The sequence below is a fragment of the Pinus tabuliformis genome, chromosome X (genome assembly GCF_031772625.1).
Source record: "Pinus tabuliformis cultivar Carrire ecotype Pingquan chromosome X, CPIR1, whole genome shotgun sequence".
NCBI lineage: Eukaryota > Viridiplantae > Streptophyta > Pinopsida > Pinales > Pinaceae > Pinus > Pinus tabuliformis.
The window spans coordinates 243,406,114-243,694,471 of NC_142308.1; the positions used below are offsets into that span (position 1 = coordinate 243,406,114).

General features: G+C 36.9%; 2 protein-coding genes and 3 long non-coding RNA genes across 15 annotated transcripts; 2 read left to right on the plus strand and 3 right to left on the minus strand.

The window, feature by feature from the left end:
- The first annotated feature begins 4,806 nt into the window (after positions 1-4,806).
- On the plus strand, positions 4,807-8,954 carry LOC149139272 (uncharacterized). The gene is made up of 4 exons (XM_089450666.1): positions 4,807-5,043; positions 5,148-6,156; positions 6,712-7,452; positions 7,660-8,954. Exons 1-4 carry the CDS (start codon positions 4,807-4,809, stop codon positions 8,952-8,954), a joined length of 3,282 nt encoding a protein of 1,093 aa, XP_089306792.1.
- A 22,256-nt stretch (positions 8,955-31,210) lies between these two features.
- LOC149139273 (uncharacterized) lies at positions 31,211-139,786 on the minus strand. Its single transcript, XR_016264666.1, has 2 exons — positions 139,100-139,786; positions 31,211-31,715 (listed from the first exon to the last, which is right to left on the minus strand). It is a non-coding gene; the product is annotated as an uncharacterized LOC149139273 (long non-coding RNA).
- Positions 90,678-93,238, minus strand: LOC149139274 (uncharacterized). Its single transcript, XR_016264202.1, has 2 exons — positions 92,344-93,238; positions 90,678-91,492 (listed from the first exon to the last, which is right to left on the minus strand). It is a non-coding gene; the product is annotated as an uncharacterized LOC149139274 (long non-coding RNA).
- Positions 130,075-134,583, plus strand: LOC149139275 (protein NDL3-like). Of its 11 annotated transcripts, none has more exons than XM_089449495.1 (7): positions 130,075-130,615; positions 130,716-130,795; positions 130,877-130,985; positions 132,759-133,032; positions 133,174-133,252; positions 133,687-133,822; positions 133,931-134,583. In XM_089449495.1, exons 4-7 carry the CDS (start codon positions 132,966-132,968, stop codon positions 134,174-134,176), a joined length of 528 nt encoding a protein of 175 aa, XP_089305621.1. In that variant the 5' UTR covers positions 130,075-130,615; positions 130,716-130,795; positions 130,877-130,985; positions 132,759-132,965; the 3' UTR covers positions 134,177-134,583. The 11 variants fall into 11 exon arrangements, with proteins under 11 accessions (XP_089305621.1, XP_089305623.1, XP_089305628.1 ...); XM_089449497.1 differs by having other exon boundaries at positions 130,877-130,959; XM_089449502.1 differs by having other exon boundaries at positions 130,877-130,959; positions 132,769-133,032.
- Positions 139,787-219,140: 79,354 nt separating the features above from the next.
- Positions 219,141-220,492, minus strand: LOC149139276 (uncharacterized). Its single transcript, XR_016264420.1, has 2 exons — positions 219,551-220,492; positions 219,141-219,442 (listed from the first exon to the last, which is right to left on the minus strand). It is a non-coding gene; the product is annotated as an uncharacterized LOC149139276 (long non-coding RNA).
- Between the last annotated feature and the right edge of the window lie 67,866 nt (positions 220,493-288,358).

Below are 288,358 nucleotides of genomic sequence, written 5' to 3' on the forward strand. Positions count from 1 at the left end.
CTAATTTTTACCTAGTTCAAATGTGTGTGTGTGTTTATTATTTAGATTTATCAATGTAATATGTATATGTTATTTTTTTCAAAAAAAAATGTTTGTAACTTTGTTTTAATAAAATTACAACATAATTAATTGAAATTAATCAATTAATTTTTAGTAATCAGATGATAACATTGGAAAGAGTGCACAAATACATTAGATGCATATAATGTTGTAAAACTATTGGATTAAGTTGAAATTTCATTATCCAATGATTTGGTTTCTAACCAGAGAGTACAAGAAGGATTATAATTTGACAAAAAGGGGAGAATTGACTTGTTAGAGGTAAATCCATGCAACAAGAAGATTATTTCATGCAGATGAGTTTGGACATAGCTCCATGGGATCCTCACCTTCTCATATTTGGACTGACTACTGGTCGCATGAGGACATGCAATGGGTTCCGCTGGGGGGGAGATAATAGATGCTGAAATTGGAATATTTTTTACACCACATAATACCATTTTGTCCACCATTTTCCCACTTTCCATCTTTTATTATTACCTTTTCCATCCATACTAATACATTTTTGGTTAAGGTACAAATATCCTTCTATGTGCCATTTTATTACATATTCTTAATATGCATATTTTAGGAAACTCTTGTCTTTCTATACTAATAGAGGCATACATGACACAAGCATAGGTACTACTCTGTGTAAGTGTCTCAATAGTGGTTGCAACTCTCTTTGCTCGAGTAAAGTATAGTTTCTACAACTCCAAGATGTAGCAATTTCTACAACTCTCCATTGTTGTTGTTGCTATGAAATGCGACTAAAAAGAGATATAACTATGGATTGTTGTCTTTGCTGCTACGATTCCAGTGCTACAATTCATGTTGTTGTGACTCGTGTTCCCCTAATATCGTTGTTAAAATTTTTATTTCCCCTTTAAATGTTGCATTGTTGCAACTCTATATTTTTCTTGTTGTTGCAACTGTGACGATAATGTTGCAACTCTACAACCCTTGTTCCAACATGACAATTAACTATCTGATTTTCATTTTTGGACCAATAAGGAAGTCAACATATGGTTTCCCACACAGGAAGATGCTAGGAGCATTTGGATGACCAAGAAAAAAGGATGACTTAGCCACCACTTGTCACACAACCAAATCAAGTTAATCGATGCCCCTATTTTTTTTCCATTTATTGATAAAATCAATGTAACAAGACGAACAATCTAACTCTCATGGTTTTCCATCCACTAGTTTGCTTTGTTTAGATAAAAAAAATATTGTATAATTTAATCTCTCTACTCTCCTTGATTTAAGAAATTAATAACTATAAATTGAGAAGTGAGAGAGAATAACAAATTATTGTACTTTCTAGATTTCTTAAATTTAATTTCTTTTTTCTCGAGTTCACGTAATGGTGTCCTGAGAATTTGTATTTTTTTTCTAACCAATGCCTTGTTTAAGGAGGTAGGAAACCCTCCTTAATTAGGTGATATATATATCCATAACATAGAGATAGTTGTAATTTCTATTTTTGTAGATTTTTAGATTTAATTTTTTTTTGTTTTACTGCAACTCTAAATTATTAATTGTTGAAACTTTGATAAATTACATTGTTGCAACTTTGAACTAGAGGGTTATTGTTGCAACTTAGGGGTTAAAGTTGTCCTCATCCACTCATTAGTTGATTTCATGAAGGATTTACGACATCTCATGGGTTAGGTTTGTTGTTGCAATTATAATGTAATATTAAAAAATTACCTTGTTTCTAGAATCATAGCATCCCTGCTTTCCTAAATAGTTTGGATTGGTTATTTTGTCAAGCATTTGGTTTATGGTTATGTTTCTTTTACAATCAATTTTGAATTAATGGTGTCTGATTGAATTTGTATCATTGCACATGCAACTACATATTAGTTGCAACAATCAAGATCATTTTAATACTTGACCAAGTCACCCTTAGATGTTGGTGTGACTTACTTTCCTACCAGCGCAATAGACTTTCTTACAAGTGAAATTTACTTTCTTGCAAGATAGACTATACAGTGTGTCTTTACATTCCTAAAAGTGTAGATTGTATTAAAGGTGTGATTTAGATTACCCGACTTTTAAAAGCATCTTTATGTCTTGAACTATGCCAATCATTTAGTTACTACAACTTCAGACGCAGACATGATTGTACTGATATATGACACACAATAGTTTTGAAGTTCCCTTGAACCTCGGGTTGACAATTAAATGAACAATCTTTTAGTCGTTTCTCTACATATTTGTTATATTTTTTCATGATCTTGCAGTCTTATTAGTGATTTATCTTTGATCACATCATTGATGATATATGAATTGAAGTATAATTTTTTCAACATTAGAATAAAAGACAATCAAATTATTTTTATATATATTTATTTTTAAAATCAAAATAATTTTTTAAGTTATTGTTTTTTAAATTTGTATTTTATTTTTTGTAAATAAGTCAATAATTTAAGAAAAGCAAATAATATCATAGTAGTTATTCCACTTGTTTAAAATTTTAAAATAAATAAACAAATTATTATACATCTCAAATTATATTATAATTTATTGTATTTTTCTTATTAAAATTAAAAAAAAATATGTATGCATTTCAAATATATATGGAAAAAGTCTCTAAGGAACAATTTAGTTGGCAATAGCAGTACTATGAAGTATTATATAAGCAATGAAATTTAAGGTTTAGATTCATATTTAAAAAAAAGATGTACATACTTTTTTAAAGTATAGAATGAAAAACTTTAAATATTTACAAGATACTAAGGAATAAAAAAGAAATTTTGAACCACCGATTTCAACCTATTTTGAACATTTACAAAATAATATAGAAAAATCATCTACCACCCATTTGAAATAAAATACATACACTTTAATATTCGAGACAAGCATGCTTCTACTTGGGACGAAGGGATGGCGCGAGCTCGTGAAGGGTTGGGTTAGGGTTTCTTCGGTTCCTGCGGCACTGTCTCGGTCTCTGATCAGGCTTCTGTTCAATCCTTCACCGTAAGAGTCTACACCTGTCGCTCTCGGATAGCGATCTGGTGACAGGATGGCTGAGAACGTGGAGCTGGAGATGGTTGACTACTCGGAAGAGCCCTTCCCGGATCGAATCATATTCGATAACCCTTGCTTCTCATCTAGCCCTCCGTCTGTTACACCTCCCCTGGCTGCCGGACTGGATTCATCTTTGCGTCCTCCTATGGGTTCATTTCCTCGGCACAGTATTGTTCCGCCTAATACTGGGTCGAACCCTATAGATCCCCCAATATTTGAAGCCCCTTCTCTCTCTCCGGTCGCTCTTCATATTCCCTCGACTCACACTCCCCCCTCACCCTCTTTCGACCCGACTTCCTCTGTTTTCTTCGCGGCCCCCGAGGCCATTCCACCGACCTCGGTTACAGCAAATACTTCATCCGCTGGTCCCTGCTCTTCTGGAGGTTTCGAGACTTCTGCCGACAATGTAAAACCCTCTAAACCCTCCCCGCTGGAAGGCGTTACCAATCCCCTGGTGGACAATCCATCGGCCTCTCGCACCAGCAAGAAGAAATCAAAGTGTATCAAGGCTACCTCAAAGGACATTACGATTAGGCTTGGAGAAGCTTCGGCGATTAGCGATCTTGCTATCATGGCATCCACAGTGCTGGTAGGGCACGTCAGAGGCAGGGCATATTCGGCAAAAAAGTTATCTCATTGGGTGAAAGAGATCTGGGGGGGTTTACTTCTTGATCTTCCGGATGTCCATGTCCTGCCCAGAGGATGGTTCTCCTTACAGTTCTCGAAGGAAAGCTATACAAACCTGGTCTTGGCCAGATACTGGCACATTGAATCAGCTCCAGTTCTTCTCAAAAGGTGGAGCCCCCTATTCGACCCTGTTCATGAACAAATCGGAGCCGGACCGATATGGGTGCGGTTGCCAGGTCTTCCATTGCAGTTCTGGAGTGAAGAAGTTTTCAAAAGAATAGGTAATGCACTTGGCACCTACTTGGATCATGACCGCTCTTTCGTGGAATCTAGGAGCAGGACCCTCGCGCGCATATTGGTTCACTTAGACACCCGTGAAGGGCTCGAGGAAAAGATCACTCTACAGTGGGGGCGATACAACAGAGAACAGCTCCTAGATTATGAAGGGGTACCATTCCGCTGCAGACGGTGCCACATGGTCGGCCACCTCTACAAGGAATGCCCTCTCATCAGAAAATCTGAAGACTCCCCGAAGATCTCGTCGCCATCTCCCAGGGCTGCCTCTCCGGCTTCCCCCCGTCCCAATGCTGCGGGCCAGCCTCCTGCGGCTTCCTCACCTGCGGGCGATCCGGGAGCAAGGCTTTCATCGACGATGACCAGGGCTCCCACAGCAGCAGAAGTCGGATCTGTCTCGGTTTCTCCTCTACACCCTTCTATCTCTAATATTGATCATGTCATTACTGAATCTGGTCCCATGTATCAGACTTCCATGGCTCAATGTGTTATGACATCTCCTCCACTCTTGTGCTCCACTGGCCCCTTCTTACGTCCGCCCTCCTCTCCCTCTGCGTCTCCCCGGTCTCCCTCTGAATCCTCCCCTCCCCACCCATACTTTTTACGCTCCAGGTCTCATGCTAAAGAATTATCTGCTCCCCAGGCAGGCTTGGGTATTTCTATACCAGAGGCCGGTTCCCTGCCTACCAGAGGAAGGAAATCTCATCTTTCTAAAGCTATTAAGATTGCAGGGGCGGAGGTTGTCTCTGGCCGACAGTCCACCATTGTTGGGGTCCTTAGAGCAGGACATGCCCCGCGAGGTGTTCCGCCATGAAGTGTTTATCATACAACTGCAGAGGACTGGCTAGCTCCTCCAAGAAACTAGCCATGAAGCGTCTCATCGAGACCGATCCTATTGACATCATTATGCTCCAAGAAACTCTCTGCTCGGCTGATCATATCATCTGCTCTATGCATTCTATTACCCCTGGATGGATCTATATTGCCCTCGACGCTGCTGGGTGCTCTGGTGGTCTGGCCATTGGAGTTAACCCACGCACCATTAAGGTGGAGGCCTCTTGGGGGGGGCTGGCTACCTGGGGATGGATATTTTCACCGCCGATCTGGGAATGAACTTAAGGATTGTGAATGTTTACGCCCCTTGTAATCAGAGAGAACAATTCTGGCAGAGGCTCCTCCATCTCAACCTTTTGAATGATGAGAAGACTATTATTGGTGGGGATCTCAATTTTTCTTTGGGATTTAGGGAATCTTGGGGATCGGCGGCGCAAATAGATCAAATCTCAGATTATATGACAAGCCTATTAGAACAGACAAATTTTGTGGATGTCCCCATGCAAAAACTTCTTCCTACCTGGAGAAATAGGAGAGTGGGAGATGCTGCACTAGCCCGCAGACTGGACAGATTTATTATGAAGGACACACTTCTTCAGAGGCTGCATCATTATAAGCAATGGGTGGGCACAGGAGGCATTTCGGATCACTCGCCTATCTATCTGGAAATTCAGGGTCCCTTCAAGAAGCCAAAAGCCCCATTCAAATTCAATCATACTTGGCTGAAGGACCCAGCATATGTCAAGATGATATCTGAATATTGGGTTAATCATCCCATTAATGGAACAGAATCATTTGCAAAAGGGTTCTGCAGGAATCTCGCCGAGATTAAGCACCTCTCGATTAAATGGGCAAAGGATAAGCAAGCTCGAGACACCTCTCATCTTATCAACATTGAATCAGAGCTGAGCGCTTTAACGGATGAACGGGGACTGGGATTTATCTCTGCAGCGGACAAGAGTCGTTTGATAGAATTGGAAAACCAAAAGGCCAGCATTCTTAAAGAGCGTGAAGAATCTATGCGATTGAGAAGTAGGGCTATTTGGATACAAGCAGGAGATGACAATTCAAAGTTCTTCCACAGCTATGCCAAAGGCAGAAAGGTATCCAATACCATTTGGAAACTTCCTACTCCAGAAGGAGATATGGCGGACTCCTTCAACAAGCTTGCTCGCCTGGGCATATCCCACTTCCGTGAGCTCTACAGATGCCCACCTGAAGCCAATCTACCAGATATCATCCAAGTGGCGAGTCATTTTCCGAGATTTGTTGAGGAGGAGGATGTGGAGCTTCTTAATGCTCCGGTTACTACCGGGGAGCTGGAAGGTATACTAAAATGGTTCAAAAAAGATAAGAGCCCTGGACCGGATGGGTGGACCATAGAATTTTATTTAGCCTTTTATGATATTCTGGGGCAGGATCTTCTGAATGTCGTGGAAGAAAGCAAAACTTCTGGATCTATCTACCACGCTATCAACTCGACCTTCATAGCCCTCATTCCGAAATCTGACTCCCCATCTTCCTTTGATGATTACAGGCCTATCTCGTTGTGCATTTTCCTTTACAAAATCATTTCCAAGACCATCGCCTGCTGGCTCAAACCAATTCTTTCCAGACATATCGCCCCCCAACAATTTGCCTTCCTCGATTCCAGACAGATTCATGAAGCCATTGGATTGGCTCAAGAAGCCATTCACTCCATCTGGTCTAAGCATCTCAAGAGTATCCTTCTCAAGATTGACCTTTCCAAAGCTTTTGATCGTACCAATTGGTTGTACATCAAAATGATTCTCATCCATCTGGGATTTCCCCACTCTTACATCTCTTGGATTATGGCCTGCATTACCTCCCCATCATTCAGCATTCTTATTAATGGCTCAGCCTCCCCCTTTTTTCACTCTGAAAGGGGACTAAGACAAGGATGCCCTCTGTCCCCCCTGCTCTTTCTGCTTATCATGGAAGGCCTTAGTCGTCTCATTGACTCTGCAAAAAGGGCAGGTGACATCCGGGGCCTCAGGATCTCAGAAATTTGCTCACTCACTCACCTGCTCTTCGTGGACAATGTACTCATTCTAATGGATGGCAGCATTCGCGATTCCATATCTTTTTCAAAGATCCTTCTTCTCTTCTCTTCTGCCACAGGTATGCTCGCAAATCAATCCAAATCCACTATCACTTGCTCGCATACCTCTGTTCAAGAATCATATTTTGCCCAACAGGCTTTTCCCTACAACATTCACCCCTTGGATAGGGGCCTCAAATATTTGGGCTATTGGCTAAAACCTACCTGTCAAAGAACCGTCGATTGGGTTTGGCTGGTATCAAAGTTGGAGAAGAGACTAAATGTATGGAGTTTCAGATATTTATCAAGGGCCGGCAGACTGGTGCTCATTAAATCTGTCTTAGAAGCCACTCCAGTCTTCTGGATGGCACTTGCATGGATACCGCGGAATATACTGGGGCGGTTAAAACAGCTCTGTAACAGATACCTCTGGAATGGTAACCAGGACAAAAGATTATTCGCCTGGATCAGCTGGCAGAAGATTACCCTACCAAAGAAATGGGGAGGATGGGGGCTCAAGGACCTTCCTGCCTTCGCTCAAGCACTTTTTGCAAAAATGGGTTGGACCCTTATGACAAGTCAGAACCTATGGGCTCATGTATCATACCATAAATATATATGGCCCCAAAGGTTATTGGATTGGATCAGATTACCATCCTAGCAATCAAAGGGTTGCTCGTCGATATGGAAGGCTCTAATACACTCCCTCCCACTCATCCGTGACAACTTGGTCTGGAGAATTAATGATGGAATGTTGGGCAAGATAGGGCTAGACCCGTGGATTGGCAGTGGAGGAAGACACTTACTCAGCAGAGAACTCATCAGACTCCTTAATGTTCGAGAAATCAAGGTCTTTGCTGACATTGCTGATCAACAGCGTACAGATATATTTTCACAGGCTTGGAAGTCGGCCCTACAACTCGATCTTCCTCCAAAATGGCATCTGGAATGGGACAATTTCATCACAACATTAACTGAATCTCATATTCGGATTAAACAGGGGACAGACGAATTAGTATGGTGTATGGCTAATAATGGTATTTACGCACCAAAGCAGGGTTACAGCACTCTCGTAATGCACAAAAAACCTGATTCGCTCTGCAACTGGTGGAAAGATATATGGCAGTTAAAGGCTCCCCCTCGCACCAAGCTCTTCTTTTGGTGTGTACTTAAAGACATTGTTCCCACAGGAGAACATCTCTCCCATCGAGTGATATACGGGCCATCTTGGTGTATCCTGTGCAAGGCGGCAGAAGAAACAACTGTGCACCTCTTCCTTCATTGCCCGGTATCACAAGCTCTTTGGAAAAACATCTCCTCTTCTATCGGCTTCACTGGAACTTGGAACGGGGTTGATATTCAAAGCTCATGGGACGATTCGAAACAAAGGCATCCAGGCTCAAAATTATTGAACCTTCCCTTAATTGTTGCTTGGCATATATGGAAAGTTCGAAATCGATATATTTTTGAGAACTTGACGGTGTGCTGGCCTCGTACTGAAGCCAACATTATCTCCTCCTTCTCTGAACTACCTGACCCCACTCCCACCAGGGTGAGGAGTATTCTGCCTCCTCCTATTATTGATATAACTACCCCCTGGGCCTTCTTCGACGGGGCAGCAAACCAAACTAGCTGTGGGGGAGGATTCGTGCTTCATATAAATGAACATCATAGATTCAAAGTAAAGATGGGGCTTGGTGTGGGCTCAAACAATTTTGCGGAAATCATGGCCCTTCGCAATTTATTACACTTCTCTCTGGGACAGCTGTGTCAAAATCTTAATATTTATGGGGATTCGAAGACTGTTGTAAATTGGTTCAATCATATTACAATATGTCACATACACACTCTCAGCAATATAATGTATGAAATACAAACTTTCAAAGCAGCATTTAATCACATCTCTTGCCTTCACATATACAGGGAACATAACAGCTGCGCTGATCAATTATACAAGGAGGCCTCGGCACTACCCAGAGGAGAATGGGTAATATTGGAACAGCGAGGGTCTGAGGAGTACCGCTTCTTCCACAGGCCATATATAGACCAGAGAAACCAGTAGGGACAACAGTCTCGGATATTAGAGAAATTAATGCACAAATCTGGAATTTTTTGACTATCTACGAATACATATAAATAGAGGAATTTTGACCCTGCGTGGTCTTGTACAGGCAAACAAGCCAGACAGTTTAAATAGGCTATCATCAATATATTTGGTATACAAATGACAGATCACCCTGCGTGGTGGATCTTGGTATGAACAGTTTTAGCATATGCTACCGCATTTACAATATGTAATTTTCCCCTTTAATGAAAACTACGGATTTTTCCAGTGGAAAAAAAAAAGAGACAAGCATGCGTGCTTTTACCTTGTCTTCCAATCTCAATAGAGATCTAATCCAGGTGGCTCCAGAAAGGGTAAAGAATCAAAGTCTTCAAAATGAAGTTAAACTAAGAGCAGGTTGTACTGCTCGACATTATGATTTCAGTGGCATAGACGACACTCAAATATGAGTCTGTATGACCAACTTATTGTAGTTTGAAGTTTGACAAAAAAGACAAAAAAAAGGCCAACAATGTGTCACATGGCATCTGAGTTAGCAAATGGGTCCCACAGTGTACATGACATCCCATCAACCATTAACACATGACCGTTTATCATTGTCCCTTACCCTTCTAAAAAAGACAAAAATAAATAATATTATTGAAAAAAAATAACTATATATACAAATGTTTTAATATAATTGGTATTAACATAACTATATTTTAAAACAAAAACAACAAATTTCCAAAAACAACTTGGTTATATACTATATATGGTGCTATTTAATTATATATGGTTATTTAAAATAAAATAACCAAACATTATTTATGGTGGGTAATGCCAATGGATTAACAAACCAGCAAAATTTATGAAAAAAATGGTGATGGGGCATATTTATGATGCTAATGGATCCACACACACACACACACACAGATCTGGATCTTGGGGGGAGGCCCCCAAGATCTAAAAAAAATTGAAATGGATCTTGGGGTAGAGACCCCCAAGATCTGAAAACTTGAATTGCCAGAAGAAAAATAAGGAGAATGCCCAATAAACAAAACCACAAAGAAACTTTTATTTAAAATAGTAATGGAAATAAACCAGCTAGGGTGATGGTAGCTTATCTCTGAGAAGAGATGTGTGGCTACATGCCTCTGATCTGTAAGGGCTACATTGTGGCGGACAATCTGTCCTTTTACAAAATGTGACTTGTTACTTATAGTATTTTTCAGTTACAATACAACGGGTCAATTCCATGGGTGAATGAATACCATGGGTGGATTTTACAATACCACGAGCGGATGCCATTTACAATACCATGGGTAAATTCCATGGGTCGATGAATAATATGGGTGGAGGAGTACCATGGGTGGATTTTACAATACCGCGGGCGGATGCCATTTACAATACCATGGGTAAATTCCATGGGTCGATGAATAATATGGGTGGATGAGTACCATGGGTTGATGCCATTTTCCATTCGGATCATTCCTCCCTCCTTAAGAAGCAATGGTCCCCATTGCATAAAGTTCCCTCCTGCGAAGCCTTTGTGGAATATGAAGAGCCACTGAAGATAAGGGTTTTATGTGGTTAACCCAAAACCCTGATAAACAAAGATTCGAGGATAGAGATACCCTGTAATGCTTGTGACCAACTATGATTCTAACAATGTGCGGCCTAGCAAATGGACTTCGATGACAAGGATTTTATGCGGTTGACCCATAACCATGATGTTGGTTGCTGATGAAGTAGCAGGTGCCTACATAGCTTGGGGTGGGAGGGCACGTCTCCAAATAACCCAAGTCGAATGCTGCTATGTTGAAACTGATGAATGTGAAGCAGGTGCCTATTAAAGTGGGGTGGGAGGGCACGTCTTCAATGGAAACCCACTCCGAATGTTGCTCCAAAGTTAAAATGGACATAACTCGGCCAATATAACTCAGAATATTTATTATAACCTGTTTTTAGAAGGAGAAGGATCATTTTGCATCTTCCCATGAGTTAGAAATCCCTATCTGGACACTCTGAGATCTCATATTCGCTCTACAATAGTTCCGTCGTCACAAAAATTATGATAAAATAGTTGATTTTAAATCAGCGATATCTCCCACATCTGAACTCTGATTCGACCCTTTTTTTTGAAATTGGGTGATTTTTTGAGAGGAATCATAATCTGGTATTTGTTTTTGTAAATTTTGTACCAAATGTTTCAGATCTGATCTGCAAAGTCGCCGCCCAAAAAAATTCCTGCAAAAAATGAAAAAAGAAAATTTCTTCCTGCTTGACCTAAGAAAGTGTTCCGTGGAGGTTGTAGCACATGCCTGAAGTTTGTTGAATATTGCTGCAAAATTTGAAACTGAAATATGCATCAAACCCTCATTCCCATGGAATCATAACCTACTCTGATACCACTAATCCGGATCTTGGGGGAGGCCCCTAAGATCTAAAAAAAATTGAAATGGATCTTGGGGTAGAGACCCCCAAGATCTGAAAACTTGAATTGCCAGAAGAAAAATAAGGAGAATGCCCAATAAATGAAACCACAAAGAAACTTTTATTTAAAATAGTAATGGAAATAAACCAGCTAGGGCGATGGTAGCTTATCTCTAAGAAGAGATGTGTGGCTACATGCCTCTGAACTGTAAAGGCTACATTGTGGCAGACAATACGTCCTTTTACAAAATGTGACTTGTTACTTATAGTATTTTTCAGTTACAATATCACGGGTCAATTCCATGGGTGAATGAATACCATGGGTGGATTTTACAATACCACGGGCGGATGCCATTTACAATACCATGGGTAAATTCCATGGGTCGATGAATAATATGGGTGGATGAGTACCATGGTTGATGCCATTTTCCATTCGGATCACACACACACACACACACACACATATATATAACTAATATATAAATATGGATTCGATAGTTAAAACAAGTGTTAAACTGGTGGTTATAAATATAGAATTGTTATGGCATAGGGCCACTTAAAACCAATAACAAGTGGTTATGTTTTGTAATTGTTTTAAACAAAAACTTATAACTAGTGTGCCACAGGGTATCAATCGACGCCACACTTGCAATAGCCGATGATATTGTCAATGGGCTATGAGTTGGAACTTATAAAGTTTCCCAACCGAAAACATTATAAACTTATTGCATTTAAGCGATGGAGGACAGAGCTGAAACAACGAGAGCACACAAAATCTGAGGCAACGGAACCATGCCTAGCACATAGACCGAGGAGGGTGGAACAATGAATTAAAGAATTTTAAAGGAATATTTTAGATTCCCTTGAGCTATTTTTTTACAGTGTTACAAATATGTCAACTTTATCCTCAGATTGATCATTATTTTTCTAGGGTAATGGTGTGGTTAGTTTTTTTATTTGATGATAGAACCTTGACTCCAAAATCTACAGAGAATCTTTAAGGCATCTTTGTGATTCCCAAGGAGCCCAAATTTGACCAAGATAAAAAGAGAATTTGTTTATACTCAAATTTCACGGTTTTTTTGCAAGGAACACGATGGTGCATGTCGTGTATTTATCCGAGTATCTGATTTTCAAGTTGTCCCAAACTTGGAGGTGTAAGGTGTATTTTTTCCAGGTGTTTATTTGATTTTGTTGAGATGATGATTTGAATTTGAGATCCATATATGCCACCTTGTTGGAGGATCATTGTATGTCACTTTACATGAGAGATTGTTATTTTGTCATACTTAATAACAACTTTTATGAATGAAAGTTCTCAAAGATGGTAGATATTTTTTTCAAAATTTACCAATCATAGTATTTAAAGGGTAAAAGAGAGGATGATTAAAATTAAGGGAAAAGTCCTAAAATAGTGAACTTCTCTCTTTAAAAAACCTATCCTAGATGTCCATCATATATTAGAAACAAACAAACCTTTTTCACCCAAATTACAACCCTTTTTAAGTAATTAAAAAGTTTACTACTTTTAACTATGATGTGAAACAATAAAAATATTGTAAGGCCCAACACCCCGAAAAATTACCCACCAAGAGTACATTAACACAAACTTCAAACAACACATTATTAAAATCAAAAAATTTATCAAAATGTTATAAATTACTCTAAATGATTTTCAAAGCATACAACTCATAGACATTTACATTTAATATGTTTATATGATGTACTCTCTATTGAATCATAATTTTGAAAAAGAAAATTCTTTAAGAAATTTTTTTAATCTTGATATTAAGTTAAAAATAGATATCTCTTATTCTTTTCTCAAAAAACCATTGCAAAATTATTTATAAATTGTCTTTCTTAAAAATTTACATATATAACAGTCTAGTATGCACGTATTAACTTCATTTGAACTTAAGAAGAATCACACCAACCTCTGTAAGTTTAGGGTACTTATCTTTACACAAACCTGAATAACTTTATTATATTGCTCTTTTTATATAATATAAAATTTTGTAAAATTAATATTATGAAAAAAATTATGATTGTGTGGTAGCAAGTCCCTGCCTTGATTGAGGCTTGTAATTTATAGACAAATACATATATTTAAGAATAATATTAATTGATTTCCTGGAGTTGAACCATGAACTTAGACGTCTGAGTTAATGAAAAATCAAATGAATTTGCTCTAGCTCAGTGAAAAGTCGTGCACATAATACCACCTATAATGTTTTTTATATTCATGAGCTTGCATACTTAGAGTAAATCTTAAAGGTATGTGTACCACCACACGTTCATGCTCTGTATTTTATAAACCAAAAACATTAGACATTCAACTGTCTACCTTTTATTTACTCATGATATTACGGTATACAACTCTTGTTAATCATAATATTCCCTCATGTTGTTGGAGTTGTAATGTATTAAGTTTCAAAAACATACACACGAAATTAGAAGTACAATTTTTTGATTGTTTACGAATACATTGAATTGAATTTTTAATAAATTTGATAAATGAATATGATTTTGTTTTTCTAAGTCTCTAGAATTCTCTATTTTTATGGCAAATCTCAACGTTATTAAGAATTAATTTTTTAATATATAATAACTATAGGTGGCATGTGGAAGATGGATTATAGCTGGCACATGGAAGATGGATGGTAAGATTTTGGCATGATCTATTTTAATTATTAACCCAGTGTACCATACATCTCTGTTTAGCATACATTTCTGCATGAAAATTATGTGGTTGCTCCATTCTTCTTTGCACTTTCCAGAACCAATTCAATACAGAAGTGCACATATGAGATCTTGCGAGTCGCATGGCGCCATATCTAGAATTGGATAAATAAGACGCATTGTATTTCTAAGTGTCCCAAATATCAGGTTCCTAAAAAATGTGTAGTCAAAAAGATGAAAGTGCTTTCTTTCAAGGTGAATGATTGGAAGTGAACTAGTTCATAAGCACCCCTTCCTTTTCTATTGAATCAATGAGAATATAATTGTTTCCCTCACTTCATGTAACTATTCCATGTCCTTCAAATTGAATGAAAAGAGCAGTTAATGGACATATTTGTTTCCCATAAAGCAATGCCAAATAACTACACAATTGATGATCGGACAGGAAAAATGAGTGGTTGGTGAATTGAAGTACCTAACAGGAGAACCAATTAACACTCAGAATTCTAGTCTCTTCTCCTAACACTAATGAAAAGAAAGGCTAGTTTATCCCTCTAAACCAGGCAATTTCACTAATGGATAATTTTTTTTTGGTTGGACATGAGGAAGAAATCGACAATATCCCGCAGGTAAGGTCACAACCTTATATATGTTCTTTTTTAATGGGTGGTTGTTTCAGCTACAACTACAAAGTTCTTTATTCAAGCGTCATAAATGCTTTCTTTATGGTAGGAAGATCTAGCATAGTTGTAGTTCAAGGGGTTGTACAATAAAAATAATGATTGTTGTTTAGGTTCCTGTAAGCCAGTCTAGTTCAAGTTCTATTCTAAAAGCCCGATGGATCAATCTAAAACTCTCAATTCTAATAAAATTTCTTCAAATCTACAAGAAAATTTCCCAATCGTGGATTTAGCTAACCACGTGAATGCATAAGAGAGAGAGTAAGGGGCGTGGTGTTCGTTTCATGGATTGGATTTCTGGGGAGGGAAGTCGAAATGGGAAAGGGTGGGCTGGAAGGGAGCCTAAGAAGTTCTTGATGGGAGGGAAAATCCAAATAACATTGTATTTCCTTCAAACTAACTATATTTTATTCAAATCGTCACTTCTTAGCCTTAATAAACAAATCCAATTAGAAATCCTTTTTTCTATGTATACTTGACCTATGAGCTAGTTTAAATAGGTATTTTGATAGAAGTGCGGGTTGATGTTATCATTTATTTCTAGCCTGCCTTCTATGATTTGTTGAAGAGAAGAGGAAATAGATAGCTGCTTAAGAGTGGATTGAGTGGTTGAAAGATAGAGAATCTCTTTCCTATAGAAAATGAATTGTGGAAATACCTACTTCTTTGTAATGTTGAAAAAAATAGAGATCTCAAGAGCCACGATATGGTGATTAATTCTTTGTTGACCCGAACCATGAACAAGGATATTTCTAGTAACATTGATTCTAGTGTTAAAAGTAATGATAGAAATTTTCCTCTTGCTCAATGCTAGAGATATGTTTATATGAAGGACTGTCAATGGTGTCTGAACATTTAGTACCAAGATTTGACTAATTGTGCGAATAGTTCTAAAGGAGGGATTACCATATCTTAGAATTGCATACTAGTTTTATAGGAGGGATTTTCATGTCTCAGAATTGCATACTTGGCTAAGAGATGTACAAGTTTTGTAGTGATTTGAATATTGTGCCCACAACATCTGACCCTCCAAGAGGTAACCTCATTCATTCCATAGTAATTTTTTTGTTGGGAAAATCTCTGAAACCTTTGCTCAGTCTGTAGTGCACATCATTATTACTTGTAGGAAAGAGGAACTCTCGCTTACCAGAAATATTGCGATTAACAATTTTTGTTGCCATTGTGATGGTGTCGCTGCTGATACTCGGAGTGGTTGTTTGGAGGACTAGATTTATGGAGAGTCCATGGTTGGGACATCAAAGCTCCAAGTATTGAACAAAGAAATATTTGTCTATGTATTTATTCATTGATATAGGGTCTATTTATATCAGAAACTGAAACTAATGATGACATAAATTTACAGGTAATCTACTAAGATAAAATGATTTACAAGTAATCTGTTGTTGTTGATTAGAATAAAAATGGAAAAGATAAATGATTAAGTTACTTGAATTTGTTCTTTTCCAGATCCTCTAGGTCATGAAGTTGTAATCTAATCAAACTCCAGAAGTTGCAATCTACTGAAATTCTTGCTCAAACTCGAAAATGATTTTCCTATGCATCTGCGACTCGGGATGGAATTTACACTGTCAGATTTTGATATCATCTTTTATGGTAATCAGATCATCCATGAAGAAGTAAAACAACCTATTATTGCTATTAAATAGTGTAAATGAAAAAAAAATAGACATAGGCACAGTAGGCAAGTAGAGTATGTTTGGTCTCATGCAAACCACAATTTTGACACGGCAGGAATGACTTGTCATGTATCTAAACAACTCACCACAATAACCTCAAGTTTCCTAATAACATAGAACAAGTTTCCATAATAACATATAATCATTTCCTAGCATTTAATAGCATTAAACCAATGCTAGCATTAGTTCACATCCTCAACATGTTTTAAGAAATATGAAGGGTACAAGTCAAAAAAATGAATATAACATAAGATTATAGCCTTCCCACCTTGAGAAGAGGCCAAATAAAATGGCGAAAATAATGCAAGCCTAAAAACTTCAATAACCAACTTATTCGGGACAGTAACCAACTTAAATTACTGTTAATGTGTTCATTTCGATTACTATAGTCCTGGCCACTTTGATTACTATAGTCCTCGCCATGCCTAAAGCAAGAACTAAAAACTTTAATTAACTCCCAAAAAATTTAGATAAATAATAACCAGAATTTCATGGAATTTAGATTGATTTTCAAATCAAATCATTTATGATGCTATAAATCTCCATTGACATATTAAAACGTCCAATATATTTTTCTTATAGTGATAAAACTTATCATTATATTATAATAGGTTTTCAAATCGTATAAAAAAATATTAAAATTAATTAATTAATTTTCATATGTATTTATTTAGTATTGAATAAACCAAAACTTCATAACAATATTTCAATATTTTAAAAACATTTCATTATTTTTTAATTAAAAAAATCAACAAAACCATTTTATAAGTTAAATAAAATCCATTTTAAGTTAAAAAAATTACACAATCCAACTTCATAACATTAATTTTAAAATTAAATGGCAAGAATAAATGGCAAGAATTACAGATTTTGAAAGATAAAAAACTTTAAAACATTTAACTTTCTGTATCAAAGTTCTATAATTAAAATAACAATATAATTAACAACAAAGTTGATATTTATTTATAAAATAATATCGATATGTTCTTAAGATGTAGCATCATGACAGCAGATGGTGATGAGAAAATAACATAATATAACTGTTATATTTTTCCGTTGACCTCAAAAAAATATGGAAATGGATATAGATTTTCCGCTTAAGTTCTTACCAAGAAAACTTCAATAGCTAATCATGGCCATATGGCTGATTACATAGAAAGACCAGAACAGTTAACCACGGTCACATGACTGGTAATTCTGAAAAACTAGACCTATTACTGCTGTATATAAATTTTCAGCCACTGCTGGTAACCTTGAAAAACTCATATTTATTTTTACAAAGAAAACTTAATCTGAGAACCACGGCCACAATAACAGCAGGTGTCCGATCTATTTCATAGTTTCTGGCCCGCATGAGCTAGCGAAGTCCGGAAAGTACTTTAACAATATTTCTGAAATTTACAATCGATCTAGGTTTTGTTCTAGAGCTGAAAAAAAATTCATTTGAATTTTAAAATACTTTGTACCTGGAAAAAAAAATCAAGAACCTTTTCCACAGGATCAGTATTGTTGGAACTTTGAAGAATAAACTCTGCCTAAGTGGAGTTTGGTTCCCACATGACTGGTGGTACAATCTCACACAGGATTATATATGGTTGAAAGCGGCTCCAAGTCTGATTTCTTCAAACAAAAGAAGAAAAAACTCCACCGAAAATTCTGTAGCTCTCTCATATCATAAGAATCGCAATGGCTGCTGGCATTCAAGAACCTCATTACCACCGATCCATACAGAGCCCACGCCGGATTAATGGAGTCCGGCCGCCTCTTTCTGCAATTGGACTGCCGTTACCACGGCAACCGTTATCCGATGGACAAAGTGATCGTCCTCAATTCACATCTATGGATCTGCAAGACCTCATTTCTCCTCCTCTCAGAGGCTTCAAGGAGATGGGTTCTGAGAATGCTTGAATAAATGGCTGCCGTTACAGTGGGCGCCGCCCCATCCCTTCAATTTGCAGATCCATGGAGGCAAGGCCGAGGGCAATCAGTCTGTCCATTGAATGACGGGCGCCGTGATAAAGACAACCCAATTGCAGAGAGACACGGCAAGACTCCGATCTGCCGTGGACATTTAAGAATCTCTTACCAGTAATGAGGCTCTGGAATCCAACAGCAATGGCTGATCAATCTTGCGACACAGGAGAGAGTCAGAGGAAAGGAGACGCAGGGAACCCCAAGGGGCTCAGCGAAAACTCCTCTATTGAAACCCCTTCGCACCCACGCAATTTAAAAGAGTGGGGTGCAAGAGGCCAATGAGTAGCAATCTTACTGGTCAAAATTTAACCATAGGATTTTTTTATTGTAGATATTTTTCCCAAAAATTTAATTATAAAAGTGTTTAAATTGTTTTTTAGGATGGAAATATATTTATTACTATTAAAAATCTTACCGTCCCTAAAATCCTGAAATTTAACCGCCATAATTTATATTTACCAAAAAAGTTAAATTATTTTTTAAAATAAAAATAAATTCAGTACTATTAAAAACCCTAATACAGCCAAAATTTCAACAAATATAATCCATATTTCGCAAAAATTTTAACAAATTTAACAAAAATAAATCATACTAGAATTTCCACCGCTATTTTCTTAGTGCTCCCATCTTCACAGGTTGCTAGGAGTTTGTCTGCCGCAATAACAGGAAATGTAGCAGGTGGTCGGCCATGTTGCTTGACCTCCATCGAAAGGTATTGTCTACGCATGCACTTAAAGATGTCAATTGTATGATGTCTTGTCATTTTCTTAATATCTATCATGCCACTGTGTAAAAGCCACCCTACATTGACTTGATCAGGAGCAATCAATTATGATAGATTTTATTAGCTTCCAAAATATATGCATCATTATTTTAATGTGAAGAGATAATGGAAGTGTTTTTTAAATATTTTAGAGATAATGGTTTTATAACCATAAATCAAAACATATTTATTTTCATAATTTTTTCTTTCACTGAAAACATATATTTATATGGAGATTTATGTGAATATTTTAAATATATATAGAGATTTATGTGTATATTTTTAATATATATTCATAAATTAATTATCAGTTTTTTAAATATTTCAAACTTATTAAAAAATAGGTTTTTTTTTTATAATATTTAATTGGTTGATCTATTTTGAAAAAAAAAATGGTAATAGTAATAGATGATTATGTTAATATACTTATAGCCCTTCATAATGTTCAACAATGACATTTCAAGGCTTCATGTTATAGAAAAAGAGAATTAAATAAAATCATAATAGCAACACATAAAGAAACTTGGAATAAGAAACTTGGAAATTTTCAACCACCTCCTTCAACTTACTTTGAACATTTACAAAATAATATATAGGAAATTATCCACCACCCACTTGAAATGAAATCCCTACACTTCCATATTCAAGACATTATTTGTTCTCTTTCTTTATCTTACTCTTTATTTTCTGTATCTTATCCTTTGCTCTAAATGGACATGTAAGCATGCTTTTACCTCATCTTCTATATCATTATAAATATAAACAAACAATACCTTTGCAATTGCAATTGTTAAGCTTACAGGGGTTATTAATGCCACTCTCATTGCACTTATTCCAAAGTGTTCAAATATGTGCACCTTCAATGACTACATACCTATATCTTTATGCCATCTCATATATAATGTTACTATGAAGTTGATTTCTATTCATTTAAAAGAAGTTCTCTCATCCACTATATCACCTAAACAATTTGCTTTTCTCCCTAGTAGAATTATTCATGATGTCATTGGGTCAGCACAAGAGGCTTTACATTCTATCAAGACCAAAACACGTTGTGCATTGATTCTTAAAATGGACTTGATGAAGGCATATGGCAAGGTGGATTGGAGTTTCCTTATACTCCTCATTTTTCAAATTGGTCTCGATTATAAGGTTACCAACCAGATAATGGGTTGTATCACTATTCCAAGGGGCTTCCAGGCTCATCCAAGCTTCACACAATCTTGGTAATAACATCCCAGTAGAGGGTAGATTATTCTTACATCAAATAATGGAGCTGGCATCGGCCTAATTTTTACCTAGTTCAAAGGCTCGTCCAAGCTTCACACAATCTTGGTAATAACATCCCACTAGAGGGTAGATTATTCTTACATCAAATAATGGAGCTGGCATCGGCCTAATTTTTACCTAGTTCAAATGTGTGTGTGTGCGCTTATTATTTAGATTTATCAATGTAATATGTATATACTGTTTTTTTCAAAAAATAAATGTTTGTAACTTTGTTTTAATAAAATTACAACATAATCAATTGAAATTAATCAATTAGTTTTTAATAATATGATGATAACATTGGAAAGAGTGCACAAATACATTAGATGCATATAATGTTGTAGAACAATTGGATTAAGTTGAAATTTCATTATCCAATGATTTGGTTTCTAACCAGAGAGTACAAGAAGGATTATAATTTGACAAAAAGGGAAGAATTGACTTGTTATAGGTAAATGCATGAAATAGGAAGATACTTTCATGCAGATGAGGTAGGACGTAGCTCCATGGGATCCTCACCTTCTCATATTTGGACCGACTACTGGTTGCATGAGGACATGCAACAGGTTCGGTTGGGGTGGAGATAATAGATGCTAAAATTGGCATATTTTTTACACCATATAATACCATTTTGTCCACCATTTTCCCACTTTCCATCCTTTATTATTACCTTTTCCATCCATACTGATACATTTTTGGTTAAGGTACGAATATCCTTCTATGTGCCATTTTATTACATATTCTTAATATGCATATTTTAGGAAATACTTGTCTTTCTATACTAATAGTGGCCTACATGACACAAGCATAGGTACTACTCTGGTGTAAGTGTCTCAATAGTGGCTGCAACTCTATTTTCTTAAGTAAAGTACAGTTTCCACAACTCCAAGATGTAGCAACTTCTACAACTCTCCATTGTTGTTGCCGCTCTAAAATGCGACTACAAAGAGATATAACTATGGATTGTTGTCTTTGCTGCTACGATTCCAGTGCTGCAATTCATATTGTTGTGACTCGTGTTCCCCAAATATCGTTCTTAAAATTTGTGAAATTTGTGTTTCCCCTGTAAATGTTGCATTGTTGCAACTCTGTAATGTTGCATTGTTGCAACTCTGTAATGTTGCAACTCTACCACTCTTGTTCCAACACGATAGTTAACCATCTAATTGTCATTTTTGGACCAACAGGGAATTCAACATATGGTTTCCCACACAGGAAGATGCTAGGAGCAATTGGATGACCAAGAAAAAAAGGATGACTTAGCCATCACTTGTCACACAACCAAATCAAGTTAATCGATGCCCCTATTTTTTTCCATTTATTGATAAAATCGATGTATTGATAAAATCGATGTAATGAGATGAACAATCTAACATGGTTTTCCATTCACCAGTTTGCTTTATTTAGATAGTAAACATATTGTATAATTTAATCTCTCTACTTTCCTTGATTTAGGCAATTAATAACCAGAAATTGAGAAGTGAGAGAGAATAACAAGTTATTGTACTTTCTAGATTTCTTAAATTTAATTTCTTTTTTTCTTGAGTTCGAGTAATGGTGTCCTGAGAATTTGTATTTTTTTTCTAACCAATGCCTTGTTTAAGGAGCTAGGAAACCCTCGTTAATTACGTACTATATATATCCATAACATAGAGATAATTGTAATTTCTATTTTTGTATATTTTTACATTTAATTTGTTTTTGTATTACTGCAATTCTGAATTACTAATTGTTGAAACTTTGATAAATTACATTGTTGCAACTTTTAACTAGAGGGTTATTGTTGCAACTTAGGTGTTAAAATTATCCTCATTTACTCACTAGTTGATTTCATGAAGGATTTACAACATCTCATGGGTTAGGTTTGTTGTTGCAATTATATTGTAGTATTAAAAAATTACTTCGTTTCTAGAATCATAACAACCCTGCTTTCCTAAACAGTTTGAATTGGTTATTTTATCAAGCATTTGGTTTATGGTTATGTTCTTTTTACAATCAATTGTGAATTAACGGTTTGTGTTTGAATTCATTTCATTGCACATGCAATTGGATATTAGTTGCAACAATCAAGATCATTTTAATACTTGAGCAACTCACCCTTAGATGTTGGTGTGACTTACTTTCCTACCAGAGTGATTTACTTTCTTACAAGTGAGATTTACTTTCTTGCAAGATAGATTATACAGTGTGTCTTTATATTCCTACAAGTGTAGATTGTATTAAAGGTGTGATTTAGATTACCTAGTGACTTTTAAAAGCGTCTTTATGTCTTGAACTATGACAATCATTTAGTTACTACAACTTCAGACACAGACATGATTGTACTCATATATGACACACAATAGTTTTCAAGTTCCCTTGAACCCCAGGTTGAAAATTAAATGAACAATATTTTAGTTGTTTCTCTACTTGTTATATTTTTTCATGATCTTGCAGTCTCATTAGTGATTTATCTTTGATCACATCATAGATGAAATATGAATTGAAATATAATTTTTTCAAACATTAAAATAAAAGAAAATCAATTTATATATATATATATATAATTGCTTTTAAAATCTAAATAATTTTTAAAAAATTATTGTTTTTTAAATTTGTATTTTATTTTTTTGTAAGTAAGTCTCAATAATTTAAGAAAAGCAAATAATTCCATAGTAACCCTTACCCTTCTAAAAGGCAAAAATAAATAATATTACTGAACAAAAAAAATAAACAATGATATATATATATATATATATTATTAACATAACTATATTTTAAAACAAAAACAACGAACTTCCCAAAAACAACTTGATTATATACTATATATGGTACTATTTAATTATATATGGTTATTTAAAATAAAATAACCAAACCTTATTTATGGTAGTTAATGCCAGTTAATGCCAATGGGTTAACCAACCAACAATATTTATGAAAAAAATGGTGGTGGGGCACATTTATGATACCAATGGATCTATATATATATATTGTTTTTAAACAAATATATAAATATGGATTCGATTGTTAAAACAAATGTTAAACGATGGATATATATGGAATTGTTATGGCATAGGGCCACTTAAAATCAATACCAAGCTGTTATGTTTTGTAATTGTTTTAAACAAAAACTTACAACTAGTGTGCCACAGGGTATGAATCGATGCCACACTTGTAATAGCCGACGATATTGTCAATGGGCCATGAGCTGGAACTTATAAAGTTTGCCCAACCGAAAACGCCGTAGTCTTTAACGCGACTTTTTGAAAGCCTTTCCGGCGATTTTTTCCGGTGAAAATCCGGCAGTGATTTATGGAAATCCAAGTTTGATAACTAATTTCTGCACAATGAAACTGTCCCAGGGGTTTTTCAGGGTGCTGAATCCGAATATGCAGTTAAAAAACCATTTTAACTGCAACAAATCATGATTTCAGCTCAATTTCTTCCGCCGGATTCCGTCACCGGAATCTCAAAAAGTCGCATTATAGACAACTCCACCGAAAACATTATAAACTTGTTGCATTTAAGCGACGGAGGACAGCGCTGAAACAATGAGCGCACACAAAACCCGAGGCCGTGGAACTATGCCTGGCACATAGACCGAGGAGTGCGGAAACATGAATTAAAGAATTTTAGAGGAATCTAGCTAATTTTTTACAGTTTTACAAATATGTCAACTTTATACTCAGATTGATCATAATTTTTCAAGGTTAATGGTGTGGTCAGTTTTTTTATTTTATCAATAGATTTTCCAGAGGTAGACTGGTGAGGATGGAACCTTGATTCCAGAATCTTTAGAGAATTTTTAAGGAATTTTTGAGATTCCCAGGGAGCCCAAGTTTGATTGAGATAAAAAGGGAATGTATTACACTCAAATTTCACAGTTTTTTGCAAGGAACACAATGGTGGTTGTCCCAAACTTGGAGGTGTAAGGTGTATTTTTGTCATGTGTTTATTTGATTTTGTTGAGATGGTGATTTGAATTTGAGATCAATATATGCCACCTTGTTGGAAGATCATTGTATGCCACTTTTACGAATGAAAGTTCTCAAAGATGGTAGATATTAAACAAACAAACCTTTTTCACCCAAATTACAACCCTTTTTAAGTAATTAAAATTTTTACTGCTTTTAACTATGATGTGAAACAATAAAAATATTATAAGGCCCAACACCCTGAAAAATTACCCACCAAGAGTACGCTAACACAAACTTCAAACAACACATTATTAAAATCAAAAAAATTATCAAAATGTTATAGATTACTCTAAATGATTTTCAAAACATACAACTCTTAGACATTTACATTTAATATGTTTATATCATGTACTCTCTATTGAATCATAATTTTGAAAAAAAAATAAGAAATTTTTTAATCTTGCTTTTAAGTTAAAAATAGATATCTCTTATTCTTTTCTCATAAAACCATTCCAAAATTATTTATAAATTGTCTTTCTTAAAAATTTACATATATAATAGTCTAGTATGCACATATTAACTTCATTTAAATTTAAGAAGAATCACACCAACTTCTTTTAAGTTTAGGGTACTTATCTTTACCGAAACGTGAATAAATTTATTTTATTGCTATTTTTATATATTATAAAATTTTGTAAAATTCATATTATGAAAAAATGTATGGTTGTGTGGTAGCAAGTCCCTGCCTTTAGCAAGACTTGTAATTTATGCACAAATACATATGTTTAAGAATAATATTAATTCATTTACTGGAGTTGAACCATGAACTTAGATGTCTGAGTTAATGAAAAATCAAATGAATTTGTTCTAGCTCAGTGATAACTCGTGCACATCATACCACCTATAATGTTTTTTGGTACGTGTACCACCACACGTTCAGGCTCTATATTTTATAAACCAAAAACATTAGAGATTCAACTGACTGTCTTTGAGCTTAAGTTATACAACTCTTGTTAATCACAATATTCCTTCATGTTGTTGGAGTTGTAATGTATTAAGTTTCAAAAACATACACACGAAATTTGAAGTACAATTTTTTGATCGTTTAAGAATACATTGAATTGAATTTTTAATAAAATTGATAAATGAATATGATTTTTTTTCTAAGTCTCTAGTTATCAAGCATTAATTTTTTAATCTATAATAACTATAGGTGGCATGTGGAAGATGGATTATAGTTGGCACGTGGAAGATGGATGGTAGGATGTTGGCATGATATGTTTTAATTATTAACCCAACATACCGTACATCTCTGTTTAGCATACATTTCTGCATGAAAAGTATGTGGTTTATCCATTCTTCTTTGCACTTTCTAGAACCAATTCAATGCAGAAGTGCACATATGAGATCTTGCGAGTCGCGTGGCGCCATATCTAAAATTGGATAAATAAGACACATTGTATTTCTAAGTGTCCCAAATATCAGGTTCCTAAAAAATGTGTAGTCAAAATGATGAAAGTGCTTTCTTTCAAGGTGAATGATTGGAAGTGAACTAGTTCCATAAGCACCCCTTCCTTCTCTATTGAATCAATGAGAATATAATTGTTTCCCTCACTTCATGTAACTATTTTATGTCCTTCAAATTGAATGAAAAGACTAGTTAATGGCCCTATTTGTTTCCCTTAAAGCAATGGAAAATAACTGCACAATTGATGATCAGACGGGAAAAATGAGTGGTGGGTGAATTGAAGTACCTAACAGGAGAACCAGTTAGCTCTTGGAAGTCTAGTCTCTTCTCCTAACATTGATGAAAAGAAAGGCCAGTTGATCCCTCTAAACCATGCAATTTCACTAGTGGATAATTTTTTTGGTTGGACATGAGGAAGAAATCAACAATATCCCGTAGGTAAGATCACAACCTTATATATGTTCTTTTTTAATGGGTGGTCGTTTCAGCTACATCTACAAAGTTCTTTATTCAAGTGTCATAAATGCTTGCTTTATGGTAGGCAGAGCTAGCATAGTTGTTGTTCTAGGGGTACAATAAAAATAATGATTGTTGTTTAGGTTCCTGTAAGCCAGTCTAGTTCAAGTTCTATTCCGAAAGTCCGGTGGATCAATCTAAAAATTTCAATTCTAATAAAAGTTCTTCAAAGCTATGGGAAAGTTTCTTAGTCGTTGATTCAGTTGACCATGTGAAGGCATAAGAGGGAGAGTAAGGGGCGGGGAGTTCATTTGATGGATTGGATTGTTGGGGAGGAAAGTGGGAATGGGAAAGGGTGGGATGGAAGGGAGGCTAAGAAGTTCTTGATGGGAGGGAAAATCCAAATAACATTGTATTTTCTTCAAACTAACTATATTTTATTCAAGTCGTCACTTCTTAGCCTTAAAAGACAAAGCCGATTAGAAATCCTTTTTTCCAGGTATACTTGACCTATGAGCTAGTTTAAATAGGTCTTTTGACAGAAGTGCTGGTTGATGTTATCGTTCATTGCCAGCCTACCTTCTATGCTTTATCGAAGAGGAGAGGGAATAGATAGATACTTAAGAGTGGCTTCAGTGGTTGAAAGATAGAGAATCTCTTTCCTGTAGTAAATGAATTGCGGAAATTCCTACTTCTTTGTAATGTTCAAAACAACAGAGATCTGAAGAGCCCCGATGTGGTGATTAATGCTCTGTTGACCCGAACCATGAACAAGGTTATTTCCAGTAACATTGATTTTAGTGTTAAAAGTAATGATAACGTTTTTTCTCTTGCTCAGTGCTGGAGATACGTTTATAGGGAGGATTGACGATGGTGTCTGAACATTCAATACCAAAATTTGACTAATTGTGTGAATAGTTCTAAAGGAGGGATCACCATATCTCAGAATTTCATACTAGTTCTATAGGAGGGATTGTTATGTCTCGGAATTGCATACTTGGCTATGTGATGTACAAGTTTTAAAGTGATTTGAATATTGTGCCCACAACATCTGACCCTCCAAGAGTTAACCTCATTCGTTCCATAGTAATTTTTTTGTTGGGAAAATCTCTGAAACTTTTGCTCAGTTCGTAGTGCCCATCATTATTGCTTGCAGGAAAGAGGCACTCTCGCTTACCAGAAATATTGCTATTTACAATTTTTAATACCATTGTGATGGTGTCACTGCTCATACTTGGAGTGGTTGTTTGGAGGACTAGATTTATGGAGAGTCCATGGTTGGGACATGAAAGCTCCAAGTATTGAACAAAGAAATATTTGTCTCTGGCTTTGTTCATTGATATAGGGTCTATTTATATCATAAAATGAAACTAATGATGATATAGATTTACAGGTAATCTACTATTCTTGATTAGAATAAAAAGGGAAGAGATAAAATGATTTACAAGTAATCTATTGTTGTTGATTAGAATAAAAAATGGCAAAGATAAAATGATTAAGTGAATAAGTACTTGAATTTGTTCTTTTCCAGGTCCTTTAGGTCATGAAGTTGTAATTTGATCAAACTCCAGAAGTTGCAATCTACTCAAACTCCTGCTCAAACTCGAAAATGATTTCTTGTGCATTTGTGCCTCGGGATGGAATTTACATTGTCAGAGTTTGATATCATCTTTTATGGTAATCAGGTCACCCATGAAGAATAGAGGACATACATACTTGACAAGAGCGATGGCAGGGTTCGGCGCGTTTAGGGTTCCAGCAAGGTATGCGGCCGCCATCGATACTACCACAGTGTTGGCTGAGACATGAACGGATTGGGGTCTGGCTGCGAGACCCTCAGCGATAGAAGATTTCCTTCAGACGTGGAATGGAATCCTCAGCGGAGAGAAGCAAACGGTCCCGAACTTTATGAAACAGGTATTTGAGTTTTTCCCTTTCTCGACATGTTTCGCAATCCTCAGGGCGTCTCTGGACATCCCCCTTCACTGGACGGGTTTTTATGCAATACATCTTTCAACCCACACACAGTTACTGGGTGTTCCGCCCCCATTATCGGGTGATCTACCCTGGTCGATTTTCCCTGGTCGTGGAAAGGGGAAACAGAGTCGAACGCCAAAACCTCTGCCCTTTCTTGAACCTCAGGGGAGGCATGGAATGGATCCGCTTCCCCTTTTTTTCTATGATTGCAGCTTGGGTTTTTACCAAACAGCACTGGACATCAATCAGAAGATGCACATTAGTGTGAATACAGATCTCAGGCCGACTACAACAAGGGTCGGCAACAAACGACAGATCTGGCAATCAACGACTGGAGGGACAGAGTTCCAAATAGCAGTAGCAGGGGACAAACAATCTAATCCAGCCCTCCAGGACCCAGAACAGGACCGTATCCAACTTCTCATCAGAATCCTGTCAGGAAAAACTATCTGTAAGCATTTCTGGAAAGGATCTTTGATAAAAAATATAAAGGATGAAATACATGCAGATACAGGCATCCCATCAAATATGCTAAACCTGATACATGCAGGCAAAATCCTGCAGGATAATTTAACAGCACAACATTATGGTATTGGTCGAGACTCAACCATCACAGTAAGCACAAGGCTGAGAGGGGGAAGCTCTGGCCCAGGGCATAAAGGCATAAATTCCTTTAAAGATGCTGTCAAAGGGAAGTCAAAACCTACAGGTTCTCATCATGACGCAGGAAAGGGGAAAGAACATGCCACTGTTAATATTCCTCCAGGGCAGTATATAGTGGATGAAGTTCCAGAGAGCCCCTCCATTCCGCTGGATTTCCCAGAGGTAGAATGCATATTTTCAGATCTACAAAAAAAGCTGTTATTTGTAGATTTAACGGCTTCTGGCCTAAAACAGATGCCCTGTATCAATGGATCCATACGGCTTGGACAACAAACTGCCAGATTCACCTATGCTCGAAGGGTTTCTTCATAGTAATTTTCCGAGCAGAAGAAGAAAGGGAAAAAGTATTCAATGAAGTACCATGGTTCTGGGGCAGTGCGGGGTTATTTCTCACCCCTTGGTTCCCGGAATTTGATCCAAATACCATGGTGGTATCAAGGATGCCGGTATGGGTAAGGATGCACAACCTTCCGATACATTTCTGGCACTTTAAAACCTTATCAGTTATAGGGAATACTCTTGGAAAAATGTTAAAGATCGATACAGAAAGACACATAAAAGGAATTTTTACCTTTGCTAGAATATGTGTAGAGGTAGATCTCAGCAAAGGGCTACCAGAAAGCATCATCCTGAATTTCAACAACACACAGTGGAAACAATCTTTGGATTATGAGAATACAGCATTCAGATGCAGGGGATGTCAACAAACAGGTCACCTGTTCAATGCATGTAAAAGCCTAAACAAAAGCAAGCCTCAACAAAGGAAGCATAAAGGATGGCAGAACATAGACTCTGTCAGGAAGAAGAGAACAGCGGAAAAGAAAGCCCCCCCAGTATCAGAAGACGAAGAAACAGAAGTAGAGGAGGAAGACACCACCAGTGAGGAGGCTGAAATAGAGAACCAGAAGGAAAATCCAACAATCAACAAGGACTCACAGCCACTCTCAAATCAGGCAGAGTCCCAGCAAAATCAGGTTGAGATGACAAGCGTGGATCAAGGCATTGGAGGCATCAAGCGGCATCATCACTCAGATACTTCAGATTCAGACAAAGAAACAGGGCATCTAAAAGTATCATCCCAGCTAGTTATTGCCTCAACCGAGCCCACTGTGGGAGAGTGGCGCAAGGTTGACAAGAAAAAGGGGAGGAAAACCTGAAGTGTCCCTCCCCCATCTCTCTTCTTTCTCTTTTCTTATTCTTCGTGCACGTTAGTTCTATAACGTTGCGTCTGAAATTGTTCAACTTATGCATTGTAACTTTTTATTTTTCTTAATAAAAAGTTCGCTTTTTCTTCGGAAAAAAAGAAAAAAAAAAAGGTCACCCATGAAGAAGTAAAACAACCTGTTATTACTATTAAATAGTGTAAATGCAAAAAAAAAAAAAAAAAATAGGCATAGGCACGGTAGGCAAGTAGAGTATGTTTGGTCTCATGCAAACCACAATTTCGACACGGCAGGAATGACTTGTCATGTATCTAAACAACTCACCACAATAACCTCAGGTTTCCTAATAACATAGAACAAGTTTCCATAATAACATATAATCATTTCCTAGCATTTAATAGCATTAAACCAATGCTAGCAATAGTTCACATCCTCAACATGTTTTAAGAAATATAAAGGGTACATGTCAAAAAAATGAATATAACATAAGATTATAGCCTTCCCACCTTCAGAAGAGGCCAAATAAGATGGCGAAAATAATGCAAGCCTAAAAACTTCAGTAACCAGCTTATTCAGGACATTGACCAACTTAAATTACTGTTAATGTGGCCACTTCGATTACTATAGTCCTGGCCACTTTGATTACTATAGTCCTCGCCATGCCTACATCAAGGACTAAAAACTTTAATTAACTCCCAAAAAATTTAGATAAATAATAACCAGAATTTCATGGAAATTAGATTGATTTTCAAATCAAATCATTTATGATGCTATAAATCTCCATTGACATATTAAAATGTCCAATATCTTAATATATTTTTCTTATAATGATAAAACTTATCATTATATTATAATAGGTTTTCAAATAGTATTAAAAAATATTAAAATTAATTAATTAATTTTCATGTGTATTTATTTAGTATTGAATAAACCAAAACTTCATAATAATATTTCAATATTTTAAAAACATTTCATTATTTTTTAATTAAAAAAATCAACAAAACCATTTTATAAGTAAAATAAAATCCATTTTAAGTTAAATAAATTACACAATCCAACTTCATAACATTAATTTTAAAATTAAATGGCAAGAATTACAGATTTTGAAATATAAAAAACTTTAAAACATTTAACTTTCTGTATCAAAGTTCTATAATTAAAATAACAATATAATTAACAACAAAATTGATATTCGTTTACAAAATAATATCGATATCTTCTTACAAAGTGGCATCATGACAGCAGATGGTGATGAGAAAATAACACAATATGACTGTTATATTTTTCCGTTGACCTCAAAAAAAATATGGAAATGGATATAGATTTTCCGCTTAAGTTCTTACCAAGAAAACTTCAACAGCTAATCATGGCCATATGGCTGATTACATAGAAAGACCAGAACAGTTAACCACGGTCACATGAAGGGTAACTCTGAAAAACTAGACCTATTACTGCTGTATGTAAATTTTCAGCCACTCCTGGTAACCTTGAAAAACTCATATTTATTTTTACCAAGAAAACTTAATCTGAGAACCACGGCCACAATAGCAGCAGGTGGCCGATCTATTTCATAGTTTCTGGCCCGCATGAGCTAGCGAAGCCCGGAAAGTACTTTAAAAATATTTCTGAAATTTACAATCGATCTAGGTTTTGTTCTAGAGCTGAAAAAAAAATCATTTGAATTTAAAATACTTTGTACCTGGAAAAATAATCAAGAACCTTTTCCACAGGATCAGTATTGTTGGAACTTTGAACAATAAACTCTACCTAAGTGGAGTTTGGTTCCCACATGTCTGGTGGTAGAGTCTCACACAGGATTATATATGGTCGAGAGGTGCTCCAAGTTTGATTTCTTCAAACAAAAGAAGAAAAAACTCCACCGGAAATTCTGTAGCTCTCTCATATCATAAGAATCGCAATGGCTGCTGGCATTCAAGAACCTCATAACCACCGATCCATACAGAGCCCACGCCGGATTAATGGAGTCCCGCCGCCTCTTTCTGCAATTGGACTGCCGTTACCACGGCAACCGTTATCCGATGGACAAAGTGATCGTCCTCAATTCACATCTATGGATCTGCAAGACCTCATTTCTCCTCCTCTCAGAGGCTTCAAGGAGATGGGTTCTGAGAATGCTTCAATAAATGGCTGCCGTTACAGTGGGCGCCACCCCATCCCTTCAATTTGCAGATCCATGGAGGTAAGGTCGAGGGCAATCAGTCTGTCCATTGAATGATGGGCGCTGTGATAAAGACAACCCAATTGCAGAAAGACACGGCAAGACTCCGATCTGCCGTGGACATTTAAGAATCTCTTACCGGTGATGAGGCTCTGGAATCCAACAGCAATGGCTGATCAATCTTGCGACACAGGAGAGAGTCAGAGGAAAGGAGACGCAGGAACCCCAAGGGGCTCAGTGAAAACTCCTCTATTGAAACTCCTTCGCACCCACGCAATTTAAAAGAGTGGGGTGCAAGAGGCCAATGAGTAGCAATCTTACTGGTCAAAATCATAAAGGATGGGATTGTGGAATTTTTCAAAAACATTTAACCATAGGATTTTTTATGGTAGATATTTTTCCCAAAAATTTAATTATAAAAGTGTTTAAATTGTTTTTTAGATGGAAATATATTTATTACTATTAAAAATCTTACCTTCCCTAAAATCCTGAAATTTAACGCCATAATTTATATTTACGAAAAAGTTAAATTATTTTTTAAAATAAAAATAAATTCAGTACTATTAAAAACCCTAATACAACCAAAATTTCAACAAATATAATCCATATTTCCCAAAAATTTTAACAAATTTAACAAAAATAAATCATACTAGAATTTCCACCGCCATTTTCTTATTGCTCCCATCTTCACAGGTTGCTAGGCGTTTGTCTGCCGCAGTAACAGGAAATGTAGCAGGTGGTCGGCCATGTTGCTTCACCTCCATCGAAAGGTATCATCAAGTGATTGTCTACGCATGCACTTAAAAGTTTCAAATTTTTATGATGTCTTGTCATTTTCTTAATATCTATCATGCCACTGTAAAAGCCACCCTACATTGACTTGATCAGGAGCAATCAATTATGATAGATTTTATTAGCTTTCAAAATATATGCATCATTATTTTAATGTGAAGAGATAATGGAAGTGTTTTTTAGATATTTTAGAGATAATGGTTTTGTAACCATAAATCAAAACATATTTATTTTCATAATTTTTTCTTTCACTGAAAACATATATTTATATATTTATATGGAGATTTATGTGAATATTTTAAATATATATAGAGAGATTTATGTGTATATTTTAAATATATATTCATAAATTAATTTTCAGTTTTTTAAATATTTCAAACTTATAAAAAAAATAAGTCTTTTATTTTTTTATAATATTTAATTGGTTCATCTATTTTGAAAAAAAATTGGTAATAGTAATAGATGATTATGTTAATACACTTATAGCCCTTCATAATGTTCAACAATGACATTTCAAGGCTTCATGTTATAGAAAAAGAGAATTAAATAAAATCATAATAACAATGCATAAAGAAAAAGCATGGACACTATAAATTATCTTGGAAATCTATATTAAAAAACAAGCTCCCAATAATAGATATATTAGTTTTGGCCCAAAGGTACCTTACAATGGAGTCATTGTGCCTTAAATAGGCTATATTACATTAAAATACTGTAGAAAAAGCCATGGGTTTACAAAATTTAGAAATTAATTCTATGCCTAAGTCAAGTTCACCCTAATTACCATAACAGTTTACCTCTTAAAATTTAGATTAAGGTGCTCCCACTATCTTTCTTGAAGTCCATATAAAAAATTTACCATCATGAATACATGGGTAACCAACCACTATATTTGTTAGTTTTATAGAATATTTTTTCTAGTAGATGGTTCATCAACCATATCCCATCTATGGGACTTTACTGAGGGAGAAATACCACACCATGTGGGTTTATATTAGGGGATATATATTGAAGAAAAAATGACACAATATATTGAGCATATAATAGGGTGTAAAGGGTTTTAATATTATATAAAAATGGAGCTAAAAGTTAATGAAAAAATATAAAGGTGTATAAAAAATGCTAATGAAAAAATGGAAACCTACAATATCTAGTGAAAGTAGGGGTCTTTTAAATCGGGAAGGTGTATTGGGTTCGTATTGGTAGGGGTTTAAATAATGTGATTTTAGAGGTATTTTCCAATATGTAGTCAAATTAAGGATATTTTTTAGTATGCCATGAATGCACGTGCTATTTTATAGGTATCATTGAGTGAAGCCCCCATGATTACATCTTGAGATATCACATTTTTTTATTATAAATGGTTAAGAAACTATCTCACATTTTGATATCTTACATTTCCCCGCCACCACCCTCCCCACCTGCCCCCAAAAGTTAGTTTATAAATGCACCTTCCACCCTCATACCTATTCAAGTTGTCCATTCAAGTAGCTCATTCCACAACTTAATCCTTCATCCTTTCTATCCATGAGAGCGATGCCATCATGTGTTACCAACCAGATTACAACATGTATGTGCGTATAATAGGTCTTACAACAACCTTGAGGAGTTCATCTTGCATATGGCCAAATTTTAGGACTTGGACTAAACATTCTAAGGTGTTTATGCACTATTATGGCTCTCTATAATATTTTGGCTCCTTCATCAAGCCTTGACCCCATTGACTCTATCTGCTTTCTCTCGCCCATGCAACAATGTGATCTTTCACTTATTATATCTCCAACCCATCCTGATTCATAATTTGCAAGTACTCCTTAACCTCCATTCAACAATCCTTTATTGTGCTCATCTCACCTTGACTTAACCTTAAAACTTCATTTTCACTTGTAGTCTCTCATTGGCCTAGTTCGTGCCCATTCAATGGCATGATTCTTCTCTACCAATCATGCCTACTCGCTTGTGATCATTAGCTACAACATAGAAATCATTTCACTATTCCTTTCATCTTTGGTGCCTCTAAGTTTCGCTTTCTCCTACTTGTCCTCTCCCACCCATATGCCTAGCCCCCATGCCTTCTTGCTAGGGCCTGGAATTGAAAAATAAAGGTTGATCCTTCAAGAACTTCCCACTCAACTAGGACAGTGAGCTGCTACCAATTTCCACTAGTCTGTTTGGGCCATATCTTGCAGAATTCACCACATAGCCTCAATTCTTTAGGCACCATATTTACCTCTAATCCACCTTGGAATGACTAGCTACCAATCTACCGCTTCCTCTCGTTAGCTTCTTGTTGCCGTCAAAAGTGGGCTTCTTCTCTAGAAGAAGCTTGTTATCCACAAGTTTTTTATCTACATTTTCTTGTCAGCCAACGATCTAGGGATTCACTTGTAAGAGATTTTTATAAATAGTGGAACTCCATATTTCTCCAACGCCAACCACTCACTTTCAAGAGCGTAGACTAACCCAAACTCTTATATGACTATTATGAAAAGAAAGATAAATAAAAATTTAATAGCAAGGCATAAAGGAAACATATGGCAACCATAAACCCTTGTGGGAAAGAAAGCTCCTAGTAATAGATCTATTATTCTTTGGCCTAAGTGAAACTAACAATGGACTCACATCCTGAAGATGAACCACCATTGTTGGTTTGAAACGTCGATCAACAAGAAACCTAATGCGATGTATCCAGAAGATAATCTACATAACAATGGACTCATCATACCCTTAAATAGTCTATATTAAATGAAAATACCCTAGGAAAAATGATGGATTATTGAAACCTAGAATGGTAAACACCCAACTATAAACTAAATAATGATCAAATCAAATTCACTCTAAAACTAAGTTTACCCTAAAACTTTGATTTCTCTATTTTAAAAATTATATAATTTACATTAAAAATTATGGAAAAATGATGCTTCACCAAAACTATGTGTTATTTAAAATCATACAAATATGTTTAAAAAACTTCATCATTTATATACTAAACATTAGGCTTAACACAAACATATACATTGTGTTTGAGGAAAAAATTACATATTAATCTTAAGAAAATATTATTTTAATTAAATTATACGAATTTTCTATAAATATAAGTTACATGTTTAAAAAGCCATTCAATTATTTACTTTTCTTTTTGACATATTAAAAAAATTTGCATAAGTATTTTTAATAATTAGATTTCCAATTTTTTTCAAATTTTCATTACAATTATTTTATCGGAATCTGAATAATATTATCTTGCTCCAACTCTATTATATTATAAACCTTTAAAAAGCAACATAAACTAATCATGATTTTCTAAATTATTAATTTCCTTAATAAAATTATTATCATTTAAACTCCACTATTATTCATGAAAGTCTTCGCATTTAAGATATCTCTACTACCATCCTGCTTTTTATGTCTAACAAAAAACAATCTCAATTTTAGAAATCTATCCAAAACATAATTAACATAAAACTGACCCATTCCTGATCATTGATAAATGAATCGAAAAATACATCTAAATAGTTCACAATCAACTAATCTACCATGAATGGGAATAATTTATTTTTCATAACATAAACAATAACTTGGTGGTGTTTTTGGGAGTAACTTGACATTGTTTAATGTTTAATTTCTCCGATTTCCTTTTTCTCTCTCTTGTTTGGCCCCTCGCTCTCTCATATCACTATACCGGTAACATCTGTGGGCGGTAATATCCCCTGTCCGCGCCGTTGCCCCTCATACAGTCCATGGCTCATTGGGCTGTTGGGTGTTTGTAGGATGCATCTCGTAAAATTGTAGGTTATGTTTAAAGTTTTGTGATATATATATATATACAAGCACATGGGCGTTTACCCCGCGGTCCGGATGGACAGCTTTCCGCTTTCCCATCCGGGTTTAAAACCCATCTTACATGCTTCCAGCTGCGCCGCAGCTATATGTTGATAATCTTGCTTTGCTGCTATGCAGCATATTTGTAACAATCAAGCTTTTGTATATATGTGTATATTGCACATTGCGAATTCAATTTCATTTCTGTAAATATATGTAAATTGTGAATTTCGGGTTAATATAGAAGAATATGTTGACAATCTTGCTTTGCTGCTATGCAGCGTATTTGTAACAATCAAGCTTCTGTATATATGTGTACATTGTACATTGCGAATTCAATCTCATTTCTGTAAATATATGTAAATTGTGAATTTCGGGTTAATACAGCTTCTTCTAGAAAGACTCACCCCCTTATTTTAAAATATATATATGTGGTAATTTTACTAAAATTTTGTTAGAGAGAGATTGAAATTATAGATTTGAATTGCATAATTTATATTTTGAATATTTTAAAAGGTTTTTAAAATATTAAATAACATTTAAATAATATAACAAAATATATGAGAATAAAATAAGTAAACTATTATCATGATATATATATGAAAAAATTAATATTCAATTTAATAGATAAAAAACATTAATAATTATAAAAATAATTATTTAACATCGTTTATTAGAGTGAATGTCATCGAATATATAATCAGAATAGATAGACAACCTGTATGTATTTCGAAAAATAAATATATGTTTTTAAATGGCACATTGAGTTTCGAAACGATTCGAACACTTACTCGGGAGTTCTCATAATTGGTTTTTAAAATGAGTAAATGGTTGCTTTAGGGTTGTCGGTGCTTCGCTTATTATTCAAGGATTGCATGTTTATATAGAGTAATACAATGGGAAATATGTCATAATTTAATTGTTAAATGATGAGTGAGAATAATGATATTTATAATTAGTTGTTGGTTGTTTTTTGAGAATATAGACTGACTTATTATTGTTATTAAAAAACAATGGTTATAATTGTTATTTAAAAAAGCTATGTCATTTGACATGTTTGTTGAGACATTAGTGTTATTAAAAAAAATTATATAATCTAGAATTATTTTGTTGGTAGTTTTTAAGGTGGCAGACTTTCACTACCGACTCATTGTTATTCAAGAAAAACCATGCCATTTAGAATTATTTTATTGGTAGTCCTCAAGGAAAACCATGTCACTTAGAATTACCTTGTTGGTAGCCCTTAAGGGGGCAGAGTTTTTAAGGTGGCAGACTTTCAGTACGGACTCATTGTTATTCAAGAAAAACCATGCCATTTAGAATTATTTTATTGGTTGTCCTCTAGAAAAACCATGCCACTTAGAATTACCTTGTTGGTAGCCCTTAAGGGGACAGAGTTTCACTACCTCGAGAAACCTAGGTCTTGGACAGTTAACCTCTTCCCTTACTTCTGAAGACTTACCCAAAGAAAAAATATTGTAAAACATACTTTAAACTTAATACAATCAATTATACAAGTGACCATTAAAATAATAAAATATAAATATAATGTTTTCTTTTCTACATTAAATTAATTTTTATATAAAAAACAGTCTCTCCATTAATAAACACAGTGTTATGAATTAATATGTGAATTGCGGGTTTTTTTTGGTTAACATCGAAAAATAAATAAATAAACAAACAATTATTATATAAAAATCATAATAATATATACTTTTATATTTTAATGAAAAGCAAAAACCAATCATAATAATATATATTTTTATATTTTAATAAAAAAAAAAAATTATTTAAACCACTTGAAGAGTTTCAATTAATAAAATCTAAAATTTAGATAGTTATTTTTTTAATTTAAAAATAAAAATTACAACATGTTTAATCTTATAATTTTTTATCATTTATTAAATTAAGCAATTGTTATATTTTCACTATTGTTTTATTGTTAATGATAAATAATTTTTTTACAATTTATAAAATTAAGGAATTATTATATTTTCATTATTGATTTATTGTTAATTACATATTTGATGATATATAAATTTAAATATAATTTTTTGTAATATCAATATAAAAACTAATTTAAAATTTTATATATAATTACATTTAAAATAAAAAATTATATTTCTAAATTGTTATTTTTTTAATTTGTATTTTATTTTTTAAATAGATATTAATAACTTAGAAAAATGAATACTTGAATAGTAGTTATTCTTAAAAATTAAAAATTATTGTGCATTTATTTTATTTTAGTTTTTAAAATTTATCAATATTAATAAATTTTTAAGTTAAATAGGATAAGTATCTAGGAAATAGTTCAATTGGTGATGTTCATGTTATGAAGTATTAATATATTATGTAAACTAGCTAAGAATTGAAATTAAATTTCTCAATTAACCTATGTTTCTAAAGAATGTAATTTATTTTTTTCAGCGAGTATGGAGTAAGAAACTTGGAAATTTTCAACCACCCCTTTAAACTTACTCTGAACATTTACAAACTAATATATAGGCAATTATCCACCACCCACTTGAAATGAAATCTCAGTACTTCCATATTGAAGACATTATTTGTTCTCATCCTTCATCGTACTTTTTGTTTTTCTGTATCTTAGCCTTTGCTCTGAATGGACATGTAAGCATTATTTTACCTCATCTCCTAATATCATTAGAAATCTAAACATACAATACCTTTGCAATTGCAATTGTTAAGATTACAGGGGATATTAATGCCACATTCTTTGCACTTATTCCAAAGTGTTCAAATATGTGCACCTTCAATGACTACAGACCTATATCTTTATGCAATTTCATATATAAGGTTATTGTGAAGGTGATTTCTATTCATTTAAAATAAATTCTCTCATCTTCAATATCACCTAAATAGTTTAATTTTCTCCCTAGTAGAATTATTCTTCATGCCATTGAGTCGACTCAAGAGGCTTTACATTCTATCAAGACCAAAAAACAATGTGCATTGATTCTTAAAATGGACTTGATGAAGGCATATGACAAGGTGGATTGGAGTTTCCTTATACTCCTCATTTTCAAATTGATCTTAATTATAAGGTTACCAACCAGATAATGAGGTATATCACTTCAAAGAGTGTCCAACTAGATAATGGGGTGTATCATTATTCCAAGGGGTGTCCAAGATTTGCCAAGCTTCACAGAATCCTAGTGATAGCATCCCACTAGAGGGTAGATTATTCTTCCATCAAATAGTGGAATTGGCGTCGACCTAGGTTTGACCTAGTTCAAATGTGTGTGTGTGTGTGTGCGTGTGCGTTGATTTATCAATGTAATATATATATATATATATATATATATATATATATATATATATATATATATATATATATATATATATATTGATTTTTTTCAAAAAATAAATGCTTGTAATTTTATTAATAAAAACAAAATTACAACATAATCAGTTGAATTGAATCAATTAATTTGTATTAATCATATGATAGCATTGGAAAGAGTGAATAAATACATTAAATTTATATAATTTTGTAGAAAAAAATGGATTAAGTTGAAATTTCATTAGAGTACAAGAAGGATTATAAGTTGACCAAAAGGGAAGAATTGACTTGTTAGAGGGAAATCCATATAATAGGACGATACTTTCATGCACATGAGGTAGGATATAGCTCCATGGAATCCTCACCTTCAAATATTTGGACCGACTACTGGTTGCATGAGGACATGCAATGGGTTTGGCCAGGGGGAGATAACAGATGTTGAAATTGGCCTATTTTTTACACCCATATAATACCATTTTTTCCACCATTTTCCCATTTTCCATCCTTTCTTATTACCTTTTCCATCCATATTGATACATTTTTGGTTAAGGTATGGATATCCTTCTATGTGCCATTTTAGTACACATTGTTAATATGCATATTTCAGGAAATTGTTCTCTTTCTATACTAATAGTGGCATACATGACACAAGAACAGGTACTACTTGACGTAAGTGTATCAACAATGGTTGCATGTCTCTTTGCTCGAGAAAATTGCAGTTTTTACAACCCTGATATGTAACAACTTCTAAAACTCTCAATTGTTGTTGTAGCTATGAAATGTGGCTGCAAAGAGCTACAACTATGTATTCTTGTCATTACTATTATGACTCCAATGTTTCAATTCATGTTGTTGCGACTCGTGTTCCCCTAATATCGTTGTTGAAACATGTGTTTCTCCTTGAAATGTTGCATTGTTGCAACTCTGTATTTTTCCTGTTATTGCAAATCTGACGATAGTATTGTAACTCTACACCCCTTGTGCCAACACGATACTTAACCATCTAGTTGTCATTTTTGGACCAATAAGGAAGCCAATAAACAATTTCCCACATAGGAAGATGATATGAGCAATTGGATGAAGAAGAAAAAAACATTACTTAACCACCACCTATCACACAACCAAAGAAAGTCAATTGATGCCCCTTTTTTTTCCATTTATTGAGAAAATCAATGTAATGAGACGAACAGTCTAACTCTCATGGTTTTCCATCCACTAGTTTGCTTTATTTAGAGAGAAAACATATTGTATAATTTAATCTCTCTACTCTCCTTGATTTAGGTAACTAATAACCAAAAATTGAGAATTGAGAGAGAATAACAAGTTATTGTACGTTCCATATTTCTTAAGTTTAATTTCCTTTTTGCTCTAGTTCAAGCAATGGTGTCCTAAGCATTTATATTTTTTTCTAACCAATCCATTGATTAAGGAGGTAGGAAACCCTCCTTACTTAGGTACTATCTATATCCATAACATAGATATAGTTGTAATTTCTATTTCTGTATACTTTTACATTTACTTTGTTTTTGTATTACTGCAATTCTGAATTACAATTGTTGAAACTCTCATAAATTACATTGTTGCAACTTTGAACTAGAGGGTTATTGTTGCAACTTAGGTGTTAAAGTTATCCTCATTTACTCACTAGTTGATTTTATGAAGGATTTACAACATCCCATGAGTTAGGTTTCTTGTTGCAATTATATTGTAGTAATAAAAATCACTTTGTTTCTAGAATCATGGCAACCCTGTTTTCCTAAACATTTTGGATTGGTTATTTTATCAATCATTTGGTTTATGGTTATGTTTATTTTACAATCAATTGTGAATTAATGGTTTGTGATTGAATGCATTTCATTGCACATGCAATTGCATATTAGTTACAGCAATCAAAGATCATTTTAATACTTGAGAAAGTCACCCTTAGATGTTGGTGTGCCTTACTTTCCTACTAGAGTGATTTACTTTGCTACAAGTGAGATTTACTTTCTTGCAACATAGACTATACAATGTTCCTTTACATTCCTACAAGTGCAGATTGGATTAAATGTGTGATTTAAATTATTTGGTGACTTGTAAAAGCATCTTTATCTCTTGAACTATGACAATCATTTAGTTATTACAACTTTAGACACATACATGATTGTACTCATATATGACACGCAATAGTTCTCAAGTTCCCTTGAACCCCAAGTTGACAATTAAATGAACAATCTTTTAGCTATTTCTCTACATATTTGTTATATTTTTTCATGATCTTGCAGTCTCATTAATGATTTATCATTTATCTTTGATCACATATTTGATAACATATAAATTGAAGTATAACTTATTCATGATTAGAATAAAAGATAATTTAGTTTGTTATATATAATTGCTTTTAAAATCAAAATTACTTTTTAATCTATTGTTTTTTAAATTTGTATTTTGTTTTTTTCAAATAAGTATCAATAATTAAAAAAACGAAAACAAATAATTGCATAGTAGTTATTCTGGCTATTTAAAATAAAATAAAACAATACTATGCATCTCAAATTATATTATAATTTATTGTATTTTTCTTATTAAAATTAAAAAATATTTATATATTTCAAATATATATGGAAAAAGTCTCTAAGGAACAACTTAATTGGCAATAACAATACTATGAAGTATTATATAAACTATGAAATCTAAGGTTTAGATTCATATTTACAAAAGAGACGTGCATATTGGTTTTAGATATAAAATGAAAAATTTTAAACACTTACAAGATACTAAAGAATAAAAGAGAAATTCTCAACCGTCCCTTTAAACCTATTTTGAACATTTACAAAATAATAAAGAAAACTCAAGACACTTTAATATTCGAGATATTACTTCTTCTCATCCTTCATCTTATATATATATATATATATATATATATATATATATATATATATATATATATATCGTATCTTCTCCTATCCTCTGAATGGACAAACATGCATGATTTTACCTCGTCTTCCAATCTCAATAGAGATTTAATCCAAGTGGCTTCAAAAAGGGTAAAAAATCAAAGTCTTCAAAATGAAGTGAAACAAAAACAAGTTGTCGTGGGTGTTATTACGATTTTGGTGGCATAGACCACACTCAAATCTGAGTCCGTATAACCAACTTATTGCAATTTGAAGTTTGACAAGATAGACAAAAAGAAAGCCCACAATGTGCCACATGGCATCCGAGTTAGCAAGTAGAACCCATGGTGTGCATGATATCCCATCAACCATTGACACATGACACTCATCATTGTCTTCTTCTTCTATTACTTCTACTAACAAATATATAAATGTTTTAATATAATGATTATTAACATAACCATATTTTAAAACAAAAACAATGAATTTCGAAAAACAATTTAGTTATATACCCTATATAGAGCTATTTAATTATTTATGGTTATTTAAAATAAAATCACCAAATATGGTGGTTAATACCAATGCGTTAACAAACCAATAACATTTATGAAAAAAATAGTGGTGGGGCACATTTATGATGCCAATGTATATATTGTGAAATATAAAATATATATTGTTAAATTGACAGTTATAAAACTAATATATAAATATGGATTGAATGTTTAAAAAAAATGTTAAATGGACGGTTATAAATATGGAACCGTTATGTTGTGTAATGGAAAATATTTTTTTTATGTTGTCAACGGGCACACACAAAATAAAACTTATGAAGTTTGCCCAACATAAAAATATTATAAATTTATTGCATTTAAGTGGTGGAGAGCCGAGACAACGAGCGCACACAAAAACCGAGGCAGTGGAATGATGCCTGACACACAGATTGAGGAAGGAAGAACCATGAATTAAAGATTTTTGGAGGAATCTCTTAGATTCCGTGGAGCTAATTTTTGACAGTATTAGAAATATGTCAATTCATACTTAGATTGATCAGAATTTTGCTAGGATAACGACTTTGGTCAGTTTCCTAATTTAAGTAGTGGATTTTCCAGAGGATGAATGCTGAGGTTGGAAATTTGATGCAGGTATATGTAAAGAATTTTTGAGGAATATTTGAGATTCTCGGAGAGTCCAGATTTGATCAAGATAGAAAAAGGTTGTGTTTATACTTAAATTTCATGGTTTTACGCAATGAACACGATGGTGCATGTCATTTTTCATTTGATAGCTACTTTTCAGGTTGTCCCAAAATTGGAGGTGTAAGGTGTATTTTCATTGTGTTCATTTGACTTTGTTGAGATGATGATTTGAATTTGAGATCCATATATGTCACTTTGTTGAAAGATTATTATATGCCACTTTATGTGAGATATTATTATTTTGTCACGCTGAAAGAAAGCTTTATGAATGAAAATTCTTATTACCAATCACAGTATTCAAAGGGTAGAAGAGATGACGATTAAAATAAGGAAAAAGTCGTGAACTTCTCTCTAAAAAACTATTCTAGATGTCCATCATATATCCAAAGCAAACAAACCTTGTTCACCGAAATTACAACCATTTTTAAAGTAATTAAAAAATTAACTACTTTAACTGTGATGTGAAATAATAAAAACATTATAGAACCCAACACCTACCAAGAATACACTAACACAAACTTCAAGTAATACATTATTGAAATCAAAAAAAATTATCAACATGTTATAGATTACTCTAAATACTCTAAATGAGTTTCAAAACATACAACTCTAAAACACTTACATTTAATATGTTTATATCATATACTCTCCATTTTTAATCTTACTTTTTATTAAAATTAAAGATCTCTTATTCTTTTCTCATAAAACCATTACCAAACTATTTATAAGTGGTCTTTCTTAAAAATTTACATATATAATAGTAAGTATGCACTTATTAACTCCATTCAAAATTAAGAAGACTCACCATGCACCAACTTCAATGTAGTTATCTTATCCAAAACTAAACAAATTTATTTTATTGTTATTTTTATATAATATAAAATTTTATAAAATTAATATTATTAAAATAATTTTAATTAGGTAAAAAAGGCAAATAATAACTGCATTTTCATTTCTATTTATTTTCCAATCAAATCATTTATGATGCAATAGATCTCCATTGACTATTAAAATGTACAAAATTTTATTTCCCAATGTTTAATCGTAAACAATGTACTGTAAAATACTATTAATTTATTTTAATATATATATATTTTTATAGGGTAGTAAAAGTTATCATTGTATTATGATAAGTTTTTTAATTGTATAGAAAATGTTAATATAATTAATTAATTTTCCTATGTATTTGTTCAGTAGTGAATAAATTTAAATTTAATAATAACATTTCAATATTTTAAAAATATCTAATTATTTTTTAATTAAGAAAATCAACAAAACTGTTTCATAAATAAAAAAAAATAAAATAAAATCTATTTTAAATAATAATAAAAAAAATAAACATTCGAATTTCATAATTTTAATAAAAACTTCATAACTTTAATAAAACTTTAAAACTAAATGGCAAGAATTACAAATCTTGAAAGATGAAAAAAAAAAACTTTAAAACATTTACCCTTATATATCAAAGTTCTACCATTAAAATAACAATATAATTAACAACAAAAATGATATTCATTCACAAAATGATATCTATATCTCATTACAATGTCAGAACATCATGACAGAAGATGGTGGTGATGGGAAAATAACTCAATATGACTGTTATATTTTTCCGTTAACCTAAAAAACCGATCGAAATGGGTATAGATTTTCCGCTTAACCTTGATATATTATTTACCAAGAAAAGTTGCACAACTAATCACGGCTACATGGCTGAATTGAGAGAGTCCACGCCAGATTAATGGAGTCCGGCCGCCTCTTTCTGCAATTGGCCTGCCGTTACCCATGGCAACCGTTATCGGATGGACAAAGTGATCGTCCTCAATTCACGTCTATGGATCTGCAGGACCTCATTTCTCCTCCTCTCAGAGGCTTCAAGGAGATGTGTTCTGAGAATGCTTGAATAAATGGCTGCCGTTCCAGTGGGCGCCGCCCCATCCCCTCAATTTGCAGTTCCATGGAGGCAAGGCCGAGGGCAATCAGTCTGTCCATTGAGTGACGGGCGCTGTGATAAAGACAACCCAACTGCAAAAAGACACGGAAAGACTCCGATCTGCCGTGGACATTTAGTAATCTCTTACCAGTGATGAGGCTCTGGAATCCAACAGCAATGGCTGATCAATCTTGCGACACAGGAGAGAGTCAGAGGAGAGGAGACGCAAGGAACCCCAAAGGGCCCTGCGAAAACTCCTTTATTGAAAGTCCTTGCACCGCGAGCTTAAGTCAATTGCAGATTTCCCAAATATTTGGGAATCTGACGGACATGACAGATATGGTGGCGGATTCATCGGATTTCCAAATATTTGAGGAATTTGCAATCGACTTAAATACTACGGCGCTTCACACCCACTCAATTTAAAAGAGTGGGGTACAAGCGGCCAATGAGAGCAATCACTTTTCAAAATTAGTGATGAGTGGATATCATTGAAATTTTTAATATATTTTGATTCTCGACTTTGGTGATTAAAAAGAAAATTAAACTGTAAGTGTTTTAATTGTTTTTATGATAAAAATAAATTTGAATTGTTTTTATGATAAAAATAAATTTAGTAACGTTTAAATTGTTTTTATAATAAAAATAAATTTAATTTAAAATTTTGACGTTTAACCGCTATATTTACCAAATTTTCTGAAACAATCATAATAAAATTTCCATAAACATTTGTCTGCCACTATAACATGAAATACATGATGCATGATTTGTAGTGGGTGGTCGGCCACGTTGCTTTACCTCCATCGAAAGGTATGTTCGTGATTGTCTTCGCGTGCACTTAGAAATTTGATTTTTTATGATGTCTTGTCATTTTCTTAATATCTATCCTGCCACTTTGAACAAGCTATCCTACATTGACGTGGGAAGAAAATGACAACTAAGGGTTGTCTTGGTTGCAAATTTGTTAATCAACTAGCTTTCAAAATATATGTATCATTATTTTAGTGTGAAGAGATAATAGTTTTGTAACCATATATACATATTTTTATTTATTTATGAGTACTTAAAAAATAATAATTTTACTTATATTTACATAGAGATTTATGTGTATATTTTAAATATATATTTTTTATAAATTAATTATTAGGTTTTTTGGAAATATATTAAATTTGTAAAAAATTAGGTTTTTTTTATTTTTTTCTATAATATTCAATTGGTTGATTTATTTTGAAAAAAAAATGATAATAGTAATAGATGATTATGCTACTACACTCATAGCTAGACATAATACTTAACCTTGACATTTCAAGGTTCATGTTATAGAAAAATAGAGAGAAATAAAATCATAATAGCAACACATAAAGAGAAAACATGGACACCATAAATTATTTTGGAAATTTATGCTAAGAAACAAGCTCCTAATAATAGGTCTATTAGTTTTTGGCCCAAAGGTAGTTTACAATGGAGTCATCATGCACTTAAATAGCTACATTACATGTTGATGATATGAAATTAGTTCTGTGACTAAGTCAAGTTTACCCTAACTACCATAACAATTCACCTCTTAAACTTTACTTGGGGAGATTAACTTGGCCCCAATATCTTTCTTGAAGTCCATATAAAAAATCTACCATCTACATGAATACATGGGTAACCAACCAATATATTTGTTACTTTTATAGAACATTTTTTCTTGTAAATGGTTCATCAACCATATCACATCTTGAGATCTTACATTTTTTTATTATATATGGTTTAGAAACCATTTGACATCTTGATATCGTATATTCCCCCCTCAAGTTAGTATATAAATGCACCTTCCACCGTGATACTTATTCAAGTTATCCATTAAAGTATTTCATTCCACAACTTAATCCTTTATCCTTTCTATCCATGAGAGGGATGGCATCATGTGTTACCACATTACAACATGCATGTGTGGATAATAGGTCTTATAACAACTTTGAGGAATTCATCTTACCTATGGCGAAGCTTCAAGACTTGGACTAAACACTCTAAGGTGTTTATGCATACTATGACTCTCTATAATATTTTGGTTCATACACCAAACCTTTACCCCACTCACTACTTTCTCTCTCCCATGCAATAATGTGACCTTTCACTTATTATATCTCCAATCCATCTTGATTCATAATTTGCACGTACTCCTTAACCTCCATTCAATAATCATCTATTGTGCTCAGCTCAGTTTGACGTGGCCTTCAAACCCCATTTGCACTCGTAGTCTCTCATTGGCCTAGCTTGCGTCCATTCAATGGCATGATTCTTCCCCACCAATCATGCCTACTCGCTTGTGATCATTGGCTATGCCATAGAAATCCTTTCACTATTCCTTTCATCTTTGGTGCCTCTAACCTTCACCTCCTCCTACTTGTCCTTTGCCACTCATATGCATATGCCCCATGCCTTCTTTCTAGGTCTTGGAATTAAAACATAAAGGTTGATCCTTCAAGCACTTCCCAGTACATTCTGACTGTCAACTGCTACCAATGGCCACTAGTCCGTTTGGGCCATATATTGCATAATTCACCTCACCACCATCAATGCTTTTGGCACCATTTGTACCACTAATCCACCTTGGAATGACTAGCTACCAATCTATCACTTTCCTTAGGTAACTTCTTCTTGCCCTCAAAAGTGGGTTTCTTCTCTACAATAAGCTTCTTCCCCACAAGTTTCTTATCTACATCTTCTTGTCAGCGAATGATCTAGGCATTCTCGTGTAAGAGAATTTTATCAACAATGGAACTCCATATTTCTCCAACACCAACTACTCACCTTCGATAGCCTAAATTAACCCAAATTCTAATACCACTATTATAAAAGAAGCCTAAATTTACTAGAATTTTGTTATTGATGGATTTAAATTATAAATTCGAATTGCATATTATATATTTTGAATCTTTAAAGGTTTTTAAAGTATTAAATAGCCTAAATTTACTAGAATTTTGTTATTGATGGATTTAAATTATAAATTCGAATTGCATATTATATATTTTGAATCTTTAAAGGTTTTTAAAGTATTAAATAACATTTAGATAGCAAAATATATGAGAATATAATAAATAAATCCCTATACCCCACCCGGAGGGATGGGAAGGTGATAGGATGGACCAAGGAGCCAAAGGGTCCGAGGGGCTGGCCGAAGGCTCAGGACCAAAGGTCACAGTTAAGGGAACGAAGGATCGAAGGGCCGAGGGGCTGGCTGGCTGGCCGAAGGACCAAAGGGATTATGTGAAAAAATTAATATTCAATTTAATAGAAAAAAATATATATTAATAATTATCAAAAATAACTATTTAACATAATTTTATTAAAGTGAATGTTATCGAAAGATAATCAGAATTGATGGACAACTTGTATGTATTTCGAAAAATAAATATATATTTTTAAATAGCACATTGAGTTCCGAAGCGATAAGAACTTGAGCGATTCGAACACTTGAAAGACTCGGGAATTCTCCTGATTACGGGAGTTCACATGATTAGTATTTAAAATGAGTAAAGGGTTGTTTTAAGAGTGGTGCGGTGATTTTCCTATTATTTAAGGATTGTAGGTTTATATAGTGTATCATTTTTTTTAATATTTTTTAATATAATCCATTATATTTTTTTCTCTGAAAAAAAAAAAAAAAAAAAACATTTTTTTAGTATGGGTGGAAATATGTGATAATTTAATTCTCAAATGATTAGTAAGGATAGTTATAGTTAATTGTTTTTTGAGAATACAGGTTGATTTATTATTGTTATTAAAAAAATTGTTATTATTAAAAAAAATTATACCAATATTGTTATTTAAGAAAAGCCATGTCATCTAAAATTATCACGAGATGTACTTCTGACCCAAACAAAAACAATTTTATGATATAATTCAAGACTTATACAATCACTTATACCACTGATTATCAAATAATAAAATATAATTATAATTATTTTTCCTTTCTATATTAAATTAATTGTTATATAAAAATTAGCATATTACCTTCTCATGAATTAATATGTAAATTAAAAAATTTTGAGTTAAATCCTCCATTAAATATTTACCAAAAAATAAATAAATAAACAAACAAATTATTATATAAAAATCGTAATATTATATTTCTATATTTTAATCAAATAAAAAAATATTTAAACCACTTAACCTCGTTTGGTATATAAAAAAATTTAGTAAATTTAGACCATTAATTTTTTTTATTTAAAATTAAAAATACAACATATTTAATTATATAATTTTTTAAAATCATTTATAAAATTTTAATTTAAAATTATAAATTAAAAAATATATATAAATTACAACATTCTTAATATTATAATTTTCATTACCATTATAATATTAATTAATTTTTATAAATCTTCGGGACCAAAAAACTCGACGAAAAGCTGTGTGTGGTGTATGGATCGCTGACTACTGCGCGCGCAAGCCACTGCTGAACCCTGCGTACACTACGCCTGCCTGAGTGCAGGCCATCGGCCATGGCCCCCTCGGATCCGCCTCTGGAGGGGGTCGATTCTCAGAAAGCTTTTTCCGAACTGGTGAAATCTCTGCCCCCTCAGCGCCCCAGGCCCGCCTTAACAAGATTTGTCAAGAAGCTAGATGTGCTTCAGGAAGTTCAGCTGCCTCCGGTTTTGCCACGCATGGTGGCCTTGTCTCTCGCCGAAAAAGGACTCATAGGGCAATTCACAGGCCTTTGGCCTTCTCCAAGAACTGTACAAAGATGGGTCGAAAGAAACTGGGCCGATAAGATCCAAGGGAAAATCTCCATCAGGTTCTGTGGGAAAGGGTACTTCACTTTCCACTTCGAATCCAAAGAGGATAAGGACTTAATCTTCAGAAACATGCCCTATTTTATGGACTCAAGGGGCCTCTACCTCAACAAATGGACACCAGAATTTGATCCTGAACTGGACGTTCCCAGCGTTGTCCCGGTTTGGGTCCATCCCCCTCATCTCCCCCTCCATTGTTGGGGAGATGAGTCTGTCCGTGCCATCGGGAATGCTGTGGGAAAATACATCGATCGCAGTGAGCCAAAAGATAACATGCAGGCCTACGCAAGGATCTGTGTCGAAGTGGATCTTGGCAAAGGCCTACCAGAAGCAATAAAACTGAAGGTGGACGAATGGAGCCATATCCAGCAGCTGGATTATGAGCAGATACCTTTTAAATGCAAGGTTTGCCACGAATATGGACACTTCGCCAATAGATGCCCTAAACTCGTTGATGCAGAAAGTGGCGACCAAGAGGGCCAATGGGAATCAGTCAAAAAGAAGAAGTCTGCCCCTCCTCAGAAACCCTCCCAGGAATCTGTTCCTCCAGCTCCCTCTGCCTCTCGGCCATCTTCATCCTCCCCTCCTTCATCTGTCCACCCCTCTACTGATCCTCCGATCCCCTCTTCCTCTAACCCCTTCCTTGTCTTATCCTCCCTTGATCCACCCTCTATGGATCCTCCTCAGCCCCCCCTGAACCTTTCCGAGCCCTCAGATCCCCCTCCCTTTCTGATCTCTTCTTCGCAAGCTTCTCTTGAACCCTCCTTTCCCAGACATACCAGAAGCGGCACTAAAGAGCATGGAACTGTCAGCGACACTCTCAAGAAACTTGGACCAGGCAGGAAATCAACAAAACAACATAGGGACGAGAACGCTCAGAAAGATATAGCCATGGGAACTAAAACTCCAATAGAGTCTTTCATTCAGGGACATCAAGAAAAAGAAACAAACCACAAAGAGCAAGAGAGGCGAGCACCTCTCCGTACGCCAAGTTCCCAATGATGAAAATACTGTCTTGGAACAGTAGGGGGTTAGGGCACCCCTCCAAAATCTCCGCCCTCGGAGATTTAATCCACAGTGAAAAGCCAGAAATCCTACTGATTCAGGAAACAAAGCAGGATCAGCAAGCAATGAGAAGCATTATAGACCAGCAGAATCAATACAAAGGGTGCGTAAGCGATGCAAGAGGAGCTTCGGGAGGCATCGCCACCCTCTGGGATCACAACAAGTGGAACTGTGTCTCAGTAAATCTGCAGCAGCATTGGATCAGAACAGCGTTCGATAGCAGAACGAACAACCAAACAGTAATCATCTACAACGTGTATGCACCCAACCATTACAGAGAAAAGGAAACATGCTGGGGCGATCTTCAGGCTAGTCTCGACGGTGAGCGAAACACAAATATCATAGTGGCAGGTGATTTCAATCTCATACTGCATGCAAATGAAAAAAGGGGCGGCATCTTCTCTCCAGATCCCTTCAGAGGCCGGTTGGAGGCTATCATGCAAGACCTCGATCTAATGGACGTGGCCCCAAAGAATCGTAGGTACACTTGGAGCAACCGCAGACTCGGCTCGGGCAACATTATGGAATGACTGGACAGGTTTCTCATCAATATCTCTTTTCTTTCCTCTTTCTATGTGGGATACGCCACCGTTCTCTCCTCATCAGCCTCTGATCATTACCCCATTACCCTCACGCTGGAATCCCATTGCCCCCTTGGGCCCATCCCGTTTAAATATAGCCCTCTGTGGAATGAGACTCCTGCTGTTAGAGAAATAGTCCAGAGAACGTGGAATCAGCATGTAGAAGGGTCGCCAGGTTTCATTTGGGAGACCAAGCAAAGAAAAGTCAGGCAGGCTGTCAAAGAATGGGCAAGAATAAACTATAAGGAACCTGAGGAGAACAAAAAGATAGTTAAGGGTGAGCTAGAGAAAATCCAGAGGACAATAGAAGAACAAGGACTCTCCCAGCAGAGTATGGAACAAGAAAGGAACCTCTACTCTCAACTGACTCAAATAAGCAGAGAAGAGGAACCCAAATGGCGGCTAAAATCTAGGCAGCTCTGGCTTCAAGGAGGAGATAAAAATACTGCATTTTTTCATAAGCAGGCCACAGCTCGAAAACTCAGGAACAATGTTTGCTCAATTTTGGATAAGGAGGGCAATCAGCGAAACACCCAGGAGGACATCAGAAACGCTGCCACAGAGTTCTATAGAGATCTGCTCACTGAAACCAAAGGAGAAGAGGATTATGATGATCTTCTCCAAAATCTCCCTAAAGGTCTCACCAAAGACATGAATGATAGCCTAAATAATGAAATTGAAGAGGAGGAGATAAGAAATGCGATTTGGACTCCGAATCCTAATAAAGCGCCCGACCTTTGCGGATTCCCCATATGTTTCTACAAGGCATTCTGGGGTTTAATAAAAAAGGATCTAATCAAGATGATCAGGTGGATTCAGCGAAAGGGCAAGATAGGTGGCTATACTAATGCAACATTCCTTGCCCTCATCCCTAAAGAAAACCGACCTTCTTCCTTCTCTCGGTTTAGGCCCATATCTCTTTGCAATGCCTCTTATAAAATCTTGTCCAAAATTCTGGCTTCTTGTCTCAAACCCCTCCTCCCCTCTTTGATTTCTGAAAACCAAGGAGGGTTCTTGCCCAACAGACAAGTAACTGACTCTATTATGCTTGTACAGGAAGCCATTCACTCGAGTTTATCCAGGAAGGAGAAAGGATTCATCTTCAAACTTGACCTGGCCAATGCATTTGATAGAGTTAGACACTCCTTCCTCTTTGTTGTTTTAAGAAACATGGGGTTTGAGTCTCCTTTCCTTAGTCTCATTTCTGCTTGCATATCTGGGCCTTGGATTTCCCCTCTTGTCAATGGAAGGCCGGGCAATTCCTTTCAATCTTCTAGGGGTCTTAGACAGGGCTGACCTCTCTCCCCTTATCTCTTCATTCTTATGGCGGAATCCTTCAGCCAAGCTCTAAACCACAACAGAAGAGTGGTCTCATTTCAGGCATAAAATTTGGAAATGGAGCTAAGAATATCAACCACTCACAATTCGCAGACGACACCTTGCTCATTGGGGGAGCCTCCACCACCATAGCTCGAAGGTTCAAGTCTCTTCTTGATAGATTTATGGAGTACTCCGGAGGCCTGATCAACCAGCAAAAATGTTGTATCTATGGATGGAACGCTTCTAATCAGGTCATTCACAACATTGCAAATATATTTGGAGTTTCCTGCAATATAGACTGGACTCATTTCTCTTACCTGGGCATGCCAGTGAGCCTAGGACCATTGAAAGCAGGAACCTGGGACAACATCATTGACAAGATGAAGAGGAAAGTTCAACAATGGGGTTCAATGTGGCTCAACCCAGCATGCCGGCTCACCCTTCTGAAATCAGGTATTTCCTCTCTACCCCTCTACTGCTTTTCTCTCTTTCAAGCTCCTGCATCTTTCCTTCACAAAATGGAGGTTGTCCTATGGCATTTTCTTTGGCAAGGAGGGAAAAACGACAAAAAGAAATTCAACCTTGTCAGTTGGAAACAAGTCATCCAGACTCAGGAAAGAGGTGGTCTCGGTGTTAGGTCACCCACTTTCACTAATCTTGCCTTTGGAGGAAAGATAGTTTGGAGGCTCATTTCTGGTCCTCCGGCGTGGTGGAAACAGGTCCTAGAAAGCAAATATCTTAATTTTCCCAGGAAGCAACTCCTTGACTCTGATATCCCCAATAGGGACTCCTCAAAAATTTGGCGACTGTGCAAAAAAGCTATTCCTATGATGACTCAAAATATTTCCGAAGTCCTTAGGGGAGGATCTAGCATAAACATTGGGGCTGATAAAATATTGGGACAGCAGCCAATAAACAGGTACAACGATGCTATTCCTATCTTGACTTTCCTCAACAACAGAGGGATCCTTTATCTGGATCAAATATCTAGATGGGACCCTTTGTCTCACATTTGGCTTGGATGGAAGTTTCTTGCTATCCCCAGTGACATTAATAACAGCTTAACCGCACTTTTGTCTCTGCTCCATGGCAAAGCACCCATCAAGAAATCCGAGAAGGACGGCTTCCAATGGGACCCCTCAGGATCAGATTACTCCATTCAAGCAGGACACCAACATATCAATTACAGCACCCTCCACATGCCATTATGGAATCAATGGAGAATTGTTTAGAAATCCGAGGCATTACCTAAAAACAAATTCTTTACATGGACCCTTCTTAAAGGGAAGATCTTAACAGCAGAGAACCTGCAGAAGAGGGGTATTAATGGACCATCTCGATGTCCCAATTGTTGTGGCGCTGAAGAAACCATGCATCATCTTTTTGTCGACTGTACCTAAGCTATGGACTGTTGGAAAAACTTAGACCTTGTTGATAAGTTACCGTGGACTACCCAGCAATCAATAGGGGAAGTGATCCTTGCTTGGAAAAAGAGCTGTCCCTAGGGAAATAAGGGAAGCAACCTAGTGAAGAGAGTATGGAATACCCTCCCCTACACCATGCTGTGGAGCATCTGGCTTGCAAGAAACCGAAGAATCTTTAAGGATAAAAATATAGCTTCAAGAATTGTCAACAAGAAGGCAAAGAATCTGGCTCTTAAAACCATCTCAACCAAAACACACAGCAACATTGATGTAACAAAATACAGCGTTGAGGAAAGAAGCTTCATTAGTTACATCTTGGATAAAAACAACAACATTCAGAAAGGTAAGACAGAGAAAGTTCAGCGCAATCAGGAAATCAACCCATGGAAATTCAGGCTAAAGGAGGAGGAGTTTGCCAACTGGTTACAGAACTGCAACAACTACTACTTGTTCTTTGACGGAGCATCTAAGTCAAACCCAGGAATAGCTGGAGCGGGAGGCCTGGTCCTTAATGCTAATGGGGAATGCATTCTCTATTACGAATGGGGTCTTGGGAACTTATCCAACAATCGGGCAGAGGCGTTGGCTCTTTATCAGGGATTAACACAGCTCAACAGGCTTGGAATAAGAACTGCAAATATTTTTGGAGACTCCTCGGTGGTCATAAGCCTTATGATTCATCAAAAAAAGTCTCCCAACTACCTCCTACAACAGATCATCCAGAGATGCCAGCTCTTGAATCAAACTCTTGGCAACCTGCAATACCACCACATTCTCCGTAAACTCAATAAGCACGCTGACCGGCATGCAAACAAGGCCTGCAAAAGAATTATGGGTAGCTTATGTTGCAATGCTGTGGTGAGTCAACAACCTCTGCCATGAACCATCATTCTTTATCTTGCATCAATCCATCCTGCCCTGACACCAAGAAGTCGCCTCATCTCCTCCAAACTTCAAGAAATTTCCTTAAAACCCAACAGGAATTGGTGCAGAACCGAATTTCCCAATTCTCTGTTCCTATTTCGTTCTATCTCCACTTGCTCTCGTCATACCTTAGCCTATACAAATTTCTGAAAAGTCTACATGTAATCCTTCGCTCCTATCCGAATCCCGTCTCTTCCCCCAAGGTCGACTCTCGACCATCCTACTCTTCCCATCATTACCACACAGCGGCCCTCTCACTTCTATTAAATCATTTGACTGATGTTTTATCGAATTCTGGTGGCTGAGAGGCTTTATTGGTATACCTGTTTATTAGCACTCATAGGTAGTCAACCAATTCCCTCCATCTTACCCAGTATGGGATCCTTCCACTCCCTCATCAGCTCGAACATCGATTCATAAGAGGTAGCCAGGATAAGGAGCTCAAAGTGGCCCTGAAACTTATGAAGAATACCTCCAACAGCGAAATCTCGAACCCCTCAAGCGCCAGTCATAAGGAATGTGAAGAAAAGCCGGAGGAATATACAGCACATCATCACAATCACATCAACATAGAACAGAAATGATTTGTCAATGTCAATTTCTGTTGTTTCAATTTGTAAGAATTTATCCCTGTCGAGAATATCTTAAAACAAGAACAAGCAGGATCAAGGAGAAATTTCTGCTTTGTAACTCCTCAAATCCTGAAATTCTTCTGCATCTATTGTATTTCAGGAGTCCTGACTCCCTCCTTTTTTTTTTTCAGAGATTAATATAGCAACCGAATTTGTAAAAAAAAAATATTAATTAATTTTTATATTTTCACTATTGGTTTATTATTAATCATAAATACTTTTTTTAGGATTTATAAAATTAAGTAATCATTATATTTCCACTATTGATTTATTATTTTTTTAACATTAACATAAAATCTAATTTTGAATTTTATATATAATTAGATTTAAAATAAACATTATTTCTAATTTGTTATTTTTTAAATTTGTGTGGTTAATCATAAATTTGTATTAATTTAGAAAAATTAATACCTGTATAGTAGCTATTTTTAAAATTTCAAAATGATTGTGCATTCATTTTATTTTTCATTTAAAATTATTCATGAAGTATTATGTAAACTAGATGAGAATTGAAATTTAAATTTCCCAATTAACCTATGTCTCTAAGGAATGTAAATTTTTTTTAGTGAGCATGGAATAAGAAACTTGGAAATTTTGAACCACCCCTTTAAACTTACTTTGAACATTTACAAAACAATATATAGGAAATTATCCACCACCCACTTGAAATGAAATCTCGACACTTCCATATTCAAGACATTATTTGTTCTTATCCTTCATCTTACTTTTTCCTTTTTTGTATCTTATCCTTTTATCTGAATGTACATGTAAGTGTGCTTTTACCTCATCTTCTACCATCATTATAAATCTAAACAAACAATACTTTTGCAATTGCAATTGTTAAGCTTATAGGGGCTATTAATGCCACCTTCATTACACTTATTCCAAAGTGTTCAAATATGTGCACCTTCAATGACTACATACGTATATCTTTATGCTATCTCATATATAAGGTTATTGTGAAGGCGATTTCTATTTATTTAAAAGCAATTCTCTCATTCGCTATATCGCCTAAACGGTTTAGTTTTCTCCCAAGTAGAATTATTCATAATGCCATTCGATTAGTGCAAGAGGCTTTACATTCTATCAAGACCAAAACACATTGTGTATTGATGCTTAAAATGGACTTGATGAAGGTGTATGACAAGGTGGACTGGAGTTTCCTTATACTCCTCGATTTTCAAATTGGTCTCGATTATAAGGATACCAGCCAGATAATGGTGTATCACTTCAAGGGGTGTCTAACCAGATAATGGGGTGTATCACTATTCCAATGATTTTCCAAGCTCGTCCAGGCTTCACACAATCCTGGTAACATCATCCCACTCGAGGGTAGATTATTCTTCCGTCAAACAATGGAGTTGGCATCGACCTAAGTTTGACCTAGTTAAAATATGTGTGTGTGTGTGTTTATTATTTAGATTTATCAATGTAATATGTATATAATGTTTTTTTCAAAAAATAAATGTTTGTAATTTTGTTTTAATAAAATTACAACGTAATCAATTGAATTGAACAAATTAATTTTTATTAATAAGATGATAGTATTGGAAAGAGTGCACAAATACATTAAACACATATAATGTTGTAGAACAATTGGATTAAGTTGAAATTTCATTATCCAATGATTTGGTTTCTAACCACAGAGTACAAGAAGGATTATAATTTGACAAAAAGGGAAGAATTGACTTGTTAGAGGTAAATCCATGCAATAGGAAGATACTTTCATGCAGATGAGGTAGGACATAGCTCCATGGGATCCTCATCTTCTCATATTTGGACCGACCACTGGTTGCATGAGGACATGCAACGGGTTCGGCTGGGGGCGAGATAATAGATGCTGAAATTGGCATATTTTTTACACCATATAATACCATTTTGTCCACCATTTTCCCACTTTCCATCCTTTATTATTACCTTTTCCATCCATACTGATACATTTTTGGTTAAGGTACGGATATCCTTCTATGTGCCATTTTATTATGTATTCTTAATATGTATATTTTAGGAAATTCTTTTCTTTCTATACTAATAGTGGCATACATGACACAAGCATAGGTACTACTCGGTGTAAGTGTCTTAATAGTGGTTGCAACTCTCTTTGCTCGAGTGAAGTATAGTTTCTACAACTCCAAGATGTAACAACTTCTACAACTCTCCATTGTTGTTGCGCTCTGAAATGCGACTGCAAAGAGATATAACTATGGATTGTTGTCTTTGCTACTACGATTCTAGTGTTGCAATTCGTGTTGTTGTGACTCGTGTTCCCCTAATATCATTGTTAAAATTTTTGTTTCCCCTGTAAATGTTGCATTGTTGCAACTCTGTATTTTTCTTGTTGCTGCAACTCTGACGATAATGTTACAACTCTACAACCCTTGTTCCAACACGACAGTTAACCATCTAATTGTGATTTTTGGACCAATAAGGAAATCAACATATGGTTTCCCACACAGGAAGATGCTATGAGCAATTGGAAGACCAAGAAAAAAGGATGACTTAGCCACCACTTGTCACACAACCAAATCAAGTTAATCGATCCCCCTATTTTTTTCCATTTATTGATAAAATCAATGTAATCGAGTTTAGGCTTCTGTGATCCATATCAAGTTAGAGAAAGATTTCGGCGAAAATCACATGGAATCTCATTTGTCGATGCGTTTCGAACCAACCAGTGTGGTTCATCGTCAGGACAAGTTGAAGAAACAGATCCAGCTTAGCATGTTAAATAGACCGAGCAGAGCCTCCAACGGCTAGTTTGACCAACCGTAAATATTGACCAATGGACCGGGATCAAAACATTTCTAATAAAAAAGGAGATAAGTTATATAGGAGACCAATAAATCATTTAGTTTATTAATAAATAGTTAAAAATTATAGGTTAAATATTTTTAAAAGGAAAATTAGATGCAGAGGACCGCTTCTATGAATAAATTAAATGTGAATACGAGCTAAATGGGAGTAAAAATAACTAAATGAATAAAAATAATAAATAATAATAATAATAAAAATAATAACAAAATAAATAACAATAAAATGAATAAAATAAAAATATAAAATAAATTAAAAATGAATAAATAAATAAATAAAAATAAAAATAAAATAAAACGATAAAATAAAATGTGAATACGAGTTAAATGGGAATAAAAATAACTAAATGAATAAAATAATAATAAAATAATAATAAAAATAATAACAAAATAAATAACAATAAAATAAATAAATAACTAAATGAATAAAATAAAAATAAATGAGATGCAGAGGACCGCTTCTATGAATAAATTAAATGTGAATATGAGCTAAATGGGAGTAAAAATAACTAAATGAATAAAATAATAATAAAAATAATAAATAAATAATAATAAATAACAATAAATAAATAACTAAATGAATAAAATAAAAATAAAAATATAAAATAAATTAAAAATAAATAAATAAATAAATAAAAATAAAAATAAAAATAAAATAAAAAGATAAAATAAAATGTGAATACGAGTAAAATGGGAATAAAAATAACTAAATGAATAAAATAAAACTAATAAATAAATGAGAGGAGAAGGGGGCCTGAAAAAAAGGCACGCTGATTTTTTTTGGTATCGGTGGGAAGGAGAGATGGCCATCGCTGAGATCTCGGTCTGCGCAGGGAATGAAACCCTCGTCATGGCGATCGTCGGAGGCGGCGTGGAAGAGAAGGATGCAGTTACGGTTCCCCACAGGATTGACAGTAAGATCGCGGCGCTGGAGTGTTTCGACCCTCCTCAAGTTTCTGAAGCGGCCTTGATCATGCGGCCCAATACCTGGAAATTACCGGATGCCGTGGGTACAGCGTTTATCCTTCGTCCATATCACCCATTGCATGATGGGCCAAATGCAACTAGGGCCGATCTGAAGGAGAAGCCAGCAAAGCCATTCGAGACCAGAGATCTGCAGACTTTTTTCGCCTTTGGGCTCAGAACTCAATTTGGGGGCGGAAATTTGTCAAAAACCAGCCTGATATACACAGGATCTGCCAGCCTAGTGATAGTCAAGCTCATCCTTCTACAATCGCTTCATGCATGCAAAGACGAAGGGTTGCATGGGGCAGATCCGCCTATGTACACAGTTGCATGGCCCAAACCCTGTAGATCCAGGCCGGATCTCTCTAATATGAGCAAGATGCAAGACCTCCAGGAGCTCAGGCAGCTGATCGGTGGTTATATGCATCGATCCAACAGAGGTTTTGCAGATCGCGACAGGCAAATGGTAGAATGCCTCAATAGAAACTCAGATCTGGAAGACCGCCGACAGCTAGATCACAAGGCAACCAGCAACGTCACCGTTTCAGGCAGAGCAGGAACTCAGCAAAATTGCAGACATCAGGTAACAAAAACTCGTTTTCAGATTTTCATTAAAACCCCAGAGACGCAATCTTTTTTAGTATGGGTACATGCAGAAAGTACTGTGCTGCAGCTGAAGCAGCAAATCTGTGCATTGATTGGATACCCTAGCAAGATCCAACACTTAGTCAATGGCAGATGGTCTCTCCAAGACAACAGAACCATGGGAAGCTATGGGATTAGCCCAGGAGAAACCATAGTTTTGAACCTCAGACTGAGAGGAGGAGCCCCTCCTCAAGGTCAGACAAGCAGCACAGGGGAAGACAAAAACTCCTCAGGAGGGGACAAGGGGAAAAAGACAGCATCTCAGCAGCAACCAAAAGGAGGTTCCTCCTACAAAAACATTCTTCAGGGTAACAAAGATACAGGGTCCTCTCCAGATCAAGGCAGGTATACTCCTAGGCCATACATAGTAGATCAGTTAGGGCAAACCCCAGCCCTAAACTTTGACTCTACAGGGCTTGATGTCTTCGTTAAGTCCTATGAAACGCAGGCCCTAATCTGTCGTTTTAACAGTTTCTGGCCAAAACCAATGGATCTATTCCATTGGATTTTCAACACTTGGACCATGGAATGTGATATACATTTATGCTCCAAGGGATTTTTTATAGTTAGATTCGCATCCCCGGAAGTCAGAGAAACAATCATCAGAGATGAGCCTTGGTTCTGGGGAACATCGAGGCTGTTCATGACCCCATGGTTCCCAAATTTCGATCCAAACAACATGACAATATCCAAAGTGCCGGTTTGGGTTCGTCTATACAACCTTCCCCTTCACTTTTGGAGTGAATGAGTCCTGGAAGGAATTGGGAACAACATAGGGAAATATATCAAAACAGATCTGGAGAGGATTGATGAAAGGGTATTCACTTTTGCACGCATTTGTGTGGAAGTAGATCTAAGCAAAGGGCTGCCAGATAACATAAGGCTGATCTACAAACAACAAAACTGGCTGCAAGCACTAGACTATGAAAATACTGCTTTCAGATGCAGGCTCTGCAGGCAGACAGGACACCTGCAAAGCACATGCCCAGAAGCAAAAAAAGAAAATAGTAAAAAGAAGCAGAAAGGGAAGCAGAGGAAAGGATGGCAATTTCCCCCCCCCTGACTCAGATGATGAAGAATCAGAAGCAGAAGAGGATGTCACTCCCGCAGAGAATGCAGAGGTATCCCAAGAAATGGAGACTCAGAAGGAAACTACATCAGAAAACAAGATCACAAAGCTCCACCAAAATCAGGCAGAGAAGACAAGCGAGAATCAAAGCATGGGAGGGATCAAACGGCATCACCACTCAGATACTTCAGACTCAGACAAGGAAACAGCCACACAGAAAGCAGAAACACAGTTAGTCATAGCTTCGATCGAGCCCACTCAAGGAGAGTGGCGCAAGGTCGAAAAGAAAAAGGGGAGAAAAACTTGAAGTGTGAGTTTTTACTCACTGCCGGAATTCAGTTTTTTGCCTCCTTCTTCTCTCTTCTCTCTTCTATATTCTTATTCTTCTTTATGCACGTTAGTCTTCTAACGTTGCGTGGGGTGCGAATGCACTCGAGCCCATATGGGCAGCTTATGGAAATGCTTCAATGCATCTACTAGTGTAACTTTTCATTTTTTAAATAAAAGGTTACTGTTTTTTCCCCTGGAAAAAAAAAACTAATAAATAAATAAATAAAAATAATAACAAAATAAATAACAATGAAATAAATAAATAAATGAATAAAATAAATATAAATAAAATAAAAAATCAAAATAAAATAAATAAATAAATAAAAATAAAAATAAAAATAAATAAATAAATAAAAATAAAATAAAAATAGATAAAATAATAAATAAATAAAAATAATAAATAAATAAATAACAATAAATAAATAAATAAAAATAAAAAATAAAAATAAAAATAAAAATAAAAATAATAAAGGAAAAATTAGATGTATAGAGTAATGTATAAAATTAATTTTATTTAAAAATATTATAAAAATTGTGTGTTAATAAAGGTAATAAAGAAAATCAAAGGATGATAAGATAGATCGGAAATTAGTTAAAAATATAAGCAGTAAAGAATTAGAAAGGAAATTAGTTATACGGAGGCCCTTAAATAAAATAATCAATAAAATAATAGGAATGGAAAAAAGGCATCAGAAGAAATAGGTTGCTATATACACGCTAAATAAATAAAATAAATAAATAAGTGAAAATAAAGATAAAAGAACACCAAAAAACCAAAGAGGACGACAAAACGACTAGGAAGAGAGGGCTGGGACCCAACACCTACTGACTTTCCAACCATCCTCTCTATTGAGATTGCTTGGTCTCTTTTCGATCTCAAGCGCTTCCCTGAATTTTCGATGATGGAAATGCGAAACCTTAGCAATGACACTGGCTTCTTCAATACAAACATGATGATTGGTTTTCTCAGCATGTTCAGCCAAAGCGGAAGACTTAGATCTCCTATGCTTCAGATCCGCTGCGTGCTCGCTAATCCTCTGATTAATGGAACGACCAGTCTCCCCAATATAGGGGGTCCCACAGGAACAAGGGATCATATAAACACCCTTCATATCTTTAGGGTCGATGGGATCCTTTACCGATCTGAGGGACGAACAAATGGTGTTCAGGGGCCTGAAGGACACAGGGATACTATGTCTCTTGAGAATCCTACCAATTCTATCAGTGGTCCCTTGAACATAAGGAAGATGGACACCAGGAACACGATCTTTAGGCTCTCTTTTCACTAGAGAATTCTTGGAAGCTTTAAGGAAAGCCCTATGACCCATGTATCTACTGTACCCATTCTCCACAAAGACATCCAGCAGATGGGATTTTTCCTTCTCAAAGCTCTTCTTGTCCGAGATCCTCAGGGCCCGAGTAGCAAGGGTACTAAGAACACCCATCTTTTGAGCTGGGAAATGGTGGGAACTGGCATGAAGATACTGCTCCGTATGAGTTTTCTTTCGAAAAACTTGATGGGCGAGGGAACCATCATCATTCCTAGAAATAAGAATATCAAGGAAAGGAAGGCATCCCTCAACTTCCTGCTCCTTAGTGAACTTAATGGCTGAGGACTGCCTGTTAAGATGATCAAAGAAGAGATCAAGCTCATCCTGGCCATGAGACCATATGACATTGGTGTCATCCACATACCTCTTCCATAGTTTAGGAAGGAGCCGGGAAGAGTTCAGAGCTTTGGACTCAAAATCTTCCATAAACAGATTAGCAACAACAGGGGAAAGGGGGGATCCCATTGCAACCCCACATGTTTGCTCGAAGAACTCCCCTTCAAAACTGAAAAAGGTGGAAGTGAGACAGATCTCAACCAACTTAGCCGTGTCAGGATCTGTTAGGCGGTTGATCACAATCATGGCCTCATTAATAGGGATGCAAGTGAATAGGGAGACAACATCAAAACTGACAAGAATGTCCCCAGGATCAAGCTTAATGTCCTTGAGCTCGTCGATAAAGGAAGCAGAGTCTTTTACGAAGGACTCCGTCCGACCAACAAGGGGCTTAAGCTTTAAAGCCAGGAACTTCGCAAGAAGATAGGTAGGACCTCCAATGGTGTTGACGATGGGCCTTAAGGGGGCTCCTTCCTTGTGAATCTTTGGGAGGCCATAGATTCTAGGAGTAATAGGGTTGCTTTCAATGAGCTTATGGTGCAAGGAACTCAACGAGTCAATGGATTTAATGGCCACAGCCACATTTCTAGCAACCTTCTTCAAGGGATTTTTGGAGAGCTTTTTGTAGCTACCACTATTATGAAGATGATCCAACATCTTGCTGCGGTAATCAACCATGTTAAGAATCACGGCAGCACCACCCTTGTCAGCCTTAAGAACAATGATATCCTTGTTCTGGTTTAAGGATCTGAGAGCTAGAGATTCATCTCTGCTGAGGTTACTCTTAGGCGGCTTAGTCTTTCTTAAGGCCACCGCACAATCCTCCCTGATAGTATCCTTTATCCTATCAGGTAGACCTCGGATCCCAAACTCAATATCACAGATAATATCCTCCACAGGGATTTTTCTCGGGGCTAAGGCAAAATTTAAGCCTTTGCCCAAAACTTTAAAAACAGCAGGGGGGAAAACGAAACTGGAGAGATTAACAACCTTGTTACTAGAAAGAGAAGAAGGGGTAATACCAGCAGACTGATTTTTCTTTTTATAATTCAAGCTAGAGAATCTTTTGCTCATACCAATAATACTATCATTATTGTGATAACTAATATTAGAATTAATATTATTATTATTATTAATGCAAAAACTATTATTATAACTATCGTAACTACTAATATCATAATTATTATTCCAATTATTGTGATTCTTAATTAGGTTGTTATTAATGTAACGAAACAAACAATCTAACTCTCATGGTTTTCCATCCACTAGTTTGCTGTTGGCATTCAAGAACCTCATAACCACCGATCCATACAAGCCCACGCCGGATTAATGGAGTCCGGCCGCCTCTTTCTGCAATTGGACTGCCGTGGTCGGCCATGTTGCTTTACCTCCATCTAAAGGTATCTTCAACTGCTTGACTTCTCGTGCACTTAGAAATTTAAAATTTGTATGATGTCTTCTTATTTTCTTAATATGCAAATGAGAAGAGATGTAGCGTAATTAGAGACTACATTCATGAAGATAAATTTTTAAATTCGGGTGCTAGGTTTGGGCTTGTAACCAATTTGATTTCATGTTATGCGGGTGGAACAAAATGCCATGTCAATGTCCATGCATGAAACAATGAAAAGTCATAAATTAGGGTTGTTTTACCAAACATTGATATCTTTTAATATACGCGTGACTTCTTTAATTTTTAATCAATTTCATTTCATTACTTTCATAAATGTGATTTGTTTTAATGCAGTGTAATTAATTTATTTATTTTTAAATCATAATAAATTGGGAATTAAAATATAAAAATATATGGGAGAATTGTTATCTTTCGTAAAAGAGAATGGAAAAGGCCGTATATTATGATTTTGAATAAAGGTGTTGTAAAACATCTTAAAAAGTTAGAAGGTTAATAAAATGAAAAATAAGTTAAAAATGGATAAATTAGATTGTTTTTAAATTTTTTATTAAAATTTTAAAAAAATTGTTCTTTCATTTTTGTAGGTTAAAATTTTTTATTTATAGAGAAACATTATATCGTTTTTTACAATTTGTCAAAATTTTATGGATTTGGATTTATTTTATATCTCATTTTTATTAGATTTGTTGGTTAGTAGATTGTTTTTAAAAATTGTTACAACAAAAGAGAAAGACTTTATTGTCCAAAACTAGACAAAAGCACAAGACCAAAATACTAGCAAGATCAAAACACATAGGGTAAGGGAGACAATGAGAGACTTCATTTATGAGCTTATATGTAACATCTAACATTAATTTACCAACTATATATATAAATAAAAAAAATTGTTTACTTTGTAACTATATCCATCTTGGACTTTGGCATTCGGTTTGTTATATGCAATCAGATTAATTTGTTTATATTAATTAGTATGTCCATAGACTTACATTTACTAGCAGTCTAATGGATCACACAATTTAAATTAAAGGTGAAAATATTGGGTTTAAGTGCGTATGATTCGCAATGTGATTTCCCCGTCCTTGCTCTTGTGTTAACTTGTTGTCCTCTGGACCTAGAGTCACACAGTAGGGAGACATAGTGGGAGGTTGTGTGCACTGCTCAGATGGTTCATGTTGGTCAAGCCATCTGTTTGGTATTGCAACCGTTGATTTGGCTCTTGCAATCTGACGGTAGAGAAAACTTAGTGTTTCAATCCCTAACTAACTGCTCGTCCTCGACCTCCATGTGGCTCATTGTTTCCACTGCTCTTGTAGTTTCTTACTGCTCCGCGACGGTTGGTTGCTCTGATCTGGGTTTCTTTCTGTCTGTGCATCCTCTGAGAATGATGAAGGCGGCGACAGTTGCTAAAACAGAACCAGGTAAACCCATCAAGCCGTTGCTATGTTATCTTCTTGGGCTATATATCGAGATTACTATAAAGCTGGGGTGTGTTTTGGTGCAGCGTTTAATGCTTTGCCTTCGTTGCACAGGAATCCCCATGGCACTTTCATCGCTCCCGGCGACAATCGATTTCAGGACTTAGCCGCAAAAGGTAACGATTAATTGTTTCTTAGTTTAAATGGTTTTTATCCTTCAGTTTGCTTAATATCACTCATGTTATTTGCTCACTCATGAACAGGGGAGTTTCCTAACGTGTAAACCTCCCACTCCCAAGTAAGACTTCTTCCCATTTATTTATTTACTTGGTCTGTACACCTTTTCCCGTAAGGGTTTTACTAACCTAAGGTTTCAGATGTCCATGACAGGTAAATACACAGTGCTTATTAGTATTTGTATTGGTAAATACCACCTCTCTCCAAAACTTAAATGCTCACGGCAACACTGTTCGCCCTTCCAGGTTGGATTCTTACCTTTGGTGTGAATTAAGTTATGGGAACATTACTCGCATGGTCAAAGATAGAGACTTAGTCTCCTGTTGAACGTCTAACTGGCACAAGTTTATGGCTATATTGATTCTGTAATTATTTAAATACGCATAGTTGGTTAAAGGAACTCTATGTAGGCCTTTTTTGTAGTTTTGGGGAGAATACTCTCGCTCTGTAGTCGATGAAGGGTTTTAATCTCTTTCTGCGGAAGAATTATTATTTTGTTATGCATCCACTTAAGTGAACCAACTTATGTCCAGTTATATAGAATGCTTAAATTATACAATTGCTTCTATAGGACTGATCGTGCCTGTTTATATATTTGGGAATGGCAATGAATTAATTTTACAGTGTTGTTGCATTCTGGGCCGAGAGGACCCTTCTCTTATTCATGCAAGTATTTACTAGGTTGATTGATCATTTCTGATGGAATTCGATCAAGTTTTAATTCAAGATAATGCTAAGATTTGAACAATTACTCTGTTGTAATTTCGTGATTACGTGGTTGAGCTATGGTACTAAAACTGCATTTGAATAGTTATATAAGTCTTGTTGTTTTTATATTCTAAATCCACGTTCAACAATTACATAATGACTATATTTATATTTTGAATTTGCATTCAACATATGTATGTTTGTTCTCTTTCTATTTTTGTCATTAGTAACAGAGTGTGTAAAATTACATAGGTCATTATACAGTTTCTCGGATAAAGTACATTGTAAATGATTTGCTTCTATATCTCATCAGTTTGACTTTGATAATCATGAACAATGAACCATAATTACTTAATGAGCATACTTTTTCCTTTTCGCTGTGTCATATAGTAATTCTATAGTTATCAGTATAAACTGTCTAAAATATGATAAAATTAAAGATGCTTCTATATCCCGCAATTATACTTTTCCTTACGATAATTGTCCTTCTAAATATAGTTTTCTATTCCAGAGCTTATTCTATGACAGTTCAAGCATAACAAATTTTACTCTGTCATTAAATGTTAATCTCCACATTCTAGCATTAGTTCTAGAAAGAAACTGACTATAATACTTATCTATTCCACCTGCAGTTTCCAATAATTCTAGAAAGTCTCTCCTCCCAGCCACGAACCTAGAAATTATGTCCAGGTCCTCCCCCGAGCACTTTCTCTGCTGGAATAATTTCCACTTATAGTCAGTGCCTTGGGCCTTAGGACTCCACTATCTAGCCTTAAGTCCTGCACTTAATTTGACAGTTCATGAGCAACTTCCCACTTGTCACACTTTTTCCAGCTCTAGGATAGTTTTCTCTTTCACCTTTTTCCCCTATATTTCCCTTTTCCAAGGCAAGGGCATAACTATTTCTTGTAATTGTAGTAAACAACTTCTTTTAATTAATCATGTTTCCACTTCTAATCACTCAAAATTAGGTAACAATTTAATATCTGGCTTTCCAGCCTTGGTAATAACATAATAGAAAATAAATGCACTAAAACATAAATCAAATTAATAACCACAGTAAATCCTTTCAAGGATCTAGGGGTGTTACATCTCCCCCCCCATGTGTGGAACATCGTCCCTCATGTTCCTTCTAGTTTAAGAAAATAAAGTCGGGTAAGCTTCTCGCATAAATTTTTCCTCTTCGCAGGTTGCCTCATCCGGGCCAAAGTGCTTCCATTGCACTTTAATCTAAGTGATGAATCGCCTCCACAAGGTGGTTTCTCTTTAATCGAGAATACGAAGAGGTTCTACCAGAAATTTTCCTTCTCGTTCAACCTACACATACAATAATCATAGTCATAATCCTTCAAAATAGGTGGCAAAATATATAGAACCTTTTAACTTGTTACCTGAATATTTTCACAGTTTATTATGTGCTGTGGGTAGTATACATATTTATTTAACAACGAAACATGGAAAATGTTGTGGCCCTGAATGTGGCTTGGAAACACAAGTTTATAGGCTACTGATCCAATTCATTCCAAGACCTGAAAGGGTCCAGAGTATCGGGGTGCTAATTTAGCACAACTCATCTACTGTAGGGAACTTTTTCGGGGCTTAACTCTTAGATAAACATGATCTCCGGGCTAAAATTATTTGTACGTCCTTTTCTTATCTCCATATATTTTCTTCCTATCTTGGGCAGCCTTTAGATTCTGTTGAACTTTCTTAACGACTTCCTCCATTTCTACTAGCATGTATGGACCCAATGCTAGCTTATTCACATGGTTATTTTAGTACATAGGTACCCTGCACTTTCTTCCATACAATACCTCAAAAGGGCTCATGCCTAGTGATTCGTGATGTCCATTGTTGTATGCAAATTCCATGAGGTGGAGGTAATCCTCCCACTTATGTGGCTATTGCATTACAAACATTCGTAGCATGTCTTCCAGTACTTGGTTCACTCGTTCAATGTGTTCGTCTATTTTGGGATGGTAAGCTATGCTAAATTGAATCTGGGTACCCAATCCTAAAAAGAGGGCTTTCCAAAATGCAGATGTGAATTTCACATCCCTGTCTGTAATTACCACCTTGGGTATACTGTGCAGTCGAAAGATTTCCTTCATAAATATGTCCGCAATTTCCACAGTTTGTATGTGGATTTCACAGGTACAAAATGTGCGATTTTTCTCAATTTATCTACTACAACCACATTTGAATCATTTTGTTTCCTAGTGAGGGGTAAACTTGTGATGAAGTCCAATGATATGGTCTCCCATTTCCATTCTGGAATGGGCAGTGGTTGTAACAAACTAGCGGGATGTTGATGCTCTGCCTTAACCAACTGACACTCCAAACATTTGGATAAATATTCTGTGACATCCTTCCTTAACTCGGGCCAAAAATACCCTTTCCTAATAGATTTTAATAACCTGCGTGGCCTGCACAAGGTTTCCAATGAAATTCATCCATTATTAATTGTTTAACAACATTTTGATTAGGAACATAAATTCTATTTTTAAATGTAAGGATGTCATCTAAACCTATGTCGAAATCTGATTTCTCTCCTCTTAACAAGCCTTCTTTTGTTTGCTGCCAAATAAAAGTATATTATGGATCCTTAACCAATGCTTCCTTTATAATTACTAGAATGTTTGAGCATTCTTGACTGATCTGAACCTCATAGATGCAATGTACCTTCCTACTTAGTGCATCAACCACCCGATTTTCTTTCCCTTTTAAATGCTTCATGTCAAAATCGAACTCACTTAAAAATGTTGTCCATCTGACCTACCTGGCATTAAGGTCGGACTGGTTGAAGAAATTGGTAAGGCTGCTATGATTTGTTAGCAGCATAAATTTCTTTCTCGGCAGGTAATGTCGCCACATTTTGAGTGCATGTACCATTGTTTTTAATTCAAGGTCATAAGCGGAGTATCGTTGCTCATATTCCTTCAATTTCCATCATTCGTAAGCTATAACTTTACCTTTTTGTGTCAGTACTTCGCCAACACCTACCTTACTTGAATCCATGTATATCACAAAGGACTTTTCCGGATTTGCCACTTTTAGTACGGGTGCAGTGGTAAGTAAGTGTTTTAATTTCTCAAAGCTTTGTTGGCATTCTGCTGTCCATTGGAAGGTGCGTCCCTTATTTTGTAAAGAAGTCATTGGAAAGGCAATTTTTGAAAATCCTTCAATGAACTGATTATAGTATCTGGCTAAACCCAGAATGGATCTAATATCAACGACATTCTTGGAAGTGGGCCATTCCATAACGGTTTTAATCTTCTCCGGGTCTACCGCTATCCCTTCGGTTGATATAACGTGTCCCAAGTATTGGATCTGATCTTTGAAAAAGTCACAATTGTTAAACTTAGCATATAATTAGTTCTCTCGTAATGTTTGCATCACAATCCTCAAATGTTCTTTGTGTTCCTCCTGATTTTTAGAGTATATCAAAATGTCATCAATAAAAATTAACACAAACTTATCAAGATAGGGCTGGAAAATACCATGCATCAAACTCATAAAGGTGGTTGGGGCATTTGTGAGGCCAAATGGAAATACTACGAACTCGTAATGACCATAACGAGTTTGGAATGTTGTTTTATAGATGTCCTCCTCCTTTATCCTTATCTGGTGATAGCCAGATCTTAAATCAATTTTTGAGAAAACCTTGGCTCCCTGCACTTGATCGAATAGATCATCAATACGTGGCAAGGGATATTTATTCTTGATGGTCATCTTGTTTAACCGATGATAATCGATGCACAATCTCAAAGTTCCATCTTTCTTTCGTACAAATAGGACGGGAGCTCCCCAAGGGGACCCACTGGGGCGGATATACTTTTTATCCAAAAGATCCTGAAGTTTCATTTTAAGTTTTGTCCACTCAAGTATGCTCATGTGGTAAGGGGCTTTAAAGACCAGAGCTGTACCTGGGATAAGTTCAATGGTGAAGTAAATATCCCTCTTGGGTGGTAAACCAGGGATAGATTCGGGAAATACGTCCACAAATTTCTGAATGATAAGAATATTTTCCAAGGAGGTCATTTATTCTTGGAGTTGGTAAATCCCACTTGAACCACACATATTTGACAGCCCTTCCTAATACACCTTCCTAGCTAACTGGTAGTAATGGGGCGCAGCTTGGTGTTAGACTTAATTCCTTGCAGTTCCCTCCTTTGTGGTGATTCTGAAATAAAACTAATGGTTTTCTGCTTGCAATCAACCAAAGACCAGCATTTTTCCAACCAGTCCATTCTGATTAAAACATCATATGAGCCCAAAGGAAGAATGTTGAGGTTTACATGAAGAGGCTGTCCGGAAATAATTATGGGACTGATCCATTTTGGTGACTACCTTTCTTTTTGCCCCAGTGGCTAGCTGAACTAGCCAAGATTTTTGGAATTTACTGGTTTGTAGTTGACACTTTTCCACCACTTTAGGACTAACATAACCTAAACTAGTACTGGGATCAAATAAAACTTAAACAGGTTGCTTAGCAATCATACCTTCACATTTCAATCATGGTGGGATGATATTTTGCTTCCTGATCCTCCAAGGCAACGTTAATTATGGGTATGTTTCTTGCCACTTCTCCAATCGTAGATTCTTCCTGCAGGTTTGCAAGTTGTTCCATCCTTGCCTTGTGCAGATAGTTTTTGTTGTAATGGGCTTCTCCGCATCCCTAGCATTGCAGCGACGGTTTTGACTATTGTTCATTACTGAATTTATTAACTCCTTTTGACTGTTGATTTTCAGAATAGACAGCCATGGGTTGGTTCCTTGCTGTAAGTTTATGGAGAGACTTCTACTGTCAATTTTTGTTATTAGAAAATTTTGGGTGTTTACGTGAAATCAGATTCCTTCCCTTCTTAATCATCCATCCTCTAGACCCTTCATTTTTTTGTTTCATTTGTTGGTAACATATGCTACCTTTCTACACTGTTTCATCCATTGTTTTGGGGTAGTCAAACTCAAGTTTCTCCTTCATGACATTGGGTAAGCTACTGATGAAACGTTGAATATTTGCTTTCTCTTCCTACATATAAGGCACATAGCGTAGAAGGGAGGTGAATCGAGTTACATACTCATCCATAGTCAAGACCCCCAATATTAATTCATGAAATTCCTTTGCTTTTTCATCATAGTAATGCTCAGTTAGATATTTATCTTTAAAATATTTTTTGAATTCATTCCATGTCACTTGTTCCTTGTCAATTTTTTTAATGTTTTGATTTCTTCCCATCACAGGGTTTCCTTTCCTCTTAACTAGTAGACTACCAACCACGCCTTCAACCTTTTTGTGTATTCATAAATACGAAAATACTTACCCATATCGGTTAACCAAGCCTCCACTGCTTTTTCGGATTCCCCTTCAAAAAGTGATGGTTTAATCTTTTTGAATTCTCCTTGTAGTTCTGACTTTTGTCTTTTTTATTTGCGCTGGTCAGATACATTATCTAAGTGTCCTTCATCGTCCTCCCTGTGTCTCTCGGCTGACTCAACATTCTCTCTGTCCTCAACAACGGGGTTTGGGTGTCTTTGATTTTGTTGATTAGACAAACTTATAAGAATCCTTTCATGTTCCAGGCGTAGTCATTCATAATCGGTTCTTAAATTTGCCATCTCAGCATGTAACTGTTGAACATTTTCGAGTAAAACCACATTACCCTGACGAGTCTCCTCTCCCAGCTGTATCCACATGTTAGGGTTGGCATTTACATAAGCTGGTTCCGGGGTATTAGGGAGTCCTGAACTTCTCTACATTCTGTCTTCTGTATAGACACTGTCTCTGTGTTCACATATGAGTTTTTATTTAGTTGGATTTTTAAGAAAAAATCAAGTTATTACATGCACTTTCATATAATTATCTATCCCAAGGAGTCTCAGTGTACGAACCTAAGCACTCATACCACTTGCAACATCTAACGTGAATTTACCAACCATATATATAAATGAAAAAAAATGTGTTTACTTTGTAACAATATCCATCCTGGACTTTGGAATTTGGTTCATTATATGCAATCGGATTAATTTGTTCATATTAGTTATTATGTCTGTAGACTTGACATTTACCAGAGGTCTAATGAATCACAGTTTATATTAAAGGTGAAAAGATTGGGTTTAAGTGTGTATGATTCACAATGTGATTTCCCTGTCCTTTCTCCTGTGTTGACTTGATGTCCTCTGTACCTGGAGCGACATGACGTGGAGACATGGTGGGAGGCTGTGTGCACTAGCCATACGATTCATGCTGCACATGCCATCTGTTTGGTACTACAATCGTTGATCTGACTTTTTCAATCTAATGGTAGAGAAAAATTAGGGTTTCAATCCCTAACTAAATGCTCGTCCTCGGCCTCCGTGTGGCTCATTGTTGCCACTACTCCTATAGTTTCTTACTGCTTTGTGAGGGTTGGTTGCTCTAATCAGGGTTTCTTTCGGTCTGTGCATCCTCAGAGAATGATGAAGTCAGTGACAATTGCTAAAACGAAACCAGGTAAATCCATGAGGTCGTTGCTCTGTTGTCTTCTTGGGTTGTATAGCGAGATTACTATCAGGCTAGGGTGTGTTTTGGCGCGGCGTTTAATGCTTTGCCTTCACTGCATAGGAAAGCCCCATGGCACATTCATCACTCCCGACGATAACTGATATCAGGACTTAGCCGCAGAAGCTAACTATTAAACGTTTCTTAGCTTGAATGATTTTTATCCTCAATTTGCTTAATATCACTCATGTTATTCACTCACTTGTCAGCAGGGAAGTTTCCTCACGCAGAAACCTCCCACTCCTAGGTAAGACTTCTTCCCATTTATCTATTTGCTTGGTCTGTACACTTTTTCCCATAAGGGTTTTACTAACCTAAGGTTTCGGATGTCCATGATAGGTAAATACACAGTGCTTATCAGTATTTGTATTGGTAAAGACCACCTATCTCCAGAACTTAAATGCTCACGGCAACATTGTTGGCCCTTCCAGGTTCGTTTCTTACCTCTGGTGTGAATTAAGTTATGGGAATATTACTTGCATGGTCAAATATAGAGACTCAAACTCCTGTTGAGCACCTAGTTGGCTCAAGTTTATGGCTATGTTGATTCTGTAATTAATTAAATATGCATAGTTGGTTAAAAGAACTCTGTGTAGGTCTTTTTTGTATTTCTGGGGAGAATACTCCCGTTGTGTAGTCAATGAAGGGTTTTAATCTCTTTCTACAGAAGAATTGTTATTTTGTTATGCGGCCACTTAAGTGAACCTGCTTATGTCTAGTTATATAGAATGCTTAAATTATACAATTTCTTTTATAGGACTGATCATGTTCGTTTGTATATTTGGGAATGGCAATGAATTAAGTTATTTTACAACATTGCTGCATTCCGGGCCGAGAGGACCCTTCTCTTATTCATGCAAGTATTTACTAGGTTGATTGATCATTTTTGACGGAATTCGATCAAGTTTTAATTCAAGATAATGCTAGGGTTTGAACAATTACTCTATTGTAATTTCGTGATTGTGTGGTCAAGCTATGGTACCGAACCTGCATTCGAACAGTTATATAGATCTTGTTGTTTTTATATTCTAAATCTATGTTCAATAGTTACATAATCACTGTATTTACATTCTGAATCAGTGTTGAACATTTGTATGTTCACTGTCTTTCTATTTTGTAATTAGTAACAGAGTGTGTAAAATTACACAGGGCATTCTACAGTTTCTCGGATAAAGTACATTATAAGTGATTTGCTTCTATCACTTATTAGTTTGACATTGATAATCATGAAAAATGAACCATAATTACTGAATGAGCATGATTTTTCCTTTTTGTTGTGTCATATAGTAATTCTATAGTTATTAGTATAAACTTTCTCAAATATGTTAAAAGAAAATATGCTTCTATATCCTGTAATTATACTTTTCCTTACGATAATTGTCCTTCTAAATATAGTCTGCTATTCCAGAACTTATTCTATGATAGTTCAAGCATAACAAATTTATTTTTCATTAAATGTTAATCTCCACATTCTAGCATTTGTTCTACATGATTTTTCCTTTTTGTTGTGTCATATAGTAATTCTATAGTTATTAGTATAAACTGTCTAAAATATGTTAAAAGAAAATATGCTTCTATATCCTGTAATTATACTTTTCCTTACGATAATTTTCCTTCTAAATATAGTTTGCTATTCCAGAACTTATTCTATGATAGTTCAAGCATAACAAATTTACTTTTTCATTATATGTTAATCTCCACATTCTAGCATTTGTTCTAGAAAGAAACTGACTATAATACTTATCTATTCCACCTACAGTTTCCAATAATTCTAGAAAGTATCTCCTCCCAGCCAGGAACCTTGCAATTATGTCCGTGTCCTCCCCCGAGCACTTTCTTTGCTGGAATAATTTCCACTTACAGTCAGTGCCTTGGGCCTTTGGACTCCACTGTCTAGCCTCAAGTCATGAACTTAATTTTACTGTTCATGAGTAAATTCCCACTGGTCACACTTTTTCCAGCTCTAGGATAGTTTTCTCTTTCATCCTCTTCCCCTATATTTCCCTTCTTGTAATTGTAGTAAACAGATGCTTTTAGTTAATCATGCATCCACCTCTAATCACTCACAATTAGGTAACAATTTAATATCTGGCTTTCTAGCCTTGGTAATAACATAACATAAAATAAATGCAGTAAAACAGAAACCAAATTAATATCCACAGTAAATCCTTTCAAGGGTCCAGGGGTGTTACATTAGACTTCTTTGTAAATTTTTCTGTAAATTCTCTATAAATTTAATGCAACATTTCTCTTTAAATTTGTTGCATTTCTTTGTAAATTTGTCCATCGACTTTAATATTTTTCTTTATTTACATAGATAATCAATTATTTCACACAATTATTAGTCCATGCCTAGCTAGGGACTATAGAAATAACCACTCATTGACTCTCAACATTTTTCCAAAGTTTATTGCAATTTTAAACAAAATTTGGAGATAATGCTTAATATTCCTATTTTCCCATAAATCCAAAAAATAATTTTCTAATTTTCTAGTAATCTTATTTCTAATTTTTGATTTCCTCAGCCAGTTCGATAGGACATAATTCCCTAGGAGGAGGGTGTTTTATTTTCAGTATTTGTTAGTCCCTGACAATTCATTTAAAAAAAAACTAATTTGTGAGCGATCATTCGATTGGTGAGTTCTATAGTCAGTGACATTGACACTAACACTGATACTGTTATGCTATTTTTCTACCTATTGATGCTAAAACTAACACGGTTGCAGGTCTTTTACATAGGTGAGGGGAAGCCCATAGACAAATTTGTTATTAATATTATTATGTTTCAGGCTTGCAGGTCCTTTACATAGGTCAAGGCAGTAAGAGCTTTGAACACATCTATAATTAACACACTTTCATTACTGCTATGTATTTTTTGTTGTACACAATGGTTCATTATAGTACCTTGTGGTTCATTATAATACCACTTGTGCGGAGCTTTGTTTGTGACTTTCATTGTGCGAGAAAAGTTGTGCACACTACTTATCCACAAAAGGTGGAAGTTTCTACACAATTCTTTATATGTTGCTGGGTCTAATTGAAAATAAAGACGTCTCTCATTACCACTTGTAGAACCTTACTGCCTTCATTCAATTGTTGCCTTTATCGAGGCATGAACAAAATGATTGGTGAAAACATTTTGCTAGTTATTTAAATTCCCCATCGTACTCCTTCATTACTATCATCATTATTCCAGCTAAGATATGAGGAATTATTGGCATAGTCAATTTGAGGGTTATATTCTCTCCCTCGTGCAATTCCCACCAGTCTAAAAATACCTACACCTTTGCATATATCACCACTATGTGGAGGTGGCAGTTATCTCCATTAGAGTAGCACACTTACGTTGTTCAGTCCAATAAAAACTAAGGACACCTTCATTGCCACCTGTAGATACTTGTTTCCTTCATTCAGTCATTTCCTTTATCGAGGCATGAGAACAAAATGATCAACGAAAACATTTCATTGGTTCTCTAAATTGTTTGTCATTCTCCTTTGTTATTGTCATCATTATACTAGCTGAGATATGAGGAATTATTAACATATTCAATTTCAGGGGTTATATTCTCTCTCCTGCACAATTCCCGTCGGCCTAAAAATACCTGCACCTTCGCACATATAACCATTGTGCGGAGGTCATTGTTATCTCTATTGGAGTGACACAATTACGTTAATTCACTTTGCATTATCTGTGGACAAACCTAACAGTGGGAATCATAAGAGAACTTATGAATTTGATGTCCAATAAAGGATACATGCAAAATTGTGAATATAATGTTCCTCCAAAATACATATGCTTAACTAATCAAATTGGTAATCGACAGTAGACTGGCCAAAGAGATACATGAACATGTAGAGGAGGTGTTGGCTCATGTGTATTTCATTTTATAGTAAGCTACAATTTCCTACATCCCTCTCCGTGGAAGGTGTCCCGCAATCAATGCTCACCTGCCATGTTCATATCAATTCAATTAAATTTGCATCATTAATTTACATTGCACATTAAAATTAAAATGCATAAAGTCCTCTCCCTCTGCTTGGGCATCCTCGTGCTTTTTCGTGGTGGTCTTCGAAGAATGAAATTGAATAAATGGACTATACATGTTATGTCATATGTATATCATCTTATTATATACATCTATGTGGACAAAACAACACGAATAAAGTATACTTGAAACATGGGAGTTGATTTGTTTGTGGAATTTAATGACATAGAGGAGCATAAAGACTTGTTCATGGAATCCACACCCAAAGGAAATTGTGTAGTTTGGAAATATAGTAAAATACATGGAATCCACACCCAAAGGAAATTGTGTAGTTTGGAAATATAGTAAAATACATGTGTGAAGGAAGTTCATTGTGAAGGAGTGTGGAGCTTTGTACCTCCACACTCCACATGGGCTCTTCTTCTTTGAACTACATAACACATCTAGAGAACATGTGCTTGATAGTGCAAGGCTTAAAACTTAAATTCATTTTACTTATGGCATTTCAATCAATTTAATATATTCTTATAGCTTGGGCAACAGTTCATTTTGCGGAGCTCCTTGTGCAGAGGACCTCTGCATAATGAATTTTTGGATAAAGAAAACAAAAAATATTTTATTAAACAATAATATTATTTTGAACGAAGAACAATATCGTTTATACGACCATGATTGAGGGGAAAACCACAGGTGGTGTCCTGTATGACTTCCGTGACAAAGGCAGATGACTTCATTGTTTGAATATGCAATGGGATTCATGCACTATATAGAGATAGATGTCCTTGGGTTCTATCCTTCCAATAGTTGTAGCATTTGAGAATGCCAAAGTCTAGTAGTGGTTCCACTATAAAGAAGCCCATGTGCAGAGTCTCTATATGGTAAGTTAGTGCAGAATTCCATGAATGGAGTCTCTATATGCATAGTCTCTATATGGTAAGTTAGTGCAGAAGCCCATGAATGAAGTCTCTATATGGTAAGTCTCTATAGTCTCTATATGACTTCCGTGACAAAGGCAGATGACTTCATTGTTTGAATATGCAATGGGATTCATGCACTATATAGAGATAGATGTCCTTGGGTTCTATCCTTCCAATAGTTGTAGCATTTGAGAATGCCAAAGTCTAGTAGTGGTTCCACTATAAAGAAGCCCATGTGCAGAGTCTCTATATGGTAAGTTAGTGCAGAATTCCATGAATGGAGTCTCTATATGCATAGTCTCTATATGGTAAGTTAGTGCAGAAGCCCATGAATGAAGTCTCTATATGGTAAGTTAGTGCGAAAGCACATGTGTGGAGTGCAGATGTGCACCCCATCTTTTCTACCTCTGCACTCCACACATGGGCTTCTCCTCACGAAACATTTTCATATTTACAACCATGATTGAAGGGAATACCACATGCAGTGTCTTGTATGAATTCCGTGTCCAAGTATTTGATTCGCTAATGAAGAAATGCGCTTATAAGAACTCCCATTAGGAACAATAGATGTCATGAAATCTTGTCTATTTAGTGGCTTGATCTATACACTCTTATGAATCCTTCCATCTCCTCCTAGATTACTTCAATGATGTGTAGGCGATCAGGTGCTCAAAATTATGCTCAAAAATTAAAGTGTCAGAATTTTTTTAAACTTAGCTACAGATCGAAGAGCTCATCATTCTGGTTCCAACGGTGTTAATGACACTTAAATCCGAGTTCGTATGCAGAAGTTAGAGCAAGTCGAAGTTCAGGTTTGACTTAGAAACATGGCAGGATTGGATGACGTGGTAGGCCCTTCAGCGAATGAGGAGGTGCCAATTGGTAGGCCGCCATTAGCCCCCTCATATCGCAATCACAAGTCACAGGCATATCGTGTTAAAGAATTGGCCCAGAGTAGGGAAGGGCCGCGATGCAATAAATCACAATCGCACATTGCAATACTGCACAGTCTCACATATCCAAGACCATTGGTTTTCCATCGATTGCGATATCCCAGATGCGATAAGGTTATAGGCTCCAGTTAATACTTTTATCGGGTCTGTGCATATCACAATCGCACATCGTCACCATGTTCACAGACCTTAAGCCTGTGGTCCTTGCCGATTGCGATTTGCGATTCGACCAACAGATAATGGCCCGCCAAGTGTTGAGATTTCGCATAGTTAATAGTTTTAGGGGCTAATTTGTAGGATTATGCTAGATGTGGAGAAAATTATGGAACGAATAGTGGGAGAACTGGGAGAGGTCATAACATCTTCAATTATTATCCAAATTAGGTGCAAAAAGAGTCATTTCTAGTAATTTAGGCTATTCTGAACTCATTGAGACATGTTTCAAAGGCATTTGAGCATTGTAAACAAACTTTTGTTGTAATTTTGAGCATATTAGAGAGGCCCAAGCATTGGAAGATGGACCAAGGAGACGTGGGCGAACTCCTCATCAAATCTCTATGTTGTGTGTTGTATTTTGATGTTCTTTGTTGTTATTTTGTTGTTGTTTACCATATGTTTTATGTTAAATTGTTTATAACATTTACATAAGAAACTCTCATGGGAATTAGTTAATTAAGAAAAAATGGTGAATCCTTAAGCACTTGATAATAAAATGATAAGAATCTTGGGTTTTATTCTGAATGGGGAATTAGCACAACATTATTAATCTGCTCCATTTTAGATCAAGTTGGTATCAGATCATTGGATTTTGCTTACTAGATTTTCTTGTATAAAGAATGAGTATTGTTTACTAGTTTTGTGTCATGATAACAAGGTTAAAACTCAAAAGAGGTGAAGGAAAGTTGGTTGGAAGCCTTGAAGTTGGGTAAGGGGAAGAAGAGCAAGGTTGCCATAATCTCCAACACCAGTTTAACCTCAAGTTGTAGTTGAGACACAAGAGATCATGTCTCATGAAGGAGAACCTACAAACATGACAGAAGATGAGAAGACCTTCAGAAATGCTATCTTTGATATGACAGAAATGGTGAAGGTCCTCTATGGAGAGAGGAATAGTAGGTTGCAAGGAGAAAATGCCAAACCTCCCAATGGGGGAGGTTCTTCAGGAGGAGGTAATGGAAAAGGAGGTAATGGGAATGGAGATAAAATTCCACCCTCTCCACCATCTTCTTCATATTCTTCTTCACAAGAATCTTCACACTCTTCCACTAATACAACCCATACTCATATTCATCATCATTCTTCAAAAGGAGATGGAAAATCACCTCTACTTAAATTACATGTTAAGTTTGAGTTACCAGTGTACAATGGAGAAGTTAATGTAGAAAAGCTAAATAACTAGATTCGTCAGTTGGAGGTCTATTGTAGGATTCAGAACCTTCAAGAGGATGATATCAAAATTTAGTTGGATTCATTGAGAATGGAGGGTGCAACACTCATTTGGTGGGAAGGAAAGACTCAAGACGAGATCAAAAAACATTGTAAGATATCCATTACTTGGTATGATTTCATTTCTATTAACAAAAAAAAAAAAAAAAAACTACCCTTTAGCTCATATGCAAAAATCTATCATGAATTGGCAAAATTTCAGACAGTTAAAAGGTCAAAATATACAACAGTATACTCAGGAGTTTAGGAGAAGATCTCTTATGCTAGGAGTAGACTTGTAGTCACAAGATACTTTGCTGAAATACATAGAAGTTTGGATAGCTATCTTCCACACACCATTGTTATGTTTAATCCCACAAATCTTGATGAGGTCTATGTTCAAGCTACACACCTCGAAGCAAGAGAGAAAAATTTACAAGAAGAAGGTAAGAAGAGGCCATTCCATAGTGGTGAAAATTGAAAGAAATCTAAAGGAAAGTAGAAGAAAATTGCTTCTGTTAAGAAAGAAGGGGAGAAAACGTGTGCAAGAATTGTTCCAAAGAGGGCCATGATGAAGCACATTACTGGAAGCTTCATCCTAGAATTAAGACTGAAGAAGATTAACAATAAAGGGAAACAGAAGACAAACGTTGTTGTATAACAAGACTTGGGTTCCAACTCAGGTGATGAAATAAAGATTGCAGCCACGGTCACTAAAGGAAAATTCATGGCAAAAACAAGAAAGGAGGAAGTCATGGCAAGCACCAACACAAAAAATAACTCCAACAATGCTTCAAATGAAGAAAATAGAATTGAGATATTCCATATCAGAGTTATTTCCAAACACACCAAGATTGATACAATGTTTGATAGTGGATCTGAGGCAAATTTAATTTATACAAACTTGGTCAAGAAGTTAAATCTGGAAACCATGCCTCATCATAAATCGTATCCGTTGGGTTGGATAACTAATAATGAAAATCTTCAGGTCAAAAGGAAATGTGTTTTCAGGTTTGCTATCACTGCCAATTTCGTTGATGAAGTTGAATTAGATGTAGTGTCGTTGGATATCTATGGAATTGTGTTGGGAAGCCTGTATTTGTATGACCGAAAAGCTAATTTCCATAGATTTGAGAACAAATATCATTTTTTCAAAGATGGAGTGGAGTATGTTGTGAGAGCCCATCGTAGAGATATTAATACTTCTTTAGCAAACACAGGGAAAATGAAGTGACTAGTCAATTCCAGTAAGAATGTCATGCTCCTTATGATCAAGCAGAAGAATGACACGAAGTGTGAATCCTTTGCAGGCTGTGAGGTGAAGCTGAATGCTGAATTGGTTGATATGGTCAATCAATATGGATTTGTGTTCCAAGAACGAAACGGATTGCCACCAAAAAAATGAATTTGGCACAAAATTCAACTACAACAAGACTATCCACTCACAAATATCGCTACGTATTGAATGTCAATTTTGGAAAGTTTAGAAATTAAGAAACAAGTGCAAGAATTGTTAGATAAAGGTGTAATTTGTCCCTCTACTTGACCATGTGGTTCACCAATTGTTTTGGTACCCAATAAAGATGGAACCTGACAAATGTGTGTAGATTATTGAGATTTGAATAAAATTACCACAAAGAGTCGATACCCACTGTCCAGAATAGATGATTTGCTAGATCAGTTGAAGAATGCAAAATATTTCACTAAATTAGACTTGAGAAGTGGATATCATCAAGGTAGAATCGCTGAGGGGGATATTTGGAAGACTTATTTTAAAACCAAACAAGGATTGTTTGAGTGGCTGATTCTGCGTTTTGTTCTTTGCAACACTCCAGCTACATTTATGAGAGTTATGTATGATGTTTTAAGATGATTTCTTGATGAATTTGTAATTGTCTATTTAAATGATATTTTGATATTCATAAAATCACAAGAAGAGCATGTCAAGCATGTGAGGAAAGTGTTGGATGTCTTGAAAAAGGAACAATTATTTCTGAAGAGGAAGTTCATCACCAATTTCTCTTCCATAACAGCTCCACTACATGCTTTGACTAGCGTGAAGGTTGTCTTCTAGTGTGGAAGAAAACAACAAAAAGAAATCGATGCTTTAAAACAAAAGATTAGTTCAGCCCCAGTTTTAGCATTGCCGGATTTGAAACAACCATTTGAATACAAACAGATGCAAGTGACTATGTCATGGGTGCAGTTCTTTTACAGCATGGTAAGTGCATTTCATTTCATTTTGAGATTTTTAATGGTGTTGTTATTAACTATCGTACATATGATACAAAGCTTTACATATTGGTGAAAAGTGTGAAGAAATGGAAGCATTACTTAATGGGAAAATAAACCATTATTCACACTGATCATCAACATTTGCAATATCTGCAATCTCAAACAAAATTGTAGCAATCAAGGTACTTTCGTTGGATGGGATTCTTATAGCAATTTCACTCGGTAATCAGGTACAAAAAAGGTATTTATAATAGAGTTGTTGATATGTTTTCTAGACCTGCTGTTAATGTAGCCATTTTAATCAAGAATCATTATGTTTTTCTTGAAACTTATGTTGAAAAATATGCACATGATGCTGACTTTCAAGAGGTATATTCAAACATGAGTCAAGGCCACCAAGTTGAGGAATTAGACTACCATGTACATGATAATCTGTTGTATCATTTGGGAAAACTTCGTGTTCCACAGGGAGAGAGAGTATATGTCACAAGGGAAGCACACATTTCTCTTATTGTTGGGAATTGCGATGTAAGTAAAAAAATGGAAAATATTGAGAGGTATTTTTATTGGCTTCGTATGCTTGAAAGTTTGTCAAATTTTATCAGAGGTTGTTCATTCTGTGTAGTCAGTAAGCCTAGTAATAGGAAACTAAGATTGTACAGGCCACTTCCAGTGCCTTCATGTCCATGGGAGAGTGTTTCTATGGATTTTGTAGGAGGTATTCCTTTATCAAGAAAAGGTCATGATTATTTGTATGTAGTTGTGGATAGGTTCAACAAGATGTGCATATTAATGCCTTGTAAAAAAAATTACAGTTAAAGAAACAACTCAAATTTTCATTCAAAATGTATGGGTTCATTTTGGATTACCTACTTCTATTGTAAGTGATCGTGATTCCTGATTTGTTGGGAATTTTTGGTCAAATTTATGGAGCTTGATGGACACCAAGTTGAAGAAAAGTACAACCTTCCATCCGCAAACAAATGGTCAAAATGAAGTGGTTAACAGGGCATTTATTCATTTGTTAACAGGATATTGCAGCAAACATCCTAAGTTGTGTGATGAACAGTTGCATTATATTCAGCATGCCTACAACTGAGCAAAACACTCTTCTACTCTAACTTCACCTTTTGAGGCATGTCTTAGTTATTTGACTAAATCACCTTTGGATTTCATCTTTGAGAAATATGTAGTTATAGATGGAAATAGCAACATAGACAGAGAAAATAAATTCGTTGATAAAATTCAGTTGATTCACCAAACAGTTCAAGAACAACTAGAAAATAGTCAAGGCAAGTATAAGGCAAGGCATGGTAAACATCGTGTGGATCATCAGTTTCAAGTAGGTGATGAAGCTTAGCTTTACATTAGCAAGGAAAGGCTTCAAGGTGAAGGTAAAAAGCTGAAACCAATCCATTATGGTCCATTTAAAATTCTGGAAAAGATTGGTAATAATGCTTTCAAGCTTGATTTTCCTTCATATATGCAAATTTATTCTGTTGCTAATGTTGAAAATTTGAGATTGTATGAGCCTAATTTGATTGAATATCAAGGAGAAAGTGTACAAATTCCATCAATTGAATATTTTTTTCTAGAATTTATTGATGAGCTTCAGCAAGACACCATACTTGACAGAAGAATGAGGTCATCAAAGAGGGAAAATGTTGATTTTCTTCGAGTGGGTCTCAAAGGTACAAATCCATCAAAAGCCAAATGGATTGAAGAGGGGAAGGTGAGGGAATAGTACCCTCATCTATTTAATAACTGAATATAATATTTTGGGGTACAAAAGCTTCAAATGGGGAGGAGTGATCATGTGCTCAAAAATCAAAGTGTTAGAATTTTGTTAAACTTAGCTACAGATCGAAGAGCTCTCCATTCTGGTTCCAACGGTGTTAATGACACTTAAATCCGAGCTCGTATGCATAAGTTAGAGCAAGTCGAAGTTCAGGTTTGACTTAGACACATGGCAGGATTGGATGACGTGGCAAGGAAGGGCTGCGATGCAATAAATCACAATTGCACATCACAATACTGCATAGTCTCACATATCCAAGACCATTGGTTTTCCATCGATTGCGATATCCCAGATGCGATAAGGTTATAGGCTTTGGTTAATACTCAAGTCGGGTCTGCACACATCGTAATCGTACATCTTTGCCGTGTTCACAGACCTTAAGCTGATCGGTCCTTGTCAATTGCGATTTGTGATTTGACCGACAGATTATGGCCCATCGTACGGTAAAATTTTCACCCAGTTAGCAATTTTTGGGGCTAATTTGTAGGATCATGCTGGATGTGCATAAAATTGTGAAATGAATAGTGGGAGAATTGGAAGAGGTCATAACTTCTTTAGCTCTTATCCAAATTAGGTGCAAAAGGAGTCAATTATAGCAGTTTTGCCTATTGTAAACTCATTGAGACATGTTTTAAAAACATCTGAACATTGTAAACACACGTTTGTTGTAATTTTAAGCATAATAGAGAGCCCCAAGGATTCGAAGCTGGACCAAGGAGATGTAGCCCAAGAGGGGTGAACTCCTCATCAAATCTCTATGTTGTGTGTTGTATTTTGATGTTATTTGTTGTCATTTTACTACTATTCAACATATGTTTTATGTTAAATTGTTTATAACATTTACATAAGAAACTCTCATGGGAATTAGTTAATTAAGCAAAAATGGTGAATCCTTGAGCACTTGATAAGAAAATGATAAGCGTATTGAGTTTCATTCTGAATGGGGAATTAGCACAACATTACTAATCTGCTCCATTTCAGATCAGTATGAATGGGGGAATAGTTCTTCCCGGTGGATTAACTACATTTAGATCTATCCAAACGGTATCCATGTAAACATAATTTTGTTGCACCCCCATAAAATTATCTGGGAGAAAATGTTTTCAATTCGTTGACTAGTGTTATATAATAAATATTATCATAACTTTACAAAGAGAATCAACTCTTACTGATACAAAATAAAGTTATTCTCTATGCTCATCAAAAAATATTCTCTATATGGGTGAATGCATGGAGCTCGGTTACGCTTTTTGGCAAAGGGAGGGTGCATTTAGGTGACAAAAGGTAGCTTGATCGAGCTAATTTAAGTGCTCAATCAAACCACTTTTAAGTGCTCAGACAAGTTGCTTGAGGGCTAAGAGATTGCTTAATCGAGGGTTTAAAAAACTGTCGATCGAGCTATGGGAAAACCCTTGATTGAGCTAAAGGCTCAATCGAGCTATAGAGTTGGATTGAGCTCTAGGGATTGATCAAGTTGTTAAGTCTTTTTAAAGACCCGGTCGTGGACTACGCAACTCATTTTGCATAGATGAGGAGGGACAAGGAGCTCGATCAAGGATTTATGAGCTCGATTGAGTGTTTCTTAATGATGGAGGAGCTCAACGCAACTTCCCAGTGACCCCACCAACATCCCCTAGACTTAAACCAAGGTTAGTTTCCTATTTTTTTGTTTCTTTTATTTAATTTTCTTGCAAAATAAAATAAATTAATTCGAAATAAAAACCCACCATACAAAAACCACCAAACACCAACACCACCCAAAAAAACTATAATTTAGGTTTTAATTTGTTTTTATTTCATTGTGTAATTTTTCAATAATTGCAATGGTAGTGTTTTTATTATAAAAAAAATTCTGATTTTGAATGGTAAAAACTATATTTTCTAATTATTTTAGGTTTTAAATTGTTTTCTTCAAAATTTAGTGAAATAAATTTTCATAAAGAAATGTTTTTTTGTTATTTAAAATGCATTTAAAATTTTGAACAATTTGAGGCTAAATATACCAAATAAAAACTACAACATAAAGCAACCCAACGATAAACAATTAATAAATAAATTAGAACCTTGAGATCGATATAATAGGTATAGTTACTCAAACTAAACCTCTATATATGAAATAAGAAATTTGATTTTGTTTTTAATTTTAAATTTAAATTAATTTATATTTTAATAATAAATATAGTTTAATTTGTTTAACATAAAATTTTATATAACTCGTATATATATATATATATATATATATATATATATATATATATATATATATAGATATATAACTAAAACATTATATTTATATATATATAATAGTTTTATAATTATTTAATTTAAGGTATTTTTTATAATAACATAAGATGGGTGATACTCAACAATTTTTTAAAACTGAATTTAGATTTATAAACTCTAATTAACAATTCTAAAACAAAAATTGTAATGTAAAGCTATATCTAATTATATGTTAACTAAAATTAACATTTAATTTATCTAAACGCCATGGACGGAAAGGATCTGCCATATATGTAAGAATAGGAACATCGAGGATGAAAACCACTTCCTCTTAGAGTGCCCCGCGTATAACCACATTAGATCTCAGTTTCACAATCTTTGTTACAATACTGACCTTCCTAACCTTTTACAATGTCAAAATTATAGTGAGCTCGGGAGGCTTCTCTCCAAGCTTTTTGAGCATAGGAATAAAATCTTAAATCAAAATAGATAATTTGTTTCTTTAGGTCCGATAGACCATTATTTGGTCTCAGTCATCATCAATTATGTTATATATAATATATATGTCTAATTATAATTATCTATCATTTTGTTATATTATATACTCAATATAATTATGTTATTTTCATATAATAATTTAACATAATTATATATATATATATATATAATTATTATATAACATAACTATATATATTTTGTGTGGTATGTTATGTTAAATATAACATATTTTGTGTGGTATGTTATGTTAAATATACCGTTAAATGTTATAGTTGTATGAATGAACTAGGAAGGGACAAGAGAAAGAAATATATCTCATTATTGATAGAGATCAGAGAAAAATCTCGTTTTAGTGAAAGTCAGAAATCTTTTGGATATTGATGTGCCATTTTGATGTGGATGGTAAATTTCAGAATATTTTAAAATTTTGATAAATATAAGAAAAATAATTATTTCTCTTAACTCATATTTATGGAATTTCCGGAATTGGAAACCATTGAATTATACAATAATATTGTAAGCATATGAAAAGCACTGCCTTACCCACACCTTTCACTTTTACTTCGTAAATCCTGGGTACCGTAGAGAAACAACATAGTAATCTGTAAGCTTGAGCTGTATTACTCCCAACTTTAGCTTGGTGACGCGTGTGTACACTACAGAAATGGCCTAGTAATTCATAAGTTTGAGTCATGTTCTTAAATTTTCAAAATTTTAGAATTTGCAATCAAGTTATGCTCATGTAATAATGTAAACAAATCACAAACACCATCTTGCTTACAACTTTTTCTTGATGAATCCTAAATACAGTTGTGAATCGTAAGTACAATAGATAAACGAATGTCGGGTAAAAGCTCATCCTGGTCTGATGCCCTCGGGCTGGAGGGTTTGGGGTTAAGGTGTTGTCCGGTCCTCGGTACACTGTATTCCATTGGCTTCTCGGCTTGTTGACAGCATTCGGTAATTCGAATGGTTAGGGTTTCTAAAGGTTTTGTTTATGAAGGGCGTTGCTCCCACTGTAAGCTCTGTGCTTCCTGACGCACAAGAATATGTAAATATAACTTTCATATTTGATCTTTCAGTTAAGCTCGCCCAGTTTCCGGGTTGGAACGGATCAATTAAACATGTATTGCGTTGAACTTATGAGTTTTTTATAGTTGGAAAGGTGGCCTCGGCCCGCACAGAGTTCTGTTTATAATTTACAATTTATATGTCAGCTATGTTGTCTTTCGATAACCGCATTTGGCTTTAATCGTTCTAAACAGGGTTCTGATTTGTAAAATTTAAGGCCTGCTTGCAGGTATTGTAAATTTGTATTTCTCAGATTCCATATCTTCTTTTATAAGCTTGCCCTCTGATTCTGTAAATTACATTATTCGTGAGGGTTTCATTCGTCGTAAGGTTTGTTTGGGGTCGGACTGGGTTTTGCCGTTATGTCCCCATCCCACGGACCCTTGAACTCTTCCGCGGTTCATAATCCCTGTTTGGGCAAAACGACCCCAAACTATCGCAAACCCTGGCTTTCGCATACCTTGGGCGAGATAACTGCTCCAGTACGTGGTTACTATATTTTATTGAAGCTGTATTTGATTTCTTGCAAATAGAATATTTGTTAACAAATCTTTACTGGGTTAATTTTTAAGGAAGCCCGAATTTGCTGGTTCCTGTTTGGATAAGCATAGAGAAGCTTTTTCCGTTTCTGTAGTTTCTATTCCTGTTTTTATTGTTCAGTTCTGAAAACTTGCATTTATAAGCCCAGGTGGGCTTTCCGTATTATTCTTATGATGACTCTATCTTTCATTTACAAATGGAATCGAACTGTAAAAGAAATATATTTTTCGGAATGAAATTGATAAAGAGCTATATGTTTGTTTTCTTCTTGCAACAGTTTACTATACTAGCATCTTTAGACTACCGGTTCTGTACTTTTAAAAGAAAATAAAATGAAACAAAATTCAACTTTTCAATCTGGACAGAGTCTTTAAACAGTGAATTTATCAGAGCACTTCTGAAAAAGATCCACTTCGGTTGACGCACTCTCTTCCAGGATCTTTCATAATAGGTAAACTCTGTATAAAAAGATAGTCTCTGAAACTAGCTACATTTATTTCAGTCAGATTCTAGGAATCTGTCGCCTACTGAGTATAACACTATTACATCAGTTCAAATTATCAGCACAGTTTTTGGTTGGTCCCTCATACCTGAGCACAGTTTTTGGTTGGTCCCTCATACCTGAGTTGCTATCAAGCTAGTAACTCTATAGGAAGAGGTCGCCTCTGATTCTGTAGCTAATCGAGCTATCAAGCTAGTAACTCCAAAGGAAGAGGTCATCTCTGATTCTGTAGCTAGTCAAACCTCGAAACCAAATCTCCTCCTAGCTTGTTCATAAGACCTTCAGTCTTCTGCAAATTGCTTGCGCTCCGCGCTCTTGCCTTCAGTCTTCTGCAAATTGCTTGCGCTCTGTGCTCTTGCCTCCTTCTGCCTGTCTCTACAGTGCAGTTTCCCACCCCCACACACTTCTTTTCCCCTTTTGCACAGTTAGAGAACACACTTCTTGTCCCACTTCTTGTCCCCTTTTGCACAGTTAGGGGAGATAATTAGGGTTCCGGCCACTGTTTTCATTTAACTTCCCTTCTCAGAGGTTACATGATTTCCCTTTTTGCATAGTTAGGGGAGATAATTAGGGTTCCGGCACGGTTTTCATTTAACTTCCCTTCTCAGAGGTTACATGATTTCTACCTGATTTCCTGCCACTAGGAATCATCTTTCCTTTTTCAATAAAAATAAAGATAAAAACAATAATATTAATTAATACATCGATCTTTCAATTTGTTTTTACGGCTGAGATGTTACAATAAATTATAAAATTTAAATAATAAAAAGCATCAAATAATTATATCTTATATAATATACCGTGTTCATGTCTATTATTTATAATCTTTTCAAAACATATTATTTGATATGTCAAAATATTTGACAATAAGAAATTTTAATATTCATTTTAACAAACGAAAATTTTAAAATCGCAAGAACTAAAAACTTTAAAACACTTAACCTTCAATATGAAAGTTTCTATAATTAAAATAACAATATAATTAACAACAAATTTGATATTTATTTACCAAATAATATCGATATTTATTTACCAAATAATATCTCGATATTACATCATGATAGAGATGAGAAAATAACACAATATGGCTGCTATAGTTCTCCATTGACCTCAAAAAAACACTATGGAAGTGGATATAAATTTTTCTATTAACTTTGATATATTTTTTTACTAAGAATACTTCGACAGTATTACATGGAAAGGCCAGAACGGTTAAACCACGGGCACATGACTGGTAACTCTGAAAAACTAGACCTATTACTGCGGTATATAAATTTTCAGCCACGGCTGGTAACCTTGAAAAACTCATTTATTTTTACAAAGAAAACTTCCTCTGAGAACCATGGCCACCATACCAGCAGGTGGCCGATCTATTTCATAGTTTCTGGCCCACATGAGCTAGCGAAGGACGGAAAGTACTTTAAACATATTTCTGAAATTTATAATCGAGCTAGGTTTTGTCCTAGAGCTGAAACAAAAAACATTTGAATTTTAAAAGGCTTTGTACCTGGAAAAAATTCGAGAACCTTTTCCTCAGAATAAGTATTGTTGGAACTTTGAACAATAAAGTCTACTAAGTTTGGTTCCCACATGACTGGTGGTACAATCTCAGACAGGATTATATGCAGTGAGAGCTGCTCCCAGTTTGATTTCTTCAAATACAAAGAAAAAAAACTCCACGGAAAATTCTCTAGCTCTCTCGTATCATAAGAATCGCAATGGCTGTTGGCATTCAAGAACCTCATAACCACCGATCCATAGAGAGTCCACGCCAGATTATGGGAGTCCGGCCGCCTCTTTCTGCAATTGGACTGCCGTTACCCACGGCAACCGTTATCCGATGGACAAAGTGATCGTCCTCAATTTACATCTATGGGTCTGCAAGACCTCATTTCTCCTCCTCTCAGAGGCTTCAAGGAGATGGGTTCTGAGAATGATTGAATAAATGGCTGCCGTTCGAGTAGGCACCGGCCCATCCCTTCAATTTGCAGATCCATGGAGGTGAGGCCGAGGGCAATCAGTCTATCCATTGAATGACGGGGGCTGTGATAAAGACAACCCAATTGCAGAAAGACACGGCAAGACTCCGATCTGCTGTGGACATTTAAGAATCTCTTACCAGTGATGAGGCTCTGGAATCCAACAGCAATGGCTGATCAATCTTGTGACACAGGAGAGAGTTAGAGGAAAGGAGACGCAAGGAACCCCAGAGGGCTCAGCGATAACTCCTTTATTGAAACTCCTTCGCACCCACGCAATTTAAAAGACTTGGGTGCAAGCGGCCGAAGAGAAGCAATCACTTTTCAAAATCAATAATGATGGCACGTGGATACCATTGAAATTTTTTGATAACTCCTTTATTGAAACTCCTGCGCACCCACGCAATTTAAAAGACTTGTGTGCAAGCGGCCGAAGAGAAGCAATCACTTTTCAAAATCAGTAATGATGGCACGTGGATATCATTGAAATTTTTTTGATATATTTTGATTTTGGGAGGGTGATTTTTTATTTATTTTTTTTAAATCTGATTTAGGAGTTGTTCTTTTATGATAGAAATAGATTTAATAGGATTAAAAATTTTAGAAATCTAAAATCTTGAAATTTAATAACTGCCAAATTTAACTAGATTTTCTGCCCAATTTAAAAATATATATATATTCGAATTTCCACTAGCTCTGGCCATTTGTCTGCCACAATAACATGAAATGCATGATGCATGATTTGTAGTGGGTGGCCGGCCATAGCTCCATCGAAAGGTATCTTCGTGATTGTCTTCGCGTGCACTTAGAAATTGAAAATTTGTATGATGTCTTGTCATTTTCTTAATATCTATCATGCCACTCTGTAAAAGCTATTCTACATTGACCTCGGGAGCAATGACAACCAAGGGTTTTCGTGGTTGCAAATTGGTCCATCAGTATCATTATTTTAATATGAAGAGATAATGGAAGTGTATTTTAAATATTTTAGAGATAATGGTTTTGTAACCCTAAATCAAAACATATATATATATATATTATATGTTTATTGATGTGATATATATATATATATATATATATATATATATATATATATATATATATATATATATATATATATATATATATATATATTTTGATAATTAAAAAAATTTACTTTAACTTATATTTATATTTATGTACATACTATATATATATAATTTTTATAAATTAATTATTGGGTTTTTTGGAAATATATCAAATTTGTAAAAAAAACATAGTTTTTATTTTTTCTATAATATTTAACAGGTTGACTTATTTTGAAAAAAAAAAAATGGTATAGTAATAGATGATTATGTTAATACACTCATAGCCAGGCATAATGTTCAACATTGACGTTTGAGGCTTTCATGAATAGGAAAAGAGAGACAAATAAAATTATAATAGTAACACATAAAGAAAAAACATGGACACCATTAATTATCTTGGAAATCTATACTAAGAAACAAGCTCCTAATAATAGATCTATTAGTTTTGGGCCCAAAGGTATATTAAAATGGAGTCTTCGTGCACTTAAATATACTACATTACATGAAAATGTTATGGAAAAAATCATGGGTTAACAAAACCTAGAGCCGTATAAACTTGTTGATGAAGATATCAAATTAGCTATATGACTAAGTCAAGTTTACACTAACTACCATAACAATTCACCTCTTAAACTTTACTTGGGGAGATTAACTTGGTCGCACTATATTTCTTGAAGTCCATATAAAAAATTCACCATCTACACGAATACATGGGTAACCAACCACTATATTTGTAAATGGTTCATCAACCATATCACATCTTGAGATCTCACATTTTCTTAGTATATATGGTTTACATCTTGATATCTTACATTCCCCCCTCAAGTTAGTATATAAATGCAACTTCCTTCAAGTTGTCCATTCAAGCAGTGCATTCCACAACTTAATCCTTCATTCTTTCTATCCATGAGAGGGATAACATTGTGTGTTACCACATTACAACATGTATGTGTGGATAATAGGTCTTATAACAACTTTGAGGAATATATCTTGCCTATGGCGAAGCTTTAGGACTTGGACTAAACACTCCTAAGGTATTTATGCACTACTATGGCTCTCTATAATATTTTGGCTCTTTCACCTAGCCTTTACGCCACTGATTCCATCTACTCTCTCTCCCATGTAATAATGTGACCTTTCACTTATTATATCTCCAATCCATCCTAATTCATAATTTGCATGTACTCCTTAACCTCCATTCAATAATCCTCTATTGTGCTCATCTCACCTTGACTTGGCCTTCAAACCCCATTTGCACTCGTAGTCTCTCATTGGCCTAGCTGGCGTCCATTCAATGGCATGGTTATTCTCTACCAATCATGCGTACTCGCTTGTGATCATTGGCTATGACATAGAAATCATTTCACGATTCCTTTCATCTTTGTTGCCTCTAACCTTCACCTCCTCCTATTTGTCCTTTGCCACCCACATGCCTAGCCCCCATGCCTTCTTGCTAGGGCTTCGAATTGAAACATAAAGGTTGATCCTTCAAGCACTTCCTAGTACATTCTGACTGCTAGCTGCTACCAATGCTCACTAGTCTGTGTCGGCCATATCTTGCATAATTCACCTGACCACAATTAATGTGTTTGGCACCATTTGTACCACTAATCCACCTTGGAAGGATTAGCTACCAATTTATAACCTTCCCTGGGTAGCTTCTTCTTGCCCTCAAAAGTGGGTTTCCTCTCTACAACAAGCTTCTTCTCCTCAAGTTTCTTATCTACATCTTCTTGTCATCCAATGATCTAGGTATTCTCCTGTAAGAGAGTTTTATAAATAGTGGAACTCCATCTTTCTCCAACACCGACCACTCACTTTCGAGATCCTAGATTAACCCAAATTCTAATACCACTATTATAAAAAGAAAGATAAATAAAAATTTAATAGCAAGGCATAAAGGCAACATATGGACACCATAAATTATCCGGGAAATCCTTGAGCGAAAACAAGCTCCTAATAATGGATCTATTATTCTTTGGCCTAAGTAAAACATACAATGGACTCATCATGCCCTTAAATAGACTACATTACATGAAAATACCCTAAGAAAAAACATGGATTATTGAAACCTAGAGCTATAAATGCCCAACTATAAACTAAAGAACGGATCAAATTCACTCTATGACCATATTTCTTAATTTTAAAAATTATGGAAAAATAATATTTCACCGAAACCATGTGTTATTTATAACCATACAAATATGTTTCAAGAAACTCCATCATTTATATACTAGACATTAGGCTTAACACAAACATGTACATTAGGTTTTAGAAAAAAATATATACTAATCTTCAGAAAATACTATTTTAATTAAATTAAACTAATTTTCCATAAATGTAAGTTAAATTACATGTTTAGAAAACCATTTTTTTTAAGATTATGTTTTAAAAAAATTGTATAAGTATTTTTAATCATTAAATTTCTATTTTTTCAAATTTTCATTATAGCTATTTTATCATAATTTGGATAGTATTAACTTGCTCCATATTTATTATATTAAATCTTTAAAAAATAATGTAAACTAACCTTGATTTTTTAAATTATTAATCTTCTCAATAAAATTATTATCATTTAAATTAAGTCTTGGAATTCAAGATATCTCTACCAGAGTCCTACTTTTTATGTCTAATACAAAACAATCTCAATTTCAAAAATCTATCCAAAACATAATTAACATAAAACTGACCCATTCCTGTTCATTTACAAATGAATAAAAAAATACATTTAAATAGTTCACAATCAACTAATCCACCCTGAATTTATCAATGATGTATAATTTGAGTAGTTGAGAGAACTTAATGATAACCTCTCGCCCTGATACCCTGAAAAAGTTCTATATACAGCTATGCAGCGATTCTTCAGTTCTTCATTACTGAAGAAAACAAAAACAAAAAACTACTTCACAATGAATATGAATAATTTATTTTTCATAGCATACACCATAACTTGGTTGGGTTTTTTGGGAGTAACTTGACATTGTTAAATGTTTAATTTCTCCGATTTCCTTTTTCTCTCTCGTGTTTGCCCCTCGCTCTCTCATATCACTATAGCGGTAACCTCTGTTGGCGGTAATATACCCCGTCTGCGCCGTTGCCGGTTATAGAGTCCATGGCTCATTGGGCTGTGTGTTGGGTGTTTGTAGGATGTCGTAAAATTGTAGGTTATAATTTAAGTTTTGTGGTTTATATATATTTATTGATTTAGGTAAATTAACCTAGGGATGGATTGAAATTATAGATTTGAATCGCATAAATTATATTTTGAATATTTTAAAGGTTTTCAAAGTATTAAATAACATACCAAAATGTATGAGAATATAATAAGTAAATTATTATTATGATATATATGAAAAAATTAATATTCGATTTAATAAAAAAATGTAAATAATTATCAAAAATAACTATTTAAACTTGGTTTTTTTGTTTGTTTGTTTGTTTTTTTTTTTTTTTCCTGGAAAAAAGTCGTAATTTCTATTGATATATAAGAAATTACATTTTGTAGATGCTAAAGCATATACATATGGAGGCAGAGTTGCCTGTCAAGTTCATAAAACTGTTGACCAGGAAAAGAAAAGAAACAGTTGTGTCTCCACGCAGGGAGTCTGATATCTGCGGTATTGTGTCTATGCCTGCTCTCTAACATAGAGAGAGCAATATCAAAATTGTATCTGTCTCTTCGCAGAGAGATAACCTAAGTATCAAAATCTCGACATTATCCAAAGTCATAAATATGGACCAAAATGTAAATACAAACATGTTATATACAAGATAATCATAATATATATAGGGCTTATAGCCCATTGTCTCTAAGATCCACAAAAGGTCTGTGGTAACGCTGGTGGAAAGTCCCATCAATTTCCACCTGTATCAACCAGTCATTGCCCTGTCTAAGCGCTGCCTCTTTGGATAGGTGATTTGCCCGATTATTTTGCTCCCTGTAAATGTGGCGACAGGCAAAGGAGTCAAAAGAAGATATCATTTTTTTTGCTTCTTCTAAATATGCCTCAATGAAAATGCATTACAGTGGGATGCATCATTTAACCAATTACAAACGATTTTGGAATCACCAAACAATTGTAGATGTCTGCAATGTTTTTCCAATGCAAAATGTATGAGATGTTTTGCAGTACAGAGTTCAGCAAAATTATTAGTTCCCCTGCCTAAATTTATTTGGATCTTGAAACAATGTGTATCATTTAGGTAGAGTATGGCTCCGCCACCACATCCTGCCTCCTGCGCAGAGCCATCAAAGTATGCCCATGGTTTAGTTTTGTTGATGATTTCAGGTATGATGGTGCGGGGAGGGGTATTGGAATCCTCCTCAGGAAGTAGATCGAAATTCGCAATGGTATGGAGCAAGATGGCTGGCCAATGGGGGGATTTGTGGTTGAAGATAGAATGATTTCTGGCAATCCATAATGACCAGCAAACAAGGAGAGGCATGTTTCTGGATTTTCCATTTTGGTTTTGACACCATGTACTCCAGGCATCCAGAATGTTGTGCCCATTCCAGTTATTTAAGCATGGATAGTGTGTAATGATGGAATTCCAATGTTCCTTAGAGATGGGGCAATTTAGGAAGAGATGTTCAGTACTCTCTTCATCATTGCGACACAGGTGGCACCAAAAAGGGCCATGAAAAGATCTTTTCATCAGATTTGACCCTGTAGGGATCTTATCAAACAAAATGTTCCACATCAGTAAGCGGGTACGGGGGGCCGCCTTAAGCTTCCAGAGTAATTTCCAAGTCGGGTTTATGTTCTGAGGTTTGTATGGTTCCATTAATCTAATATAACCCTCTTTTGGAGAATATGCACCATGTTTGGCGAAGGCCCATATGATCTCATCCGGTCCTTCAGTTAGTCGGATGTGTGCCTGGGTAAGAGCATCCGTGTATTCCTGCCAATCAAGACGCCACTGAACAGGGATGTCCAAATCAAGAGCCGATTTCCATGCCTGCTGTAGAAAGGAGGAATTGTTATTATCACCGATGTGTTTGATGTGGGTGATACCCCTGCTGTGTAAGTGCCTTATCAAGTCTGCTCGTAGTCTGTGTGCATTACCACAACCTACCCATGGGTCCGTGCCAATACGGATAGCATTGCCCTCCTTAATTCTCCACGTAATGCCTTCACGTAGGAGTGGTAGTGCATTTATAACCGCTTTCCATATATTGGAAATGTTATTACTAGTTCCATGCTGCTGTCTGAACCAGTCCATCAGGTTCATGGGCTAGATATACTTCACTTGTGCAACCCGGGACCAGAGACTATTTGTGGTGATAAGTTGCCAGCCGAGCTTTGCCGCCAGTGCTTTGGAAAAAAGATCAAGCCTTTTGATGCCCCATCCTCCCCATCTCTTGGGCTTTGCGATTGTGTCCCATTTGACCCAGGCGAATAGTCTACCCGGTTGATTGCCCTTCCATAAGAATCTGCAGCATATGCTTTGTAGTCTGTTCAATATACCTTTCGGTATCCAAGCCAGGGTCATCCAGTAGACAGGAGTGGCTTCGATCACAGCTTTAATAAGGACTAATCTTCCTGCATGGGATAGGTATTTATGGTACCATACCTGAAGGCGCTTTTCCACTTTTGCAATAAGCCACGTCCAATCCGCAATCCTGTATCCGAGAGGCTTTAGCCTAAAGCCTAGATATTTAAGATCGTCTTCCAAATTCAAAGAGGTAAAGGGGAAGCGCTGTGAGGTATATATAATCTCATGTTGTGAGCATCCAAACGTAGTAATCATAGATTTACTGTCATTTATTATCATCCCGGTAGCTTGTTGAAAAAGATTGAAGATAGTCTAGAGGACCGTGGTATCTCCAACACTGCCATTTAAAAAAATAAGCATGTCATCAACAAACAATAAATGGGTGAGGAAAAAATTCTCAGATATCTTGATGCCAGCCAGATGATTTCTATCTCGAGCAGATATGATGGACCTACTTAATCCTTCCATGATAAGTAAGAAAAGTAAGGGGGAGAGTGGACATCCCTACATGAGTCCTCTCTCCGAGATGAAGAATGATGTAGCTTCCCCATTTAATAACACACTGTAAGATACATCTTTGATGCAGCTCATGATCCACTTAATATATGCATATGGAAAGCCAAGGTGAGTCAGTAATAATCTAATGTAGAGCCAGTTTGCTCTATCAAAAGCCTTTGAGAGGTCCACCTTCAGAATCATGCCTTTCTGCGTCTTCATATGCATAGTGTGGAGTAGTTCCTGATCTGTGGCAATGGCCTCATGAATCTGTCTGTGCTGAAGGAAAGAAAACTGTTCAGGGGATATGTGCCTAGAAAGGATTGGCTTTAGGCGGTTAGAGATGATCTTTGCAATAATCTTGTACAGACAGTTGCAAAGGGAAATGGGTCGGAAATCGTTGAAAGAGAAGGGATTGTTAGATTTCGGAACAAGGGCAGTGAAGGTGGATATGATGGCTGGGGATATTCTGCCACTCCTTCTGCAATCCTCCACAATCTTGAGTAAATCGTCCCTGAAAAAATCAAAAAAAGCTATGTAGAACTCGATGGTCCACCCATCTGGTCCAGGGCTCTTGTCTTTCTTAAACCATTTTATAGTTGCCTCAAGTTCTTCCTTCGTCACTTCCATCATCAGGTCCTCCGAGTCTTCCTGCTGTACGAATCTGGGAAAGTGTTCAGCAACCCGCATGATTTCCATAATATTCACAGCTCTAGGCGCCTTGTAGATGCTTTTGAAGTGCTCAATGGCTAATCTAGCCAGATCCCGTTGTGATGATACTGATTGACCCTGATCATCACACAGTTCCCAAATAGTGTTAATGGATTTTCTACCGTTGGAAAATTTATGAAAGAACTTGGTATTGTCATCTCCTTCAGTGAGCCATATAGCCCTGCTCCTGAGCCTCCAGCTTTCCTCCCTTTCCTTCAGAATTTGGGAGCGCTTCGTGATGAGGGAGGTGTAGAGATCTTTACTTTCTGGTGAAAGGAAAGTGCCATTAGAAGAGTCCTCGTGGGTGGCAATGGCCAACTCTGCCTCCCTCAGGGTGTTGTCATCATTCATTCGTTTCTAGTGAGCCCAAATTTTAGAGATCCTCTTTAGTTATGTCAATTTCCTGATAAAGCCTTCAGTATGATCCTCGTGATCTAGTATAGGGTTGGTTTGCCAATAGTTAGAGACCATTTGAATGTAAGAAGGATCCTTGAGCCAAGAGGCATTGAATTTGTAGGGGCTATTAATCTTTTGGTTTGCATTGACCAATTCCAAGAATATTGGCCGATGATCAGAGATGCCTCCAGTACCAACCCACTGACGAATGCGAGGATGAGAGATTAAGAAAGCTTCTTTGATGAGAAATCTGTCAAGTCTTCTTGCAAGGCTGTGATCGGCACTACGGTTATTTGTCCAAGTATACTGAATCCTGGCAGATGGAATGTCTACCCACTGATGCTCCTCAAGTAAGGTAGAGATAGGGTCAGATAGGTCGTCTACTTGGGCCAAGTGTCCCCAAGATTCACTGAATCCCAAAGAAAAGTTTAAATCCCCTCCTAGTATGATGTTGTCTGCCTGTAGGAATTCTGAGTCCAGAAGGGATCTCCAAAAGTTTGCCCTATCCACACAAGGACCATATACATTCATAATACGGATTTCAGTCTCTAGTGTGTGGGCAAATATATCCATGCCTATAAAACCCCTACCTCCCCAAATGTTCCTGAGCTCCATAGTCTTATTGCACAAACCAATAGCAGTACCCCCAGATCTCCCAGACGCGTCCAGGGCATGGAAGGTCCAATTCGGTAGCCAAGAATTAAGAGTAGAAATAAGAGAATCAGCTGAGCAAAGTGTTTCTTGCAGAAATATAATGTCCAGTTGAGATGAAGTGAGCAATCTTCTGAGCGCTAGTTTTTTAGGAGGGCTAGCAAACCCTCTGTAGTTGTAGGATAGGAACTTCATGGGGGGTGAGGCTGAGGGCCATTCCTAGCTCTAAGGGCCCTGACAATGGTTTGTTGTCGCCCAAGGGCAACTTCTTCTCTCGCTGTGTGTCTGGCTTTAGTGAGATGAGATGGGCATCCCCTGGAGGGTTTATGGGAGGCAGGGGTAGTCTCAGGGTCCAGACCAATCGCGTCATGTCCTCTATCCTTCGATCTCGAACGGAGAGAGTACCGGGGGGATACAGAGGGGGAGGGGATGGAAAGAGAAGGAAGGGAGGATGATGACAGAGATGGGATGCTGGGGGCAGTGATGGGAGGGGGGAGGGGAAGGGAGCAGTGAAGGGAGGAGGGAGGAGCAAGTCCCTGGGATCTAATTAATAACGAGGAGACCGAGGGTGATAAAGAAGGGGGAGATGTACAATTGTATGAATGAGATGCATAAACTTCAGATATGCCAGATACAGGAGAAGTGTGAGAGGAAGATGAAAATAACATACCCGACAGCGAGATGTTCTCCTGCACAGGACCGGTACACGCAGGAGGAGGAGGCGATGAAGGGTTTGTAACAGAGAGACCCTTGTCAGCGCCCACTTTATCAGGTGTTCCCTGGGAGTCCCCTGCAGCCTTGTCGATCTTCTCTGGTTCAATATCTTTGTCGTGCCGTGTAGGGTTTCCTTTGGGCTGCTCAGTCTCCAAACCCTGTTCAGTCTCCCTGATCTTATGCAAGAGAGGGAAATCCTTGTATAAATTCCCCACTTTGTGGCATCTGCGACAGCGATACGGAATGCCTTCATAATCAATGATCTGCTTGCGGGATGTGTCCCTCCACTGAATAGTGATGTACTCTTGTAAGCCGCCCCGAGTGTCAAGATTGATAAGGATCCGAGCATATGCCATCATGCCCGTGTGTTGATAGGACTTATCATAATCCATGTAGGAGCCTATAGCGTTGCCAATCCGCCTGAAGATGTCCTCAGACCAGTATTGCAGAGGGAGGCCCAGGAGCCGAATCCATACAGGTCCGATACCTTTTTGTTAAGTCTCTGGATCAAAAAGGGGCGTCCAGTGCTTCAGGAGGACCGGGGCGTGTTCAAAGTGCCAGTAGGAGGACAAAACCCATTTGGTATGATCAACACGAGCAAATCTCAATACGAACCATCCCCTCACAAAAGTCTGTATGAAGGGGATGTCCACCAGATGGTGACCCCAAACCTCAGATGCCCAAGTCTTCAAGCGAGCAGCCGTGTAATTCTGTCCTCTGATGCGCCCGACCAAGACTCTGTCAGCGAAATCCATAGTCTCTCCCCACTGAATGTCCTCTTCTAATCTGAGAAAGATATCGTCTGCCTTGGTCTTGTAACACTTGTACTTCTTCTTAGACCCCTGTGCAAGTGGTTGGTGCTGTACTCGACTCGGAAGAGAGCCAGAAACCACTGGGGGAGGGTTAGGGTTAGACAAGGAAGGGTTAGGGTTGCCAACGGAGGCAGGAATAGAACCAGCGAGAGGCGGAACGACGGTAAAGCTGCCGGAAGGTGGAGCAAAAGAGACCTGTGGGGAAATGCTGGCAGAAACGATGGTCACCGATGGGGGTAATAACTGTCGGGCCTGTGCTCCAGATACAAGGAGGTCCAAACCAGGGTTAGGATTCAGACAGCTAGAGACGAAACCAAGGGTAGTCGGGGAGTGTGGGGGGGTAGAAAGCGATGGCCAAGTAGGTGGGTCATCCGGGAGGACCACAGGTTGTGACCGTGACGGTTCCGCAAAGGAGTATGAAGAATAACTTCCAGTGAGGCCAGAGCTATACAAACCTTCAGATGTGGAAAACGAGGAGCGCCAGATGGATACCCCCTCCAGCGGGTCTTCAGAGTAATCAACGACATCGAGGTCATCCATGATGACAGCTGCTTCTTGAAACGGCGGACACCTCGGAAGTGCTGGAGAAACGGAGAGTAAACCAAAGCTTGGAAACGGACAGTCAGGGACAGGGAGAAACAGACCGTTGACAGGTAAACAACCGGGTAATAAAAAAACAGTAATAAACCCCCCCGAAGCCCCGACAGGTCAAACAGTGCGCAGAAAGGAGATAAGGTAAGGTACGAGCACGGCAGGAGACGTCGAAAAGGTTACCGGTGGCCTTCCATGATTAACTGCTATAACCTGCAGTAAAATGAAACCCTATCCGAAACCCTCGCGTGCCATCCTCTCCCGGATCCTTTAAACTTGTTTATTTTTTTTTCTACATAAGACTATTTCTATTGTATTAACAAGTAATGGTAAATTTACATCATGACCGAAGTCAAGAACTCTGCTCCTGTAGGAGGCAGAACTGTCCAAAACAAACATATATGAAAACTATCTAATTTTACGTCCCTCGCAGGGGATCGATCTGTGATACATATGACAGTGCAAAAACTCCAAAAAACTAAGAAACACCAAAGATCCCAGAACCTATTCGCCTTACAATCATGCCCAGTGGTGAGGGGCACTCTGCCAAAAAAAGAGGCATGGGTGGACGTGCTAATCATCAAGGGGCTCTTCTATGATACGACACCAGCCCATGTCTGGCAAGTCCTCTGTTTGAGTCGCGTTCTGAGTAGCGGGATCCGGGTCAACCATCATCGCTTCCTGAGCTCTGCCCGCCTGTTCATTTGCCTCCTGCGGAGGAGCATTTTCAACATTCAACTGTAATGAAGAAGAGGGAGCCGGGATTGCCCTTGAATTCCCTGACTGTATCCTTATATCTTCTGCTTGGCTTTCTTCCTGAAAAACCACTGTGAAATAGGCAGTGATCCTGGGTCTGTTCAGTGCGCTATCAAAGGTAAAGATGGCGGAACCAGAGGTAGGGATAGGTCCGGGGCGAGAGCTGGTGGCGCGAGATCTCCCTCTTCTGCTGCGAGTTAAAGGTCGATGCCTCCCTGACAATTCACTGGAAGACGATTCAGTTGGAGCCCTCCTCGGCTGCCCTCTATGGCTGCCCATCCTTGGTCTCAGACGAGGCATCTTGATAATGACGACAGCCAAGGTCCAGGACTGCAGCACCAGAGCACTAACCAACTGTTGGCAGCAACTTTGCCTTCTAATCGAGCCTCCTTTGCTGAGCTTGAACCCGTCCTCTTGGTGTGCCAAACCTGGTTCAGAGAAATCCCTGCTTGTATATGAAACCAATGACCAGACAAAGAGATGAGTTATTGGGATATGTAAATGAAAACAACAGTATGAAACACTGAAAGGAAACGCGGGTAGGAGAAGTTTTAGCTTCGCTGAGAGGGCCAAGCCCCTCGACACAAGAACCCGTTTCCTCTCATGCACCTTGGAATTTGTTGCGAGACCGGAGGCAAGAGGGAAGAGCAAAAAACCCAGTGAAGCTTCTATCTCCCCAGGCCCTCCCCTAGCCTTATCATTCTTTGTCACGCCTCGGGAGGCTCCTCCCATAACTGCTACATTGATGGTTCGTGCCTTCTGCGGCATGCTGGTGTGTGCGAAGGTGATTTCCATCACTCTAAACCTGGTGTGCGAGCTGAACCATTTGCATTGCAATCCCAAATACCCATCCATACGCCTATGTCGTGCGCCAGATGTCGTATCCTCTTTACATTCCTTGTACTGGTCAGGCAAGTGGCGATATGCCTTGCCCAGCCCCTATCCCGTCAGTTTAATTCTCACCTCAGGCACCCGCATCTGGGAGAGCAGCATCCTTTTGAACCAGAAGTTTGCGTTCCTATTCATGATCATGGTTTTGGATTATGTCAAGCATCCCTATGATTAGAGTGTGTTCAGATCCCACACCCAGGTTGGCTAGGAGGTCCGCAACCTTGTTTCCTTCCCTTTTAACATGAGTGAAGATGATGGTTCGATTATCGTGAAGCCATTGTTCTAAGGCCTCCAATCTAGCTTCAAGTCTCCAGCTTTTGGCAATTTTCCTAGCATGAGTCCCATTAAGGATTTGTTTGGCCATGTTGATGAGGACGAGGGAGTCACCTTCAATTTCCAGGGGGTGAAAGTTGTGTTTTCTGGAAAGGAGAAGTCCTTGCCACAGTCCCTCCAATTCTGCCGAGTTATTGGTGTCCCATCCTATGTTGCCAAAGTAGATAAGGAGGGGCGAGCCTTCATGATTTCTGAAAATTCCCCCATATCTAGCATTTCTGGGGTTACCCTTTGATGCTCCATCAAAGTTAAGCTTGAAAGTATGCTTTGGAGGGGAGGTCCAGGATTCCGTCTTTACTTTGCTGCTTTCTGAGGGGGCTTGAGTTGGATTTCCCTGTGGGAGAGGCATATTCCAATTAGCCCAAATGGCCTTCTCATTTGCCAGAGTGGGAAAATCATCCGGCATCCACGTGCAAAGCGCCAATGTCTCTTTGAGGTTCAGACAAAAGTTTCCCCAAATGATCTCTAGAGGAGTTGTTTGATCTTTGAATATGCGTTTGTTCCTTTCCTTCCAGATACACCGAGTGAGGAGCCCGGGAATTAATCTCCATAATTGGTTGAGAACTTCACTTTTGTATGGATTTTGATGCCATTGGCGAATTGAGTCGGTGATATCATTTGATACCCTGCATCTTCTTTGGCATCGAAAGCTGGCTTTCTCCCACATCTGGTTAGCAAGGGTGCAGGAATCCAGAAGGTGCTGAAGGGTTTCCTCTTGCGATTTACAATTGACACATATTGAGGGACCATGATAGTTTCTTCGCCTGAGTTTGTCCCAAGTGAGTATTTTCCTATGCCCCACCAACCATAGGAAGAGTGAGACTTTGGGCCAGGTACCTGCTGACCATATTCTTCCCCATATGGGATCCAGGGGCGAGGTATTTGAACATATGATTTTGTATGCCTCTGTGGTGGAGAAGGTTCCTTTTGGCAAGTAGCCCCAACGAAGGATGTCTCTGCCCTCGGAGTATCTTACTCGGCGTTTTTGGAGCTCCCTTTCCAGTTCCCTTATAGTTTGGTGATCCGCTCTACTGATTATCGTGTCACTTTGCTGCCACTGCCTGTATCCTTGATCTGTTTCCTGAGTCCAATAATGCCATATCTCTTCCTGATGCTGCTCTTCCCCGGAGTGGCCTGGAAGTTGACTGAGAATGCCGTTGAGCTTTGGCAACTGGTTCCATGCATCCGTCCAAAAACGAGTTGTTCTGCCATTTCTTACTTCCCAAAAACTGTGTTGTTGTATCATTAAGAAGTGTTGTTTGGCTGCGTTCCATATGAGTGAACCTTTTGCATTGGGCGTTAGTCTGATGAGCTCCTCCTGTGGCCTGTGGTTGGCATATTTAGCAGTCCAAATGGCCGCCCATGGTTTGTTGGGGGTGGATAGCCATTGCCACCAGATTTTTGCGCACATAATAGCATTACTGTGACTGGGGTCTCTCAGTCCAATACCCCCTTGTTCTTTAGGCTTGCACGCAGTGGTCCATTTTACCAAAGCCCATTTGCGATTTGTACCTGTAGCCCCCCAAAGAAAGTTGCGCTGTAGATCCTTTATTCTTTTAATTACCCATTTAGGAGCTGCAAGGATTGAAAATAGGTAAAGCGGCATTGCCTGTAGCACAGCCTTGATTAGCACCAATCTACTAGCTATATTCAGAGATCTGTGAGTCCATGAGTTGAGTCGGGATTCAAGCTTCTCGAGGAGCATACGCCAAGAGGTATGCTTGATGGCTGAATCAATAAGGGGGGCTCCAAGATATTTAGAAGGGAGAGAGTCTATGGAAAAACCCAGAATACGAGCTATGGCACGCTGAATAACAGGAGGAGTGTGGAAGAAAAAAATTTGAGATTTGGTCTTATTAATGCTAGTTCCTGAAGCCTCGGCGAAGTCGTTCAGCAGGGATTTGTACATCGAAGCTTCTTGAACAGATGGGTACCCGAAAAGCATGTTGTCATCGACAAACTGCTGATGGGTTATAGCAGGGGAGTTGTGAATTGATAGACCTTTGATTTGCTGGGAAAGGAGAGCCTGATTAATGTGGCGGCCTAAACCTTCCGCCATGAGAACAAAAAGGAATGGCGAGAGAGGGTCACCTTGCCGAATGCCTCTTGAGGGACTAAATGGACGGGATGGTATGCCATTTACAAGGATGGAGAAGAAAGTTGAAGATATGAGACTCAGAATCCATCGAACCCACATTGGAGAAAAACCAAAAGCTATTAACATTTTTTGTATGTATATCCAACTTAGCTTATCAAAAGCTTTTGACAAGTCAAGCTTGAGAATCATACCTGCTTGTTTGGTGTGCTTGAGAGAGTGAATGACTTCGTGCGTGAGGATGATGCCATCCAAGATCTGTCTCCCTTCCACGTAGCCGGATTGTTCAGGCGAAATGAGCAGGGGCAACAGCGGCTTTAATCTATTGGCTATGACCTTTGATATCACCTTGTAGATTACATTACATAGAGCAATTGGACGAAACTTATCCGGAGTATTGTTGCTTTCTTCCTTTGGAATGAGCGCAATGAATGTCGAATTGAGAGAGGGAAAAAGCTAGTGAAGAGAGTGCGATTCCTCCACCACCTGCCAGACTTCATCTTTTATCAACTCCCAGAAGGTATGGAAGAAAGTGGTAGTAAAGCCATCCGGGCCAGGGGCTTTTCCTTCCTTGAGCTGATGCATTGCAGTGTCCACTTCCTGATGTAGAATAGGGCGTAGAAGGAGCTTATTGTGTTCTTCAGTGATGATTTTTGGCACATTTTGGGTGATTTTTTCAATAGCTGGCCGTCTATCTGTTTGGGGCTCTTGATGAACTTGTTGAAAGTGCCTTATGAATTCTTGCTCGATCTCATCATGCTCTTCTACTCTTTCCCCATCCTGCTTCTGAATGAAAGGAATAGTGTTGTGCATTCTCTGTTGTACAGTGGTTCTGTGGAAGAACTTAGTGTTTCTCTCCCCTTCCTTCAGCCACCTTATCCTGGATTTTTGCTTCCATAATATTTCCTCCTGCTTTCTCCTCTCCTCCAATTGATTGTGAATGCGTTGCTCCTGTTCCAAAGTTTCTTCATTGTGTCCCCCGATGATTATTTTCTGTTGGAGCTCTTTCATTTCCCTGTTTAGGTCCTGTTGCGCCTGAAAAATGTTTCCAAAGGTTTCTTGATTCCAGAGCTTGATACGAGATTTGAGATATTTGAGTTTCTGTTGAAACTGGAACATTTTGGATCCCTCTGGTGGTTGGAAGTTGTTCCATGTATTTCTGATGAAGTCTTTGAATGCGGGATGAGTGAGCCAGAACGCTTCAAAGCGAAATGGTCTCTTATTGGCATTGCCCGGTCTTTGCCACTGAAGGGATATGGGCCAGTGGTCAGAGCCTGCGTATGGGAGAATTGCTGCTGCTATATCTCCTCCTAAATGGACCGCATTATTAGACATGAGGAATCGGTCCAGTTTGGATGCGATTTGTTGCCTTCCAGTCCGGTGATTACTCCATGTATGCGTACCATTGCAGAACTGTAGATTGATTAAAGCATTGTTTTGGATGAACTCTTTGAAGTGTTCATTTTCCTGCTCCATCCTGGCTCGGCCCCCTTGCTTTTCCTCTAATTTAGTGATCATGTTAAAGTCTCCTCCAATGATCCAAAGGGGATGGACTCTATGGAGATTCAGTGCTTCTATCGTATTTAGTAAAGCTATTTTATTACCTGCCTCATGTGGGAAATAGACGTTGGTAAGATGGCCGTGGACGTTAGTATCTAATATATGAAAAGTGGCCTGAATAATGTGGTGGGATGCATGTATATCTGAGAGCATTATCGCTTGCGGATTCCAGGCAATAGCCAGTCCACCTGAGGCCCCTGAGGCATCCACTGCTACTGAACAACTGCCTGGCCAAGCTCTGGAAAGTATGTTTCCCAGAGTGTTACTGTTACACTTTGTTTCTTGAAGGAAGCAAATCTGTGGCTTTTCCTGCTTTATCATGTTCTTTATCATTCTTAGTTTCCCTGGGCTATTGAGCCCCCTTAAATTCCATGAAGTAAGCTTCATGATTCACTACTAGCGGTGGGCTTGTAGTACTTAGTCAGCTTCGCATACCTGCCTGAGTCAACCAGGATTTTCCCTATTGCGATTGTTCATTGGAGATCAGTTCTTCTCCCTCTCTTCTTGGAGTCTTTTGGTGTGAGACCACCGTCCCAGTGACTGCCCGGTTGAATGCCTAGCTGTTGTTGCTGGTACGCCCTGGCTATGATGACTTCCAATGTGCTAAGCTGGTGCTCTGGAATCTTGTCATAATCCTTCTTTTTGCATGCTGATTCGAGCTCCAGAATGTCAAGTCCTCCCAGGTCGAAGCTTTCCGGTTCTTCGTCCATCACCTGTGGCTGGTTCATGTCTTCTGAGGCTGTGGCTATGCTCATGGATTGGTTGGGAAAGCCATCCACATCCATGTCCTTTGCTTTCCCGTTCGAGATCTTTCTGTTCTCCTTAGGAGACCCATGGTCCACTTCCGGATGGCTAGGAGTGGGAGTGGATCTAGAGGGAGGAGGGTTGGCGGGAGCGGAGAAGGGCGGGAATCTAGGCTTCGAATTCAGGGGCTGATCTTCAGAGGTATTGGCTAGAATCTCGAAGCTATTGCTGGTAGAAGGAAAGGATGCGGCTTCTGGCTGGGGTTTTTTCCCATTCGAGGGTTTTTTGTGCGATCTTTTGCGATTAGTTACCTTGGTGAAGCCATCTTGGGTCTGCATGTCAGAGGGATCAGGGGATTGAGGCTTGGCATTCAGCGGGCAGTCCCGAAAGAGATGCCCATGAGCATGGCATTTGCGACAGCGAAAGGGTACGTGTTCATAATCCAATGGTTGAGTCCATTCATAATCATCGTGGAAGAGACTTACCGAATCCGGCAAGGCCTTATCCAGGCGCATGAAGACACAGATGCGGGCATAGGATGTATATTTGCGCATCTTCGTTTCTTCTGCCGCTTTTATATATTCCCCCAGCCCATTTCCTATATCTTTGAGCGATTCTTCATCCCAATATTCCTCTGGCAGTGAGTACATCCTGATCCACACTGGCGCCCAACTGAGGTCCTCCTTGTCCGGGTTGAATCTTGCTACCCATTCCCTTAGATACAGACCTGCAGAGTTGAAAAAGTATGGCCCTTCATCCATTATTTGATTCCTGTCTTCGATGCAGAGAAAGATCACCGTGAAGAACCCTTTTGGTCCTAGCTGCAGAGTGACATGACCCTTGGGTTTCCATTTGGCCGAGATCCATCCATGCAATGCTTTTTCTGTTGGCCAGAATCCAATAAATTTTCCAATGAGTGCATGATCCCTCATATACTGGATTCTCCCATTGATTCTATGACTGGGTAGTTCTATCTTGGGCCTTTCAGCTGCTATGGGTTTGCATGTCTTCGAGGTGACCTTGGGTGCTTCTGCATGCTCTGTTTTCCTTTCTGGTATCTCGTTGCTTCTTTCTGACTGATTGGGGGGCGCATTTGTCTTGTCTTGCAGAGGGGGTTCTCTATTATCCTCTTCCTCATGCTCCAACCCTGAAGGTAAAGACCAGGTTTGCGCTGAGGGCTCTCGATCAGATGTGGGGGAGGGCTTTGAGGCCCCCCCTAGGATTTTCCCATTTCCGCTCTCGCTAATCTAGCGACTTATTGTCATTCTTCGTTCGGCTACTACTGTGGTGCGGCTAGGGAGATACACTCTGCGTCGTTGCAGTGGTTTGCTCAAACCCTAGTTGCAAAGCTCTAAAGCTACCGTTTCTTCATGCTCTTTAGGAATTACCTTTCCATTCTTTAAACTTGTTTATTACAGTGAATGTTATTGAACATATAATCAGAATAGATAGACAACTTGTATGTATTTCGAAAAATAAATATATATTTTTAAATGGCACATTGAGTTTCGAAGCGATAAGAACCTGAACATTTCAAACACTTACTCAGGAGTTCTCATGATTGGTTTTTAAATGAGCAAATGGTTGTTTTAGAGTTGTGCGGTGCTTTGCTTAACAAAGTGGGAAATATGTCATAATTTAATTGTCAAATGATTAGTGAAGATAATGAAAAATTATAGTTAGTTGTTGGTTATTTTTTGAGAATATAAGTTGATTTATTATTGTTATTAAAAAATAATTGTTATTCAAAAAATTTATGTCACTTAAGAATGCAAGTTCAGTCATCATTGTTATTCAATAAAAATCATGCCACTTAGAATTATTTTGTTGGTTGTCCGTAAGAAGGCAGACTTACCACTTGAGAATGCATCCTGAGTCATCATTGTTATTGAAGAAAAACCATGCCACTTAGAATTTCCCTGTTGATAGTCCTTAAGGAGACAGACTCGCAATTAACCTCTTTCATTACTTCTGAACTCTTACCCAAACAAAACAAAATCAAGACATACTTTAAACTTTATTCAATCACTTATACAACTGTTGAAATAATAAAATATAAATATAACGTTTTTTTCTCTATATTAAATTAATTATTATATAAAAAATAGCCTCTCAGTGGTCACAGTGTTATGAATTAATATGTGAATTTTGGGTTTTTGGGTTCAAATCCACCGTTAAATATTTACAGAAAAATAAATAAATAAACAAACAAATTATTATATAAAAATCGTAATATTATATTTTTTTTTCATAGTTTCAATTAATAAAATTTAAACCATTATTTTTTTAATTTAAAAACAAAAATTACAACATTTTTAATTATATGATTTTTTAACCATTTAAAAAATTATAAATTAAAAAAAATATAAATTACAACATGTTTAATCTAATAATTTTTTTTACCATTTATAAAATTAAGCAATTGTTATATTTTCACTATTGTTAACAATAAATAATTATTTTTACAATTTATAAAATTAAGCAATTGTTATATTTTCACTATTGATTTATTGTTAACAATAAATAATTATTTTTACAATTTATAAAATTAAGCAATTATTATATTTTCACTATTGGTTTATGGTTAATAACATATTTGATGATATATAAATTTAAATATATTTTTTTTAACATTAATTTTAAAGCTAATCTAAAATTTTATATATAATTACATTTAAAATAAAAATTTAAAATTTATTTCTAATTTGTTATTTTTTAATTTGTATTTTATTTTTTAAATAAATATTAGAAATTTAGAAGAATGAATATATTCTTAAAATTTAAAATTTACTGTGCATTCATTTCATTTTATTTTTTAAAATTCATAAATATCAATATATTTTTAATTTAAATAGGATCAGTATCTAGGAAATAACTCAGTTGATGATGTTCATATTATGAAGTATTATGTAAATTAGATAAGAATTGAAATTTAAATTTCTCAATTAATTTATGTCTCTAAAGAATGCAATTTTTTTTTCCTTGGTATGGAATAAGAAACTTGGAAATTTTCAACCACCCCTTTAAACTAACTTTGAAGATTTACAAAATACTATATAGGCAATTGTCCACCACCCACTTGAAATGAAATCTCGACACTTCTATATTCAAGACATTATTTGTTCTCATCTTTCAACTTACTTTTCCTTTTTCCGTATCTTAGCCTTTGCTCTGAATGGACATGTAAGTGTTTTTTTACCTAATCTTCTAATATCATTAGAAATCTAAATAGATAATACCTTTTCAATTAAAATTGTTAAGATTATAGGGGCTATTAATGCCACCTTCTTATTCCAAAGTGTTCAAACATGTGCACCTTCAATGACTACAAACCTATATCTTTATGCAATCTCATATATAAGGTTATTGTGAAGGTGATTTCTGTTCAATTAAAAGCAATTCTCTCATCTCCTATATCACCTAAACAATTCGATTTTCTCCCTAGTAGAATTATTATTGATGCCATTGGGTCGACTCAAGAGGCTTTACATTCTATCAAGACCAAAAAGCATTGTGCATTGATTCTTAAAATGGACTTGATGAAGGCGTATGACAAGGTGGATTGGAGTTTCCTTATACTCCTTATTTTTCAAATCGGTCTCGATTATAAGGTTACCAACCAAATAATGATGTGTATCACTTCAAAAGGTGTCCAACCAAATAAAGAGGTGTATCACTATTCCAAGGGGTGTCCAAGCTTGACCAGGCTTCTCATAATCATGGTGATAACATCCCACTGGAGGGTAGATTATTCTTCCATCAAATAGTGGAGTTGGCATTGGCCTAGGTTTGACCTAGTTCAAATATGTGTGTCTGTGTGTGTTTATTATTTACATTTATCAGTGTAATATGTATATAATGACTTTTTTCAAAAAAATAAATGTTTGTAATTTTATTAATAAAAACAAAATTACAACATAATCAATCGAATTGAGTCCATTTATTTTTAGTAATTAGATGATAGAATTGGAAAGAGTGCACGAATACATTAAATGCATATAATTTTGTAGAAACTGTTATCACTCAGGTTGTCCCTTTTGACTCCTAAAGGGATACGGCCGAGGTAACCACAAACCAACTTTGGACTGCAGGCCCTAGCCTGCCTGCAGTCAGAGAGGGCTCTCTCTTTATGATTTAGCTTTGTTGAAAGGGGTGATTTTAGGCTAGATATGATGCACAGGGGTTTGAATGAGTTTTGGTGGGAAAACTGACACTTTCAGGTAGAGAGGCTGAGTATAGTCTGAATGTTTCAAACCATTGGGCGTGGAGTCGAGGAGGGGAACTGCTGGTGTCTTTCCTTAATAACAGTGAGGGGAAAATGGAGCAAGATAACTGAAGCAGAAGCAACTTTCAGGTTCAAGGGATGGCAAGAATGCTAAAGAAAGAGAGGCAGTTAAGAATCTCTCCAACAGATTAGCAGAGGAAACAACAAGGCGCTACCTAGGAGCAGTTAAGAATCCCTAGATAATTGGCCAGCACAGGTGAACTGGGGTAAACATGAGCCAGAAGGAATTCAATGTTCATAACCAATTCATTCAGAAGAAAACATCAAGAAACAACAGGAATTGAGCATAGAGAGTATTTAAACTAATTCTAGGCTATTATTTCTTCCTGCTATTTAGATAATGGCAAACACATAAACAGAGATAAGAGGCACTTATTGCTTCAGGCCGCAGCGCAGGAATTCCATCTTCAACTCTTCAACACATTCATCAACAACAGACAGTTCGCTCTCCAAGCTTTAAGCAATCTTTGATTACAGAAAAGTTTAGGTATACACAACGAGTCTCTAGTGAAAATTATCAATTGACCAACCCTTAAAACTATACAGAGGGTGGTATATATAGGGCAAAACTCTCTGCAGAGTTCCTTTATTACATCTTGACCTAATTAGGTCATAAAATGACTACTTGACCTAATCCTATCTAGAAATAAATGCAAAGAATGTCTCGGGCCGTGCTCAGGGCCGATGTGTCAAAACTGAATGAATGATGCTGTCCTCGGTGGCTTGCTGCAGTTTTTTCTGCAATAAATGGGTATGGGTCTCTGCTTCCTTGCTGTCCTGGTGCTTTGAATGCCTTGACGGTGATTTGAAGGCAAGGATGGGCTGATGCTTATCGATTTGACTTTCTGGGGGCTTCATCAATGTTCAGGTGCCTTGAGCCCCTAAAAAATCATGACTTATACTCTTTGGCGCCTTTTCTTCCACTGATACTCTCTGACAAAATTTGGGCTGCTGATCTGCTGTGCTGCGTGTCTAATCACCAGTAAATGGCCGCTGTTCGGCCCCTGTATCATCTGGAATTGTCTTCTGATCATTTTGGTATGCTCTGTGAAGAAAACAGATCATTTCTGCGCCTTTTCGGGCTTCCTGGGGTTGTATGGAGCGAAGATTCCTTAAAGATTCCCTGAAGATTCTCCATTTTGGCCCAAAAAATCCTGCGCTCATCAAAAACTGCCTCAGAATTTGATTCTGGGGCTCCGATGTGCGATTTTTGCGCCTCTGCGCCCAAAAAAGTGCTGATGATGTCAGCATTGTACGGCGGGTGACGTCAGCATGACGTTAGCATGGCGACGTGGCGGGATGACGTCAGCATGACATCATCACGTACGGACGATGATGTGGCAGGTACGGTGGTGGGACACGTGGCAATGACGTGGCAGGAGGCCACGCAGGCGGGTGACTCATCGGGTGACTGTACAGGGGGGGTGACGTGGGCTGTTGACTGTGCAGGGGGTGACGTGGGCTGGTGACGTCACCGGGCGGTAAGTGGTATGTGGCGCACCGCTTATGGGGGATGGCGGTTTCGGAGGAAGGGGCTCCGCCACGGCCCGGCGCCTGACGCGTGGCGGGAGTACGACGGCAAAACCGCCGAACTCCCGATCGTTAAAGGCCAGGCGCGTCGGGGATGAGGATGCCCGCCAGCCGTAGATCTGCGGGGCTGTGGATCGGACGGCTGGCGGCGGACGCGACGGGATAGGGGGTTAATGGGCGGGAATATTCGCAGGAATATTCTGAATTTAATATGCGCGGCGGATGGGTTATAAACTTTAGGAGAATGGGTTTATGGGGTTAAATAAAGGCGTGGGTTAATAATTATGCACAGGAACTTTGGGTTAGGGGAGGAATGTGGGTTTTACAGCATCAGGGTGAAGTTTTACAAGGGGGAAGGTGAAAACATGGGTTTATTGGGGGTTTTTGGGGTTAAGGGAGAGGTTACTAGCTGACCAGATGTCGAACTAGCTCCTTAATGACTCAGATGGGCTAAAAACAGTCCCAGATGGACTGAGATTTCCCGGACTTAGTAGAATTATGGCTATAATGCCAGGAAGGGGTATTTACATAGGGGGATTTATATACATGATTTTAATAGGGGAAGGGAAAAAGTAGTAGGGAGTTATATAATAAGGGTGATGAGAAAAAGAGAGATGTTACTGAACTCCAGCCTGAGTACCTCCAACTGAAAAAACTGCCTCGGACCGAAAAATGGATTGCTTATCAAAATTGGAACACAGCAGTGGCCTTTGGAGTAGCACAATCCTATGAAGACTTTCTTTTGGCCATCTGTAGCAAATATGGAGCATTGCAGCATGCATGGCACGACATATTTGGCATGAAAAATGTCGATCATGAAAGATGATTAACCTGCTGCAGCAGGAGGCTAATAGTGGCTCCACTTGGGGATGGCTTTTCCTTGCGAAAAGTCAAGAACAGCAGGTCAGACTGCCTTGTATTCAATTGTTGTTGTGTTCTGCAAATTTCTCTTGGCTGGCTGCCTTATTGATCCTACCTACCTACCTACCCTAACCAGCACTTACTTTGCTGTTAGGTGAAGTGAAATAACCAATGCAGCCACTTAAGTAATAATAACATGAGTGGGCTTTGCTGCTTGTGCTTGCTAGTGACACCAACTGAGATTTTACAATTTGTTATGGCTTTGTCAATCTTTGAGAAGATCAGGAAGCTACTGACCTCCTTTGCGGTGTTTAAATACTGTACAAAACTGTCCTGCAACATATATATACAATTTTTTGGCTGAATTAAAGAACTGTACAAAGGTTCAGGATCACTACCATGCCTTGGAGTCGGGAGATCATTGACAACTCGATACTGAGCCTTGCAGCCTGTTGATGGCGTCGTGCATTGATCTCTTTCATCATTCTGCCTGCCAGCGGATAGGTCATTCAGAACTTGCAGAGGTGTCTGCAATTTATTACAATCTGGCTCGAATATGACTTGACTGATCTGAGCAGGCTGCTGGTCTTCTTCTTCTTTGAATAACTCAGATGGCTGAAAACAAAGAGGCAGGGGATCCACTTGGATCATCTGGTCATATGCTTCTGCTTCTGGGTCCTCCTCAATCTGATATTCAATGGCTCTTTGGGGCTGCAAAACTAGAGGCGTTACCTTTGGAGCAATATCTTGATTAACCTCCAGATGGTCAATAGCAACACGTGGTGACAATTGATCATATATAGCATGATAGTTATCCTTGATAAATTGAAAAGATTCAAAACAAAAGGGTAAAGTTCCTTCACTGAAATCAACGCACTCTGCGTTTTCCTCCTTTTCTTCATAGATAAGACGGGCACGCTGATCACTGGGTTCAGGTTGTTGAACCTGAACACTGCTTCCTGCCAAAATAGGATCTGATTCCTCTGCAAGGCTGATTTGGTCGTTAGGCTCATGATCCTCATCATACAGATCATCCTTGGGCAGACAGTTGAAAGAAGAGAAGCTATTATATTCACACAGTATATCAGGAGACTGCTCCATCATGTATGGCTGGATGAATATGTCATCTATTTTGTGGCAGGTTTGTTCGTGAATGTCACTACTTTCCTGTTGTGAAACAGATCTGTTCTGGTGCTCTGAACTTTCTACTTTCATTGTGATCAGCTGCATCATTTCCTCTGTCTTTTGTAGCACACTATGAAATCTTTCTTCTTGCTCTGCTTTGCGTTGTTCTCCCCTCCTTTTTAGATTTGCCTCTACGTCCACAGCTATGTCCTGCATCTGTTTCAAAGTGGGCGGGCATCTTTCTCTCAAACAGAATTCCATTTCTGCGTCAAATGCTCTAGGATATTGCAATAGAGCTAAATCAAGGGGAGGTCTTACATTTAGAGGCATGGCTTGATAAACTTGATTGAATCTGTCTGAAAACTGCTGAACAGATTCATCTGGATGCCTTTCTAAATGGTTGTATTCTTCGATGAGCAAGAAGAGATTACCTCTGATCATCCATCTATCAAGGAAAAGCTTGGCACACTGCTGAAACATAGAGATGCTCGCCTCAGACAACGCTTTAAACCAAGTCCTAGCCTCGCTTTGCAAAGAAAGGGAAAATAGTCTAAGACTGACATCTTCATCTTCTACTTCAAAGGTATTAAGATAATCTTCAAAAGCCTGGATATGTTTCTGGGCAGTAGTGCCATTCTCTCCATCAAATCTAGGGAGATATTCAGGATGATTTGGCGGCAGAGGACCAAGCACAGGAGGCAAAATGAGCGGCTTATATCGTTCAGGAACTTTACGAGGCACAGGAGTATGTACAGGAACTAACAGACTGGACTCTATTTTTGGTTCCTCCTTGACTGTATGACGATCTTCCACAGCATTTGAAGGCTGCTGCTCTGATGTTCAAGGAGGCTTTTCAACAATCTTTTCCAAAGGAAAAACACAAAAATCTGACATAAAATCGCTTTTAAAGTACAATATGTACAGCAAAATTTGGTGCAAGAGAAAGAACATGATTTCTTGGATGATAGTCCAAGTCGAGAGCCTGATCTACTTATATAATTCCTTCGGGTTCATTTCTCCAGCGGAGTCTTTATTATGAGGATGATGTGGAGTTGCCAGGTGGATGATGTAACCTTAAAGTGCCTGATCTCTGTCCACCATCACAGATCAGGGCTGAACATGAAAACCCTGAAGAAAAGGAACACTTTCTCCAGAAAACGAGGCGAACTGGTCAAAATTGAGGATTTGCACTAATAAACACATGATTCATCTCCCCAGTGGAGTCGCCATTATGTTATCACTCAGGTTGTCCCTTTTGACTCCTAAAGGGATACGGCCGAGGTAACCACAAACCAACTTTGGACTGCAGGCCCTAGCCTGCCTGCAGTCAGAGAGGGCTCTCTCTTTATGATTTAGCTTTGTTGAAAGGGGTGATTTTAGGCTAGATATGATGCACAGGGGTTTGATTGAGTTTTGGTGGGAAAACTGACACTTTCAGGTAGAGAGGCTGAGTATAGTCTGAATGTTTCAAACCATTGGGCGTGGAGTCGAGGAGGAGAACTGCTGGTGTCTTTCCTTAATAACAGTGAGGGGAAAATGGAGCAAGATAACTGAAGCAGAAGCAACTTTCAGGTTCAAGGGATGGCAAGAATGCTAAAGAAAGAGAGGCAGTTAAGAATCTCTCCAACAGATTAGCAGAGGAAACAACAAGGCGCTACTTAGGAGCAGTTAAGAATCCCTAGATAATTGGCCAGCACAGGTGAACTGGGGTAAACATGAGCCAGAAGGAATTCAATGTTCATAACCAATTCATTCAGAAAAAAACATCAAGAAACAACAGGAATTGAGCATAGAGAGTATTTAAACTAATTCTAGGCTATTCTTTCTTCCTGCTATTTAGATAATGGCAAACACATAAACAGAGATAAGAGGCACTTATTGCTTCAGGCCGCAGCACAGGAATTCCATCTTCAACTCTTCAACACATTCATCAACAACAGACAGTTCTCTCTCCAAGCTTTAAGCAATCTTTGATTACAGAAAAGTTCAGGTATACACAGCGAGTCTCTAGTGAAAATTATCAATTGACCAACCCTTAAAACTATACAGAGGGTGGTATATATAGGGCAAAACTCTCTGCAGAGTTCCTTTATTACATCTTGACCTAATTAGGTCATAAAAATGACTACTTGACCTAATCCTATCTAGAAATAAATGCAAAGAATGTCTCGGGCCGTGCTCAGGGCCGATGTGTCAAAACTGAATGAGTGATGCTGTCCTCGGTGGCTTGCTGCAGTGTTTTCTGCAATAAATGGGTATGGGTCTCTGCTTCCTTGTTGTCCTGGTGCTTTGAATGCCTTGACGGTGATTTGAAGGCAAGGATGGGCTGATGCTTATCGATTTGACTTTCTGGGGGCTTCATCAATGTTCAGGTGCCTTGAGCCCCTAAAAAATCATGACTGATACTCTTTGGCGCCTTTTCTTCCATTGATACTCTCTGACAAAATCTGGGCTGCTGATCTGCTATGCTGCGTGTCTAATCACCAGTAAATGGCCGCTTTTTGGCCTCTGTATCATCTGGAATTGTCTTCTGATCATTTTGGTATGCTCTGTGAAGAAAACGGATCATTTCTGCGCCTTTTCGGGCTTCCTGGGGCTGTATGGAGCGAAGATTCCTTAAAGATTCCCTGAAGATTCTCCATTTTGGCCCAAAAAATCCTGCGCTCATCAAAAACTGCCTCAGAATTCGATTCCGGGGCTCCGAAGTGCGATTTTTGCGCCTCTACGCCCAAAAAAGTGCTGATGATGTTAGCATGACGGCAGCATTGTATGGCGGGTGACGTCAGCATGGCGACGTGGCGGGATGACGTCAGCACGTACGGACGATGATGTGGCAGGTACGGTGGCGGGACACGTGGCAGTGACGTGGTAGGAGGCCACGCAGGCGGGTGACTCATCGGGTGACTGTACAGGGGGGGTGACGTGGGCTGTTGACTGTGCAGGGGGTGACGTGGGCTGGTGACGTCACCGGGCGGTAAGCGGTATGTGGCGCACCGCTTATGGGGATGGCAGTTTCGTAGGAAGGGGCTCAGCCACGGCCCGGCGCTTGACGCGTGGCGGGAGTACGGCGGCAAAACCGCCGAACTCCCGGACGTTAAAGGCCGGGCGCGTCGGGGATGAGGATGCCCGCCAGCCGTAGATCTGCGGGGCTGTGGATCGGACGGCTGGCGGCGGACGCGATGGGATAGGGGGTTAACGGGCGGAAATATTCACAGGAATATTCCGAATTTAATATGCGCGGCGGGTGGGTTATAAACTTTAGGAGAATGGGTTTATGGGGTTAAATAAAGGCGCGGGTTAATAATTATGCACAGGAACTTTGGGTTAGGGGCGGAATGTGGGTTTTACAGCATCAAGGTGAAGTTTTACAAGGGGGAAGGTGAAAACATGGGTTTATTGGGGGTTTTTGGGGTTAAGGGAGAGGTTACTAGCTGACCAGATGTCGAACTAGCTCCTTAATGACTCGGATGGGCTAAAAACAGTCCCAGATGGACTGAGATTTCCCGGACTTAGTAGAATTATGGCTATAATGCTAAGAAGGGGTATTTACATAGGGGGATTTATATACATGATTTTAATAGGGGAAGGGAAAAAGTAGTAGGGAGTTATATAATAAGGGTGATGAGAAAAAGAGAGATGTTAGTGAACTCCAGCCTGAGTACTTCCAACTGAAAAAACTGCCTCGGACCGAAAAATGGATTGCTTATCAAAATTGGAACACAGCAGTGGCCTTTGGAGTAGCACAATCCTATGAAGACTTTCTTTTGGCCATCTGTAGCAAATATGGAGCATTGCAGCATGCATGGCACGACATATTTGGCATGAAAAATGTCGATCATGAAAGATGATTAACCTGCTGCAGCAGGAGGCTAACAGTGGCTCCACTTGGGGATGGCTTTTCCTTGCGAAAAGTCAAGAACAGTAGGTCAGACTGCCTTGTATTCAATTGTTGCTGTGTTCTGCAAATTTCTCTTGGCTGGCTACCTTATTGATCCTACCTACCTACCTACCCTAACCAGCACTTACTTTGCTGTTAGGTGAAGTGAAATAACCAATGCAGCCACTTAAGTAATAATAACATGAGTGGGCTTTGCTGCTTGTGCTTGCTAGTGACACCAACTGATATTTTACAATTTGTTATGGGTTTGTCAATCTTTGAGAAGATCAGGAAGCTACTGACCTCCTTTGGGGTGTTTAAATACTGTACAAAACTCTCCTGCAACATATATATACAATTTTTTGGCTGAATTAAAGAACTGTACAAAGGTTCAGGATCACTACCATGCCTTGGAGTCGGGAGATCATTGACAACTCGATACTGAGCCTTGCAGCTTGTTGATGGCGTCGTGCATTGATCTCTTTCATCATTCTGCCTGCCGGCGGATAGGTCATTCAGAACTTGCAGAGGTGTCTGCAATTTATTGCAATCTGGCTCGAATATGACTTGACTGATCTGAGCAGGCTGCTGGTCTTCTTCTTCCTTGAATAACTCAGATGGCTGAAAACAAAGAGGCAGGGGATCCACTTGGATCATCTGGTCATATGCTTCTGCTTCTGGGTCCTCCTCAATCTGATATTCAATGGCTCTTTGGGGCTGCAAAACTAGAGGCGATACCTTTGGAACAATATCTTGATTAACCTCCAGACGGTCAATAGCAACACGTGGTGACACTTGATCATATATAGCATGATAGTTATCCTTGATAAATTGAAAAGATTCAAAACAAAAGGGTAAAGTTCCTTCACTGAAATCAACGCACTCTGCGTTTTCCTCCTTTTCTTCATAGCTAAGATGGGCACGCTGATCACTGGGTTCAGGTTGCTGAACCTGAACACTGCTTCCTGCCAAAATAGGATCTGATTCCTCTGCAAGGCTGATTTGGTCGTTAGGCTCATGATCCTCATCATACATATCATCCTTGGGCAGACAGTTGAAAGAAGAGAAGCTATTATATTCACACAGTATATCAGGAGACTGCTCCATCATGTATGGCTGGATGAATATGTCATCTGTTTTGTGGCAGGTTTGTTCGTGAATGTCACTACTTTCCTGTTGTGAAACAGATCTGTTCTGGTGCTCTGAACTTTCTACTTTCATTGTGATTAGCTGCATCATTTCCTCTGTCTTTTGTAGCACACTATGAAATCTTTCTTCTTGCTCTGCTTTGCGCTGTTCTCCCTCCTTTTTAGATTTGCCTCTACGTCCACAGCTATGTCCTGCATCTGTTTCAAAGTGGACGGGCATCTTTCTCTCAAACAGAATTCCATTTCTGCGTCAAATGCTCTAGGATATTGCAATAGAGCTAAATCAAGGGGAGGTCTTACATTTAGAGGCATGGCTTGATAAACTTGATTGAATCTGTCTGAAAACTGCTGAACAGATTCATCTGGATGCCTTTCTAAATGATTGTATTCTTCGATGAGCAAGAAGAGATTACCTCTGATCATCCATCTATCAAGGAAAAGCTTGGCACACTGCTGAAACATAGAGATGCTCGCCTCAGGCAACGCTTTAAACCAAGTCCTAGCCTCGCTTTGCAAAGAAAGGGCAAATAGTCTAAGACTGACATCTTCATCTTCTACTTCAAAGGTATTAAGATAATCTTCAAAAGCCTGGATATGTTTCTGGGCAGTAGTGCCATTCTCTCCATCAAATCTAGGGAGATATTCAGGATGATTTGCCGGCAGAGGACCAAGCACAGGAGGCAAAATGAGCGGCTTATATCTTTCAGGAACTTTACGAGGCACGGGAGTATGTACAGGAACTAACAGACTGGACTCTATTTTTGGTTCCTCCTTGACTGTATGACGATCTTCCACAGAATTTGAAGGCTGCTGCTCTAATGTGCAAGGAGGCTTTTCAACAATCTTTTCTAAGGAAAAACACAAAAATCTGACATAAAATCGCTTTTAAAGTACAATATGTACAGCAAAATTTGGTGCAAGAGAAAGAACATGATTTCTTGGATGATAGTCCAAGTCGAGAGCCTGATTTGCTTATATAATTCCTTCGGGTTCATTTCTCCAGCGGAGTCTTTATTATGAGGATGATGTGGAGTCACCAGGTGGATGATGTAACCTTAAAGTGCCTGATCTCTGTCCACCATCACAGATCAAGGCTGAACATGAAAACCCTGAAGAAAAGGAACACTTTCTCCAGAAAACGAGGCGAACTGGTCAAAATTGAGGATTTGCACTAATAAACACATGATTCATCTCCCCAGTGGAGTCGCCATTGTGTTATCACTCAGGTTGTCCCTTTTGACTCCTAAAGGGATACGGCCGAGGTAACCACAAACCAACTTTGGATTGCAGGCCCTAGCCTGCCTGCAGTCAGAGAGGGCTCTCTCTTTATGATTTAGCTTTGTTGAAAGGGGTGATTTTAGGCTAGATATGATGCACAGGGGTTTGATTGAGTTTTGGTGGGAAAACTGACACTTTCAGGTAGAGAGGCTGAGTATAGTCTGAATGTTTCAAACCATTGGGCGTGGAGTCGAGGAGGGGAACTGCTGGTGTCTTTCCTTAATAACAGTGAGGGGAAAATGGAGCAAGATAACTGAAGCAGAAGCAACTTTCAGGTTCAAGGGATGGCAAGAATGCTAAAGAAAGAGAGGCAGTTAAGAATCTCTCCAACAGATTAGCAGAGGAAACAACAAGGCGCTACCTAGGAGCAGTTAAGAATCCCTAGATAATTGGCCAGCACAGGTGAACTGGGGTAAACATGAGCCAGAAGGAATTCAATGTTCATAACCAATTCATTCAGAAGAAAACATCAAGAAACAACAGGAATTGAGCATAGAGAGTATTTAAACTAATTCTAGGCTATTCTTTCTTCCTGCTATTTAGATAATGGCAAACACATAAACAGAGATAAGAGGCACTTATTGCTTCAGGCCGCAGCGCAGGAATTCCATCTTCAACTCTTCAACACATTCATCAACAACAGACAGTTCGCTCTCCAAGCTTTAAGCAATCTTTGATTACAGAAAAGTTCAGGTATACACAGCGAGTCTCTAGTGAAAATTATCAATTGACCAACCCTTAAAACTATACAGAGGGTGGTATATATAGGGCAAAACTCTCTGCAGAGTTCCTTTATTACATCTTGACCTAATTAGGTCATAAAAATGACTACTTGACCTAATCCTATCTAGAAATAAATGCAAAGAATGTCTCGGGCCGTGCTCAGGGCCGATGTGTCAAAACTGAATGAATGATGTTGTCCTCGGTGGCTTGCTGCAGTGTTTTCTACAATAAATGGGTATGGGTCTCTGCTTCCTTGCTGTCCTGGTGCTTTGAATGCCTTGACGGTGATTTAAAGGCAAGGATGGGCTGATGCTTATCGATTTGACTTTCTGGGGGCTTCATCAATGTTCAGGTGCCTTGAGCCCCTAAAAAATCATGACTGATACTCTTTGGCGCCTTTTCTTCCACTGATGCTCTCTGACAAAATCTGGGCTGCTGATCTGCTGTGCTGCGTGTCTAATCACCAGTAAATGGCCGTTGTTCGGCCTCTGTATCATCTGGAATTGTCTTCTGATCATTTTGGTATGCTCTGTGAAGAAAACGGATCATTTCTGCGCCTTTTCGGGCTTCCTGGGGCTGCATGGAGCGAAGATTCCTTAAAGATTCCTTGAAGATTCTCCATTTTGGCCCAAAAAATCCTGCGCTCATCAAAAACTGCCTCAGAATTCGATTCCGGGGCTCCGAAGTGCGATTTTTGCGCCTCTGCGCCCAAAAAAGTGTTGATGACGTCAGCATTGTACGGCGGGTGACGTCAGCATGGCGACGTGGCGGGATGACGTCAGCATGACGTCATCACGTACGGACGATGACGTGGCAGGTACGGTGGCGGGACACGTGGCAGTGACGTGGCAGGAGGCCACGCAGGCGGGTGACTCATCGGGTGACTGTACAGGGGGGTGACGTGGGTTGTTGACTGTGCAGGGGGTGACGTGGGCTGGTGACGTCACCGGGCGGTAAGCGGTATGTGGCGCACCGCTTATGGGGGATGGCGGTTTCGGAGGGAGGGGCTCCGCCACAGCCCGGCGCCTGACGCGTGGCGGGAGTACGGCGGCAAAACTGCCGAACTCCCGGACGTTAAAGGCCGGGCGCGTCGGGGATGAGGATGCCCGCCAGCCGTAGATCTGCGGGGCTGTGGATCGGACGGCTGGCGGCGGACGCGACGGGATAGGGGGTTAACGGGCGGGAATATTCGCAGGAATATTCCGAATTTAATATGCGCGGCGGATGGGTTATAAACTTTAGGAGAATGGGTTTATGGGGTTAAATAAAGGCGCGGGTTAATAATTATGCACAGGAACTTTGGGTTAGGGGCGGAATGTGGGTTTTACAGCATCAGGGTGAAGTTTTACAAGGGGAAGGTGAAAACATGGGTTTTTTGGGGGTTTTTGGGGTTAAGGGAGAGGTTACTAGCTGACCAGATGTCGAACTAGCTCCTTAATGACTCGGATGGGCTAAAAACAGTCCCAGATGGACTGAGATTTCCCGGACTTAGTAGAATTATGGCTATAATGCCAGGAAGGGGTATTTACATAGGGGGATTTATATACATGATTTTAATAGGGGATGGGAAAAAGTAGTAGGGAGTTATATAATAAGGGTGATGAGAAAAAGAGAGATGTTAGTGAACTCCAGCCTAAGTACCTCCAACTGAAAAAACTGCCTCGGACCGAAAAATGGATTGCTTATCAAAATTGGAACACAGCAGTGGCCTTTGGAGTAGCACAATCCTATGAAGACTTTCTTTTGGCCATCTGTAGCAAATATGGAGCATTGCAGCATGCATGGCACGACATATTTGGCATGAAAAATGTCGATCATGAAAGATGATTAACCTGCTGCAGCAGGAGGCTAATAGAAACAATTGGTTAAGTGGAAATTTCATTATCCAATAATTTGGTTTCTAACTAAAGAGTACACGAAGGATTATAAGTTGACCAAAAGGCAAGAATTGACTTGTTAGAGGGAAATCCATACAATAGGAGGATACTTTCATGCAGATGAGGTAGGATATAGCTCCATGGAATCCTCACCTTCTCATATTTGGACCGACTACTGGTTGCATGAGGACATGCAATGGGTTCGACTAGGGGGGAGATAATAAATGTTGAAATTGGCATATTTTTTATACCCATATAATACCATTTTTTCCACCATTTTCCCATTTTCCATCCTTTCCTATTACCTTTTCCATCCATATTGATACTTTTTTGGTGAAGGTACGAATATCCTTCTATATGCCATTTTTAGTACATATTCTTAATATGTATATTTCAGGAAATTGTTGTCTTTCTATACTAATAGTGGCATACATGACACAAGAATAGGTACTACTCTGCGTAAGTGTCTCAACAATGGTTGCAACTCTCTTTGCTTGAGCAAAGTACAATTTATAAAACTCCAAGATGTAACAACTTCTAAAACACTCCATTGTTGTTGTAGCTCTGAAATGCGACTACAAAGAGCTACAACTATGGATTGTTGTCATTGCTACTACGACTCTAGTGCTACAATTCATGTTGTTGCAACTCGTGTTCCCCTCATATTCTTGTTGAAACTTTTGTTTCCCCTGGAAATGTTGCATTGTTGCAACTCTGTATTTTTCTCGTTGTTGCAACTCTACACCCCTTGTGCCAACAAGATATTTAACCATATAGTTTTCATTTTTGGACCAATCAAGAAGTCAATAAATAGTTCCCCACATAGGAAGATGATAGGAGCAATTGGATGACCAAGAAAAAAGGATGACTTAACCACCACCTATCACACAACCAAATCAAGTCAATCGATGCCCCATTTTTTTCCATTTATTGAGAAAATCGTTGTAACAAGATGAAGAGTCTAACTCTCATGGTTTTCCATCCACCAGTTTTCTTTATTTGGATTAAAAACATCTTGTATAATTTAATCTCTCTATTCTCCTTGATTTAGGTAACTAGTAACTGAAAATTGAGAATTGGGAAAGAATAACAAGTAATTATACTTTCCATATTTCTTAAATTTAATTTCCTTTTTGCTCCAGTTCAAGTAATGGTGTCATGAACATTTGTATTTTTTTTTTTCTAACCAATGCCTTGTTTAAGGAGGTAGGAAAGCCTCCTTACTTAGGTACTATCTACATCCATAACATAGAGACTGTTGTAATTTCTATTTCTATATATTTTTACATTTACTTTGTTTTTGTATTATTGCAATTCTGAATTACTAATTGTTGAAACTCTGATAAATTACATTGTTGCAACTTTGAACTAAAGGGTTATTTTTGCAACATAGGTGTTAAAGTTATCCTCATTTACTCACTAGATGATTTTATGAAGGATTTACAACATCTCATGAGTTAGGTTTGTTGTTACAATTATATTGTAGTAATAAAAATTACTCCTAAACACTTTGGATTGGTTATTTTATCAATCATTTGGTTTATGGTTATGATTATTTTACAATCAATTGCGAATTAATTGTTTGTGATTGAATGCATTTCATTGCACATGCAACTGCATATTAGTTACAATAATCAAAGATCATTTTAATACTTGAGCAAGTCACCCTTAGATGTTGGAGTGATTTAGTTTCCTACAAGAGTGATTTAGTTCCTACAAGTTAGATTTACTTTCTTGCAACATATATTATACAATGTTCCTTTACATTCCTACAAGTGCAGATTAGATTAAATGTGTGATTTAGATTACCTAGTGACTTGTAAAAAAATCTTTATGTCTTGAACTGTGATGATCATTTAGTTACTACAACTTCAGACACATACATGATTGTACTCATATATGACACATAACAGTTCTCAAGTTCCCTTGAACCCCAAGTTGACAATTAAATGAACAATTTTTTAGTTGTTTCTCTACATATTTGTTATATTTTTTCATGATCTTGCACTCGTATTAGTGATTTATCATTTATCTTTGATCACATCTTTGATGACATATAAATTGAAGCATAATTTTTTCAACATTAGAATAAAAGACAATTTATTTTGTTATATATAATTGTTTTTAAAATAAAAATTACTTTTTAATATATTATTTTTTATGTTTGTATTTTTTTTTTCAGATAAGTATCAAATTTTTTTAAAAAGAAAATAATTGCATAGTAGTTATTCCAGTTATTTAAAAAATAAAATAAAATAAAATAAAAAAATATTATATATCTCAAATTATATTAAAATTTATTGTATTTTTCTTATTAAAATTAAAAATTATTTATACATTTCAAATATATATGGAAAAAGTCTCTAAGGAACAACTTAACTGGCAATAACAGTGCTATGAAGTATTATATAAACTATGAAATCTAAGGTTTAGATTCATATTTACAAAAGAGACGTACATATTTTTTTTTAAGATATAGAATGAAAAACTTTAAATATTTACAAGATACTAAGGAATAAAAGAGAAATTCTCAACTTCCGCTTCTAACCTATTTTGAACATTTACAAAATAATAAAGAAAAATTGTCTACCACCTATTTGAAATAAAATTTGCACACTTTAATATTCAAGACATTCCTTCTTCTCATCCTTCATCTTATATTTTCTTTTTCTATATCTTCTCCTATCCTAACAGACAAGCAGACGTGCTTTTACCTCGTCTTCCAATCTCAATAGAAATCTAATCCAGGTGGCCCCAGAAAGGGTAAAAAATCAAATTCTTCAAAATGAAGTGAAACCCAAGGTGTAGTGCTCGTTATTGTGATTTCGGTGGCGTGGACCACACTCAAATCTGAGTCCTTATGACCAAATTATTGCAATTTGAAGTTTGACAAGATAAACAAAAGAGGTCCCACAATGTTCCACATGGCATCCCAGCGAGCAAGTGGAACCCATAGTGTACATGACATCTCATCATCTACTGACACATGGCATTCCATCATCATCTCTTACACCTGAAGAAGAAAATAAATAAATAAATAAATAAAATAATAATAATTAGGCCGATAGGCCTTTCTTTGAAAGGGACCTTTCGTCGTCCTACTCCTTCTGACGCTGACACTTGGCAAAATTCGTCTCTGTTCAGGAAACTACTATACGCTGACACCTGGCGAACTTCGTCTTCGTTCAGAAAACGACTACCTCAAACACCTGGCGCTCTTCGTCTTCGGCCTAATTACCTGAATATCGGCCTGCATATCGGCCTCTCTGCAAAGAAGGGGCGGAGGTATTCATGGATGCCGCCGCCTGCTAGCCTTCGCAGAACTTTCCCGAAACATGTTTTCCACCCACCAGGTGTCGGTTGCATGGCTGCGAGTGTAGCATCGTCATTGGATCACCAAATTGCAGATCTCAGTCTCGAGTTGTTAATAATCCGTCACAGTAACGAGACCCTGCTCCTTCACCTCCTGGACAACTCATTTATGCCTGGACTCCGTGGTGCCGAGCTCTACAAGTTTCACCAACCCTTCACTTGTTGGCAACCTCCACCATAGCTATCTCCTTGCTATAGACACCCCATGCCATTGGTACTGCTTGCTGTAGCCATTACACACAGCTTTTCATCTTTAATTACATTGTTTTTGTTTCCCTTAGTGTTGGAGAACTCTCTCACGACACTGCTCAATACCTTTCACAAATGGCGTCTACGTCTTTGCTAGGCTTCCAAGCCCTTCCTTCTCAGCTGACAGTGCCAAGAGCCCCCATTTCCTGCAACTGTCCAACTGGTATCGCCAAGTTTATGCTTGAGACTTTTATGCTATTTTCATTATTCATTTGAGTTCATTCTCGCATTTCTATTTGAACTAAATGACTATAATTGTGCAGGGGTTCTTCCATGTAGTTGTTAGCCATTTCAGTGTTGAATTTGAAGATCGTTTTTGGACAATTGCAAAACATAAACCCTGGTAAGTGATAACCAAGGGTTTCGATTTATTTTTCTTTCTTCCAGTTGTTTTTTTTATATGACCCTTTAACTGTTGTTCTAGATTGTTGTTCTGGGTAGTTTGGCAGGGTTTTAAGGCATTTCTCGCAGGAGCTGATTTTCACCCCGGAAACCACGCTGCACGAGGTCTTCTATATCCTACACCAATTTAGGTGTTGGCCATAATTTTGTTCCTTAGTTTATATAGTGACTTTTTGTAAGGTTTTAGCATGATACTGGTTGGGCTTTGAACCAAGTCATAACAATGTTTTACCAGTATGGATTACGCCCTCTTTAAATTATTTCTTTAGTTAGTTTTCTGGTGGGACAGAAAATAAATTACTTCTATGCTTCGGGTTTATTTATCTTTGGATGCATGTGTATATGCTACTCTTCATGTTATAGGGGTTTCAATCATTACTTAATTTCCCCTCATAGAACATTGTATGGTGGGTAAATGAAATTGCTCACAAGGATTTCTGAATTCTGTTGTAACATGCATTTATTAAAATATAATTATAGGAACTTCAATCTATATTGTAGCATTCACTCTTTCGAAATTTGTTCACAGAACATCTGTATGGTTTTATAAATTACTATCTCAAGGGTCGTCACTGATAATTCCTTAATGTTCACTAAACAATCTTTTACTGCAGTCACAATTTCTTAATTTAAATTATAGTTCTCGAATAGTTTACCCCAGTAACTCATTAATTTATTTCTGTGGTATTCCATTAACAATATTGCTCTACCTTAATTTGTATTTTGTTGGGAATGGGGAGGTCGAGCTGGTTCCTGGTAACGGGTGACCTGGCTTAAACTCAATCAGCTTTGTTACAATAGATACTCTTAATAAGGACCATTCATTTGTTATTTATTATATATGCGTAATTAGACTTACTATGCCACACCTATAGTTTTCAAAACTAATTCCTCACAGGGCAAGCCCTAAAAAAAATGCAGGTGAAAACGCAGGTGAGGTGAGGTGGGTGGTAAAAGTTACAGGGTATCCACATAAAAGGGCCGTTACCTAATTTGGCATGACATCTTCGTGTTGAACTGCGGCCCTGTTCTTGTTTTTGTTTTGTTCTTGCCTCTGTCACCCGGTAAGGTAATAGGCTCTGCAATAACCTCCTCTGCCTCTGCCCAGTGCTGCTCACGGTTTTGCCAGAGGGACAACGCCCTTGCTTTCTCGGCGGCAATAGGTGTTGTGATTTGTGCGAATGAGTAGTTTAGGGTAGGCATGTTTATTTTGTCAACGTTGAAGTAATTCATTGCCTCCTTGTCTGAAATCAATCCCTTAGAAATGGTGTCATGCAGGTTTCCCATTCTTTATTCTCCCTTTATCAATCTACTATGAACATTTTTGTGGCTTTAGCCCATATAAGTGTGTTTTCTATTTCTAAACATTTTTGTTGCCCTAGCCCATATAAAAATAAATGTGTTTTCTATTTCAACTTGAGATAATACAACCCAACTAATCGAATTGAAATGACAATGACAACTAAGGATGCTCATGTCAGCTGAATTGAATTGAGATCATAATAAACATTGACAGCATTCTCTAACACCCATAACACCCTGTAGATCAAAATGCTTTGGAAAGGTAATAGAGTAGATGTTAATTGCAAAACATATGCCAACAAATATTTTTGCTATGTTGTGACTTTGAAGTATGAGGTGTAGATGTGTCCCAGGAAAGAGGCCCCTATTACTAGCTAGCTTGCCTTTAGGTTGTTGATATTACTAAAAAAGAGAAAATACTTAGTTGTTTAAGACTTTCTATTAGCTTGCTTTTACTCTATATATATTACAGTTTATTACTTTTGATTTCATGTGAAATGTATGGAGAAATTTATAAAGGGAAAATTTCTATTGTGTATCACATTTATTTATTTTGAATTGGATTTGAAAGAATATTTAATTAATTATATTTTGTATTTTAGTGCTCATCAGCTCCATGCCTGATAACAAGGCATAGAAAGATGCAGAAATAAATCTGTCACTACCTGGCGATGGCTTCGACGCCATTTCTCGAGAAAACGCTGCCATTGAAGCCAAATGTCCAGGCATTGTTTCCTATGCTGATATACTATCCATGGCAACTAGAGATCTTATATCACTTGTATGGTAATGAGCCTACTGCTTAAGACATGTCAGGTGGTGGTAAAGGAGTATGTACAGCCCTGGCAATATCTAATGCTATTACAAACCTCTCAGGTATAACATTTTTATTTCTGTTCTGGAATCACACAGGATTTCATGCAAGTCTTAAGACACAATTTTTTACTTAATCTTAAGACGTAAATTTTCACTTAATTTCAAGATACTAACTCCTAACATGGGGATCTCTTGTGGCAGCTACTGTTTTTGGACAACTTTGGAGATTGGAACCTCTGGTGCAGGAGAAATTTCAAACAATGTGTATAAATAGAAAGATGTAGGGCAACGGCATGAGATCAAGCTTCTGCATTCAACGTATTACATTCTTTTTAAAGGATTAATATATTGTTTTAGTTCCTTTTCTTGCATCCTAATCTTTTACTCTAACAATTATGGTAGGATACCAAAGGGGAATAAATTACATGTGTTCCATTAGTTACCCTGTTGTGCTGGAGGGGAAGGATGGTATTATACCTAACCTAGAGTGTCATGTTCTGAATAATTCAATGGTGTCTGCTACTGGTAAAATGCAATGTGAGATCAGATATTACTTAGTGAAGGTTACCACAAGAGAGATAAAACAAAGTGGTGGTTTGTTACTCGTTTCAATTTGTGTGAAATGATGATAAGCAATGTATGCATCTACAATTGCTTTTCGGAAATGGGGGAGATTTTGACACGGGGCTGCATCTGGATTAATGTTTCCTGCAGGAGATATCATCTGACAGAAGGGTTGAAGAAATTGCAGTGTAGGACACTCATATCTGTAGGAGAAAACTCTCCATTTCATTCAGAAGCTCTTCACATGTGTGCCAAAATGGACAAAAAATTCAATGCATTGGTTGAGGTGATAACATTTCACTTTCTCAAAGTTGATCTTTAAGACACTAAAACTTTCCTGTAGAGGCAAACTGACATCAACATGGCTGACATAATTGTTATTAATGCATGACAGGTCCAAGCTTGTGGATCACTTGTGACAGAGGAACAACCCCATGCAATGTTAATCCCAATTGAATACTTTCTGATGGGATATGGCTTTTACAGGCCTCCTCCCCGGTTATTTTGCAGCTATGGGACTAGCCCCAGTCCAACCAGTCCTTTAAGTCCGTCTTGCATCTCAGCTGAATTGTTGTCTCCTGAAAGTTTAGGTCTGAAGTTAAAACCGATCAAAACACGTGTTGCAGCTATGGATGATTAAGGAGCACTCTCAGACATGTAGTGGCAATTTAACTAAGTACCTTGAAACATTTTGCATGTAATGCTCTGTATCGGTGAGGGTCTGTTTTCACTTGAGCAATAAGTAATGTGTGGAGCTGATTTGGAGGACTATGTGTCTCATTAGGACCAACAAAACATTACCCATGGTGCCTTCACTGCCAATGTATATGCCTGCAGCCATGCTATAAATTTTACTCTGACATCGAGTTGATGTAATTCCATGTTTATTAGGCACCGATATGTTCTCACCATGGCTTGGGAGGTCTGTACTAGCTGCTTAAATTTTTTTGAAATTTTTTCACAGGCATATTTTTCTGTTTTTCCAGGACACAATTGGGGCTACAATTTGGGCACCTAATAAATATGATGTATATGCTTTTGAAACCTAAAAGTCTCCAAATAAAAAGCCTACAAGCATGAGTAAGATATATATTCATAATCCTTTCTGATACATTTTTTATTTTCACAGCTTCAACTGAGTAAATTATTAACCAAGTTGACCTGTATGACATCTTCTTTTCAGTCCACTAATGCCTTTACTGCTTTGCAATTTATGCCATACGAAGCTTCTTGGCAGTGTTATAAGACTCTTCGCAGTCCAAGTGGAGTCGGGAGTTTGACTATGTTTTAAGAGGAAACAGAGTCTAATTAGCAGAATCTGAATCAATCCCGATACTCCACCAACTATCCATCAAATTGTTGAGGTTGATATGAGGCTATCGTGGGTTTATATAAGGCTAAATAAGTAATAAATATATTATTTTTAAAATCAATTACTTATTAAAAAAATATCCACTAATGCCTTTAAAGTCCACTAATGCCTTTACTGCTTTGCAATTTATGCCATACGAAGCTTCTTGGCAGTGTTATAAGACTCTTCGCAGTCCAAGTGGAGTCGGGAGTTTGACTATGTTTTAAGAGGAAACAGAGTCTAATCAGCAGAATCTGAATCAATCCTGATACTCCACCAACTATCCATCAAATTGTTGAGGTTGATATGAGGCTATCGTGGGTTTATATAAGGCTAAATAAGTAATAAATATATTATTTTTAAAATCAATTACTTATTAAAAAAATATCCACTAATGCCTTTAAAGTCCACTAATGCCTTTACTGCTTTGCAATTTATGCCATACGAAGCTTCTTGGCAGTGTTATAAGACTCTTCGCAGTCCAAGTGGAGTCGGGAGTTTGACTATGTTTTAAGAGGAAACAGAGTCTAATCAGCAGAATCTGAATCAATCCCGATACTCCACCAACTATCCATCAAATTGTTGAGGTTGATATGAGGCTATCGTGGGTTTATATAAGGCTAAATAAGTAATAAATATATTATTTTTAAAATCAATTACTTATTAAAAAAAATATCTTATATACAAGTTGGTTATACTAGCAATTGCATTCCTTATTTTAAAAAGATTTCCCAAAATATTTTGAAAATTTAAAATCATTTTCAAAATTTTAATAATCTTAATGTTTTAGTTGTAGTGTCAACCAATAATGTAAGTGATTTGTTTTAATATTTGCAAATCACAAATTTCTCCGCTCATTCCTTATTTTAAAAAGATTTCCCAAAATATTTTGAAAATTTAAAATCATTTTCAAAATTTTAATAATCTTAATGTTTTAGTTGTAGTGTCAACCAATAATGTAAGTGATTTGTTTTAATATTTGCAAATCACAAATTTCTCCGCTCTTCATTTACCATGTACAACGTTGTAATTTACTTTTTATTTAAAAAAAAAACCTGTTGCCAATAATCTCTATTGAATCTATTGAGCTTTAAGCATGAATGCGTTCTACACTTACTATATTGATATGAATGGTTTGGTTTTGGCTTTGTTCTTTTAATATCAAATGTACTGGTACAGGATGGTCAACATGGTTATTGCCTTCGTCACTACTGAGCTTTGTATATGCTTGACTATCTATACAATTTTCTTCCTTTTACTAATCCTATCGGCCTCTCTTTGTACCTTTTGGGACAATTGCTAGTAATTAAACCCAATTATATAATGATTATTATAACTTTATTTTAAAACAAAAACAACGAATTTCCAAAAACAACTTGGTTATATACCATATATGTAGCCATTTAATGATATATGGTTATTTGAAATAAAATAACCAAACCTTTTTTTTGGTGATTAATGCCAATGGTTTAACGAACCAATAACATTTATGATGGTGGTGGGGCACATTTATGAAGCTAATGGATCTATTGTACAATTTACAATATATATTGTTTTTAAACCAATATATAAATATGGATTGGATGGTTAAAAAATTGTTTAATGGATGGTTATATATATGAAACCGTTGTGTTACAGTGCCACTTCAAATCGATATCAAGCGGTTATGTTGTGTAATGGCAGTGTTTTTTAAACAAAAACTTACAAAAAAGTGTGCCGCGGCTATGAACTGAGGCCACACTTGTAATAGATGACACATATTGTTGACGGGCCATGAACTGGAACTTGTGAAGTTTTCCCAACCCAATACATTATAAACTTAATGCACTTAAGCGGCAGAGGACAGAGCCGAAACAACGAGCACACACAAAAGTTGAGGCAATGGAACCATGCCTGGTATACAGACTGAGGAAGGCGGAACCACGAATTAAAGAATTTTGGAGGAATATTTTAGATTTCCTGGAGCTAATTTTTGATAATGTCATAAATATGTCAATTTTATACTAAGATTGATCATTATTTTTCCAAGATAATGGTGTCGTCAGTTAAGTAGAAGATTTTTCGGAGAAAGAATTTTGAGGACACAAGAATCTATAGAGAACTTTTGAGGAATTTTTTAGATTCCCGACGAGCTCAGATTTGACAGAGATAGAAAGCGGTTGTGTTTATATTCAAATTTCATGGTTTTTTTTGTAAGGAACGCAATGGTGCATGTCATTTCTTCATCCGAGTAGCTGATTTTCAGGTTGTCCCAAACTTGGAGGTGTAAGGTGTAATTTTGCCATGTGTTTATTTGATTTTGTTGAGATAATGATTTGAATTTCAGATCCATATATACCACTTTGTTGGAGGATCATTGTATGCCATTTTATGTGAGATATTGTTATTTTTTCATGCTGAAGGAGAGCTCTAGGAATGAAAATTCTTAAAGATGACAGATACTTTTTTCAAATTTTACTGATCGCAGTATTCAAAAGGTAAAAGAGACGAAAATTAAAGTAAGACAAAAATTCTAAAATAGTGAACTTGAACCTATCCTAAAAGCGAAAAAACCTTGTTCACCAAAATTACAACAATAATTTACTACTTTTAACTATGATGTGAGACAATAAAAGTATTGCAAGACCCAACATCCCGAAAAACTATCCACCAAAAATACACTAACACAAACTTCAAATTACACATTATGGAAATCAAATGAATTATCAACATGTTATAGATTACTCTAAAAAAACTTTCAAAAACATACAACCAACCATTAAACATTTACATTTAAAATGTTTGTATCATGTACTCCATATTAAATTCTTTTTCTTTTTCTTTCTTACTTTTAAATTTAAAATAAATATCCCTTATTCTTTTAAAATAAAACCATTATAAAAGTATTTATAAATTGTGTTTCTTAAAAAATTACATATATAATAGTTTAGTATGCACCTATTAACTTCATTTAAACTAAAAAAGAATCAACGTACTTATCTTTACCCAAACGTGAACAAATTTATTTTATTGCTATTTTTATATAATATAAATTTTTGTAAAATTAATATTATTAAAATAACATTAATTAGCTAAAAAAAATTAATAATGGATAAGTAATAACCACATTTTCATGGAAAATAGATTTATTTTCAAATCAAATCATTTATGATGCAAGACATGTCGATTGACCTATTAAAAAGTCCAAAACTTTATTTTCCATTTTTTTTAATCGTAAAACAATATATTGTAAAATACTATTAATCTGTAATATATTTTTATACAGTGATAAAATCTATATTTGGAATTAAATAAATAAAACTTAATAACAATATTTCAACATTTTAAAGATATTTAATTAAAAAAATCAACAAACCCATTTGATAAATAAAAAAATAAAATAAAATCCATTCTAAATTAAAAAAAAAAAATAAACAATCGAACTTCATAACTTTAATAAAACTTCATAAATAAAATAATAAAATAAAATCCATTTTAAATTTAAAAAAAAATAAACAATCGAACTTCATAACTTTAATAAAGCTTTAAAACTAAATGGCAAGAATTACAAATCTCGAAAGATAAAAAACTCTCAAACATTTACCCTTATATATCAAAGTTCTACAATTAAAATAACAATATAATTAACAACAAAAATGATATTCTTTCACAAAATGATATCGATATCTGATGACAATGTCAGAACATCATGACGGATATGACTTCTATATTTTTCCGTTGCTCTAAAAAAACTATAGAAATGGATATAGATTTTCCACTTAACCTTGATATATTTCTTACCAAGAAAACTTCCACAGCTCATCATGGCCACACGGCTGATTACATGGAAAGACCAGAACAACTAAACCACGGCCACATGACTGGTAACCCTGAAAACCTGTACCTATTACTGCTGTATATAATTTTTCAGCCATGGCTGGTAACCTTGAAAAAACCATATTTATTTTTACAAAGAAAATTTCATCTGAGAACCACGGCCACAATAACAGCAGGTGGCCGATCTATTTCATAGTTTCTGGGTTTCTGGCCCGCATGAGCTAGCGAAGGACGGAAAGTACTTTAAAATTATTTCTGAAATTTATAATCGAGCTAGGTTTTGTTCAAGAGCTGAAAAAAAAAACATTCGAATTCTAAAATACTTTGTACCTGAAATAATTCAAGAACCTTTTCCACAGGATCAGTATTGTTGGAACTTTGAACGATAAACTCTACCTAAGTGGAGTTTGGTTCCCACATGACTGGTGGTACAATCTCACACAGGATTATATATAGTTGAGAGCTGCTCCCAGTTTGATTTCTTCGTATAAAAGAAAAAATTACTCCACAGAAAATTCTTTAGCTCTCTCATATCATAAGAATCGCAATGGCTGTTGGCATTCAAGAACCTCATAACCACTGATCCATACAGAGTCCACGCCAGATTAATAGAGTCCGGCCGCCTCTTTCTGCAATTGGACAAAGTGATCGTCCTCAATTTACATCTATGGGTCTGCAAGACCTCATTTCTCCTCCTCTCAGAGGCTTCAAGGAGATGGGTTCTGAGAATGATTGAATAAATGGCTGCCGTTCGAGTCGGCACCGCCCCATCACCTCAATTTGCAGATCCATGGAGGCAAGCCCGAGGGTAATCAGTCTATCCATTGAGTGACGGGGGTTGTGATAAAGAAAACGCAATGGCAGAAAGACACGGCAAAACTCCGATCTGCCGTGGACATTTAAGAATGTCTTAGCAGTGATGAGGTTCTGGAATCCAACAGCAATGGCTGATCAATCTTGCGACACAGGAGAGTTAGAGGAAAGGAGACGCAAGGAACCCCAAAGGGCTTAGCGATAACTCGTTTATTGAAACTCCTTCGCACCCACGCAATTTAAAAGCTGTGAGCTGAAGTCGATTGCAGATTCCTGGAATATCCCAGGATCGGACGCAATGGACTTAAGGATGGCTAGTTAAAAGACGGGGGTGCAAGCGGCCAATGAGGAGCAATCACTTTTCAATATTAGTGATGATGGCACGTGGATATCATTGAAAATTTTTAATATATTTTGACTTTGGAATTTGGTGATTTAAAAAAATAAAATAAAAATTAAATTGGAAGTGTTTAAATTGTTTTTATGATAAAAATAAATTTAATAATATTTAAATTATTTTTATGATAGAAATAAATTTAACCAAAAATCTGTAATGTATTTACCAAATTTCGAACCAAATTAACAAAAAAATCATATTAGAATTTCCATAGACATTTGTCTGCCACAATAACATGAAATACATGATGCATGATATGTAGTGGGTGGTCGGCCATGTTGCTTTACCTCCACCGAAAGTATCTTCGTGATTGTCTTCGCGTGCACTTAGAAATTTAAATTTTTTATGGTGTCTTCTCATTTTCTTAATATCTATCCTGCCACTTTCAAAAAGCTATCCTACATTGACCTCGGAAGAAAATGACAACTAAGAGTTGTCTGGTTGCAAATTGGTTAATCAATTAGCTTTCAAAATATATGTATAATATATGTATCATTATTTTAATGGGAAGAGATAATGGTTTTGTAACTCTAAATCATAAAATATTACATGTTTGTTGGTAATTAAATTGATTTTACTTATATTTATATAGAGATTTATGTGCATATTTTAAATATATATTTTTTTATAAATTAATATTGGTTTTTTTGGAAATATATTAAATTCTTCAAAAATTTAGGTTTTTATTTATTTTTATAATATTTAATTGATTGATTTATTTTGGAAAAAAAATTGGTAATAGTAATAGATGATTATCTTAATACACTCATAGCCAGACATAATGCTAAACATTGACATTGGCTTTAGTGTTATAGAAAAAGAGAAAAATAAAATCATAATAGCAACACATAAAAAAAAACATGGAGACCATAAATTATCTTGGAAATCTATACTAAGAAATAAGCTCCTAATAATAGATCTATTAGTTTTTGGCCCAAAGATAGCTTACAATGGAGTCATTGTGCACTTAAATAAGCTACATTACATGAAAACACTGTGGAAAAAATCATGGATCAGCAAAACCTAGAGCCGGTAAATAGACTACATTACATGAAAACACTGTGGAAAAAATCATGGGTTATAAAAAGCTAGAGCCAGTAAAGCATCGGTGATAAACTTGTTGATGAAGATATCAAATTAGCTCTATGACTAAGTCAAGTTTACCCTAACTACCATAACAATTCACCTCTTAAACTTTACTTGGGGAGATTAACTTGGTCCCACTATCTTTCTTGAAGTCCATATAAAAAATTTACCATCTACAAGAATACATGTGTAACAACCACTATATTAGTTAGTTTTATTTGTTAGATTTATAGAACATTTTTTCTTGTAAATGGTTCATCAACCATATCACATCTTAATATCTCACATTTTTTTATTATATAAGGTTTAGAAACCATCTCACATCTTGGTATCTTACATTCTCCCCTCAAGTTAGTATATAAATGCACCTTCCACCCTATACTTATTCAAGTTGTCCATTCAAGTAGTTCACTCCACAACTTAACCCTTCATCCTTTCTATCCATGAGAGGGATGACATCATGTGTTACCACATTACATCATGTATGTGTGGATAATAGGTCTTATAACAACTTTGAGGAATTCATCTTGCCTATGGCCAAGGTTTAGGACTTGGACTAAACGCTCTAAGGTGTTTATGCACTACTATGGTTCTCTATAATATTTTGGCTGATTCACCAAGCCTTTACCCCACTGGTTCCATCTACTTTATCTCTCCCATGCAATAATGTGACCTTTCACTTATTATATCTCAAATCCATCTTGATTCATAATTTTCACATACTCCTTAACCTCCATTCAATAATCCTCTATTGTGCTCATGTCACCTTAACTTGACCTTCAAACCCCATTTGCACTCGTAGTCTCTCATTGGCCTTGCTTGCGTCCATTCAATGGCATGATTCTTCTCTACCAATTATGCCTACTTGCTTGTAATCATTGGGTACGAAATAGAAATCCTTTCACTATTCATTTCATCTTTCATGCCTCTAACCTTCACCTCCTCCTACTTGTCCTTTGCCACCCATATGCCTAGCCCCCATGCCTTCTTGCTAGGGCTTGGAATTGAAACATAAAGTTTGATCATTCAAGCACTTCCCAATACATTCTAACTGCCAGCTACTACTAATGCCCACTAGTATGTTTGGGCCATATCTTGCATAATTCACTTCACCACCATCAATAATTTTGGCACCATTTGTATCACTAATCTACCTTTGAACGACTAGCTACCAATCTATCACCTTCCTTGGGTAGCTTCTTCTCGCCCCCAAAAGTGGGTTTCTTCTCTACAACAAGCTTCTTCTCCACAAGTTTCTTATCTACATATTCTTGTCAGCCAGCGATTTAGGTATTCTCTCATAAGAGAATTTTATCAATAATGGAACTCCATCTTCCTCGAACAACGACCACTCACATTCGAGAGCCTAGATTAACCCAAATTCTAATACTATTATTATAAAAGGAAAGATAAATAAAAATTTGATAGAAAGGAAGAAAGGCAACATATGGACACCATAAATTATCCTCGAAACCCTTGAGGGGAAAAAAGATATTAATAATGGATCTATTATTCGTTGGCCTAAGTAAAACTTACAATATACTTATCATGCCCTTAAATAGGCTATATTACATGAAAATACACTAGGAAAAAACGTGGATTACTGAAACCTAGAGCTATAAACACCCAACTATAAACTAAATAATGATCTGATCAAATTCACTCTATGACCAAGTTTATCCTAACACTTTGATTTCTTAATTTTAAAAATTATATAATTGACATTAAAAATTATATAAAAATAGTGTTTCCGTGTTATTTATAATCATTCAAAAATCATGAGAAATTAGTCAGTTACGACTACCTCTCATGGAAATGGCCATACGTTAATGACATACTTAACGCAGTTGAATCCCAAAAATGATATCTAATACATGCAAATATGTTTCAAAAAACTCCATCATTTATATACTAGACATTAGACATAACACAAACATATACATTATGTTTTAAAGAAAACATATTAATCTTAAGAAAACTACCATTTTAATTAAATTATCCCAATTTTCCATAAATATACTTTACATGTTCAAAAAACCAATTCAATTATTTATTTTTCATCTTTTTATACCATGTTCTAAGAAATTATATAAATATTTTTAATAATTTATTTTAATTATTAAATTTCTAATTTTTCAAATTTTTATTACCACTAATCTATGCTAATTTGAATAACATTATCCTGCTAATTTATTTTAATTATTAAATTTCTAATTTTTCAAATTTTTATTACCACTAATCTATGCTAATTTGAATAACATTATCCTGCTCCAACTCTATTATATCATACATCTTTGAAAAACAATATAAACTAACCATGATTTTTTAAATTATTAATCTTCTTAGTAAAAATAATATCATTTAAAGTTTAAACTCTACTATTACTAAGGATAGTCTTCGAATTTAAGATATCTCTACGTTTTATGTCTAACAAAAAACAATCTCAATTTTAAAAATCTATCCAAAACGTAATTAACATAAAACTAACCCATTCCTGTTCATTGATAAATGGAGGCAAAATACATCTAAATGGTTTAGAATCAACTAATCTACCATGAATGTGAATAATTTATTTTTCATAACATAAACAATAACTTGGTTGTTGTTTTTTCTGGGAGTAACTTAATATTGTTAAATGTTTAATTTCTCCCATTTCCTTTTTCTCTCTCTTGTTTGCCCCGTCGCTATCTCATATCACTATACCGGTAACCTCTATTGGTGGTAATATCCCCGTCAAAGCCTAGAGTCCACGGCTGATTGGGCTGTGTTTTGGGTGTTTGTAGGATGCATCTCATAAAATTGTAGGTCATGTTTTAAGTTTTGTGGTTTATATATATTTATTTAGGTTAATTTTACTAGAATTTTGTTATGGATGGATTAAATTATAGATTTAAATTGCATAATATATATTTTGAATAATTTTAAAAAATTCAAAAGTATTGAATAACATTTAGATACATGGATGGATTAAATTATAAATTTAAATTGCATAATATATATTTTGAATAATTTAAAAAAAATCAAAGTATTAAATACATTTAGATAACCAAATATATGAGAATATAATAAGTAATATGAAAAAAAAATATTCAATTTAATATAAAAAACAATAATAATTATCAAAATAATTATTTAATATTATGTAATGTCTTCAAAAATATTTTATTTTACCGCAGTAAAAATAAAACTAGATATTATGATTATTATTTGAATTAAGTATTAATGTGTGTTAATTATTAAAGAGAGAAAATTGTTTGACTATTAACAAATCTTGTAACTTCTCATAACAAGGAAGTTAGGGAAGGCAATTGTCAAGAAAACCCTAACTACATCTCTGATTATGAATGCTCCGAAGAAAGCCCTAAGGGGGGGCATGGAGAGAGGGAGGAGGAACCATGCTGAGAGGTCAGACAAAAGAGTAGCTAAGTCTGGTGGTGACGAGATATCAAAAGCAATCTGTGCAAAACTTGCAGAAAGACATTGGTCTTGTGAGCAAGCTCGGGGGGAGACTTGGACCTTGTTAGCCTCCTGCTACAGCAGGTTAATCATCTTTCATGACCGACATTTTTACATGCCAAATATGTCATACTTTGCTTGCTGCAATGCTCCATATTTGCTACAGATGGCCATAGAAGTATCTATGAGAGTGTGCTAGTCTAAATGCCACTGTTGTGTTCCATTTTTGATGAGTTTTCAGCTAAGGGAGGTCCAAACAGCTTAATCTTGGTCTCCCTAGATTTCAATTTCCTGTTTTAGAATATAGAGAATAAACATCTGTCCAAACTGTCTAATCTTGGCAGATTAGTAGATTAGGTAGAGAATAAAGGTTCCCAACTGCTTAATCTGGGGCCTTGGAAGTGATAAGGGTAGTTGTAGATAGAAACTCAAAAGGAAAAGAAAAGAAAAAGAAAAAGAGCAATTGAGGGTTTGCAAGTCTAAGTGCACCCTCCCTGAAGTAACAAAAAATGCTAGGTATTAAGCTGGGTAGGTAACCAGAAGTTGCAGAAGCCTGATTCTATTCAGTTTTGGCCTTGATAAAAAAGGCACATATTAGCACTGGCAGAGGTATCCATGCAGCAGTTTGATGATAAAATATGAAAGCATGTCTAACTTCCCCTGTTTTCCCCAGAGATTCTCTTTCTAACATCCCCTTGAGGACTTTAGGATCTCCCTAAATAGTCCTCCTTGCATTTCTCCTTTGAAAAATTCATGACAAATTGTGACCTTCTTCTCTGAAAAGAAGCCACATTTCTTGTGTAAAATCCTTCATCACCCTCATCTGCTTCTAAATCTAAGTTTATTCCTTAATTAGCTCTCTGTTTCTCTCCCACATCTCAAAATTCATATTAACTTCTAAACTTACTATATAGCTCCCTAAGTTCTCCCATTCCCTATTATTATAGCATTATTGTGCAAAAAATCCCAGAAATATATATATTTTCCCCCTTGGGCAATCTAGCCATATATCCCAAAGTTTGGAAGTGTGAGAAAGTCGGAGTCCCATGGAATATCTGTTCATACTTTATTTTTGGGAATTGAATCAACACCCGGTTGATTTAATAACCCTAAGCGCACCTTATAAATGGATATATCGTTTACCATTTATCCTCGAAAACCTCAGAAAACCCACAATTTCATTTATCCAAAGTTTTGTCCCGACGCAATTTTCCAGAAATAACAATTGTTTATTAGACGAGCCCCGTCGTATCGCTCTGCCATCTCCACATCCCGTCATCTGTCGGATCCGGGCCCTCCCATCCGACGGTCATCGGTGATTTCGGATCGCCCTCGATCGCCGTCCTTTAGCGCCCGAAAAGTGTCAGAGGGTGACGTAGGGCCTGTGGCGCGTGTCAATTTCTCGTTGTATCGGGCGGCTTCCGACACAAACCGGGCCCGTACCAAAAGCGGTCCGATAAAACCGCTTACAGCCAGTCCCTTTCCGCCAGGTTCATCGCTTTTCGGAGGTTTTATGTGTTGGGACCAATGGTCCGCCCTGATGCGATTTAGCGCCAGCCGTTGGATCGGCCCGCGCCGGATCCAACGGCCAGCATTCAATCTTATGAACAGTAATCGCTCCCGCCCCAATTTTGAAGGATTTTCACGTTTAAAGCTTTTTTGCCTTATAAAATGGAAAAGGGCCATTTTCTTTTAAATAGTTCGGCGCCCATGCCCGCCCCGCCTCCAAAAGAAACATGGCATTCTTTAGTCCATATTTGATCGCTCTAGGCCCGAAATAGCTCCAAATTGCAGGATTTTGGCCTCGGCGTGCCTCCAGCATCCAGTCTTCCGCCAGTTAGCAGTTGTTCATCATTTTTAGTACCATTTTTGATCGGCCAGCGCCGATAGCATTCCAATGGCCACGTAAGCATTTGCAGCAGTTATTGTGCATTAAAAGGCAGAAGGGGGCGATGGGACAATTTAAAGAGTATCAGTGGTGAGAAAAGGCCCAGATTTAGTGCCAAAGTGTATCAGGATGCGGCAAAGTGTATCAGTGAAGGTGTTCAATGGAAACTTTGAACCCGAAGCAGGAAATCATTAAAGAGCCTCCCAGCAAAGTCAATAAAGCAGCTCTGAGCCATAAAGGCTCACCAACTCACAGTTTTGGCCATTTAAGGCAGCAGGACCACTTGAAGGCACAAGTAAAGGGTTTTCAAAGCAGATATTGGCAAACACAATGAACCCAGTCATATTTTGGAGCAGCGCTGCTTCCTTAAATGCGCAGTTATCACACAGAGGACAGCGCGTGGCTCAAGGAACTCTTTTAGTCCATTTTTGAAGCTGCAGGACCATGCGCAGCCCTAAAGAGCCATTTTGATGAGGCTGCTCCCTCATGAACACCTGTTTTAGATATTTTATTGCATTTATTTCCAGCACAACTTAGCATTAGAAGCAATTATTGCACAGATCTCTTTTGAATATGTTTTGATAGATATTTTGAGATATTTTCTCCCTTGACACCTGTTCAAGGGATGTTTGTAAATATTTTCTATTTAAACCACCCTCTGCACTGTTTTAAGGGTTCGTTGGTCGATAACTTCCTCTAGACTTGCATTGTATTTTTTGATAGTCTCTATAATCAAAGATCGCTGGAATGTTTGGGAGATGAACTGACTGTTGCGTTTTGATGTCTGAAGAGTGACTATGGAATCCTAACGCTTCTACATAGCCCAATAAGTGTTTCTTATCTCTGTTTACGGTTTATATGTGTTTATGCCATCATTGTTTCACTATCTAAATAGCAGAAAGAAAGAATAGTTCAGAGTTCACTTAGTTGTATTATGTTCTCAATTTCTGTGATTTATCTATGTTTTCCTCTGAATTAGTCCTAAATGTGAATACTGATTTGCTCATATTTACACTAGTTCCTTCATATATGAATGTTGTTTAGGAATCCTTGATTGCTCCTATATAAATGTTCATTCACCTTCCCTCTGTTAGCATAATGAGAGCTACTTAGTTGCCTTTCATTCACTGACCTTCGTTCCATCTTTATTCTAGCTAGATATTGTTTTATGTGTAGCTATCCTGCTCTGTATTCCTCTTGTGACCAAGAAAACGCAACAGCAAGCCTAATCCACGACTCCATGCCCAATGGTTTGAACTTTTCACACTATGCATCCCAACTCTGCTTGAATAGATCAACCATCCCACCAAACTCAAACAAAACCCATGTGCATCATATCTAGCCTAAAATCATCCCTTAAACAAAGCTAAATTATAAAGAGAGAGCCCTCTCTGATTGCAGGTAGGCTAGGACCTGCAGTCAAAAGATTGGTTTGTGGTTACCTCGGCCGTATCCTTTAAGGAGCTTTAAGGACAACCTGAGTGATAACATAATGGCGACTCCACTGGGGAACATCCTCAGATAAGTTCACAAATCAATGTGGAAAGCTCCACTGGGAAGGAACCAGACCTTCAAAAGTTTCTTTCTAACCCTTATATTCTTAGAAAAATCCCCAAAAAACAAGCTAGAAGCTGGCTCCCAAAAATAATTCACGTTATACAAGGTCAAATCCAGACCCAAATCCCCCAGCAGCTTTTGAAAATCCCAATATAATCCCAAGGAACCTCAGGAAGCTAGAGCGAAGAGAGGATTTTGCTGATAATAGTCCTGAAGCAGTTCACCCAAGCTGTGTTCCAACCCCTGTCAAAGTTTTATTTCGTTCAACCCCTAGTTCCCCTTGTTCTTCATCCACCTCTCAAAGCACTCCTTCCACACCTCCATTCGCTACACATACTCCCATTACCACTATTATTGCCGTTGTTCCAGTCGTTCCATTTATCCCTGTTGTTCCGCTTATACCTGTTAATATGGCTAATAGATATGCACCTTTACAGCTGCCTGCAAATCCCGGGGCTATGCCTCAGGATTACCAAACTAAAATCACATATTTTGATGGCACAAGTGCCTGCACAGCCCTTCAGCATACAAAGAAAATGCAGGATTACTTTGAAAGCTATGAGATTGAAGATGATGGTGTGAGAATGAAGATTTTTGTCCAAAGTTTGACAGGCGATGTCAGGACTGGGTTTAGAGCACTCCTAGCCAATTCCATAGCAGACCCAGAAGCCTTATACTAGTCATTTATCAACAGATGGGAGAAAAAGAAAGATCCCTTGCACATACTAGCTGAATACGATACAATCAAAAGAGGTCCACAAGAAACAGTCTTGGACTATTGTGCAAGGTTCAATAGCATTTATAATGCTATCCCACAAAACTTAAGGCCCCCACCTGACCTTGCCTTATATAAATTCCCTGATGGATTCGACCCATATATGTTCTACCAATTAAAAGAAAGAGCCCCTAACAGCCTTGCGGACATGCAAAATGTGGCTGTCACTGTGGAGGCAAATTTAATTGCCAAAAGAAACAGAGCTAGAACTAAGAGAAGAACCACCTTCAAGGAAGAGCCCTCAGCCTTAGATCAAAAGCTAGATGTTATTATCAATGGCATGCACAGGCTGGGAGACAGAGTAGAGAGTGTTGAGAGGAAATCATCATGGGAAGGGCAACAGCCCAATACCATAAGGAACCCAAATTTCAGGAAAACTCAGAACTCAAACGCTGGTAGATCTAGCCCAGACCGTGATATAAGGCCTCCTTTCCAAGAAAATTATACAGGAGCATCCACATCTAGTGATGCCATAGAGGACACTCACATGAACTTGGTGTATTTGAAGGGTGAGCAACAAATTTTCCTAACTCAACAAGACCAAGATGAGCATGACTTTAATCAATTTCAGACCCAGTCAGGGGAGTCTTTTGACTTCAAATAAGGTTATGATTCAGCGGTTTATGAAGTGCACAAAAAATATAAACTGAGAACTAGAATAATTGATGCAACCGAGCCCACCAAACAAAAGGAAACAAAGCAGCCCAAGAAGATTAAGGACAGAGCTGCTTCCACAGAACCGACCAAACAAACAATCCGAGATTCAAAAGAAGTCACAATAGAGGATATAACAGACACACCAGACATGCAGCCCTCTAATGATCAGCCTCTGCTACCTTCGTCCTCAAAGGAAAATGTAAATAGCACTCTTAAAAGCCTTTCCAAAACAGAAATACCGCAAGGTATCACTCACCATAACACTGATAATCAAGAGGAAAACGCAGAAAATACACTTGAAAAGGGGAAATCTGCTATTTCCAACACAAAGACTCCATTGGAGAAACCATTCAACTTAGAAGCAGAAATAAGCAAACTTAAGATTTCCATCCCCTTATCTGAACTTGCAAAGCATGATGTGTATAGGCAACAAATCCAAAGATCACTGCAAATGCCAGAGAAAAGGGATGATGTGAATGTTTTAGATGATACACCTGAGTTGCTTTTTGGTCCAGAAGTTGATGGCAAATCAGCACATGGAGCTGTTCTACCCTTTTATGTCAGTCTGCACATACATGATAAAGTTTTACATAATGCAATGTTTGACTCGGGTGCCTCACACAACCTTATGCCCAAAGCTGTAATGGAGAATCTAAACCTTGATGTAACAAGACCCTACAAAGATCTATTCTCCTTTGACTCAAGTCAGGTCAAATGTTTAGGCCTCATCAAAGACTTGTGTGTCTCCTTAGTCCAATACCCAAACAAGACAATCCTCATGGATGTGGTGGTTGCTGACATTCCACCAAAGTATGGCATGTTGTTGTCAAGATCTTGGGGGGAAAAACTCCAAGGATCTCTCCAATTAGACCTCTCCTATGCCACTATTTCAGTCTTTGGGCAACCAAAGAGACTGTATAGAGAAACACTGATGAAGTATGTGGTAAGTAGTGAGGAAAAGCCCCAGAATTTCCCTATCTATTCAATCCATTCTGATATGGATTCTTTTATTTTGTTTAATGATGAAACAAGTCCTCCAACTAATCAGAGGCCTTTGCCTTTAGTACAACAAGCACACATCAATGAAGAATCGATTGCACATACCCATGAGACTGTCACAACAGCCAATGCAACCAGCACACAAGAAAAACCTCCCGAAACACAAGACTCAGGTCTGCCCAATCCTAAAATGATTGAAACTCTTAATACTAACCACAAGCAAGAAATCACATGGTATTTAGAGTTTGATGGCTCTGTTAACAAGTTAGGAGCAGGGGCAGGAATATGGATTCACAATACACATAACAACCATGCAGAGGGTCATGCTTATAGACTGAATTTCAAATGCACCAACAACATGGCTGAGTATGAGGCACTCCTCTTAGGCCTTAAACTACTCAAAGCTCTAGGAGCTGCAAAGGTGTCCATTCTAGGTGACTCCGATTTAATCATACAACAAATGAAGGGCAACTTCGTTACCAATGATAGAAGGCTAAGAGCTTATAGGACTGTTTCCACTGCAATACTTGATACCTTCACTGAATCCAAACTTGCTAAGATTTCTAGAAGCAATAACATGCATGCTCACAGCCTAGCTACTTTTGCTAGCACTTGCAAGCTTCCTTTTGAGTCCAATCACCACTTTACTGCTGAGATAAAGCACAGGCTTGCTGTCCCTAACAATGTTAAAGATTGGCAAGTGTTTGAGGATGATGCTCAAATCAACAATTTTCTTACCTTACAACATGAGTTTTCAGGCCTAAACATTGATATGGATGTTATGGATGATCCACTGCAAGCAATAAACCAAATCCAGCAAACTGAAACAGCTGAAACAACTAGAAAATTGCTACAGCCAACCATCTTTGATGAAGAAAACATAGAAGAGCTGAAACATATGCATTTGGAGGAAATAGCCAAAACAGAGGCCGAAATCATTGATCTAAAGGACAATTTTCTCCCGGTTGGCCTCACTCCACTAGAAGACATGTTTGATGCAAATGATGTGCCCAAAAAGCCAAAAATGCAGCCTATAAACACTGCTATAGAAGAATACAACATTGGGACAGCAGAGAACCCGAAAATGATCAAACTGTCCAAAAATTTACCAGCTGATCAAAAGCCCAAGTACGTGGATTTGTTCAAAGAATTCCAAGATGTATTTGCTTGGAGTTATGAGGACTTGAAGTCCTATGACACCTCAATTATTCAACATACCATTCCCTTAAAGCCAAATCAAAAGCCCTTCAAACAGAAACTGAGGAGAATCAATCATGTGCTTCTCCCTTTGATTGAGACAGAAGTGCAAAGAATGTTTGAAGCAGGTATCATAGCACCCATTAGATTTTCTGAATGGGTATCCAATCTTGTTCCCACAAGAAAGAAAACAGGTGAGATTAGGCTTTGTGTAGATTTGAGAAACTTAAACCAAGTCTCCCTTAAAGACCACTACCCATTGCCCAAAATGGACCACATCCTACAAAGAGTAGTGGGGTCATCTAGAATCTCTTTGCTAGATGGCTTTTCAGGTTTTAATCAAATACTGGTTCACCCGGATGACCAAGACAAGATAGCCTTTACCACACCGTGGGGAACATTTAAGTATGTTAAAATGCCTTTCGGCCTAAAGAACGCAGGTGCCACCTTTCAAAGGGCCATGGACATTGCATTTGCCAAGGAAATCCATGATTTCTTGGTTGTCTATCTTGATGATCTTACCCCTTTCTCCAAATCTGATCAAGAGCACCTAAGACATTTGAGACAAGTGTTCCTAACATGTAGGAAATATGGCATTTCCTTGAACCCCAAGAAGTCTTTATTTGGCCTTGAAGAAGGCAAATTACTTGGACATATCATTTCAAAAGACGGGATTAGAATTGATCCGGAATGGATCCAATCCATTCTCCAAATCCCATATCCAAGAAACATAAAAGAGCTGCAAGCATTCCTAGGAAAGATCAATTTCCTAAGGAGATTTATCCCAAATCTAGCCGGGCTGATAAGACTGTTGAGCAACATGTTAAAGAAGGATGCCAAGGTAAAATGGTCTCTTGAAACCAAGCAAGCATTTGAGAGTATCAAAGTTGCCTTAACTCAAGCCCCAGTCCTCACAAGTCCTCAATTTGATAGGGACTTTATCATATTTTCATTTGCATCTGATAATACCATAGCTGCTGTACTATTGCAAAAGGATGACCAAGGAAATGAAAAGCCAATTGCTTTTTTCAGCCGAGCCTTAAGAGATGCACCCCTGAAGTACCAAATCATGGAGAAGTAGGCCTATGCCCTTGTTAAAGTAATCAAAGACTTCATAATGTACATTTTATATTCACACGTGATTGCCTATGTCCAAAATGTTGTTGTAAAATACATATTAACCCAAGAAGGATTAGAAGGCAAAAGAGGCAAGTGGATTGCTAACATTCTTGAGTATGACATAGAAATAAAACCAACCAAGCTAATAAAGGGACAAGGTTTAGCCAAACTGATGTCCGAAACAAACTTTCAAGCCTTAGACATCAACCAACTGGACAATGAACAGGAGCTGGCGACTCCACAGATCAGTGAAATCTTTCTGCAATCCCCATGGTATGCTAATATATGCTTTGTATTGTTAAACCTGTTTGCTCCCCCAGGATTGTCTAGGACCAAGAAGAGATTTTTAAGAATGAAGGCTTTGAAATTTTGTGTCTTGGATGGTGCTTTATTTTGGAAGAATCATGAAGGCATATTGCTTAATTGTTTGACCATGAATGAAACTAATAATGTCATGAAAGAATTCCATGCAGGGGACTGTGGAGGACATCTATATTGGAAGTCCACTGCTGATAAAATTTTAAGAGCTGGTTTCTATTGGCCCTCTTTGTTTGCAGATGTAAAGAAGTTTGCTATCTCATGTCACAAATGCCAAATCTTTGAGGGCAAAAGAAAGCTGTTGCCCTTGCCTCTTAAACCCATCTCAACCGAAAATCCTTTTCAACAATGGGGTCTTGACTTCATTGGAGAAATCCATCCCTCTTCCTCAGGCCAGCATAAGTGGATTCTAACTGCCACCGACTATTTCACCAAGTGGATTGAAGCCATTCCATGCAGGCAGGCCAATGACACCACCATTATCCAATTCCTTGAGTGCAATATCCTGTCTAGATTTGGCTGCCCTGAGAAGATCATCACTGACAATGCCGTTGCTTTCAAATCCAAAAAGATGATCAATTTTTGCCATAAATTCCATATCACTTTAGGCCATTCCACAGCCTATTACCCTCAAGGTAATGGCTTAGCCGAGTCATCTAATAAGAGCCTGATCAGTATCATTAAGAAGACCTTGGAAGAAAGCAAGAAGAACTGGCATAAAAAGCTCACCAATGCCCTTTGGGCAGATAGGCTTTCGACAAAAAAATCAATTGGGATGAGCCCTTATGAGCTTGTTTACGATATGGAAGCCAGATTCCCATCTTCTTTGGGCATTTCCATTATGAGGCTGTTGCAGGAGGTTCAAGCTGAACCAAATGATATTCAACGCAGGATCAATCAGACCATTCACCTTCAGCAAACCAGAGAACAGGTGTATGACAGAGCTCAAATGTTACAAGAAAAGCTCAAAAGGATGTTTGATAAGAGGACTAAGGCTGAGAATTTCTGTGTTGGCAACAAAGTTCTAAGGTGGGACTCACGAAGAGAAGACAAGGGAAAACATGCAAAATTCAATTTCCTTTGGAGAGGGCCATTTGTTATTTCTATTGTTCAGGGAAATAACACATATTTCCTCAAATCTGTAGAGGGCAGCAATGTTGAAGAAGGCCCTGTAAATGGCCGTATGCTGAAGCATTATCATGATCCCTTTTGTTGAACATAACGCAACTTTGTAAATATCTCTTTGTACATTGATATTTGTATATATCAGCACTTTTGTTTTTATTTTGTATAAACAGTCCGATTGTTAGAGGAGCAACAACAAAGTTTGTGAAGACACAGCCAATGCAAGTCCTCTATTTTTAATCTTTGTCTCTGCAGTAATCTCAGCAAAACACCAAGAGCAACGCTGTCATATCACAGTGATTTATGTTAAAGAGAAGCTGTTTGCAGCTTGTAGTCTTCAAGTCAACAATATCAAAAAGAAAGGAGGATTTTCAGTTTACTTCAGCACCCTTTCAAAGACAAGAAAAGAAGAGCTCTAGTTTTATTCCCTTTTTGTGTTTATTTCACAAGGCAGTTCTCAAGAAAAAGTGTATGCAATATCAAGCACGCAGAAGAAAGCAGGCGATGCTTTATTTTTCACAGTGTTTCAGTTAAGAAGGAGTGCTGCATTCAGAAGTTAAAGTTCTAGTCATTCAGCAGTTAGCACAGAAGAAACTTTCAAATAACAGCAACTACAGAGGATCAAGGCATTCTGACCTGCTGTTCTTGGCTTGTCACAAGGAAAATCCATCCCCAAGTGGAGCCACTGTTAGCCTCCTGCTACAGCAGGTTAATCATCTTTCATGATCGACATTTTTACATGCCAAATATGTCATACTTTGCTTGCTGCAATGCTCCATATTTGCTACAGATGGCCAGAGAAGTATCTATGAGAGTGTGCTAGTCTAAATGCCACTGCTGTGTTCCATTTTTGATGAGTTTTCAGCTAAGGGAGGTCCAAACAGCTTAATCTTGGTCTCCCTAGATTTCAATTTCCTGTTTTAGAATATAGAGAATAAACATCTGTCCAAACTATTTAATCTTGGCAGATTAGTAGATTAGGTAGAGAATAAAGGTTCCCAACTACTTAATCTGGGGCCTTGGAAGTGATAAGGGTAGTTGTAGATAGAAACTCAAAAGGAAAAGAAAAGAAAAAGAAAAAGAGCAATTGAGGGTTTGCAAGTCTAAGTGCACCCTCCCTGAAGTAACAAAAAATGCTAGGTATTAAGCTGGGTAGGTAACCAGAAGTTGCAGAAGCCTGATTCTATTCAGTTTTGGCCTTGATCAAGAAGGCACATATTAGCACTGGCAGAGGTATCCATGCAGCAGTTTGATGATAAAATATGAAAGCATGTCTAACTTCCCCTGTTTTCCCTAGAGATTCTCTTTCTAACATCCCCTTGAGGACTTTAGAATCGCCCTAAATAGTCCTCCTTGCATTTCTCCTTTGAAAATTGACAAATTGTGACCTTCTTCTCTGAAAAGAAGCCACATTTCTTGTGTAAAATCATTCCTCACCCTCATCTGCTTCTAAATCTAAGTTTACTCCTTAAACTTAGCTCTCTGTTTCTCTCCCACATCTCAAAATTCATATTAACTTCTAAACTTACTATATAGCTCCCTAAGTTATCCCATTCCCTATTATTATAGCATTATTGTGCAAAAAATCCCAGAAATATATATATTTTCCCCTTGGGCAATCTAGCCATATATCCCAAAGTTTGGAAGTGTGAGAAAGTCGGAGTCCCATGGAATATCTGTTCATACTTTGTTTTTGGGAATTGAATCAACACCCGGTTGATTTAATAACCCTAAGCGCACCTTATAAATGGATATATCGTTTACCATTTATCCCCGAAAACCTCAGAAAACCCACAATTTCATTTATCCAAAGTTTTGTCCCGGCGCAATTTTCCAGAAATAACAATTGTTTATTAGACGGGCCCCGCCGTATCGTTTTGCCATCTCCGCATCCCATCATTCGTCGGATCCGGGCCCTCCCATCCGATAGTCATCGGCGATTTCGGACCGCCCCCGATCGCCGTCCTTTAGCGCCCAAAAAGTGTCAGAGGGTGACGTAGGGCCTGTGGCGCGTGTCAATTTCTCGTTGTATTGGGCGGCTTTCGACACAAACCGGGCCTGTACCAAAAGCGGTCCGATAAAACCGCTTATAGCCAGTCCCTTTCCGCCAAGTTCATCGCTTTTCGGAGGTTTTATGTGTTGGGACCAATGGTCCGCCCCGATGCGATTTAGCGCCAGCCGTTGGATCGGCCCGCGCCGGATCCAACGGCCAGCATTCAATCTTATGAACAGTAATCGCTCCCGCCCCAATTTTGAAGGATTTTCACGTTTAAAGCTTTTTTGCCTTATAAAAGGGAAAAGGGCCATTTTCTTTTAAACAGTTCGGCGCCCGTGCCCGCCCCGCCTCCAAAAGAAACATGGCATTCTTTAGTCCATATTTGATCGCTCCAGGCCCGAAATAGCTCCAAATTGCAGGATTTTGGCCTCGGCGTGCCTCCAGCATCCAGTCTTCCGCCAGTTAGCAGTTGTTCATCATTTTTAGTACCATTTTTGATCGGCCAGCGCCGATAGCATTCCAATGGCCACGGAAGCATTTGCAGCAGTTATTGTGCATTAAAAGGCAGAAGGGGGCGATGGGACAGTTTAAAGAGTATCAGCGGTGAGAAAAGGCCCAGATTTAGTGCCAAAGTGTATCAGGATGCGGCAAAGTGTATCAGTGAAGGTGTTCAATGGAAACTTTGAACCCGAAGCAGGAAATCATTAAAGAGCCTCCCAGCAAAGTCAATAAAGCAGCTCTGAGCCATAAAGGCTCACCAACTCACAGTTTTGGCCATTTAAGGCAGTAGGACCACTTGAAGGCACAAGTAAAGGGTTTTCAAAGCAGATATTGGCAAACACAATGAACCCAGTCATATTTTGGAGCAACGCTGCTTCCTTAAATGTGCAGTTATCAGACAGAGGACAGCGCATGGCTCAAGGAACTCTTTTAGTCCATTTTTGAAGCTGCAGGACCATGCGCAGCCCTAAAGAGCCATTTTGATGAGGCTGCTCCCTCATGAACAACTGTTTTAGATATTTTATTGCATTTATTTCCAGCACAACTTAGCATTAGAAGCAATTATTGCACAGATCTCTTTTGAATCTGTTTTGATAGATATTTTGAGATATTTTCTCCCTTGACACCTGTTCAAGGGATGTTTGTAAATATTTTCTATTTAAACCACCCTCTGCATTGTTTTAAGGGTTCGTTGGTCGATAACTTCCTCTAGACTTGCATTGTATTTTCTGATAGTCTCTATAATCAAAGATCGCTGGAATGTTTGGGAGATGAACTGATTGTTGTGTTTTGATGTCTGAAGAGTGACTATGGAATCCTAACGCTTCTACATAGCCCAATAAGTGTTTCTTATCTCTGTTTACGGTTTATATGTGTTTATGCCATCATTGTTTCACTATCTAAATAGCAGAAAGAAAGAATAGTTCAGAGTTCACTTAGTTGTATTCTGTTCTCAATTTCTGTGATTTATCTATGTTTTCCTTTGAATTAGTCCTAAATATGAATACTGATTTGCTCATATTTACACTAGTTCCTTGATATATGAATGTTGTTTAGGAATCCTTGATTGCTCCTATATAAATGTTCATTCACCTTCCCTCTGTTAGCATAATGAGAGCTACTTAGTTGCCTTTCATTCACTGACCTTCGTTCCATCTTTATTCTAGCTAGATATTGTTTTATGTGTAGCTATCCTGCTCTGTATTCCTATTGTGACCAAGAAAACGCAACAGCAAACCTAATCCACGACTCCATGCCCAATGGTTTGAACTTCTCACACTATGCATCCCAACTCTGCTTGAATAGATCAACCATCCCACCAAACCCAAACAAAACCCATGTGCATCATATCTAGCCTAAAATCATCCCTTAAAAGAAGCTAAATTATAAAGAGAGAGCCCTCTCTGATTGCAGGTAGGCTAGGACCTGTAGTCCAAAGATTGGTTTGTGGTTACCTCGGCCGTATCCTTTAAAGAGCTTTAAGGACAACCTGAGTGATAACAGACCTCACGGCAAGTCTCATGGTTGGGAGGATTGAAATTTGCAAGTAACAGAGGTGACTTAAACAGTTGAAGTTTTCTCCTTTTATAGCAGTTCAGGTAGGTAACAATCCTGGAATAATCTGTTGTTATAAGATGTTTGTTGAATGTCAAATTTGGTAACAGTGAATATTTGGAATTAGTACTGTACATGAATATTTAATATTTGGAATTAGTACTGTACAGGAATATTTGAAACTTAGAGGCAGATATACCTACATAAAAGAGTTAGGGCACCTAGGTACAAACTCAGGAAGATAATCCTGATTATGTTCTTCTGCTAGGGAGGAAAAATGAAACTAAACATGCACAACATAACAAATAATAGAACTAAACATGTATAGCATAACGTAAATAGAAAGATGAGAAGAAAGAGTGAGTAAATAACTCTTTGCAAACAACAAGAAAGGAAACAGTGTAAAACTGAATGAAGGCAATTGTAGAAACATTAGGAAAAGACTATTTTAATTCCAAATTAAGGATCACTATAATTTCTTTCTTTTTATCATTTCCTGAGATTGGCATTTAAAACCCAAGAAGCAGAATAATGATATGCATCATATAGTCAAAGCTTGAAACCCTTAGAAAAACGTTACCATGAAAGCAAAAAGCATAATGTATTCATATAACAAGATCATCCGCGAAAACGACATACACAGACTTATATCACAAGTCGATAAACTCTTTGAAAACGAAAAGATTGCATATCAATAATGGAGTGCCTCCAACATAGTGTATATAGAACAATGACCAAACTTAAAAGCAAGAACCCAGTACTTCAAATGCTACGCATTTGGGAATTTAAACAGAAAAAACACATAGACCAGAGTCTCAATTACTACACATTGACATTTCAGAACTTGGAATTTACCCAGCTCTTCGAGAGCACCACTACCCAGAACTCGGGCAGGTGTGGAATCAAGTATACCCAAATTACATTACAGTTTTTAAACAACAAAAAAAAGAAGTGCTGGGGTAGCCGTAGCTACAAGCCTCACATGTCAGATAGTGGTACACCTGGAAGTGCCACAGAGAAGGGACTATGGCCTTCTACCAAATTTCCAGAAAATGAACGAATAAACCCCTGAAACATTTGCAAAGGAGACTGAATGAATAAACCCCAATATAAACAAGGCTTCCAATGAAAAGACTACAATAGAACAAGTTCTATATAAACTTCTCAAACAGAGGTATATTTCCTGTTAACATAATGAATCTCTACGATAGGCTTAAACTAAAACCCTGGTTTGGAATTTAACAGGCCTTTGAACATGGAAACCCTTAACAACGTACCCCAACTGTCCGAGAACAATAAGCAACGAATCAACCATCGAATCTCCTACTCTATTAACATTATACAAGTGCATCTAAGCAGGACTTACCTGTAATCCATTTGACGACTGAAGCACGGGGACAGAAGCAAGGTCCGCGAAACCCTCCATGGAGAACTCTGAGCATCTCATGCCCGCTTCCGCAACACCTGCAACTAGAAAGTGGCAATAGATTAATAAAGGCCAATAGTCATTGAACTGTATGCAAATCCGAAAGGATATAGACCTTATACTTACCTGGATCTTGCTGCACCTAGGAAGCAAAGCCATCTACACCCGTCATGGTATCCTCGACACTCAACAAACCCTCATGAAACAAAACCCTATTCACAGAGCCGAACTTACCAGAAGCGAAACCCTGGTAGCAGAGACGAGCACCTGAGAACAAAGGTGTGTAATGAAACTCATCACTAGCAAACAAAGCATTGAAGATTTCCAGGACAAAGCACATCCATCGGATTAGAGTCAAAGCCTCCATACCGTTGATGAAGCGAGGGGAACGAGGTAAGCAGTACAACTGGTGGGCAGCTGAGTGAGCGGACGAAGCTTGCTCTTGCCACATCTCCGTGGCAGAGCATATCATTAATACCAAATCAAATTGCAAACCCAAACCGCGTGCGACTAAAGCAGAGAACGTTATGTTTACATAAAGAAAATCACATGTGTATTTAAATCCCTGTCAGAGCTCAATTAAACTATGGATTATTGCATACGGAAATAGAATAAGTATTTTACCTGAGTACAATTTATTATATGCCAATTACAGATGTAAATAAATTATAACCATGCCATATTCGAAAATTACAAATATTGGAAAAAAAAAATATTTTGATATTTTTGTGATTTTGGAGGCATGACAAGTGGTATCAGAGCCAAGGTTACCAAATTGAGGCCTCTGGAGCTAAATAGATAAGTAAATATAATTATTGTTAACTGATAATGTTGTGCATGTACAGAGATAGAACAAAAGAAGAACATGAGAAGGACGGACAACGTTCCTCACAGAAACATGACAGGCCTAAGACCTGCAACTTTTCTTGAAACCAACCCTGAAGTATGGGTACAGTTAGGAGAAGAACCTCGCAACACCAATCCTACAATATTGGAGACTGTGCATGAATTAAAGAATGAGATGGCCCTATGGGCAGACAATGAAAGGCTAATACTGGAATAGGAAAAGATTATGAAAAGCCTGTCAGATAAGTAAAATCAGCGTTAGTCGATTCCTAGCCCCGAACATGGACATATGTGAGGAGAACAAGAGTATCGAACTGAGTATGTGGAAACCGGGGGGGGGAATCAAGAGGAGAAGTCAGATAATGCCTCCGAGCATAAAACACAGAAGAGGCAGAGGACAGAATTGCAAGGGGAGTTTCGGAAAATAAAGCCGCCACTCTTTGACGGGGAACTGGAGGAGGCAGTTGAAGCCTGGCTTATTAACATGAATAAATATTTTCAGCTATACGAATATGACCACAACTTAAAAGCTCATTTGGCCATTTTCCAGCTACAAGGGAAGGCCACCTTATGGTGGGAGGAGGTCAAAATTGTACGAGGGGTAAATGAACAAAATATAACCTAGGAAAAGTTTCAGAGATACTTTAAAGAAAGATATTTAACTGAGCGATTCTACAACAAGAAGGCAAAAGAGTTCCATGACCTGTGGCTTGGACAACAAACAATGGATGATTTTATTACCAGATTTACCTCCTTACTTCGATATGTACCTTACATATGAGAAGAGAAGGCAAAAGTATAGTGATTTGTCAGTAGTTTACCATTGTTTATGAAAGAGTGAATTGAGTTTGATAACCCAAAAATGATGGATGAGGTCATACGAAAGGCCAGGATATGCTATCAGCAAAGCAAACAGAAAGGAGAAGTTATGGGGAAGAAATGGACTAACAAGAAGGGAAATAAGTTTGTTGTTGGAAATAAGGGAAATCGAGGCAATATCAGCAAAGGACCTCCCAAGGGTCAGATTAACAGAAATCTGCATAGAAATCAATCCAGATTTAGACCTCCCCATGAACCCAAACCCAGTGAGCAATCAGGCAGAACTAAAATCGAAGCGACAGCTAGACCCCCAGTACAATGCTGGGGATGTGGAGGGCCACATTATATTAAGAACTGTCCTAACCGTAAAGGAACTGAACAGATTTCGCAGATTCATGAAGCATCTATGGTAGGAGACGTAAGCCAAAGTATTGCAAAAATTAATGCCATCCTTGAAGATCATTAGGCAGAATACTAGCCAACTATGGTGGAATTTGAAGGTAAAATCTTTGATCATACTGTATCTGTTTTAATTGATCTTGGAGCTATGTTAAGTTATGTTAGTCCTAAGATAGTTGAGCAATGTAAATTACAAGCTGTCAAGTTTAAAAACCCTTGGCTAGTATAGCGAGGAACAGGGGCAAAGAGACGTGTGTTGGCCAGGTTAATAACTATCCTTTGGAAATAGAAGGTTAGCCTTTCGTGGTAGATCTAAATGTACTTCCCCTAGGATTGTATGATTTGTTGATAGGCATGGACTGGCTAGAAAAGTGTTGGTTCGTTATAAACTGTAAAACAAAAACTATCTATTACATGAACGAGCAAGGAGATAAATAGGAGATGCAAGGCATTTTGAGATTATTAAAATTACGGCCAATAACCGCCTCTCAACTGGCAAAGTGCATCAAAAAAGGATGCCAAATTTATGTTATTCAGGTTGATTATGCCAACTCAAAGGACAAGTATATATCCCTGGAAAGTATCCCTGTAACTCAGAATTTTACAGATGTATTTCCTGAAGAAATATTGGGGCTACCACCAAAGAGAGACATATATTTCACCATTGAACTGGTGCCAGGAGCATCCTCGGTGTCCCAAGCTCCTTATCGGATGAGCACACCAGAACTGACGGAACTAAAAATGCAATTACAGGAGCTGCTGGATAAAAATTACATCCGCCCCAGTGTGTCGCCTTGGGGAGCCCCCGTACTATTCGTCAAAAAGAATGATGGGACCCTACGTATGTGTATGGACTATCGTTAACTGAATAAGTTGACTATTAAGAACAAGTACCCTTTACCTCGCATAGATGAACTATTTGACCAAGTAAAAGGGGCGACAGTAATTTCAAAAATTGATTTATGATCAGGATACCACCAGATCATAATCAAGGAGGAAGACATAGCTAAAACCACCTTTAGGACCCACTATGGGCACTACGAATTTGTAGTGTTACCCTTCGGGCTAACCAACTCCCCCGCGACCTTTATGTGTCTAATGAACAATATATTTCATCAATATTTAGATAAATTTGTATTAATATTTATTGATGACATACTGATTTATTCCAGAATATTGAAGAACATAAGGAGCACCTCAGGATAGTGTTGCAGACTCTCTGGGAACATCAACTATATGCTAAATTCAACAAGTGTGATTTTTTCAAAGAACAGATTCAGTACTTAGGCCACATTATTACCAAGGATGGAATCGCTGTAGACCCTGAAAAGATAAAGACCATAATGGAATGGCCAGTACCAAAGGACGTAGCAGATATAAGATCTTTCATGGGACTGGCAGGATACTATAGACGATTTGTGGAAGGATTCTCCAGGGTGGCTTATCCTATTACCTCCCTACAGAAAAAAGGAAAAAACTTTTAAATGGACAGCAGAATGTCAAAAGAGCTTTCAGCAGCTTAAGCATCTCCTCACCACTACACCAATTTTAAGCATAGCAGATCCAAGCAAGGACTATGTGGTGTGTACATATTCCAGTAAGCAAGGGGTAGGTGGAGTTTTAATGCAAGATGGGAGGGTAATCACCTATGAGTCTAGGAAATTGAAGGAGCACGAGCAGAAATATTCCACCTACAACTTAGAATTGACAGCCGTCATTCACACATTAAAAATGTGGCATCACTATTTGATGGGTAGGAAGTTTCTGTTAATGACTGATCATCATAGCTTGACTAATTACTTCAAGCAACCCACTTTAAATGCTAGACAAGCCCGGTGGGTATATTTTCTAAGTGGATTTGATTTCGAGATCAAACATCTGAAGGGAAAGGAGAACTGGGTAGCTGACGCTTTAAGTCGAAAGGTACATTGTCTCTATGAAGTTTCTTACAACGAAGTGTGAACTACCTTCGACGAATTAATTAAAGAAGCAACGAAGCAGGACCCAGAATATCAGCAGTTAGGACAACAAGCTCAAAACACAAACAACCATGAATATCAGCTAGGATATGAAATGGATTCCGTAGGTATGCTGAATTATAAGAAAATATTATATGTGCCTAACCAAAATAACATTAAAAATATGATTCTGGATGAATATCATAAGAGTCCCTATGCAGGACACCTAGGATACCAAAAACTAATTACAGCACTCCGAAAGGAGTACTATTGGCCAGGTATGAAAAAGGATGTAGCAGAATATTTGACATGCTGCCTGGAATGTTAGCAAGTTAAAACAGAACATCAGCATCCCGCTGGGTTACTACATCCATTACCAATCCCAGAATGGAAGTGGGAGACCATCTCTCTTGATTTTATCACAGGACTACCCAAATCCAAAAAGAAAAATGACTCAATAATGGTGGTAGTAGACAAATTAAGCAAATCAGCTCATTTTATACCAGTACAATCCACCTTCAGGGTGGTACAGATTGCCAATATCTTCATGCAAAATATTTTTAGGCTACATGGGCTGCCAAAAACTATAATTTCTGACCATGATGTAAAGTTTACATTAGCTTTCTGGAGGACCATGTTTGAAGGGTTAGGTACTCAATTAAACTTCAATACCACCTATCATCCTCAAACGGACGGGCAGACAGAATGGGTGAATCAGGTAGTGGAAGACATGCTAAGAACATATGTAATGCAACAACCATCCAAATGGGAAGATTACTTACATCTGGTCTATTTTTCTTATAATAACGACTACCATACCTCCTTACAAATGATCCTGTTTGAAGTTTTGTAGGGATGAAAGTGCAGCGCACCATCTAGTTGGGGGGGACCAGAGGACAATTTGATGTTGAGACCCGAAATGTTAAAGGAAATGGAAGAGATGGTTAAGAAGGTGCGTTCTAACTTAAAGGCTGCCCAAGATAGGCAAAAGAACTTCGCTGATCGTAAAAGGAATTTCAGAGAATTCCAAGTAGGAGATCATGTATATGTGAGAGTACGTGCTAAGAAGAGTACGTTACAATGGAGCGGGTGTGCTAAGTTAGCACCCTGGTTTTGTGGTCCATTTCAAATTTTGGCAAGGGTCGGGCCAGTGGCATACCAACTCGCCTTACCCAACCATATTCGAGTCCACAATGTTTTCCATGTGTCCGTGTTGAAAAGATATGTTTATGATCCTAAACACATAATCAGTTGGAAAGATATACAGGTAAGAAAGTTTTTTAGGTAAGCCAAATAAAACTTTAATGATAATGGAAAATTGATTCAAATTACTGTTTTTGTTTCAGGTCAAACCGAAAGGAGAATTCTTGGTCGAGCCTTTGGTTATACTCGATCGGAGAGAAGTAATGTTGCGGAAATGAGCTATCACCCAGGTTAAAGTGCAATGGTAGCACTTTGGGCCGGATGAGGCCACCTGGGAGGATGAACAACTCATGAAAGAAGCCTTTCCAAGACTGTTTGCGGCCGGAAAACATTGGGACAATGTTTGATTTTAGGGGGGGGAGATGTAATGTCCCCAGAAAACTGTAAATATTTTATTTTACCACAGTAAAAACAAAACTGGATATTATGATTATTATTTGAATTAAGTATTAATGTGTGTTAATTATTAAAGAGAGAAAATTGTTTGAGTATTAAAAAATCTTGTAACTTCTCATAACAAGGAAGTTAGGGAAGGCAATTGCCAAGAAAACCCTAACTACCTCCCTGATTATGAATGCTCCAAAGAAAGCCCTAGGGGGGGGCATGGAGAGAGGGAGGAGGAACCGTGCTGAGAGGTCAGACAGAAGAGTAGCTAAGTCTGGTGGTGACCAGATAGCAAAAACACTGTGTGCAAAACTTGCAGAAAGACATTGGTCTTGTGAGCAAGCTCGGGGGGAGACTTGGACTTGACGGCAAGTCTCATGGTTGGGAGGATTGAAATCTGCAAGTAACAAAGGTGACTTCAATAGTTGAAATTTTCTTCTTTTATAGCAGTTCAGGTAGGTAACAATCCTAGAATAATCTGTTGTTATAAGCTGTTTGTTGAATGTCAGATTTGGTAGCAGTTAATATTTGGAATTAGTACTGTACATGAATAGTTAATATTTGGAATTAGTACTGTACAGGAATATCTGAAACTTAGAGGCAGATATACCTACATAAAAGAGTTAGGGCACCTAACTACAGACTCAGGAAGATAATCCCGATTATGTTCTTCTGCTAGGGAGGAAAAATGAAATTAAACATGCACAACATAACAAATAATAGAATTAAACATGTATAGCATAACATAAATAGAAGTGAAACTGTAGAGCTTAGTGTTAAATTGAAAGATGAGAAGAAAGACTGAGTAAATAACTCTTTGCAAACATCAAGAAAGGAAACAATGTAAAGTTGAACGAAGGCAATTGTAGAAACATTAGGAAAACACTGTTTTAATTCCAAATTAAGGATCATGGTAATTTCTTTCTTTTTATCATTTCCTGAGATTGGCATTTAAAACCCAAGAAGCATAATAATGATACGCATCATATAGTTGAAGCTTGAAACCCTTAGAAAAAACATTTCCATGTAAGCAAAAAACATTTTATTCATATAACAAGAGCATCCACAGAAACGACATACAAAGACTTATATCACAAGTCAATAAACTCCTTGAAAATGAAAAGATTGCATATCAAGAATGGAGTGCCTCCAACATAGTGTATATAGAACAATGCCCAAACTTAAAACAAGAACCCAGTACTTCAAATGATACACATTTGGTAATTTAAAAGGAACAAACACATAGACCAGAGTCTCAATTACTACACATTGACATTTTAGAACTTGGAATTTACCCAACTCTTAGAGAGCGCCACTACCCAGAACTCGGGCAGGTGCAGAATCGAGTATACCCAAATTACATTATGGTTTTTAAACAACAAAAAAAAATAAGTGTTGGGGTAGCCGTAGCTACAAACCTCACATGCCAGATAGCGGTACACCTGGAAGTGCCACAGAGAAGGGACTCTAGCCTTCTACCGAATTTCCAGAAAATGAACGAATAAACCCCTGAAACATTTGCAAAGGAGACTGAACAAATAAAACCCAATATAAACAAGGCTTCCAACGAAAAGACTACAATAGAACAAGTTCTGTATAAACTTCTCAAACAGAGGTATATTTCCCGTTAACATAATGAATCTCTACAATAGGATTAAATTAAAACCCTGGTATGGAATTCAGCAGGCCTTTGAATATGGAAACCCTCGACAGCGTACCCCAACTGTCCAAGAACAACAAGCAACGAATCAACCATCAAATCTCCTACTCTGTTAACACTATACAAGTGCAGCTAGGCAGGACTTACCTGTAATCTTTGTGACCACTGAAGCAGGGGGACGGAAGCAAGGTCCGCAAAACCCTCCATGGAGAACTCTGAGCATCTCATGCCTACTTCCGCAACACCTGCAACCAGAAAGTGGAAATAGATTAATAAAGGCCAATAGTCATTGAACTATATGTAAATCCGAAAGGATATAGACCCTATACTTACCTGGATCTTGTTGCACCTGGGAATTGAAGCCATCTACACCCATCATGGTATCCTCGGCACTCAACAAACCCTCATGAAATGAAACCCTATTCGCAGAGCTGAACTTACCAGAAGCAAAACCCTGGCAGTGGAGATGAGCGCAGGAGAACAAAGGTGTGTAATGAAACTCATCACCAACAAACAAAGCGTTGAAGATTTCTAGAACAAAGCACAGCCATCGGATCAGATTCCAAGCCTCCACACCATTGATGAAGCGAGGGGAACAAGGTAAGAAGTACAACTGGCGAGCAGCTGAGTGAGCAGACCAAGCCTGCTTTTGCCACGTCTTTGTGTCACAGCGTATCATTAATACCAAATCAACTTGCAAACTCAAACCGTGTGTGACTAAAGCCGAGAACGTTATGTTTACATAAAGAAAATCACATGTGTACTTAATCCCTGTCAAAGCTCAATTAAACTATGAATTATTGCATACGGAAATAGAATAAGCCCTTTACCTGAATACAAATCATTATATGCCAATTACATATGTGTCAAAGCTCAATTAAACTATGAATTATTGCATACGGAAATAGAATAAGCCCTTTACATGAATACAAATCATTATATGCCAATTACATATGTAAATAAATTATAACCATGCCATATTCAAAAATTACAAATAGTGGATTTTTTTTATTTTTTTATTTTTATTTTTATATTTTTGTGATTATAGAGGCGTGACACATTATTTTATTAAAGTGAATGTTATCGTATATATAATCAGAATTGATGGACAATTGGTATGTATTTCGAAAAATAAGTATATATTTTTAAATGGCACATAAGAACTTGAACGCTTCGAACACTTGAAGGACTCGGGAGTTCTAAGATTAGTTTTTAAAATGTGTAAATAGTTGTTTTAGGAGTTGTGCGTTGCTACGACTATTATTTAAGGATTGCATGTTTATACGGGGTATAATTTTTCTTTACACAGTGGGAAATATGTTATAATTTATTAAGTATAGTTATAGTTAATTGTTTTTTTAGAATACATCTCGATGCATTATGGTTATTAAAAAAAAAAAATATTATTAAAAAAAAAAATTATTATTCAAAACAATTATGCTAATTGAGAATGCATGTTGAGTCACCATTGTTATTTAAGAAAAATTATGCTATCTAGAATTACCTTGTCGATAGTTTATAAGGGGGCAGACTTTCACTACCACCACATACTTGTGGGTCTTGGGAAGTTAATCTCTTTCCTTACTTCTTACCCAAACAAAAACAATTTTAAAACGTACTCCAAAGCTTTATGCAATCACTTATACAACTGAATATTAAAATAATAAAATATAAATATAATTATTTACTTTCTATATTAAATTAATTATTATATAAAAAATAGCCTATCACTTGAGTTAATATGTGAATTGTAGATTTAACCCTTGTTATGAATTAATATGTAAATTGTGAATTTTTATGTTAAATTCTCAGCTAAATATTTACCGAAAAATAAATAAATAAACAAACAAATTATTATATAAAAATCATAGTATTATATTATATGTGAATTATAGATTTTTAGGTTAAATACTCCGCTAAATATTTACCTAAAATTAAATAAATAAATAAACAAACACATTATTATATAAAAATCATAATATTATATTTATTTGTATTTTAATCCAATTGAAAAAATATTTAAGCACTTAAAATCGTTATGTATATAATGTGTTTTAATAAATTAATTTTTAATTTAAAAATAAAAATATAACATATTTAATTATATAATTTTTTAAAAATCATAATATCATATTTATTTGTATTTTAATCCAATTGAAAAAATATTTAAGCCACTTAAAATCGTTATGTATATAATGTGTTTTAATAAATTAATTTTTAATTTAAAAATAAAAATATAACATATTTAATTATATAATTTTTTAAAACCATTTGTAAAATTTTAATTTTAATTTAAAATTATAAATTATATATATATATATATATATATATATATATATATCTTCTTACCACTTATAAGATTAAGTAATTGTTATATTTTCACTATTGATTTATTGTTAATCATAAATACATTTTTTTTACAATTTATAAAATTAAATAATTACTCTATTTTCACTACTCATTTATTGTTAATCACATATTTGATGATTTATGAATTTAAGTATAATTTTTTAACATTAATACAAAATCTAATCTAGAATTTTATATATAATTAGATTTAAAATAAATATTATTTCTAATTTGCTATTTTTTAAAATTGTATTTTACTTTTAAAATAAATATAAAAATTTAGAAGTTGTATAATAGTTATCCATAAAATTTGAAAATGATTGTGTATTTATTTTATTTTTTCAATTAAAATTTTAAAATATTTTAAATTTAAGTAGGATAAGTATTTAGGAAATAATTCAATTGGTGATGTCCATGTTATGAAGTATTATGTAAGCTAGATGAGAATTTAAATTTAAATTTCCCAATTCACCTATGTCTCTAAGGAATGTAAATTTTTTTTCGGAAGCATGGAATAAGAAACTTGAAAATTTTCAACTATCCCTTTAAACTTACTATGAATATTTACAAAATAATATATAGGACATTATCTACCACCCACTTGAAATGAAATCTCAACACTTCCATATTCAAGACATTATTTGTTCTCATCCTTCATTTACTTTTTCTTTTTCTGTATCTTATCCTTTGCTCTGAATGGACATGTAAGCGTGCTTTTACCTCATCTTCTAATATCATTATAAATCTAAAGAGACAATACCTTTGCAATTGAAATTGTTAAGCTTATAGGGGCTATTAATGCCAACTTCATTGCACTTATTCCAAAGTGTTCAAATATGTGCACCTTCAATGACTACATTCCTATATATTTATGCCATATCATATAAAAGGTTATTGTGAAGGTGATTTCTATCCATTTAAAAGTAGTTCTCTCATCCGTTATATCACCTAAACAATTTGGTTTTCTCCCTAGTAGAATTATTCATGATGCCATTGGGTCAGGGCAAGGGGCTTTACATTCTATCAAGACCAAAACACATTGTGCATTGATTCTTAAAATGGACTTGATGAAGGTGTATGACAAGGTGGATTTGATTTTCCTTATACTCATTTTTCAAATTGGTCTCAATTATAAGGTTACCAACTAGATAATGGGGTGTATCACTTCAAAGGGTGTCCAACCAGATAATGGGGTGTATCACTATTCCAAGGAGTTTCCAAGCTCATCCAAGCTTCACATAATCCTAGTAATAACATCCCACTAGAGGGTAGATTTTTCTTCCATCAAATAATGGAGTTGGCATCGGCCTAAGTTTGACCTAGTTCAAATGTGTATGTGTGTGCGTGTGTGTGTGTATATTATTTAGATTTATAAATGTAATATGTGTATAATGATTTTTTTCAAAAAATAAATGTTTGTAATTTTGTTTGAATAAAATTATAACATAATGAATTGACTTGATTCAATTAATTTTTAGTAATCAGATGATAGGATTGGAAAGAGTGCACAAATACATTAAATGCATATAATTTTGTAGAACAATTGGATTAAGTTGAAATTTCATTATCCAATGATTTCGTTTCTAAACAGAGAGTACAAGAAGGATTATAAGTTGACCAAAAGGGAATAATTGACTTGTTAGATGTAAATCCATGCAATACGAGGATACTGTCATGCAGATGAGGTAGGACATAGCTCCATGGGATCCTCACCTTCTCATATTTGGATCGACTACTAGTTGCATGAGGACATGCAACAAGTTTGGCTAGGGGGGAGATAATAGATGCTAAAATTGGCATAAGTTTTACACCATATAATACCATTTTGTCCACAATTTTCGCACTTTCCATCCTTTATTATTACCTTTTCCAACCATACTGATACAATTTTGGTTAAGGTACGAATATCCTTCTATGTGCCATTTTAGTACGTATTCTTAATATGCATATTTCAGTAAATTGTTGTCTTTCTACACTAATAGTGGCATACATGAAACAAGAACATGTACTACTTGGTGTAAGTGTCTCAATAGTGGTTGCAACTCTCTTTGCTCGAGAAAAGTACAGTTTCTACAACTCGAAGATGTAACAACTTCTACAACTCTCTATTGTTGTTGTCGCTCTGAAATGCGACTGCAACAAGCTATAACTATCGATTGTTGTCATTGCTATTACGACTCTAGTGTTGCAATTCATGTTGTTGTGACTCGTGTTCTCCTAATATTGATGTTAAAATTTGTGTTTCCCTTGGAAGTGTTTCATTGTTGCAACTCTGTATTTTTACTATTGTTGCAACTCTGATGATAATGTTGCAACTCTACAACCCTTGTGCCAACACAAGAGTTAACCATCTAGTTGTCATTTTTGGACCAAACAGGAGGTCAACAAATGGGTTCCCACACAGGAAGATGCTAGGAGAAATTGGATGACCAAGAAAAAAGGATTCCTTAGCCACCACCTGTCACACAACCAAATCAAGTCAATCAATACCACTTTTTTTATGTTTATTGATAAAATTGATGTAACAAGATGAAAATACTAACTCTCATGCTTTTTCATCCATCAGTTTGCTTTATTTAGATAGAAAACATCCAATATAATGTAATCTCTCTACTCTCCTTGATTTAGGTAACTAGTAACTGGAAATTGAGAAGTGAGATAGAATAACAAGTTATTGTACTTTCTATATTTCTTAAATTTAATTTCCTTTTTGCTCCAGTTCAAGTAATGGTGTCCTGATAATTTGTATTTTTTTTTCTAACCAATGCCTTGTTTAATGAGGTAAGAAACCCTCCTTAATTAGGTACTATATATATCCATAACATAGAGATAGTTGTAATTTATATTTCTGTATATTCTTACATTTAATTTATTTTTGTAATACTGCAATTCTAAATTACTAATTGTTGATAAATTACACTATTGCAACTTTGAACTAGACGGTTATTGTTGCAACTTAGGTGTTAACATTATCCTCATTTACTCACTAGTGGATTTCATGAAGGATTTGCAACATCTCGTGAGTTAGGTTTGTTGTTGCAATTTTACTGTAGTATTAAAAATTACTTTGTTTCTAGAATCATAGTAACCCTACTTTCCTAAATAGTTTGGATTGGTCATTTTATCAAGCATTTGGTTTATGGTTATGTTTCTTTTACAATCAATTGTGAATTAATGGTTTTTTATTGAATTCATTTCATTGCACATGCAACTTCATATTAGTTGTAACAATCAAGATCATTTTAATACTTGAGCAAGTCACCCTTAGATGTCGGTGTGACTTAGTTTCCTACAAGAGTGATTTACTTTCCTACAAGTGAGACTTACTTTCCTACAAGTGAGATTTACTTTCTTGCAACATAGATTATATAGTGTGCCTTTACATTCCTACAAGTGTAGATTTTATTAAAGGTGTGATTTAGATTACTTGGTGACTTTTAAAAGAATATTTATGTCATGCACTATGACAATCATTTAGTTACTACAACTTCAGACACATACATGATTGTACTCATATATGACACACAATAGTTCTCAAGTTCCCTTGAACCCCAAGTTGACAATTAAATGAAAAATCTTTTAGTTGTTTCTCTACATAATTTTTTATATGTTTTCATGATCTTGCAGTCTCATTAGCAATTTATCTTTGATCACATCTTTGATGATATATGAATTGAAGTATAATTTTTTCAACATTAAAATAAAAAATAATCATTTTATATATATAATTTATTTTAAAATCAAAATTATTTTTTAAGCTTTTGTGTTTTAAATTTGTTTTTGATTTTTTTTTTAAATAAGTATCAATAATTTAAGAAAAGAAAATAATTGCATAGTAGTTATTCTACTTGTTTAAAATTTAAAAATAAATAAATAAATTATTATACATCTGAAATTATATTATAATTTATTATATTTTTCCTATTAAAATTAAAAAATATGTATACATTTTAAATATATATGGAAAAAGTCTCTAAGGAACAACTTAATTGGCAATAGCAGTACTATGAAGTATTATATACACTATGAAATCTAAGGTTTAGATTCATATTTACAGAAGAGACATATATACATTTTTTTAAGATATAGAATGAAAAACTTTAAATATTTATAAGATACTAAGGAATACAAGAGAAATTCTCAACCACCCCTTTAAACCTATTTTTAACATTTACAAAATAATATAGAAAAATTGTCTACCACCCATTTGAAATAAAATACAGACACTTTAATATTTGAGACATTACTTGTTCTCATCCTTCATCTTATATTTTCTTTTTTTGTATGTTCTCATGTCCTCTAAATGGACAAGCATACTGTAGTGCAGTTTTAATCAATCCTAATTGACCAAGACTGCAACTATTTGATTGTCAACCCAGGGTAGGTCTGTTATTTCAATGGAGTTTGCACTATCTGCGCCGATACACTACAACCAAGAGTGAAAATATAAAAGAGTAAAGAATTTCATTGAATCAATCGTAGAAACTAAATAATTCATGTAGAAATTAAAACACTCTACAAAAATGAAATCAAACTTCACAATTACCAGAGCAAAGCCATGTCAAACACTGTACTGATAACTACACCAGCTGGTCAACTACCATACTGCTAATCAAATCGGTGTAACAACATAACATAATTTTGGAACTGAAGAAGATATATTCTACAAATTATACAAACAATAAAAGAGAGAAAAAATAATATATAGATACTCTACTGCTGCAGTCCCTACTAAAGAGGAGGGCCCTTCCTCCCTAGCAGGGGCGCAGGAATGAACACGAGATTAGTTAAAGAATCAACTTAGAAACAGAAACAACATCACCGCAGTGTATTTGATATTAAAAACAATTAAAAGTTACAAGATCAAAATAACAATACTCTCTATGTTGTCTCCCATACCTAAGAGATTAAGTTTTTCTTATAGTTATTACATACCCAAAATCAAGAATAGATCAGTCATGAGAATCTCACGATTCTCATGCTGATCATAAAATAGAAATCGTTATAACCAGTTCCTAAATACAAATGCTATTCAAATACATCGGTTAAGATCATAACTGCTTGGATCTGTCACTTTCTAAATAAACAATTCATAACTTCCAATAGTTGTTGTGTGGAATAGTACCCATGGCTTTTCCAGCTACGGTGTAACAACATCTTGCGGTCAAATGACGATTTGGGATGTAAAAACAATCACCGGGTAACAAAAAACTTGTAACGGCACGCGAGGTGTAACAACAATAACCTTTAACAGCAACGTGATGTAATAGCAACACCTGTAACAACATCATGGTGTAACAACAAGATCTATAACAACACACAAAGTGTAACATCAATCTATTCCATACTTCTCTTAGACTGATCAACACGACTATCCATTCCATAACCTCGTTCTTGCAAGAAACACTTGAAAAAGAGGAGAGGATCCAAAAGACTTCTCCAATGCTTACCCCAGTAACCCACAAAAAGGAATATTGCATCGTTATATTTAGCAAAAAAAGAAAAATAACATGAAGGCAAAATAGTTGTTTATAATAAGGAAAAGGTGATTAACATGTAAATTTTTGTTGTACTAGAGGGAAAAAAGATCAAAACTGGGGAAAGAAAGTATAGGAAATAGGTATAAAAACTACACCCAACATCTCCCCTCAATTGAAGCAATTGCATTTCCTCATGCAAAACCTTCCTTTCTCCTGTTATATCTTTGATGTAAGTTCGTAAAATTATAGGCACCAGTAGTGTCTTCAAAAGGAGACCTGTATCCCTGAGTATCAATCAGTTGTCGCGGCTAGGATTCTTCTTCATAGTCACCCAAGTGGTAATATGACTGTTATTCCTCCATCGGTAACAAAATCAGAGGATATTGGAATCTAAGTCTGATCCAGAAGGCTCCCAATGTTTGCAACACCCAGGCATATTTCGGTACTCGTGTAACAATAACCACAAAATTCCTAAACTCAAAATGATCTCCTTTTTTTAATTCAACACTACAGGCTTTGTTGTGCTTAAGGCACCTTGTTACTGCTCTATTTTTCATTTGTGCATAAATATTGAAGCAAAACCCCACAATCCTTTTTCTGTAAGTGGATGACTGTTGCATGATTTCTGTGATACTCAAGAACAACTTAAACTCACGTCTCAGTTCAGAAACCATTCCTGGTTCTTCCCTCATCCATAATGTTGCCCTTTCTTCATTGGTCTTAGCTGACTTCATGGCAAAATGCCATTCAATTTGATTCATCATAAAAGAAATGAAGGCTCACAACTGCAAATTTCCCATATAAGAGAAAACACTTGCCACCATATGTGTACTGACATATTCACACATTACGTTATGCGAAAACAGCTCATAAAGATTTGTTCATCATAATCACAAGCATGAAAAATTTCAAGAAAAGTATGTTGGAAATAATACTGAGAGGGGGGGTGAATCAGTATTATTAAGTCAAATGTTTCTTTTTCAAAATCAAATGATATACGCTACTTCAGTTAATTGAACCCGCATATATACGCAACTATGCAGAAGAAAACCCGTGTATATAATGCAAACTTTTTAATTTACTTTATCTTTCTGATGTTGATTGTTAATCTGTAATTCAGAAGCAAATAACTAGTAACCAAAACCAGTAAAACAGAGCAAAAAGACAATCACACACAAGAACACAAGATATAAGGTGGAAACCCAATGTGGGTGAAAACCACCTGCTGCAATTTGTCTCTATCTTCTCTTTAATTAGAAACTTCTTTTTACAATTGTACTGGTGCAGTCCTTTACCAGTACGCAGGTTGCAACCTGCAGAGAGCTACAACCCTCTCTCATTTTCCAGCTTCTCCTGGAAGGGAGCTACAACCCCCTTAGCTCTTGCACTAGCCAAGATACTAGTACGTAGGTGCTGGCCTACAGAAGGCTACAACCTTCTCTGTCTTTCAGGGACCACGTTTCATAAATTTTCAGACTGGATCCACAAATAACATCAATCAAGAATTTCTGCATCAACCAATCATCTTTTCACCAATCAAAACTGAATCAACATAAACACTTCTGTGACTACTGTACCCAGATCACAGTAACAGTAACCACACACCAAATCTGAACCAGAACACTGCAGCAATAAACAGAAGCAGCAAGATCACAACTCAAAATATATACGCTACTTTAATAACCTGAATCCTGCGTGCATACGCTTCTGCGTATGGAACAACCTGTGTATACGCTGTTTTCCTTCACTGAAACTGCGTATATACGCGCCTTAGCTGAACTAAACCTGCGTATAGATCTACAAAAGATAATTCACTCTTTCAAATATTCAAGCACTGAATAACCCAGATTATCAGATTTATAGATCACGCATGCGCCATATATAACAGATCAAAATTATGCAAAGATATTATCATTCAAGCCAAGAGATTATGACCCATCAATAGAACTTATCCTTCTTTTCGCTAAGGTTCCTCCTTCATTCAGATCCAGATCTGCTCCACAACGCTAATCACAATATTTCAGATCTTGTAATTTTTCAGATATTCAATAATAATTCAGATGGTGTCTTGCCACATGATCTTCCTCTTTTATAGTTTTAATCCTTCCACAATACCACGGTCCAAAATCATAATAAACAATACCAAGGGCCTAATACCTGGGGTCAACACTTCTGACGAGATACCATGGTCCAAAACCATAGGTTCAAATTCCAAGGACTAACGACCACGGACCAAAAAATAAGTTTCCCACCATGTACGCGCTTTTATGTGCGTGAAAGTGCGTGTATACGCATATGCGGCTTTTGAACGACTAACCCGCGTGTATACGCGTCTTCGACAAGGTGAACCTGCGTATACAAGATTTCCTTCATCCTGAGAGCCTGAACTGAGATCTGTCACCAAAGTGAGTTGCCATCAAGGAAAACACTTGTACCATAACGCCACACCTGTGCCATAATGCCAACAATCTCCCCCTTTGGACTTGATGGCAACCCAAGATCCTCATTCTCCCCCTTTGTCATCAAGGGCAAAGGGCTGTGCTCCCCCTGAGTACATGCTGATATATCTACTCTGCTGTGCTGCACATGCTCCCCCTGACTGTAGGAAAGATCTGCAAAAAGATGTTCTGTAAAAAGAATCATGACTTACATATCATAAATGACCTTCCTATCACCAAAGGACTTGATACATACATCCATCACCCAACCAAGTGGGGATCATCCACCCAACCAAGTGGGGATACATCAGAAATTTACATATGATAACCAATTATATTGCATCAATCATCCCAGGCATAGTGGGGAAACCAAAATAGGCCGTTACATGACCTTGATAAAGAGAATATATACATGACATAGAGACGAAATATCAAGACTATGCAAATCACCAATAACTACTATCAGCAACATCTGACAATAGCAGCAACCATGTTCTCCTTTTGTTCTCCTTTCTGCAGCTGATCCACCTGAACCAAACAACTTGAGTACTTGAACCAAGAGCTTCTAAGGTAATGCCAACAATGCATTATTAGAAGATTATCTGCTCCCCCTGAACCTGTGCCAGATCAACTCTGACAGACCCATATCAGACTCTCTGCAACCAGAGTCTGTCCCTGCTGATTTCCTTCAGAAACTCCATATACGCGACTGCACCTGCATAAATCGGCGTATGTACGCGGATACCCCTCATCCAACTCGCGTACACCAATTTTTCTTTGAAACAGACAAGCTTCAACAGCAGGATGAAGCATCAACTACTCCCAGCTTCTATTTGAGGTATTCAAAAGTTTCCCTGGGCAGTGGTTTGGTGAGTATATCAGCAACTTGTTCCTTAGAAGGAACATACTCCAACTTGACCTTTTGCTCAAGCACTTGTTCCCGAAGAAAATGATACTTGATGGGTATGTGCTTGGTCTTTGAATGCATGACAGGATTTTTTGAAATGCTGATTGCACTTGTATTATCACATAAGATAGAGACAGGTGGAGCACAAGTGATTTGAAAATCCTGCAAGGTTTGCATCATCCAAAGGAGTTGTGTGCAACAAGATGCAACAACCACATATTCTGCTTCAGCTATAGATAAAGCAATCGAACTCTGTTTCTTGTTGAACCAAGATACTAATCTGGACCCCATAAAGAATGCACCACCACTTGTGCTCTTCCTGTCATCCACGCTTCCGGCCCAATCTGCATCTATGTAAGTATGAAGTGTGAGATATGTATCTCTAAGATACCATAAGCCATAGTTTTGAGTTCCTTGAAGGTACTTGAAGATTCTCTTGACTGCCTGAAGATGAGTTTCCTTTAGATTTGCCTGAAATCTTCCAACTATTCCCACTGTATGCATGATGTCTGGTCGGGTACCTGTCAAATAAAGTAGACTTCCAATCATGGATCTGTAGGTTGGTTGATGCACTGCTACTAATTCATCATTTGCACTGAGACTGCATCCTGTAACCATGGGGGTACATATTGGTTTTGCATCTTCCATGCCATATTTCTTCAAGATCTGCTTGAGATACTTGGTTTTAGATAAAAAGATACCGCCTTTATTTTGTTGGCTTTGCAATCCAAGAAAATATGTCAGTTCTCCAAGCAAGGACATTTCGAATTCTTTCTGCATCACCAAGGAAAAGCTTTGACTCATAGCCTCTTCATTGCTGCCAAAGATAATATCATCTACATACACAACAAGTATTAGCAATTTGTCATTTTCAATTTTTATATAAAGATTGCTATCTGCTGATCCTTTTGAAAAACCTTGTTGATGAAGATATTTGTCCAAACGGTAGTACCAAGCCCTTGGAGCTTGTTTAAGACCATATAGAGCCTTTTTTAGTCTGCATACAAGATTTGGATCATTCCCAAGAATGAAACCATCTGGTTGCTCGATGTATACTTCTTCTTCTAAGTCTCCATTCAGAAAGGCTGACTTCACGTCCATTTGAAATACTTTGAACTTCTGAAAGCTTGAGAGAGCAAGGAACATTCGGATGGCCTCAAGTCTAGCAACGGGAGCAAAAGTTTCTTCAAAGTCTATTCCTTCTTGTTGAGCATAACCCTTACAAACCAGTCTGGCCTTGTTTCTAATTACTTCCCCATTTTCATTCAACTTATTTTTGAAGATCCATTTTGTCCCTATGACATTCTTATCTTTTGGTCTAGGAACCAACTCCCAAGTGTTGTTCTTTTCGATCTGCTCAAGTTCTTCATCCATAGCCTTGACCCAACATTCATCTTTGCATGCCTCTCTTACATTTTGTGGTTCAGTGGAGGAGAGTAATGCCAAATAGCTTGAAGCTTCTGCAATTGTTCTTCTTGTTTGTACGCCTGCTTCTTTCTGCCCCAAAATTTGATATTTTGGATGATTCTTCTGAACGTACCTAGATGGAGTCTTCTCTTCTATCCTTATCTGTTCCTCTGGTGCCTCTTGAGGTTCTTCTTCATCATCTGTCTGATTTGGAGAGTAGTCTTCATTCTCTTCGATATTTTCATGATTTACTTGCCTAGGGATGTATCCTTTTTCATCAACCACTACATCAATGTTGTTAACAATTCTTCCAAGTCTTTTATTGTAACACTTATATGCTTTGATATGGGGAGAATAACCAAGGAGAATGCCTTCATCTGCTCTAGGTTCAAGTTTGCTAAGCTGTTCATCAGTATTCTTAATATAGCATTTGCTTCCAAAAATTTTGAAATGCTTTACCGAAGGAGTCTCACCATACCAGAGCTCATGAGGAGTTTGAGTGTTGTTCACTCGAACATTTGTTTTGTTGAGAATAACAACCGCAACATATGCAGCTTCACCCCAGAAGGTTGCAGGAGTTCCAGACTCATCAATCATAGCACGAGCCATTTGTTGGACTGTTCTGTTCATCCTTTCCACCACTCCATTTTGCTGAGGAGTCCTAGCTGTAGAGAATTCCCTTCTTATTCCATGTTCTTCACAGAAATCGAAAAATTCATTTGAGGTAAACTCCCCACCTCTGTCGGACCTGAGGCACTTAATTTTGTAAACTGATTCATTTTCAGCCAAGGCTTTGAAAGATTTGAATTTTTCGAATGCTTCATCTTTGTGCTTCATAAGTCCTAACCAAACAAACCTGGAGAAGTCGTCAATGAATAATATCAAGTATTCTTCTCCTCAAGGTGACCTTGTCCTAAATGGACCACATACATCTGTATGAACTAGTTCAAGAGGCCTGCTAACTGTTCCTTCCTTCTCAGGAAAGTTAGTTCTGGTTTGCTTACCAAACTGACATGATTTGCATATGGTGTTATCTGTAATTTTGATATCTGGAAGACCACGAACTACCTGGTATTTTCATGCTTTCCTTATTTGTGAAAAGCTTAGATGCCCCAACCTCCGGTGCCATAACCAGTGTTCATCATCCTTGCTCAAATAGCATTGTTGTTGTCCTTCTTCAAATATATATAGATTATTTGGAGTTCTTCTGCCTTTGATCACTGTTTTTCCCATATCAAGATCACGAACACTACATCCATTTGATCGAAATACTACCTCGGTTCCTTGATCGCACATTTGACTAACACTCAGTAGATTATGCTTCAAGCCATCAACATACAAAACATTTCCAGCTTTGACCTTTTCTTTCAATTGAGCAGTGCGTTTTCCTTTTATGGTTGCAGGGGTATCGTTTCCAAAAGAAACCTTCTTTCCCTTTTCTAATGCAGTATATGATTCAAGTTTTTCTTTATCCCCTGTCATATGCTTCGAACATCCGCTGCCGATATACCATAGATTTTCCTGTCCTTCTACATAAAAAGCTATCCCACATCTTTCTGGTTGTGGTTCCTTCATTCTCCATGTTCTGGCACTTGAGGTTTGTTCCTTCTGAGTTGTCTTCCAAAACCTACTCCTGTATTCAGAATCTTCATGACCAAATTTATTACAAATAGAACATTCAACTTCATTTTCAAGGGCTGAAAAAATGTTATAAGTCCTTTTCGTGATTCCAGTCATATTCCTTTGTTTTTGAGCTTCTCTAGTCATGATTGTCTTATAGGCAACACATTGAGCTGCTTTGTGACCAAAGTTATGGCAAGAGAAACATTGGCCATTGAAGAAACTCCTGCGATTATCAAATCTATCATCCAACCGATTGTAGTTTCTACTGACATCCATTCTTGAGGCAAATTGGGAAGATTTTACCTGTGGCTGATTGTAGCTTCTGTTTGTCCTTAAGGTAGCTTGCCCCCGATTTTCTTGATAGTCTTTGTTCGTTCTTGAGGTAAACTGTCCCTGATTTACCTGATGATTTCTATTAGGCCTTTGCTCGCTCCTCCTTGCTGCATCAAGATAACTTTTGGAGGTGGATGCTTGAGATGTTTCTCCATTATATCCCAGACCTATCTTGATTAGTGGAGAACGCTGCACATTGATAATCTCATCCAGAGTTTCAGATCCTTTAACAAATTTAAGATTAATAGCTTTCGTTTTCTCAATCTCCTTTCTAAGACCAACAATTTCACATTCCAATTTTTCAAGATGTTTTTCCCTTTCAGTCAGTTGACATTGCAGAGAATCAATAATCACATTTTTCTCTTCTAAGAAAATTTTGAGATTAGACATCGCTTCATAAAAACCGTCTACATCTATAGCATCCATGTAGTCATCATCTTCAAAATCCATTAAAAGTTTATACTCATTACCTCGTTTATCTTCGTCACTATTTGAAAGTCCATCACTATCTTCATGAGTGTAATAGCTTTTCTTATTTGGATTTTGTTTCTTGTTCCATCTAACAGGTTCCTTCCCTTTATCAATCTTATCCTTGTGAGGACATTTGGCAGCATAGTGACCGACTCTTCCACAAGCAAAGCATTTGAAAGGTAACTTACCTCGGAACCGTCCAGTACCCCGTTGAAGATTTTTGACAAAATTTGATTCTTCTTCTTCTTTTGACACGTGTCCTGACTCGTAGTACTCACCTTTGCCTAAAGCCTTGAAGGCAGCTTCTCTCCTGTCCGATGGACCTCCTTTCCTCATTTCATAAGCAGTTAGAATTCCATGCAGCTGTGACATTTTAAGGCTTTGTAGATTCTCTTTTTCTTCTATTGCAGAAACTTTAGATTCAAACCTAGGGGACAAAGATCTTAGAACTTTTTCAACCACAACAGCCTCTTTTATTTCTTCACCCAAATTTTTCATACAATTAACAATCTCATCTACACGAAGAAAATAGTTAGCCACACTTTCATCATTATACATCCTGAGATTTTCATACTGAATCCCGAGAGTTTGAAGTTTTGCTCGTTTTACCTGATCATCTCCTTCATAGCTCAGAACAATCTTGTCCCATATCTCTTTTGCAGATTTAAACTGCATTACCTTGATAAATTCTGATTGAGATAGGCATCCTAATAGAGTATTGACCGCCTTTGCATTTGTTTCATATTTCTTCTTCTCAGCCGAATCTGTAGGAGTTGCTGATGGAAAAGTATACCCTGTATCTATGATATCCCAGACTTTTGTACCAAGAGATTGAAGATAGGCAGTAACTCTTACCTTCCAATAAACGAAGTTTGTCCCATCAAAAATCGGTGGCCTGATTGATGCTTCCCTCTCGTAGTTGCTCATGATGCAAGATCTTTCTTCAAGCGATCAAGCTTCTTCTGAAGAACCTGCTCTGATACCAATTGTTGGAAATAATACTGAGAGGGGGGGTGAATCAGTATTATTAATTCAAATGTTTCTTTTTCAAAATCAAATGATATATGCTACTTCAGTTAATTGAACCCGCGTATATACACAACTATGCAGAAGAAAACCCGCGTATATAATGCAAACTTTTTAATTTACTTTATATTTCTGATGTTGATTGTTAATCTGTGATTCAGAAGCAAATAACCAGTAACTAGAACCAGTAAAACAGAGCAAAAAGACAAGCACACAAGAACACAAGATATAAGATGGAAACCCAATGTGGGTGAAAACCACCGGCTGCAATTCGTCTCTATCTTCTCTTTAATTAGAAACTTCTTTTTACAATTGTACTGGTGCAGTCCTTTACCAGTACGCAGGTTGCAACCTGCAGAGAGCTACAACCCTCTCTCGTTTTCCAGCTTCTCCTGGAAGGGAGCTACAACCCCCTTAGCTCTTGCACTAGCCAAGATACTAGTACGTAGGTGCTGGCTTACAGAAGGCTACAACCTTCTCTATCTTTCAGGGACCACGTTTCATAAATTTTCAGACTGGATCCACAAATAACATCAATCAAGAATTTCTGCATCAACCAATCATCTTTTCACCAATCAAAACTGAATCAACATAAACACTTCTGTGACTACTGTACCCAGATCACAGTAACAGTAACCACACACCAAATCTGAACCAGAACACTACAGCAATAAACAGAAGTAGCAAGATCACAACTCAAAATATATATGCTACTTTAATAGCCTGAATCCTGTGTGCATACGCTTCTGTGTATGGAACAACCTGCGTATACGCTGTTTTCCTTCACTGAAACTACGTATACACGTGCCTTAGCTGAACGGAACCTGCGTACAGATCTACAAAAGATAATTCACTCTTTCAAATATTCAAGCACTGAATAACCCAGATTATCAAATTTATAGATCACGCATGCGCCATATATAACAGATCAAAATTATGCAAAGATATTATCATTCAAGCCAAGAGATTATGACCCATCAATAGAACTTATCCTTCTTTTCACTAAGGTTCCTCCTTCATTCAGATACAGATCTGCTCCACAATGCTAATCACAATATTTTAGATCTCGTACTTTTTCAGATATTCAATAATAATTCAGATGGTGTCTTGCCACATGATCTCCTTCCTCTTTTATAGTTTTACGCCTTCCACAATACCACGGTCCAAAACCATAATAAACAATACCAAGGGCCCAATACCTGGGGTCAACACTTTTGACGAGATACCATGGTCCAAAACCATAGGTTCAAATTCCAAGGACTAACGACCACGGACCAAAAAATAAGTTTCCCACCATGTACGCACTTTTATGTGCGTGAAAGTGCGTGTATACGCATACGCGACTTTTGAACGACTAACCCGCGTGTATACGCATCTTCGGCAAGGTGAACCTGCGTATACAAGATTTCCTTCATCCTGAGAGCCTGAACTGAGATCTGTCACCAAAGTGAGTTGCCATCAAGGACAACACCTGTACCATAGCGCCACACCTGTGCCATAATGCCAACAAAGTACGGGTAGAAGAACCCAAATAGGATATGTTTTCAAAGACTCCTTTTAGTTGAAAAAAATAATAATGTTCCCAAAACAACACTGGATATGATGGGGAAGGCCTCTTGCAGCCTAGCAGGTTCAAGGCATGCTCACAAAGCGTCATCTTATCATTTGTTAGATCCAGAACCTGTCGCTTTAACAACTACAGTTGTTCGTCTTTCTTCTTCATAGCTTCCTTATTCCTCTGATTTTCCCATTATCTCACCCATTCTTCATTTAACCATTTCTCCCAGAGTGAATTCATCATGTTCTTATGTGCCTTGAGCGAGATTGTTCCCTCTTGCAAAGAGAGCGCTTGCAGCTTCCATTTTTGTAACTCTGGTATCAAAAACATTCTTTCAGAACACCATCCTTCATCAGGACACATTGTTTTCCCACATGCACTAACAATTGAAGGTGTAACAGCCTCTCGAGGGTGAAACTGCTCCATTTCGGCTATTGGTTCTTATGTAACAACAACGTCATCAATGAGTTCTTGTGTAATAGCTTCTTTTTCTCCCTGGTTAGCTTCCGCTTCCACTATTGGTTCTTGTGTAACAGCAGTGACATCCACAGGTTCTTGTGTATCATTTTTCCCTTTGTTATCTTTTGTTTCAACTACTGGTTCTTGTGTAACAACAGTGTGAACCATAGGTTCATGTATATCAGCTTCTTCTTTTTCCCCTTGGTTAGCTTCCACTTCCACTGCTCGTTCTTGTGTAACAGCAGTGCCATCCAAGGGTTTCTATGTATCAGCTACCAAATTACTCTCTATGGAATTCTCTATCTTAGCTACTGGTTCTTGTGTAACGACAACGTCTTCAACAGGTTTTTATGTGTCAGCTTCCCAGGACTCAATTTGTGTTTCCCTCGAAACAGTGTCCACTGCACAAACTCTATACCCTGCTTCCATTAGCTCCTTAACAGAGGACTTGCACAAAAAAACTGGAAAATTTTCCTCCCCTGCCCTATCTACAACCTTAGACAAAGTATTTAACCCGAGGGCCCTTGCCTTTACCTTATCCTCTTCTAACTACTTCCTTAACTTTTTATTTTCCCTTTCTAATCTTTCAATTTTAAGCAGCAAGGGCTTGGGTCTCATTCTTACCTGGTGAGGAAGGTTCCTTCGGCCAAGCTTGTTCTTCATCTTCCTGCCTCACTGTCTCCTTATTCTTCTCAGACGTGGATGGGGACTCTGGGTGCCCACTAGCCCTTACTCTGTTTCGATCGCTTATCACTCATTGGCTCGTTAATTGGTCTCTTTCCAGCCCTTACTTTCGAGGGTTGGGGTTGTTCCTTGGTTTCTGTTGGAGCTTCCTTAGATGTCCCAGTTTGCTTCCTACAGGTAGTTCTAGCCTTCTTTCTCATAAATTCATCCCAGCTCCTGCCATGGTGAATTAGGGCGTCTAGCACAATTAGCTTGATGAGGCTATGGTTTGTGATGCAAGTCTCTGGATGCGCAATAGTCTTCACGGTCGTGGCCATATGCCTGATATTCTCTAGCAAAAAGTACAGGAGGTTTATCATCTATCGATGTCAGAGGTGATTTAACAACAGGAAGTGGTAATTGAATACAATTGTTTCCCTTCCCTCATAGGTGATATACTTAATGAGGTAAAGGGCGACATCTTCCCATGGCTAGGGAAGCGACAACCTGTCAATTCCTCTTCCTTTCTTCACCAGTCGTTCCTCCCCTTACAGAAAATCCTCCTTCAAAGAGGGTTATTGATTTTTCTGTTAAACCACCTTTTTCCCTTAGTTGGCAATGTTGTCACATGGGAAATTACCTCCTCTATAAATTCCAGTTGCAATCCCCTGATCTTCGTTTGATTCCTCTTTAAATTCTTAGCGAATTCCATAGCGATTTCCCATTTGATCCTTCCAGCCTTTGGAAGAACTCAAACCAACCCATGTCTTTAAAAATTTAGCATGCGTCAGGGAATTTTTCCACTACCTCTGTTGATCCTGGTTGATGTCGAATTGCCTCCCCACCCATTGCTACACTATTTCAATGTTCTTCTCCTCCTTGAGAAATTATGAAGTGATCAACACAATGCTTAGTTGTTCTACCGCTGAAAATTGTTCTCCTTCACTTCTTTTTGAGATTTCTCAATGAGGATGCAATGCTTCAGCAGTGGGTAAATGGTAGGGTGACGCAGTGAGGTTAAAGGCAGGGATTTCAAATCAGGATTCATACTGCGCAATAACATTTCCTTATTAATGCTAAGTTATGGAAGGTCTAGTCTAAGGTACAATTCCCTTTTTGACATGATCAATCATTAAATGATAATGATTACGAGATCATCATACTTTGGTTTCGGTTTAAATGCTCATAGGTCATGCAAATGTCATGTCATAATGTAATTCGTCCTCCCCCCCAACTTAAATGTGACGGTTGTCCTCAGCTGTCAAAATGATATCACATTAGATTTCCATAATTACTAAATAAAAGAGGATAGCGATATTACCATTTCATGACGTACCTGGTGTGATGTGGAGAGAAGACATTGGTGACGAAGTGCACGAAATTAATTCTGGCGGTCAAGGCCATTTCTCCCGGGTCATGGTGATGCGTGTTGTGTATCACAATAGATAATTTACTTGGATTATTTCTAGAAGTCATCAGTTGTTGTAGATGTAACACCATTATTGTAATATATGCCTGAAATAGCAAATGTTGATTCAAAGTGTGTAACAACCACCATAGAGTGGTTTTAAACTGTTACAGATTTTGTCTGTCTACTCCCAAAAGAGGTTTTCATAGCTAGATTATTTTCATTATTTGTTTTTTTCTTTTTCTTTTTTTAATAATTCCTTTTTTTAGTAGGTGTAACAACCACCGACAGAGGTCTGTTTTCAGTTGTTACACTTATTGAAAAATTAGAATTTTGGCAATTATTGATGGTGTTGGGCCAGCCAACAATCAAGGGATCACCCCGGTATGAAGTCCCAACAAGACCTCACACCATTTGGTGTGGGAGTCCCATCCAGTATGATGGCCGGGTTTCCTTTATCTTAAAGGTTTACCTCAGCTCTTGCTTTTCAACACAAGGGAGTGGTATTCATTGTCTTCGAGTAGTGAGGTTCGCATGCCTGGTGATTGCTAGTGTTACTTCTGGCAATGGTTCTTTCACCACAAAGGTAGAGGGTGGGAGTGAGTCCCAAGTCAAATGGGAGGAAGCCCCAACTCTATTAGGAACACACAACACAACAGGACGTGCACATCTTCTGGAGGAGCAGTCCACATGGATGCAACAGTCACAACACATAAGGAAAGATAACACATACAACACACAGCAAAGGAGTCTGTGTGAGTGTGACGGTCGTTATGTAAATTTTACGTGAAAGGACTGTCTAATGTCTAGGGAGGTAACCAACAACGACAACACAACGTTAATAGATCATACAACACATTTTCATTAATATATATGTATTACAACAAATGAATGAGTTCAAGTGTTAAACACATGTTAAGGCAACATGTATTACAAGTGTTAAAGATTAGTCTTACAACAATTATAACACATGTGAGAAAACGTGTTGGTCTGTTAGTAGGCTTCCGAATTAAGCGAATGTTCCAAGACACATCGTTAAACCATATATCACTAACCTTGTGGGCAGGGCATTGGAGCCACTACTTACTCCTCAAAGAAAAGATTACAGACTCTTAAGGCTATGTGGGAGGAGCTGAGGTGAAAATTCCTCTTGCATGTACAAATGAGGGGGTATTTATAGCCAAGGGTGAAACTGACCCTTGTGTTTGTTCAACTTCCCTCATGACTATTTGACTTCCATGACCTTTCGACTTCACATGACTCTTCATATGACAAGTGGGTCTCTTGGACTTCCAAGTTAGATTACATTGATTGACAATATGGCCCACAGTAGAGATGTGGACCACATGACTCATGAAAAGACTCGATATGATAGTGCTGCTACAGTGGTGTTGCTGCTGATGTGCATGTCGAGCTATAGTGTTGGTTGGTGATGGATGTCCTCATGGTGTGTCACAACTTCACCCCTACATGGCAAAGTGCGTAGAGTCTTCGATGTTCGTTAGGTTTGCTTGATGTTGCATTCACACGTTGCTCCTTTCTTGTATGTTGGCATGCTTGATAAGTTCGTCCGTTTTTGAAAAGTGCATGTTCGTCCGTCTGTCCGTGTGTGAACACATCCTCACATGTTCGCTCATTCTTCCATCCGTGAACACGTCTTTGCATGATCGTCCATTTGTGATCACATCTCTTTGCATGCATCGTTTGTTTGTAAATTCGTGAACATGTCCTTCTGCATGTACTCCCTTTGTTCATCTCATCCATCATCGCACCATGTTTCTTTGTGTACCTGTATCTACACTCACTAATGACAGGATGACATAAAATCCATAAACCTCCTAGCCTACCATGATTCATGATTGTTTCGGATGCAGGTGATCAGTAGAGAAAAAAAGGTTGTGAGCTTTGACCTGGGATGAAGGCTTCAAGCACTGCTGGTGACAGTGACTGTCCGTGGGGTTTGGCTCAGCTAGAGGACAAAACTGCGCAATTTTTGGGAGGAGCAATCTGGGTTGCGGGAAGGTTGGGCAAACAAAATCTGAGAAATTTTTGGGAGCGAGTAGCGGGAGCCTGACAGCCAAAATTATGTAATTCCTGGAGTGAACCGATAGACGACTACTAGGACCTTGGCAGCAAATACTGCGCAATTCCTGGAGGGAACCGACAGTCTGTTGCTGGGAGTTTGGCAGTCAAAACTACACAATTCCTATAGGGAACTGGCAGCGGGTTATTGGGAGTTGTTGGTGGGAAAAACCGCGCTGATGCTGGGAGGCTGGCCTGCTGATCACTTCTGTGTAGTTTCTGAGCTGAGTGGGCTGTTGGGTAATAGAATGCTTGCTCATGAAATTTGCGCAATTTTCTAGGTGAGCAGTCGACCGACTAACTGGTGGGCTAGTTGGAAAATCTGTGCAATTTTCTGAGGGAGACAGGGACGAGAACTGGGTGTCTGTCTAGCATGTCTATGTAATTTTCTCAGTGAACAAAGCAGGCAAGGTCTGCAACCTCTACGTAATTTTTGAGGGGAGTCATTCCCGGGGTGATTGCCGGGTCAAACTATCCAGTTGACCAACATGAAGGTTGATTGATCAGCTTGAGGGCATCGCAGTTTGAAATGAATTTCTTGGTCCTTCTGTGTTGTTCTGGGTGACCGCTGATCAAGTTGATGGCGGGGTAAAGGTCTGCCTGTCAAAGGGTGATGTTTTCATTAGAACTTCAACAAAACAACTAAGTGTGTCAGTAAGTGAAAAGGCACATACGTGAACTTGCAAACACACACTTACATAACTTGACGATGAGACGAATCAAACCATCAAGACACACATGTTCAACATGACTGACACTCGATGTGAGCAACAAGCATGAAGTTTGTGATTGATCGTTGAATGACCACGACGATGCTTGTGCAACAGTGTATATGACTCTGTTTGTGAGCGCGACAGATGTTTACATAGCGAACACAACATGTACAGACGAAGCGAAGACCTTGTGTATGATCAGAACATGGTGGCAAGCATGACATTGACATCAACATGAAAAAGTTGTATGTCGAACAAATAAGCAAGGTGGGTGCGAAGACTCACACGAGCTCACGGAGTGAACCCAAGTGCGTGCAGACATCAAGTAAAACTCTCAAAGGAGGCTCCGAAATTGGATGTGGGACAAAATTTTGGAGGGTGTTACAACTGCTACAACAACAGCACAGGGGGGTTTTCCCCCACTCCTATAATCTAAAGGCCCGAATTCGTGACAATGTTAACAAATGAATCCCTTTAAGTAGGCTTATGATATAACAGAAGACGGTGCCCATTTGCAAGCAACAGCGTCCTCGCATTTTCAATGGTAACCAAATTCACAGTCCCATTGTCAAAGACTGCATCTACCTTATAGGGACCAAGCCATTTGGTGCAGAGCTTACCTTTGAAGTGCTTGAATCTCGAGTCATATAAGAGGGCCCAATCTCCTTTCTAAAACTTCTTATTCTTGATGAACTTGTCATGCCACTTAGCTCTCTGCTCCTGGATAATATATGCTTGTTGGATAGCAACCAATCGTTTCTCCTCCAATTCATTGAGCTGGTTCAACCTTTGCTTTTGTGTTGTAGCTAGATCCAAATTCACCTGCAATGATGTTCTCAATGTCTTGATTTCAAACTCAATAGGGAATAAGGGATTTTTAACATACACAATTTTGTATGGTGAGAACCCCGTAGTATTCCTCCATGTAGTTTTATATGCCCACAACACTTCTGGAAGTTTATCAGCCCAATTCCTTCGGTGACTAGCCACAGTCTTGGTAAGAATCCCCTCAATGACCTTGTTGGTGCTTTCCACTTGGCCATTTTCTTGTGGGTGATAAGGTGTTGTGATTCGATGATGGATTCTATATTTTTCAACCAACTTTTGGATCTTATGGGATGTAAATTTGTGCCCTCCATCTGTCACTATCTCCCTAGGTATCCCAAAACAAACAAACATGTCTTCAAACAGGAAGTCTAAAACAGCCTGCTCTATGGCTCTAGTTAGTGCTTTTGCCTCAACCCATTTTGTGACATAGTTGGTGCAGACCAAGATGTAGGATCTCTATCTAGATGAAGGATTAATTGGTCCCAAAAAATCCAAGGCCCATTTCTCAAAATGTTTTAAGACTATTTGAGGTTGTAATGACATCTCATCTGATTGCAGCGGTTGGCCCATCCTTTGGAAACTATCACATCCTTTCACAAACTTCTTGGCATCCTGAAATATTGTTGGCCAATAATATCATGTCGAAAGGACTTTGTATCATGTCTACTTCTCTGTGAATTGACCTCCATAAGGTTCCTCGTGACAAGCCTTAAGGATGTCAAAGATCTCATCTTCCCTAACACAATGTCTGATCTGAAAATCTGGTCCAATGTGATAGAGATTCCCATCTATCCAGGTATAGGTAGCACTCTGTTGTATGATCTTTCTCTTTTCCTTGGAGGACAAGTATTGTGGAAACTTCCCTGCAACAAGATAATTGGCTATATCTGCATACCATGGTGAGTAAGTAGAAATAGAAAAGAGGTACTCATCAGGGAAAGAATCCTCAGTAGGAATGCAATTGTCATCAATAGTTAACCTAGAAATAAAATCAACTACTACATTATCTTTTCTAGTTTTTATCTACAATTGTGATATCAAATTCCTATAACAGAAATAACCAGCGTGTAATTCTACCATTCGTAATTGGCTTATTCATTAAAAAATGAATGACAGAGTGGTCAGTGCTTAAAAATACTTGATACCCAATAATATAATGTCGAAACTTATTGATGGCATGCACTACTGCTAAGAATTCCTTGTCGGTCACTATGTAATTGAGCTCGGTCAGAGTCAAATTATTGCTTATGTAATAAATAGTGTAAGGTTTCCTATCCTCCAGTTGGCCCAAAACAACACCTACAACAATATCATATGCATTTGTAGCTATGTGAAATGGCAGTTCCCAACTAGGTCCACATAAAACTGAAGTTGCTAATACATAACATTTCAGCTTCAAAAAGGTATGCTCACACTTTCCTGTCCACAAAATTATACATCTTTCATAAGGAGAAAAATGGTGATGCAAATTTTGAAAAAATATCTGTAAACCTTCTGTAATACCCTTCATGTCCCAAGAAACTACATACCTCTTTTTGCGTCTTGGGAGTTGGAATTTTCACAATTACCTCTATTTTAACAAGGTCTACTTTGATCCCTCCAGTAGAAATGTAGTTCCCTAGCATGATCCTTCAGTCATCATCATGTGACATTTTCCGGTGCTCAAAGAAAAATTAGTCTGTATACAAAGTTCCAACACTTTTTCTAAATTAGCTAATGTTGTTTCAAAAAGAATCACCATAAGGTGTAAAATTGTCCATGAATATTTCAAGGAAGTCATTCAACAAATCAGAAAAAAATCTGAGTATTTCCCTCTAAAAAGTTGTTGGCACATTGCAAAGTCCAAAAGGGAGTACTCTGTAAGCGAAAGTTCCCCAAGAGCAAGTAAAGGTTGTTTTATCCTGATCCTATGGGGCAATTTGTATCTAGTTGTAGCCACTAAACCCATCTAAAAATGAAAAAAGTTGTTTCCTAGAAAGGGTGTCAAAGACCTGATCTATAAATGTTAAAGGAAAATGGTCCTTTTGAGTGGCTGTTATAGATATTTTTGTGCCTTACAGCATGGAGCATGAAATTTCAATAATCTGAGGGATCCAAAGTCCCTAAACATGTTGTTCTTACCCTTAGAGGAACAAGGTCAGCAAACCACAGCACTGCAAATCAGTTCTCCACTGAAAAACACTCAAAAACAGGTCAATTTTGGATCAAAGCAGCTGCTCCACTAAGCATCTGCGCTGAATGTCAAAAGCTCTATGGTGTACCTGCGTTGCATAGCAAGTGGAACAAAGGCTACCTGCGCTGGGCGTACTTTGACATGTGGAGGAATCTTTTCTCAATGTGCCAGTGCCCAGGAAGCTTCCAAAATGACACTTGGATCAGAAGATTCGCCTAATGATGAGTTAAGAGGTTCTAAAACTCCAAGTGGAAGGTAGAAACTCCGAGTGAAGGACTGAAGAACAACTGGAGTTGAAGAGGACAACAAGTCACACATCAAACTGACTTATCTTCACTCCAAAACTCTATATAAGGATCTCATCCCATGGGATCTGGAGGCCGGAATTTAGTGCAAAGAATTGCTGTTGGTTTACAGTTGAGAGTATTGGGTGATTGCTTGAGGGAGGTGAAGAAGAGATTTCTCTCCGTCGGGAAGGTGATGCTGGATTGGACCTCTCATGGTTGTATCACCGCCTGAACCTTACTTCCATATATTAATAAAGCATTTGAGGTTCTTCTATTCGCATGTGTTTCAATGGTGTATTGTCTTACTTGCGTATTTGATTTATGCTAATCCTTGAATCGATTATGAATGCATGCTTCTTGTAGTTTCCTTTTCTCCTCTTATTTGCAGGATCTCGTGTAGCTGGGCCCGTGAAAAGACTTGGAGCTGGGAGCAAGCGGCAAACAGAAGAGATTGGATCGACCATTTGCGCAAGACATCGGTAAGTGGATCTCTTCCTTTTATCTCTTGCATGTCATAAAGAAGAAACTTTAGATAGCTTTGCTTTCAGCTGTTGCTAAGGAACTGTCACCCTTAGAGTGGGTTAGGGTCATTCCGAGTTGGATACTTTTCCCCACAACAGACTGGCGACTCCGCTGGGGATCGTGTCTTGTTGGTAGCATGTGTTTCTTGCTATTCATTTCCTAAACAAAGGGAGTACCGAATCGAACTGCATTCGAATCCTTCGAATGCAAAGTAGAAGGCAGCTACTCTAGCTCAGTGCTGGGCATGTTTATGATTTGAAGAGCTGATCCACAAGGACTCTTTTTAGCTCTTTGTGATAGTGTTCATCTTCCTTAATCATCCTCTAGTGTATACTTGGCTGATAGCCTCTGATTTGGCCAAAAACCATTGATTTTTGAGCAAACTGTGACCCGGAATCTGAGAGAGACGAGAGTTGTCTCTTCAGTGCAGCTGCAACAAAGGCTACCTGCGCTGCAACGCAGGTCCCGAAGGGGCTACCTGCGCTGCATGTCAGATTGACAGTGCAGTGCCTGCGCTGATCCAGTTTTGCCTTGTGCAACTGGGGTTCCCTACTGTCTGTTGCCCAGTTTTCAATATTGTTTTTGCAGCCTGTTGTCAACCTGTATACCCAGCTGAAACTACCTTTCTTTGCCTTCATTCCGCCTCAGTTGTATGAAGAAACCGTGATTGTTCTTATTGTATTTCTTGCTTTCATTCACAGTTTCCCGTAGCGAAAGTGAACTAGTCTTGCTGTGACCTCTTGGATCTAGACCTGTGAGAAAGTGTCGTTGTGATTCTAAGAGCTAGTTTATTGCTGTTCATAGCTGCTTGAACATTTGCTTTCGTTATATGGTTCGAATTTCAGTATTTCTTGTGTTTGAAACGAGTGGATCTTAAGGTGTTCTTTTGATTATTGGACAAATACTTGTTTGCTTTCGCTTGAAGTTGAATTCGAAATCGTACAACAGCTTTCTTTTTGTCATACACCAAACATTAAGAGAGAAGAAAAGAAATACTTGCATTGTGCATGTGCATTTTTGACAGTTTGCATGTCGATTTAGGAAAAGTGCATCAGTGTGTGCTCTATGATCTGTTTGAAAAGATGATGTCTTTCTTTTCCCTCAGTAGTTAAGATTTTCATAAGTTGAAAGAATTGAAAAAGCTTGCTTATCATTCTTAGACTGCATTTAGGAGTTGTATCATACATCACGTGGTGATCCATAAAGGCAAACTGCTAAGCAAGATCAACCTAAAAAGAACTGAATTTATCTAACAACGCTTTGAAACATAACGAAACACAGTAGAGGTCTAGGTAGAGACGTGAACCGGCGTCGTTAAACATAGTGACTGTCGATCTCTACGAAGGTGGGTGATTCCTCCTGAGGGACGATAGCACTAATACGGATTTGTGCCCCCGCGTACCGTCGCGTATATTGGGGGACCCCTATAGGAACAAAGCCTTTATCCATAGGAAGCCGTGTCAGCCGCCCTACTGATCGCGATGCAGTGAACACAGCATTCACGAAGATCGACCACTCGTACCGTAAAACGTATTCTATGGTTTCGCGAAAGGTTTGGCACACCCTCTGCCTAGAACTCCAGAGTAGTTTCTTTTGGCCTTTTTCAAACTCTATAACTGAAAAATTCGATCCGAGCATTTGTCACTTCGGGCTCGTTAATACATCGAAGGAGACTAGAGTCATCTTTAGCTTTTTCTCGACTCTTAAAAAGTGAAAAAGCAAGTTGTGTCTAAAGCGTCGTCATATAAAATTCATCCTAAACGGAACATAATCACCCCTTATTCCTACGTTGATCTTTAGGTTGAGAACATGGAACACACCAACCAAGGGATTCCACATGATGGGACCCCTAGCCCTTTCTCCTCTTGGGGAGAAGTTGGTGCGCCCCACATGGCCACATTGTCGCTTCCAGGACTGACAATTGGCCTGCCAGTTTGGCTATTCTCAACCACTGTAGTTCAAAACACCACGGTTCCTGAACAGTCGAGTCAACAGTTAGACCGGTCTAGAGCTACCCTCCAGCCTTCCACTTCTTATAAGCCTTCCTCCGATCCTTCTTCTTCGAAAGGTCAAGCCGCCGAAAGCGGAGCTCCCATAGAAAAGAAGAAGGAAAAGAAGAAGAAAGAAAAGAAGCAGAAGGAGCCAAAGGCGCCTGGGGGCAAGCAAAAGGCATCTAACAAAAATCCACACACAGCATGGACCGGGCCCAAATCGCCATGTGTCATATGTAGAGGGGATCACCTCCACTGTGATTGTCCCAGTATTCCCCGGATACTAAGGGACTGGTCCCCTCGTTTGCACAGTTCGGAAGCGTCAACCTCTGACAGCCAGGTTGAAGGCTTACCGTCGACCGACGAAAGTAAAGGTCCTAGACGACGAAGGGGAATGAGATTCCCCTGCGAACTGTGTGAAGGCAATCACACCCTCCGTCGTTGTCCCTTTTTAGACGAAGCAAAGAGAGTTTTGGAAGATCAACCGGTTGCACCGTTGCTACTTCCTCTTGGATACCAAAAACTCGCGCCAAGTCCTTCGTTGGTCGAAAATACAGCTGCCCCGCTCATAGGGCCAGCTGAAGTGTCAGTCACTGAAAGTGAACCTACTGAATCCGGACCGGACGAAAGTCCAAAGGTCGAAACGGCAGTTGACCCGGTTCTCCCTTCAGAAGTTTCATCTTCAAATACCACATTCACTGAGGATTCATCTTCAGCTGACACCCCTACCGAAGAGTGTAAGGATGACACCGTCCAGATTCTTTTCATTAACACTGATTCTGATGAACATCAGGGCAATGTGCCCACTCCTTTATCGCAGGAAGGAGCATCGTCAGGATCATACCGGGCCGTATATTCGGTCCCACCACCAAGCAACCTGGTTGTGTCCTTTGACTGGAACCAACTAGGCAGACCCTGGTTACCAGCCAATATACCATTTAGAATTATAGTCCAAATATACAAAATGGTGATGGCTGGAACTATCATTGACGAAGGGGCATCTGTGAGTATCCTGTCCTCTATTGCTTGGAAAGCACTGGGTTGCCCAGCGCTTTTGCCTGAGATAAGAAATCTCTCGGGTTTTGACAAAGGAACCGGTCGACCATTAGGGATTCTACCTAATGTGCCTATTACCTTGAATGGGAAGGTTGTCAAGATGAATTTGATGGTCGTCCAAGGACCCTTGGATTATAACCTACTCCTTGGACGAGACTACATATATTGCATGGAAGCAATAGTCTCCTCACTCTTTCGAATAATGTGTTTTCCATACGAAGGAAGAATGGTCAAGCTCGTAGACCAACTTTCATTTCCGGGATCACGCATCGCAAATAGTCACATACCTATCCTGAATGGTCTATTCAATCAAGAAAGGTCTCTACCTCCGGTTCTTCTTCCTGATGAGTGCGAGTGATTCGGGAAAGTAGGGCCGGAACCCAGGGGGCATGCATCCTGGTCTGCTAGGGTCAGAAAAAAACCTTGGGTGTAAAGTAGAATTTCCGCGGGAGAATATGACTAGTCCGTACCTCGTCCCCTCCTTCATCCTCGTAAAACAGAAGAGCCGGTAAGATCTCTCATGCGGAAGAAGGGGCTGTTAGGAATGGGGTTGTTCTGGAAAAAGATTCTTTTGTTAAAGTTATGTGGGAGGACGGGGGCCCGTTACTCACCTTTGTCTAAATAAGTAGGCTCTGCCAAAGAAGGGGATCCGTTTGCGGCAGCAAGTAGTAACCATCTTTGGGTAAAAGGCAAGCCTCACCCATTAAAACAAATGTTTTAAAGGATAAGTAGGGGCAGCCTCCAAAGAAAGGGATTCTCTTGCTGCAACAAATTGTAACCATCTTTGTGTAACCTAATGATAGACATCGCCAAAGAAAGTTTCTGTTTGAAAGAATTAGCAGAACGATCTTTGGATAACCTGAAAGAGGTAGGCCTCACCCGTTGAAAACAAGGGTTTTGGACGGATAAGTAGGGGCGACCTTGAAATTAGACTTACACCTGGGGGCATGCAAACCTCTTGGAATGCAAGCGCGGGCGGCTTTTTAGTTTTAGGTAGGACTAACCCCTCTAACCCGTAGGATAGGCCGATACCCAGCTTGCACAAAGAGAGGATATGGAGCAAAGCGTAGGGAGATGAAGCTCCTTAAAAAATAGCAATCTTCCAGGAGACTTTCCTACTTTATGAATGGTAAAAATGAGCAGTTTTGGCAAAGTTCATGCTCGTTAAAAAATAAACGCAAACATGAGCAGTTTTGGCAAAGTTCATGCTCGTTAAAAAATAAACGCAAAACCAAGCAGTTTTTGCAAGGGTTCATGCTCGTTAAAAAATAAACACATATGTGAGCAAGCTTCCCCCAGAGTTCAAGCTCATTAAGAAAAAATGAACCGGTAAATAACCACTTGAGACCGTAAATTCATCAGCCATAAGAGCCTTGGTCGTGTTTGTGCACCGTCACCTCCACCTTTCATTTGGCCGATCATTCACATCCACTTGATTGTTTACCTATTTTGAGGAACAGCTGCGAAGAGTGATTTCACTTAGCCATCCTTGTAATACTGCCGTAATTGGAAAATTCCAACCTGTACCTGGAATCTGCTGCTATCCCTGTTTATCACTCGTTCCTCAAAAGACGAGTCTTCTTTGAGCTCTTTTCACTGACTCGTAAAATATGAAAAGTTTGCCGAGTTTTGGCCTCCCAGCTTGTTAAAAGGACCGGAAGAGCTATCCCTCCTCTAGATTTTAATCTTTTTGGACCCGAGGGATTATTGCACAAAAAGATCGAGCGCTTGTCTAGTTCGGCTCGATAAAGATATCGAACATTCATCCCTTCTGTATTGTTTTATACTTTTTCGGACTTAAGGGATTAGATGACGAAAAAGGACCCCTGGAGTCCACTTTATGTACCCTTTTCAGACTCTCTAAAAATGAAAAGGACCGAGTTGTCTTTGTCGCTGGGCTCGTTAAAAATATTATATAGCGACAAACTTGTCTTTAGACGAGAACGAGTTTCCCTATCGTTAAGCTCGTTAAAAAATAGCGATGGGCTTGCCCGAAGGGCAGGTTATAGAACAAGCATATGTTATCCTCCTCAAGCTTGACAAAAATAAAGAGGTACTGGTCAGAAATGACTGGGGAAAAATTGGGAGAACCTCAAAGCTTAATGGTAGCAAGTCGCTCTTGAACATGACACTTTTGCCTCCGTAAATATCGGGTTGGGTTATTATCATTCACCGGTCCCTTCACCATGGTCTCGCCATACCATCCATACATGGAGTAATGCTACCGATCCATCACATCAGTGTCGTTATATGTTCAAGAGATGTCATTCAGAAAGTGTCAACCGAGTCCCATCCACTACCATACATCATCTTTCATCCTTCCATGACCGCCACCCTGAATCATATTTCACAGATCGTTTTCACCATCATCACTAGCTCCGTTCCGTGTCACTGATGTGGGATTCATTAAGGCCCTCCTTTGACGGATCACTTCTTGTCGACATCAGCTCATTATCCAAGAAGTTGATCTAGGAACACCCCCTCAGTACTTTGAAGCTTGCATGCCTCAATGGCAAGTTTCTCACTTCCGGCGATAGGTATACATTAATGACCTTCGACCGGGAGACTTTGCGTGGTGTTCGACGTCAGATCCTATATTCACGCCACGTGAATTGTGCTCCAGTACCTTGAGGGTCATCATCATTATCGGTGATTCCTCTCGCGCTTGTTAACGGTTTACATTATTGACTGGTAATCAAGCGATGTCTTTCCATGTTCGACTTCAAGAAATTCTCACATGGATCGACTTGTACTAGAGTGAAGATCGGACAAGTTTGAAGACCCCGGATCTAGTTTCATCCATCCGGGCTACGATATATGTTCAGGAGATAAAAACATAGACATGTGCAGCAGATGATCATCCTACTAAAAGGATGATAATTAAAAGCAGAGAATTATCAGTCTATTATCAGACGATCGTCTGTTTATGTACAGCAAATGTATTTATAAAGCTGAGCATGGGAAATTCCCGCATCAGCTAGATCATGAAAAGAAAGTATGAAAGGATAATGTATTGTATTGTATTTTGTTACAGGTCACCTCCCGACGATTGAATGAACTTCGGATCCTCCTAATAAAGCATTTCACCCGATAAACGACCTCATAATTTAGGGGGCAACTGTTATAGACATTTTTGTGCCTTACAGTGTGGAGCATGAAATGTCAATAATCTGAGGGATCCAAAGTCCCTAAACATGTTGTTCTTACCCTTAGAGGAACAAGGTCAGCAAACCACAGCACTGCAAATCAGTTCTCCACTGAAAAACACTCAAAAACAGGTCAATTTTGGATCAAAGCAGCTGCTCCACTAAGCATCTGCGCTGAATGTCAAAAGCTCTATGGTGTACCTGCGTTGCATAGCAAGTGGAACAAAGGCTACCTGCACTGGGCGTACTTTGACATGTGGAGGAATCTTTTCTCAATGTGCCAGTGCCCAGGAAGCTTCCAAAATGACACTTGGATCAGAAGATTCGCCTAATGATGAGTTAAGAGGTTCTAAAACTCCAAGTGGAAGGTAGAAACTCCGAGTGAAGGACTGAAGAACAACTGGAGTTGAAGAGGACAACAAGTCACACATCAAACTGACTTATCTTCACTCCAAAACTCTATATAAGGATCTCATCCCATGGGATCTGGAGGCCGGAATTTAGTGCAAAGAATTGCTGTTGGTTTACAGTTGAGAGTATTGGGTGATTGCTTGAGGGAGGTGAAGAAGATATTTCTCTCCGTCGGGAAGGTGATGCTGGATTGGACCTCTCATGGTTGTATCACCGCCTGAACCTTACTTCCATATATTAATAAAGCATTTGAGGTTCTTCTATTCGCATGTGTTTCAATGGTGTATTGTCTTACTTGCGTATTTGATTTATGCTAATCCTTGAATCGATTATGAATGCATGCTTCTTGTAGTTTCCTTTTCTCGTCTTATTTGCAGGATCTCGTGTAGCTGGGCCCGTGAAAAGACTTGGAGCTGGGAGCAAGCGGCAAACAGAAGAGATTGGATCGACCATTTGCGCAAGACATCGGTAAGTGGATCTCTTCCTTTTATCTCTTGCATGTCATAAAGAAGAAACTTTAGATAGCTTTGCTTTCAGCTGTTGCTAAGGAACTGTCACCCTTAGAGTGGGTTAGGGTCATTCCGAGTTGGATACTTTTCCCCGCAACAGTGGCCTTATTGATTTCTCTGTAATCCACACAGACTCTCTAGTTGCCATTCATCATAGCGACAATGACAAGCAGTGACACCCACTGACTATCAGATATTGGATAAATAAAATTAGCATTTAAGAGTTTTTGTAATTCTTCTTTCACTACCTCCTTCAGCGCAGGGTTCATGCGACGCTGCGATTGTCTAATTGGTTTGCATCCATATTTCAAATAAATGTGGTGAGTTCACAGGTTGGGGTGAATCCCTTTCATATCCATGTAGCACCATGAAAATTCCTTTTTGTATTTCTGTAATAGTTATAACAGCAGATTGTTTTTCTCGGCAGTCAAGTTGGGATTAATGTTCAGATACTTTCCTGGTTCTATTTCGACTGGACTATTGTCAGTATGCTAAGTGGTTCTCATTTGTTCAAAGTTTATATCTTCTACCTCCTCTTCATCCTTTTAATTTTCAATAGAAGTGACAGAAAGTGAGTGACGAACAAACCCATTAATGATATCATCTTCTGTCTCATCCTTGAAATACTAGGCTTTTACTAGAGTGAGGAGCGGTAGGGAAAGATCTAATTCGAGTTCAAATTCATCCCACCAGGGATTGTTCAAATCCATATTTGGTTTTAGGGGGTAAAGGTTAAGGTTCTTTGTAGCTTGGCCATATGAAATCATCATAGATCTGGATCTACATCCTATAAATGCATCTGTAGTGGCTAGCCAGGGTCTCCCTAGAATCAAAGGATGTCCCTCGAGGTTGGATTTGGTTTGTAAGATAAGAAAGTTAGTCGGATACCTCCAGGAAGCTATTGTGATTACTATTCCTTCTAATACCCCCTCTGTTTTAACATGGGACCTATCTTCTAATTCAAGTACAGTAGGCCTATGTCTAAGTCTATGTATCCCCAAGGTGGTAAAGAGGTCCTTTTTCATCACATTAATGGTCGCCCCATGATCAATCAATGTATTAGTTATTGGTTGGCCAACAATATAGACAGTAACCGTAGGGTATCCTAATCATTATACTTTGTTAAAAGAGGCTGAGCAGTCATTAATTCAGACAATTTTCCCCTCACATGTATGGTAATAGGGTCCTTAGGCTTCCTTCGAGGTTTCTTAATGCACATATCTCGTACTGTTTTGGCATAAATAGGTACTTATTTAAGAGCTTGTAGCAGAGGAATTTGTGCATGCAAGTTTTGCAAATCAGATTCAGGTTGTGAGGTCATTATTGTCTCAGTTAATCTCTAAGGATACAGAGGATCCTGAGTCATAATAGTCGAATCGGATGCTACATGTGTATTAGCCTTACTCGAGTTGGTTGTTACAAGAGCAACAGTTATTCTCGGAATGGTTGTTACAGGTGTAACGGTTTGTTCTGTATCGGTTGTTACAGGTGTAACAGTCGCCTCAAGATCTATTGTACCTCCTCTCGAAGGTTCACATTGCTCCTCGATGATGATAGGGGATTGGTTTGGTTTAATCACCTTACAAAACCATAGTTGAATTTCACTAAGTCCAATGGGAGTGATAAGATAAGTCTAGAAGGTAGTTGGAGCCTCTATGCTCTGGGCTGCTTTATTATTTGTGCTAGGGTTAGGTTTCACAGGTAATTGGGGTGGCATAGGTGGTGTAGGAAGATGAGTTTGGAAAGGGGGCAATTATAGCTATTGTTGCATTGGTAATCCAGATGGGTCTGTACTTTGGGCTTTCCCCCTCCAGTTATGAGTCCAAGGATATAGTTGAGATGGAGGATATTGAATAGATGGAGAGGGGGACTACTGGTTCCAGAGCAAAGGAAACTGTGCTGGAGAAGGAGAAGAGTATTGGCATGGATATTGTTGAGTGTTATATTGATTATTCCACGAATTAAAAGAAGAAAAATCTTGGGACATACCTGGAGGTCGTGGCTGCCATGGTCTTCTGGGTGTGATGAAATAAGAGGACTAAAATTCTTCACGCTATTCTCTGAGTACTTCTTTCAGTCTGGGAAGCTCTGGACATTGAGCTGTAGAATGTTCCAACTCACAAATATTTCATAAGATGATGTTGTTCATTTCACACTCCCTCAAGGGATGTTTCTTTCGGCAGTTTGGACAGAACACAACTAGCGGTGTATCAACTTCTCCTTGTGTCTTCTTGATCTGTGTTGTCATTATCTGGGCAGATAGAGTACTAAGGATGTTAGTTTTGAAATTTTCAAATAAATTCCTAATCTCTGCTCTGGTTACTCCTCCACTTGCATATTTTTGTATTTGGGCGAAGGCATCTAGGATTGTTATTCTTCCCTTTGACAATCCTCTAGAGCATCTCAGACAGAGCTTTATGATTTCGGCGAATGGTTTCTGAGATATGTCCCCTTTTCCTAATAGATTAAGGTATCAAGGCAGTGATCCCTCATTCCTCTTATGAATATGGTCTTCAATATTTCATGATCTAAATCACTGTGTTTAAACCTCTGCAAATTATAATGAAACCGCTCCACATAGTCCTCCAGGCTCTCATCCTCCTTCTGTGTCATCCTGAATACTTCCTCTCTTAAGTCCCTGATTCTGCAATAGTCTTGACACTTTGATAAAAATGTCTCCTTCATGTCACTCATGTTTGAATAGAAGTAAATCCTAACCCCATGAACCATCTCAGGGCTTGTCCTTTTGGACTAGCAAGAAATAATTTTAATTTTTGAGCATCTGAAACATAGTTATAACTCCTAGACAAGACATCAAATAAGAAGGTGTCAGGGTATTCTACAGTCATTCCTTAAAAATATGGTAAGGATGATAAAGGAATGTTTTTCATGGGAGCATCGCCTCTGATATCCCCAATTGGGAACTCAAAGGTGGTGACAGTAGCATCTGTTTTAGTGTTTTTGTTATTGTTTTCCCCCATTGTTAACCCTTATGATCCTTGTTGTAACAAATGTTCTTCAAACTGTTCTTGTGATTGTCTTGCAGGTGAAATTGGTAGCTCAGGCGGCTTTAGGGCTAGCTGTTTCACTACATTGCCTGAATCTGGATATTGATAAACCAATAAGTTCTCCCTTGATTCAGGTTTTTGATGCCCCCCTTCAGTTTCCCCTTGTCCCTTAGTCCTAAGGTTATGGTTACTAGCTTCCCCCTACCGCTCCTGAATTGGATGCTTAATCTTGGGAGTGTTTTCGCTAGCTTTAGAATGGTATGGTCCTGACACAAAGGAATTAGAGGTTTCTATCCTTGTTATGGGAGTAACAGCTTTTTGTGGCCCTATTTTCCTTGCGTCCTTTTCATAACTTGACTGTTCTTTTATGCCCTTGAGATCATCTCATAAAAAAATTTCCTTCCCAAATCTACACTCTTACTTTCATTTTTACGACCCATTTTTCCTGTGACTAATTTGAATGGGTAGGTATTTTTGGTATTTCTATAATTCCTACAGTTGCACACATGGACCCTATCCCATGAGATCATCTCATTAAAAAAAAATTTCCTTCCCAAATCTACACTCTTACTTTCATTTTTACGACCCATTTTTCCTGTGACTAATTAGAATGGGTAGGTATTTTTGGTATTTCTATAATTCCTGCAGTTGCACACATGGACCCTATGTGTATTAATTCACACCCTAAGTGTCTCAGTCTTCGACAGTGGTGAGTCCGCCCAAGTATGTTAGAGCGATGTGCAGGTTCTTACCTCTCGTCTTACCGCCCAACAACTGAAGAGTTGAAGAAACACTTCAGAAAAACACCAAAATGCCACACCTAAGTGCCCTAGTAATCACAACGGTGAGCCCGCCTAGGTGTATTAGAGCGATGCATAGGTTCTTACCTCTCGTCTTACCACCCAGCGATTATGGACTAGGAACACTCTATCATCAAACAAACAACTTGGCTGACTGTATCGTCAAATTCCATCCCCGACAGTGACGACAAAATGTAGTATTGTTTTAATCAATCCTAATTGACCAAGATTGCAACCATTTAATTTTCGACCTAGGGTAGGTCTATTATTTCAATGGATATTTCACTATCTATTCCAATACACTACAACCAAGAGTGAAAATAGAAAACAATAAAGAATGTCGTTGAATCAAATTACAGAAACTAAATCATTCATGCAAATATTAAATCACTCTACAAAAATGAAATCACACTTCACAATTACCAGAGAAAAGGCGCACCACACACTATACTGATAACTACACCAGATGGTCAACTACCATTTTGCTAATCAAATCGGTGTAACAACATAACATAATTATGTAGCTAAAGTAGATATATTCTACAAATTATACAGCGACAGTATAAAACCATACAAACAATAAAAGAGAAACACAATAATATACAACTACTCTACTTGCAGTCCCTACTAAAGAGGAGGGACCTTCCTCCCTAGCAGGGCCGCAGGAATGAATACGAGATTAGTTAAATAATAAGCTTAGAAACAACAACAACATCACCACAGTCTCTTTGATATTAAAAACAATTAAAAGTTACAAGATCAAAATAATAGTACTCTTTATGTCATCCCCCATACCCGAGAGATTAAGTTTTCCTTATATTTATTACATACTCAAAATCAGGAATAGATCAGTCATGGGAATCTCACAATTGTCATGCTAACCATAAAATAGAAGTCATAACTAGTTCCTAAATACAAATGTGATTCAAATACATCGGTTAGGATCATAATCGCTTGCATATGTCACTTTCAAAATAAACTATTCATAACTTCCAATAGTTGTTGCATGGAATAGTACCCACGACTTTTTCACCTATGGTGTAACAACATATTGCGGTCAAATGATGATTTCGGATGTAACAACAACTATTGGGTAACAACAACCTTGTAATGGCACCTGAGGTGTAACAACGGTAACATGTGACAACAACCCGGTGTAACAACAATGCCTGTAACAACATCGTGGTGTAACAGCAAGATCTATAACAACACATAGAGTGTAACCGCAATCTGTTCCATCCTGCTCTTAAACCGATCAACACGGTTGTCCATTCCATAACCTCGCTCTCGCAAGAAACACCTGAAAAAGAGGAGAGGATCCAAAAAGCTTCTATAATGCTTACCCCAGTTAGCCACAAAAAGGATATTGCATTGTTATATTTAGAAAAAATGGAAAAATAACATGATGGCAAAACAGGTTGTTTGCAATAAGGAAAAGGTGATTAACATGTAAAGTTTTGTTGGCTTGGATGGAAAAATGATCAAAACTAGGGAAAGAAAGTATAGGAAATATGTGTAGAAACTACACCCAACACATATTGCTTTTACCTCATCTTCCAATATCAATAAAGATGTAATCCAAGTGGCTCTAGAAAGGATAAATATCAAAGTCTTCAAAATGAAGTGAAACCAAGACCAAGTTGTAGTGCTCATCATTACGATTTTGGTGGTATAGACGACACTCAAATCTGAGTCTATATGACCAACTTAGTGTAGTTTGAAGTTTGACAAGACAAACAAAAAGAGGACCCACTGTGTGCCACATGCCATCCCAGTGAGCAAGCGTGACCCACAGTGTACATGAAAACCCATCAACCATTAATAAATGGCACTTGATCATTATCTCTTACCCCTGCAGAAAAGAAAAATAATAATAATAATAATTAAACAAAAAAAATAAAAATAAAAAATGATATATATAAAATAACCATATACAAATGTTTTAATATAATGGTTATTAACATAACCATATTTAAAAAAAAAAACAACGAATTTCCAAAAACAACTTGGTTATATATACTATATATGGTGCCATTTAATTATATATGGTTATTTAAAATAAAATAACCAAACCTTATTTATGGTGGTTAATGCCATTGGGTTAACAAACCAACAACATTTATGAAAAAAATGGTGGTGGGGCACATTTCTGATGACAATGGATCCATTGTAAAATATACAATATATTTTGTTTTTAAACAAATATATAAATATGGATTGGATGGTTAAAACAAATGTTAACGGATGGTTATATATATGGAATTTTTATGTCACAGGGTCGCTTAAAATCAATACCAAGCAGTTATGTTCTGTAATGGCGAAATTTGTTTTAAACAAAAACTTAAAAATAGTGCGCCGCAGGGCATGAACCGACGCCACACTTGTAATGGCGAAATTTGTTTTAAACAAAAACTTAAAAATAGTGCGCCGCAGGGCATGAACCGACGCCACACTTGTAATAGCCGATGATATTGTCAATGGGCCATGAGCTGGAACTTATAAAGTTTGTCAAACCCAAAACATTATAAACTTATTGCATTTGAGTGACGGAGAAAAAAGATGAAAGAACGAGCGAACACAAAAGTCGAGGTACTGGAACCATGCCTGACACACAGACCGATGAGGGTGGAACCATGAATTAAAGAATTTTAGAGGAATCTTTTAGATTCCCTTCAGCTAATTTTTAACAATGTTATAAATATGTCAAATTTATATTTAGGTTGATCAAAATTTTGCTAGGGTAATGACGTGGTCAATTTTCTTATCCGAGAAGTAGATTTTCCAGAGGCAGAATGTTGAGGATGGAACCTTGACTCCAAAATTTGCAGAGAATTTTTAAGGAATATTTGAGATTCTTGGGCAACCAAAATAGAAAGGGATTATGTTTATACTCAAATTTCACAATTTTCACAAGGAACATGATGGTACATGTCATTTCTTCATCTGAGTAGCCGATTTTCAAGGTGTCTCAAACTTAGATGTGTAAGGTGAATTTTCCTCATGTGTTTATATGATTTTGTTGAGATGATTATTTGAATTTAAGATCCATATATGCCACCTTACGTGAGAGATTTCTATTTTTTCATAGTAAATAAGAATTTTTATGAATGAAAATTCTTAATGATGGTAGATATTTTTTTCAAAATTTACCATAGTATTTGAAGGGTAGAAGAGAGGAAGATTAAAAGTAAGTCAAAAGTCCTAAAATAATGAACTCTCTAAAAAACCTATCCTAGATGTCGATCAGATATTAGAAAAAAACAAACCTTGTTCACCGAATTACAACCCTTTTAAAGTAATTAAAGAATTTACTACTTTTAACTATGATGTGAAATAATACAAATATTGTAAGGCCCGACACCCAAAAAAACGACCCACCAAGAATACACTAACACAAAGTTCAAATGACACATTATTGAAATCAAAAAAATTATCAACATGTTATCGATTACTCTAAAAACTCTAAATTACTTTCAAAGCATACAACCCTTAGACATTTACATTTAATATGTTTATATCATGTAATCTCTATTAAATCATAATTTTGAAAAAAAAAATCTTTAAGTGTTTTTTATCAATTTTAAATGAATTTCAAAACATACAACCGTTAGAGATTTATATTTAATATGTTTATATCATGTACTCTCTATTGAATCATAATTTTGAAAAAAAAAAATCTTTTAAGTGTTTTTTTATAATCTTGCTTTAAGTTAAAAATAGATATCTCTTATTCTTTTCTCATAAAACCATTGCAAAATTATTTATAAATGGTCTTTCTTAAAAATTTACATATATCATAGTCTAGTATCCACGTATTAAATTCATTCAAACTTAATAAAAATCACACCAACCTCTCTTAGTTCAAGGTACTTATCTTTACCCAAACCTGAATAAATTTATTTTATTACTGTTTTTATATATTATATAATATAAAATTTTGTAAAATTCATATTATGAAAAAAAATTGGTTGTGTGGGAGCAAGTCCCTTCTTTGCATAGACTTATAATCTATGCACAAATACATATGTTTAAGAATAATATTAATTCATTTACTAGAGTTGCGCGTGCACATCATACCACCTGTAATGTTTTTTCCTATTCATGAGCTTGCATACTTAGCGTAAATCTTAAAAGTTCATGTATCACCATGCGTTCACGCTCTATATTTTATAAACTAAAAACATTAGAGATTCAACTAACTTGTCTTTTATTAGTCCCTGCCATCTGGCATCCGGCAGGGACTATAGTAATCATTCCGGACGGAGATAGCATTAGTTCTATGTGTTATTCGGTTGTTATCCTAAAGTTTCGAAATGCTCTGTGCGGGGATATGCCTAAGTTTCATTCGCACCTCAGCTTGGCCAGCTTATTTGGCCTCTTCCCGAGGCAGAAGAGGCTCGACCAGCTTAAAAGCAATAAGCCCGGTGCATTTTCGCCGCTAACTGTCACCGGTCTGGTTTTAATGTTAACATTACTTCGATTCCTATTATTTGCCGGGGTATGCGAAGGTTTCGTAAGGTTATAACAAGGTTGTGCATTGTCAGCTGGTGCATTGGCAGCTGGTGCATGCGGTGGTTCAACCTCTGTTAGTATAAGGTGGTTCGGGGTAAGGCGGTGGAACTGCTCGATCTCAATCTATATCAACGCCTCTGACCAATGTGCATATGGAGCAGCAAAACCCATTGGAGCAGCAAAACCCATTGGAGCAGTGAACTCATGGTGAACATATAACAGCGCTACTGTTGCAGTCAATTCGCCTTACTTCATCGCCTGAAAGATTACGTTTCAGGTATTGCAGGCTTCTTATATCTCGTGCCCCCATGTTTTTTATGAACTTTCTAGACTCTGCACCGCACAAACAGTTTCAGAAAATGGGATAAACAATGGAATCGCGCTGACAAATTCAGAAAACGGTGGCAGTGAGGAAAACAGACAAGTCCTTTGTAATAGAGTTATGCACTAATTAGTTTTTTTTTAACATATTGGGCCTACTTTTGTTTTATACTCTCACTGGCTATTGTTTTTCCTTAACAGGGTCTATGAACAGGATTTTTCTCGGCGTTTTTCTTTTCTTTTTTTTTGAAACCCCATCCTACCAGGTGATTAGGAATTTTAAGATTTTTAATTTCATCCTTTTTCCATGAATTAGAATTTGTTAATACTCATAGTAATTATTTTACCTTTCCACTATGGTTGTGCAAGAATAGGAACGCATTTCCCTCTTCTGGCATTGTGAATTGGGAACCCAACTGGATAAGTTATCCTCTTCTGGCATTGTGAATTGGGAACCCAACTGGATAAGTTATTCTAAAATTTTATTTTCCCTGAAGGGTATCCTTTCGATAGGCTCATAATTTCCTTTAGCATTTAGATTTACTCTTTTTTGCTTTCTATTCATACCGAGACTAACAATCCCATGTCCTTTTCTTTGTTGCAATCGACTAATGAAATGGCCACGTTATTTTCTAGATAATTTTCTGTCTTTTAAAACGCTTCCTTAAAATTTTTCTTTTATCAATTAATTCAGTTTACTATGCAACCCTACACGGATATTTTTTGTTATTCCTCACGTTTACAGGTATGTCTTCAAGGATAGACTACATCGATAGTTTTTGTAATTACACAACGATGGTTTTCACACCTGATTCTAGCATCTTGGTTTATAGGTGAGGTTCCCTACCCTTCTCTCATACTTCACATGGTGACCCCAAAGTACGTTACTTACAAATTTAACTTAAGCGTGTCATAACCCAGAACAGGGTGTCTTTTCAATTTTTCTTGTTGGGTTAATTCCACCCTAGCAAGGTCTGGCATATGTTTTTATGGTCTTATGGGGATTAGCGGGATTTCTTGAGCTCATAGGTATATATCACTGTGTGAATCCTGAAAACGTTCAGCGAAAAAGTGAACGTACCTTAACGCTGCAAGGAGACGGCGCAGACTCCACCATTATACAATGGTCCGACACAGCTGAGACTCCCGGACCCGACGGCAAACCGTTGGGTACATATAACAGCACTACTGTTGCAGTCAATTCGCCTTACTTCATCGCCTGAAACATTACGTTTCAGTTATTGCAGGCTTCTTATATCTCGTGCCCCCATGTTTTTTATGAACTTTCTAGACTCTGCATCGCACAAACAGTTTCAGAAAATGAGATAAACAATGGAATCGCGCTGACAAATTCAGAAAACGGTGGCAGTGAGGATTTCATTTTCAACCCACTCAAGCTTAAGCTCAATGAACATTCATTGCAGAATTAAACGCTGGCTCTCTGAACTGAGTTACATATGTTAGCTTGATGCAACATTTAAGTGGCGCTGTTACGAATTGCATGCTATGTAATGGTGATAGAGGATAGAGTGGCAAGGCATGTGGCTCTCATGCGAAGGACCACATAGTCCACTAACTTTTTTTCTTTTTTTTTTTATTCCATGCGCCTTTACATGCCAATGATAATACAATTACATGATTCTGCCTTTATTTTCTCGTTCTCACATGGCTTATGTTTAAAATATTTAAGGCTGAAAGGCGTTACCATTCTCATTCCTTCCCTTCACCCTTTTTCACCGCCTTTCTCCATAAGAGAAGCCTTTTCGTTATTCCCATTGTCTATTTTTGACCACTTTCGCACCAGATATAGGCCAGAATCTGTCTCTCCTTTTCTTTGGTATGTCCAACGTTTTTGCCTCTTCAGAAAACGGTGGCAGTGAGGAAAACAGACACAGTTTTTTCATTTTCAAGCCACTCAAGGTAAAGCTCAATGAACATTCATTGCAGAATTAAACGCTGGCTTTCTGAACTGAGTTACATATGTTAGCTTGACGCAACATTTAAGTGGCGCTGTTACGGATTGCATGCTATGTAATGGTGATAGAGGATAGAGTGGCAAGGCATGTGGCTCTCATGCGAAGGCCCACATAGTCCACTAACTTTTTTTCTTTCTTTTTTTTATTCCATGCGCCTTTACATGCCAATGATAATACAATTACATGATTCTGCCTTTATTTTCTCTTTCTCACATGGCTTATGTTTAAAATATTTAAGCCTGAAAGGCGTTACCATTCTCATTCCTTCCCTTCACCCTTTTTCACCGCCTTTCTCCATAAGAGAAGCCTTTTCGGTATTCCCATTGTCTATTTTTGACCACTTTCGCACCAGATACAGGCCAGAATCTGTCTCTCCTTTTCTTTGGTATCTCCAACGTTTTTGCCTGCTTAAACAATTTCTTCCTTTTTCCGTTTGCATTTTCATTTTTCCCATTGTTAAGAATGCCGCGTTTTAAATGAGATTGATGAACATAAGGGATTTACAGAGATTGAAATTTTCCAAGAATAGGCATATTCTTGCGTTTAGAAGTCTTGAAGTCCTCAATTCTTATTCAAGCTTCATGTCTTCATTGATTTCCAATTTCCTTTGTTAATCTGAATTTCGCAGTGGTTTTAAGAGTAGCATTTAATTCTTTTACAAGAACACAGCAGTATAAGAAAATCCGAGCATCTTAAGCTATTGTCATTAATATCGATGTTCCAATCTTTAAATTTGGGATTTCTCTGTATTTCCAAGCATTTTGTTTGATCGTCAATAACCAGATATGTCAATCGTTAAATTCTTTTTGGTCTTACTTTGCAACAATGCAACAATGCATTTCATACAAGGTACCCGTTATGCGCATCTCTGCGAAGAATGGATACTAATATGCAAATCTTTATCTCCAGGTCGTTCGAATCGCTAAAATGGCTGAATGAATGATTATATCTTGCAGTCTGAAATCATTCTATGACAATGATTTTGATTTTGAGCTGGCAAAGTTGAGGAATCAAATCTAAGGTTTGCAATCTATGGGAGAGTGGAAATTTTAATTCGACTGTCCATTTTCTATTTCATCGCACCATTTGCTTGTGGAAATTTTAATTCGACTGTCCATTTTCTATTTGATCGCACCATTTGCTTGTGATCTACTTTTGACAGGAAGTTTTCCAGTTGTTTGTTGCATTTTTGGCATACCTTAGAACGTAAAGTTTTGGATGTTTCTGTTGTAGAATGGCTGACAGCTTTAGAGTAAGCAGGTCTATACGAGTGTAGAAATGACAGCTTTTGTGTAGGCCTTACAATTTGAAACGCTGTTTTCTTATGATCTAGTCGGGTTCCAAAAGCATTCCTGAATTTTTTAACTTAAGTAATCTTGTAGCCTCTCTCAGTGCTTATGTGTACCGTATTTTGAAATTTCTCTGTCAATTTTAAGCATTGTGCACTGTCAAAGGGCTTGGTCGAGGACTGTACAGTGTAGATTTGATTCTCTTTCAGTTAGTATACACTTGAAATTTTAGTTTCCTCTTGTCATGTGCCTTGTCTTTGCGTACTTGACTTCTCGCCTAGACTCATCTTGCCAAATTTATTTGAGATAATTTCTGCTTTTTTTTGCCGCTGCATGAAAGCTTAGTTACCGATGACCATTTGAACACCAATTAAATAGGGTATTTTTTGTTTGTTTTTAGCCCGTCAAGTTCCTCATGTCTTGACTAGTGCACATACTACTACAGGAGTAGTTTCCAAAGCTTCATCTAACATAGAAAGCAAGTTGCCTACCTACCGAACCCTTGCATGGCTCACCCTGTACCGGAATATGATAGGAGATTTACAGTAAGATCCCCACTCGACTCTTGTGCTAGGAGTTACGAATTGTTTGAATAAATTGTTCTACTACCTCGACAACTATCTGGCTTGTGCCCAACTAACAATCATGAGCGTGAATATTTGGCTTGACTCTTTAGTGTGGGAAGTTATTAAATTCAATTACCCTAATGTTTCTTGGGTTTTCTTCTTTTCTTTTGTTGAGATTACACGCTTTGTTTATTTTGTGGATAAGGGTCTGACCCAAAATTTCTTTGTGGTTGCAAAATTCCTCAAAATGTTTAATTCCTTCAACTTCTTGTGAAGATGCTCAAGGACTACCTCATGTGACTGGCATGCATGGGTTACAGGTACTTCCTTGTCTTTTTATTTCTCAAGCCACCGAGTGCTAAGAAATCAACAACCTTTGTTATTTTATAAATAGGATTCTTTTTAAACCGAATTCCCTCTCAGGGTTTCTTCGTGGTATACTTAAATTTGAAATTCTAAGGGTAGAGGATTTACCCTATCTGTTTTTCACTGGGTATATGTAATGTTTATGAAACTTGAATGGCATTTTCTAGAATTTTTAGCCACCAAAGGATAGGTTCGTGGATGAAGTTTAGATTTTACTTGTGTTTTTGATAGAATGTTTTTGGCTTTTCACTGAATACATCAATGGATATTCTTTTGTCTTTTCATCCATTATGCTTCACAAAATTGTACTATAAATTCATTATTCATATACATATATGCTTGGAAAGAAATGTTTTATGATTGGGCTTCTCCTGGGCGTGTGATGATTATGTCTTGACACTGTTAAATTCTCTAAGTTTTGGGTTTGCAGCATACATTATTTCAAATATGTTATATAGGTCTTTTCTAGGTTTTATTCATGTGTAAATGTTAGCAACATTGATACCACTCAATCTTATTTCCCTTGTTGTTGTTATTTATGAGATAATTTGGTCACAGTTTCGAGCCTTGCATGGCAGATTTGTCTTATTAAATTAGAAACAGAGTACCTTCATTTCTTACAACATGTTGGCCAAATTCTTTGGCTTGATTAAACTACTAAACTTGGTTGCGTTATTTGTATTCCAGTTTATGTTGCTAGATATAAATATGTTTCAGATAACTTGCAATAGGAATTTACTGTCTTCTCTAGAATTATGTGCTTTATTTTAAGTCTTCAATGATTATATTTTTGTAAATAATTATTCCATTATTCAACAAGCACTTATACCCTGTCAGAACAGGTCTTGGTACCTCTGAGACTGTCAGAACAGGTCTTGGTACCTCTGAGACTAGTTCTTTGGCCTTCAGGGTAAAGTTATCACCTGGATGATGGACATCAATGAGTCCCATTACTTTGCCAATTGTCCTTCAAGATCCAATTTTCTTGCCTACATCCAACCCTGGTTCTAGAAGTTTGCATGACCTTCAGCTGAACGATCTGCTAAAGGCACAATGCCTCTGAATCTAAGGAAACCAGTTAGATCATTCAACAACCTACATTATCCATTTCTAAGATCCACGGACCCTCCCCAATTTGGGGTTTTCGGCCATTTCCAATTTTACAAGCAAGCCATTTACCTTTAAGGAAGAACTGAGTAAGATTACCAGGATAGGCCATGCCCTGCTGTGGTAAATTGCAATACACGCTACGTATTTGGTGTTGTATATTGTCTGTAGTTTCTTTTTGAATTGTTTTAAACTAATTTTCCAAAAATATACCAAATGTGTTGTGCTCGTTCATTGTTTTCTTCTTTATAATAGATGCTATGAGTGACTGCTGATCCTCACCAATACACGGTCCTGCTCGCTCTGGTGTTCATTGAAAGGGAAATCTTTCTGTCTCCTTTACTCTGAAAGCAGCTGCAGTATGGACACTTATGAATGGTATTCTTTATTGATCCTAGTAGTTGGTTTATAAAGACGTTTTGACTAATTTGATGCTTATCAATATGCTTACTGTTGTACCCTGCTCTTTACCTCAATCCAACTGCAGTGTTCTGCTGAACTTTTCCTATCTCCATATTGCCATGGCCTTGGCAGGCACCAAGTAAGGCTCCCTAAACAGTAACATTAGGTTTAAATGGAATGTTTTTTTATAAAATCATATGCCTCATCCAAACAACCAGATCAACCATACAGGCGTAATGCCCTGTTTTTTTAGCCCTAGATCTTAAATGTTAACTTCATGCAGGGACTCGCTGCCTCGCACCTGCCCTTGTTTACTCATGATCTTACGGTATACATTGTACAACTCTTGTTAATCACAATATTCCCTCATGTGGCTGGAGTTGTAATGTATTAAGTTTCAAAAACATACACACGAAATTAGAAGTACAATTTTTTGATTGTTTAAGAATACATTGAATTGAATTTTTAATAAAATTGATAAATGAATATGAATTAATTTTTTTTCTAAGCTTCCAGAATTCTCTATTTTTATGGCAGATCTTGATGTTATCAAGCATTAATTTTTTAATCTATAATAACTATAGGTGGCATGTGAAATATGGATTATAACAGGTGCCTAGAAGATGGATGGTAGGATGTTAGTAATATTTGTTTTAATTAGTAACCCAGCATACCGTACATCTCTGTTTGGCATACATTTTCTGCATGAAAAGTATGTGGTTGCTCCATTCTTCTTTGCACTTTCTGTAACCAATTCAATGCAGAAGCGCACATATGAGATCTTGCGAGTCGCATGGCGCCCTATCTAGAACTGGCTAAATCAAAAGCCTTGTATTTCTATGTGTCCCAGATTTCAAGTTCCTAAAAAATGTCTAGTCAGAATGATGAAAGTGCTTTCTTTCAACGTGAATGATGGGAATTGAACTTCTTCCATAAGAACCCATTCCTTCTCTATTGAATCAATGAGAATAAATTTGTTTCCTTCACTTCATGTAACTATTCCATGTCCTTCGAATTGAATGAAAAGACTTGTTAATGGCCCTATCTGTTTCCATTAAGCAATGGAAAATACTTGCACAATTGACGATCAGACAGGAAAAACCAGTGGTGGGTAAATTGAAGTACCTAACAGGAGAACCAACTAACTCTTTGAATTCTAGTCTCTTCTCCCAACACTGATAAGAAGAAAGGCCAACTGATCCCTCTAAACCAGGGAATTTCACTAATAAATATTTTTTTTGATTGGACATAAAGAATAAATCGACAATATCCCGCAGGTAAGATCACAACCTTACATATGTTTTTTTTTAATGGCTGGTTGTTTCGGCTACAACTACAAAGTTCTTTATTCAAGAGTAATAAATCCTTGCTTTATGGTAGGTGGAGCTAGCATAGTTGCAGTTCCAAGGGTAGTAGAATAAAAAGAATGATTGTTGTTTAGGTTCGTGTAAGCGAGTCTAGTTCAAGTTCTATTCTGAAAGTCCGGTGGATCAATCTAAAACTTTCAATTCTGATCAAAGTTCTTCAAAGCTACACACATAATTCCTAGTCATGGATTCAGTTGACAACATGAAGGCATAAGAGGGAGAGTAAGGGGCATGGCGTTCGTTTGATGGATTGGATTGCTGAGGAGGAAAGTGGGAATGGGAAAAGGTTGGCTAGAAGGGGGGCTATAGAAGTTCTCGATGGGAGGGAAAATCCAAATAACATTTCCTTTCCTTCAAACTAACTATATTTCATTCAAATTGTCACTTCCTAGCTTTAAAAAACAAAGCTGATTGGAAATCCTTTTTTCCAGGTATACTTGACCTATGAGCTAGTTTAAATACGTCTTTTGACAGAAGTGTTCGTTTATGTTATCGTTCATTTTTGTCCTGCCTTCCGCTTTTCCAAAGAGGAGAGGGAATAGATAGATGCTTAAGAGTGGATTGAGTGGTTCAAAGATAGATAATATCTTTCATGTAGAAAATGAATTGCAGGACTTCCTACTAGTTTGTAATGTTCAAAACAACAGGGATATGACGAGCCCTAATGTGGTGATTAATGCTCTGTTGACCCAAACCATGAACAAGGCTATTTCTAGTAATATTGATTCTAGTGTTCAAAGTAATGATAGCGTGTTTTATCTTGCGTAGTGCTAGAGATATGTTAATAGGAAGGATTGTCAATGGTGTCTGAACATTCAGTACCAAAATTTGACCAGTTGTGCGAATAGTTCTAAAGGAGGGATCACCACGTCTTAGAATTGCATACTAGTTCTATAGGAGGGATTGGCATGTCTTAGAATTGCATACTTTACTATGAGATGTGCAAATTTTATAGTGATTTGAATATTTTGCCCACAACATTCGGCCCTCCAAGAGGTAACCTCATTCATTCCAGAGTATTTTTTTTTGTTGGGAAAATCTCTAAAACTTTTGTTGAGTCCGTAGTGCCCATCATAATTACTTGCAGGAAAGAGGCACTCTCGCTTACCAGAAATATTGCGATTAACAAGTTTTGTTACCATTGTGATGGTGTTGTTGCTGATACTTGGAGTGGTTGTTTGGAGGACTAGATTTATGGAGAGCCCGGGGTTGGGACATCAAAGCTCCAAGTATTGAACACTGTCTTTATTCATTGATATAGGGTCTATCTATATCATAAATTGAAAATTATGATGATGTAGATTTACAGGTAATCTACTCTTTTTAATTAGAATAAGAAAGAGCAGAGTAAAATGATTTCAAATGATTTACATGTAATCTGCAAATGATTTATAGGTAATCTGTTGTTGTTGATAAGAATAAAAAATGGAAAAGATAAAATTATTAAGTGAATAAGTACGTGAATTTGTTCTTTGCTAGGTCCTCCAGGTCCTGAAGCTGTAATATGATCAAACTCCAAAAGTTACAATCTACTCAAACTCCAAAACGATTTTCTCGTGCATCTGCACCTCAGGATGGAATTTACACTATCAGATTTTAATATCATCTTTTATGGTAATCAGGTCACCCATGAAGAAGTAAAACAACCTATTATTATTGTTAAATAGCATAAATGAAAAGAATATTAGACACATACACATTAGGCAAGTAAAGTATGTTTGGTCTCATGCAAACCACAATTTCGACACGACAGGAGTGACCTTGCATGTCTCTAAACAAGTCACCACAATAACCTCAGGTTTCTTAATAACATAGAACAAGTTTCCATAATAACGTAGAATCATTTCCTAGCATTTAATAACATTAAACCAATGCTAGCATTAGTTCAGATCCTCAACATGTTCTAGGAAATATGAAGAGTTCAACATGTTTTAAGAAATATGAAGGTTACAATTCAAAAAGATGAATATAACTTAGGATTATAACCTCCCCACCTCGGGAAGAGGCCTTAGGATTATAACCTCCCCACCTCGGGAAGAGGCCAAATAAGACGGTGAAAATAATGCAACCCTAAAAATTTCAGTAACCATCTTATTCGGGACAATAATAAACTTAAATTAATGTTAATGCAGCCACTTCAATTACTATAATTAACTCCCAAAAAATTTAGATAAATATAACCACATTTTCATGGAAATTAGATTGATTCTCAAATCAAAACATTTATGATACCATAGATCTCCATTGACATATTAAAAAGTTCAATATTTTAATATATTTTTCTTATAATGATAAAAACTATCACTATATTATAATAAGTTTTCTAATGGTATAAAAAAAAATAAAAAAAATAAATTAATTTTCATATGTCATTATTTAATATGGAACACATCAAAACTTCATAACAATATTTCAATAATTTAATTATTTTTTAATTAAAAAAATCTACAAAACCATTTTATAAGTAAAATAAAATCTATTTTAAATTAAAAAAATCAAACAATCCAAACTTCATAACTTTAATTTTAAAATTAAATGGCAAGAATTACAGATCTTGAAAGATAAAAAACTTTAAAACATTTAACTTTCTGTATCAAAGTTCTACCATTAAAATAACAATATAATTAACAACAAAATTGATATTTACTTACAAAGTAATATCGATATCTTCTTACAATGTAGCATCATGACAACAGTGGTGATGAGAAAATAACACAATATGACAGTTATATATTTCCGTTGACCTCATTAAAAAATATGGAAATGGATATACATTTTCCACATAACCTTAATATATTTCTTACCAAGGAAACTTCAACAGCTAATTATGGCGATATGACTGATTACATAGAAAGACCATAAGAGTTAACCACAGCCACGTGACCGGTAACTCTGAAAAACCAGACCTATTACTGCTGCATATAAATTTTCAGCCACGGCTGGTAACCTTGAAAAACTCATATGTATTTTTACAAAGAAAGCTTCATCTGAGAACCACGGCCACAATAACAGCAGGTGGCCGATCTATTTCATAGTTTCTGGCCCGCATGAGCTAGCAAAGGACGGAAAGTACTTTAAACATATTTCTGAAATTTATAATCGAGCTAGGTTTTGTTCTAGTGCTAAAAAAAAATCATTTGAATTTTAAAATACTATGTACCTGGAAAAAAAATTCAAGAACCTTCTCCACGGGATCAGTGTTGTTGGAACTTTCAACAATAAATTCCATGGCAAAATTTTAAGTGGAGTTTGGTTCCTATATGTCTCGTGATCCAATTTCAAGCAGGATTATAAGACTATGTCTGACAACTGTTCTATGGCGATTTCTTCACATTAAAAAAAACTCGGGAGAAAGTTCTCTCTGTACAGAGTCCACGCCAGATTAATGGAGTCCGTCCGCCTCTTTCTGCAATTGGACTGCCGTTACCCACGGCAACCGTTATCCGATGGACAAAGTGATCGCCCTCAATTCACATCTATGGATCTGCAAGACCTCACCTCTTCTCCTCTCAAAGGTTTCAAGGAGATGGGTTCTGAGAATGATTGAATAAATGGCTGCCGTTCCAGTGGGCGCCGCCCCATCCCCTCAATTTGCAGATCCATGGAGGCAAGACCGAGGGCAATCAGTCTATCCACGTTATCCGCTGGACAAAGTGATCGCCCTCAATTCAATTCACATCTATGGATCTGCAAGACCTCACCTCTTCTCCTCTCACCTCACCTCTTCTCCTCTCAAAGGTTTCAAGGAGATGGGTTCTGAGAATGATTGAATAAATGGCTGCCGTTCCAGTGGGCGCCGCCCCATCCCCTCAATTTGCAGATCCATGGAGGCAAGACCGAGGGCAATCAGTCTATCCATTGAATGACGGGCGCTGTGATAAAGACAATCCAATTGCAGAAAGACACGGCAAGACTCCGATCTGCCGTCGACATTTAAGAATCTCTTACCAGAGATGAGGCTCTGGAATCCAACAGCAATGGCTGATCAATCTTGCGACACAGTAGAGAGTTACAGGAGAGGGGACGCAAGGAACCCCAAAGGGCTAAGCGAAAACTCCTTTACTGAAACTCCTTTGCACCCACGCAATTTAAAAGAGTTGGGTGCAAATGGCCAATGAGTAGCAATCTTACTTTTCAAAATCATAAAGAATGTCACTTGGGTGTTTTTTTGTTTTTTATTTTATTTTTATTATGGTGGATTTTTTTCAAAAAAATTTAATTATAGAATTGTTTGAATTGTTTTTATGATGGAAAAAGAAAATTAATTATAGAATTGTTTGTATGGTGGATTTTTTTCCAAACATTTAATCATAAGAGTGTTTCAAGAGTGTTTCAATTATTTTTTAGGGTGGATTTTTTTCCAAAAAATTTAATCATTCAATTGTTTTTTATAACGGATTTTTTTCAAAAAAATTTAATTATAAAAATGTTCTAATTATTTTTTATGGTAGAAATAGATTGAGTACTATTAAAAACCTTAAACACTCAAAATCTTGAAATTTAACAGCTATAATTTATATTTCTCAAAAATTTTAAATTATTTTTTAGATAGAAATAAATTTAATACTATTAAAAATCTTAAAAACCCCAAAACATCTAAAATCCTAAAATTTGACAAATATAATTTATATTTCCCATTTTTTTTGGGGGACAAATTTAACAAAAATAAACCTTACTGAAATTTCCACTATTTTCTTACCACTCTGATTTGACAGGTTGCTGGGCATTTGTCTGCCACAATAACATAAATGCATGATTTGTAGTAGGTGGTCAGCCATGTTCCTTTACCTCCATCGAAAGGTATCTTCAAGTGATTGTCTACGCATGCACTTAGAAATTTAAATTTTCTATGATGTCTTGTCATTTTCTTAATATCTATCATGCCACTGTGTAAAATCCACCCTACATTGACCTAAGGAGGAACACTCAATTATGATAGGTTTTATTAGCTTTCAAAATATATGCATCATTATTTTAATGTGAAGAGATAATGGAAGTGCATTTCCAATATTTTAGAGATAATGGTTTTGTACCCTTAAATCAAAACACATCAAATTTAATATATATATGTGTGGGGTAATTGAAATTTTGATTTTATTTATATTATATAAATATTTATGTGTATATTTTAAATATATATTTTTTTATAAATTAATTATTTGTTTTTTTGAAATATATTAATTATTTGTTTTTTGGAAATATATTAAATCTATAAAAAAATATAGGTTGTTTATTTTTTCTATAATATTTAATTGGTTGATTTGTCTTGAAAAAAAGTTTGGTAATAGTAATAGATGATTATGTTAATACCTTCATAGCTACACATAATGCTCAACATTGATATTATAGGGTTTCATGTTATAGAAAAAGAGAGATAAATAAAATCATAATAGCTAACACAAAGAAAAAACATGGACACCATAAATTATCTTGTAAATCTATACTAAGAAATAAGGTCCTAATAATATATCTATTAGATCATGCACTTAAATAGGCTATAGTACATGAAAATGTCATGGAAAAAACCATGGGTTAACAAAACGTAGAGTAGGTAAAGCACCCGTGATAAACTTGTTGATGAAGATACCTAGAGCAGGTAAAGAGCCCGTGATAAACTTGTTGATGAAGATATCAATTTAGCTCTATAACTAAGTCAAGTTTATCCTAACTACCATAACAATTCACCTCTTAAACTTTACTTGGGGAGATTAACTTGGTCCCACTATCTTTGAAGTCCATATAAAAAATTTACCATCTACACGAATAAATGGCTAACCAACCACTATATTTGTTAGTTTTATAGAAAAAAAAAATCTTATAAATGGCTCATCAACTATATCACATCTTGAGATCTCACATTTTTTTATTATAGATGGTTCAGAAACAATCTCACATCTTGATATCTTACATATACCCTCCTCAAGTTAGTATATAAATAAACCTTCCACCCTCGTACCCATTCAAGTAGTTTATTCCACAACTTAATCTTTCATCCTTTCTATCAATGAGAGGGATGACATCATGTGTTACCACATTACAACATGTATGTGTGGAAAATAGGTCTTACAACAACCTTGAGAAATACATCTTGCCTATGCCCAAGCCTTAGGACTTGGACTAAACACTCTAAGGTGTTTATTCGCCACTATGACTATCTATAATATTTTGGCTCCTTCACAAAGCCTTGACCCCATTAACTCCATCTACTTTCTCTCGCCCATGCAACAATGTGACCTTTCACATATTATATCTCCAACCCATCCTGATTCATAATTTGCACGTACTCCTGAAACTCGATTCAACGATCCTCTAGTGTGCACATCTCACCTTGACTTGGCCTTAAAACCCCTTTTGCACTCGCAGTCTCTAATTGGCCTAGCTTGTGTCCATTCAATGGCATGATTCTTCTCTACCAACATGCCTACTCGCTTGTGATCATTGGCTATGACATAGAAATCCTTTCATTATGCCTTTCATCTTTGGTATGTCTAACCTTCACTTTCTCCTACCTATCCTCTCTCACCCATATGCCTAGCCCCCATGCCTTCTTGCTAGGGCTTGGAATTGAAACATAAAGGTTGATCCTTCAAGCATTTCCTAGTACAATAGGAGTGCCAAATGCTACTGATGCCCACTAGTTTGGTTGGGCCATATCTTGCAGAATTCACCTCACCACCATCAATTCTTTTGGCACCATCTGCACCACTAATCCACCTTGGAATGACTAGCTAGCAATCTATTTCCTTCCCTGGGTAGTTTCTTCTCGCCCTAAAAAATGGGCTTCTTCTCTACAATACCTTACCTTTCTGTACAACAAGCTTCTTCTCCAAAAATTTCTTATCTACATCTTCTTGTCATCGAACGATCTAGAGATTCTTTCATAAGAAAGTTTTATTAGTAGTGGAACTCCATCTTTCTTCAACACTGACCACTCACTTTCGAGAGCCTAGATTAACCCAAACTCTAATACCACTACTATAAAAAGAAAAATAAGTAAAAATTTAATATAAGGCATAAAGGCAACATATGGACACCACAAATTATCCTCGGAATCCTTGTGGGAAAACAAGCTCATGATAATAGATCTATTATTCTTTGGCCTAAGTAAAACTTACAGTGGACTCATCATGCCCTTAAATAAGCTATATTACATGAAAATACCCTAGGAAAAAGCATGGATTATTGAAACTTAGAGCAGTAAGCACCCAACTATAAACTAAATAATGATCGGATCAAATTCACTCTATAACCAAGCTTACCCTAACACCTTGATTTCTTAATTTTAAAAAATACTTAATTTACATTAAAAAAATATGGAAAAATAGTGCAGGAACCATGTATTATTTATAATCATACAAATATGTTTCAAAAAATTCCATTATTTATATATTAAACATTAAGCTTAACACAAAGATATACATTGGGGAGAAAAATTACATACTAATTATACCAATTAAATTATACCAATTTTCCATAAATATAAGTTATATATTAGAATGCCAATTCAATTGTTTACTTTTTCATCTTTTTATACTATATCTTAAAAAATTATATAAGTATTTTCAATAATTAAATTTCTATTTTTTCAAAATTTCATTACAACTTGTGTATCATAATTTGTATAGAATTATCTTCCACCAACTCAATTATATTATAAATCTTAAAAAAACAATATAAACTAACCATGTTTTATTATTATTAATCTTCCTAATAAAATTAATATTATTTAAAGGTTAAACTCCACTCTTATTCATGATAGTCTTCGAATTTAAGATATCGCTACGACTTTCTTACATTTTATGTATAATACAAAACGATTTCAATTTTAAAAATCTATCCAAAATATAATTAACATAAAACTGAAGCCATTCTTGATCGAAAAATACATCTAAATTGTCCACTATCAACTAATTTATTTTTTATAACACAAACAAGTGTTTGCATAGTACCTGCTTCTTAAGCAAGAACTAGTTGATAATTAAATTAAAGAAAAAATAATAATTTCAACTCCTACAAAAATACAATTACAATTTGTCATAAAAGAAAAAGTTGAAATTTTGAAAATACAAAAATTAGTAAATTTAAAATTTTTCAAAAAATGCTTATTTGATTAGTGTTTTGTTCTTAAGAATTAAGTACATTATCCATTTACAAATAGTAAATGGTTTGAATCATCAAGTGAATTTTACTTCTAATTAAAAAAAATATTACCATATATGCCTTAGTAAATTATGCAAGCTTTAATATATACTTTGAATACATATGGTGATCATGAAGTAAATATCAATTTATTACCGACTATTAATGGTGTCATGCATTTGTATAGTTGATATTGGATTATTATTCACAATAGAAAAAATATATAACTAGCAATTTCCACTAAAGGTGCAAAGATACACCCAAGGAATAAAACATGCCTATGATGTTACTGGAAAAATGTTGTAGGAAAGGAAAGATAACAACCTAAAGGGTGGAGGATGGAGGGGAGGAAATGTGTTCAGGCTTGCAACACTCTCAGACTTCTTCCATGCCTTTCTCTGAGATGTTGCTCGAACCACCTCGCTAAATCATTTTTTCCCAATCATACCACTATGTCAAAATCTTATAAGCATATTATATCCAAGCTATAACATGCAGGGGAGAAACATTATCATAGATCCTAGTGGTCACTGGCGCATAAAAAATATAATTGCACATAGGAAATGACTAAATTCCATGTGTGTTGAAAATGAGATTAAATAAAGAGAATATTTCACTCCAGTGACCTTCAAATTCTAGGATATTCTACAATCAACATAAAGCAAGGGGTTTGCTTTAGAATTTTAGCTATCTCCTTTTAAAATATTTAAATTAATTAGGAGCCATTTTCCTCGAGCCGTTAATTCTAGTATTAAATTTTAATTTAATTTTTGTCTAGCAAAAGTTTGTTGGAATTGAAAATTTATATGGTGTAGTTTACACAATCCAAGTGTCCAAGTAAAATTTGAAGGCATTGTATCCATTTATACATTCAAAAAAGCAGTTTTAAAATGAAAAGTTACACATACTATATGCATATATAGAACCAATATAAATCAGTTTTGAAGAAGATTAAATCTCTTGAAGTGCATACTTTTTTTAAGTTGTGCACTCTAAAAAAGGTTCGCATATCAAGAAAATAAATCCTATAAAATAAAATTTAATTTTTACAAGAAAAAATATTATAATGTTTTTTAAAACAAAATGTTTATATAAATTTTAGAATATATATATGAAAAACAAAAATTATTTATATAAAATAATATATTAATTTTTATTGATAAATTTATTTTTAAAAAATAATAATTATTATAAAAATACATAGACAACTAACCAAAAAAATATCGTTGAGCATTTACACCATGGAATTTATAGACACCAATCAAATCAAACGTGGGTTTTGAGATGTGTCAAGAAATTGGATACCAAATAATGCTTTCAATAAATCAAAAGACTATTGTTGCGGAAACAATAGTGAAATGGATACGAAATAAACTTACTGCTACCGCCATCTATATCTAATAGACTAAACCCTGCGCTTATGTTGTAAACCAGAAGTGGAATTCTAGTGAGGTAGTAAGTTGTTTAGATGGGGGGTTCCGAAATCAACCAGAGGCTGCCAAGTAAGTTGGCAGGGATTTAATAAAACCATTCATTTTGGACCCCCCTTATAAACTTTGGAAAACCTGGGGGTCTTAATTCGAACTATAGCGGTCGATTTAATCTAACAGGTCCATTTCTTTCTGATTATGTGTGCTTTTATTCCCAAATAATATACCTTTCTGGATACCTAATTTTACATTTTTCGACCAGAACCATATGTAATAATCGCAGAAGCATTCTCATTATAGCTGATTGTTGCACAATATAAAACTCAATGGCGATCCAAATTTTCAACAATTAGTTAACCCTTTGAAGCCAGAACATTGAAGTCCAAAATGAGCTGCAACAAGAGAAAAATGCATGAAGTGATTGCATATGAATTTTTCCATCATACTTGAAACCAACGGAAAAGGCTTTTGTGTTAAAATACAAAGTGCTATCCATTTAGCATCTTGGCACGCACTTGGAAATTTGTGTTGTAGGATTGACACTATGTTCGCAGAGAACACATGCACTTGTCAACATTCCTCAACTGGCTTGAAAACTCTGAAATTGAGAAAAATGTCTATCTGACTTGAGAAACTTTGAACATCTTTAAATCATGAAATCCTGGCTTCTCAGTTTTTATCAAAAAAAATATCGTATAATCAATGAAGACAAACACACTAAATAAAGGCAACCTCATGAAGGAATCCTATTTTCAGTACGGATTTTCTGTCAATAAATGATCAACACAGTTTTAAACACTCAAAGGCAGAACAATGCGATCCACAACGGGGATAAAATTCTCAAGCCACAACAAGAGTTACATAAAATGTCCCTAGGCTCATTGAATGTTAAAACTAATAATTTTCTTCACTTAAATATTCGTTAATTGATCAATCCATATAGAAGAGGGTTAAAGCCCCCTCTCCATTACTTAAGTTGCATTTGTTGCTCCTCAGTGAACATTAGATCCGATTTCCAAATAATAAACATCAAAATAGTAAAATAGTAGATGGACACATGTCAAATTGAGATGAAAAAGGTAGACAATGCTTAGCTTGACTAATTTCAAAAAAGGACACATTCACTGTAATTAATGTGATTGTGCTAATAATAAATCAACGAATAACAACTTGCGATAAAGAATAATAATACCCATCTCAATACCCCCAATTGGGGTGCGGTAGGAACGAAGCGGTGATGGAAGGTGAGGTGGGTCATAAGGCATGGGGGGCCAAGGTGAGAGCAAACACCTAGCTGACTCGAAGGGTAGAGGTGGAAGTGGATAGTGTGATGCCACAAGCGCAGGAGGGGCAGCAGGCAGTACAGGGCAGTGGGGCAGCAGGTAGTATAGGGCTAAGGGAGATGTGGACGAGGGCAGAGGTGAGAGACAACGACCTGGTGTCAAGTGTGGAAGCGGTTTGGCAAGCGCAGCTAGCAAGTGGCAAGGTGGACGGAGTAAACCCACAACAGGAGTAGTCGGCGGTAAGAGTGGAGTTATGAAGGGAAATTATGGCAGTGTCGTGGAAACTCCATCCCGAGCAAATCGAACAAGGGAATGGGTGGTGGAAGGAGGATGAAGGCACGTGGAGAGTCATTTGGATGGTAGGCAGGGCAGCTGGAAAGAGAAACAAAAAGGTAAGACAGTTAGGAGAGGAGGCATTTGCATGCAAAGTGCGAAGGTAGGATGTGCTATGGAAGGTGGTGGAAGTGGGTTGGAGGACGTCGAGCTGCAACCGGGTTTTGTCGGCAAGATTTGGTATGTTATCTCGGCTCCCATTCTAGATTGCCTGGAAAAAATAATTTTTACAACCCTTCTTTATGTAATGAACCCCATAATTTGAGGAATGATTTGAACTATCAATGAACATGGATACAAAGGGATTATCATGAGGTGAGGATTACTGGTTAATGGTTATGGTAACTCAGGACGCAGCAAGAGTAGAGACCTGTTTCTTTCGGGGCTCTAGCCTGTTAACCTGGAGTGATTTTTCCTGGAATGCCATCGGGGTGAGGGGGTTAGGGAACTTTGTAATGGGTCTCTAGGTAGATAGGTCCTGAGGGACGGTGGCCCGCTGGGACGTCCTTTGGGGTTTTCACAATGGAGGTAGAATGAAACACATCGCACTGGTATGGTGGAGCCTGTGGTTTGGGAAGGAAGGAGTTATAGTCATGGGTGGGGGATCAGTTGCCTTCTTGGACCCTTTAGCAAGGCTGCATATTGTCTGACTCGATCCAAGCCCAGACCTGGCTGAAGGCCACGGGTTCAAAGGTAGTATTAGGGGTAGCAACTAGGATAGGGAAACAACAATGAGAAAATGTTGGTCTTGCCCCTATAATGGGACCCATAATAGGGATGACTGCACAATTGTTCATTCTGAGAAGCATTATCCAATCCATTGGGGTGGGAATAAGCAAGGGGGGAAGAAACTTTAGTAGGGAGGAGAAACAGAGAGACCCCGTGGGCATTGGGAAACTGGGTTCTTCAAAATTCAATAGAGAACCACTGTAACGAAGTGGAGGACAGAAACCTCAATTTCCCTGAGGAGGAAGGGGGGAATTCGGGTGTTAAAGAGGGTTACTACAATTCTCCAAGCCAAGAGCGATTGGAAAAGCTCGAGCCGGAGAAGCCTGTGTTTACTCTATTCAAAATAATTTTGACTTATAAGGAATTTTCACTGGTTTATGTTTTAGGTAATATAACTACCAGAGTACAGCGAATCCCGGAGTTTCGGAACTCATATAGTGCTCCAACCCAGGAATAGGTGAGTAGCCGAAATAGGTGAGCTGCCTGGGAAAAGAGGTATTAAGCTGGAAGGAGAACGAGATGGGAAAGGAAGGAAAATAAGCAAGAAGGAGAGGAAATAGAGGAATGGGAAAGGCAGGGAAAAATACAAAAGGGTTGGAAGCAAACTCCAGCAGAGGACCAAGTAAAAGAGGAAGGAAGACCGTGAAAGAGAATATGCAGAACTTGATAAATGTGTACGTGGTTGGCACACCGCCAGAGGTGAAAGAACAAATATCCGAGTGGGAGAGGGAGCTAAACGATAGTATAGCAAATCAGGATATCGAGGCAGAAGAATGAGAAACCATGGTTAAAGACCCCAAGAATACCAGAGGATGTCAAATGTTGTTCTGGCAAAAAATTCAATAGTACTGGGTCATGAAGAATATCCTGGCCCAAGCAATGGCAACATATAAGGAGCGAGAGGAACCGGAGGAGGCCAGACCAACTAAGCCTAGTATGAAGGATCTGCATAGGGAGATTTTATTTGTTTCGATGCAATTGTACCAAAACAACCTCACGGTGAATAGGATTGAATAGAGCATACAGGACATGAAGAGAAGTGAAATCCTGGGATCCAGCGCAAAAGCCCCAGCCCTGGTGGACTCATTAGATGAATGAAGTAGGTCTTCAAATAGAATTTTGTTTATATGTCGACTAGCATTTACTGTTTTAATTTGAATTTTATAGTAGATAAAACTGCCAACGTAGCTTGGATGGTCATGAAAACTATTTAAATTTTGGACAGCATTTGATGCAGACAGGTGGCCAACAAACCTGGTTTCCTGCGGGCAGGTTGAGGCCACCTGCAATTTTTGTTAAAGATATACTTAATTTCAGAAAATATTAATAGAAAAAGGATCTACCAAGCTTACACAAAAAAATAATACCCATCTCAATATATACCAGACCTTTCTTATTTTCTTAATCACTGCACATTAATTAATTTTAATATCTTTTGATCCAAGTGTAACAACTCAAAGATAAGTTTACATGTAGCATTGTTTTTTTGTGTAAATAAATTCCTGGGCATTGAAAATCCAAATCACCGTAATGCTACCATGTACAAATTCACGATTTCACGGAATCCAAGATTGTTTGATTGAAAAAAAAAAAAAAAACGCCACTAATAGGTAAAACGAAAAAACTCATAAAACGAAAAATTGATGATTACTTTGAGCCTACAGGTTGTGGTATATGACATAATTTTTTGTTTTTTCAAAATTTTATTTTCCTCATGTTCGAACATAACAGTGCACCAGAACTGTAATTCAGACACATTAGATGATTTGCAGATGCTACTATTTCACGAAAAATAGCAGATGGGTCCTCTGCATGCATGGCCCACTGCTTCCAAAAAAGTGCAATCACAACAGACATGCTCTTTCAACGGCCTCTTTCCTATACAAGCAAAATGCACTCGAGGATCCTAAGCGAACCTCAGATGAACTTCACTCAATCATAGAAAGATTATGCGCAGAGATATAACACGGAATGGAACCTATTATTTTTATTAAATAAACTGAATATTATAGCAAATGGTTATTACAAATACATCCAAAGATCGACAAGACATAAAACTATCTCAGGCCAAACCAGATATTGACTGCACAGGAATTTACCAGTTATACTAGCTCATTATAAGCTAGGAACTAGAGGCTTCATGGCCTGTTGCAGACTCTTTCTATGAGCCAGAGTAATCTAAACCAAAGGGTTCCTTTCCTATGAAATTTCGGCCACTTTATGTTCTCACGAGGCTCAAAGGTCCTGATGCAAAAGCTTCTCAAACTTTTGACTCCTAGACTCTTACACATTTAGCTCTATCAATCTCTCCCAAAATCCTGATACCACAAAGGGTTCTCCTCCACCTTATTTATAAGAAGTTGCGGGGCGGGGATGGTGGAAAAAGGAATCCTATGGTACTATTGATCTGACTAGTGTCTTTTCCATAGATGCTCTAAGATGTGGGTCAAACTGCACCAATCATCAGAGAAGCGCTCCGAGTATTAGAGAATTGACGAGGTAAATTTTTATAATAATGACTTTTTGGGATAAGTAATCGTCCTAAAAGTATACAAAGTGGAGATGTAAGGCATCCCACGATACCTTTATTTAAATAGTGGAGATATTATCGGAATCCCATGATAGCAGCCACACTCATTGTTAGGTGACTAGGCTTTTATATTATTTCACAAAGTGGATGCTTGTATCATGCAAATCCCATGAGAAATGAATATATGTGACATAGTTATGTTCCCAACATATTTGTGCTAGGAAATATTTGTTTGGCATATCTTCCACTCGTGTCCCATGCTTTAGAAAAGATGCATTAAACTATCATGGGCTTCCAAACTACTATTTGATGCTTTATTTTTGTCATGACTAACCATTAGTGATGTTTAGCCATAAGATCAAAAAGAATCCCATCATATGTGAATCTGTTTAAATATGCTACAGTTTTACAAGGTTGGTGAAAGCAGCCCATACATTCTTCACATGCTTGTCTGTGATTTGATTGGAAATAAATGGGGTCCATATCAGTTTTGTTGATGCCGAACCATGTCCACCATTATTTAAACCTGTGTGGATGATATAGTAGTTGAGTGACAAATAGTGATCCAAATCTTAAGAGATCATAATAGGTACCATCTAGTTTGTCTCTATAAATTAGGTTCCACCAAAACTTTTTATATCTAGACTAATCATAAATAGAATCAGGAAAAATAAGTTATGGACTGTGTTGAGGCCACAAGAGTCTATGGAATTTTAGATCTCTAGTTCTATTTATCACATAATATTTGTGGAAAATATTAAATGTGTCATTTTCCTCTCCCCAAATTATGTTCAGGTCTTTGAAATGATGGTTTAAGACATCTTCTGCCATATTTTCCAGATGTCTAGAATGGTCAAAAACCATATCATGGATACATTTGCTAGATTTTGGATAAACCTTTTGTTCTGGGACCAAATGCTATATATCTCCATGAGTTTGGAGATTTGCATCTAAGACCTAAGTGTTTTGAAGCTGCCAAGTTGGTTTCCAAGAATATATATAATCTTCCCACTTCATGGAGTCTGGAATTTCTCTGAGAATTTCATGACTAAGAACAAGATCCCATTCATTTACTATAACCATTAAATGGGGTTGTTCTTGAATATTTTCTCTGTTGAGAAAATCAAGAATACAATTTTTACTGCTCTTGATGTGTTAAATTTTAAAATTAATGTTTGTGAAGAGAGGTTGCCATCACGCAAACATTTAATCTCCTGGTTTCTTGATGTCTTTGGTTAACACCTTCTTCATGGCTGAAGTATCAATTCCGAGCAAAAATATTTTGTTTATTAGGTGTATATCAAATTTATCAATGCAATTTTAGGAAACTTTTACTTCTTTCTCAATAGTTGAATAGTTTTTCTCTGCGGGATTCCACACACTTGAGGCAAATTGGATAATTTGTTCTTGATCTTATTTGATTTGCTTGAGGACTCCTCCACATCCTATGTCACTAGCATCAGTTTCAACAATTTTATAGAGACTTTCATCAGATATCTATAGAATGGAAAGCATTTTTACTTTTCTTTAATTTTTTTAACAACAGTTATATGTGCCGCAGTCCATGGTTATGGATTCTTTTAAAGTCTCTTATTTAGCATATTTCTATATTGTGCACAATCTTTGTAGAAATTGCAGACATAGTTGAGACAACCCAAGAATCGTTGAAGCTGGGTTCTGTCTTTAATCTTGTCTGGGAATTTGTTTGCAAATGCTATTGCATACTACTAAAGAGAAATTTGGCCCTTTTCTATGGTATGTCCAAGGAATTTGACCTTGGTTTGGAAAACTTCCATCTTTTTCTTGCTCAAAACTAACCCACTTCTTTTGACTATCTCCTGGAATTTATTTACATGCTTGAAGTGTTCATCTAATGATTTCAAAAATACTAAAACATCATTAATATATACAATTAGCTAATCAAAATATGGCCTGAATACCAAATCCATAACTTTTTGGAATTTGGAAGGATCATGCTTGAGGTTGAATGACATAACATTCCATTCATAACTTCTAGAGGGGACACCGAATGTTGTCTTGAACTGATCTTCCTCTTTGATTGATACTTGCCAAAAGCCTGATTTCATATCAACTTTTGAAAATATTTTTGCCCCTGTAATCTTTTATATAAGATTTCCCTTATGGGGGATTGGATAAGTATCACAAGCCAAAACATTATTTAACGACTTATAATTTATCACCAATCTAGGTACTCCTCTAATCTATTCAGAAAGTTTATTTACATAGAAGCCATAACAATTCCAGGGACTGTTTGATTCTCTTATCAATTTTCTCTTCAAAAGATCATGTATCTCTTTCTGGCAGAGCTTTCTATATTCTTCATTCATGGGGATGGCTCTACTTTTACAGGGTTTTCCTTTATAATCTGCCTTGTAGGGAAGTTCTACAAAGTATTGTTTCCTGTGCCAGAAAGCATTTGGTTCTTCTGCACAACATTCTTTCTCTAACTGTCCCTTTAATCCTTCTATTTTTCTGATGACTGCATCTTGCTTCAATCCTTCTTCAATATTCAAATAGGAATTTAGATCCTTGATCTCTTCTAGACGCTTTTCTATTTTTCCTAATTCTTACATAGCTTGGACCATGGTTGAGATTTTTGGTGTTGATGCAAAAGACAATGTGATAGCTTGAAAATATCTTTGTTGATCTCGAACAGAAATAAAATATCCAAATCGACCATCATCTAGTCTTGTCGATCCATGGGGTTCTATAGTTGCAAGGAATAGGTTTCCTAGGATGCAGTCTACTGGAATACCCCTACTGCAAATTTGATGTTTATTCAATAATTTTCTAGGCAGAGAGTGGCTTTAGGGACTTCATATTGGAAGTTGTATTCTTGTTTTCTAAATCCTATGAATTCTCTTTTTTCCTTAACCCAGTATTTTGCAGGAAGTGAGTTTTTATTTAACACATTTAGGTTAGCTCCTGTGTCTTAAAAAGTCTTTATGATAAATACTTCCCCTTGTATTTGAATTTGAGCATGACATGGTATGGTTGGTGTTGGACTGTCATGATTTTCATGTTGCTTAATCTTGAGAAATCATCTCTCTTGACCTCATAAATTTCCACATTGGTATTCTTTCTAGAAGAGGTTGTTGTTATGAGATATAATATTCCTACTTTTCTTTCCCCTTTTCTATTTTGGAAACCTGAGTTCTAAGTTCACTAATCTCTTTCTTCAATTTTTTTATTTCATGGCTGACTTCATTTAATTTGAGTGTTCTCTGCTTATCTCGTTGATGGTTTCTTTGGAATGATTTAGTGTTTTTCTCATATAAAGCATCAAGAAATAGGGTCTTTGGAATAATACCTTTTCTTGAAGGAGTTGAAGTAGACCCTTCATTTTTTTATCATAGTCTGCAGAAATGTATCCATCAACTTTTCTTTCATTTCTCCTTTAGGGAGCATCTTCATGCCTGCCATGACTTTAGCTTCTTCATCGTATGAACTATGTGCCATATTTTATTTTATTTTTGGCTGTAAGGCATATTCATCTTTAGTGCTATATTCAGATGTGACTCTGAACCTTTACAATGGCATTCTTTTGAATCTGTACAGTCACAATAGTGAGCAAGAAAAAATGCTTCATGATCATCTTCAGATTCTGTGTCAGAATTACTAAAACTTGAAGTTTTTGTAGAATCACAACAATTGTGTCCCATAATGTGTTTCTTCTTTGATATAGATATTGGGACAATTTTCAGTTTTATGTAGTTTGGAACCACATTTATAGCACTGGATGTGGACTAAGGGTTTTATTTCTTCTCTTTTTTGCCTATCGAGTTGGTATTTTCTAACATTTTCTTGGGATCTTTTCCCTCTGTGTAGTTTTGATTCTTTCCCTCGTGGAAAATTATTTTAAGTATGTCCTTTTTTTCTACATAACCAACAGGTGAGCCTGTTCCAGGCTTCTTGTTTGTGAGTCCTAAGATGAATATCTTGAGGACCATAATAGTGGGAATTTGGAATTCTTTTCTAGTACACTTTTGATTTTCTTATTCTTTGGGGTTTTACAAGATGTTTCATTTTTCTTTTTGAGATTTTCTTGAGGGCCTTCTTCACCCTTTTCTTTTGTACAATAGGATCATCTATACATAGACCATATTTGTTGTAGATAGATCTACTGTAAGGTAGCCTGGACAATTTATGTATAGATTTATTCACCTTCATATTTGTGCATAGTCCAACCAAGGCTTTTGTTATGATACTATATATTCCCCCCCAAGTATAATATTCATAGGTGTTTTGGAATACTTCTTTAATTTTCAAGTAATCTACAATTTAGAAGGTAGAGCTGCAAGATTTTCCATAAGATATTCTTCCTATCTTTTACTTCATAGATTTTTTGAATCCAATCCCTATGGAAGTCTTCATACTGGGACATTTTCTTACATTTGAGATTCTTTAATATCAAAGAATGTTTATCTAATATTTACAATTCTGTGCCACACCAGTGTTCAAGGATTAATGATGTCAGAGCTCCAATCATGTTATTTTGCGAATTCCCATCTTCATTATGTACAACGTGCCGTGCTTCATCTTTAACTATTTCTTCTGCCATTTTATCTAACAATTCTGGAGAGGATTTTGTTTCCCACCATCTTCTATGTGTACCAGCAAAATATTGGATTAGTGTCCTATGGCCTTCTACTTAAATTTTACCCCTCATGCACATTAGCTTATATTCAGTGAACATTTGATCAATCATCTATCTTATCTGACCAGAAATTAGATTGTCAATGTTCCATTCTTTATGTGCATCATTGAAAAATGTTTTAGATTCTAGAAGCTTACCCTTACCTCTCAAATCATGAGAAAGATATCTGGAGTACCAGCTCAACAATGGATCATAAACTACCAGTATATGAGATTCAAATGAGGTTTCTAATTTTTCTAATTTTCCTTTGGGAAACAAACTGGGAAATTTATCTACTGATTTCTAGATAGAATGTACATGGACATGATGGCTAAACAATAGTGAAGAAGGAATGTCTTTATATTTGGACGTACAAGATAGTTTTCCCAATTGTGAGGAAAGATATTCAATCTTTGTATGGGTCAACACAAAATATTTGTGGATTTCCTTTTCAATTTCCTCAAATTGTCCATCTATTTTTGCAGAAAACGTTCTTGCTTCACTATGACCTTCTCGTACAAATCCTTCTATTGTAGAAACATAAAACTAGAAATCATTCATAATTTTATTTATATTGTTTACATAGACTTGCAGAGACTCTACTTGTTCTTTGTGTGCATTTGATGTTGATGCATGCATATCTAAACCTTTCAAAGTAGTATTGGTCCAATTTACTTGTTCACTGACTCTTTATATTCTTCCCTCTCTTCCTATGGTTGAGTCATCTTTGAGGTCTAAAGGTATTTCTTTAACCACCTTTCCTATTTCTTCAAGGACGATTCCTTTTTATGGAGGAAAAGTAGAGGTGGATTATATCTTACTACCATCACAGGTTGTCCAATGTTGTTTAGAAGAATATTATGCTGATAACATCTATAAATCCATGTTTTCTTCTTGCTTCTTCCATTCATAAAAATAAATCCATGAATTTGTATAATCCATATATTCCTTCCATCTTCATGAAAGATTTGTTTTTTATGCTAGGGATGTAGTAAATAAATCCCAATTTATCATTCTTTTAATCTAATCTAAATTTACTTTATACTTAGGACAACCTTCCATGAGAGAGAAGAATTTAAACATCTGAGGCATAGATGGCCTTTTACAGTCACTTGGGACAGGGTTCTGAAAGTGGCTTGATGGGATGAGATGGTCCATTTGTTCCAAATACCCTAATCCATATCTAGGCATACCTGGCACTAAACATTTTTGTTAGCCCTGGATCTTCATTTTCGAGGGATGGAAGTTCATGTATCATCGTGACAGTATCATGTGGAAATGAGATGTCACTGCATTTTGGATTTGGACAAGAATTTTTTAACAGAGAAGATGGATCTTCTCATGTCCTGGTATTATGATTTCTATGGGAAGTAATATGTATAAGAGACTTTATATTTACTAATTTTTGATAGGTAGGATACTTGATTACTAAATCTAAAAATTTTAAAATTTGTGCAAGTTCAAATTACTCAATGTGGGAACAATCTGTACAGGCAGATAGATGATGTGACACAGATGCTTCAGAAGGAATAGGATGGGAAGCTTTATGTTCTTGGCATTTTCTTTCAATTTTTTGAGTTGGGATGGTAGATCTCCTTGGAAATGACAGAATGGCATAGGAGGGATTCTCTTGGATTTGTGCAGAGGTGATGTTCTGTATTTTTGGAGATCTGGGCATGTTCACTATCCAACTTTCTAGAAAACTTAATTCTTCCCATTTTGTGACCTGATGTTTAATCTTCTGATCTTGAACATATATAATGACTACAACACTTGATTTTGAATCTTGGCTGGGAGAATGTAACACAACAAGATATAGGGTATTTGTATGCTGAAAACAACCCCTTGTATGGATTGAAATATTTGTTCTCTTTTTCTTTATATCGAATCTAGATATTTTGATTTGTAGTTGTAGGATGTCTTTAATACATTCATCAAAGACATAGAATGACAATTTGGATAACAATCAGACCATACTAGGCCATTAGACAGGGGAGTCAGTATACTTGTTATGAGTGAGGTCTCTTATAGTTGCTATGACTAATGTGTTTGATCCTTTGTGAGTTAAAGCATATAGACCGACTGTTATACAACCAATATGGACATATGAATTATTATGTTTTCGGGCTTCTCGTTGAATTTCTTTGGGATCTAACAGAGGAATGGTTTGGATTGCTTCTGTGTTTTCCTGAATTTGACTAACACATTATTTAATAGAGACTCTTGTTACATCTTTGAGATGAAATACATAGATATCAAAGTGCACTTCTGAGGGACTGATATTAGAAAGCTTCCATCATGATGAAGGTTGGCTTTCTACAATCTCTAGCTCAGCTAAATTTACTATAGGTCACGATGCATTATGAAACAGACTTTGCATATCAATATTTTGTTCTTTTGTTCATTCTCTTGAACTTCAAGAAAAGAAATAGATTTTCTTCCAACTTCCATTTTTAACTGAGAAGAAGTTATACAATTACTTGGAGAACCATAAGTTAGCGGCTCTGATACCAATTTGTCACAGAGGCTTCCTTCGATGGAGAATGAAGCATGCAGATGAAAATGATCCTAGATTGAGCTACACGAACCTTCAAACATATTCAATGCAAATGCACTCTTTCAATGACCTCTTGCCTATACAAGCAAACATCACTTGAGGATCCTAAGCGAACCTCAGATGAACCTGAGATGAACTTCACTGAATCAAAGAAAGTTTATGCACAGAGAGATAACACAGAATCTAACTTCTTATTTTTATTAAAGAAACCAGATATTATAGCAGATGGGTATTAAAAAAAGATCCAAAGATTGACAAGACACAAAACTATCTCAAGCCAAACCAGAGATTAACTGTAAAGAAATTTACCACTTATACTAGCTCATTATAAGCTAGGAATGAGAGGATTCCTAACCTATTGTAGCCTCTGATGGTCAAAACGTAGACCAAATTAAGAGTATTTTTCAAAAGCATAAACCTCATAGTGCAAGCTACAACTTCCAAAGAATACTTGATTTCCTACCCTCTGTGGGAAAAAATTAAACATATCTTCCAGTGCTCTGGAGAGAGTCATTGGTAAACATGTCTCTCCAGCACGTTTGCATCCCACAAATCGTCCTCGAATTTCTTCGCGAAAAATTCACAATTGTCGTTCCCACAACAAAATTGTGATTGCTAGATTTAGATCCATCATACAGATCAACCATCAAATTCTGGACAACAATCCTGCATCAAGGATTGACAATGTTATTATCACTAATGAGACGATACCACAAATTGGTATCCAATTTGGAAATGAAATCATAATTTTCGTAACAGAGGAAGAAATTCTCGAGCTGCACTGGAGTAGCCAGAGCATTTCAACACCTCTGACGAATGGAGCTGAGGGAAAAGAGAGAGAAGGCATGACAATCCTGCAGAGACAAATCAACTCTACACGAACCTTCAAACATATCCAATGCAAATGCACTCTTTCAATGACCTCTTGCCTATACAAGCAAACATCACTTGAGGATCCTAAGCGAATCTCAGATGAACCTTAGATGAACTTCACTGAATCAAAGAAAGTTTATGCACAGAGAGATAACACAGAATCTAACTTCTTATTTTATTAAAGAAACCAGATATTATAGCAGATGGGTATTAAAAAAAGATCCAAAGATTGACAAGACACAAAACTATCTCAAGCCAAACCAGAGATTAACTGTAAAGAAATTTACCACTTATACTAGCTCATTATAAGCTAGGAATGAGAGGATTCCTAACCTGTTGTAGCCTCTGATGGTCAAAACGTAGACCAAATTAAGAGTATTTTTCAAAAGCATAAACCTCATAGCGCAAGCTACAACTTCCAAAGAATACTTGATTTCCTACCCTCTGTGGGAAAAAATTAAACATATCTTCCAGTGCTCTGGAGAGAGTCATTGGTAGACATGTCTCTCCAGCACGTTTGCATCCCATAAATCGTCCTCGAATTTCTTCGCGAAAAATTCACAATTGTCGTTCCCACAACAAAATTGTGATTGCTAGATTTAGATCCATCATACAGATCAACCATCAAATTCTGGACAACAATCCTGCATCAAGGATTGACAATGTTATTATCACTAATGAGACGATACCACAAATTGGTATCCAATTTGGAAATGAAATCATAATTTTCGTAATAGAGGAAGAAATTCTCGAGCTGCACTGGAGTAGCCAGAGCATTTCAACACCTCTGACGAATGGAGCTGAGGGAAAAGAGAGAGAAGGCATGACAATCCTGCAGAGACAAATCAACTCTACACGAACCTTCAAACATATCCAATGCAAATGCACTCTTTCAATGACCTCTTGCCTATACAAGCAAACATCACTTGAGGATCCTAAGCGAACCTCAGATGAACCTGAGATGAACTTCACTGAATCAAAGAAAGTTTATGCACAGAGAGATAACATAGAATCTAACTTCTTATTTTTATTAAAGAAGCCAGATATTATAGCAGATGGGTATTAAAAAAAGATCCAAAGATTGACAAGACACAAAACTATCTCAAGCCAAACCAGAGATTAACTGTAAAGAAATTTACCACTTATACTGGCTCATTATAAGCTAGGAATGAGAGGATTCCTAACCTGTTGTAGCCTCTGATGGTCAAAACGTAGACCAAATTAAGAGTATTTTTCAAAAGCATAAACCTCATAGCGCAAGCTACAACTTCCAAAGAATACTTGATTTCCTACCCTCTGTGGGCAAAAATTAAACATATCTTCCAGTGCTCTGGAGAGAGTCATTGGTAGACATGTCTCTCCAGCACGTTTGCATCCCATAAATCGTCCTCGAATTTCTTCGCGAAAAATTCGCAATTGTCGTTCCCACAACAAAATTGTGATTGCTAGATTTAGATCCATCATACAGATCAACCATCAAATTCTGGACAACAATCCTGAATCAAGGATCGACAATGTTATTGTCACTAATGAGACGATACCACAAGTTGGTGTCCAATTTGGAAATGAAATCATAATTTTCGTAACAGAGGAAGCAATTCTCGAGCTGCACTGGAGTGGCCAGAGCATTTCAACACCTCTGACGAATGGAGCTGAGGGAAAAGAGAGAGAAGGCACGACAATCCTGCAGAGACAAATCAACTTTGCATTGGAGGCGCCCAAACACTTGGCTGCTCCCAGCGCCGTAAGCAGAAGTGTTAAAACCTGTGAACAATGCATTGCGAGTTAGTATGTAGAGGAGCTTTTCCAGGTTGTGCTCAAATGCAGAGCCATTCAAATACTTTCCACATTGCAAGCGGAGTAGAGGACGAGCTCGTTCGATGATTCTTCAATGGCGGTGGATGCAATATCGCATTCGACGTTGCCACTTAAGAAACAAAGTAAGGTGGGGCTGAGAATTAAAAGAGAGTGCCCCAGAATTGAAGGGCACTTTTCTTTAGCGGGGAACATGATGCATACTAGTAGTGCAACAAACACCTATGTATTAATTAATCCTCTTCTAGCCACTTGCAGTATTTATTAAAAGGAAACCATAGAGTTATTTCTCTTGATGAGGATCCTACAACTTTTCCAACATCAATTTGGATAGTAGCTTACACTAAATTGTGTCAATCATTTCAGAGGACATGGCTTCCACTAAATTGTGAATTGTGGTTCACAATACACTCTTCACTATCTACATGAAAGTGGGTTTGATTGTGTAATACGACATTGTATAGCATGATTTATTATATGTTAATATGGATCTATAATATATTCCCCTACAATGTTTGCAATTACCAGATTTCCAGCGAGGGAACATAAGAGCAAACAAGGTGTTGTCCTTAAGAGCTAATATTTTAAGCCTCATAACCTTATCATTCATAGTGGGTTGTGTCAACATGATTTTCTCTGTTAGTTGGGCAGTACTTATTGCATTGGAAGGAGGCACTAACAAATGGTATCATATGCATTCCATGCCACCCTCTAAACCTAGAGTTGTGATAGCAACAATTGTAGCTATTGCTTTGGACATGGATTGCACTTATACATCATGGGTGAATGGCTCCCTCTACATAAGAGTCCCCAAAGCTATGCTCTTTGATGTGGGTGGCTTTGAGATCATGTTGACCAACTTGTTTGTGTTTCCCTTCTTGTACTTGATCACCAAATGAAACCATTGTAGAAACCCCATCCACTTGTAATTCCTAGTCTATTGTAGCTTACTCTGAGCCTACAAGTAGTATAGTGGTTAGTGATCTCTATGGATAAATATCTTCTTTCCCATTAGATAGTGCTTCTACTTCTTCACAACTTGCACCAGGGCTTAAAGCTCCTTGTCATAGGTAGGGTAGTTAATAACTACCCCATTAAATACTTTAGAATGGTATCATACAATACTACATATAGCACTAAATTGTGGCGACTCTTCGTCTTTCTTACGATGGGTGTTCGTAGCTATAATGAAGAAAAAATACTTTTGCGAAATTCCAAACATTTTACAGTCATATTTTTTACATCCTCTCTATCACTGAAATTTCAATGACCATTGTCGTCATAAATATTGGTGTCGTTATTTCAACGGAAGTTGTTGTCGCATCTCATTTGAAGAAACCCATTTGTGTCATCCAAACATGGGTCGCAATAGCAACATCCCAACTTGATAATTACAACATATAGGTGACAGAATTGCGACATCATTTCTATAGGAATTGCAACGTTCATGCTATGAAATTGTGACATTCAAGGTCAGGAATTGTAACATCTCTACGAAGGAATTGTGACGTTCTTTGTTTAGGAATTATGACAATTAGGTGAGGGAATTTTGATGTTTAAGCGTGGGAATTGTGACATTTATGTGTGGAGATTGCCACGATTAGGCATGGAAAGAATAACATAGAGGCGTGCAAATTGCGATGCTCAGGCGAAAAATTGTGGCCTTAAGGGATGGAAATTATGACGGCTCCATATCAATATCATAATATAGACATAGTTAGAATTTAAAAAAAAAAAAATCACTTATTAATTGGTTGTCTTAATTTTATCTTCTATAGTACTACAACTTTACAAAAGTTTGTTTGCATATAATAAATATGAAAGGGATAATTGGTGTGTGATTTTGGAGCCGATCCACATACATTCAAATAGTGCCATGATTGTAATGGAGTTTCGACAACACAACATGCTCAGAGAATAAAGTGAGGAGGACTTGTATCTTTCAATGAAAAACGATAAAGCGCTTGTATCTTTCAATGACAAACAATAAAGCACTTGTATATTTCAATGACAAACAATAAAGTGCTTGTATCTTTCAATGACAAACAATAATTGCTTGTATCTTTCAATGTTGAAGATTTACCATGTGGTGATCAATGACTATCATTTCATCACTGACCCCCCCTCGGTGTTTAAGGGGGGGATCCGAAAAAAGTTGTTTTTAAAATTGTTGAAGCTACATGGCATCCTCTTGTCAATTACACAACCCCCCTCCCCACTTGAAACCATTTACCACCCATACCCCACAAACCCATAAACGGTTTCCACTAATTAAAGCCTTTCGCCAATTTTTTTATACCTCTCCTATTTTAGAGGCATGTTAACTACATTATTTCCGTCACCATTTATCAAGTTCGTCGACCATTAGTCTTTAAGGACTACATTATGCAAAAATAATCGTTTAGCTTTCAAACATTCATATCATTAAAGTCTCTCACTCATGATTTCTTATATACAACCCGATATTTCTACCATAGCTATTTCTGCTTATCCAGTTTCATCCCTTTGTTCATTCAATAAAGATACAGAGGACATGAACAAATCCATTCGAGCATGTTGAAAACTAACAATTCCAGGAGATATAAGTGTCATCATTCTATGGGTAATAAAACTCTTTTGTCCTCTATTTTACATTCAAAAATGAGTTCACATAAAGATAAGGAAACTTGAACCCAGGAAAAATCCATACCTCCTTCTACATATGTTAGACTTGATGAATTACCCTTAATTGACTAGGAAGCCATAATTATAGAAAATAGGTGTGAATTTGATTTTTACAAGCTTTAGAATTGGGAGTTATAGATATTTAAGGATAATAGTGATGAATTTTCTCTTTAGGAATTATCCTTACACCAATTCATTTTTCCAAAGACCCACTATTTCCCATAATTTGTTGTGTGGTGTGTTGATAGGTATTTTCCAAGCGAAAGAGCCATAATTACTAAGAATGGAGAAACCCTATTCTACTTATACACTACAAAAAAACGGGCGATTTGCGCCAGATTTAACACCAGGTTTTAGTGCATTTTTTTTTTCAATCAGGATGAGTAGCCTGGTACTAAATCTGGCTATATTGTACAATTTTTAAAGCATCATTTTTTGCACCAAATTTTGCATCCTTTTTTATGCCAAATTTTGCATCCTTTTTTGCACCAAGATTTGCATTTGGTTTTATAACAGATTTTACTTCTAGTTTTATGCCATTTTTTGCATCATTTTTTGCTTCCCATTTTCTTCTGTTCTTTGATTCTAGTTTTGTGTCGTAATTTGCATCGAGTTTTACATCATCTTTTGCGTCTAACTTATTGCCTTTTTTTACATCCAGTTTGTGCTAGATTTTCCATCCAGTCTCATGCCTTTTTTTGCTTCTAATTTTGTACATATTTTTACATCTATTTTTGCGTGAGTTTTTGTGCCTTTTTTTGCACCATTTTTTGCATGCAATTTTGCACCATATGATGAATCTGATTTAGCACCAAATTTGGATCCATTTTTGCGCCATTTTGGCATTCACTTTTATGTTTGATTTGTCTCCCTTTTTTGCATCCTATTTTGCACCATATTTTTCATCTAAATTTGCATCATTTGTTGTATCCAATTTAGTGTCATTTTTAACACCATTTCTTGCATCCTTTTGGGCGTCCAAATTTGCATCTAAATTTTCATCCTATGTTGAGCCATGTGTTGCATCCACCTTTGTATCCCATTTTGTGTCTAATGTTATGTTCAAGAGCCATTTTTTTCGTCTACTTTTGCATTTGTTTTTGCACCAAGTTTTGCATAATTTTTACACCTCATTTTTCATCCAAACTTGAGCCAATTTTATGCCCATTCTTGCACCTTGTTTTCAACTTTTGTGTCCAATTTTGCACCATTTTTTATGTCCAATTTTGCATAATTTTTGGTGTCTAATTTTCCATCCTTTTTGGCATCCAAATTTATATCTTTCTTCTTTTCTTTTTTTCCCTTTTTTTTTTTTTTTCTTCTTTTGCCGCATATTGTGTCCACATTTGCATCTCATTTTGCACCTAGGTTTGAGTTTGAATTTGCATCTAGTTATGCATCATTTCTGGCATCAAATATGGAATCCTTAGTTTCACCCTTGTTTAGTTCCATTTTGCATCTTGTTTTGTGTATTTCCTTACATCATTTTTTCGCCCATTTTTGCATCCATTTTTGCATCCTTGTTTGCGCCCAATTTGGTATCCTTTTGTATGCCCTATTTTGTTCCCTTCTTTGTGTCTAGTGTTGCCCTTTTTAAATTCTACTTTAAAACCATTTTTGTGTCATTATTTACATCTTGTTTTGATGACTAGTTTAACATCTGATTCTACTCCCAATTTTGCATCCATGGTTTCATTCACTTTTGGCTTCTTGCTTAGAGTGTACTTTTTTTTTTTTTTTTTTTTTTCATTTATGACCCCCTTTATGGGTTCATTTTACTAATTTCAATTACATAGTGAAATATATTACAGTTTATAAATATCATTTAAGAAGATATCACAATTCAAATTGATAAATTAATGTTTGTAAACAACTTTAAGGGTAATTGAAAACATTCATAAAAAAAAATAGTAGTATCATCATATATAACAATTCTCCATCAAAGGAAAGCCCCATCACAGCATAAGACAAAACTTGAAAATTTTAGATTTTTGAAGGAGGAAAAACCCTAGACTGATGGCGGCCATGGCAATCATTACCAGCCCTGCGACAGTCGGTCTTGGACGCAGGAAATCAGTCATCGGCTCCACTACACAGCCGTCGGGCCGTTATGGGTTATCTGGATTACGGCGAACGGGATACATTTTTAATCAAGGTACCAGACAGGGTTTTTTCGCCCAAATGCAGAGGAATACTCATGCGTTTGGCATTGACTGTCGACGGCTTGATGGGAAGGCAGACACGGAGATATTCTCTGACAGCCGCATCTGGACTTGCAATGGGACACAGGTATCCATTTCAAAGCAGGTTACGGAACTGAATAACACAAATCCTGAAGACGAGGTCAGTATCTCCACCGGATCCGGCGCCAAAGCCAACAGAGGCGGGCTTCATGGGGCGGATCTGACCCCTCCTGCTGAGATCAGATACAGACAGACCAGATCTGGACTGGATCTACCTATTTCGGCTGAAGCAACCTCAGCAGATCCAAGGTTCCAAATCTTTTTAAAGCCCCCCTCGGGGAAATCAACCTTGATCTGGGTAAAAGCTTCAGACAAAGTTTCAAAATTGAAGAAAGACATTGCCAACCACATTGGCCTCCCGGAAGGATACCAATATCTGCTCTTCGAAGGCAGATCAATACAAGATCAAAGGACAATTGGTCAACACAACATTAAGCCCGGATCTAACATTATTGTTAACATGAGACTTCGGGGAGGTGCAGCAGCAAATGGACCATGGAAACAAACAGAAGGGGGCAGTGGATCAAAAGCTAAACACAGCCCAGATCCACAACAGCAGCACAAAAGTGAAGGAACATCATATAAGCACATACTTCAAAGGGGAAAGCCTACATCTACAGTCCCACAACGGAGCGGCACAGAACCTAATGCATATATCGTGGATCAGCTGAACTACACTCCTGAACTAACAATAGATACAGCAGAAGCAGAGGAGGTACGTAACATATATGAAAGACAAGCTCTTATCTGTCGTTGGAACGGTTTTTGGCCAAAACCCATAGAGCTAGCTCACTGGATTTACTCACGATGGTCTCTTAATAGTGAGATCATGCTCTGCTCCAAGGGTTTTTTTATTGTCAAACTGCCATCTGAGGAGGTTAGGGCACTAGTAATTCAGGAGGGACCGTGGTTTTGGGGATCTTCAGGACTTTTCATCACACCTTGGACCCCTGATTTTGATGCAAACACCTACATCATCTCCAGGGTACCAGTATGGGTCAGACTACATAATCTCCCAGCACACTTTTGGGACCAAAAAACGATTGCATGCATCGGTAACTTATTGGGCAGATATATTAAAATGGACACTGAGCGAACGGCAGAAGGAATCTATACTTTTGCAAGAATATGTGTGGAAATAGATCTCAGCAAAGGGTTACCGGACCGCATAGTACTGAAGCATAAAGAGCTCAGCTGGACGCAAACAATAGATTATGAAAATACAGCTTTCCGATGCAGAATATGCCGGCAGACAGGGCACTTACAAAATACCTGCCCAGAATTCAAAAAGGACAGCCAAAGAAGGAGGAAATCTGGAAAGAAAAAAGGATGGACATTCCCACCACCAGATCCGGAGGAAGAGGAAGAAGAAGAGGAGGAAAAGCCCACCCCCAATGAAAACAGTACAACAGAACCGCAAGAACAAATGCCCATGGAATCGCAACCGGAAAAGGCTTCAGACACATTGGAACTCAGTGGAACCAAAAGGCAGCACAAATCGGACACATCAGACTCCGATAAGGAAATCCCTCGACCTGAGGAGGAAAATCCATTACAACTCATACCCATGCATTCAGCTCATGGCGAGTGGCGCAAGGTAGAGAAGAAAAAGGGGAGGAAAACTTGATCTTTCCTCTATCAGTCATCTTGTATCCAGGCATGGATTTTTTATTACAGCAGTTTTTATTCTTTTTTTGTACTTGACACTTGTGTCAATTTTTTTCGTCAGGCTTCATAGCCTTGTCTTTGCAATGCTTCGGCATCTACAAAATGTAATTTTCAAAATTAATGAAAATTACGATTTTTTTCCACGTGAAAAAAAAAACAATTCTCCATCAAAAAATCATTAACAATTTTTAGTATACATATATGACTACTAAATTAACACCTATTGCAGATATCGTTATTCAAAGGTAAATTCACAACATTACATCCAAAAATAGTAATATCATCATACATAATGATTCTCCATGAAAACACATTGACAATTTTCAACACATATACAAAGTAACAAGATAATACTAATAACATCCTCATCATCTTTAATCAAATCAACTAAGATTCAAATCTGTGATTATCATGTCAATATGTTTCATGAATATCATTATTCTAAGGTAAATTCACAACATCCATCCAAAGATAGTAATATCATCATACATAATAATTCTCCATCAAAATAATGTTGATAATTTTTAATATATACATAAAATAACAAGATAATAATGATAATATCATCATCATATTTAATCAAATCAACTAAATTCAATGTAGGATTACCAAATCAAAATGTTTTATAGATATTATTATTCTAAAGTAAATTCACAGCATCCATAAAAAAATAGGAATCTCATCATACACAATAATTCTTCATAAAAAAAAATGTAAACAATTTTCAACATATTCATAAGGTAACAAGATAGTACCGATAATATCATCATCATTATTTGAATCAACTAAAATTCAAATGTACGATTACCATATTAAGATATCCCAAATAAATATAAAAAATAATGCATGGCTAGCTAACACCATGAAAATCATAGTCAAGATAATCCTCATGATGATTTCCATGATCATCATCGTGACCATCCTAATAATCTCATCCACATCATCATCACCAACACCATCACCATCCTCATCATCATCATCTCTGATATCTGATGTAAGCTCAACATAGTATATATCATCATCTTCGAGGTCATTACCTGTAGCGCTCTGGAAAAAACATCAATATTACATGTTAGTACTAATTCCATAGCACAAATATTTTTGTTACAATGCTAACCATAAAATGAGGTAGGACATAATAACATTTAATAGTACTAAAAAATAAAATGAAAATGTGGTTTAAGATATATTGGAGATCCAACTAAGATTACACTTGTAATTCACGTTAAGTAGTCGAAGCATTTTTTAATGCATATGAAGTAGGTACCCAATTGTTCTTCATATTTTAGTGTGACTGTTTCTTATAATGTCCATGCATGATTATTAAATTAAGAGTTACTGGAATCTTTAGTTCAAATTATAATTATAATTCAGAGTAGAAATAGAAGAAAGTTTAACAAGAAAAGAATGTCACATGAAAAAGTAAATTATTTTTAATGAAAAATAAGTTGCATACAATACACTACAAGAAAAAAGAACATTGGTGAGGATCGAAAAATGTCAGCATAAGCTCATTGGTGATGGTCAAAAGAGTCTCCTTCACCAAAAAATGAATTTCATCAAAGGTGGAGTCACCAAAATTATAGGTGTTGTGGTGATATTCAAGGTTCGTCACCAATAATGATTTTTAATGACAGATAGTGACCGCCACAATTTCATATGAGAAATGGTGACAGACCTTAACCTCCATCACCATTTCATATGAGCAATGGTGATGGACCTTAGCCTTCGTCACCAAAAAACGTAACGTCACCAAAGGTGGCGTCGCCAAAAGTATAGGTGTTGTGGTGACATTCAAGGTCTGTCATTAATAATGATGATAAGGATGGATAGGGACCGTCACCATTTCTTGATAGCCTCAAGGTGTTTGCACTCTAAATGTTTCTTATAAAAATTATTTGACATTGAAAGAATTCCATCAGAGTTTGTGTATCTTAAAGCGCTCTTAGTAATACATGACCTTAGTTTTAGTTCACTATGGGTTTTTATTTCAAAAACAATATCTAATGTTGCCCACCTTCAATGGATGAAACTCTCATATATAAAATTTTGAGAAGGTTTGTACTTCTAATGGTCTTAGTGGAAGTATTCCAACTTGTTTGAGTTGATGAATCCATCTGGATTCTCTATCAATTTTTTGTGTTTGATATATTTATATCAAACTCATTTTTAACCCTAAATCTATAATTTTCAGATAGTGTTTGTGGATTCATTCAATGGATACCAGCCTAAACTTTAAATAGATGCACCTAGATAGAGTTAAGGTGTCCCTGATCTTAGTAGAAACTTCTACGGCAGTTCTCTTAGCTCTTTTTAATCACATATTTTCTAATATTTTAGGATCTTTGACTATTTGTATTGAAGCTTTAGTTGATACTCAATGGCAGTATGGACATAAACTTCTTCAAGATCTATGGAAATTTTCTCTATTCCTTTTTCCTTGGCCAAATATATCCATCTTGTGCTCCATGGAAATATGGAAACAACCTTTATAGCTTCTATAGTCATCTTCATCCATCATTGTAATCACTTGGCCACCATGCCAGAATCTTGGGCTAACCATATCATGCTACTGGATTTAATGGAAAATGCACTTACAAGTGAATTTCCTAGTACCTTGCACTTTTAGGATCTTTGGATATTTGTATCGAAGCTTTAGTTGATACTCAATGGAAATATGGACATTCAATGACCTTAGAATTTTAATTTGTGCATTGGATTTTCTTTCCCTTAATTGTTAACAAAACTTACTAAGTTTCTAGTTATTATAATAATAGTGTAGGTGTTGATCTGCACTATGAGAGTAGGATGTTATTCCAGAAATAAGAATTCGCCTTCAAGAGAGAGAGTGGGAAGGGCTACATGAACAAGAATCTTATATGGAGCCCACTATCAAGCAATTGAGAATCCCACAAGAAGCAGGAGAAAGAAAGACAAAGTATCCAAAGTGTATTCAAGGGTAGAAAGAAAGGCTTAGAGAGAATCAACCATGATGACTCGGGAGTTGAAAATAAGCCATGAGCAAGCTTTCAAGATACTCCACCCCTTTAAAGGATCAATTGCTGGCAAAGGAAACATAAAGCTTTAAGAGAGAAGGATTCTAGATGGGATAGAGTAATTCCCTCTTTGTTCTCTACGCAGGATCCTTGGGATACTAGAGGATGAAAAAATGTCTTTAAGACATCTACATATTCCTAGTGGATGATCGAAGATCTAACAGATGTTGGTAGCCTGAATGAGAACATAGAATGAGAAATTGGTAGCTTGATCTATAGTTGTACGATGTCTTTAATACATTCATCAAAGACATAGAATGAGAAATTTGGATAACAATCAAACCATACTAGGCCATTAGACAGGGGAGCAACAATCCCATTAAGCGGGGAGTCAGTATACTTGTTATGAGTGAGGTCTCTTATAGTTGGTAACACTTATGTGTTTAATCCTTTGTGAGTTAAAGCATATAGACCGACTCTTATACAACTAAGATGGACATATGAATTATTATGTTTTCGGGCTTCTCGTTGAAGTTCTTTGGGATCTAACAGAGGAATGGTTTGGATTGCTTCTGTGTTTTCCTGAATTTGACTAACACATTATTTAATAGAGACTCTTGTTATAGCTTTGAGATGAAATACAGAGAGATCAAAGTACACTTCTGAGGGGTTGATATTAGGAAGCTTCCATCAAGATGAAGGTTGGCTTTCTATAATCTCTAGCTCAGCTAAATTTATTACAGGTCATGATGCATTATGAAATAGACTTTGCATATCAATATTTTGTGTTTTTTGTTCATTCTCTTGAACTTCAAGAAAAGAAATAGATTTTCTTCCAACTTCCATTTTTAACTGAGAAGAAGTTATAGAATTACTTGGAGAACCATAATTTAGTGGCTCTGATACCAATTTGTCACAGAGGCTTCCTCCGATGGAGAATGAAGCATGCAGACGAAAATGATTCTAGATTGAGATAGATGAACCTTCAAATAGATCCAATGCAAATGCACTCTCTCAATGACCTCTTGCCTATACAAGCAAACTTCACTTGAGGATCCTAAGCGGACCACAGATGAACCTGAGACGAACTTGACTGAATCAAAGAAAGTTTATGCACAGAGAGATAACACAAAATGTAACTTCTTATTTTTATTAAAGAAACCAGATATTATAGCAGATGGGTATTACAAAAAGATCCAAAGATCGACAAGACACAAAACTATCTCAGGCCAAACCAGATATTGACTACAAATAAATTTACCACTTATGCTGGCTCATTATAAGCTAGGAACGAGAGACTTCCTAACCTGTTGCAGACTCTGATGGTGAAAACGTAAGACCAAATTAAGAGTATTTTTCAAAAGCATAAACCTCATAGTGCAAGCTACAACTTCCAAAGAATACTTGATTTCCTACCCTCTGTGGGAAAAAATTAAACATATCTTCTAGTGCTCTGGAGAGAGTCATTGGTAGACATGTCTCTCCAGCACGTTTGCATCCGATAAATCGTCCTCGAATTTCTTCGCAAAAAATTCACAATTGTTGTTCCCACAGCGAAATTGTAATTGCTAGATTTAGATCCTGCATACAGATCAACCATCAGATTCTAGACAATAATCCTGCATCAAGGATTGACAATCTTATTGTCACTAATGAGACGATACCACAAGTTGGTATCCAATTTTGAAATTACATCATAATTTTCATAATGTAGGAAGCAATTCTCGAGCTGCATTGGAGTGGCCAGAGCATTTCGACACCTCCGATGAATGGAGTTGAGGGAAAAGAGAAAGAAGGCACGACAGTCCTACAGAAACAAATCAACTCTATATTGGAGGTGCCCAAACACTTGGCTGCTCCCAGCACCGTAACCAAAAGTGTTAAAACCTGTGAACAACGCATTGTGAGTTAGTATGTAGAGGAGCTTTTCCAGGTTGCGCTTAAATGTAGATCCCAAATACTTTCCACATTGCAAGCGAAGTAGATGATAAGCTCATTCGATGATTCCTCAGTGGCGGTAGATGAAATATTGTGTTCGACGTTGCCACTTAAGAAACAAGGTAAGGTGGGGCTGAGAATTAAAAGAGAGTGACCCATAATTTAAGGGCACTTATCTTGAGTGGGGAACATGATGCATACTGGCAGTGCAACAAACACCTATGTATTAATTAATCCTCCTCTAGCCACTTGCAGTATTTATTAAAAGGAAACCAGAGAGTTAGTTCTCTTGATGAGGATCCTACAACTTTTCCAACATCAATTTGGATAGTAGCTTCCACTAAATTGTGTCAATCATTTTAGAGGACATGGCTTCCACTAAATTGTGAATTGTGGTTCATAGTACACTCATCGCTATCTGCATGAAAGTGGGTTTGATTGTGTGATATGACAAAGCATAGCACGATTTCTTATATGTTAATATGGATCTATAGTATTTTCCCCTACAATGTTTGCAATTACCCGATTTCTAGCGAGGGAACATAAGAGCAAACAAGGTGTTGTCTTTAAGACCTAATATTTTAAGCCTCATAACCTTATCATTCATAGTGGGTTGTGTCAACATGATTTTCTCTGTCAGTTGGGTAGTACTTGTTGCATTGGAAGGAGGCACAAACAAATGGTATCATACACATTCCATGCCACCCTCTAAACCTAGAGTTGTTGTGATAGCAACAATTGTAGCTATTACTTTGGACATGGATTGCACTTATACATCATGGGTGAATGGCTCCCTTTGCATAAGAGTCCCCAAAGCTATCTCTTTGATATGGGTGGCTTTGAGATCATGTTGACCATCTTGTTTGCGTTTCCCTTCTTGTACTTGATCACCAAATAAAACCATTGTAGAAACCCCATCCACTTGTAATTCCTGGTCTATTGTAGCTTACTCTGAGCCTACAGGTAGTATAGTGGTTAGTGAGCTCTATGGATTACTATCTTCTTTCCCATCAGATAGTGCTTCTACTTCTTCACAACTTGCACCAGGGCTTAAAGCTCCTTGTCATAGGTAGGGTAGTTAATAACTACCCCATTAAATACTTTAGAATGGTATCATACAATACTACATATAGCACTAAATTGTGGCGACTCTTCGTCTTTCTTACGATGGGCGTTCGTAGCTATAATGAAGAAAAAATACTTTTGCAAAATTCCAAACATTTTACACTCATATTTTTTACGTCCTCTCTATTTCTGAAAGTTCAATGACCATTGTTGTCATAGATATTGGTGTTGTTATTTTAACGGAAGTTGTTGTCGCATCTCATTTGAAGAAACCTATTTGTGTCATCCAAACATGGGTCGCAATAACAACGTCCCAACATGATAATTACAACATATAGGTGACGGAATTGCGACATCGCTTTTATAGGAATTGCAACGTTCATGCTATGAAATTGTGACATTTAAGGTCGAGAATTGTAACATCTCTACGAAGGAATTGTGACGTTTTGTGTTCAGGAATTACAACAATTAGGTGAGGGAATTTTGATGTCTAAGCATGGGAATTGCGACATTTTTGTGTGGAGATTGCCACGGTTAGGCATGGAAAGAATAACATAGAGGCGTGAAAATTGCGATGCTCAAGTGAAAAATTGTGGCATTAAGGGATGGAAATTATGACGGCTCCATATCAGTATCATAATATCGACGTAGTTAGAATTTTAAAAAAATAAAATAGAAAATCACTTATTAATTGGTTGTCTTAATTTTATCTTCTTTAGTACCACAACTTTACAAAAGTTTGTTTGCATATAATAAATATGAAAGGGATAATTGGTGTGTGCTTTTGGAGCCGATCCACATACATTCAAATAGTGCCATGATTGTAATGGAATTTCGACAACACAACATGCTCAGAGAATAAAGTGAGGAGGACTTGTATCTTTCAATGACAAACAATAAAGTGCTTGTATCTTTCAATGACAAACAATAAAGGTCTTGTATCTTTCAATGACAAACAATAAATCGCTTGTATATTTCAATGTTGAAGATTTACCATGTGGTGACCAATGACTATCATTTCATTACCGACCCTCCTCCTCAGCGTTTAAAGGGGGGATCCGAAAAAAGTTGTTTTTAAACTTGTTGAAGCTACGTGGCATCCTCTTGTGAATTGCACACCCCCCCTCCCCACTTGAAACCATTTATCACCCATACCCCGCAAACCCATAAATGGTTTCCACTAATTAAAGCTTTTTGCCAAATTTTTTATACCCCTCCTATTTTAGAGGCATGTTAAATACATTATTTCTATCACCATTTATCAAGTTCGTCGACTGTTATTAATTAAGGCCTACATTATGCAAAAATAATCGGTTAGCTTTCAAACATTCATATCATTAAAGTCTCTGGCTCATGAGTTCTTATATACAACCCGATATTCCTACCATAGCTCTTTCTGTTTATCCAATTTCATCCCTTTTTTCATTCAATAAGGATACAGAATACCTAGACAATGCCATTCGAGCATGTTGAAAACTAACAATTCCAGGAGATATAAGTGTCATCATTCTATGGGTAATAAAACTCTTTTGTCCTCTATTTTACATTCAACAATGAGTTCACATAAAGATAAGGAAACTTGAACCCAGGAAAAATCCATACCTCCTTCTACATAGGTTAGACTTGATGAATTACCCTTAATTGACTAGGAAGCCATAATTATAGAAAATAGGTGTGAATTTGATTTTTACAAGCTTTAGAATTGGGAATTATAGATATTTAAGGATAATAGTGATGAATTTTCTCTTTGGGAATTATCCTTACACCAATTCATCTTTCCAAAGACCCACTATTTCCCATAATTTGTTGTGTGGTGTGTTTATAGGTATTTTCCAAGTGAAAGAGCCATAATTACTAAGAATGGAGAAACCCTATTCTACATATACACTACAAAAAAACAGGGGATTTGCACCAGATTTAGCACTAGCTTTTGGTGCATTTTTTCTCAATCAGGATGAGTAGCCTAGTGCTAAATTTGGCTCTATTGTACAATTTTTAAAGCATCCTTTTTTGCACCAAATTTTGCATCCTTTTTTATGCCAAATTTTGCATCCTTTTTTGCACCAAGATTTGAATTTGGTTTTACAACAGATTTTACTTCTAGTTTTATGCCATTTTTTGCATCATTTTTTGCTTCCCATTTTCTGCCATTCTTTGATTCTAGTTTTGTGTCGTAATTTTCATCGAGTTTTACGTCATCTTTTGCGTCCGACTTATTTCCTTTCTTTACATCCAGTTTGTGCCATATTTTCCATCTAGTCTTATGCCTTTTTTTGCTTCTAATTTTGTACATATTTTTACATCTATTTTTGCGCAAGCTTTTGTGCCTCTTTTTGCACCATTTTTTGCATGAAATTTTTCACCATATGTTGAATCTAATTTAGCACAAAATTTGGATCCATTTTTGCACCATTTTTGGCATTCACTTTTGCGTTTGATTTGTCTCCATTTTCTGCATCCTATTTTGCACCATATTTTTCATCTAATTTTGCATCATTTGTTGTATCCAATTTAGTGTCATTTTTAACACCATTTCTTGCATCCTTTTGGGCGTCCAAATTTGCATCTAAATTTTCATCCTAGTGGATGATCGAAGATCTAACAGATGTTGGTAGCCTGAACGAGAACATATAATTCGAGCTTCGAAATTCAGTCCACAATATTTCTGTTGCTGAGGGGGAATTCATAAAACAGAGGTTGACCTTAGTAGACGATCATGTTGTTAAACAAACCTTGATACTGTCATATTTGTTGCAGAAGGTTAGGATAAAGCATTTGAAATTTGAAGGGATGGAATGACGAGATCATGTATACAATCTAGTGGACAAGTAGCCCTCCCTTAACAGGCCAGATGAATCCAAACTCTAGAGATATGATTTTGAGGTATTCTACTAGCCATATGCCTTGCTCTTAAGTTGTTCTTTGTCTTAATGATTTCTACCTGGCTAGAACAATCTTTCTTTGAGTTATATGTTAATAGTCTTCTGGAGAGGTATAATCAAGTTATCAATGGAAGATATCTGGAACTTTATTTGTTGTATAATGCAAGGCCAAAATGTTTGATCCATGCAAATTTTAAATGTGTTATTGGGACTATGGTTAGTGCTTCTGAAAGCTATGTAAATATCAATAATAGAACATAAGTATTGGGTAGGAAATTCAGGTTCATTTGTCAATAGAGGGTCAGCTCTCGATATCTGAGCTAGACCCTCTTTTCTAGGCACCAATATCAGACTGTAATATTGTTAATTTTGTATTATTAATGGAAAGTTTCTCCTTTATTGACCAAAAGAAAATGAATTCTTAATTGGGATATTCAAGACTTATTCCTTTTTGATAAACCACAAATGATATGCGAGAGGCATATATTTGTATTCTCTCAAATAATTTCACCCGATAAGTTATAAATTATAACCCTCGGTTGTTAAAAGGCCAAAAAAATCTATGTAACAGGTAATGTAAGACACATCCATTACAAAACAACATGATAATTACACATGTACTCTACAAATATCATGATTGAACCATTATGTATAATAAATTTAGTTACATCGAGAAAGAGTTACCATGTCACTGGTGTTCATGATGACTAGTTTGAATTCTGATGTGAGATGGTATTCATATCTTAGTCTAGCATATTTTCAGCTATTATTGGAGGAAAAAAACCTGCAAGACTTGCTACCTCAAAGAGTTCAGTTATTCACTTTGTAGAAACATTGCATAGTAATTAGGTGCAAACAACGACCAAATGTAGCCACTAAAAGAAAAAAGTGAAGCCTTGCTGGTTTGGAGTGTATTTGTTTGAAAGTTGAATTTCAGAGAAACGTGCATTATACAATGATTAAATAGTAGATAGAAGAAGCTTTTATATCTCAATCCAGGAAGCTTTCATCAAAATGTCTTTTAGATTAATGGGCAATATAGAGCAAAGAATTAAAGCAAATAAGAAACATTACAAGTTTATTCATACTCAAGGATTAGACTCGCATATTTCCAAATTGCAATTGTGGTTAGATTAAAAAATATATATATAAATGTCTAAATTCCTATAAAATGATCTGGCATATCACAAATTTGCAAAAAAAGTAATTGCAAAACTTGAACCCAAAATCAACTACTTGAATGTTACTATAATTTAAACCTTGAAGAATTCTTTATATTATTTCATTCCTCTACATGGGAAAATAAAGCCTTACCATATGTCTGGTGTCAAAGGGATCCTAACCAACCATAAATTTTGTTGTGCTTCAATTTAATTTATTTATGAAGAGAGTGTTATGGTTGCTTAGACAATCCCATGCATTGGAAAATTTCAGTTGTACACAAAAATGTTCATATCACAAGAATAACTCTACTTCTATTCATAAATTCCCTTACAAGAGAGAAAGTAATGAGTGTGTTGATCTAATAGAAAAGGTATTGGTTATATAACAACCCTAAATATATAAGACTATAATTTGTAGTGGCACTACCTCAACAAACAAAATCAGTTATGAAAAGGATGTGTGAGTATTAACAACAAAACTCATGTACAAGATCAATAGTATAGCTTGAGAAACTAATATCCATAGGGTTTCTTCTCCTTGCTCTTTTATTCCTCCCCCTAAAACCAAAACCCCGGAAAGGGTAACAAAGGAAAATAGAACAATACAAATAATCCAATACTAAACTCCTGCATTTAAAATGCTACATTGCCAGATCTGAGAAAACCTCATTAAGGACATCATCCTCACTATTGGAAAAAATCTCAACATCCTTCTCTTATTCATTAACAAACAATTTGAGCTCAAACCTCGCATGTGAGGCAACAAAAATCATCTTTTGAGCTTTATGCGTTGATGTCTGTGAATTCCCACGAGCATACACCCACCTCATGAATGACAAATTACACTTTAGACCACATGAAGTTACATGAATGGATATCAAATGAAAAATGACTTTCCCAAGGGTTGTAAACTCACTCAAACATGTATCCCACACAAACCTATTGCTTTGAGTATTGGCAATTTTCATTATACCTATTACAGGGTCTCGTTGTTTTACCTGAACTGCCTGAGCATACAATGGGTGTAGGTTGTCAATGCGCCATTTCATGAGTTTCATGAGTGAAATATGTGCTTACTAATGAGATTCACATGGTCCATCTCTTGCATTTTTTGTACAAAAACCATGAGTTAGAACATAAACATCTAAAATAAGAACAACCACTAGCATTAGGAGAAGGACTAGGAGTGTCTGCTGGTAGGGAACATAAAGGAACTCAGGAGAATCATAAATGTCATTTGAAATTTATTGTTTAAGAACTAGATGCAAAAAAGGAAAACATAAGCACCACCAATTTTAGCCCTTTACTTTTTCTTTTCCATTATTTTGCAGCTTTTGATTTTCTTCCTTTTTTTTTTCTTTTGCAGCTTCAATAGCATATAAACTATGGGCATCTATAGGCACACTTGGGAATTCTCTTACATTTGTTCCTATATTTGAGCCAAATGGTATTTTGGATAGTTTATTCCCCCACTAATACATTTTTTGGAAAACTTTCATTGTATATCTCCCTTCTCTAGTGGTGCTCTTTCCAACATTAAAAAAAAATCAATTAAGAAAAACCTCTGCAAAGCCAAAGTGTAAGAATTCTCCTCGGTCTTGGCAATAACGTGGCAACATGTATCATCCAAAATGAGTAATTTTTTTCCCATTTGAAATTTATATTCAACACCTAAGAGTTTCTCCATCTACCTGGTAGATCGACTCTTGGGTAGGTAAATTGCCTAGAAGTCATTGAGCGGTCAGGATCTGTACTAGAAAGAACCTACAAGACTCACTCGCTGCCGAGTATGACTTGTTGGAAGAGATCTGCAAAATTGATTTCCCCATATTAATAGCAGAGAACACTGAAAATATTAAATCATTGCAACCCCCATTTCCTAATAACATTAGATTTTGTAGAAACAAGAGTGTCATCTTGCGATTTTGAGTTATCTTTAAAGCTAGAAACTAATTTAGTTCCTATTCTAGATCGAGTAGAAGAAATTGAATTCAAACCATTTCTAAATCCTCACAAGAAAAATAATATGAAGTTTTGATGCAACTAACATCAATGAATTACCTTGGTAAAGTAGAACGTACTGTCCAAAGAACAAGTCATAGGTCATCAAAAAATGAATGAACAAAAACATAAGTAGCATGCCACCACATAGTCACTGCAGCAGTGCTATTATTAGGAGTACTAAATGGAAACATGTTATCACACCGAAAAAATATATGACTCCACTACTATAAGAATAATTAAAGGGAATTTAGTTTCACAAGTACTGTCCAACTGAAAGTTTCAAATTAAAAAAGCACTCACCGGAAGAAATAGCCCAACCACTTCCAAGCTTGCTTGCTGGATTTCCTCCCAAGAATCCTCATTTCCAAAACCACCAAACCATATTCTACCTACATTTCCACCGCACCTCCAAGTATTTCCCTATTTTTTATCTCCCCATCCCATTATCAAATGCATCTTTCTTTCCACTGAGGGAATCTTCTAAAGCTCTACGAACAACATCCTACAGGGAAGATCAAATTTATTTATTTAGACAATATCTATTATTTTTTATCGAGGAAACACCACTAGATCTTTCTCCTTGACTAGTTTAGCAAATATTTTTTGGTTTCAAGAAATTGTGGACCATTCTGAACTTTTGACTAGATACAATATTCGATTTTTTTTTGTGAAGGAGGACTTGTTGGGTATGACATGGACTCATTAGTCATATTGGCCTTGGTGCCACCTAATCTTAGGCAGGGCCTCCCTTAAAACAAAGGGAAAATGATTGAAGATATACTTAAAGCATGACCCTCACTAAAGCAAGGGGTAGGGGAAGGTCCCGATACACCACCCTTTCACTAAAAAATTTACCTGTTTGATCAACAATGACGACCAAAAGAAAAGAGAGAGCATGCAAGCGAGGCAAATAGGGAGGCACCTAGCAGACGAGCACAACCACCGAACCACTTAATGGTTAAGGTCAAATCCTCTAATAAGAAACCTGGGTAATACAAAACCACAAAATAATGCACAGGGTCAACTAGTAAAAGGTGGAGGGTTAGAAGGATTTTCAAACCTGAACCAAAGAGATAGTGGCAGCATGCACCTCTATTGATACAACAAGAAACATGGGAAAGAAACTCTTATTCCAGGTTTTCTGCACAATATTCTATCATGAGTTTGTTCTATTCAACATTGGATGCTAGGAGAGACACATTTACAAGGGTGTACAACCCATAGGAGAGCAATGAAAATGGTAACGATCTGAATTGAAGTATTACCCTTTTCCAGAAAGAACACAGGGGTGCTCCTTGAGCTAGTGGGCTAATTAATCTTTGCTCAAAGGCTCTCCAGGATATTCTTATTTCTAAACATGGAAAGTTTTGGTGCTTTCCCTATGTGTTGGTTGAATATAAGAAGTGTGATTGGGCACTTCCACCCAAGTAGGATTTAGGTCGAAGTAACAATGTAGTAGTTTGTATCCTCTAAAAGTAGTTCCCATTAAATTGAGGAGAGCGGAAGTATTAATCCTTGAGTGATGGAAGATCTATCGGAAGTATGGAACTATCGGAAGTATTGAATAGCGCAATTTCAATAGGGAATTGAGTAGCCTGACAAGGGGTATTCGTCATATCGTTAATAGCTAAGTGATGCATGTAATAGGTAAGGGAATAAGTAAGTGATCCAGACCTCATAACGAGCTCAAGGGATCACGCCAATAAACATGTTCATCAATGGAGTCTACCTAGCTACTTTGATATTAGGTGGGTGAATATAAACAGGCCCCTCGCTACTATATTAGCCTTTCGTCACTGTCGGATTCCCTTTGCTCCTTGGTGAATCAAAAACCCATTTGAATGGCCCTGTCATATTTGATCTAACCGCACTTGACGAACTTGAATTGATATGTTGGTTTCTTTCCCCATGACTGGTTGTTTTCCCTCCTCCTTCTAGCTCCCATGTTACAAGGCCCATAACATAACCACTAATAGGATGTCTCTTTACAGGTGGATCCCAAGTTACTGAAGCCCCTACTATGTATGTTGCTTATGTTTTTACTCCTAGAAAAGGGCTTTCTTGCAATATCTGAGTAACCTGCACCTCCCTAAGAGACAAGAAATGTGACTACGGAAAAGGCTTACAAAGAGGTGCAAAGTTCAAATGTAGAACATACATTTGCTCGATTGGGAAGCACACTAGATACCCCCAGTAATAAGTCCCACAACGATTATAAGAAGGCTAGTTCCAATATGATTATAACTAGTTCACTCTCTTTCTTTTCAATCTATATGGAAACAATCCTTAGTGCAACTTCAAACAACGATAGTGCCCAATGTTGAACTCGCTCACCCATTCACCCGGGAGTTGAATTCTTTCACCCTTCCCACTCTTGAATTGACTAGGGTTGTGGCATACGATCTTCAACTGGTGAATCAATGTATGTAAGCATCATCATTGCATGCAGGCCAAACTCCCTCCTTTGTGGACTTGGTGGAATTTCACGTGCAATTGGTGATGGATCTAAATGCTAAATTTTTTAGATAATAATTGGTTAGATTATTACTCTTGTTATCTAGTTAGGACGATGGTGGTATGAATGTGCTTTGGTGGGTAGGGGTAGAGAGGCAGAATAGGGAGGGTTAGGTGAGGGACATTAGAATCTGTGGGAGGATTCATGTAACAATCCCTTCAGCTAAGGAAAAGCTCATGAATCATATCTAGCTTAGTGCCAAAAACAGGCCAAGTTGAACTATCCTAGAAAATATTCACAAATCAAATGTGAACTGAGGAATAATATAGGAGTTTTTTAGACCCATAGAATTTCAAACAACAAAGCCTTGACAAAAAAATTTGGGTGAAATTTTGAGAAACTTTTTACTTTTTATTTTCTGGGATTTTTCCTAGTCCGAGTCATATTCTTACTCTCCATCCTTAACGTGTTGCTTTTTGAGCTAAGTCTGGCTACTTTGATAAAATATATTGTTAGTTTTTGGAAACTTCAATCATTCAACATAGATTAAGCAACCTTTGATATTATCCCCATGGTATGTGTACTGACAAAATAGGATTGCTCTCCCAGTTAGTCAGCCTTGCTCCTAAAGAGGACCATATGTTTGATATGTAAAAGCTCAGCCTATGGCTAAATCGATTCACCAGCAAGGAGCTTAATTAATTTTGAGGATATTAATGTGGTTATCTCTGTTTTCTATTTCACTATGCATTAAATCTGATTTTGTAGTACTTGCAGACTATAAGTTAAATGAAGAAAAATAGTGTTGAAGAAATTAATCACATATACAATCTTCTTCTCACCATATTTGGAACTATCCTCTACCTGCTTATAGACAATGTTGCTCCAAATATGGATAGACTTGGTACTGGAGTCTTCTTCTCACCATATTCAGAATTGTCCTCTACTCATGTGGATGGGTTCACTTATTGAAGCCCTTGGCCTCAATCGTCTTTCATTCTATCTCCAACACTCTTTTTCCAACCCAACTTACATCTCCTCTTTCTTTTTTGTCAACCTCTTTATTACCCTTTCTAGAATTATTAATGACAATATAAAAATCTAAGTAAAATGGTAAAAAGATAAATATAAATGAAAACTAAACTTTCTAAATTTAAGTAAAAGGGTTAAAAGATAAATATAAAGGAAATGAAAACCTTGAGAATTTTATCTTATGATTTGTTTGACTGGCAAGGGTTGAACTTGTCAGTTTAGAGCAAGTCTTGGTGAGTTTCAACAAAGCTTCCAAGAGTCTTGGTGAGTTTAAGTTGAGTATAAGGTTTAGGGAGAGACTTGGTAACACTTGCAAGTCCCTACCAAATCTCATAACATCAGTACCAAGCATAACTCTCCACTGCTTTTAGACACCTAGAAAATGATTTATTGTTATAACATAGTAGTGTGAAGTGAGTACTGTATTCTCCTATTCTAGTTTGTGATATCAGTGTCTCGATGTAAGAATGTTGCCAACATGTGATAATTCTTATATTATAAATAAGGGGGATGATGGTTGTATGGGCATTATCATGAATGTAAGGCATTGGATTTAATAATATATGTTGGGACATTTATAGCAGTTCAACATAGGCATATTGTGGTTTGAGACAAGATGCTTGAAAATAGTTACAAGATAGTATTTGCTTGTAAGGTTATGCAGAGGCATTAGTCTATTAGATTGGTATATAATGAATACAATGAGTCCTATCACTAAAACATTAGTTCAGCACAAGAATAAATTGACAGGTTCTAAATAAAATCAAGACATTCAGAAATAGAAATTGCATTTGTATCCACTAATGACCAAAACAGATCAATGGGACTCAAATAATAAATAAATGATGACAGAGAATATAGTTCCTAGGGCATCTCTCAAAAAAAAAAAACAAAAACAAAAAATACAAAAAAAACAAACAAACAAATGACATAGTAACAAATAAAAGTGGGTAGGCCCTAGAAAGTGAATTACAACCTTGGGAAGATAGAGTGCAATCTATGCTACAATGGAGAGAGAAAGTTAGCTAAACCATGAGCAGAAAGTTGGAGGCAAAAAAGTCATCAGTCATCATTTGAACTAGAGGGGCCTGTATCAATGATTGTGAACTCACCAATACTAAGCCTAATAATGTTATTGAGAGAGTGGTCTGTAATTCAAATTTAACAATTGAGAAGACTTAGTCGTAGTCCATTAGCCCACTACAGTCAATTGAAATTCGATGCACTTACTTTTCCAATCATAATTGTCTATGACAAAGTGAGGAAGATCCCTACAAACAACAACTATTTTATATTTTCTATTGTCTCTTACAAAGGCAGGCCAAGGTTTTAAGATAATAAAACAAGCTCAATGGCCTTATAAGTTCAAATGGTTTAGATGAAGAATACATGTGGTCCACAAATTTATAAGTGACCAAAGTAACCAGAACATGGAGATTATTAAAAGTTAGCAAAAACATTTTAAGATAAGCCTAAAAATCTACTATAATCATGTTGATGCCAGATAGAACACTAAAAGAAAAAGCTTTTCAAGAACATCCAAGGTTACATAGAGATAGAACACAATATGTACCAATTCAATCAACCCAGATAGGACAAATCAATTAACCTAAATATAAATGATAAGATTATCTCAGTTTTTGTGTTCTATACTTAATCAGGGGATAAGGAGAGATTCATTTTCTTCCACTCTCCCTTGGTTTGGGACTACAATATTGTTTTCATTTTCTTCAAATTTTCATCCCTACCAAACGTGATACTCTGTGTAAAGGAAAATAGGCCCGCAATGCATATTGGTAGGCAAGTCAAGCATTACGAATAATGCTTCAGCATGTAAGGGAATTCCCACTTACAACAGACCATAACCCTAAGATAATACACTCCTTTCGGTTCATAGGAAATTGTAGAGTATTTTGAATTTTCATGCATGTAGTTCACTTACATGGGATTCCAACACAACTTGTGTCTAGATTATCCCTCTTTAAGTGCATTTAGGAGTTGAACAAACCATCAATCCAATGCACTAGTTGAACCTACAAAGAAACGGGTTGAGTGCTTTGTTGGTGGAGTGATGCGGTGAGGAATTGGTTTATGTAACATCTCAAGAATTGAATATTGCGTGCCACATGGAGTGAGATGAAGACATTACATAGATGAGTATTGGATTTAACCACCAATGATAGTATCTATGTCATGTATTTGCATTGGATTCAAAATCAAGCATTATACAATAAGAATTGAACACACAGTGAATCATGATGGTGTCTCAATTTTTGCATTTGGAGTGATTCAATTCAGTTGGATATCCACATGCAAAGGAGTTGCACTGAAAATAGAGCCCTCAGTGACAGAGTGTGTAGAGCCTTGGTTTCTTTTATTGGCCTTCTTACTATTGTGTTTTAGCTGGTTGATGTGTGCAAGCTATGTTGAAGATAGAGGCCTTGTAGCCATTTTGAAGATCAACATCTCTATACAAGAATAAGAAAAAAGATCAGAGTTTAGTTTCCACAGAGTATCCATCTTGATGAAGCGAGTGGGCTATAAGTCCCTCACTTATGGATAAGTTATTGAAAGGGATCACATGTGGATACATGAGGAGGTTACTAAAGATGAATTATAGATAGTTATGTCATATTTTCACAAGGGCAAGTCCAAGCCATGAATTGTAAATGTAATTTCTACATGCTACATTTCTTCCATGTTCATTTTCTTCCTCCATGTTTTGGATGCAAGCACACATCATACCTAATACAGTCAATGTCCCTCAAGTAGATATTTAGGAGATTACAGTTCCAAACCCTCTATAATTCCCATCATAATTACTTATTTAAAATGGAAAAGTCTCGATAAATTCCCAATTGATCACATGACTGATTCTATGGAAAATGATTAAGGAGACATGATTACTAGTGGCCCAATTGCTCATAAACATTTATCACAATTAGATGTCTCTTTTCTGGATGTAGAAACTGATTGCAAACAACAAAAAATGTTCCTTTACCCATCAATTATTTATCAACGATGGCATCATGGTGGTTATCAAAAATAGGGAAATCATTGAAGTCCACAAAGGAAACTTCAGGCTTCCTCTATCCAAACTATAAGCTAAAGGGTTTCCATTCTAGAGAGTTGATAGGACAATCATATTCTTCATTTTTCTATAATTGTTCTTCATCTAGATAATTTTCAGTGGCTCCATTAATGTCCTCACCAAATAGACCATGATTCAACGGTTTATCCTACTTGCATTTGAACTATCCTTTTGTGTAAGAGTAGTATCACAAGGTTCAAGGATAGTGAAATTCAGAGAATGAGCCCTCGAGTGAAACCTGATTGTTTTGTTCACCACAAAAATCATTGTTGGAAGAGATGTTGAAGAAAATAAAATAAGCCTTGCCCCTCAACAATCTAGGCTCTTAAACACATGATCTATAGCTTTGTCTTCTCCATCTACCAAATAATAACCCTAATATTTAATTGTTATCAGAGCTTGTAACATCCAAAAAAAATTAAAGATTAAAGATAACCCTGATCTGCACACATTGTCAAAAGAGGAGAACTTGAAATGCTTTAAATTTAACAAAATTATTATTTTTTTATAAGAAAGTTAAATCCAAATGAATAATCACATTTCGCATTATCTATGGAAGATCATCTGGAGAAGAATCCAAAAATGCTTCAAAACATGAATCTAAGAAAAAATCGTGTTGAAGAAATTCCGTGAATTTAAAAGTTTTTGTTGATTGAACTGGTAATGGATGTTTTAGGATTTCATTGGGTTGGCAAAACCCAAACCTAGACCTTCATGTGTTGAATCAAACTAGTTTGTTTGGATCTCACAGTGGTCAGTGGAAGTGGGAAATTCCTCTCCTTTACATAATGTGAAAATGTATGTGTTCCCTATTAGGTATTGGTTGGTTATTGCTTTGGTGGTGTTATTTGGGAAATATTTAATGTCTTGATTAGGAATTAGGGTGTGTTTGGTTATAATGTATGGATTACATGGAAATGGATGGTGTAATACTTAATGGGTGGTACAAGAAACATAAATTTAAGGTTGGATGTTTTGATGTTAAGGGATTATTTTGTTAGAGTTTTTTTATAATGGAGTTGTATTAGTGTGTTAGTGGTTAGATGGCTTTCAAGTTAAATGGTTTTTTTTTTTTTTTTTAAATCATGGTGCACCAGTAATGAGTTGGAATAATCTGGGTGAGTCACATGATTAAATATTCTATGCACCACTATAATACTAAGAGTATATCCAAAACTCGCAAGTTAGATATACTAATAACTTATTAATGACATCGACATATGGAGATGAGGGCAGTGCCTACATTTCAAGCCTTATCATAGTAGTGACAACATGTCCCTCTTCAAGAATCAATCCTAGGTGGAGGGGAAAGCAAACCATTTTCCCAACCACTTAAACTAAACCCACGAGACAAGTTAGGTGTACTACATTAATGGTTACAAGGTTAGTTGGCTAAGGGTTAACATAGGGATACGGTGATTAGGGCTTATTAATTATGGTGGTCAAACTATAGTTCAAGGTTAGGGGTTTTATGTGTAACAAATATCAAGGATAAGGAGTCAATTGGTTAAGCATCAATGGGTTAAATGTGTTAGGTATCAATGGGTTTTAGTTTAGTGGTGTGGGTTAGGGTTTTGGGGCTTGACCTTCTAAGGTTAGAGGGAATTCATGGTCTAGATAATGGTAAAAGGGTAGTGATTTAACAATGGTAGATATTAGTCAACAATGGTCAATAAGGTTCCATATGGTCAATGAAGGTATAAAATTGGCATTAATGCACTGGGATGCCTATGAGTTATGGATTTGTTGTGCTAAACTATTGATAGACAAGTGGATAAGTGGGAAAGGAATTAGTGGGAGAATGTGTGTCTATTTTATCTATTTAATAAAGATATACATACTACATATTTTTTTCCAATAAAAAATTCTTATTCTTTTTTCCAAAATAGAATTAAAAACCACTTGTTTCACATGCTTATGGTACATTAAGTTTAAATAGGATTATTAAGGACTTTGTTAACAAAAAGAGACACCTTGTGTGATCCTCAATATTCTCTATTGAATTCCAATATTTTATTGATAGTGTTATAAATATGGTAACTTAGAAACATGAATTCCTATAACTATTCACCATTACAAAATTTGCTAAAAATATTTATTACTATTTTAGTACTAATATTTATTCACATAATGGTTTTCTTGTTAACTTCCAACCACATAAATACCTAGTTTTTTCATGGGCAGGAATTTGAATTTCTATATATTTCATCACCACCATCAGGTTCCATGATCTTCAGAGATCATCATGGCATTGTAGCCTAATTTTGTACTCTAGTTCCCAACTATTTTGTAGCATAGTCACCATGCCTTGTCAATGAGCAAAGAGCAGGAGAGGTGTGACCTATTTTAGAGAGAAAGGTGGATCTCATGCCCAGTAGAGGGTAAAGAGATCTGCTCAAACACATCATGAAAATACTCAGTTGATTCAAGCGGAAATCAAGCAAGTGGGAAGAGAAATTTTATGGGAGCAATGTTACTTGATTGATATGGAAGTGATAGTTGAGATTGTTGACTAGGCCAAGTTTTGGTTGAGTGAAATCCATATAGCACTAAGGTAGTGAAAAAGAAAAAAAAGAAAAAAAGGAGAGACCTATAGCCATAATTCCTGGTGAGATCCTCCATCAAAGTAGGTTGCAGGAGAGGAGATAGGGCTATCAGACTTGATAGGGTGATGGTAAATGGCCAACCACTAAAGCTAGTAGACAAATAAGAAATCTCACACAAGAGGAGCCAACAACGGTCAACCACTGAAAGAAGTTAACAAACAATGTGAGGATAGTTACAAGAAATTTTCAAGGGGTTGCTATCATGGGGGAATACAAATAGAGGTTATGGGATGGGCATAAGAGAACAGACTTCGTATTTCGAGAGAAGCAAGCCATTGAAAGTAGTGAACATCACTGCAGGATGACATGATGGAAAAATAAACTATTAGACATCTAGTCAATCAAGTGGATTGTTGGGATGTGTGCTATGAGCATGATATAACCATAGTTGTAATTAAATATAAGGTAGTTGAAGGGTGTCAGAGGTAGAATCACAGTTGGTGGTCGACCATCCCAACTAGCCATTCATCATAGTGGACAACTTCCAAACTAGATTCATAAGAGTGAGGTAGAAAAACTACAAGGGGACTCAAAGTGTGATGGAGTTGCACAGGTAGAGGATGCAACAAAGGAAATAGGAGCTTAGATGGGAATGGGTCAATTAGTGTTGTAAAGGAGTTTCCATGCAGGGAAAATGTGATGGTAGTAGGGACCTCTTCTCTAGCCATTGAACCATAAATACATAGGATAGGAATGCCAAGAACCAACCTTCATTGTTACTTACCTCCCCATTTAACATAGGGGTTTTGTTGAAACACCAAATTTCATTCCATGCAGGTGCACCGTGGAAACACCAAATTTGGTGTTGATGTTAGGTTGTGCCAAAAATTCTAAGTTGTGACCAACCCTATGCCTATCCATTATTCTACCCACCATTTTTCCTAGTTCTCCCTTGTTCCTTACACCCTTGTTTCATGTGGGCATGTTGTGGAAACACCAAACTTTGTTCCTTGCAAGTGTAACATGGAAATGCCAAATTGTATTCAATGTAGGATCTCCTTGGGAACACCAAATTTAATTTTGTATAGGCACACCCTGGAAACACCAAATCTCATTACATGCATGGGAACATCAAATTTTCTTCCATGCAAGTGCACCTTGAAAACACCAAATTTTTTTCTGTGCCAGAGTGCCCTGGAAACACCAAATTTCATTCAATGCGAGGGCACCTTGCAAACATCAAATTCCATTATGTGCGAGCACATCCTACAAACACCAAATTTCATTCTATGTGAGCATGCCTTCTATACACCAAATTTTGTCCCATGTGAATGTGCCTCGAAAATACCATATTTTGTTTTGTGTGCATAGGGATATAAGACTCCAAATTGTGTTCCATTGGTCAGTCATGCACATGAAGGCATGCCAAAAATGCTAGGTTGCAACCGGACTTATTCTTGTTTGTCGTGAAACATGCCTTATTGTCTAGTACTTCCTTGTGTCTTGCCTGATTGTGTCATGGAGACATGTTGTGGAAACAACTTTTTTCTTTCCATGTAGGTGCATCATGGAAACAACAAATTTGGTGATGACAATAGGTCATGCCAAAAAAATTTAAGTTGTGACTAGCCTTATGTCTATCCATTGTTTGGCCCACCTCATTTCCCAACACTCCCATGTGCCTTACCTCCTTGTTTTGTGCGGGCATGACATTGAAACACCAAATTTAATTATGTGTAGGCATTCCCTAAAAACACCAAATTTTATTATGTGTGCACGTGCCCCACAAACACCAAATTACAGTTTGTCACCAATCCACGCACATGAGCTCGTGCCAAAAATGTCAAGTTGTGATTGGTTTTATGTCTATATGTTGTTTGACCTATTTTGTTGCCCACTTGTCATGACCCTAGAGGCTATACATAGGTACATGACATATTTTGTGCACTATGATCATTGAGTGTGTGGCACCGACATGATTCAAAACCGATTAATACTAGAACATAGTTACTTCACCAAGACTACGTCTCATAATATGATACTTGTTATTAACAATCTATATTTTTTATTTAGAGCAATATCATAACAACACTATAGAACCAAGTAAATTAATGCCACCCTCATCATCTTCTTTAATACTTCAACAATTAAACCAAACATCATTTTTTTGCATGAAAGAACACACAACCTTCTTTATTATTAAAAAAGTGTAAACACCAAAATTTAGATCACAACACCAAAATTTGGTAGAATGGCCCTCTAGTGTGATTTCTCCTCTTTGTAATGTGCAAACACCAAAATTTGAGCCCTTCAGCATGACCCCCTCTCTTTACAAAGTTACAACACCAATATTCATGTGAGTCCCCCTTTGGCACAACCCCCTCTCTTTACAACATATAACAAGAGTTATCACTCTCCATGACCTTTGGTTCAACCTGCAACAATTCACTTATTCTGAAACAAGTCCCAACTGAAGCGATCCTCCAAATCCCTGACTAGAGATCGACTACATCTAATGTCAAGTCCCCAACTTAGCTAGGATGACTTAACTATACCACTAACTGGGTAGTTACTATGTCAACTGGGGAAGTTACTATGTCAACCTGGTTCTCAAGGTTCGGTTATGAGAATGGGGTAAAATACTTGTTTTTTTCGTATGTATAAATTTACATGCATATTCCGGGTGAAACCATGGCATCACTATAAATAAATTTGGAAGTTGGGATTGATGCCTTTGGGTTTTCTTAAGACTTAGACAAAATTGATTTCAAGTGCTCTAATCTAGGTTTTGATGGTTTATTGGTAGTCATACGTACTCCATTAGGATGTGTATATGCATTGTAAGGGTGGTGCAAGTTAGTGATGAAAGGCAAGTTGTTTCTCTAATGTGAAAATCCACCTCTAGGGCTTTGAACAAGTTTCTTAATTATATAAAACCCTAACCCTAATCATCACTATTTTCAAGCACAAAATGGCTTTAGCTTTTGTGCATGTGTCAACTATAAGATTTTGGGGTATGTTATACACCATAACAAGAAGGAACTAAATGCTAATGCCTCAAACCTGAGTATAATGTTAAGAACAATGTTATTTCATGCCTCAAAGTTCCTTGGATTCATATGAATACTCTTAGTTGATTTCTCTATTAGTTCTATGCTCAATGCATTTTCAAGTTCAACTCCTTTGCTCGTTATTATTTAGCTAACATGTGAGAATGTTTTGTTTGTTAGGTGGGAATGCTAAGACAAATGTTAGTAGTGGGAAAAATTAATTTCGATTCTATCACTACCAAATTGATATGAAATTTGCTATGCTATATGTTGGTACAACCAAGGGTTAGTACACAAGTTTCCTTTATGTTTCTCAAGGTGTTCATACCTAGGTCCCATCCCATAGAAATCATCATTAGTGCACTCAATTATGCATGATGTTCAACTGTAAAAAAAGGGTTGGAAACAAATCAATTTTTGGTACGTTCAAACTATAGAGATTGAAATTCTCTATTAAGTAATTCTGAATTTTGTGAGGGCTTAAGGATGATAAACATGGATGAAACAAGGGAAGGAAATCACCCAAAGCCTCCAATGTAGATCTCATATCTCCTTGTCCTCTTGGAGGATAGTTATGTGATATTTTCCTTACCAAAATTTCAGTGATGGTTATCTTAAAAAACAAACCTCAATAGTATTTAGATATTTGTAATGCAATTAACAAAATAAAATATTTTTTTATTATGACAAAAAATTAGCCATTTTATTGGAATTTTGACGGATGTTAACCAGAGAGATGTTATCCAATTGAAAAAATATTGACTTTGTCAAATGTTGGTATTCTGATAAATAGATAATTGACCTAGTCAAACGTCAGATATCTGACGAACATTTAATTGGCATCATATATCTTATGAACAAAATAAATTGCAAGATAACTACTACCATGTATCCAATACCACAAATGTCAAACTTCTATTTCTCAATTCTATTTCCAGCACAAGTAATTTATGCTCCCCATCTCCAAGGATTATTGGGAGTGACTTCAATGTTATCAAGTCTCTCGAGGAAAAGAAAGGACGAATCACAATGTTTACCGAGATATTTTGTAAGCTATACCATCAAATCCATAAAGTAGTCTCTATTAAAGTGCTCAAGCAATGAGTCTCTAACCCACATGATAAAATGAGATGTAATACATGTGTGTGTGGTGACTAACATAGTACATTGTTCTAATAACTCCACAAACGTAAGTATTTCACTCCATCACATAAATTAAATGAAGTGTGACACTAAGTAAACCAAGATTAGACATGAAACCCTTAGGCAACAAGCATTCCATATATCCTCAAATTACGTGCTTAAATGATAAAGTGGAAATGCAAGGGGAAAAGAGGACTTCATGACTTAACCATCACAAACGTGATTAAGTGTGACTAGGAGTGTATATATTCATATGTTTCCTAAAGAGGGAGTGAATACATGAATTACCATTCTGTGGGCCTTATTTTTCCTTTCTTTTGTGTTTTCTTAGATATAGAACTTAGGGAATGAGGTTTTCATAATTTTGGCACAACTCATAGATATAACATTTACATGAATTTCCACCTCAACCTTATAGTTTAGATTTAGATACATCATTCTAGTGTATCTTTAATGATATTGGCTTTCACTTTTTGCTTTTCTTTCATCAAAAATGACTACAAATCTATGAATGTTTAATAATAAAGGTGTCATGTGATGAAAATGAATTAATGATTGTATTCTCTATGAAAAGGATCGATATTCTTGAGAAAAGCTTATGCTTGTGGATGTCTCATCCCTAGTTGAGAGGGAGTGAGGGTGGACACCATATTCTCCATGCGTCATGTACTATGTCCAGGACTAACAATCATAAGCCTAGTAAAGACACCAATAGGGAGAATGGTGGATTGGATAAACATCTGGGATTTATTCTTTGAGAATTTGTACTTTGACTATGACTAACCGCCATGAGTAAAGTACATTAATCCAAGATAAGAATATTCATGAGGATCGACATTTCCTGGTGTCAAGTATTATGATAGTGGATTAGGAAATGGTCATGTGAGGAGATACCTGGTGAACATCCTGGTGAGGTAAGTGCCTAGAGAGGCAGTGGTGTCCAAATTTTTTCCTCCCAACGTTGTGCTTTGATCTAATGGATGGATAGAATTTGTTGGTCAAGGGCTTGCTATTTTGACAATGTTGGCTATGATGGTCTAAATCATCGTTGATGCTTATCAATCCATATCCTTTCTTATATGAATATTTCAACTTGAGAGTACTATAATAGCCCTAGTGAAAATTTCATGTAATAAAAGTTAATAAAGACAAAATAAGACCACGGTTAAGGGACACTTATTCCAAACTGAATGTTGGGTAAATATATCCTAGTGGGCATCATTGGATGTGTGTTTTGGCTAAGGAAAATTTGCAAATGCTAAGGAAAAGGAATTTTTGGTACATTTATTTATGAAAATAAAGGAAATAGGAGAAAAGTAAGGTGAAAGGTCATAGGTTGCATGTGAGGAGGAAATTAAAGGAAAATAATGGAAAATGAAGAAAATAGAGGCCTCATTCATAAAAATGTTTTTGAGGATCCATTGGTAACCTTTTTTCAGTTCAATTTTGGAGCTCTCTCATGATTCTATCTCTCTCTCACTCTTGGTAACTTAGAGTTTTCTTGGAAGTGCTCTAGATTTGGATCAAGGAAGGAAAAGAAAGAAAAGGGAAAGGAAGGAATGCAAGGATCAAGGAAATGAAAGCAGGATCAGGCAACCTCAGCAGGAATACTTGTAGGTAACCTTTTGCATGTGTGATTTCCTAGCTAGTTTGGACATGCATGACTTTGCATGTTGGTGTATGGTTCTCTTGTTATCAGTGGCATGGTTTTTTCGGGTTATGACAGTGATTTTTAGCCTGACCTTGCCTTTTTTTGGATTCCATGGTGTTGGGATGCTTATTTTGGTTTCTTTAGCTTTGGTTTTCCGGATGGATTTTGGAATCCGTGGTGGACATGGTTTCAAGTTTCATTCCCAAAGGCCTAGGAATCCCTTGACCGGTTTTGGTGGGATACATAGTAAAGCCTGATGGAGGAGTCTCAGTTTAGGGCATAGTGATCTGGGTTTGGATTGTGGTAAATCCTAGGAGACTGGTCTTGTCTTAGGGCCTAGTGATCCAGGATTATATTGCGGTGAAGCCTAAGAGACAAGGAAATGGAAAATTCCTCAAGGATAGTGATGGATTTCGGATGGAATTCCAAGTTTGGATCGGTTGTGATCGAAGCACTGGTTTTGGTGTGATTATGGTTTGGTGAGGGTGGAGGTGGTTTAACCTCTGGATTCCCTTGGTTTTTCTTGGTTTTTCTATGAGATCCAACATTCATGCTTGGAATATGGCACGGGGGTGACTGGCTGAAAGAGAGATTTGGTTCAACCATGTTTATGGTAGGGTGGTACGTGGAAGTCCCAAACCTGGTCAAATTTGACTATGATTAATAAAAGCTAAGTTCTCTTACTTTTTCACTGATTTATATGTGGATTTAATGGTTTTCATATAATTTATATTTATATGGTTTTATGCTGGTTATAATCGCGGTTAAATGACTGGTTCATGTCATGGTTATTTCATTTATTTACTTGTAATTTTTAAATGGATGGATGCAAAACCTAATTGATGATATAATAGTTCAATGGAGGAGGAGGTGATCCTTATGGTTATGTTTCATAAGTTCTTTGAGTCATGTATGCTCTGTCTTATATCTAGACCTATAGGTTGCATTGATGCCAAGTGTTTGACATAATGTCAGTCCCAGTTGGGGTTGCTTAGGCCTAGTCCTAAGGTTGATTTTTTATTTATCATCATTGTTATCATGTATTTAAAGGATTCTGAAGGTTGTAGCAAGTTCTGGGCAGAGGCCAGGATTTTGGGCTAGAAAAGTGGCTCAAATCTGAGGGTCATTGGCATAGGTCTGCTGAGAAACATCCACAGTAGTTTTCACAGAGGCCTATGTGAGTGAATTTGGGTTGCTAAACGTTGTCATGCCTATAGCATGAGAGCAACCAAGGGTTAAAAGTCTTAAATCATCAGTGGGACTCGAGGACAGGATGTATCAGTGGTTGACATGTCTTCTGAGGGTGTTGTTGTTGATGTGGATGGGTTTTTTTGATATGTTCCATCAGTTCTATTTCCTTAAGATCACCAAGGAAGTTGAATCCCTTATAGTATCCTCTTGCATCGCATGTTTACCCTGGCTAACCAATTGCTTAGGTGGACCTAGGGGGAGGGGGTGTTATAGATTGGTATTGGAGCGTGGTTACACTCTCCTTGGGTGAAAGTGTTGGTCATGCATGCATGTCAGTTGCATGTGTGTCTCTTACACTTGCATTCCATGTGCTTGTTGCATTACATCATGTTGATCATGATTGTACTAAGGTTTTCATGAGGAACTTGATGTGATTTTGTAGGATGCATCGTCAGAAGTATATGACTGGTTGCATATGGTTATATGTCGCTTACATGTTGATTATATGTCGCTTGACTACATCATTGTATGTCAAGTGCATTCTTGAATTTTTTGATTACATGTATCAGTCTTGTAGGTTGATTACAAGAATTAATCCCTTATGCTCGACTATATGCGTTCATACGTATGTGTAGTTGATTAGGCATTTCTTATGCATCTTGATAGTTGCATGTGGAAATGTGTGCAATGGAGTAATGGTTGGTGTCATGCATGAGGTCATAGCATGCATTGTTGATATGGCCTTGCATTAATGACTGGACCCTAGCTAGAATGATGTTTATGTGTTGATACATTTATTCGATATATGTCTACATGCTTTTATGATTATGTTATACATGTTCACGCTAATTTGATGATATTGAAGACAAGGTGTCCTCCCCGAATTATTCTAAGGTACGTTGCTTTATTGTGATTTGGTTTAGTTGACATAGTATATGTTGTAGGAAAGAGATCAGATGGCTGGCAAGATGGTAGACTACATAGAATATCCTTAAGCATCAGATGGGCAGCGTGGTGTGGGGCACTCTTCTAACTTGGTAGACACATTGAGAATCTTGAAGGATGAAATAAGAAGCTGCAAAGTAGACAATGACAAAATCATGCAGGCACAAGAGAAACAAGAAGAGGTGAATGCGATACTCCTTCAGATTTTGTCATATTTGCAGTGATAGGGACCACTTCAGATCAGCCATGGACATGAGGACATAAATAATGGGGCATATGGAAGTAGGTCTCCTAGTAGACACAAGTCAGATAGATCTGAAACAATTAGAGATGGCAGGTTGTTGGACACTCCGATAGGAGAGGTGATCGACACAAGTACTATTTGAGTTTTGGTTTTGATAGGCATCATGATCATTGCTGCCATCATCCTTATAGGAGGAGTGATAGGGGATACTTTCTGGATGAGTTTAAGAAGGCAAATCCACCTACCTTTGATGGAGAGAAGATGAAGTCATAGGATGTGGAGGCATGGTTGCTTGGTATGAAGAAATTCTTCTGAGTGCATGATTATTCAGAAAACATGAAAGAAAAGATAGCCACTTTCAATCTCAAAGGTAAAGCGAATATTTGCTGGGAAGACGTGAAGAGTTTCAAATGTATATATGACGAATATTTGACTTGGCATGCATTTGAGAGGTTGTTCAAGAAGAAGTACTTGCATGAGAGGTACTATGATGACAGAGCTAGGGAGTTTTAGGAGTTGCGGATGGGTTCTATGACAGATGATTACTATACTAGTAGGTTTTGGGAGCTGTTAAGATATGTGCCTTACCTCAGGGAGGAGAAGGCCAAGGTTAAGAGTTTCATCAGTGGACTTCCATTTGCGTACAGAGACCAGATTGAGTTCGATGATCCTAGATAAGCATTGTTATAAGCAGTGAAAGAGAAAAGTTGAGCCTAAGCATGACTTGAAAAGAAATGAGAAAGCTAAAGGAAAATGGCCACTAAAGAGAGGAAGACCTCGATATGAAAGTGAGAAATAGAATGTAGTTCCTTAGAAGAGATTCAATACAATTGAGAAGGGACGTGGAGAGTAGCAAGCTAGAGGCGGTGGTAGGAACCATTGCAGTGTTGGATATGTGGTAATTATCATCGTAAGAGGGATTGTCCACAGTATCAAAGTGGTGGTAGACCCCAGATCTACAGTGCTTAGGAGGCACATACAGTTGGTGATATTGGTCATAGAATTCCTCTGAACTATGCAGTTGTGGACAACAAGTTGGTGGACCATCAAGCATCGATCATTGATATGGATGGTAAGCTTTGTGATCAAGTTATTTATATTTTGATTAATCCTAGATCTAACTATAGCTATATTAATCCTGACCCAGTGGATAAGTGTGGTTTGAGAAAAGAAGTGCATGCATAATCTTGGTTGGTACAGTTGGCTACAGGTGTGAAGAAGAGAGTTCACCATTTGGTGAGAGCTTGTGCATTTGACTTAAATGATATGCCTACAACAACACGTTTGAATGTATTTACATTGGGATAGTATATTATGCTTTTGGGTACGGATTGGATATACATTCATAGAACCAAGGTGGATTTCTTCAACAAGGCCATTGAGTGTGTGGATGATGGTAGGGAAAATATGACTTTGGAGGGAAAGAAGAAGCTTGCATCAGTGAGGATGGTTACCTCTATGCAGGCTAAGCGGAGTTGGAGAAAAGGTTGTGTGATGTTTATAGTACACATTTCCAGTGACAAGGGTAAGGAGGTTGAGGATGTCAATGTGTTAATCAGGTACACAATTTTGCAGCAATTTTAGGATGTATTTCCTTAAGGACATTACAGAGTTTCCACCTCATAGGGAGGTAGACTTTTCTATTGAGTTGGTGCCAAGGGTAGCTCCAACATCAAAAGCACCTTATAGGATGACCACACCTGAGTTGGTTCAGTTAAAGTTACAACTGAAGGAAATTTTGGACAAGGGGTACATTAGGTTGAGTGTATTGCCTTGGGGCGCACCAGTGTTGTTCGTAAATAAGGAAGTTGGTATTATTAGATTTTGAATTGACTACATGTAGCTAAACAGGGTAACGATCAAGAATAGGTACCCTTTTCCAAGGATTGATAATTTGTTTGATCAATTGAAGGGAGCAGCAGTGTTCTCTAAGGTTGACTTGAGATCGAGATACCATCAGGTATGCATCAAAGAAGAGGATATCTTCAAGACTACGTTCAAGACCAGGTATGGGAATTATGAATTTGTTGTTATTCCATTCAGTTTGACTAATGCTCCAACTACATTTATGTGTTTGATGAATAGTTTGTTGCAACCTTATCTGGACAAGTTTCTTATTGTATTCATTGATGAAATATTGATATATTCTAAGAATGAGGAAGAACATGCCGAGCATTTAGACGAAGTGTTGAGATTTCTAAGAGAGCATCAGTCGTATGCTAAGCTTAATAAGTGCAACTTATTTGGGGCATGTTGTCTCCAAGGATGGCATAGAAGTGGATCTAGAAAAGATAAGGGCCATCATGGAGTGGTCAGCTCCTAAGAATGTGGATGAGGTGAGATCATTCATGGGATTGGAAGGCTAATACAGGAGGTTCATCGGGAACTTCTCATGCATTGCATATCCTATCACATCATTGCAGTGGAAAGGTAAGAAGTTTGAATGGACAGAAGAATGTGAGGCTATTTTTTAGCATCTTAAGCAGTTGTTGATACATGCACCAGTGCTAAAGATTGTCGATCCAGACAAGGATTTTTTAGTTTGTACAAATGCTTACAAGAGAGGACTTGGTGGAGTTCTCATGCAAGAAGGACATGTAGTGTGCTATGAGTCACAGAAACTGAATGAGCATGAGAAGAACTATCCAACGCATGATCTTGAGCTAGCAGCGATTATACATGCATTGAAGATGTGGAGGCACTATCTTCTTGGCAGGAGGTTTACATTAATGAGCGATCACAATGGGTTGAGGTATTTGTTTGATCAGCCGAATCTAAATGCCAAGCAAGCTAGATGGTTGGCTACCCTTAGTGAGTTTGACTTTGAGATCATATACATCAAAGGGAAGGAGAACTAGGTTGCAGATGCTCTTAGAAGGAATATATAGGTAAATCATATAACAATTATGAGCTCTTATGGGATAGAGTTATAGGATAGGATCTTGCAGACTGGACAGCAGGATGAAAAATACATGGAGATGCACAGGTTACAGCAGAGCACAAGTACGTGTACAGGTACAAGTACAGGTGAAGGTACAAGTGAAGGTACATGTACAGGTGATTGGGATGCAAACTATCATCTCACGACAGATGGTTGGGTGAGATTTAGAGACATGATCTATGTGCTGAATTGCAGTGAACTCAAGAAGCTTATCTTGTGGGATTTTCATGCCAATTCATACTTGGGCCATCCAGGATATCAAAAGACGTTGACGACGGTAAATAAGTTCTACTATTGGCCGAATATGAAGAAGGACGTGGTAGAGTTTGTAACTAGATGTTTAGATTGTCAGCAGGTCAAGGTTGAATGTAAGCATCCAAGTGCTTTACTATAGCCTATAGCGATTCCAGAATGGAAATGGGAGGTCATTTCCATGGATTTCATTATAGGTCTTATAAGGACAGTGAGGCAACATGATTCTATTATGGTCGTGGTCAACATGTTGAGAAAGGCAGCTCACTTCATACCAGTAAAGACTACATATTCAGCCAATGAGGTAGCACGAGTGTTCATTAGAGAGATAGTGAGGTTGTATGGTGTTCCAAAGAAGATTGTGCTGGATAGGGATGCAAAGTTGACTTCCAAGTTCTGGAAGGAGCTATTTGTAGGCTTGGGTACAGAGTTGGTCTTCAGTACAACTTATCATCCATAGACAAATGAAAAAATAGAGAGGGTCAATAGAATCTTGGATGATATTTTGAGGATGTAGGTGATGGACCAGCAGAGGAAATGGGAGGAGTATATTCAATTGGTTGAGTTCGCATACAACAATGGTTATCAGGAGTCATTGAGGATGAGTCTTTTGAGGCATTGTATGGGAAGAGTTGTAACCCTCCCGTCAGCAGGAGTGATCCAGTGAATAGGGTGCTTATTGGACTAGAGACGTTGGTAGACATGGAGCAGGAAATGCAAGTTATAAAGAAGAATATAAAGGCAGCACATGATAGATAGAAGATTTATGTAGATCATCACAGGGTGTTCAAGGAGTTTCAGGTTGGGGAGCATGTGTATTTGCGCATCAAGCCCAAGAAACTCTCTTTGAGGATTGGTTCATGTGCCACATTGGTAGCATGGTATTGTGGGCCTTTCAAGATCCCTGAGAGGATTGGACTAGTGGCATATTGACTTGCACTACTTCCAACAGTGAAATTCCATGATGTTTTCCATATTTCATTTCTTAAGAAGTATATAAAGGATGTTGATCATGTTATTGATTGGTCTGTATTGCAGGTGGAGCAAGAATGAGAGTTACAATCAGAGCCTCAATGCATATTGCAGCGGAAACATTTCATGCTCAGGAATAAGTCCATATAGAAAGTTAAAGTCCAATGGAAGCACTTTAGGCCTAAATAATCTACATGGGAGATGGCGGATCAGATGCAAGCCCTATATCCTTCATTGTTTATCAGTTGAGGCAAATAAGTTTTGGCTTGATGTTGGTATACGTTCGGCAAATGTTTTGCTGATGTTTTGGTATATGTATGTATATGTATATGGATGTAAATACCGCCATGAGATAAGTTATAAAGCTCCAATAAGAGGTATGGGTGTCATGTTATTATGGTTATTATATTATTAGGCTATCATGATGTTTTTCTTTTGATATGGTCTTTCATTGTAAATACTGCAACGAGCTCAGTTATAAAGCTCCATGGGCAGTATGTTTTCTTTTCAGCAGCTTTACTGAGGTCTTGGTGTGGTTTCACACTGAGGACGACGTTCCCCAAGGGGGAGGGTTCTGTAATAGCCTTGGTGAAAATTTCATGTAATAAAAGTTAATAAAGGCAAAATCAGACCACGGTTAATGGACAATTATTCTAAGCTAAATGTTGGGAAAAGATATCCTAGTGGGAATCATTGGATGTGTGTTTTGGCTAAGGAACATTTGTAAAGGCTAAGGAAAAGGCATTAAAATGAAAAAAGCATTTTTGGAACATTTATTTATGAAAATAAAGGAAATAGGAGAAAAGTAAGGTGAAAGGTCGCAGGCTGCATGTGAGGAGGAAATTGAAGGAAAATAATGGAAAATGAAGAAATGGAGGCCTCATTCATAAAAAGGCTTCTGAGGATTAGGTGGTAACTTTTTTTTAGTTCAAGTTTGGAGCTCTCTTATGATTCTCTCTCTCTCTCACTCTTGGTCACTTAGTTTTCTTTGAAGCACTATAGCTTTAGATCAAGGAAGGAAAATCAAGCAAAGGGAAAGGAAGGAAAGGCAAGATCAAGGAAAGGAAAGCAGGATCAGGAAGCTTCAGCAAGAATACTTGCAGGTAACCTTTTGCATGCGTGATTTCCTAGAAAGTTTGGACATGCATATCTTTGCATGTTGGTGTATGGTTATCTTGCTGTCAATGGCATGGTTTTGTTGGGTTATGACAATGGTTTTCAGCCTAGCCTTGCGTTTTTCTGGATGCCATCATGTTGGGATGTTTATTTTGGTTTCTTGGGCTTTAGTTTACCAGATAGATTTTAGAATCCGGGGTGGAGGTGGTCTCAAGTTTCATTACCAAAATCCTAGGAATCTCTTGACCAATTTTTGCGAGATACACAGTAAAGCTTGAGGGAGGAGTCTCATTTTAGGGCCTAATGATCCAAGTTTAGATTGCGGTAAAGACTGAGAGATTGGTCTTATTTTAGGGCCTAGTGATCCACGATTGGATTGTGGTAAAGCCTGAGAGACAAGGAGACGGAAAATTCCTCAAGGAGAGTGATGGATTACAGATGGGATTCGAGGTTCGGCTCAGTTGTGATCACAACATTGGTTTTGGTGTGATCATGGTCTGATTAGGGTGCAGGTGGTTTAACCTCAGGATTCCCTTCGTTGTTCCTGGATTGGTTGTTCTATTAGATCCAAAATGCATGCTTCGAATATGGCACGAGGGTGACTGGCTGAAAGAGAGATTTGATTAAGCCATGTCTATGGTCGAGTGGTACGTGGAAGTTTGGAACCTGGTCAGATTTGCCTATGATTAATAAAAGCTAAGTTCTCTTACTTTTGCACTGATTTTTATGTGGATTTAATGGTTGTCATATCTTTGATATTTATATGGTTTTATGCTAGTTATAAGAATGGTTAAATGACTGGTTTATTTCATGGTTATTTCATGTATTTAATTGTAATTGTTAAATGGATGGGTGCAAGACCTAATTGATGATACAATAGTTCAATGGAGAAGGAGGTGATCCTTCTGGTTATGTTTCTTAAGTTATTTTATTAATTTATGCTATGTCTTGTATTGTAGACCTGTAGGTTACATTGATGCCAAGTATTTGACAGAATTTCAGTCTCGGTTAGGGATGCTCAATCCTAGTCCTAAGGTTGATTTTTTATTTATCGGTATTGTTATCATGTCTTTTATGGATTCTGAAGGTTGTAGCAAGTTCTGGGTAGAGGCCGAGATTCTGAGCTAGAAAAGTGGCTCAAATATTAGGGTCTCTAGCACATAGGCCTATGAGAGTGACTTTGGGTTCTTGGACACTATCATGCCTATAACATGAGAGCGACCAGGGGTTAAAAGGCATCAGTGGGACTTAGGGACAGGATGTTTGAGTGGTTGACATGTCTCCTGAGGGTGTTGTTGTTCATGTGGATGGGTTTGTTTGATATGTTCCAACAGTTCCATTTCCTTAAGGTCACCAAGGAAGTTGAATCTCTTATAGTAGCCTCTCTTGTCATATGTTTACCCTGATTGGCCGATTTCTTGGGTGGACCTGGGAGGAGGGGGTGTTATAAGTACTTTGTTCTGTCATTATGAATACCTCCCTAGTTTAGAGGGAGTGTTGAAAAATGTAACTAGTGTCAGTGTTCATAATGCAATAAAATGTAAATTTTATCATTAATATTTATTTTTATATTCATTATTATTATTTCATTTTGGTCAAAGAATGTTCTTCATACTTATAGATTCAAAAAGACATTATTTTGAGTCAAGAGAAATTTATTTAAGTCAAGTCCCATTTGGACTTTTGAAAGAAAAAGAAAAGGAATTTTTTCTAATTCAAAGAATCAATACAAGTCCAAGTCAACCCTCCTTGAAAAATTCAGCCTGAGAGGTAGCTATTCAACCCTCTTGGATAGGTATATATAGTAGTCAACTCAATCACTTGGAAGACCAATCACTTATCATCACAAAACATCGTTTCTTGTGCCAAACAAGAATACAATAAAATCAAAGTTAAAGAAGAGATAAACTATGATTTTTTAAGTCTTTTTATGCACACATGTGTGAAGCTTTCGTGGCTTCTCTACAAAAATTATAGGCCTGAACTTCATCCTTCACAGCAGGTCCAAAAATTATGTGATTTGACAATATTTTAGAGTGTTTGATCAACGTTGAGTTTCATTGTCTTTGACTTGGTTGGAGGAGACTTGGAGGAGGGTTGAATTGGATATTTTTGGCAATATTTGTCTTGGTCTTGGGTCTTGTATATCTCCTTTTTATCTAATTCTATAGTAGAAGGATTTTTGGGTTTCCCCCCTTATGGGGTTTTTCCCTGGCTTGGAGCCTAGTTGTTGGTGTTCTTCGTTTCCTTGTGATCTTTATATTTTGAATTTTTGTGTAATTACTTGATGAAAAGACAATCTTTGTAATAAGAATACAAAAAGCATTCATGAGTAATTATCAAGTTAAGATAAATCAATCATTTTCTTCTAACACTTTGTTTCTCAACATGGGTTAGGGTAATAGGTCTTATGACTTCCAACCTGCGATCTATGATGGGAAATCCTCAATAGTCTCTCTGAAGAAAGATGTCACGTTTAGGATGTTAAGAAGAGGTATGAGGCATCACCAATTTTATAGTTGAAGAAGTTTAAATCTTGGTTTGTCAATTTTTTCCCTATGTAGGCATGAAAACATGGAAGGAGGTGATCCCATTGGAAGAGTTCAAAAGGGAAAGGCCACATAAGGTCTTATATAAATATCTAAATCCAAGGACCTCCTTCATAAATAGAGCTAGACATGTATTGAAAGAGAGTAAAAAATGATCCATCCAAATCTTGATAAAAACAATAAAACACCCCTTTAATCTCATAATAAATGGGGCATCTACAGATGAGGTAACCCTCTAACTCTGTCTCATGTATCTGGAAAATCTAATAGATATTATTGAGAAGATGAAAATATCCCAAGAGAGACAAAAAATGTAAAAATTTCGATAGTAATACGTATGCAGAAGATGATCTTGAAACTTGTAAGTTCATGAATTTGTGACTCTAAGGTCATTGGCATCATCATCATCATTGTCATCATCTTCATTATCATCATCATCACCACCATCATCTTCACCACCATCATCGTCATCATTAAATTATCATCATAATCACCATTCACACTGTCATCATCATCTTCATCACCATCATCATCATCACCATGATTATGGACATTATCATCAATTTTTCATAATTATAGGTGTCGTAAGAAATATCATCAACCCAAAAAATGTTATGAGTGCTATGAAAGGGTTGTTAGGACACATGATATATGTTAGAGAAACAACAACTCTATTTTTGCGAGATGATTGATGATCATCATCATCACTACCATTATCATCATCATTATCATTTTCATCATCCCCATCATCATCATTCTTGTCATCCTCATCACGAACATCATCATCTTTGGAATCGTCGTCATTGTTCATGCCATTATTCTTGTTGATGATGACCTAGATCACAATAATGATAATGATCATCATATGATGATGACTTAGATGACGATGCCAAAGATAATGATTATGGTTATGACAATGACAACATTTAAAAATTGGGAATATTGGCCAAGGTCATTAGCATCGTTCTCATCACAATCACTACCATCATCATCATCATTGTCATTGTAACCACCATCGTCTTTATCAACATTGTCATTATCATCATAATCACAATTCATGTCATCGTCATCATCTTCATTATCATCATTGTCAGAATTATTGAAATTGTCATTAGTTGTTCATAATTATCAATGGGATAAGAAATATCATCAGTGTAGAAAATATGATGAGTGTTGGAAAGGGGATGCAAAAGTGAACAAAAAAAATGGGGGCAACAATAGACGTAAAATTGGATGAAAAGTGGATGCAACATAACTAGATTCAAAACAAGATAGAAAAATTGACACAAAAATGGATGCAAAAGTAGACGCAATAGTTAATGAAAACTTGGACACAAAAATAGGATGCAAAAGTGGAAGAAAACATGGGTGCAATAGTAGGCATAAAACTTAGCAATTGTGGTGAAAGAAATGTGGATGCATCAACAGACTCGAAAAAAGACACAAAATTGGATTCAAAAAGGAGGCAAACTTGGATGCAAAAAGGAATGTAAACACAGACCAAACATGGGTGCAACAATGGACACAAAATTATATGCAAAAAGCGGATGCATCAGAAGTTGATGTAAAAGTAGATGCAAAATGAGATGCAAGAAACATAAACAATATTTGATGCAAACTTGGACACAAAATAGGATGAAAATGTGGATGAAAAAGTGGAAGAAAATGTGGGTTGCAATGGTAGGCACAAGGTATGGCACAAATTTTGGTGCAAAAAAGGTGGATGTAGCAACAGACACAAAAAAATATGAAAATTTAGATGCAAGAAAAGATGTAAAAGTGGATGCAAAAATGGTTCCAATAGGAGAAACAAAAATGGATGCAATGGAAGTAGATGCAAAAGAAGATACAAAATGAAATGAAAAACCAAACACAAAAGTGGATGCAAAAATAGATGCAAATATTGGATGCAAAAGAGGATGCGAACATGGACGCAAAATTGGAAGCAAACACGGGTACAATAGTAAGTGAAAAACATGGCGCAAATTGTGGCACAACAAAAGTGGATGTAATGATAGATGCAAAAAAATAAGCAATTGAAGATGAAAATGAAGATGCAAAAAGGGATGCAAAAGTGGACGTAGACATGGGTGCAAAATAGGATGCAAGAGTTGATGCAACAAAATTCGATGCAAAAGTAGACACAAAATGAGACACAAAACCCAATGCAAATCCTGACGCAAAAGTGGATACAAAAGGGGATGAAGAAATAGATGTAAACATCGATGAAAACCTATATGTATATGAGGATGCAATCGTGGATGCAAAAATAGAAGAAAAAATGGGTGCAAAGGGAGGTGCCAAACTAGGTGTAAATTATGGCAAAAGAAAATTGGATGCAATAGTCGACACAATAATAGATGCAAAAGAAGATGTAAATATGGTTGCAGAACAAGATGCAAAACAAGATGCAAAAGTGTAGGCAACAAAAGTAGATGAAAAAGTTGATGCAAAACTAGACACAAACCTTGATGCAAAACTTGGCGCAAAGGGGATGCAAAAAATAATGCAAAATTGGATGCAAAAAATGATTTAAAAAAGGATGCAAAAGAGGATGCAAGAGATGATGCAAAAGGGGATGCAAGAGATGATGCAAAAGTTGATGAAAGTGTAGGTGCAAAAGGTGGATGCATTAGAGGATGAAAAAGTAGGTGAAACAAAATTAGGTGCCAAACTTGATGCAAAACAGGGTGCGAAGGAAGGCACAAAACTTGGCATAAAACCTGGCGTAAAACTTGGTGTAAAACCTGGCACAAAACTTATTATAATACCTGGTGCTAAACTTGGTGTAAGACTTGGTGTAAAACTCGGTGCAAATTTTGCATCATTTTTTGCACCATATTTGATAAATGGACACAAATATCACCAAAAATGGGCTCTATACACAAAAAAGGAACCAAAAAGGGATGCTAATCATAGGGTTTTGTTGTAGTGATAACATCTAAATCAATATTGCATAATTTACATGTCATTATTCGTAGTTCGTTGCATCCAATTTCCAATGAAGTATTGTTAGGAATATATCAAAAGATGACTTTTGAACAAAGAAATTTTATTTTCGAGTCTTTTATGCTAAAAGGAGTTGGAATTCCCAAGCATAATCCTCCTTATCCTTCCTCTATGTTCCCTGAGATCTCTAGACAAACCATTTCTATGTTATATTGTCTGTTAGGGTATGAAAGTGACGAGGTAGTAGATGAGGTTATTTTGGGTTTTCTGTCAACCTTCGCACTAGGAGAGAAACCAACAATACTCTTCAATTTCAACCAGTTCCTCTTAGATATTATTGGGGAATAACTCCTAAAGTTTGGAACTGAAAAATCATTTAAATATAAATATGTGTTGCTTTATTTATTCTTGTATTATCAGTCAAATAGATTCCATATACAGTTGCAGAAGCAGGATTTACAAGGTAATCAAATTCCAGTTGTTCATTGGACTTCATTGGTCAGGATAAACTCTGAACAATTTTCTTCTTTCTAATTTTGTGGATCAGTTTCTTCATGTATGTCTCAGTGTATTGAGCAGTTATAATATTCCCAAAATATTACTATAGATCAGAAGGATTCTACAAATTATTGAACAAACCAAAATGGGTGACTCGTTTTTATATAAAGATTTCATTGAAATTAGAATATATGGTTTTGAGCTTCATCCTTATCAATTACTAGCATTTGTTCTAGTTATATTTTTTCTCTTGAGTTTATCAGGCATATGCTTAATATGGATCAAATACACTTCTTACCAAGAAATAAAGAAGCCTCCTTTAAAATCAAAGAAGAAGTATGGCCTTTTATTGTGAATTACAAGACAATAGATAA

Excerpts from the sequence above, each read along its gene's own strand:
- LOC149139272 (XM_089450666.1), top strand. The coding sequence starts at position 4,807 with ATGAAGTGTTTATCATACAACTGCAGAGGACTGGCTAGCTCCTCCAAG. Across the intron at positions 6,157-6,711 it reads TACTACCGGGGAGCTGGAAG|CCTCCCCCTTTTTTCACTCT; the intron begins GTATACTAAAAT and ends TTAATGGCTCAG. Across the intron at positions 7,453-7,659 it reads AGCACTTTTTGCAAAAATGG|GGCTAGACCCGTGGATTGGC; the intron begins GTTGGACCCTTA and ends TGGGCAAGATAG.
- LOC149139275 (XM_089449495.1), top strand. The coding sequence starts at position 132,966 with ATGTCAGGTGGTGGTAAAGGAGTATGTACAGCCCTGGCAATATCTAAT. Across the intron at positions 133,033-133,173 it reads TGCTATTACAAACCTCTCAG|CTACTGTTTTTGGACAACTT; the intron begins GTATAACATTTT and ends CTCTTGTGGCAG. Across the intron at positions 133,823-133,930 it reads AATTCAATGCATTGGTTGAG|GTCCAAGCTTGTGGATCACT; the intron begins GTGATAACATTT and ends AATGCATGACAG.